Source organism: Sorex fumeus, unplaced genomic scaffold, assembly GCF_029834395.1.
Source record: "Sorex fumeus unplaced genomic scaffold, SorFum_2.1 ptg000010l, whole genome shotgun sequence".
NCBI classification, from domain to species: domain Eukaryota; kingdom Metazoa; phylum Chordata; class Mammalia; order Eulipotyphla; family Soricidae; genus Sorex; species Sorex fumeus.
The window spans coordinates 34,356,006-34,644,363 of record NW_026606067.1 but is presented as its reverse complement, the minus strand read 5'-3'; the positions used below and the strand labels follow the sequence as shown (position 1 = coordinate 34,644,363).

At 41.2% G+C, this 288,358-nt stretch overlaps 1 protein-coding gene across 1 annotated transcript; it reads right to left on the bottom strand.

The window, feature by feature from the left end:
- Positions 1-168,967: 168,967 nt before the first annotated feature.
- Positions 168,968-173,862, bottom strand: LOC130020074 (interleukin-1 receptor antagonist protein-like). The gene is made up of 4 exons (XM_056110712.1): positions 173,750-173,862; positions 171,526-171,632; positions 170,326-170,438; positions 168,968-169,216 (listed from the first exon to the last, which is right to left on the bottom strand). The coding sequence occupies exons 1-4, from the start codon at positions 173,860-173,862 to the stop codon at positions 168,968-168,970; spliced, it is 582 nt and encodes a 193-aa protein (XP_055966687.1).
- Positions 173,863-288,358: the final 114,496 nt, after the last annotated feature.

Here is a 288,358-nt window from a genome sequence, read left to right as displayed (position 1 = left end):
TTTTTTCTGGGGAAAAGTTTCATGTCCTTCAATGTATGGTCAAAAGGCTATGGCTTCGAAAGAATCAATTCTGTCATGGACATTTATTTGGTTAAAGGTCACATGTTAATTTCTTGGTGTACAAATATATTTTGTGGAGAAGAGAGCTCTATATGAATGCATAGGAGAATGAACTGAGTCCTTGGCTAGGAGTGATGTTTTGAAAGGTGAATGAGATGTCAACTGTATCTTTGAATTCTACCAGGACGGGGGTGGTATAAATTTCCTTTTTTTTAGTCCCCTCATCTGTACCATAGTCATCATTATAAAAATGCTCGCCTACTTAATGAAGTTTTTGAAAAGATTGATATTTGCCAATTAATTTTGTTCATAGCAGGTTTCTCATTAAATTCTAGTAGTAGTGAAAGTCATGGTTGCTGTCTGGTGTGTATTCTATTGTCCACTACATAACATTGGCAGCAAATTCTTTAGCAGGTCTTTGGTTACAACTAAAAGAGTACATGTTCTCCCCTCTTAAGTAAGGGATTGTTGTTTTTATTTTACTAATGATGAAAGAGTTGTTTTCAAGAAGATAGAGGGGGAATTTTTATTTTATGTTGCTGTTGGAATCAGATTTTCTGCCCCTAAAATTGTATCATATCATCACACAAAATAGGCAAGAGTTGAATGTATTGTGTCTTGTTGGGAGTGCTATGATTTGCAAGCACTCAACTTTCATAAAAATCTAAGAAGTACTGGCCAACAGTGTTTGGGAAAATAGCCTGGAAGAACATCAATCATCTGTTCATAAATTCTGTGTTCTACTTACTCAACTGCTTTCACAACAAGAAGTAATGATTTTATACTCATATCATCATCCTGGAAAATAGTTTTGTATTTAAGTGAAAACATCACTACGAAAATTAAAATATAATGCACAATAACACAATAGCTATGGATATACTTTTGAAAAATTTTAATGAAAATTGAAAATAAACACTTCAGATAAAAATGTTTTAACTTATACTCTTGAGGTCAGTGATAACACTCTGCATACGTGCTTATTGCTACCCCTAGCTCAAGAACTTTTGTGTTTTTACCACTCCTTCTTTTAGGAAGATGGGTTTTTGTACATAAGCAGGATGGACAGCTTGGTAGAAAAGCAGAATCATTGACCCACCTGGTACCTACTGAATCAAAATGTGCATTTAAATACAATTCTCAGGGGACTCACATGCAAGTTAACATTTGAGCCATATTTATATAGGAAGTAAGAATTTCTTCTGGAGAATGTGGGCCTATTTCCAGGGTGTAAAGCTGGCTTTCTATTTTCAGCCTTTCTTCCAGTAGGCATACAAGTCAGTACTAGTTGTAATAATTTGCCTCTATGGATCTGATCTCTTCTCCTCTCTTTTGGCTTCTGGTTTATTACCATGTCTGAAGATGGAGAGTCCATTGTCAGGGAATGATCATAACTTTCTCCTGTAAAAAAATCTATCCCCCAGAGCCTAGAGCCCAGAGAATCAGACACCACACAGAAGCAATCTGTTTCACCAAAATATTCAGGATGGAAACCAAAGGGCAAAACTCTAAAACTGCCCTTCCCAGTGACAGAACTCCTAGGAAAATGATACATGATTAAAAATGAAAAAAGAATTTATACAGAGAACACTCACCCACAACAACCACTCCTGGTGGTTCCTGGGGAGCATATGCATAGCTAGGGACGTGAATCAGGGGAACAGAAAATGCAGCCACATTTTAGGCATGGTCCTTACCTCTAATTTTATCTCTCCGGCCCATAATGAAGGCGTTTTAGAGAGTGAATAGCTTTGGCATAAATACACGGTGTGAATGAGCAGAAAGGGAGAGGGGAGAAGTTAGTAGGCTCTTAATCAAATGCCCTCATAACTTGTAAAAGATGCAATTAGATATTGTCATGTCTTTTGTTCTTAAGCTTTTATTAGTGCAATATTATATGAATCTGTAACTTGTCGGTCTTGGGAATATATTTGGGCCATAGGATTGATTTTGTAGTGGCTATATAAAGATGGCTAGAAGAATATCCATCAAATCCACCAGTTTTTGTTCTTATCGGTGGCTAGACAGTCAGTGAGGAGAGAAGTATCTTATGCCTTAACAAATTCAGAAACATTGATGTTGCATGTCTAATTTTGGTTGTTTTTCTAATCTATACTGTGATTCTTATCATTTGCCTCCAAACACCCCGTACAAGTCTACTGAATGAGACTGTATGACATGAGCAAACGAGGAAAAGGCCAGTATGGGGACATAGTGATAATAACTATAAGAACAGCAGCCAACAAGGGTGGTGATGAGGAAGAGGGCAAAAAAATGATACCAGGTATGGAATGTTGGGGCATGTGATGACAAGTGAGTGCTGAGATAGGGATCTCTAAAGCCTCTAGCAGAGAGCTCTGGGTTTTGTTTTGTTTTGTTTCATTGTTAGAGTTTTCTCCTGCAGAAATGAAAAAAGGAGCTTCCTGTTAGTTCCCTAGAGCGACCAGGTGTGACCATCATAACAACTAATAGTAAAACCAAAGCTGATTCCAAAGACTGGAGAATAGAAGACAATATCCTATTAACATTGGCAAAGGATGTTAGATCTTTTATTACATTATAAACTCTTATAATGAATTTAAATACTTACAGGGACTGCCTTGAAATAAGAAGGTCATTCTGTTAAGTGACAAGTCCCTGGGAGAGCTTTGACTGAGCTTTGACTGCACAGAACCAGGATGTGTTGAAGAAAGGGAAAAACCTCAACGGAAGACTGTGCTTTGATATGGTCCCAGGTGGATTCACCCTGATTAAAGAGATTTGGACAAGGAGTTAAACATCTGGATTACAAAAAAATAATCTTTCAAGAGCATTAGTGTTCTCAAGAGACTTCAAAGCCCAATTTAATTTCAGCGGTTAGTTTTCAAGGCTGAAAAATCATTTGCTGGACTGTGAAGTACCAGCTCTGACATTTTGCAGTCAAAGAAACAGCAGCCAAACACAGAGTCAAATTCCTGCTTTTTCTCTGACACCTTCCATCAATTTAGTTTTGCTGCTTCATCGAATCCTAGACTATAGGACTGAAGGAAATATACCATTTCATAATATATTTATCATTCTTTATCATATAATCATAAATAGCTTATTATGATGTAGTTATATATTATTGTGTAATATGTGATTATATATAATTTTATGATAAAAGGTATCTATAAGTAGGTATGATTATGTAATAAAAGGTTGGATCACCAGTCCAGGTGACTAAAGTGACCAGGGCCCTGAAATAAATTGGCCATCTCTGTGGTGTAATTTATATAATGGTTCTTTCTCCTAAGGGTCAAGGCCTTTTTTTCCCAGCAGGTTCATTTGGGGAGTCGTTTAACAAAGAGTAAGGTGAAAGGTGTCTGGAGTGACTGATTCCCAATTCTATTTATTAGCTCACCTTTCAGCCTCAATCTCTGCATCTGAAAATGGAGATAGTAAGAATTTGAATGTCACAATACAGAGCATGGAGTTTAGTATAGGCTCAGTCAGTATAAGTGCCCTGCTACCTAGGTGAGTTAGTAGTTAGTTTCCTAAGGTGGGAGGGAATAGGAGCACCAAGGAGAATCTTATCTCCAATCTGCGATGGTAGAGCTGAGAAGTGAAGTTGCAAAATAGAAAGAATTTTTGTCTTTGAAACCATCTCGGCATCAAGCATCATCTGCAGACCTGCTCATAAAATGCTCCATGTATACCATTTTTCTAGAAGTACATGAATGCTGCATGGCTTGTGAAATGAAAACATCAGTTTTGAGAGAGGTCTGGTAGGGTGATTGCCTTGCATGTGGCCCACGTGATTCGAACCTCCTGTACCACATATGGTCCCTGGAGCTCCACCAGGAGTGATCCTTAAGCATGGAGTCAGAAGAAAATTCTAAGCACTGCCCATTTTTTTAGATTAATTATTTTATTTTATTTATTAATTTTATTAAATCACCGCGAGATAGTTACAAGCTTCCATGTTTGGGTTACAATCACTTAATGATCAAACACCCATCCCTCCACCAGTGCACATTCCCCACCACCAATATCCCTGAATACTCACCCTTTCCCACCCTCCTTCTGCCTCCATGGTAGATATGATTCCCCTTAATCTCGCTCTACTTTTGGGCATTATGGTTTGCAATACAGATACTGAGAGGTTATCATGTTTGGTCCTTTATCCACTTTCTACACACATCTCCCATCCCAACCGATTCCTCCAGCCATCTTTTTCTTGGCGATCCCTTCTCTGTTCCAGCTGCCTTCTCCACTTTGCTCATGAGGCAGGCTTCCAGCTATGAAGCAATCCTCCTGTCCCATGTATCTACTATCCTTAGGTGTCAGTCTCATGCTATGTTGCACTCCACAAATGAGTGCAGTCCTTCTATGTCTCTCTTTTCCTGACTCATTTCACATAGCATGATACTCTCCATTTCTATCCATTTATAAGCGAAGTTCATGACTTCATCTCTCCTGACAAAGCACTGCCCATTGTGACCCCAAAACAAACTAAAATTAGTTTTGCATGTATGGTGACATTCTATACAGTTTCAATCAATTAATAATAAGAGTGTAGCACCGATTTGCAATACGAGAGGGGGGGGGGAGGGAGGGGAATGTGCCTGCCACAGAGTCGGGGGTGGGAGGATACTGTGAACATTGGTGGTGGAGAATGGGCAATGGTGGAGGGTTGGGTACTCGAACATTGTATGACTGAAATGTTATCACAAAAGTTTGTAAGTCTGTGAAAAATATATTAAAATTTTTTTAAGTGTAGCACATAAGAGAGGGTATGTCTTTCGTTCTACTCCTGTTTCTTAGAAAATAAAAAAGAAAAAGAAAACAAAAATTTGGAAGAGAGAAATAGGAAAAGAAAAAAATGAAAAGGCAAGGTAAGGCAAAATCAACTTTGCACTAGAAAAGACAGAGGTCATCATTGGCCCTAGTCCTTAAGGATAGGCAGATGCAAGTGTGGGATGAGACTGAGGGTGCCTTGGCTTTGGGACCAAGAGAAGGGAAAGGAAGCTCAGCACAGAGAAGATGGCTGTGAAAAGTGAAGTGGGAGCACTTTTTCTCAGGCTGTCTTCTGAACAAATGCGAAATGTCAGAGAATCTGTTGGAAACGTCTTCACAGCAAACTAGGCTGTGAGCATGTGAGGGAAAACCAGGTTCTGCAATGGATCGTGAGGTTCAAGATTCCTCTAGCAAGTTGCAGTACAATTCTGTTTGCTTTCCTCTCCTACAATCTCTGGTTCTCTTTGTTTTCTCCTCCGCATGTTTTTCCTCCTTTCTCAGTTCCTTTTTCTTTTCACACCCACAGAGAACCTGATTTCAGTAGTGAGAAAAGCTTGTGAAGCAAATATTTTGGTTGTATTACAAATCAGTTGTCATTTGTTTTTCATTTCCTCTGACTATTTACATCTGCCTCTTTTTGCCTCTTTGCCGGGAGAGGGTGGCAACACTCGCTTTAGCTCAGGAATCCAAACACAGATGATGGCTCTACAGCACCATAACAGGCCTGACCAAAGCGTTCTTTTTGGTTTGTTTGGTTTTGATTTAAAATTTAAACTTCATTTTTGGCACTGTGTTTTACAATAATGTTTTGGCATAAAAATAAGTTTGTTTTGGCAATCTTTTTTCTTTTTTTTAACTCTTTGAAACTTAGTCTCTGAATGTCACAAAGGCACGAATGGAGACTTGCCAAATGCAACCAGCTTTGCACTGTAATGGCTTTACAGTCATTTCCCATTCTTGGAACTTTGAATCACACCATGCATACTTTTTTATATCTCACTTTGTTTAACTTCTATTTTATATAACATGAGCCTACTTACCATCAAATTTATTTCAAGAGGAAAACACCTAATTACACTAGGTTCCAGTGTAAATGTATCATGTGGCACTGTAGGACTGTCCTCCCGTTGTTCATTGGTCTGCTCGAGCGGGCACCAGTAATATCTCCATTGTGAGACTTGTTGTTACTATTTTTGGCATATTAAATATGCCAAGGGGAGCTTGCCAGGCTCTGCCGTGCGGGCAACATACTCTTGGTAACTTGCTGGGCTCTCTGAGAGGGATGGAGGAATCAAAGTCCGGTTGGTCGCATGCAAGGCAAATGCCCTACCTGCTGTGCTATCGCTTCAGCCAACTGTGCACTGGTGTAAAACGTAGCAACAGTATGTGATCACTATTTCTGTTGGGTATTTGGATCAGTCCCAGTTTTTGATTATAGAACTGTTGTTTCAGTGAAGATATAAAGATAAATAAATACTGGCTGATTTGTGATCCTTTCCTTGAAAACCAACAGTGGGCTGAAAGGCCTTGACTGTTACAAATGCTATGAGCACCATGAAAGCTCTTGACAGAAAATGCCAGTTGTTTTTCAGAAAAGAAGCATTGTATCACTACTCTGTGTTCATTCCATCTCTCTCCAAACCTAAGAACCATGTAATTATTATAAAATAAAATGAAGGTGGTGGCGATGGAGAGATATTATGGTGAGTTGGGCACTTCCCTTAAGTGTGGCTGACCCAGTTTGATCCCCAGCATACATGGTCCAAGGATATGGTTCCCTAAGCATATGGTCCCCTAAGCACCACCAGAAATGACTTCTGAGTGCAGAGCCAGGATTAAGTCCTACACAGAGCCAGATGAGGCCCCAAAACAAAAATAAAAACATAATAACCCTAAAAACCAGTATGGTCCCTGCAGCACTGCCAGAAATAATTTCTCAGTGCAGAGCCAAGCATAAGTCAAAATGGGTGTTTCAAAATTTTAAAAAAAGGGTTGTTTATCATATTCAATAAATGGTCAGTGGTGATTTGGAGGGCAAACAAGTTCACAATCACTATTACGTATCTCCTCTCCTGTCTCTTTACCAAAGTAGTAGCTTCTTTGGGCTATGCTTTCTTTGTTGTGTATCACCTGACTTCTTTAAGTCCCTTCCTGTGATGCCCTGCTGAGTTCAGTTTGATTAATGACTAAATTTTATCAATGACTTGACATTTGTGATCTTTGGAGGGAAAGTTATACCCACCTTGGATTATCAACAGATGCCTTAAGAGCATAACTAGTAGTTCTGAGAACAGGTTGTAAACAATAATCTAGGAGTTCTGTTGTCATGACCAGAATATGGCTTTTGTTGGTTAAGGGTAAGACCTCAGTGTACTGTAGCACTGTTGTCCCGTTGTTCATTGATTTGCTCGAGCAGGCACCAGTAACGTCTCCATTGTGAGACTTGTTACTGTATTTTTTGGCATATCGAACACATCACAGTTAGCTTGCCTGGCTTTGCTGTGCAGATGCGATATTCTCGGTAGCTTGCCGGCCTCTCTGAGAGGGGCAGAGGAATCGAACCAGGGTTGGCCCGGGTCGGCTGCAGTGTAACGTTAAAAAAAAAATTGGACCTGAAGAAGGTTCACTTATCAGCAAAAAGCAGCTACCTTGCAACTGTGGACATTTGAGTTTGATTCCAAGTAGAATACATGCATCAAAATATGACCTCATGGTGCAGCATGTGCAAAGTGTGTGACTGTGTGTGACCCTGAGTGAAAATCATAACCAAGGATGTGTGTGAACATTGGTCATCACAAAAATAAGAAAAATAATTAAGGGAAGAGAAGAGAAAACTATGTTTTGGCCAGTATATTCTAAAAATTCTAGTATAAACAACCCTCCCCCACCCCCATCCAAAAGAATTATGACCCCAAGATAAGTCATTTGGAAGGTTCAGGCACCACATGGCACCACTGGCCCTCCTTGTTTGCAGCTGCAAGTTGTCTAATTTTTGAGACAACCCTAAAGGAAACCCTGAGATCTCCAAATATTCAACATGTTAACAAGTCTTTATTAAGCCTTGCTTGAAAGACTAGATAGATCCAGTCTCTCCTTCTAGAAAGGTTGCTTCTCTCTCTGTTTAGAATAACTTCTACAGTGTTTTCTGAGAAAGAACGCACAGTTCAAAGTGCTTCATTAACTTTCTCTGAGTCCCTGATAGATGGAGGTCAACCTGGGAATTCAGCCCAGGAGCCTGAGTCCTGCAATTCTTGACTATGCATGGTGTGCCTTAAAAATTGAATTAATTTTTTAATGTTCATACACCCTAACTTTTAATGGATTTCATTTTTATTTTTGTGATGTGCGGCGAAGTACCCCCAACCCAAAACAAAAGCTTGAATTTGATCCGATTTTATGGGTGTGTTCTAGACACAGGGAGGAATGCAGCTGTATCTAGTCATCACTTTATAAATATTGATGAAGAATGGTACAAATGTTTTAAAGGAAATCTTATCTGAAGGAGTGTCCTGGAATTCATGAAAAGCTGTTTCTTTTCATGTCTTTCAGACCTCCTACCCCTGACACTGAAATCCAAACAACCAGGGGTGGGCCAGTTCCCGTGTTTGTTCACGATAGAGGCACCAACCGTTTTGTGCCCAGAAGACTGATCCCCAGGGATTGCACGGGCATACCCGGTCAAAGTCTGAGAGGTGTGACAAATATTTAAGAACACTGACATTTTATTCCCTTTATGCTGAATAGATGAGAAAAAGTAAAAGCTCATTTTAGGAAAAGCAGACAATACAAAGCAAAGCAAACATTGTTTTACTTGCCTGAGAACACAGAGTCACACTGGTCTCACTGGAAGGGAACTTACATAGGGCCCGTTCACTGTCTTCATAATTTTTCTTTATCAGCTGCTTGTTTAAAAGTTGAGGACGGGCTGAAGCAATAGCACAGTGGGTAGGGCGTTTGCCTTGCACGCGGCCGACCCGGGTTCAATTCCCAGCATCCCATATGGTTCCTTGAGCACCGCCAGGAGTGATTCCTGAGTGCATGAGCCAGGAGTGACCCCTGAGCATCGCTTTGTGTGACCCAAAAAGAAAAAAAAAGTTGAGGACAGTGCTGAGATGATAGCTCAAGTGGTAGAGCACATGCTAGCATGTTCTGGTACCTTAGTTGGATTCTTGAAATCACCTGGGTCCCCTGAACATTGCTGGGTGTAGCCCTTACGGTCTCTGAGCATCACAGGGTGAATCATTGAATTTGGAACCACTGCTAGGTTGGGATTGCAGAGAATAGTCTCCACAGGGTCCACCTGCACTGCTGAGGATGGCCCCTGGTTTTTTGAAAATAGTTAATGATAAAGAAGTATGCACAAAGAAGTTAATGCTGCACTAGTTATAATTTTTTAAAAAAAGGCTTAAAAAGACAATGGAGGGGCTGGAGTTATAGCATAGAAGGGTGTTTGCCTTGCACATAGTCGACCCGGGTTTGACTCCCTGCATCCCATATGGTCCCCTGAACACCAACAGGAGTAATTCCCGAGTGCAGAGCCAGGAGTAACCCCTGAGCATTGCTGGGTGTAACCCAAAAAGAAAAATAAAAAAAGACAGAAGAGGACTTGTTAAGAAAAATTGTGGCCTATTCATTCTATGAAACATAAATACTAAAAGCAATATTTAAATGATTTTCAATCACATGGGAAAATATGTAAAATATCAATTATATTTCTGGTGGTTCATCATCCTGACTCAGAGTCTGGTCCATTGTGCTGTGGCCTTGGAAGAAACAAAGAATCTTTGCATGCCACAGATGAATGAGATCATTTGATATTTCTCTCTCTCTCTCTCTCTGAGTTATTTTGCGTAACATGATATACTCCAGTTCCATCCATGTTATAGTAAACTACAGCATCTTATCCTTTCTTAGATCTGCATGGTATTTCATTGTGTATATGTACCACAACTTCTTTACTCCATCATCCCCTACAGGTTATTAGGGTTCCTTCCATATCCTGCCTAAAATAATTATCACCTTAATGAAAATAGTTGTGCATATATCTTTTGAAATGAATGATTATGTGTTTTGGGTAAGGTAACTGTGTACATCAAAATCATAAATATAAACGCTATTGTGAAGAGACAACATATGTTCCTGGCTGCAGGCATGGTGCAAGAGCACTGCAAGTATAAACTAATAGTATTTATTATTCTAAATATTAAAAATAAAAGACAGAAAGAAACGGATACTCCCATTATTGCCACCCCAGCATGACAGAATCAGCACTTCTATCTTACCATCTCCAGGCGATTTACATCACATTCAGTTTAAAAAATACTGATGAAAATGACAATCAAATTCTCCTTATCCTGTCCTCTAAGTATAGTTGTGCCCTAACTTAATAATTCTGAAGACTGGCAGAATACTAGTTTCCTAATTCCATAAACAACTCAGTGGTCCCGCAAATGTAGACCAGGCTAAGATCCACTTGTGTTCAAATTTTTAATAATTTTTTTATGGAGGAGTACTGCTATTTTAATTTTTAATAATTTTTAATAATTCATTATTTATTATATCACACATTGACCGGGTATGCCAATGGCAATTCTAGGGATTTGTCTTCTTGGTACAGAATGGTCGATGACTCTATCATGAACAATATACTCGGGTCGGCCATGTTGGCTGCGTGCAAGGCAAGCACCCTACCACTGTGCTATCGCTCCAGCCCATATATATATATATATATATATATATATATATATATTATATCATGATTTCATATATCACTTGTATCACTTGTCACGCTGTTGCTCATTGATTCGCTCGAGCGGGTGCCAGTAATATCTCCATTCTTCCCTATCACATGCTAGTGTAACCCAATGGCGTCTGCTGGCTCCAAGAACATGAAGTGAGGACTATTATTGTTACTGTTTTTGGCATATAGAATATGACATGGGGAGCTTGCCAGGCTCTGCCCTGTGGGTGGGATACTCTCGGTAGCTTGCTGGACTTTCCAAGAGGGATGGAGAAATCGAATCCGGGTTGGCTACGTGCAAGGCAAATGCCCTACCCATTGTACTATTGCTCCAGCCTGATTTCATGTACATATAAATGTGAAATATATATGAATATATATGAAATATATATAAATATATATATGAAATCATGATACAAATATATGTGGGCTGTGGGGGTCTAAGAAAGTTTGGCTTCTTTATTTCTCTAATTATTTCTCGCAGATTCAGATGTGCAAGGGATAGTACTTTCATATACCATCAATGAATGTCTCCCTTGAGTTCTTGAGTTCAGATCTGCTTAAGACAAAGTCTGTCCAATCAATCCACAGGAAACTGTTGAATAGGCTTTGCTGTTAAAGCTGCCACCACCATAAAGTGTTCTTGTGCAAAGAGGGGAAGGTGCCCTTCCAGGTCCCAGCAGTCTCAAGCCAACACACGAGGAGACTTGGCAATAACACAAACTAGAATGTGACCCTGGCTTGCTCCCTACAGTGAGTGAATCCATTGCAGTGCACCAGCTGCAGCCCTTGTAGGGTGGGCCTGGGCCCAGCGTACATAGAGGACCCCCTTTTTATTCCATTTTGTAGAAGTCAGGAAGGCGCAAAGTTCAACACTGCCCTTGCCGACAAACACTGGCTTCTACCTAGTCTCCAAGGGACTTGATGAATGGAAGGAAAGCTGGAGCCTCCTACTGGGTGAGCTCTTCTCTGTGCCCACTTCTCTCTTGGGACTTCTAGGACCTCCTAGAAGCCTCAGGCTGCTCCACAAAACTTGTAGGTAGCAAGAAATGCTACAAAGCTGTGTCATCCCCCTCTGCTCGAATCTCCAACACACATTTGCCATCCTGCTCAAGGGTCACTGGGTCATACATCTTGCCCTCTTAGCGCCACTTAGGTCCCCTAAAAGCTACAGTGGCTTTTGGCCATTTCTTCTTTCTTGGGATGGACTGGGTGAGCAAAACACTAAGTTCTGTGAATTTTTACCCAGAGAAATTTCCTGTCTGGGCCAGGAAAAACCAACACTTATATACCTGACAGTTCTCCGAACTGCTTGCTTATTTATGGGCTTTGTACCCTGGTCTAGGATCTATCGTATTTCACTAAATAATCTCTGTCACAGTAAACTTGTTTTTTCTTGGTGGGGGCAGGGGTTTGGGGGGCACACCTGGTGATTCTCAGGGATTACTCTTGGCAGTGCTCAGGGCAAAAATCAAACCCTGGCTGGCCGCACAGAAGGCAAGCACCTTACCCTGTCTATTATCATTCCAGCCTCCTGCAAATTTGTTTTTAAGTAATACCAGTGAGTGCATGTGCAGGTACACATTTCACAGATAGGTTGCACCACATGTTTTGACACACACACAGACACACACAGACACACAGAAAAAATAGGTAGAACATCTGCAACAATTCTGCAGTAAAATGCGGAATAAGTTAATTTTTTTACTTTGGTAACCCCAAATATTTCTTCTCTTTTAGCTCAGTGACAGCATTCAACTGAATGGGGAGGCAGGGGGATATGGATGGTAAGGGACTTCTTTAAGGAAATACATGGGAAAGGGGAGAAAATACCTAGTGGTTCTCAGGGCTTAATCCTGGTGGTTTATATTCTCAGCGGAAACAACTCTGTCATTAAAAATGATGAAATTCTGCCTACGGGGACAAAGTGGATGGTTCTTGATGCAATTATGTTAAGGAAGGAAGGAAGCAAGAGATAATCACTGCATGGAATATAGAATACTAAAGAAACTAGCAAAAAGCAACAATGAAAATGAGAATGGTTGCCAGAGGGAAAGAAAATGGGTGGGAGGAAGGGAAGGGTTTGTAGATAATCAGATGACATTGGTACTTTGGTGGTGAGTGTGGCAAATCCAATCCACACATAGTTGCAAAGTTAGACCCCTGAAATTCTATCATGAGAACCAAATCAATCAGGAAATCAATAAAATAAATCAATAAAAAGGGTAAAAACAAGAAGAAGGTGCCTTGCATATACAAGCCATGATATTATTATCACCAAATTGAGAAGATGGAGACACAGTGAAATTAAGGAACGGCCTGGTGGCCTTACCTCTGGTGACTGGAAACCAGAGCTGGTATCAGAGGCCACAGCTGCCTAGGGAGACCTCACGGGACAGGGCACGCCACTCTCCACCTATCGCAGGGGCTCACTTCCATGTTCAAAGATGAAAAGATTCTCACTGACCCCTTGAAATTCACAGGCAACAGCCTTTCTGCCCCCTAGACCTGCGGTGAATATTTATTTTTTAAAAATCCACTGGTAATTGTGGATGTGTTTTTGCAGGTGGCTCAATGACTGTTATTGAAAGGAAAGGCAAGATTCATGACAAGAACCTGACACTGGTTTGGGCTCCTTCCTCTTAGGGAAGCTGGTTTTCTCACTTGAATTTTGTGGATGAAAACTTAATTCTTAAAATCCCACATGGTGTGAGCAAGGCGGCGTTTGCTCCTATGGACTTTCAGACATTCTTGGGGATGTTTAGAAGTAATCCCTGGGGTAAGGGGGTGATAGAGACTGATGCTACCTAGTGAAAAGATGATTTCAGCTCACATACCCATGAAATCACTAAGAGCTGGCAGCTGGAGAAAGTTCTCATGGGGAAAAGAGCTCTGGGAAAACTGCTCCCTTGGCCATGGATGGATGCACGTGAACTTCCCCAGGAGGGTTTGCTAGGCAAGAAGACAATCGGCAAATTTCTTTGAGAAGCAGGTGGCACAGAGCTGCCACTTTACATAAGCTCTAACCATACTTAAGTTTTTGAAATTTAGAACTGTATTATTGTCTGGGGATAGAATGCTATGAGAGCTTTCCTTTTGGTATTAGTCTGCTAAGTCATCTGTAACAAAACTCCAAGGCCTTAAGCAACAACGGGGTACTTTAAATAATGAACTTATTTTTCCTCACAGCTCTGGAGACTGGGGTGCAAGATTAAGGTGACTGGAGGGCTTCGGTGAGGCCTTTCCCCCTGGCTTTTAGAAGGCCACTGTCATTCTGTGTGCTAACATAACTGACCTCTTCTCTCTGCATGGGGGAAGATAGGGGAGTGAGAGGAATCTGAAGTCTCTGCTTATCCTCATAAATACAACCATTCTATTGGGTCCGGGATCGTCCCTTATTACCACATTTATGTAGCACAGTAGCACTGTCCTCCCGCTGTTCATCGATTTGCTCGAGTGGGCCCAGTAACGTCTCCATTGTGACAATTGTTACTTTGTTTGGCATATCGAATACGTCATGGTAGCTTGCCAGGCTTTGCCGTGCAGGCGAGATACTCTCGGTAGCTTGCTGGGCTCTCCGAGAGGGATGGAGGAATTGAACTCAGCTCTGCTGGGCTGGCTGAGCGCAAGGCAAATGCCCTACCTCTGTGCTCACCACATTTATAAAGGTTTTTATTTTTTAATACATGAACTTGAGTGGGCCCAGGAAATGAAAACCAGTCGGCAACTTGTATTGGACACTGTCCTAGATGTTGGCAATAACAGTTTAGGTCTCTGTTTTAAGATACCGCTAGTCTTGGAATTGACTCCAAAGCTATGGGAATCCTAGGGTGCTTACAGAACTAGATGACCCCCTGGAAAGATAGCTCTGTATTAAGACGTATCGCTGGCACATCCTCTACTGGGGTGTTTTGAGTCATTCCACAAGTATGTTGGATGAGTGCTGGTGATTGTCTTCTAGGGGAGGCCCAAGTTGCAGAATAAAGTGCTTCAGGGTGAAATGACTTTCTGGGAAATACAAGAGAAGAGATGGGAATAAACTTTCGCAAGTGGATCAAAACAGTCTTTTCCTGGGGTCACAGGGCCATCTGAAACAACCCTCTTCTGCAGGTCATACCATTTTATTGACCAGATTTACAGAGAGGAAGGGGAAGTCTTTGCTAAGAGACAGTCTGGGATGGGTGTTATGTACCCAGCTGCTAATGTAAGAAGTGTCCCCAACCTTTCTCACATTAGCGACTTGGTGGAAAAGGGCGACTTTTTACACCAAACAGAGAAAAATTGCATGTTCCTTTTTACCAGCTGGAGCGATAGCACAGCAGGTAGGGTGTTTGCCTTGCACAGGACTGGCCCGGTCGAGCCGGGTTCGATTCCTCCGCCCCCCTCAGAGAGCAGGGCAAAGCCTGGCAAGCTACCCGTGACGTGTTTGATATGCCAAACACAGTAAATCGGCACAATGGAGACGTTACTGGGCTCACTCAAGCAAATTGATAAACAATGGGAGGACAGTGACAGTGACAGTGATTTATTACTAAATCCTAAAATGCCCCTGAATGCCACATTTGAATTGGTCAGAGTCCTACTGGTTAGCAAACAGGCAAAGAATGGAAGACCGGTGGGTGCACTTACATCCACAGACCACGAGGTGGCAAACACTATTCTTTTTGCTTTAGACTGGAGGAAAGGCTGACCTACATTCTGGTGTTAGGGTCTTCATTGAATGTTAGGTAACATTCAGTGCAGTATTGGGGCTATGGATTAGATGCTGTTGTATTTCTTGGGGGTCCAGCAGGGATCACATCTTCAGGCGCTTGGAGGACCATACAGGGTGCCAGAAATCAAACCCAGGTTTGCTTTGTATAAGGCAAGTGCCCTACTAGCTATCCTATCTCACCAATTTGGGTTGTGGGTTTAAACAAATTGTGTGAGGGTAGTGGTGAGGTCAAAGACCTAGAGCCTATGAGGGACAGGCCCAAAATGGACCACCAGAATTAATTTAGCTTACCTTAACAGGAACCCGCATTGCAAAATAACTGGTTTTTCTGTCCCTGACCAAGGAATTCAGATACAGGTGCCCCAAGTTACAAGTCACTAGAAGGGTGAGGGTCAGACCAGATAACCAGATGTCTCTCACAAAACCCATGTCACAAGATCCAGGACTGCCCTAAAAAACAGGACGTTCCTAAGCACTGACGCAAATGCTGATCTTTAAACTATAGGCTAAGAAGTGATGTACCCTTAATTGGATTGATTAGGAAAGTATCTGTTATTACAAATCTATTGACTATGAAATGCGCGGGCTCTGCTGTAACAGTCGGTGAAGGCCTATATAAGATCTTCTTTGGAGAAGCTCGGGGTCTTTACCCAACCTGCTGGACCTGCGTGTCTGTGTAGGTGGTTGGACCCTGGCTAGCCAGTCTTACAATAAACCCTGCTTGCTGTTTGCAGTCTCTGGAGTCCCTTTGTCGTTAAAGGAGATTTCGATCCACGCCCTAACAGAACCTTAAGTTATAATGTTGTGTAATACACACTCTACAACCTGGATCTTCGTACACATTGCTCAGTCCATTGGACTAGCTGATGAAGCTTTCTGGGTTGTGACATCTCAATCAAATAATTGTTAACTTTAAGAAAACTAGCTTATGTGTGTGAACATATTGTGCTACATGTGGGAGAGAACTCTGCGCACACACAGACACACACAGATTAATGGACATGCTTTCTTAACCCAAATTATTTCATTACCTAAACAATGCTTTAGGTTGGGAAATACATTATTCCAAAATTTTTCATCTTTTAAAAATGCATGTAGCACTGTAGCACTGTCGTCCCATTGTTCATCAATTTTGCTCGAGCGGGAACCAGTAATGTCTCCATCGTGAGACTTGTTGTTACTGTTCTTGGTATATCGAATACACCACCATGGGGGCTTGCCCAGCTCTGCCATGGGGGCGGGATACTTGCTGGGCTCTCCTAGAGGGACGGAGGAATCGAACCCAGGTCGGCCACATGCAAGACAAATGCTCTACCCACTGTGCTATCACTCTAGCCAAAATGCACGTAGAGATAAAAATGCTACCTGGTTTCAGAGAATTTTTAAGTTCCATTGAATAGTGCTATGACAAGTTAAGCTGCCAAATGTCTGAAAAATATGAGTAACCAAGCTGGGGACACTGATCAGAGATAACCCCTGCCCTGTCCTTTCCTGGAACACTATGTGAATTTGTGGATCACGACTAGTACCAGACTTTTTTGAATTCTTCATGTCTCTTGTGCCTTTCTCTTAAGAACTCCCAGTCACGAGGTAGCCTGCTTTCTTCTCTCTTATAATTTGAAAATAACTCTGGTAGTCCTTTTCCCCAAATAGTTGGGATTCTGGGATAAAAATATGAGAAACCTTAAACCAATTTTCCTGGTGTTTCTTTAATCAGAGTTTTCAATCCTCATGCCATCTGCAGGAGATAATAGTCATGAGAAGAGTCAGAAGAAGGGCTGGGCCCTAAACTGGTTATAGGGCAAGAGAAGGGAAATTTGCCTCCTGGAAACTGACATCGGACTCAATTCTTTCAGTGTTATTCTATCATTTGGTCTCCACTGTAATCTGCAAATTTGCTACTGCTACCTCCATTTCCTACAACCCTTCCCCAAACTGGGGCTTCAACTGAGGACTCAGGTTTTCAAGGTACGCACTTTATTTTATTGATTTGTTTGTTAATTTATTTATTTTTGGCTTTTTGAGTCACACCCAGGGGTGCTCAGGGGTTACTCCTGGATCTGCACTCAGGAATTACTCCTGGCGGTCCTCAAAGGACATGTGGAATGCCAGGGATCAAAACCAAGTCAGCCGCAGGCAAGGCAAATGCCTTACATGCTGTACTATCGCTCTGGCCTCCAACACTTAACTACTGAGTTACATTCGTGGCCCTATTAAGGTTACACTGAGGATTAGTGAGTTGAAATAGTCTCTGATGATCATACAGATCTATAATTTGAAGTACATTTAATTCTAAGTTAAAATGTATCTTATTTCCCAGTTCTGGTTATAATACCACAGTCTACCAGAGCTATCTGAAAGCTTTCTCTCTGGTCTCTAGCTTTTCTTTAAGAATTACCTTCTCTAAAATATTTTCTTTCTTTGAAAGAAAAGCCTCTCTGTATAATTGAGCAAAGGCTACACGAATGGCAATGAAGGTGATAGTATAGATACTATTATAGACTGTAAAAAACTATGCACGCAGGAGGTTGTGTGTTCGCGGGCTCTCTGGATGACTCTATCTCACTGCCCGCGTTCGGTGCCCTAGAGCCCCTGTGTGTGGCCTGGATCGGGTGGCTGTTGGCCAAGGGCAGACGAAGAAAGAGACGAGGGCCAGGCCGGTTGAGCTTAGTAGCAGTTTATTACAAGGAAGTTTATCCCATAGAAGAAATTTATGTTATGGAGGGTCCAGGTTCTCTCAAGCACCGGTTCCCCTTGCTGGTCTCTCCGTGGTCCATCTTGCAGCCCTGCTCTCTTTCTCTCCAGCCTCGTGGTCTCTCCAACTCCCTCTCAGTCTGGGCTGACACTCCACCCAGTCAGATAGGCAAATCAACATAAGAAAGCCCTTCATGAGGGCCCACCTAAAAAGTAATTCTAAAGCCCTTACTGACTGCCCAAGGGCAAAATATCTCCTTAAGATGTTTTTCTCTTTTCCTCAGTCCAATCAACTATCAATAAACTATCAACTATCAACTATTCCTGAGGCTATGCAGGAAGGACAGAACAGTGCTATCCTACATCTCCCCCTTTTTCTTTTTACAAAAAGCACAAAATTTGAAAAAAGAGGAAAAATTACTAGCTATTTTTGTATGGACACAGTAAGAAATAACATTGAAACTTGTAGGGCAGCTCTCCTGGGAGCATCTTGCCACAGACTCAGACTACAGTGCTCAGGCCAGATTAATCTTTTCTAACCCTAGCAGGGTCCAAATCTAGTTATTACGTTTGGATCATGACAGCATTTGTCCATCACCAAGCTCTTAACTTATAGTTAAGCATTATGGCACTTTGACCAGGCCCATCTTGATGCCAGGCTAGCACATAGGTTACTACTTGCCCTGGTGCCATCCAGTCCCTAGTCGGGACCCTGCATTTGGGGGTGCTAAGAAGTGAGGGCAACTGAGGCTTAAGTTGAGAAAGCAGATGCCCAGGAATGAAATACTGAGAGTCACATTACAAAAGCATGTCTTCTTGTGTCTATACAAAAAGAACATTGCTCTGAATAAACTATGCAAGGACTTAAGGAGAAGAGAAAAACAATATTTACAAGTCAACAGAGCATGATCACGATCACCTCCTCGAGTAGGCCCCAGTAACATCTCCTTCGTCCTAGCCCTGAGATTTTTTAAAAAAGTGCCACATTCAAGGCTCTTTCGGGGTTAGGAGAATGAGACCCATCATTGTTACTGGTATTTGGCATATTGGGTATGCCATGGCAAGTTTGCCAGACTCTGCCGTGTGGGCAGGTAGCCTGCCAGTTTGTCCAAAGTAGGAATGAGATAATAAGATATCGCGCAGCCGCAAATGCAGCCTTGCGGTTCTGGAGGCTGGGTTTTATAGTCTCTAAGTCTTGGCCGTTGATGGGATTACATGGCGCCAGGGGGTCAGTTGGTGGGTGTGAACCCCGCCTACTGGAATTTGGAGGATCTTGGTGGAGGATGCTCAGCCCCAATCCAAGTAGGCTTGGAGATCTCAGTCCTGGGACCCGTATGCCTTTGTTCCTCTGCTGGTAACTTCATGTGTGCGGAGAGTGGTCTCGGCCTGGTGGTGGAGGTCTTCGGCTGCCGGAGCCATGGTTGGGGCGGGGAGGGAAATTCAACCCGCTCCCCTCCAAGGGACCCTGGCGAGGACAGCCAGGTGCAGGGACAGGAGAGAAAACAATATTTACAAGTCAACAGAGCACAAAGAAAGAAGTTATAAATAAACACAGAGGAATGGGAGCACTGTGATGAGAGCAACCCAATAAACCTAAACTACCTGAGGTTATGCAGGAAGGACAAAACAGTGTTTTCCTACAATAGACCAACTCTATGCCTCAAGATTTCAATATTTTAAGGTCCCACAACTACACAGTAAAATTAGTATTATTTTCATCACTTTAGAAATAAGGCACCTGATCATTAGGAAGGTTAAGAATCTCACACAATGTGGTGACTGACAAGTGGTGGAACTGAGATTTTAACCTTGGTTGAAATCTTAAATTTGAAACTTAGTTAAAACCGAAGGCCTTTATGTAAGTATTTAAACCACTACACTGCTCTATTCATTGTAGAGTAGGAAGTCAATGAAGAAATTCTTGGGATTATTGTACTTATAGGAAAATTGTTAAAATTATTATTTTTGCTAAAAATAATAATTAGCAAAATGAAGGAGTTGGATTTTTATGTGGCATAGTACAACAAAGGCAATTGGAAACATGATTACATGATGGTTGTCAAAATGGAGATAATTAATGATTATTTTGTGTCCACTACTGTCAACTGGCTTTGAGACAATGAAATGGGGAGTGATGCAATGTGTGATAAAGTATGATTAACAGTGAACTTGAGTTGATAGGTCTTGGTACAATGAATCTGAGTAATCGGTCTGATATACTCCTATCTACAATTTGGGAATGAAATATATAAGTCCCTTCCTACATTACCTTCCCAAGAGGTATCAGCTATTAAACTAGATCTCAGCAACTAGTGAATACACCCTGAAAAATTCCTTTAAACCTTAGAGTTTGAATACTCCCCTAACAGTATCTCAAAGATCAAACGAAATGTTGGACTTACCAACAAGGATTGAAGGGGTAATATCTGAGTATCTGGGGTGAGAATATCTGCTAATTGGTGCATTAAGTATTAAGATGATTCATGCAGAAGTGAGGCACTGAACAGGTTGTAGGTCTGTGGTGTCTGTGCCAAAGTTACAGCCCAAGGAGAATTCCTTATCATTCTCTAGGTGGCAGCAGCCAACAAGGATTTAGAAGAGTCCAACCAAGGGTGTGGCAAACTCCAGCAAGAAGTAATAGCCAGGGATGCAGAGAAGCTGAATTTGCCACTGGGTTGAAGATTCTGAAGGTTTGGGCATAGGAGACAATGTAGGAGAGCAAGGAGTAAGTCAGAAAGCTTGAGGCAAATCGATGGGGGACACAGTGCTACAGTGCATGGATTTACAAAGGTGCAATCCTTTATAATCACAGTGCCTAAATTTAGAAAAGAATTAAAATAAATAACACTTTACTCAATTCACTTAATCTTTCATGATCAACTATAAGAGAATTAGAGTTCTCTTTTATGGGGCAGCAAAATGTTTGTGTCATCACCATAATATTGAACATTCCTTAATGAGTCATGCAATCCTTTTCCTTAGAGAAAAGCTTGAATAAAGTGATCAGAAGCAACTAGAACATTAAGCCTAGTTTAACTTGAAAGAGAAATCAATTCCATAATGCTAAGGACATTTTATGTCCTGAGAAAAATGTTTGGGGCTGCATAGGTTGTAACAATGGAGGGACAAACAGAAACTGGAGTAGAGGTTTTCAACTCTACCAGGGCAGAAGCTCTCTTTTAGAACACATGTTCTATGTTTTTTTACTATCCCAAAATGAAACATGGATCATATAAATTACTTGTATTTGTGTTTTTATATGTGTAATGTTCCCGTTGTTATATGAGAGAGAAATAAAAGCAAAGATGTTTATTATTTACTGTAAAAAACTACGCACGCTGAAGGTTGTGTGTTCGCGGGCTCTCTGGACGGCTCTATCTCACGGCCCGCATTCGGTGCCCTAGAGCCGCTGTGTGTGGCCTGCATCGGGAAGGCTGTTGGCCAAGGGCAGATGAAGGAAGAGACAAGGGCCAGGCTGGTTGATCTTAGTGGCAGTTTATTACAAGGAAGTTTATCCCATAGAAGAACTTATTTTGTGGAGGGCCTAGGTTCTCTCAAGCACATGTTCCCCTTGCTAGTCTCTCAGTAGTCCATCTTTCAGCCCTGCTCTCTCCATCTCTGGCTCCCTTCTAGTCTGGGCTGACACTCCACCCAGTCAGGTAGCCAAATCAACATAAGAAAGCCCTTCCTGACTGCTCAAGGGCAAGATACCTCTCAAGGAACTATCAAATATCAACTATTCCTGAGGTTATGCAGGAAGGACAGAACAGTGTTATCTTACAATTTACAAATAATTACACTGCTTGACTCTACACTGGAAAAGAAAAATGACACCAAAATTTTCCAGACTTACCTCTAGAGGGGAACTTTGTCTCCATTGAACCCTAATAGGTGGATTACAAAAAATAATTCTGGAAGAGTGTCTGCGGTATCATCAGCAACATTAAAAATATATCCTTTCACTCTCAGAGTAATGAAGTCATTTCTCCTTACGTGAGTTTTCCCCTTCTGCTCCCCTCCATGTCCTGAGTAAAGTATTACTTTATGTCTGCCTTACATTTTCTTTTCAGTTTACCTCCACATATATCCATATATAAAGCCGCTTTTATTTCACATCCAGTGCCAAAAGACAGAAGGGTAAAGGATTTTTGCCTCCTTCCCAACAAGGTCACCTCCAAGTACCTTTTCAAGTTATACAACTCACAATTTGATGATACCTCTGACATTTGTGGTGCATTTTCTACAATGGAAGCACTTGGTTACACTGAAGGAGTGTTGTGTAGGGATATTACGAATGTATTTGTACGATAAGCTTAATGCCACTATATTTTGTTTATAAACTGCATTCAAAGTCCTGAAGATTATAGAGACTATAAACTGGGTTTTAGCTGGTAGTGCCTTGTCCACCCAAGGGGACACTCACCTGTCCCTGTCACATATAGTGCTTATTATGAGCCAGGTGCTATTTTATATGTCTTACATGTGTTATTTAACTCATTCTCAGATTAGTTCCTTGAGTTAAAACTGTAAATAACTTTCTATTATTGGCAGATGGAAATTAGGACATGGAAAGGTGAAATAATTGACCCAACTGATGAACTAGTCTCCTGAACAGGCACCATAGCTAACAGTATCACCAAGACATTGCATTTTTATTTTTTTCCTTAAACTTTTATTAGTGAAACACCATGAGGCACAGTTGTAGACTTACAAATTTTTGTGCTTGGGTTTCAGCTATACAATGATCGAATACCCATCATTCCACCAGTGCCCATTCTCCACCACAACCAGTCCCAGTATCCCTCCCACCCCCTCCCCTATCCCACCCTACCACTGTGGCAGGGCATTCCCTTTTGTTCTCTCTCTCCTTTTGAGTGCTGTGGTTTGCAAAAGAGACATTGAGTGGCAATCTTGTTCGGACTATAGTCTACTCTCATCACGCATTTTCCATCCTGAGAGGAACCTCCCAACACCCTTTACTTGGTGCTCCCTTCTCTATCTGAGCTGCCTTTTCCCCTAGCGTGTGCGGCTGTCCTCAAAGCCATGGAGTAATTCTCCTGGTACTTATCTCGGCCATTCTTGGGTGTTAGTCTCCTATTTTGTTACTTTATGTTCCCCAGATGAATGCAATCTTTCTAAGACATTGTGTTTTTAAAAAGAACTAGTGAACTCTGCATGTGCTTCCTATTTTGCTTCTACTAGATTAAAATCAAGGTTCTTTCCCACCCACCAATTTGGTAATTTGTTTCAGAGACACTCTGACCTAACTCTATTCTTTTTCTAAGGATTTGTAATTTTGGCTTTAGTCACAGTCATAATCCCCTGCTTCCACCACCACCATGACTCATCCCAGGAATTTATTTTTGTGTGTTTGTGTGTGTGTGTGTGTGTGTGTGTGTGTGTGTGTGTGTGTGTGCGCGCACACGCGCGTGTTTGAAGTTGTTTGGAAAGAAAACAATTGCTGGAAGATGGAGAAACATCAAGGAGAAAAGGGAAAGACGCCTTTGATTGCATGATAGTCTGAGTGGGGAATTATAAGGATATTATAAAAGATATCCAGGCTTTGGGTGAATACTTCACAAGGGGTTTCAGAGATCAGAACTAGTGAAGACACTGTGTCTGAATGACAGAAATGCCAGTGGTGGAGCCAAAGATAACCACAGTTGCTCTTGCAAGAATACAGGTGGAGTCCAGTGTTAACCTGGAGAAGCTCCAGTGAACTTTTCATGTGAATTAGACTGAGGACACTGACTAGGCGTCTAAGGCATTGAAGTCTAATGTACGAGAATGGGCCCATTTTATATGATTAGTTTTCCTTAGTTTCTTTGGAGGACTTTTTCAGGGTATTAAGCTGATATCTCTTGCATGGTTGGTATCTTATTTATTTGAGATGGGACACCTGAGTTTTATAAAATATTAAGCTGGTTTTCAGCTAATCCAGGCCTCATAAAATCAGAAAAATAGCTTAACATTCCAGGCAAGTTTCCTTTCTCCCGGTCTTTTCTCTTTTACCTCAAAACAGACTGTAGGGCCTGTGTGGTATCTAACTAGGCCAAGGTGATTATGGAATATGGCTTTTTCATATTTTTTGATATTTATGCATCTCAGAGGTCCTCCAAATCAAATCTCAGGATCAAATTGGTCTTTGGCTCTGGTTTCCCCAGAGGGAGGATTTGCTGAGCAGCCAGAGGTTTTTATTCCTGAGGAGTTTAAATCACAATCAATCCCGGTTCCTTCGGGAAGAAACAAGCAAAGAATAATCTCCCAACAGAGAGTTTATTACTTACATGATATCTCTGGAGCACACTGTCCTGGACCCAGTGGTCCCTGGCAAGTCAGCGAAGTTCTTTCACTAGCATCAAACTGTTTGGCTTTCAACTGTAATAAGATTCAGGCTCATGCTATGTGCTTCCTAGATACGGCCTCTCTGAGAAATTCCTTGGAGGAGGTTGGTAAAAGGACATTAATTACAGGTGAATCTACAGTGCCCCAAAATAAAATTCAGAGTAAAAGTAATTTGAGATCTCTCCTAGACTCCATTAGTAACTTGTTAATACCCTGGATCTTTTTCTTGGCAAGAAATTGGAGTTTCTGTAGACTTATTTTCTTCTAAGTCCCTGAAAGAACACTTGGGCATTTTAGAGTCAGTGGACCCAGATTCATCAACCTCATATCTCTGTTCTTCCTATTTGTAATCCACCTATCAGGGTTCAGTGGAAACAAAATTCCCTCCCTAGAGGTAAGTCTGGAAAATTTTGGTGTCATTTCTCTTTTCCAGTGTAGAGTCAAGCAGTATAATTATTTGTAAATTATAAACATCTTTGCTTTTATTTCTCTCTCATATAACAACGGGAGCATTACACATATAAAAACACAAATACAAGTAATTTATATGATCCATGTTTCACTTTGGGATAGTGAAAAAAACATAGAACATGTGTTCTAAAAGAGAGCTTTTGCTCTGGTAGAGTTGAAAACCTCTACTCCAGTTTCTGTTTGTCCCTCCATTGTTACAACCTATGCACCCCCAAACATTTTTCTCAGGACATAAAATGTCCTTAACATTACGGAATTGATTTCTCTTTCAAGTTAAACTAGGCTAATGTTCTAGTTGCTTCTGATCACTTTATTCAAGCTTTTCTCTAAGGAAAAGGATTGCATGACTTTCATTAAGCTTTGTTCACTATTATGGTGATGACACAAACATTTTGCTGCCCCATAAAAGAGAACTCTAATTTCTTATAGTTGATCATGAAAGATTAAATGGGTTGAGTAAAGTGTTATTTATTTTAATTCTTTTCTAAATTTAGGCACTGTGATTATAAAGGATTGCACCTTTGTAAATCCATGCACTGTAGCACTGTAGCACTGTGTCCTCCATCGATTTGCTTGAGTGGGCACCAGTAACATCTCCATTGTGAGACTTGTTACTGGTTTTGGCATATCGAATATGGATAAGCCGAATACGCCACAGGGAGCATGCCAGGCTCTGCCGTGCAGGCAGGATACTCTTGATAACTTGCCGGGCTCTTCAAGAGGGATGGAGGAATCGAACCCAGGTCCGCGTGCAAAGCAAACACCTACCCACTGTGCTATTGCTCCAGCCCATTGTAAATCCATAAATCTCATAAACCTTATAAATCCTAAAAGTCCATAATATTTTCACCAATACCACTACCAGTGTCAATTTTCTCTACCAACGACCCAAGGTCTCCTTCTCCCCCTCATCCTGCTTTCTTAATTTTATTTTCTATTTTGGTTTCACTGAGGGACATGTCCAGATGTGCTCAGGTGTATACCATATTTAGTGCCATATTTAGGATCAAATCTGGGTCATTTGCATGCAAGGCAAGTGCCTTATCCACTGTACCTTTAGCCTTTATCTTTTGCCTTATAAGCCTGCCTCCTTAATAATTTTTAAATTTATTTATTGTATAATAACTAAATATTGTGCATAATATTTCATTGTAACACACCTTAATTATCCTCTCATCTGTTGTTGGACTCCTGGGTTGATTGCGTATCCTGACTATTGTCCTAAGTATGCAATGAATAATGATTTATACATGTCTTTTCGAAAGTTTTTGATCTTCGGGGTAGATACCAAGAATTGGAATTACTGGGTAGAATGGAAGCTATATTTTTATTTTTCTTGTTTCGGATTTTGGGCCACACCTGGCTCTGCTCAGGACTTAGTCCTGGCTCAGGGATCACTCTTATTGGCGCCTAGACAACTAAATGTGGTGCTGCAATTAGAATCTCGGTGAGCTGCATGTAAGACAAGTACCTTTCCCTCTGTACTATCTCTCTTGTCCCTGTATTCTTGCTTTTTGAATAAATTTCCATAGTGGTTTCTATAGGGGCTGAACCAGACAATATTCCCACTAGCAGTGGATGAAACTTCTCATTTCTAAATCACATCTCTACCAACATATGCTATTTCATATCTAAATGATAGGTGTCATTCTTTTTTTTTTGAGTGCACAACATAAAACTATTATTAAAGTATATAACTGTCAATATGTCATATCATATAAACTTTTGTTTTCTATTTTAAACCAATGCAAATATACAACAGAAAAAATTTCCTTTAATTTTTACTCATTGGAGAAACTTGCAAAAAACCTTCCATATTTATCAACATTTTATTTTTTATTATTTTATTATTATCAATTTATTAATAATTATATTAATTAATAATAAAATTATAACAATATAATTGTTATAATTATTAATTATTAAAATTATAATATTATATAATTTTAATCATATAATCATATAAAATTATAATCATAATCATAATAATAAAATAATTAATTATTAATTAATCATTATCGATTATTATTAATAATTATTAATATATTATTAATTTATTATTTTATTTATTTCCAGTAGGCAGGGGTCACACCCACCAACTGGCCCCCTGGCACCGTGTAATCCCATCAACGGCCAAGACTCAGAGACTATAAAAACCAGCTCCCGGAACCGCTCGGCCGCATTCACGGCTGCGTGACATCTTATTATGACATCTTATTATCTCATTCCTACTTTGGACAAACTGGCAGGTTACGGAATGTAGCCTGCCCACACGGCAGAGTCTGGCAAACTCCCCGTGGCGTACCCAATATGCCAAATACCAGTAACAATGATGGGTCTCATTCTCCTAAAGAGCCTTGAATATAATCTCAGGGCTAGGATGAAGGAGACGTTACTGGGGCCTGCTCGAGGCAATCGACAAATAACAGGATGATTTGTGATTGTGATCGTGATTATTTTTATTAGTGAAACACCATGTGGTACAGTTGTAGAGGTGTCATTTTTACTGGTGTGAGATAATATCTCATTGTCATCTTGATTTGAATTTCCCTTTTAGTAAATGACATTGAGGTGCTGGTCAAGATGGTATGCTGGGGGTGGGTGAAGGGTAGGGGAAATAACCTGGAAGTACCAATGGAGAGAAGTTGACATTGGTGGCATGATCAGTACTGGAACATAGTATGTGTAAAACCCATCTATAAATAACTTTGTAAATCACAATGCTTTAATAAAATAATATATTTCATTTTTGCTTTTTGGGTCACACCTGGTGATGCAGAGGGGTTACTCCCGGCTCTGCACTCAGGAGTTACTCCTGGCGGTGCTCAGGGGACCATATGGGATGCTGGGAATCGAACCTGGGTTGGCCGCGTGCAAGGCAAACGCCCTACCTGCTGTGCTATCTCTCCAGCCCTAAAATAACAATTTTTAAATGACAATAAACACTTTTTTATTTGCCTACTGGTAACCTGTCGTCAAAGAAGTATCTGTTCATTTCCTCTTCCCATTTTTTTTTTTAGATTTTTATTAGTGCAACACCATGAGGAACAGTTGTATATTTACAAATTTTTGTGCTTGGGTTTCAGTTATACAATGATCTAATACCCATCCCTTCACCAGTGCCCATTCTCCACCACCACCGATCCCAGTATCCCTCCCACCTCCCATCCCCCCACCCCCCCACCTCTATGCAGGGCATTCCCCTTTGTTCTCTGTCTCCTTTTGACCTCTCCCCATTTTTTAAAAAAATTTTATTTTTATTATTTGTTGTTTATCTTTTTTAGTGTTTTATTTATCTTGGACACTAACCCATTATCTGATGTAATGCATGAAATTATTTTCTCCCAAATAGTAGTGGGCCTTTTAGTTTTATCTCACTGTCTATTGCTATACAGAAAGAAGCATTGATTTGATATAGTTCCATTTGCTTATTTTTTTTCTACTGCCTTTGTCAATGGAATCATATACTGAAAACACCTGCGATGTGCAAATATTGGAACTTTCTGGTTTTATTTTTCTCAAATATTTTAAGGATTCTGGGCTGGAGTGATAGTATAGCAGGCAGGGCATTTGCCTTGCGTGCAGCTGGCCCAGCCAACCAGAGTTCAATTCCTCCACCCCTCTCGGAGAGCATGGCAAGCTACCGAGAGTATCTCGCCCACACGGCAAATCCTGTGGCAAGCTACCCATGACGTATTCAATATGCCAAACACAGTAACAACAAGTCTCACAATGAAGACATTACTCTTTGTTTCTTTTCTGAATTATGTTGGGTACCATAGATCAACCCTAAAGTGTCATTAATAAGAAGCATGTGCTTTTTCCCCCACTGAATTGCATCCCTATGTGAGGAATGTGAAGTTTGTGTGGCACCGAGTATTGGCTTCAGGGCCTCATGCCTACCTTGGAGATTTTCTAAGCCACTGGGTCATTTGCTAGAAGGTGGAGGTGGGGTCTCTACTTCTTGAGGTTTTCTGGTTCTTTCATACATATATGAAAGCTTCCTTTGTTTTCTTATAAGCATATAACTTTGCTAAAACACTTTAAATTTTACATGAAATATGTGAGTTTTACAAATATAGAATAAAATAATTAAAAATTTAAAAGGAAAATAAGAATAGACCTACAAAAGTATAAATGTGTGTTTTATCCTAAGACAGGTAATATTGGCTTTATGTTAGAAAATCTTATATCATAGATATGCCTAAGAATTTGAATAAAGAGAAATTTTATTTATAATTTCTATGGATGTAGATTTTGAATGTTTTTTAAGTTTGTCTTTTTTCTTTGACTTTTCTTCTATTTACTTTAAAAATCAGTCTTTTGTGCAGTCATCAGATTTCTTTTGTTTCTTGTTATGTTGTCCTATTATTTTTATTTGAAATTACCATATAATTTAATTTCAAACTTTTTATTCCTTTTAAATGAAAAGCAAGAAAGTCTTCAGTTCACTTTGGGGTTACCCTTTTGTACTCATCTTCTTTCTCCATTTAATTTTGTTATATATCTTACTGCTTCAGAGTAGGATTTACTTAACTTTTATGTTAGTATTTCTTTTATGTTAGCATGTTAGTATTTCTTCAAAGTTAGTATTAACTTTTATGTTAGCATGTTAGTATTTCTTCAAAAGATGTTTTAGAGGTAATGAATGTATTTAGTTGTTTTTCCGAAAATATTTTTTGTCACGGGTTCAAATATGAATGATAACCTGGAAGAGCCTTCTTGGTTGGAAGTTCTTTTTATTGAGTTTCATTGAAGAACTCTGATAGAGACTTGTGGGGGAAGATAAATATGTGAGTCTTTATTAATCTCTTACTGCTTTTATAAGTCTATTATTTTCTTCCATTTAAACTACACTATTTCTTGATATTCTATTGAACTTTATTTATTTTGGAGTTCTTTGGATTTTCAGTTCAGACCATATACTCTCTGACTTAAATTGGAGAAATATTGTGCAATTATTTCTCCCACCAGAAAAATTTTTCCTTTCTTTTACTCCTAGAACTCCTATGATGAAAATGTTACCCCTTTAATGTTACTCCATAATCTTTTGAATTGTCTTTTGTTCATTTAAATTTATTTTTTACATGTTTTACAAAACCGTGATTTAACAAGTTGTTCAGAATACTGTTGTTTCAGGCATTCTGTGTTCCAACATCAGTCCCACCACCAGGGTGACCATCCTCCAACAAAACTCCAGCTCCTCCACCTCGCCCCAAGTCTGCTCCCTTAGCAGGCAACACAAATATGCTCCATGTTGTTCCTTATAACACAAAAGCAAATGAACTTCCAACAAACACATTAATGAGAGTCAGTTTGTGATAATTGTTATCTCTTACAATATTGTTACTAGAGTTTTTGCTGAGAATTTTCTCAGCTGGTTGATGCTAGTTGAAACTTCTGTGTTATTGTTTTGCTAATTCTATGCAATCTTCCATCAGATTTTCTGTGCTGCTGCTGGACTGACAGTACAATGAAATTTGGTGGTGTTGTGTGGTCACATATGCAGCCACCTATTCTAGGATTTATGGAGGAGGGATGATATGGTGGTTTGGAGACTGGATGAGGTTCAGCTGTGAAGGTGGGCCTTTGCTTTCTTTTTATTGTCTTCTTTTTGTATATTTTTTTATCTTTTTGGGTTACACCGGCAATGTTCAGGGTTCACTCCTGGATCTGCACTGAGGAATTTCTCCTGGCAGTGCTCAGAGGAACATCTAGGATGCCTGGAATTGAACCCAGGTTGGCCGCATGGAAGTCAAATGCCCTACATGCTGTACTTGAGTGAGCCCCAGTGAGCTTGGCCATTTCTATGCTGGATAGTGTCATATGTGGCTGGGGGCTGCTGTTCCTTCAGGCAGAAAGGGGGATCTGACTCCCCCATTCCAAGCAACAGATTTTTCAGCCTGGACTGGTCTATTTGGAGAGACCCAGCAGCATCATCTTCTTTTCAAGATTAGTTGAGGACCTGGGTGCTTTCTATGCCAGAAGATGTTAGGTGTGGGTGGTGACTTCTGGGTTTTCCAATGTCAAGGTGGTGGAGGTGAGGAAATTTGCCCATCCTGAGGTCTCAGAGTTTTCGAACTGTAGACTGGTCTTACCTGGGAAGATTTGGCTACTTGTTCATTTTGAGATTAGTTGTGGAGTCAGGCCATTTCTATGCCAGAGGATGTTGGATATGATTGTGTTTTTGTTTTAAAATATTTTTTCCCCTAATTTTAAAAAATGATTTTATATATTTTCTTTTTCTCTTTGCACACACCGCACCCCCAAGCCTGCCCATGCCTGGTACTATGTGAGTGTTGGAGTAATGATCCTAGTACAAACTACCCTGAATGATAATTAGGGCTTCACATTCCAAAATTAAGTTAGTACCTACGACTTTGAGTTTGTGTGTTCCTGGATGATGGCTAGGGATTTGTGGTCACAAGTGCCAGGCAGCAAGTGCAATGCCAAGTTCTAAGGTCTGATCTCTGACCTAGAGTTGCTGATGTCTGTCAGTAGATTTGAAGTCAAAATCTTTCCAACCTGGGCAGTGACTTGTGTTGCCATGTGACATTGGTAGAAGCTAGGTTTGAGATTAAAAGTCTGCACATGCCTAATCACTTACACTCTGAGGGACTGGGTGGAAGCTTGAGACTCTAAATTGTCAGAGCTTGATAGTCTCTTATCTTCCCTGTGTTCATGCAGGTATGTATAGAGGCAACCTGTGTGGTGACCAAGACTTTATAGGCAGTCAGTGCCTCTGTCCCTGCATTTGTCCTCTGAAGTTGATTGCCCGTGCAGGTTGTTTGGGATCTTGTTCCCTGTGACTGCCTTCTAACAGAATAGGCTGGAAGATGCTGAGTCTATTGTATAGGTCACGCAAGAATCTATCAGTCAGGGATGGGTAGGGTAACCTCAGGAATAACAGACCCCAGTAAGACAACAAACAAGAACAGAGATATTACCTGATGCTCTCTGCTTCCAATACTCTGCCTTCAACGTCAATTGTTTTGCAGTTCACTGGGCATGGATACTAAATTGGGAACCTGGAAACCTGTGTTTCAAGAAGCCTCCACTTTTATTTCCCAGCAATTTCTTAGTTTGTTAGCTGAAGTTTCTTGTGTTGTTGAGTCTACACAGCCATGCTCCACAGCATTACCCCATTCCATAATTCCACTGTTGCAGATGCATGTAATTTCATAGCAGAGATCTATTCTTGGTAGCGATGCCTGGATTTAGTGACATTTCTGCTGAAATTCATGGAGGACTCTGATTTTAAATCAGTTTTATTGTAGATATTTGCTGGACAGATTCCTCCTTAGCCATATTCCTGGGTTCCTCTAGTTTTAGATTTTAGACCTTTAAATTCTTTCCAGTTTTTAATAATATTAAGTGACATGTAATATTTTGCAAAGTGCAGGTACTCAGTAGGAAAATTTGACTGATATATGCATATATTGCAAAAACATTTACTATAGTAAGTTTCATTAAGAAACATGCCACCTCACATGGTTTCGATTTACGTATGTGGAGGATTTTAAAGATCTACAACTTTAGCAGTTTTTAAATAAACCACACAATCTTGTTAACTGTAGTCACCATACTATCTCCCAACAGCCTTTGACAGCATTACTGACTGCTTTCCATTCTCCTGTGTCCTGACATTCAAAGATTGGCAAAATCAATCTCTAATATTGTTTTGATGAATTTAGATTGTTGTTAGATATGATGTATCTTACACTAGACCATGGTGGAAATGACATTTTTGAAGAGGGAAAGATACATAGTTCATGGAAAGAGGAGAGTTGGAGACTTCTATACTGAGAATTCCAAGAATTCAGATTTGGAACAACTAGTTTAGCGTTCTATTCACTTCTACTATCTGGTTGGTTCTTAAAATAAACTGTAGTTTACAGGACATGCTCATACAGGGAACAGAATTCTAGTGAAATATTCCAGAGGGAGGAAGAATTCTTGGTAGGATGACAAGAGAAAAAGAGGTATTTGTTTGACAGATCTTGGGATTACATCATAAGTCCCTGAGAGAACAAGCACATCTAAGAAAGTTGATTCTGAGGTATGAGTTCAGAAATGGGAGTTATGTTAACTTTATTTATTTTTTTAAAGAAGTTTTACTGGATCACGATGAGATACAGTTACAAACTTGTGTGATTACAGCACACAATGCACAAGCACCCATTCCTCCACCAGTGCACATTTTCCACCACCATTGTTCCCAGTGTCCCATCCACCACCCCCACCACACCCAACTCCCTGCCTCTGTGTCAGGTACCATCCTTATTACGTCCCTGGGGGTTTGGGGGCAGCAGCCACTTCCTTCCGCTGGGCCACCTGGTGCCACCACACATGGTCGCAGGAGGAACAGGCAGACTGTCCACGGCAGGGATCAAGCCCTCCTGGGTGCACTGGAACATGCTCAGATTGGCCTCAGCAGGAGGAGGGACGAGACCACTGCCTGTGGGGTTGCAGAGTGGCATGGTGATGAGAGGGCTTGATCACCATGCACCTGCCTAACACATGCCCCCCCACCCTTACTCCCACTACCTGGTCTCGCCTGAATATCCTGGTTCTGCTTCATGTCCTCAGGGGGATCCTGGCTGAGACACTAGGGACAAGATCTGAGGGTGCTCCCTCTCACTCACTGGAGGGGGCATAAGGGTGTCCCCTAATCCACAGTGAATGGACTCAGAAACACCCACTTATTTTCTGAGCCACACCCAGTGATGCTCAGGGGTTACTCCTGGTTCTGCTACTCTCCAGAATCACTCGGTCATGCTTGGGGGTCCCTATGGGGTTCTGGGGATCAAACTGGGGTACTAGGAAAACATGCTCCTTGCTTTCCTATCACTCCAGTCACAGCATCACCCACTTCTCCAAGGCCCAGGTGGGTGACCTGGATATGTTTCCTCCCGAGAAGTGAGAGGTCCCCTCCTGCTAGCCCACTGCTCAGATGGGAAGCACTGAGATCTAAAGCTGGGGCATGTGCTGAGGGAATGTGCCGGGGTGGCCCCCTGCCCCCACCCCAGGTCCAGGCTGCTTCAGGGTGGGGGGGTTATTATTATTATTATTTTTATATTTTTAATTTTGTTTTGTTTTGTTTTTGGTGGAACTCAAGGCTGCTTCTCCCAGAAGAAAGCATAAAATGAGGCCCCCATAACCATCCCACCTGACTCTGGCAAGACTGTTTTCACTGGGGGTACCCCAGAGGGAGGCGGGTGAGAGCCCTCCCCGCCCCAAGGGACCCAGCCCTGGCAGCTGACTTCAGGTACTTCATAGACTCAAAACCATGGTTGCAAGAACAACTAAATGGGATACCTTAAGACAAAATAAGCCTCCAAATACACCAATTTAAGCAGAAATATGGAACAAAACCCCATAACATTAATCTCTCTCAACACCAATGGGCTAAACACACCAATTAAAAGACATAGAGTGGCAGGATGGATCAGAAAGTTGAACCCAGAGGGGAGCGGGTGAGAGCCCTCTCTGCCCCAAGAGACCCAGCCCCGGCAACCGACCTCCGCTACCCAACTGCCGTCACATTCCAGGCCACTTTCCAGATGCTTGGGCCCAGTTTCACGCATGAGTGAACATATTCCTGACTTTGTGGCCATAAGACTCATCAATGGAAATGTATATATGTATATATATTATATTATATATATATATTTTATATCTCGGAGATCCCAGCAAGCTACCGAGAGTATCTTTCCCACACGGTAGAGCCTGGCGAGCTCCCCATGGCATATTTGATATGTCAAAAACAGTAACAATAACAGGTCTCATTCCGCTGACCCTCAAAGAGCCTCCAATCATTGGGAAAGATGAGTAAGGAGAGGCTGTTAAAATCTCAGGGCTGGGAGGAATGGAGATGTTACTGGCACCTGCTTGAGTAATTTAATGATCAATGAGATGACAATGATACAGTGAAGTTCCTGAGCTGTTGTTTGTCTGTGAAACTGTGTGTTGTTCCTTCTGATATGAACGAGAGTCTAGCTGGGTAAAGTAATTTTGGTGAGGCATTTATTTCATTGAGTTTTTTTTTTTCACTCTCTCCCACTACTGTCTTCAGGCCTTTATGGTTTCATCGCATAGGTCTGTTGTGAGTTGTAAAGATGCTCCTTTATAAGCAATTTCTTTCTTCGATTTTGCTGTTTTCAGAGTTTTATCTCTGTCTGTGGTTTTTGTCATTCTTATCAAGATGAACTTGGAGTATTTTTATTTGGATTTCTTTGTCTGGAACCCTTCTGGCCTCCTGAATATGACTGCAAGTGCTCTTCAACTCTCAGAATGTCTTAGCAATCATGTCTTTGACAGTTTCTTCTTCGTCATGGTTTTCTTCCTGTCCCTCTGGTTCTCCAGTGATTCTTATGTTATTCCTTTTGGCTTCATCCTGATTCTCTCTTGACATTTGTTCATTTATTTTGAGGATCTTTTTCATTTTCTGCTGTCGTCTGGAGATTCTCTGTACCTGATCTTGGAGCTCACTGATTCTGTCCTCATTAGCTGTTACTCTGTTGCTGAGGCCTTCCACTGAGTTTTTTATTTCACCTACCAAGTTTTTTAGGTCTGTCATTTCTGCTTGTATTTTGTTTGCATTTTCCTCACCTCTGCTTTCATAGGCTCTTGTATTTTATCAGCAGTTCATTCCATTGCTGATTTGAGCTCCTTATACAACCTTTAAAGTTCTATTTTAAGTTCCTTATTTGAAATGTTATAGAGTTTATATTTACTGTTTGATTCATCTGGGTTAGCAACTTCAATCATTAGGCTTGGTGAGTTTCTACTTTGTTTTGCCATAGTGACCTTTGTAGGGCTAGAGCGATAGCACAGTGGTAGGGCATTTGCCTTGCACACAGCCAACATGGCCGACCTGATTTCAATTCCTCCGCCCCTCTCAGAGAGCCCGGCAAGCTACCGAGAGTATCTCGCCCGCACAGCAGAGCCTGGCAAGCTACCCGGGACGTATTCAACATGCCAAACACGGTAACAACAAGTCTCACGATGGAGACGTTACTGGGCCCGCTCGAGCAAATCGATGAACAATGGGAGGACAGTGACAGTGACCTTTGTGTTTTGGAGGTTTTTCTCCTGTTGTTATATGTTATGATCCCTGCAACTGGGCTATCTTTGTGCATTACTGTGGCATATTAATAGGTATGTGTTAGACCTGGGTTAATTAGTACCTCAAATGTGGGGTGGAGAGAAAATAAGTTCTTCTGCAGATGCATGGTTTTGTGCTTAGAGGTTTAAAAGGTATTCCGGATGAGCAAAAGGGGGTGATGCTTGGGGTTCACATGCCTGATAGAGGGAGCAGGACTGGCGCTGATGGAGAAAGATGGTATGTATTAACTTTAAAGTTCATAGAATCGTTTAAAATCAGATTCAAATTGCCTGTATAAATACGTACACAAAGACTATAGGAAGAGTGTTCATAGTTTTAACCAATCTTTAGAAATGTCTTATGGTGCTAAAAATATTAAGAATATCTTGAAGGAAAAGATGTTTTCCTCCACTCTTTGGTAGCAAACTTGTCTAATTCAAAAGTATTAGTTATGCTGGATGGAATTAGAACTATAAAAATTGCCGATTCCTGTAAATAGAATTGTTTTTATTTTTTTGGCTTGTTTTCTGGGGGGGGGGGGTGTTGCTTTTGGACACTACCTTGTAGTCCTCAGGGATTACTCTTGGTTCTATGTTTTTATGTTCAGTGGTCATTTTTTCTACTGCTCAGGGAAATATATTGTGCTAATCATTGAGTGGGCAAGTCATTTAACCTCTCTAGAATCTCTCTAGCCCCAATAGATTGATTTTTACATAATGATTTTGATAAAAGATTCCAGTGCCTTCTTCTTTTGTAATGTAGCTGCTATTTATTCAGCTACTGATTAGGCTGATTGAATTGGGCATGAACTCCACCTTAATTTTTTTCATTTTTTATAATTTTATTTATTGAATCACTGTGAGGTCAGTTACAAAGCTTTTGGGTTTAAGTCTCGGTCATACAATAAAATAGCTTTTGGGTTTAAGTCTTGGTCATACAATGAAATATCCATACCTTCACCAGTGCCCATCTCCACCACCAAAACCCCCAGTATATCGCCATCCCACACCCTCCCCCTACCTGTGGTGCAGATGATTTCCACATTACTCTCTCTCTACTTTGATTACACTCAATATTTTGACATCAGACCCACCATTATTATTTGGGATTTTACCCTAACACTCAGATCTGCTGAAAAGGCAACAGTAGACAATTTTTTTTCTATTGATGGCCATGAACAACATATGATGTCGTGCAACTGCAGTAGTGGCCATGTGATTTTGAAATTCCGAAATTTTAACAATTAAATCTGGAGGGATTTCTGCCCAAACCTGCTGGGTTTTGAGATTTTTTTCTGAGTCTCTGGGATCACGGCCATTAAGCAGCTTGATCAGGAGCCAGAGAGACTGTGGGCGGGAACTTGGGGTCTCATTGGGACAGGGAGGAAAGGGCCGGCTCCACCCCCATCCCATGAGGCCCCTCATGTCTCGTCACTGCGGGCCCAAACCTGACCATCCAATGGCCTCTGGGGATGACGGCCACCAAACCGTCAAGGGGGAGCAGGTGGAGGGACAACACCCTTTCCCCCCTGGGGTGGCCCGGTAACAGTAACCTACTGCGGGGTCCAGACGCATTTCTGCTAAAAGCCATTGGGTTTCAAGATTTATTTCTGAGTCTCTGGAATCATGGTCGTTAAGCAGCTTGATCAGGAGCCAGAGAGGCCGTTCATGGGCGGTGACTCGGGGTCTCGTTGGGATGGGGAGGAAATGGCTGGCTCCAACCCCATCCTGTGAGGTCCCGCATGTCTCCTCACTGCGGGCCCAATCCTGACTGTCCAATGGCCTCTGGAGGATGGCCACAAGGTCACCAGGGGGAAACAGGCCAATGCATGAAACCTATTCCCACCTGGGATGACCCATCGCCGGTAACCTACTTCAGGGACCAGATGCATTTCTGCCAAAAGCCCCTAGGTTCCGAGATGTTTCTGAGTCTTTGGGATCATGGCCATTAAGTGGCTTGATCAGGAGCCAGAATGGCCGTTCGTTGGGTGCGACTCAGGGTCTCTGGGGGTGGCGAAGAAAGGCCGGCTCCACCCCCATCCCGCGTGTCTCATCACTGCAGGCCCAACCTTGTCAGCCCTCAAAACTTTTTAAAACTTAAAATCTATGTTGTCTGATATAAGTATATGGGATCAGTTATCTGAAATATCCTGTCACAATTGTAAACTTGTCATCCAAACTATGGTTATTGAATTTTTTTAAATGTTCAAGACACCGTGACTTACACATATTTAGACCCTCATGTAAAATTGCTGACTAGTTGGCCAAGAATCTTTTAAGTACCACTTTGGAGTGCCACCCTCAACAACAAAAAACAAGAACAAGAAGTAAAATGCAAAGTCATCTTATGGTGATTCAATTAAAAACTAAAAATCAATAAAATCAAAAAATTTTAATTACACACGCAAAAATCTAGTCAATAGATAGAAGAAAATGATAAAAACACAATGGGAAAAATTCAATATGAAAAAAAGAATACAAGGATAACTCAAACCAAGAGTTGGTTCTTTTGAAAGAAAAACAAGATTGACAAACACTTAGCTAAATTTGTGAAAGAGAAATATATAAAACTCTAATAGGATGAGAAATTAAAGAAAAGAGAGTATAATTTATACTACTAATTGAAAGAGCTGTGAACAACTGAAAACCTCCAGAACCCAGCCACAGCCATGCTCAAAGCCACTCTCCACATATTCGGACGATTCTCACCCATGAAGAAATCGGCAGAGGAACCCAGGTATGCGGGACCCTTGGTTGAGATCTCCAAGCCTGCTCGGATCAGAACTGGGCCTCTTCCACCCAGATCCCCAGTTTTCCAGTAGTTTGGCAGTCTGACTGACAAATTGCAGTGTCTCCTGGAATGCGTGGCTGCACTCATGGCCATGTGACCTCTTATACTCTAGCCCACTGATGTACCTAAAGTAGCACACATTCGTTTGGTTTTAAGATACTTACTTGTATTCTCCTCTTATATATGGGCTTAAATGTCTCCGGAATGAAATAAAAAAAACCTTCACACACTTCCCTCTTATTGTGGTGGGAAGATGCTTGCTGGTGGGGGTGGGTGTTTGAATATTATCTGTAATAAACTATTGTGAACTACTTTATGAAAATAAAATGTATAAAACTCGCAAAAAAGAAAGGGCATGAGTGGCCACTATACAAAACTTTATACCACTAAATTGTTTGTTTACATATTTTGGGGCAAAATCCAGCAGTGCCCAAGAGCTCCTTGCTTTGTACTCAGGCATCATTCCTAGTGGTGCTTAGAAGACCATATGCAGTACTAAGGACTGAACCTGGATTGAGTGTGCATGGCAAACACCTTACCTACTGTACCTATCTCTCTGGCCCCCAGAGAAAGTTTTGACAAGATTTGCTATTCATTTCTAATTTTTTGTTTTGTTTTTGTGCCACATCTGGCAATGCTCAGGGCTCACTTATGGCTCTACATTCAAGACTTAGTCCTGGCAGTACCCAAGGGACTATATGGGATGCCAAGATTGAATTCAGTTGGCATTGTGCAAGGCAAGGTCCTTCCTACACATTGTACTATTGCTTTGGCCCATTGACTGTTTATGATTTTAAAAATTCCCTTTTTTTTGAATCACCATGAGATACAGTTACAAAGCTTTCATGTTTGAGTTTCACTCATACAATGATCAAACACCCATCCCTCAAACAGTGGATATTTTCCACCACCAATGTCCCCAGTATGCCCCCCCCCCCCCCCACACACCACACCAACCTTTCCCCTGCCTCTATGGTGGACAATTTCCCCCATACTTTATATTTGGGCATTGTGGTTTGCAACATAGATACTGAGAGGCTTTCATGTTTGGTCCTTTGCCTTCTTTCACACACGACTCCCATCATGAACGATCCCTCCAACCAAAATTGATTTAGTGATCTCTTCTCTATCCCAGCTGCCTTCTACCCCAGCGCAGAATGCAGGCTTTCAACTCTAGAGCCACATTTCTGGACCTTGTGTCTACTGTCCTTGGGTGTCAGTCTCATATTTTATATTGCACAAATGAGTGCAGTCCTTCTATGCCTGTCCCTCTCTTTCTGACTCATTTCATTTAACATGATACTCTCCTTGTCCATCCACCTATAAGAAAATTTTATGACTTCATCTTTCTAACAGCTGCATAGTATTCCATTGTGTAGATGTACCAAAGTTTCTTTAACCAGCTGTCTGTTCTCAGGCACTCAGGTGGTTTTCAGCTTATGGTTATTGTAAACAGTGCTGCAATGAAAATGCAGGTGCAGATGCCATTTCTACTGTGCTTTTTTTTGCACCCTTGGGATATATTCTCAAGAGTGGTATTGCAGGATCATATGAAAGTTCAATTTCTAGTTTTTGAAGGAATGTGCATATTTTTTTCCAAAAAGGCTGGACCAGTCGGCATTCCCACAAACAGTGAAAGAGTGTCCTTTTCTCCCCACATCCGAGTCAACACTGGTTGCTTTTGTTCTTTTGGATGTGCGCCAGTCTCTGTGGTGTGAGATGATATCTCATTGCTGTTTTGATTTGCAGCTCCTTGATAATTAGCGATGTAGAGCATTTTTTCGTGTGCCTTTTGTCCATTTAAATTTATTTTTTAAAGAAGCTTTTGTTCATTTCTTCTCTCAATTTTTTGATGGGGTTGGAGATTTTTTCTTGTAAAATTCTACTAGTGTCTTGTATATCCTGGATTTAATCTCGTATGAGATGGGAATTTGGTAAATATTCCTTCCCATTCTGTGAGCTCTCTCTGTGTTTTAGTGACTGTTTCTTTTTGAAGTGCAGAAGCATCTTAGTTTAATGTAGTCCCATTTGTTTATATTTGTTTCCATTTGCTTGGTCAGTGGTGTTTCATCCTTAAAGATGCTTTTCTCTTCAATGTCATGGAGGATTCTGCCTACATTTTCCACCATGTACCTTATAGATTCATGTCTGATATTGAGGTCTCTAATCCACTTTGATCTGACTTTTGCGCCTGGCATTAGACAGAAGTCAGAGTTTATTTATTTATTTATTTATTTATTTTGCACGTTTCTGTCCAGTTTTCCCAGAACCACTTGTTAAGGAGGCTTTCCTTGTTCCACCTTACGTTTCTTGCTTCTTTATCAAAGATTAAGTGATTATATATTTGAGAGTCTGTGATTGTACATTCAACTCTGTTCCATTGGTCTGTGGGCCTGTTTCTAGTCCAATGCCACCATGCTGTTTTACTTATGGCTGCTTTGTAGTTCAGTTTGAAGTTGGGGAAGGTGATGCTCCCAATCTTCTTTTTCCCAAGGATTGCTTCAGCTATTCATGTGGGTTTATTGTTCCACGATGAATTTCAGGAGTGTTTTGTCTATTTCTTTGAAAAATGTCATGGGTATCCTGATATGGACCTCATTAAATCTATATAGTGCTTTGGGGAATATTTCCATTTTGACTATGTTAATCCTCCCAATCCATGAGCAAGGATGTGTCTCCATTTTCTAGTGCTATCTTTTATTTCTTAAAGTAGTGTTTTTAAATTTTCCTTGTATGTGGAGATACATCCTTGCTCAATGAAACAGAAATGGAGGAAAGTTTTCTGAAGGGGAAGGGAAAAAGAAAGAGGTGGAGAAGGAGGAAGAAAAAATACATAAAGAAGGAAGAAGAGAAGGAAAAGAAGGAGTGAGAGGGGGAAGAACAAAAAAATATCAGGATCTCAAATCATGTATATAAGATAACTCAAATTGCATTAAAGTTTTAGATGTTTGAAAATTAAAGTAAATTCTTAAAATATGTTGAAGAAAACATAGGCAAAACATTCCATGATTTTAGCATTTGTGGTGACTTCAGTGATTTGACTCCATTGGCAAGGGAAATAAAAACAAACACAACCGAGTACAATTACATCAAGTTTAAACGCTTTGCACTGTGAAAGAAACTGTCGTTAAAGTGAAAGATAATTGTACTTAATGGGAGAAAGTACTTCCACATCATAACAACAAAGTAAAACTATCAAGATACATATGAAACTCACAAAATTCAACAACAGAAAAATAACTTCAGCAAATCATGGGACAAACTGAACAGACACACTTCCAAAGGAGACAATGGAAGGTTAAAAGGCATGAGAAAATGTGCTAATCATATCTTACCATCAGGGAAATGCGAATCAAAATGATAATGAAACATCACTACACACCAGTGAGAGTAACATACCAAAAAGGTCAGAAATACAAGTGCTGTCAGAGATGTGGAGAGGAAGGAAACTTTCTTCATTGTTGCTTGGAATGTAAATTGATTTGGACTCTATGGAAAATATTAAAAATAGAACTACCGTGTAATCCAGCCATTTCACTCCTAGGTATCTATCCAAAGAACACAAAAACTAATTTGAAAGGATATACACATACTGATATTCATTGCAGTGCTGTTTACAATAGCTAAGATCTGGAAACAACCCAAGTTTCCAGTGAGAGATGAGTAGATAAGGATGTTATGTGTATATACACAATGGGATACTACCCATCTAGAAGAGAAGATGAAATTTTTCCTTTTGATACAAAATGGTTGTAACTGGAGTAGGTCATGCTAGCTAAATAACTCAAAAGGAAAATACTGGATTATCTTACTTATAAGTGGTCCACCAAGAAACAAAGTAAGGGAACCATGTCCAATATAAACCAATCCTTAGACTCTGAGCCCAAACTCAGTTTACCAAGGCGAGAAGTCTGCAGAGGATGCTGAACGGGTCCACAGAACTGTGAAGTGATACAGGTACTTTCATGGTGAGCATAGCACGGAACACTGTACTCCTAAAACATACAGAATTTACACTCTTGCAAACAACTGTTGCTTTAGCAATAAATAACTGAGAACCACTTGTTTGTGTTGTTTGATTTATCCAAATGCTTACTCACTACATTAATACTTTTGAATTTTTTTCCTCTTGTATTTTATTTATTTATTTATTTATTTATTTATTTGTGAGACGCCATGAGGTACAGTTGTAGACATAAATTTTTGTGCTTGGATTTCAATTATACAATGATCAAATACCCATCCCTCCACCAGTGCCCATTTTCCACCACCACGGATCCCAGTATCCCTCCCACCCCCCATCCCCCCATCCCACCCTCCCTTTTGTTCTCTATCTTCCATTGGGTGTTGTGGTTTGCAAAAGAGGCAATGGGTGGCAATCATGTTTGGTCTATAGTCTACTTTCAGCATGCTTCGGGATGGGAGAAGCATGCTGAAATTTTTTAATAAATCAAGAAATAAAATCTCCAGTTGAATAAAAGAAGAGCCACACTAGATAAAATTAACTTTCTTCTCTGAGGACTGGTCTATGGTTCGAACTGTTGGAGTTGGAGGATGCAGGAGGAAGCTTAGATAGAGAAGGGACCACCTATGACAAAGAGAGTTGGACATGTTCAGTCTGAATAAGAACCGAGTACTTAAGGTAGGTAAAGGGGCAAATACAATAAGCTTTCAGCACCTGCATTGAAAACTATAATTCCCAAAAGAAAAAGAGAGAGGGAGAGAGGAAGAGAGAGAGAGAGAGAGAGAGAGAGAGAGAGAGAGAGAGAGAGAGAGAGAGAGAGAGAGAGAGAGAAGAAAAGTGCCTGACATGAAGGCAAGCTGGGGGGGGGGGGTGGGCAGGAGGGAAGCTGGGGATACCTCTGGTGGGAAATGCACACTGGTGGGGGATAGCGATGGAACATTGTCTGACTGAAACCCAGTCATGAGCACTTTGTCATTGTGTGTCTCACGGTGGTTCAATAAAAAAACAAAACATAAACAAACAAAAAACCTATCTTCTCTGAATGTCTGGCCCTTTTGGGAAAAATGATTAGAACCAGAAATGCATCTGGGATTTGGTTTCTCTAAATACATATACGGAAAAATGATGAGAGTTGCAATGAAATGGGGAGAAATTTCATATTGTGGAGCAAAATTACCTGAAAACAGGGAGCAATTTCTTAGAGGCCAAGGTGAGCGGGATGGAGGGCAAAACATTCCTCATCTAACACATCTAGAGTGGCGGACCTAAAATGTTGTTAAAAGGTTAGTACTAGGTAAGAGTGATTATCTCAACCAGACCTAAAAATAAACTAGCTAACAAGGTCCAGAACTTTTGCATATCTTCCTTATTGTGTGAAACTTATTTTAATATGCACCACCTTTCAATAGTGGATCTCTGGGGGGGGGGGGGCTTTTCTTTGACCATTTGGGAAGCAGAGATAAGTGAAAATGTAACAAAGTATATACAAGCCACGCTCATATAAAATAAAGCCCATATTTTTTCAAGTAAGAACTTATATTTTTTAGCTTATGACTGTAAGATTGGTTAAGTCAAGCTTTTTTTTTTTTACATTTTAGCCTGCATCCATCTACTGATTTTATGATGACAATTTTGATGCATACATGTATGAGTGAAGTTCCCAATGCCATTAAGCAATTCTCCAAAACCAACTGAGTTCCCTACACTTCAATACAATTCTGACACTGATATCCTCGAGTTAGTGTCAGAACGCACCAGTTAAGAAAGTAGCCCCACCAGACTTTTATTTCACCTCGTATTCAAAAGTCTCAGTTGTGACTAACCGGCTATGAATCAGAGGTTCCTGTGACTCCTTTTATGGGTTTAGTTAATTTACTACAGTTATTTAAAGAACTCAGGAAACATAATACTATATTATCAGTTTATTATAAAAAGAATATAACTTAGTGGTAACCAGATGGAAGAGATTCATAAGGTTAAGTATAGGAACAAGGCATGGAGCTTTCATATTCTCTTCAAGGACACTTGTTCAACAATCTAAAAGCCCTCCACCCTATCCTTTCGGGTCTTAATGATATATCAAATATCATTAGCCATTGGTGACTTACTCAGTTTCCAATTCTTCTCCACTCACAGGGGCTGCAAACTAGTCCCCTTTAGTAGATTCTTCCCAAAAATCACATCAATAACAGCAGAAGACATCTTTGTGGCTCTCAACACTTTAGACTTTTAAGGATTTTAAGAACTTTGTGTAAGAAAGAGTATGTATAATAAGGAAGACATTTCACAATTATTTAACCAACTGTATGACCAAGGATAGACTTAGAATTACAAATTACTTAGTGCTCTAAAGTTAAAAATTTTATTCATTATTTAGGTAAAACTTTACTATTAACCTTGGAAATATCATCCTGATGGACAAAGGAGTCTACAGGAGATTAAATCTCCAGAGACAACACAGGGAGGATGTGGTGAAGACTGGGTTGCAATGAAATTAGACTCCAAATATCAGATATTTATCAGTATGCCTAATAATTTATTGATAGGAGGTAATTAGTAGAGTAATTTAATCCCTGGATTCTAGAAACTACATATTCTCAATTCAAATATCAGTGCCACTGTAGTCTTTTGAATGGTTTAGACAATTCATTTTGCATCTATTTCATCTACCTCTTTTCTGTAAATTGATGACATAACACTACAGCAGTGTGCCACCTAACTTGGTTTTAGTCATTGATGGAGTGTGTATATGACAGTTGTCCTTACATGTTATCTAGATGTAGTGAGGTAGACCATCTGGATTTGTGCAAGTCCACTCTATGACTTACTCACAGCGACAAAATTGCCTAATGACACAGTTCTCAGAAAACATTTTTGTCCTTAAGCAACATAAGACTGGATTGTTTGTCTTACAAAGTTGTGATGAGGATTAAATGAATTAATACTAATTTTTACAAAAATTCCTAACACAGAATGAACCTTATATGTGTATCTTTTTGTTTGTTTGTTTGAGGCCACTCCTGCCTGTGCTCAGGGCTTATTCTTGGTTCTACTCCAAGAAATCACTCTGAAAGGATTTGGGGTGATGGGGATTAATGCTGGGTCATATGGGGTGATAAGGATTAATGCTGGGTCAACTGCATGCAAAGAAAGTGCCCTGCCTGCTAATTTAAGGAACCGGCAGAGGAACCCAGGCATGTGGGTCCCGGGGCTGAGATCTCAAAACCTGCTCAATTTCTCTAGCCAACGTATTGAATATTTCACAAGAATCTCTAAGGGATTAGGGGTAAGAAAAATGATTTTGTTCTGTGTCCCTCTGTTTACAGTTTTTCCATAGCTTTGTCTGTTTCTGGGAGAGTAGAAGAGGGAAAATAGCATCTTCCCTGGTGAAAACAATAGACCAAGCAACTCTAGAACCCTCCATAGATTGCCCCAGGATGAAAAGATTAATCTGCTTGTGGAATTATGTTCTGGGTGAGGTGATTTTGGATTAGTCTGACTTCCTCTCATTGTACGTAAGAGGTTAGAGTTTCAGGGGTCTCATAGCAAACTGGTATCCAAGCTGTGTCCTGGCTCCAAAGCAAATGTCCTGGCTTTGAGCTACAGACTTTATACTCTGCATCTTCTCTTAGACTTTATACTCTGCATCTTCTCTCAGCTCAAGTCTTCTTGTTAGAAAATAGTCACATTTAAACAGCAAATCCAAAACCCATTTAAAATCAAGAGGATAATTGCCAGGATGATTGCATTTCTTTTTTTAAAGAATGGTGGAAAGCAAAAGATGATCTCATGTGTGAAATATACAGTCTTAGTTTTGAGAAAGAGACCATTTTGGTGTTTTTTTGATAAATGTTTTTTCATTTTTTAAAAAATTTTATTTTTTAATGAATCACCATGAGGTACAGTTACAGACTTACAAATTTTCATGCTTATCTTTCAGTCGTACAATGATTGAGTACCCATCCCTCCACCAGTGCCTGTTCTCCACCACCTATGTTCCCAGTATCCCTCCCGTCCACCTCCATTCCTATTACTATCCACTGTACTATGGCCACAGTCCCAAGAAGAGCAGATTTTTGTAGCTTTTAAAGTTACTGTGTAGGGGCTGGAGCTATAGTACAGTGGGTAGGGCATTTGCCTTGCATGTCACTGACTGAGGTTCAATCCTTAGCATCCCAGATGGCCCCCTGAACACTGCCAGGAGGAATTCCTAAGTGTAGGAATTTCTCAGAGTCATCTCTGAGCATCATCGGGTGTGACCCAAGAAGCAAATGAATAATTTAATTAATTAAATTAAATAAATAAAATAAAATCACTTTAAAAATTACTATGCATAATCTGATACATACTCTGATTTTACAGAAAACCTGGGTGGTCTTGCACAATAGATTTAAAGGGTTCAAACTTGATCATCTACAAATGTGGTTCCCATGGTTACCCCCTCCTTGTCTTTCTCCCTTGCCCTCATCTCCCTTAACCTCTCTCCTGTATCCCACTCCTGTACCCCCTCCCCATGAGAGACTATCTGTGAAAGGGCTCTGGGGCTCTGTATGTGAGTGGATGCTGCACAAGATTCTTCCTCTTTTTCCACTTCAAAAATGTGAGTACAGAGAATACATAGTATTCTGTGATTTGTTTGGAGTGCTTTAAAACCTCAACTCTTCCAATTTACTCTATTTTCCCTTTTGGTATTTGTCTCTGCTGCAGTTGGGTGATGATACCCAGTTAGCATGTGCACCATTTGAAACGGCTAATTCTGTGGATGCTGGAATCTCAGTGGTACTATCTTTTCCTGGTAGTGTAAATCAGTAGGAAGATCTCCGGACACTTCCCACTGGACTTCTTCAGATTGATTTCTAGGGAGCACCTCCTAATATGACACCCACCCCTTTAGCCCTATTGATCCTGGGTGCAAGACCTGCACACTGGATCTGGAAAGGGTTTCGAGAGAATTGCAGTCATCCCAAGCCTGCCAGGCAGTGAACTGGCATGAATTAGAAAAGGAATGAAGAACACCCCAATCTCCTCACAGATGCTCTTCTTAAAAAAAAAAGACAAGATGAGAAAGAGTTACTACCAGAGTACCCTCAGTGCTGGTTCTATTGCAAACTCCAACCTCATGTTTGTGCTTTATAACCCTCCTGCTGTAAGGTAGTTCAATTTTTTTTGGGGGGGGGTCACACCTGGTGTTGCTCAGGGGTTACTCCTGGCTCTGCACTCAGGAGTTACTCCTGGCGGTGCTCAGGGTACCATATGGGATGCTGGGAATCGAACCTGGGTCGACCACGTGCAAGGCAAAAGCCCTACCCGCTGAAATGTCGCTCCAGGCCAGAGGGAGTTCAATTTTTTTAAATCTGTTTTTCTTTATTTAAACACTGTGGTTTACAAAGTTGTTCATAATACAGTTGTTTTTTTTCCACCCCCCCCCCCCCGCCTACTCCCTTAGCAGGTGCAAAATAATTTATTTTATATTGCTTGTTACAACTAAATGGCTAATGGAATTACCCAAAAAAATAATTCAGTAAATTAAAATTTGTGGAAATTATTGTATCTTACCATGGAGACCATTACTTTCTTGTCTGGGGGTTTACTAAGCTGCTTGTTGTTAGTTGAGCTTCTGTTTATTGAGATTCATAATCTTTCACATTACTTCTCTGTCTAATTTGGTGTGCCCCACTGACATCTGCACTTCTATGTTCATTGCTGTACTGTTCACAATAGCCAAAATCTGGAAAAAACCCAAGTACCCGAGAACAAATGACTGGTTAAAGAAACTTTGATACATCTACAAACGCCCTACCCGCTGTGCTATGGCTCCAGCCATTATTTATTTAATTATATATAATTGTTATAACAATTGTGTAACCCCAACAACGGCCAGGATCCAGAGATTATCACACTCAGCTCCCGGGAGAGAACAAGGCAGAGTCTCCTACTCTGTGCCTGACTGTCTCCACCAGGGCCCAACAGCTAAAGACCTCTGGGCCCCAGCCAAGGCCATGCTGGGACCACTCTCCACACTCTTGGATGAGCCTCACGCATAAAAGAACTGGCAGAGGAACCCAGGTGTGTGGGACCTGGGACTGAGATCTCCAAGCCTGCGCGGTTTGGGTCTGGACCTGCCAGTAGCTAGACAGTTACACCCACCAACTGCTGTGTAACCCCAACAATGGCCAGGATCCAGAGATTATCACACTCAGCTCCCGGAAGCGCGCAGCCGCATTCGCGGCCACTCGACATCTTATCATCTCATTTCTGCTTTGGACAAACTGGCAGGCTACCAAATGTAACCTGCTCACACGGCAGAGTCTGGCAAACTCCCCGTGGTATACCCAATATGCCAAATTCCAGTAACAATGATAGGTCTCATTCTCCTAACCCTGAAAGAGCCTTGAATATGGCACTTTTAAAAAAACCTCAGGGCTAGAACGAAGGAGACATTACTGGCACCTGCTCGAGGCAATCGACGAACAACAGGGTGGTCGTGATCGTGGTCGTGATATATAATTGTATTTATTGGAGATCTAGGAGGAAACCTAGGGAACACTTGAAAAGTTTGACTGAAGTGTATTAAGTGGAGAAATTAGTTATAGAAATGTGGGTAGATGTTCAGGAAAGAGCTAGCACAATGGATTTGTCTCTTTAGAGGTTTGTTGCAAAATTAGCCCCTACCTGATAGCTGGGATCTTGCATTTTGAGATTTCCAATAGTAACCGAGAAAAACAGATTCACTGGGATTAAGAGTCACTAAATAACAACACAAAAAGTAGATTAGACATCTACTTTTCCTCCAGAAGACTGAATTTTGCTTCCTGAGGGTGCTTCCATGATTCTCCCCTAGGTGATCCTTGGCCATTGAGATTCTCACGAGCTTTCTGGGTGGGCTGCGCTGCATGTGGTGTGCATTTCACAATGCTGTCTAAAGACACTGTGGGAGAAACTGAGCTCATCTTGTGTTGTCTTTCCAAGAAGGACTCAAGTACATTGTCCATGTGCTCTTTTTTTTTGCTTGTTTTTCTTGGTATCCTCTCACTATACTAAATACAAGCTGTGACTCTAGATCTCAGTTATATGACCATATATATGATACATTTGTCATATATGAACTGTGACACCTGGAGCAGATCTAAAGGACAGCCCCTGCATCTGTCTCCTACACGACAGGGTAGAGAAGCACTAAAAGAAATTGAGTGGGGCGGAGTGATATCACAGTGGGTAGGGCGTTTGCCTTGCATGTGGCTGACCTGGGTTCAATCCCCGGCATCCCATATGGTCCCCCAAGCACCGCCAGGAGTAACGCCTGAGTATTGCTGGGATGTGACCCAAAAAGCAAAAAAAGCCCCCAAAACAAAAAAGATACTGAGGCATCTAATGGGGGGCAGCAGTGGGGAGATGTTGCCACGTGTAGATCCTGAATGGACAGGTGAGTCTATCTCTATACATTCAACACATTCCATCACTATAGAATTTAGTGATTCCTATAGCTGTAGAAAGGGCTCACTTTACAAGATTTGGGAACAGCGAAAAATGAATCTGCTAATGCGTACACCCCCTCTCTCCAGCCCCCTGTTCCCTGCAGGTAGCACCATTAGCATGATTTTCTAGAAGGCTGGAGAGCCTAAAGGCATGCCCCTGTGGCACAGAGCTAGAGAGAAAAGGGGAAGACTTATCTGAGGGACCCAATGAAGAACCGCTAGAACAAGTGTCAAAGAAAAGAAAATTTTAAAAAATGGGATGAATCTTTTATTTTTAAAATTATATGTTTGAGAGGAAGACTGAGGGTGTGGCAGAAGGGAAACTGGGGACATTGGTGGTGGGAAATGTACACTGGGGAAGAGATGTCAAAACACTGTATGACTGAAACCAATCATAAACAGCTTTGTAACTGTGTTTCTCAGGTGATGCGATACAAATTTAAATAAAAAATTTAAAAATGTATGTGTTTGTATGAGTGCTTCACTTCCTCCCCTCTCATCCTCCTTCTCTCCTCCATCTCCTCTCCCCTCTCCTACCTCATTTCCTTTTGTTGATGTTTTTGTTTTAAAATTCAGTGCTTGCATCCTTGCTTGCAGTACATTGGGGGTTCAGGTATCGCACCGGCAGTACTGAGCCTCATACTCAGCAGTTTACGCCTGTGCTGGGGAGGCCTGATACACGCATTTCACCCGGAACAGGTGCTGGACCCCAAGCCACATGCCAGGAAAGAAAATCATTAACTGTTAATGATGTTGACGGTTAACATTAGTTAATGATGTTAACTGTTAAGAGAGTTGATTAAACCATCTTATTACAGAAAGATAATATTTCACAGCACAACATAATTCAACAACTCTAAAGAAATCATCCTCCATAGAGCATAAAGAGTACATTACTTAACCATGGTATTTTAGGCCCTTATTAATTTGATCAAATATTTCAGCTTCATCTCCCATACCATTGGTTTCTCATTTCCCAGCTGAATGATCTGTCCAGCATTACCAGACAGAGCTTTATTGTAGCATCCAGATTTTGTATTTTTTCTTATTTCTGGCAATATTTTTTATCCATTCATTGTGATTTCTACTTAAAGAAGCCAAGCTTAATTCTCATGCTTCTTGCAAAATCTACTTGAGCACCCCCCTGTCGTCTCCATCATTCTCCTGTCATGTAGATTTGACCCATCCCACAGTTTTAAAAGGCCACTTCACATCCAGGTAGGTCTCTGGGTTCATTTCTCCCCAAGTGTTAAGGGCAGAGATCATGGACACCTCGTAGTAAGCCAGCTAAGCCCCGACTTATGAATTCCTTTACATATTGGATTCTCTTGTGTAGTAATCTGTGAACAGTTTATTGTTAATGGGAGACCTTCGCAATGCTGCTTATCTTAATTGCCCTTTGCTTCGTACTCAAGCCATGCAGTTCTCAGACCTGTGTTTCTGCACAGAGAAGGTGCTGTGACTTTCCCCCCTCTTGGGTTTTGAGTAATTTGGCTTCCTGACTCTCTGAAGACTGACACTGGATATTGTGTACATGCTTACTATAACACCAGGTTATAGTAGCTATAGTAGGTATATTTGAAGATAATTAACAGTCGAGTCACCTCTACGTTAGTCCTTGAAACACATTTAGGGTGTTCAATACAGATTACTGAATTGATTTAATGGAATAAAATAAATTGAATATTATATTTTATTTGCATTCTAATTTCTGTCACATTTACAAGTCATGAAAAAAATGTTCCGTTTTCTAGTTTTGAACTTGAAAACAATAAATAATGAGGAAATGAGTCCTCTCTGAAAGGATTTCCCCCCCCCCCCCCCCGTACATTGGAGGTACATTTTGTTTTTGAGAGACAAAATGAGTCAGCCTTTTAGATGGAAGAAAAGGTGTCGGTGACAGGGACTAAGTATTGCACAAAGCTAAAATGTACAATTTAAACATCTGATTTTTCAATTTTTTATTAGAAAGTGAGTTTAAAATTTCCAGACATTTTATAATATTCTGGAAGCTGCTTTATGTGTTCACCAACCTTGCTATTTTTCCTTTCCTAAAGCCATGTCATAAAGACTTGATTAAAAATAAATTTTAATAATCCATAGGATGACGTCATCAAAAGTGGTATCCTAGCAACAAGAAATGAGACAGTGAGATAGATGCAAACTGTGGATAGACATTTTACCTGGGATATTTTTTGTAGGCAACTGTTGGTGATCAACTCATAGACATGGGTGCTCAGACAATAAATTACATTCCTGAATAAAAGATTCAAGAAGGAGGGAATTTGTGCTTAATTTGCTCATATTTTATGGTTTCATACAGTGTAAATTAACACATATTTTGAATTAGCTAGTTTTAAAGCTAGCTACTAAAGTTCCAATAAGACTTTTAGATTAAAAAAATATCCCAGATTTTAATTCTTCCACACACTTAACTCTACAGGATCTTCCCAAAGTATTGCTTAATAAGCAAAGGACAGTAAATTTTTCACCTCCCCCCCAAAAATCAAATATTTGGGGGTGTTTAGTTGTGAGCTTCAGTTTGTTTTAAAAGCCAAGTCAAGCATTTACCTGATCAACTGTACACAATCTCACCAATGGCAAGGATGCATGTGATTCTTTAGAACCTCTGGGATAGTTTAAAAAAAGATCATCATACTCTCTACTGAGTTTTGCCATTTCCACATTGCCATTTTTGTAACAGTTTTGGTAAGATAGAATTTCTTTTTTATTTTTATAATAGTTTAGATAACATTCTTAGAATAGTGTTAGCATTTACAGTTTGAAATACTAAGTGACTGCGTCTTCTCAACCGCCAATCACCGCCAAAAAGAGTTGCGGTCAGGATGAGATTTTGCTTTCCTGTAAAGAGTGTAGCCTCATCTTTGATTAAGAACCATAATTTCCCCTCAATTCAAGCGATACAGACCACATCCTGTGCCATGAAGACCCAGCGGGTTTCAGGTGAGCTTAAAAGCTGCTATGTAAAGCTGGCAGGACCGTCATTGTCCAAGCTGCTCAGGAGCTCATGCAAAGTTCATGAGTCCTGCTCTCCCCAGGGAACTTCACCAGCAAGGTTGTGGTGGGCCAAAGGAGAGAATAGTGAGCTCTCTGTTCTCTATTGTGTCCATCTCTTCTCATTCTGTGGTGCTCACTCACCTCTCGGGCAACAGTTCTAGACCTAAATGTAAATACAAATTTTGATCACCAAAGATAATGTAGGACATGAAATGTTTTCTGAAAAAGAATTAAGTAAAGGATACTAAGAGCAAACTGAAGAAATCTGAATAAAGGGTGACCTTTAACAATAGGTCATTATTTGTATCATTTATTGAGACAAATATATCATACTTATGGAAGATATTAACATAAGAAAGTGGGTATGGACTGTATGAAAAATCCCCATATTATTCTTACATTGATTTTGTAAATCTACAACTTTTCTAAAATAATCACTTGATCACTTGACATCCCGTTACTCATCAATTTGTTCAAACGGGTGCCAGTAATGTCTCCATTTGTCCCTGTCACATACTAGTGTAGCCTAATGGCCTCTGCTTGTTCTAGGAACACGAAGAGCCTCAAACTGATCGTTCAGGATCTTGACAAAGAAGTCTGACCATCTCATAGGTGGGCGGCCATGCGATCTTTTGATGTCCCGTGGAATCCAGTCAGTAACGGCTCTAGTCCAGTGGTCATCTCCAAATCTCATTACATGTCCAGCCCAACTGATTTTGGACGCCTTGCAAACAAGACAGCGTCCCTGATTCTTGACCGTTGACAGAGGTTGGAACTCCAGATTCTTTCTCTCATTTGAGTGAAGCAGGTTACTCCATGCATGGCTCTTTTGATTCCACTTTGGGAGACCTGAATAGTGTTCTCATCCTGTTTTTATAGGGTCCAGGTCTCTGAGGCATATGTTAATGCAGAAAGAACAGTGGAATCGAAGAGATTTTCCCAGAGCCGGAGGTTCTTTGTCCTCTTTAGATATTTCTTCGATGCTTTTGAAGGCATTCCAAGCTGCTCTCTACCTCCTGTGCAACGTAGGTGCCAGGTCATTCTTTGATTTCTCGACCTAGGTACACATAGCTATTGCATTCGGAGATGTTTGTTCCATTGAGAGTGAATGGAATATCAGGAACAAACCTGTTTTTAATAAATATTGTCTTCATGAGATTTAGCTGTAGTCTGACCTTTCTACACTCATGGTCGAAGTCAGCCAGCATTTGTGCCACTAGGCTAATGTTTGGTGTGATTAGAATGATGTCAACAGCAAAGCGGAGGTGTTGTAGTTGCCAACCATCTATCTTCACTCCCATTCCTTCCCATTCTAGTCATCACATGACATTCTCGAGGGTGGGACTGAAAAGTTTCAGTGAAATGGTATCACCCTGCCGAACCCTTCTCTCGACGTCAATGATTATCTCCCTGTAGAATGGTGAGATCCAGTTAGTGAATCTGCAATACAGTTCACAGAGGATCCTGATGTGTGGAGTTTGAACGCAATGTTTGGTTAGGGCTTCGATGACTGCTTCTGTCTCAACAGAATCAAAGGCCTTCTTTAAATCAATGAACGTTAGACAAAGCGACATCTTGAACTCCCGAGAAACCTCAATGAGCTTGGTTATCGCGTGGATATGGTTGATGGTGCTGAATCCTTTGTGGAACCCGGCTTGCTCGCATGGCTGACGTTCATCTAGTGTTCTGCCAATTCTCTTCAGGATGACTTGAGTGAACAACTTGTAGATGACAGACAATAGGCAGATCGGGCAATAGTTGCCAATGTCATGGATGTCTCCCTTCTTGTACAGTAGTACAGTCCTGCTGGTTTTCCATTGGGATGGAACCTTGCATTCAGACAGGTAGCGTGTGAAGAGCCGAGCCAGCATATTGATGAGTACTGATGGCAGGTTCTTCAGGTGTTCAGGTCTGACCTTGTCTGGGCCGGGTGCTATTCCTTTCTTTACTGACGAAATGGCATGTCGGATTTCGGAAGGGAGAACACTGGGAATGACATATCCATCCTGCGGAATTTGGTATGTTGGCAAGTGGACATGGCTATTGAAGAGATTTGAGTAGAAGTCATGGATAATCTTCTCCATTGCCATTTTGGAAGATATGATAGATCCATCAGGATGTCAGAGGGCAGTCATCTTGGTCTTGTAGTTGGCGAAGGACAGGTGGGCGTTACGAATACTTTTCCCGGCTTCTGCTGCATCTACCAGCACTTCTGCTCTTCTCTCTTTGAGGTCTTCCTTGATTGCATCTCTGCACTGCTTTGTGAGCTTGGACATTCACTTGCAGTTGCCTGAGGCATGCGCCAAACCACATTGGCAAATAAGCTCAAGAGTTTTTGAAGACAGGCATTTTTTTGTGGCTATCTCTCTCTTGGCGTTCCTTGAGGTGCTGAACCAGTCGATTGTATTCCTCTTCAATGTTGTCAACAATGGCATCTTCCCATATTGCCGCAATAGTGCCAAAGAGCTCCCAGTTGGTGGTCGTTCTGGGAGTTCTCTTTTTAAACTTTGCAGCCCTTTCTCCCCGCTCTGTGAAGTAGAATTTTGCACGAAGGAGACGGTGGTCCGATCCCTTTTGGAATTTTGGGACAACAGTGACATCAGTCAGGCAAAACCGTTGATTGAACATGATGTGGTCTATTTCATTGTGGAATCACTCATCGGGAGACTCCCATGTCCAATGTTTAGATTCAGCCTTCTGGAACTGTGAGTTACCATGGATGGTCTTGGTCGACATGATGAACTCAGACAGTCTCTCATACTGTTCATTCCATTCTAGGCCATGGTCCTGATGTGAAGTTCTTTGGCTGATCTTCTCGGTACTATCTTGGCATTAAAATCACCCACAATGATCTTGTAGAAGGTGTGGTCTTCTTTATAGAACTTCTCCAGCTCCATGTAGAACTTCTCAATTTCTCCTTCATCATAATTGGATGTTGGTGCGTAGACAATGAAGATAGAAACTGCCGGCAGTGCGCCACATCTATTCAAATGTAAACATCCGATTCGGGTTGTTAGGCATTCGAATGAATCAATGCTCATGGCCAAGTTTGTGTTGACAAGGACACCGACGCCTCTGACACCTCTTTTATCGCATGTTCCGAGGAACAATTCTTCTCCAGTGTTGAAAACGGCATGATGAGATTGGTGCCAGACTACAGCTGAATCTTACGAAGACAATGTTTATGAGAAACAGCCTCGTTCCTGACGCCCCACTCGCTCTCAACGGAACGACCATCTCCGAATGCAACAGCTATGTGTACCTAGGTTGAGAAGTCAACATGGCAAATGACCTGGCACCTGAGCTACGCAGAAGGAAGAAAGCGGCTTGGAACACCTTCAAGAGCGTCGAAGAAATAGCTAAGAGGACAAAAACCTCTGGCTCCTGGCACATCTCTTTGATTCCACTGTTATTCCTGCATAAACATACACCTCAGCCTGATCTGCGCGGGACTGGAACTGAGCCCCACAGCTCGGCAACAAAGCTGAAGGGGACCCCTCTCCTCCTTCCAATCAGGTACAGCTCGCATCCAGGGCCTGGGACTCTCGCGCATGCGCAGCTAGCTCGATCTCATAGCACAGCCATTTTTTCCCCCTGATCTGCGCAGGACGGGAACTGAGCCCCACGGCTCAGCAACAAAGCTGAAAGGGACCCCTCTCCTCCTTCCAATCAGGTACCAGCGCAGGGACACTTTCCGGAGCCGCAACCACTAATGCGGCCGCGAAATATTCTCTCACTACATATTCCCTAGGAACCATAAGCTACCTTTTTAGATGTAATCTTCTCTATTTTAGCTCAGCCACTAGAAACACAGTAGCCAATAACTCATAAGTCTATCTCAACTCACACTACAAGCAGAATAGTAACAGTAAACGTGAAGGACTAAACCACACTTGTAACAATGGTAAAGCAACGTAAAAGCCCAACAAACTTTATTATTGAAGAGGGTAACCCAGAAGACATCAAAAGTACTATAGTGTTAGACAACCTCTCTGACAAGGAATTCAGAAGGGAGCTACTTAGGATGCTTCGGGAACTAAAAGAAACAATGGAAAGCAATGCCAATAAAAGACAAGAGGATTTGAAGGCAGAAATGAGGAAAATGCAATCGGGAATGTCAGACCTAAAAAACCTGGTAGGCGAATTGAAAAACTCAGTGGAAGGCCTTAGCAGCAGAATAACAGCTGCTGAGAACAGAATCAGTGAGCTCGAAGATCAAGTTCAGAGACTCTCCAGGAAAGAGCAGAAAATGGAAAAGAGACTCACAATTCGGGAACAGATGGCAAGAGAAGATCGTGACGAAGCCAAGAGGGGTAACATAAGAATTATTGGAGTCCCAGAGGGACAGGAAGAAAACCTTGATGAAGAAGAAACTGTCAAAGACATCATTGCTACAACGTTTCCAGAGCTGAAGAAAACTTGTGACCACATTCAGGAGGCCAGAAGGGTACCAGCTAGAAGAAATCTGAATAAAAATACCCCAAGACACATTCTGATCAAAATGACCAAAACCTTAGACAGAGACAAAATTCTGAAAGCAGCAAGATCGAAGAAAGAAATCTCTTACAAAGGAGCATCCTTAAAATTCACAGCTGATTTTTCTGATGAAACCCTCATGGCCCGAAAACAGTGGTGGGACATAGTGAAAAAACTCAGTGAACTAAATGCCTCTCCAAAAATACTTTACCCAGCGAGACTCTCATTCATAATAGAAGGAACAACACACAGTTTCAAAGACAAACAACAGCTCAGGAACTTCATAGACTCAAAACCATGGTTACAAGAACAACTAAATGGGCTACTTTAAGACAGGACAGGCCCCTCAAATACACCAAATTTCAACAGAACAATGGGGCAAAATCCCATAACAATAGTCTCTCTCAATGTCAATGGGCTAAACGCACCAATTAAAAGACATAGAGTGGCAGTATGGATTAGAAAATTGAACCCAACATTCTGCTGCCTGCAAGAAACACATCTCAATAGTCAAAGCAAACACAGACTCAGAGTCAAAGGCTGGAAAACAATCCTACAGGCAAACAGCTCCCATAAAAAAGCTGGGGTAGCCATCCTAATATCAGACCAGATCGATTTCAGAGTGAAGATGGTCATAAGAGACAGTGAAGGCCATTTCTTATTGATCAAAGGATCTGTACAACAGGAAGAACTTACAATAATAAATGCATATGCACCTAATGAGAGAACAGAAAAGTACTTAAAACAACTACTGATAGATTTGGAAAAAGACATCAATAGCAACACAGTACTAGTGGGAGACGTCAACACCGCTTTGTCACCTCTTGATAGATCAACCAGACTCAAGCTTAGCAAGGAGATACTTCATCTGAGGGAAACAATGGAAGAAATGGACTTAGTAGATATATACAGGACACTTCATCCTCAAAAAGCTGAATACACATTCTTCTCAAGCGTACATGGAACATTCTCCAAGATAGACCACATACTGAGCCACAAAACATGCCTCCATAAAATTAAGAAGATAGAGATTGTATCAACAATCTTCTCAGACCATAATGCGCTGAAATTAGAAGTAAATCACACACAAAAACAGAAAACTAAGTCAAACACCAGGAAATTAAACAGTGCTCTATTGAACAACGAGTGGCTTAGAAAGGAAATCAAAGAGGAAATCAAAAAATTCCTAGAAACGAATGAAAATGAGAACACGAGTTACCAAAACTTATGGGACACAGCAAAAGCTGTGTTAAGAGGAAAGGTTATAGTTCTACAAGCATTCCTCAGGAAGGAGGAGCGAGCACACATAAGTAACCTAACCTCACAGCTTAAGAGCTTGGAGAAGGACCAAAAAAAGGAGCACAACCCGAACAGGAGAAAGGAAATAATAAAACTCAGAGCAGAGATTAACGAGATGGAAACCCAAAAAACGATCCGAAAGATCAATGAAACCAAGAGCTGGTTCTTCGAGAAAATTAACAAGATCAAAAAGCCTCTAGCAAAACTCACAAAGAAAGGGAGAGTGAAAACCCAAATAAACCGAATCAGAAATGAAAAGGGGGTCATTACAACAGAAACTACAGAAATTCAAAGGATCCTCAGGGAGTACTTTGAGAAGCTTTATGCCACGGAACATCAAAATCTCGAGGAAATGGATAAATTCCTAGACTCCTACAGACTCCCAAGGCTGAACCAAGAAGACCAGGAATACCTGAACAGACCTATCACCATCAAGGAAATTGAAATGGTAATAAAAAGTCTCCCCAAGCACAAAAGCCCTGGCCCAGATGGATTCACTAGTGAATTCTTCCAAATCTTTAAAGAGGACTTACTCCCAATCCTTTTTAAACTTTTCCACGAAATTGAAATATCAAAAACACTTCCAAACAGTTTCTGCGAAGCAAATATCACACTGATACCAAAAGCAGACAGAGATACCACAAAGAAAGAGAATTACAGACCGATATCCCTGATGAACACAGATGCAAAGATCCTCAACAAACTACTAGCAAATAGAATCTAACTACTCATCAAAAAGATCATACACCATGACCAAGTAGGATTCATCCCAGGGATGCAAGGATGGTTTAACATTCGGAAATCAATCAACATAATCCATCATATCAACAAAAGAAAAGATAAAAAGCATATGATCATATCAATAGATGCAGAGAAAGCATTTGACAAGATCCAGCACCCCTTTCTGATGAAAACCCTAGCCAAAATGGGTATAGAGGGGACTTTCCTCAACATAGTTAAAGCCATCTACCACAAGCCTAGAGCAAGCATCATCCTCAATGGGGAAAAACTGAGAGCCTTCCCTCTAAGATCAGGGATGAGATAAGGATGCCACTCTCTCCACTGCCGTTCAATATAGTACTGGAAGTACTTGCAATAGCGATTAGGCAAGAAAAAGATATTAAGGGCATTCAGGTAGGAAAGGAAGAAATCAAGCTCTCACTATTCGCAGATGATATGATACTATACTTAGAGAACCCATTAACCTCCACCAAAAAACTCCTAGAGGCAATAGACTCGTATAGTAAAGTTGCAGGCTATAAAATCAATACCCAAAAGTCCATGGCTTTCCTATACGCAAACAGTGAGAGAGAAGAAAGCTACATGAAAAAAATGATCCCGTTCACAATTGTTCCCCAGAAAATCAAGTACCTAGGAATCACCTTAACTAAGGAAGTAAAGGACCTGTACAAAGAAAACTGCAAAACGCTACTTCAGGAAATAAAAGAGGACATGAGGAAATGGAAAGATTTCCCCTGCTCATGGGTCGGGAGACTTAACATTGTCAAAATGGCAACACTAACAAAAGCATTGTATAAATTCAATGAAATCCCTATAAGGATACCCATGACATTCTTCAAAGAAATTGAGCAAACACTCCTGAAATTTATATGGAACAATTAGCCCCCACGAATAGCCAAAGCAATTCTTGGGAGAAAGAAAATGGGAGGAATCAACCTCCCTAACTTTAAACTTTACTACATAGCGGTAATAATCAAAACAGCATGGTAATGGAACAAAGGCAGAACTGCAGACCAATGGAACAGAGTTGAATACACTGACATCTCTCCTCAATCATATGATCATCTAATCTTTGATAAAGGTGCAAGAAATGTGAAGTGGAATAAGGAAAGCCTCTTTAACAAATTGTGCTGGCATCACCTGGACGGCTACATGCAAAAAAATGGGCTCAGAACTCTGCCTAACACCATGTACAAGGGTAAGATCAAAATGGATTAAAGACCTCAACATCAGACCAGAAACCATAAGGTACATTGAAGACAAAGTTGGCAAAACCCTCCATGACATTGAAGCTAATGGTATCTTCAAAGATGTCACGCCACTGGCCGAGCAAGTGAAAACAGAGATAGATAAATGGGACTATCTTAAACTAAGAAGCTTCTGCACCTTAAAAGAAACAGTGACCAAAATACAAAGACAGTCTACGGAATGGGAAAGGATATTAGCCGAATACACATCTGACAAGGGGTTGATATCAAAGATATACAAAACACTGGTTGAACTCCACAAGAAGAAAACATCCAACCCCATCAAAAAATGGGGCAACGAAATGAACAGAAAGTTTCTCAAAGAAGAGATCCAAATGGCAAAAAAAGCACATGAGAAAATGCTCTACATCATTAATTATCAGGGAGATGCAGATCAAAACCACAATGAGATACCATTTCACACCTCAGAGACTGGCCCACATCCAAAAGAACAAAAGCAACCGATGCTGGCTGGATGTGGCGAGAAAGGGACACTGTTTCACTGTTGGTGGGAATGTCGACTGGTTCAGCCTTTCTGAAAACAGTTTGGACGATTCTCAAAAAATTAGAAATTGAGCTCCCATTTGACCCAACAATACCACTCCTGGGAATATATCCCAGAGAGGCAAAAATGTATAGTCGAAGTGACATCTGCACTTGTTTGTTCATTGCAGCACTCTTTACAAGAGCCAGAACCTGGAAGAAACCTGAATGCCCAAGAACAGATGACTGGTTAAAGAAACTTTGGTACATCTACACAATGGAGTACTATGTAGCTGTTAGAAAAGATGAAGTCATGAAATTTATATACAAGTAGTACAACATGGAAAGTATCATGCTAAGAGAAATGAGTCAGAAAGAGAGGGATAGACATAGAAAGATTGCATTCATCTGGGGAATATAAAGAAACAAAATATGAGATTAATACCCAAGAATAGCTGAGATCAACACCAGGAGGATTACTCCATAGCTTAGAGGACAGCCAGGCATTCTAGGGGAAAGGGCAGCTCAGTTAGAGAAGGGAGCACCAAATAAAGTGTGTTTGGAGGATCCTCCCAGGAGGGGAGATGCATGTTGAAAGTAGACTATGGACTGAACATGTTTGCCACTCAAAGCCTCTTTTGCAGACCACAATACTCAAAAGGAGAGAGAGAACACAAGGGATTGCCCTGCCACAGAGGCAGGGTGAGATAGGAGGGATGGGGGTGGGAGGGATATTATCCATGGTGGTGGAAAATGGGCACTGGTGGAGGGATGGGTATTTGATCATTGTATAATCGAAACCCAAGCACAAAAAATTGTAAATCTACAACTGTACCTCATGGTGTTTCACTAAAAATAAAAAATAAATTAAAAAAAACATACACCTCAGAGACCTGGACCCTACACAAACAGGATGAGAACGCTATTCGGGTCTCCCAAAGAGGAACTGAAAGAGCTATGCTTGGAATACCACGTTTCACTCAAATGAGAGAAAGTATTCGGAGTTCCGACCTCCATTGATATTCAAGAATCAGGTACGCTGTCTCGTTTGCCAAGGTGTCAAAAATCAGATGGGCTGGTCATGTAATGAGATTTAAAGATGACTTCTGGACAAGAGCTGTTACCGACTGGATTCCACGGGATGTCAAAAGACTGCGTGGCCACCCACCTACCAGATGGTCAGACTTCTTCATCAAGATCATGAACGATCGGTTTGAGGCTCTTCGTGTTCCTAAAGCGAACAGATGCCATTAGGCTACACTAGCACGGGACAGGGACAAATGGAGACGTTACTGGCGCCCGCTTGAGCAAATCGATGATTAACAGGAAGTCAAGTGATAATGCTATGAATAGGCTAACATAAAGCTGGTCAGTATCTGAAGGGAGATAAAATTGTGCTACCTCTTAACATTTATTTCTTCTTGAAACTTACATGTTGAAATTCTACTCTTTAAGTTATGTTATTCAGGGCGAGAGAGAGAGAGAGAGAGAGAGAGAGAGAGAGGACAGTGGGTAGGGTATTATCCTTGCATGCATCTTACCTGGGTTCAATCCATAGTACCCATATAGTACGCCAAACCCTGCCAGGCGTGACCTTTGAGTACAGAACTCGAAGCTCTGAGCATTAACAGTTGTGATCCCTTCCCACCACACACACATACACACACATGAAATAGATAAAAAAAAAAAACCTAAGTGATGGCAGTAGAAGATGAATTCTGCAATAGGTCATGACTGGAGACAGCCTCATGTATTGTGAATTTATAAAAAAGATGTCAAATGAGACTTCTGTCTTTCTCAACAAAGTGATATTATAGCAAAAATGACTTGTACAAATAATTTATTACCAGGAATCAAGTCTAGATATCTGGATTTTCTACATCTTCACAGCTCTGAGACATGAACATCACCTAATTTGTGATATTTTTGTTGTGGTCCTCTGAAACCCCAAAGGTCTGTAACCTTTACAAAGGTTTGTAACTTTGGGGGTTATATTTTCTACTGGATATAAATGATCTGAAACATAATATTAGTATTCCACAAGATAATACAAAGCTTTATAGAATCTGACCCTGATTCAATAGTAAATGCTAAACTAAATTCAAGTACATCTATTTTCCTGTAAGCAAGTGTTGATAAACTTTTCTTAGAGTTAGATAACAATATTTTAGTCCTGTAAAACCATTCAACCCATGTTGTAATTCTTATGATATTTTGAACTTAAATAAGAAATATCTAATATTAATTTTGTCCCAATGTATGGCAGAGTTTAAATATTCTTGGAAGTTTTCTCTTATTCCCTTTTATTTTCTCTTCTGTTATTATTATTATTATTGTTTTTATTTCCAGTGCCAAGGATCAAACCCAAAGTCTTATGCATGCAAAGTGAGTGCTCTACTGCTGAGCTACCTTCCAAACTTTTTTTGAGGGGGTATCCTTTGAGTATACATGCAGATGTGCTCAGATCTTATTTCTGACTGTTTGCTTAGGTGTTGCTCAGGGGACCATATGTAGTGCCAGAGAACAAAACCAGGTCAACCTGACACAAGACAAACACCTTACTCACTGTACTGTCTTTCCAGCACCAATTATTGCAATTTTTTTAAGTGATAAGGTGATTCTGTTACACTAATAAGATGAGTTTTAGGAAGCAACCAGAGATGGGGGCTATTTTCCAGGAGAATTCCAGGAGAATTAATCAGGTAATGAGAGGTTAAGAACTTAACAGTCCTGTACCAGAGACCTCTAGTGAGGAGAAAAGAGTTGGAGATAGCTCACTTACCAACGCTCATCTTTACCTAATCAATCATGCCTAAGTAATGAAGATTCCATAATTACCTCATAGGAGAGAGCTTCCAGATTGGTGAAAATGTAGATAGTTGGGGAGAGTTGTCATTCAGAAAAGTTATGGAAATTCTACACACTTTTCCTAAACTATGCCTCTCTTCCAGCTTGCTGTTTCTGAGTTACATACTTTGTAATAACTAGTAATTTCTTTTTAAAACTTTTTATTAAGGCACTATTATTTACAAAGGGTTTCACACTAGACTTTCAGGCATACAATGTTCTAACACCAATCCCACCACCATAATCAACTTCCCTCCAAAAACTAGTAATACAGTAAGTTAAATGTTTCTCTGAATTCTGTGAACTGCTGAGGCAAACCAATTGAATGCAAAGAGGTCTTGGAGTCTCTGATTTATGTAACTTGATACCAGTTGGTCAGAACCCAAGCACAGGTAACAGACTGGAGCTGAGACTGGTATTTGAAGTAGTGGATAGTCTCATGGGATTGAAACCTTAACCTATGAAATCTGACCTTTATCCAAATAGAAAGTATAAGAAGTGAGTTGAACTGTAGGCAATACAACTGGTACTGGAGAACTGCTTGGTGGTCCCAGAAATCACTCATCCATTTCACACTTTAGAAGTGATGATTATTAATTACTTTTATCATTGTAGAACTAAAGAAAGTAGGGAAAGTATACAATAATGAATGCAATTGTCTTTCCAATAAAACTTCCTCTTACAACCAGCTAACCAGTCTAAGATATAGGTTGACAAATCTGCCCTGCAGTATTAAGTATCCCCTGATGGGCTAGACGGTGCTCCAATATCATAGACATAGGGAAAAAAAGTGATCTATTTACACTTTCTCTAAGATTGGGCACATTTACTTACTAGTCCCCAGTTAAAGACCTTGAATTGATTGAGAGCAGTAAGCTTCAGTTTGGTGTTTTGAAATAACCTTCTTTGGTTTCCACAATGCCATATATTTTTATTAGTTTCCCATTTTTACACTGTTGCCCACTTGACTCTAGGGTCAATATTGTGTATTTTACTTATACTCAAGGGAATCCTGCTCAGAAAACATGAGGACAGGGCACTTCTGCTTTCCTGATGATAATGGGCAACTCTGCCATCTCGACCGAGTGCATTAGATCACACAGGCAGGAGCTACGCATAGAACCTAGCAGACCCCAATTAGGCACTTGCAGACTAGCAGACCATGATTGGTTCCTGGAATGTATGGGGTAGTTGGATTAAATTGACTAGACAGATACTTTATTTTTTTTTATCTTTTTTTAAATTTAAAATTTTTTTTTAATTATTAGTGAAACACCATGAGGTACAGTTGTAGATTTACAATTTTTTGTGCTTGGGTTTGATTATACAATGATCAGATACCCTTCCCTCCACCAGTGCCCATTTTCCACCGCCATGGATAATATCCTCCCCACCCCCATCCCCCATTCCCCCCTGCCTCTGTGGCAGGGCAATCACCTGTGTTCTCTCTCTCCTTTTGGGTGTTGTGGTCTGCAAAAGAGGTATTGAGTGGCAAACATGTTCAGTCCATAGTGTACTTTCGACATGCATCTCCCCTCCTGGGAGGATCCTCCAAACACCCTTTATTTGGTGCTCCCTTCTCTATCTGAGCTGCCCTTTCCCCTAGAATGCCTGGCTGTCCTCTAAGCTATGGAGTAATCCTCCTGGTGCTGATCTAAGCTTTTCTTGGGTATTAATCTCATATTTTGTTACTTTATATTCCCCAGATGAATGCAGTCTTTCTATGTCTATCCCTCTCTTTCTGACTCATTTCGCTTAGCATGATACTTTCCATGTTGTACCACTTGTATGTAAATTTCATGACTTCATCTTTTCTAACAGGTACATAGTACTCCATTGTGTAGATGTACCAAAGTTTCTTTAACCAGTCATCTGTTCTTGGACATTCAGGTTTCTTCCAGTTTCTGACTATTGTAAAGAGTGCTGCAATGAACAAACAAGTGCAGATATCACTTCAACTATACATTTTTGCCTCTCTGGAATATATTCCCAAGAGTGGTATTGCTGGGTCAAATGGGAGCTCAATTTCTAATTTTTTTGAGAATCATCCATACTGTTTTTCAGAAAGGCTGAACCAGTCGACATTCCCACCAACAGTGAAGGAGTGTTCCTTTCTCGCCACATCTGCGCCAGCATCGGTTGCTTTTGTTCTTTTGAATGTGGGCCAATCTCTGAGGTGTGAGATGGTATCTCATTGTGGTTTTGATCTGCATCTCCCTGATGATTAATGATATAGAGCGTTTTCTCGTGTGCTTTTTTGCCATTCGGATTTCTTCTTTGAGAAAGTTTCTGTTCATTTCATTGCCCCATTTTTTGATGGGGTTGGATGTTTTCTTCTTGTGGAGTTCAACCAGTAGTTTGTATAACTAGACAGATACTTTGAAGCCTGTTTATAATCCTAACATACTCCTTTTGGGGATTGAGCATGGACACTGTGTTCTGGGCTGTTTCCTTTGTGTTCAGGCACAAGAATTCCACAAACCTCTTACCCCCAATTAAACTGAGTTAAGCGTTCTGTCCTCTGTTAATTTCTATTCCTTGAGAACCTAAAACCTGGGTGTCGATAATACTGCCTAAGTGATTTGCTCATTCCCAAACCTCTTCTTCTTTTTGTGCTCTCTTGTACTAAGGCCAGGTGGAACTTTATTCTCCTTCACATGGATCTTTTCATGCTCCCTCTATCTGTCTTAAACCAAGAAATTTTCAGAAATTTTTCAATAAAGGTTTTGACTTCCACCTTCTGGAAGAGAATATCCTGGCACACATTTATTGAGGTGTCTATTCTCTTTATGTTTGACAGTTGAAGTCAAGAACTTTGCTCATTAGACAATTTTACCCATCACAGACCTCAAGTGCTTCTTGTCAAGACAAGCTTTGCTGAATTTTCAGTATATATAAAATCTCTGCAAATTTCAGGATTAAAAGTATAAATATTGCTTAATTGGCTTTGAGGTACTTTTTTTGTTTTTTTTATCATTTTGCTTTTGGGGTCATAACTACTGTGCTCAGGGCTTACTCCTGGCTCTGTGCACAAGAATCATTCCCATAGGGGCTTAGGGCATCCAGGCTAGTGATAACCCTCATCACTAATCCTGTATGGCGTCCTGCAGATTGAACACTCATTGGCCATATGAAAGGCAAGCCTCCTAGCAAATCCCAGTTCCCTGAGAAAGATTTTAAATTCTTAAATACTCACTGGCTGGAGAGATAGCACAGTGGTAGGGCATTTGCCTTACAAGCGGCCAACATGGCCGACTCAAGTTCCATTCCTCCTCCCCTCTCGGAGAGCCCAGCAAGCTACCGAGAGTATCTCTCCCGCACGGCAGAGCCTGGCAAGCTCCCCGTGATGTATTCAACATGCCATACACAGTAACAACAAAGTCTCCAATGGAGACGTTACTGGGCCTGCTCGAGCAAATCGATGAACAATGGGAGGACCGTGACCGTGAAATACTCACTATCTTTATAAGAAGATAAAATACTCTTCTCTCTTTGTGTATCCAGGACCTCCTTTGCTGCTAGGTATATCTTGGCAATTTCTTTGAGATAGGTGTTTTATTTTTCCTCTTCTTGATGTTTCACATTATGTTTTCTAATCCACAGAAATTTCACCCTCAGTCTACCCAGATTATTTCACACAATTTCTTACTATTGTTTCTATTTTCTTATTCTAGGAACCATTATTTTCAAAATGTACCAAAATAGGTACAGTCCAAGTGATAAGTCTTCAAACTGATGATTTTTAAACATTTGACAGTATGTCCTGTAATAGTTGGAAGGAGAGGTTAATTGCTGGAAGGAAGGAATGTGGAGATTGAGTTCCCAGAAAGAGCAATGAGGCAATGGATGGAGCCTTTATGTCTTAGTGACATTGAGCTCTAGATCTTAATTAGTAAACTCTATTCAGCAAAATTAAATCTCTATAGTTAGCCAGAGCCACACATTTTAGTAAACAAAAATATAGCTAACCTCTGTTCAGAGTCTTCCTTACTTGGCTAACTTCTGTACAATATTTAAGACTCAATTCAGAAACAGAAGACTCAACTGAGGTTCTTTATACTTCAAGCTACCTGAATATTTGGGCATTTCTAAGAATCCTGTTGGATGGCACTTACCTGACTTTATTATTATTTTTTATATTTTATTTTCATAAAGTAGTTCACAATAGTTCATTGCAGATAATATTCAAGCACCAATCTTACCACCGAGCACCTACCCACGACAATAAAAGGAAAGTGTATGAAGGTTGTTGTATGTTGTTGTATTTCATTATGGAGACATTTAAGCCCATATATAAGAGAGCACAAGCAAGCATGTTAAAACTAAACAAATGTGTGCTACTTTTGGTACGTAAGTGGGCTAGAGAATAAGAAGTCGCCAGAGCATAAGAGCATTTGTGGCTGCACACTCCAGGAAATTCTGTGTCTCTCTCTTCTGGGAACTTTGGTTTATAGTCTCTGGATCTCGGCCATTGATGAGATTACATGGCGCTGGGGGAAGTTTGTGAGTGTGACTGTCAAGCTACTGGAAAACTGGGGGAAGTTTGTGGGTGTGACTGTCAAGCTACTGGAAAACTGGGGAGCTGGGAGGAGGAGGCCCTATCCTGATCCAAGTGGGCTTTCAGGTCTCAGTCACAGGATCCGCAGGGTTTTTCTGCCGGATCCCACTTGGGGAGACTCATCCGAACATGTGGAGAGTGAACTTGAGCATGGAGGTGCTTGGGTTCTGGAGGTTTTCTGCTTGGGGCGGGTTGGGGGGAGACTCAACTCGCCCCCCTCCTATGTGCCCCAGTCCTTACCTGGCTTTAGAAATTAGTTAATGCCTCTTATTACACTGTAAACTCCTCAGGGTATGGCGGGGTAGCACTGTCCTCCCGTTGTTCATCGATTTGCTTGAGCGGGCACCAGTAATTTCTCACAACAAACTATGAGACTTGTTACTGTTTTTGGCATATCAAATATGTCACGGGTAGCTTGCCAGGCTTTGCCGTGCAGGCAAAGTACTCTCAGTAGCTTGCCAAGCTCTCCGAGAGGGGTGGAGAAATCGAACCTGGGTTGGCCACATGCAAGGCAAATGTCGTACCCACTGTGCTATCACTCCAGTCCATGACAGGGTATAGGTTATTTTTGGTGGATGTTATAAACATTGCCTTTGCCCACTAGATAATCTCCCAGATGTATATTTTACCAAGTTCTGGCACCATATCTCGGGAGCAAATAGTCTGTATATCCTTGTTTGTTTTGTTTTGGGTCACACCTGGTGATAGGCTCTGGGCTTATCCTCCTGTTGGTGTTCAGAGTCAGAGATTAAGCCAGGGTTGGTCCTGTGCAAGGGAAGTACTGTCCATGTACTGTATCTCAGATTCCAGTCTGCACATTCTTCTCTTTGGGGATTTTAAAGTTATCACCTCCCACTTTATCTCTTAAGATTTCTCTTCCTTGAAATTCCCAGTTATTTTTACTATTCCTAAAATGCAGAGATGGTTTCATAACAAGATATTTATTTTATTATAAAGTTCATCATTTTATTGTGGTCATAAAGGAAACTGTAGGAACAAAAGTGCTAAGAGCCAACCATAAAGTAATTAAAAATATTTGTAAAACTTTCATGATGTTTCTATCATTACCCCTGGACCAAAGCTCCTGAGTCCTTTCCAAGGTGTTGCTTAAACACCAGCAGGATTCTTTTTAGCTTTCCTTCCTTCCCTGAATATGGCCCTAGCTGAATCCACAGAACCTTGTTTTAAATGAAGAGCAATGATAAGCAGTTAATGCATGAAGACCTTTCTGAGCCAGTGTTTGAAGAGACCAAAAGAGACGTTGGTCTTCTGATTCTATCTTGCTCGAAGAAGCCCACTTTATTCTGGCTTTTATTTAGGGAGTTTATGGTTGAAATTATCTGTAACCAAGTTCTCTAGAGTTTACTCTTTCTATACAAGTAAAATGAGATCTCAAGCATTGTGCCAATTCTTGGCACTTCATTCAAAAGGAGAAGTCTAATCTCACAGTTTTTTAAATAGAATTCCTAAGTTCTGCTTATCATTGCTCTGCATCTAAAGAGAGTATGAACAGGCCTGGTACTCACTCACTCTTTCTCCCCATTCCAAAACTCTAGAAAGAGAAGACACAAAGATGAATGTTAAGAGAGAATAGAGGATGGTTGTGTAATGGTAAAAATCAGAGATGGAGTTAAGTGAGTCAAAGATTCAAGAACCCATGTTAGGTTTATATTGACCTGGAAAGTGGCCAAAATATAAGTGGACAAAATAGAAATCATATTTAAAGATATGAGTGGTCAAATACTGTTATTTGGCCAAACACTGATATTTGGGTATTATGGTGAAGCTAATGTATGGCTAAGGTAAGGCAAAGACAAGGACTTTGTTACTTTTCAGTACTTAGGATATGAGAAGGGATTTGAAAATGGCATTTTAGACAAAGGATTGAGAGAAGATAAAGAAGGCAAAGTTGCTGGGATCAAGTGTCCAGCAGGTTAGGTGATGAAGATGAAAGAACAGGAGAGGATCTGCTCAGTGTGGCTGGGTGACCTTCTGCCCTCAATAGTTTCTTTGAGTACAGTAGCTTGGATCTGCAAGTGTGCTAAGGAAGCCTTAATGCCCACTCCTCAACCCCCTGACAGTCAGTGATCTTGGCCAATGCGGCCAACAGTTCACCATAAAGGCCAGAAGATACAGTGCTCTTTTGCAGTAAATTGCATGATTTTCTTTTTTCTTTTTTTCATCTTTTTATTAGTGAAATACCATGAGGTACAGTTGTAGACTTTCAAATTTTTGTGCTTGGGTTTCAGTTATACAGTGATCAAGTACCCATTCCTCCACCAGTGCCCATTTTCCACCACCAATGATCCCAGTATTTCTCTCCCCCCCGCCCCCCCCCCCCCATACCACCCTGCCTCTGTGGCAGGGCGTTCCTTTTTGTTCTCTCTCTCCTTCTGGGTGCTGTGGTTTTCAAAAGAGGCATTGAGTGGTAATCACATTCAGTCTATAGACTACTTTCAGCATGCATCTTCTATCCTGGGAGGATCCTCCCAACACCCTTTATTTGGTGCTTCCTTCTCTGCCTGAGTTGCATTTTCCCCTAGCATTTGTGGCTGGCCTCCAAGCCATGGAGTGAACCTCCTAGTATTTATCTTGGCTATTCTTGGGTGTTAGTCTTCTATTTTGTTACTTTATATTCCCCAGATGAATGCAGTCTTTCTATGTCTGTCCCTCTCTTTCTGATTCATTTCACTTAGCATGATACTTTCCATGTAGTACCACTGATACAGTGCTTTTTGGATCTTGCTGCACTGCATGCTATCTTGACTAGCCTGTCTGTTGTCAGAAGTCTCCAGAGTCAAAATCATTGGTGCTTAAGAGACCATGTGGTGACAAGAATGTAACTGGGTTTGGCTGCATACAAGCCATGTCTTTTTTTTTTTTTCTTGCTTTTTTGGGTCACACCCAGCGATGCACAGGAGTTACTCCTGGTTCATTCACTCAGAAATCTCTCCTGGCAGTGCTCGGTGGACCATATGGGATGCTGGTAATCGAACCTGGGTCTGCAGCATGCAAGGCAAACACCGTATCTGCTGTGCTATTGCTCCAGCCCCAAAGCATGTCTTTAACCTATGAATCATGTCCAGGCCCTGTGGTCGTGTTTGCCTTCATGTCGCTGCCTTGTCATACCATTTTAGTCTGGTAATTCAACAGAGAGAGTTTTCTCCCAAGACTTGAATACCTCCAGAATTGCCCTATCGCCAGTTTGAGGGAGACATGCTCACATCTAAGGAAATGGAATTATCATGGGTGATTGTGCAGTGCAGCCTAATTGTGTTTGGTTTGGCTTTTATGGGGTGAATTTAAATTCTTGCAATGGCCTCCACATAGTCATAATTATTTCTATTCATTCTAGTGTTGATTCCTAGTGGTCCCAGGAATATTCTCATAGAACTTTGGTCCAATTTAGCTGACATCTTCACATAAAGATGCAGTGACAGAGGTCATACTGTGAACAAATGTGCTCTTTTTGGCACCCAGGACTTGGGAACAGATAGAGGAGGAAAAATATTGTCTGAAATCTGTAAAGCCAGAAGCTAGTCTGTGGAAATTTTTCCAAGATAAATATGTGTAAAATTTAAGTCAAGAAATCCATTCTCATTAACACTTGGTCAAAACAGAATTTCTTTCTTATGAAGAATATATTTGATGATACAGCATGTGTACAACATATTTTTTATTCACTTGATAAAAATTACATGAAATTGAACTTATTGAAATTCCTAACATTCCTCTGCCTGTGCTATAATTTAGAACTTGCGATATCTTTTAAATTCTCTTCATTCATCCCTTTCTGGGAGCCAAGGGCTTCTCTGGTAACTAGGATTTGACAACTAAACGAAACAGACTCATGGAACTTCACATATGAAATTGTGACAGCTCCACCATTAAAGCAATTGTGTCTCCCACAGACTTCTCGGAGGATTCTGCCAAGAACTGTAACTGCCATTTCATAGAAACTAGGATTGATTAAAAATAAGAAAAACAAAAGACACATACCCAGGAACTGAGCAGTGAAATGCAGAAAACAGCAACAGAGAACCTCATTAACCCAAGTTAGCAAAAGATAAGAAGCATAACAACAAATAATAAGCAACATAAGCCTTTAAAAAAAGAGACTAGTGATATAGAATACTTATTTTCATATTCAATTTTGGCCATTGGTATTTCTTCTTTGAAGAAGTCACAGTGATTCAGTAGAACAAAGTTAAACATTTTTAATAAAGAGATTAACTCTAATTATTGAAGATTTGATCTTGAGATGACTGTTCTTGGAATCTGAAATCATTTTTGGAATTTTATTTTGGCCATTTAATCAATGAATTCTGTACAATGAAGGCCAGAAAATGTACAACATGAAAAATTCTACATACAGAACTGCAATAGGCAAATCAGAAAGTATCATTGTATTTATGCATTGTTATTTTAGAATAGTGAGACTAGAATTCATTTCTCAGTTCAAAGTTACAGTTTTATAAAGCCCTTCCTATTGTACATACATGAGTAAAGACTCAGTCGGGGCAGAGAGATGCATTCCATTTAAACAGAGAAAACAGCACCTCAGTTAATAAGCAACTTCAGCTGGCATTTTGCACAAAAAGGAATAAATCTTTTAAAATTCCAGCTTGTAATGATAGCTAAAGAATGAACTTTAAAAATTATTGCTGCCAGGAGATCTGTGAATTCTCTAAAGAACTATTAGAATTTCTACTTTATGGAGAACTCAATGATTTAAAATTCAGATGCTGAAAGTGGAGATTGTATTTAGAAAGAAAAAGAATATGTAGATTGACAGCAGTGGAAATGAGATATTTCCATTGGCCATTTTCCCCTAAGTTTCCAGCACTGTAGCACTGTCCTCTCGTTGTTCATCGAGTTGCTCAAGCGGGCACCAGTAAGGTCTTCATTGTGACACTTGTTGTTACTGATTTTGGCATATTGAATATACCACGGGGAGATTTCCAGGCTCTGCCATGCGGGTGAAATACTCTCGGTAGCTTTCCGGGCTTTCTGACAAACAACCTTCACCACCATGTAAACTCACCTGCCAGCCTTGCTCCAGAGACTCATACGTAAATCTCGAAAGAGATCAACTAACTGCAAAATCTTTTGGAAAACCTGTTCCTAGATGAGATATCCAGAACACTCCAGAGGGAGGATGGTCAGTGCCCCACCCAGAGTTTCCAGCAATTTCTAAAAAAGCAAATAAATTATTTTTTTCTAAGCCTATTTTTTTCTTAAAAATTTTATTGAATCACCGTGAGATAGTTATAAGCTTTCAATATTTGGGTTACAATCACACAATGATCAAACACCCATCCCTCCACCAGTGCACATTCCCCACCACCAATATCCCCGGTATATCTCCCCTTTCCCACCCTCCCCCTGCCTCCATGGCAGACCTGATTCCCCATAATCTCTCTCTACTTTTGGGCATTATGGTTTGCAACACAGACCCTGAGAGGTTATCATGTGTGGTCCTTTATCTTCTTTTTTGCACACATCTCCCATCCCGACTGATTCTTCCAGCCATCTGTTTCTTAGTGATCCCTTCTCTATTCCAGCTGCTTTCTCCCCTTTGCTCATGAGGCAGGCTTCCAGCTATGGAGCAATCTATCTGTCCCGTGTATCTACTGTCCTTAGGTGTCAGTCTCATGTTATGTTGTTTTATATTCCACAAATGAGTATGTCTGAGTATGAGTATGTCCTTCTATGTCTGTCCCTCTCTTTCTGATTCATTTCACTTAGCATGATACTCTTCATGTCTATCCATTTATAAGCAAAGTTCATGACTTCATCTCTCCTGACAGCTGCATAGCATTCCATTGTGTAGATGTACCAAAGTTTCTTTAACCAGTCATCTGTTCTAGGGGTGTTTCCAAATTTTGGCTATTGTGAATAGTGCTGCAATGTACATGTAGGTACAGATGTCATTACTACTGTGCTTTTTTGCAACCTCAAAATATATTCCCAGAAGTGGTATTGTGGGGTCATATGTAGCTCAATTTCTAGTTTTTGGAGGACTGTCCATATTGTTTTCCAGAAAGGCTGGACTAGTGGGCATTCCCACCAACAGTGAAAGAGTGTCCCTTTTTCCCCACATCACACCAGCACTGATTGCTTTTGTTCTTTTGGATGTGTGCTGGTCTCTGTGGTGTGAGATAATATTTTGATTTTCATCTCCCTGATGGCTAGTGATGTGGAGCAGTTTTTCAAGTGCTTTTGGCCATTTGTACTTCTCTTTTGAGGAAGTTTCTGTTCATTTCTTCTCCCCATTTGTTGATGAGGTTGGGGGTTTTTTCTTGTACAATTCTATTAGTGTCTTGTATATCCTGGATATTAATCCCGTATCAGATGGGTATTGGGTAAATATTCTTTCCCATTCTGTGGACTCTTTCTGTATTTTGGTTACTATTTCTTTTGAAGAGCAGAAGCTTCTTAGTTTGATGTAGTCTCATTTGTTTATGTTTGCTTCCACTTGTATGGTCAGTGCTGTTTCATCCTTAAAGATGTTTTTAGTTTCAATGTAGTGGAGAGTTCTGCCTACATTTTCCTCTATGTACCTTACGGATTCATGTCTGATATTGAGGTCTTAAATCCACTTTGATGGATGCTAGCATTAGACAGAGGTCAGTATTCATATTTTTTTGCAGGTAGCTCTCCAGTTTTCCCAGCACCACTTGTTGAAGAGGCTTTCCTGTTCCACTTCACATTTCTTGCTCCTTTGTCAAAGATTAAGTGGTCATATATTTGGGGGTCTGTGACAGAATATTTGACTCTGTTCCATTGGTCTTCAGGTCTGTTTCTAGCCCAGTACCATGCTGTCTTAATTACTACTGCTTTGTAGTACAGTTTGAAGCTGGGGGCGGGGGGGCGATGCCACCCATCTTATTTTTCCCAAGAATTGTTTTAGCTATTCGTGGGGATTTATTGTTCCATATGAATTTCAGGAGTATTTTGTCTATTTCTTTGAAATATATCATGAGTATCCTGATAGGGACTGCATTGGATTTGTATAGTGCTTTTGATAGTATTGCCATTTTGATATTGTTAATCCTCCCTATCAATGAGCAGGGGATGTGTCTCCACTTCCTAGTATCCTCTTTTATTTCTTGAAGTAGTGTTTTGTAATTTTCCTTATATAGGTCCTTCACAAGTTTTAGGTCCTTCTTTGGTTAAGCTGATTCCGAGGTGCTTGATTTTCTGAGATACTATTGTGAATGGGATTTTTTTTTAATGTCTATTTCTTCTCTTTTGTTATTTGTATATAAGAAAGCCATGGACTTTTGGGTGTTGATTTTGTAGCCTGCCACTTTACTAAATCGACCTATTGTTTCTAGGACCTTTTCTGTAGAATCTTTAGGGTTTAATAACTATAGTATCATATCGTCTGCAAATAGTGATAGTTTGACCTCTTCTTTTCCTATCTGTATTCCCTTGATACCTTTCTCTTGCCTAATTGCAATGGCCAGGACTTCCAGTACTATATTGAATAGGAGTGGCGAAAGTGGGCAACCTTGTCTTGTGCTTGATCTTAGAGAGAAGGCTTTTAGCTTTTTCCCCATTGAGAATGATACTTGCCTTGGGCTTGTGGTAGATGGCTTTAACTATATTGAGTAAAGTTCCTTTGATGCCTATTTTGCTGAGAGTTTTCATCATAAATAGGTGCAGGATCTTGTCAAATGCTTTCTCTGCATCTATTGATATGATTATATGGCTTTTATCATTTCTTTTGTTGATATGATGGATTATGTTGATCGATCTCCAAATGTTAAACCATCCTTGCATCCCTGGGATGAATCCTACTTGGTCATGGTGTATGATCTTTTTGATGAGTCATTGTATTCTATTTGCTAATAGTTTGTTGAGAGTATTTGCGTTGGTGTTCTTCAGGGATATCATTCACTTTCTTTGTGGTATCTCTGTCTGCTTTTGGTATCAGGGTGATATTTGCTTCAAAGAAACTATTTGGAAGGGTTTTTGATATTTCAATTTCGTGGAAAAGCTTAAAGAGGATTGGGAGTAAGTCCTCTTTAGAGATTTGGAAGAATTCACTAGTGAATCCATCTGGGCCAGGACTTTTGTGCTTGGGGCAACTTTTTATTACTGTTTCAATTTTCTTGATGGTGATAGGTCTGTTCAGGTATTCCTGGTTTTCTTGGTTCAGCCTTGGGAGGATATAGGAATCTAGGAATTTATTTCCTTGAGGTTTCATGTTTCATGGCATAAAACTTCTCCCTGAGGATCCTTTGAATTTCTGTAGTTTCTGTTGTAATGACCCCTTTTCATTTCTGATTTTGTTTATTAAGGTTTTCTCTCTCCCTTTCTTTGTGAGTTTTGCTAGAGGCTTATTGATCTTGTTTATTTTCTTGAAGAACCAGCTCTTGGTTTCATTGATCTTTCAACGAAATCTTTCAAAAAATCTTTTGATTTTTTGGGTTTCCATCTTGTTAATCTCTGCTATGAGTTTTATTATTTCTTTCCTCCTGTTCGGAATGGGCTTCTTTTGTTGGTCATTCTCCAAGCTCTTAAGCTGTGAGATTAGGTTACTTATGTGGGCTCACTCCTCCCTTCTCCCTCCTGAGGAATGCTTGTAAAGCTATAAACTTTCCTCTTAACAAAACTTTTGCCATGTCCCATAAGTTTTGGTAACTTGTGTTATCATTTTCGTTCGTATCCAGAAATATTTTAATTTCCTCTTTGAGTTCCTAAGCCACTTGTTGTCCAATAGTGAGCTGTTTACTTTCCAGGTGTTTGATTTGGTTTTCTTTTTCTGTGTGTGATTTATTTCTAATTTCAGCGCATTGTGGTCTGAGAAGATTGTTGACACAATCTCTATCTTCTTAATTTTATGGAGGTTTGTTTTGTGGCTCAGCATGTGGTCTATCTTGGAGAATGTTCCATGCACACTTGAAAAGAATGTGTCTTTAGATATTTGAGAATGAAGCGTCCTGTATATATCTACTAAGTTCCTTTCTTCCATTTTTTTTCCTCAGATGAAATATATCCTTGCTAAGCTTGAGTCTGGTTGATCTATCAAGAGGTGATAAAGTGGTGTTGAAGTCTCCCACTAGTATTGTGTTACTATTGATGTCTTTTTCCAAATCTATGAGTAGTTGTTTTAAGTACTTTGCTGGTCTCTCATTAGGTGCATATACATTTATTATTGTAAGTTCTTCCTGTTGTACAGATCCTTTGATCAATAAGAAATGGCCTTCACTGTCTCTTATGACCATCTTCACTCTGAAATCGATGTGGTCTGATATTAGGATGGCTACCCCAGCTTTTTTCTGGGAGCTGTTTGCCTGTAGAATTGTTTTCCAGCCTTTGACTCTGAGTCTGTGTTTGCTTTGACTATTGAGATGTGTTTCTTGCAGGCATCATAATGTTCGGTTCAATTTTCTAATCCATCCTGCCAGTCTGTGTCTTTTAATTGGTGTGTTTAGCCCATTGACGTCGAGAGAGATTATTGTTATGGGGTTTTGTCCCATTTCTCTGTTGAAATTTAGTGTATCTGAGGGGTCTTTCTTGTCTTAGAGTAGCCCATTTAGTTGTCCTTGTAACCATGGTTTTGAGTCTATGAAGTTCCTGAGCTGTTGTTTGTCTGTGAAACTGTGTGTTGTTCCTTCTGTTATGAATGAGAGGCTCGCTGGGTAAAGTATTTTTGGTGAAGCATTTATTTAATTGAGTTTTTTTTTACTATATCCCACCACTGTTTTCGGGCCAGGAGGGGTTCATCAGACAAATCAGCTGTGAATCTTAAGGATGCTCCTTTATAGGAAATTTCTTTCTTTGATCTTGCTGCTTTCAGAATATTGTCTCTAAGGTTTTGGTCATTTTGATCAGGATGTGTCTTGAGGTATTTTTATTCGGATTTCTTCTAGCTGGTACCCTTTGGGCATCCTGAATGTGGTTGTATGTTTTCTTCAGCTCTGGAAATGTAGCAATGATGTCTTTGACAGTTTCTTCTTCATCAGGGTTTTCTTCCTGTCCCTCTGGGACTCCAACAATTTTTATGTTTCTCTTCTTGGCTTCATCATGATTTTGTCTTCCCAGATTGTGAGTCTCTTTTCCATTTTCTGCTCTTTTCTGGAGTGTCTCTGAACTTCATCTTCGAGCTCACTGATTCTGTCCTGAGCAGCTGTTACTCTGCTGCTGAGGCCTTCCACTGAGGTTTTCAATTCCTCTACCAGGTTTTTCAGGTCTGACATTTCCGTTTGCAATTTTGTTTACATTTTCCTCATTTCTACCTTCAAATCCTCTTGTCTTTTATTGGTATTGGTTTCATTGTTTCTTTTAGCTCCCTAAGCATCCTCAGTAGCTCCTGTCTAAATTCTTTGTCAGAGAGGTTGTCTAGCACTTCATTACTGTTGGTGTCTTCTGAGCTAGCCCCTTTAATAAGTAAGCTAGGTGGGCTTCTGCATTGCTTCACCATTGTAACCTTTGTGGTTTAGACCTTAATGCTCACTGTTACTGTTCTGCTTAAGATGCAGAATTAATTGAGATGGGCGTAATGAAGCTAGCCTAGTGAAAATTCCATCTAAGAAGGTAACTTATGGTTCTTATGGAATATGTAAGTGGAAAATAACTCCCGGCTAACACAGCCGCGGCTCCAGGAATGTGCCCTGCAGCTGGGCGGGAACCTGGATGAGTGAGCAGAGGGTGCCCGGAATTGTTCAGCTTTGGGTGCATGCAGTGTGCCTCAATTCCCATCTCCCGCATATCAAGGATCAAGCATATGCTTTTTGTTTTGCATTCTGTTACATGCACAGATCGTTTTGCTATGGATTTGGGCATATATATGAACATGAACATAGACATAGATATGTTAATTCATAAATATGTACACTCTTTGAAAGGGGTATGGCATATTTGATCTTATGCCTTTTTGCACCAAATTCACATGCACAAGTAATCTATGAAGCAAAATTTTTTGGAATGAATTTAATTTTGGGCTGGAGCGATAGCAAAGCGGTAGGGTGTTTGCCTTGCACGCAGCCAACATGGCCGACCCGAGTTCGATTCCTCCGCCCCTCTTGGAAAGCCTGGCAAGCTACTGAGAGCATCTCGCCCACATGGCAAAGCCTGGCAGGCTACCCGTGACATATTTGATATGTCAAACACAGTAACAACAAAGTCTCCAATGGAAACGTTACTGGCCCCGCTCGAGCAAATCAATGAACAACGGGAGGACAGTGACAGTGACAGAATTTAATTTTACTAAAACTTCTTCATTATTTTTTGCTATTACATAATCCCAGGTTTAATACTTCACTTCCCATAATGCTGGAGCGATAGCACAGGGGTAGGGCTTTTGCCTTACAAGCGGCCAACATGGCCGACCCGAGTTCAATTCCTCCGCCCCTCTCGGAGAGCCTGGCAAGCTACCGAGAGTATTCGATATGCCAAACACAGTAACAACAAAGTCTCCAATGGAGACGTTACTGGGCCCGCTCCAGCAAATCGACGATCAACGGGAGGGCCTTTCCCATAATGAACAGAAAAGTGGTGCTCACACTTTTAGTTGTGTTGCTCATTGGGGCTTATACAATTTCAATTGTGGTGCTGACATAAGACTCACCAGGAGTTGTAATCTTGGTCCCAGTGCTTATCATCTTTAGTTGTGATGCTTTCCCAGGGTTTCACACTTTAGTTGTTCTTGTATAGACCTTGCTGTACACCATACAGGGAATATACTGTCAGCTATCAGAGTTTCAGAGACCACACTCAGCTAACACAATTGCACCAGATGTCAATTTTTCCATCTCATATTTCTAAGGAAGGTGATTTTTGTCATTAAGTCATTGCTGGACTCTGAATCTCTGTGGTTTTTTTTTCTTTAATTTCAATAAATGAAGGCACCATTGAGTTTAGCTACCTTTGATATCATCCTTTGGATTGTACAAATCTTGCTATGATTGTTAGGGTTCATTGAACTTCTGAAATCTCATTTTTCTAATTATGAACAGAGAAGAGGCTGTCACCACAGAGCAGTAGCTTTCATTCCCTTTATTCTGTGATAGAAAAGGGAGGCGAGAAGACCAATGAGGATAAAAAAAAAGCAATTGCTGACTGTTGCTAAGCAACCTTTTTTTGTTGTTGTTGGCAGAAAATGTAAAAACAAGACTCAAGGAGATTCTAATTGGGAAAATATCTTAGAGAATATTTATAATCCCTGAAAGATTTGTTTTCAGACCATTCTTTTCTATAATTGAAGCACTTAATCACTTGTTTTAGGGGTGGTTTTCATAATTATGTAGATTTTTTTCCACTTAAAGTTCATTTTGAAGTATCACTGAGTTCTAACTATTTGCAGAAGATACTTTTAATCTTTTATTTAAGTAATCTCAGAACCTTATAACTTATATATGAGCATCATGAGTATCTATGTCTATCATCAAGTAAAGAATTTCCCTGTTATAATAGCACTGGAAATAAGAGGGCACCCAGCTTGTTTTTTATTGAGTGTTATATAACAGTTTCTTATATAATAATCAGTTCATCTTGATTTGGGTAATGTGATCTTGAAAAACATTTTCTGGGTACAGCTAAACCTTATATCTGGGTGATTCCCTGAAAACCGGACTTGTTTCAACTTGAGACTATCGCCAGCGTAGTAGAGTCCCAAACGAGGGTAATTTGGTAGAAATCGTTTGTAATGAGCCTGAGAGAGAGATCTATTTCTCCTATCTTTCAGTTTCCTTAGTTTTGTTGGCTCAATTCTAAATCTTATGTTTCTGTTTCTTAGACCCCCACATGGATTGTAGATATAATAAATTGTCAGTCATATAATCTTATCTAGGGATAAAATTGAGGTGGATGGGGGGACCTTGAGAAACTGTTGGAGGATAGCAGAGACTCTGGTTGTGCGTGTCATACTGGAGATTTTTATGCACGACACTATCATTATCAATATTGTAAATCATGTTGTTTCAATATAAGTTGGGGATAAGGTTGCATTCTATATACAAACAATACATAAGAAAAAAAGGAACCAAAAAGGAAAAAAATACCAAATGTTCAAACGCATTTAGGGCCTAGGAGCAAAATTGACAATAGAGGCAAAACACATATACATAAAAATACAGCTGACTACTAGAATAAATAGTAGAAGAAACAACTAATTAGAGAAATATTTTATGTTCATGGATTAGAGAATTTACACTGTAGAAATGATAATGCTACCCTAAATGTTATACAGATTTAATGCTTTTTCAAAATTCTTGTGGCATTTCTTCAAGTAGAAAGAAAAAAAGCTATCAAAATTAGGTTGAAACCATGAAGGTCCTCGAACAGCCATAGCTATTCTGAGAAAAAAAGAAGATAGGAGGTATTGTAGTCCCTAATTAAACAATCTTATGCAGCTGTTATAAATGTATAATATTGGAATAAAAATTTAGAACAATGTAATAGAACTTGGAGTTCAGAAATAAACCCTCAAATATATGAAAAATTAACTTATCACAAAGACTAAGTGGAATTATTAAGTGGAATAACGGAAGTTTCTTCAGTATATGGTGCAGGTTAGTGATCATGGGAATGAAAGAAAACAATATAAATGAATACCCAAGACAATAGAAGCGAACAACAAGAGCGTTGATATTCAAGAGAAAACAGGATACTCAAGGGGGCTGTAGGACAGGAAAGGGAGGGGTCAACATTTATGGTAGAGAGAAATATTCAGGTGGGAGGAGAAAGTGGTGATGAAAGGTGGTAGTGCTTTGTACAAAGCTCTGCTAACAATGGTACTGTAAACTACTGTGAAGAAATGTTCTTTTAAAAGTACCTCTCAGGTACGTAGTACTCCATTGTGTAAATGTACCAAAGTTTCTTTAACCAGTCATCTGTTCTTGGGCACTCAGGTTTTTTTCCAGATTCTGGCTATTGTAAAGAGTGCTGCAATGAACAAACAAGTGCAGATGTCACTTCGACTATACTTTTTTGCCTCTCTGGGATATATTCCCAGGAGTGGTATTGCTGGGTCAAATGGAAGCTCGATTTCTAATTTTTTGAGAATCGTCCATACTGTTTTCCAAAAGGGCTGAACCATTGCCTCTTTTGTAAACCACAACATCAAATAAGAGAGAGAGAACAAAAGGGAATGCCCGCCACAGAGGCAGGGTGGAATGGGGGGAATGGGGGGTGGGAGGGATACTGGGATCCGTGGTGGTGGAAAATGGGCACTGTTGGAGGGATGGGTATTTGATCATTGTATGATTGAAATCCAAGCACAAAAATTTGTAAGTCTACAACTGTACCTCATGGTGTCTCACTAATAAAAATTTTTAAAAAATAAATAAAAGTACCTCTCAGGGGCTGGAGAGATAGCACAGTGGGTAGGGCGTTTGCCTTGCATGCAGCCAACCTGGGTTTGATTCTCAGCATCCCATATGGTCCCCTGAGCACCGCCAGGGGTAATTCCTGAGCGCAGAGCCAGGAGTAACCCCTGAGCATTGCCGGGTGTGACCCAAAAAGAAAAAAAATAAGTAGCTCTCATAGAAGCAGATGAGTGGATGGGAGGTAAATGGGGATGAGAGTGAGGGCATTGGTGGAGGGAAGGGGACATTGGTGAAGGAGTCAGTGTTGGAACATTGCATGCCTGAAATTCAATCATGAATAACTTTGTAATTTCACAATATCTAAATAAAACAAGTAATTAGAGAAATATTACAATAGCTTATTTCTAACTAATGAAAAAAAACCAATGTTTTTAAACATATAAAAAACAAAACAAAGAAATATTACCATTTATAGAGAAAAAAAGGAAACGAAAGAAGGGAGGGAGAGAGAAAGGGAAGGAGAGAGGCAGGCAAGAAAGATGGAAAGAAGGAATGAAGGGGAGGGCAGAGGAGGGGAAGGAGGTGGAGGGGAGGGAAGGGGAGGGGAGGGAAAGGAATTGGACCTTTACCTTCTAACATACACAAAACTTAACTAAAAATGAATTAAGGACCTTGCTGTTAGACCAGAGCACATAAATATACATCAAAGAGAACCAAGGCAGAATTCTCTATGATACTGACTTCAGAGATGTATCATCAATGATTTGATTCTATTGGTGAAGAAAACAAAGTGAAAATAAGCAAGTGAGACTACATCAAACTAAAAATGCTCTGCACTGTGAAAGAAACTGTGACAAAATAAAGACACCTTTCTGGATGGGTTAAAATATTCACACACCATTCATCTGACAATAGATTCCAAAATTTTGAGCGCATAAAACTCAATAATAACCCCAAACAAACAGCTTCATCAAAAAATAAGGAGAGGTCACTTCAACTATACCTTTTTGCCTCTCTGGGATATATTCCCAGGAGTGCTATAGCTGGGTCAAATGGGAGATCAAAAAAGGTATAGTCAAAGTGACATCTGCAATTGTTTGTTCATTGCAGCTCTCTTTACAATAGCCAGAATCTGGAAAAAACCTGAGTGCCTGAAAACAGATGACTGGTTAAAGAAACTTTGGTACATTTACACAATGGGTACTATGTAGCTGTTAGAAAAGATCAAGTTATGAAATTTACATACAAGTGGTACTACATGAAAGTATCATGTTAAGTGAAATTAGTCAGAAAGAGAGGGATAGACATAGAAAGATTGCATTCATCTGGGGAACATAAAGCAACAAAACGGAAGACTAACACCCAGGAGTGGCTGAGATTAGTACCAGGAATTTTGCTCCATGACTTGAAGGCCAGCCACATGTGCTAGGTGAAAAGGAAGCTCAGATAGAGAAGAGAGCACCAAATAAAGGGTGTTATGAGACCCTCCCAGGGTGGGAGAAGCATGCTAAAAGTAGTCTATAGACCAAACATGATTGCCACTCAATGCCTCTCTTGCAAAACACAGTACCCAAAAGAAGAGAGAGAGAACAAGGGGGAATGCCCTGCCACAGAGACAAGGTGGGACGGGGGCGGGGGGGTGGGATGGGGGGTGGGAGGGATGCTGGGACCCGTGGTGGTGGAAGATGGGCACTGGTGGAGGGATGGGTACTTGATCACTGTATAACTTAAACCCAAGCACAAAAATTTATAAGTCTATAACTGTACCTCATGGTGTTTTACTAATAAAAAAAAAATTAAAAAAATAAGGAGAGGGACTCAGCAGTGAAGAATCCTGGGCAGCGGGCACCACAACACTGGAGAATGCTCCGGGCCCCAAACTGAGCAGATATCACCAGGGTGCCCCAGATAGAGGAGATGCAGTCTCCCCTCCTTCTCCATGATGGAATCCCGGCGACCGTGAGCTTCTACCAGCTCGGCTCCAGTATGTGTGGACCAGGACTATTTCTCTGAACTGCACGGCTGCTTAAGTGGCCGCGCAAACTTAAAAAAACTTAAAGTCAAAGTCAAACTTAAAAAACTTAAAGTCAAAGGACAGTGGCATATAATCTCTCACCAGTGAGAAAGGCTTATATTAAAAAGTCTGGAAATAACCATTGCCTACAGACATATGGGAAAAAAGAAACCCTCATGCACTGTTAGTGAGACTGTCTCAACTGATTCAGATTTAGAAAATAGTACAGAGGCTTTTCAAAAAAGTATTACTACCAGTGATTTCACTCCTTGACATCTACCCCCAAATGCAGAAACATTAATTTGAAAAGATATACACACGCCTGTGCTCATAGCAGCACTGTTTATAATACACAAGATTTAGAGGCAACCCAAATGTCAAGTGACTAGATGCCTGGAGAAAAGAAAACTGCACTGCATGCATAAACAGTGGAATAATACTCAGCTATAAGAAAATGTAAAATCCTTGCTACAACATTGATGAAACTAGAAGGTGTCATGTTAACTGAAGTATTTCAGAGAGGACAAATACCAGATGATCTCACTCATCTGTAGCATACGAAGAAACAAAGCAAGAGAAGAGACAGTTTCCACCGGAAACAAAGCCTTGGAGTCTGAGAACAGAACCGAGGTTACCAAGTGGTGGATGGAGGGAAGACAGGTTGCAGATGAAAGAAACTAGAAAGAGTTTCTTTCTAGTTTAGGAGAGGAAGATGGAGGAATTTTGGCACTTTGGTGATGGCCCTTTGGCATTTGTGTACAAAAGCACAAACATTAACATTAACTACTGTAAACCATTTTACCTTGATTTTTAAAAATTAAGTTAACTTAATTAGAAAAGAAAAATTGCTTCTTTATTCCATCCATTCATCCTGTCCCCAGACCTACCACAGAGACACAAATTTTCCCCTAAAGTTTTGGGTCACTTTGGTTAAGTGCTCAATCAAGAGACCTCAAATTTCTTTCACCTCTCTGTCTCTGTCTGTCTGTCTGTCTGTCTGTCTCTCTCTCTCTCTGTGGGTCTGTCTGTCTGTCTGTCTGTCTCTCTCTCTCTCTCTCTCTCTCTCTCTCTCTCTCTCTCACACACACACACACACACACATACACACCTCTTCACTTTGGTTGCCTTTATCCTCCTCCCTATTTTTCTTCTCCCTAGTTCCTGCTGCTCCTATTATTTGATTTCTGCTTTAACAGATCAGTCAGCCTCTGCTCCATGGAGAGCTGTTAGATATGATGTTCATCTTCAGATGCTGACTTGGGAGAGTCCCTATAAACACATATCCTGCCAGGATATCCTGCTATGACAAGCTATAAATCTTTTCATGCTGAGTGTCTGCTTCTCTCTCAGTGTAGAAACAAAATACCAAATCCTTTTTTCAATCCCCTGAGCTCTTGACCCACAAGGTTTCAGAAAAAAAGTAAACTTACCCTGCCACAAAAGGACTTAAGATTTATTATTTTAGTGCAAAAGTAGTTGGATAGACTTACTTTCGTGAGATAAGTGGTTAGAGATAGTCATTTGATAAAAAAATATGTATGTTGGACCTGGGAAGAATGAAGGGAGTAGGGACAAAAGGAACGAAAGGAAGGAAAGGGAAAAGAAGAGGCAATGCCCTTAAGATCCATCTGTGGAAGGAGTTGTGTTGTACAGCTATGTGATAGCATGATAAACATTACATTTCCCCCTTTGAGGTCTTTGTCTTTGAGATCTCCTTTCCTCAGAATGTTCCTCTACTAAACTGTGGAACTTGCTCCTTTTTTTGTTCTTTGTAAATCTTTTTTTTTAAATTAAGTCACCATGAGATACAGTTACAGACTTACAAACTTTTATGATTACGTTTCAGTCATACAATGATTGAGCACCCATCCCTACCCCAGTGCCCATTCTCCATCACCAATGTTCCCAGTGTCCTTCCCACCACTCCCACCTCCTCCTACCCCCTGGAAGGCACATTCTCTCTTACTCTCTCTCTCCTTTTGGGTGTTGTGGTTTGCAAGAGAGGTACAATGAGGCCAACATGCTTGGTTCATAGTCTATTTTCAGCACACATTTCCCGTCCCAAGTGTCCCTTCAATAAACATTTACTTAGTGGTCCCTTCTCTATCCCAGCTGCCTTTTTACTCAACATGTGAGGCCAGATTCCAAGCTGTGATGCTGTCCACCTGTCACTTATCTCTACTGTTCTTAGGTGTTAGTGTCCTATTATGTTACTTTGTATTCCACGAATGAGTGCACTAATCCTGTGTCTGCCCCTCTCTTTCTGACTCATTTTACTTAGCAAGTTACTCTCCATGTCCATCCACTTATAAACAAATTTTATGACTTCATCTTTTCTAACAGCTGCGTAGTATTCCATTGTGTCGATGTACCAGTTTCTTCAACCATTTGTGTGTTCTTTGGGCACAAAGATTGTTTACAGATTCTGGCTATTGTAAACAGTGCTACAATAAACATACAGGTGCAGATGTCATTTGTGCAGATTTCTTTTTTGCATCTCTGGGATATATTCCCAGAAGTGGCATTGCAAGGTCAGATGAGAGTTTAATTTATATTTTTTAGAGGAATGTCTATACTGTTTTCCAAAATAGCTGGACCAGTCAGCATTCCCACAACAATGAATGAGAGTTCCTTTCTCTCCAAATCCAGGCCAGCACTGGTTGTTCTTGTTCTTTTTGATGTGTGCCAGTTTCTGTGGTGTAAAGATGATAACTCGTTTTTATTTGCATCTCCCTGATGATCAGTGATGTAGAGCATTTTTTCATGTGCCTTTTGGCCATTTAGTCACTGTCACTGTCACTGTCCTCCCGTTGTTCATCAATTTGCTCGAGCGGGCCCAGTAATGTCTCCATCGTGAGACTTGTTGTTACCGTGTTTGGCATGTTGAATACGTCATGGGTAGCTTGCCAGGCTCTGCCGTGCAGGCGAGATACTCTTGGTAGCTTGCCGGGCTCTCCGAGAGGGGCGGAGGAATCAAACTCGGGTTGACCATGTTGGCTGCGTGCAAGGCAAATGCCCTACCGCTGTGCTATTGCTCCAGCCCTTTGGTCATTTGAATTTCTTTTTTGAGGAAGTTTCTCTTTCTTCTCCCCATTTTTTGATGGGGTTGGAGGACTTATTTTTTGTAAAGTTCTTGTATATCCTGGATATTAAGCCCCTATCTGATGGATATTGGATAAAATATTTTTCTCATTCATGAGCTCTTTCTGTATCTTGGTCACTGTTTCTTTTGAGGCACAGAAGCTTCTTAGTTTAATGTAATCCCATTTGTCTATATCTGTTTCTGCTTGCTTGGTCAGTGGTGTTTCATGCTTGAAGGTGCCTTTGGCTTCTATAACATGGAGGGTTCTGCCTACATTTTTCTCCATGTGCCTTATAGATTCAAGTCTGCTATTGAGGTCTTTGATCCATTTGGATATGACTTTTTTTCTTGACATTAGACAGAGGTCTGAGTTCATATTTCTGCAGGTATCTGTCCAGATTCCTCAGCACCACTTGTTGAACAGGTTTTTCTTGTTCCACTTCACATGTCTTGCTCCTTTATCAAAGATTAAATGATCATATATTTGAGAGGTTGTGACAGAATATTCAACTTTGATCTATTGATATGCAAGTCTATTTCTAGTCCGATATCATGTTGCTTTAATTCTACACTTTTGTAGTACAATTTGAAAATGGGGAAGGTGATGCCACCCATCTTCTTTTCCCAGAGGATTGTTTTAGCTATTTGTGGGGGTTTATTGCTCCATATAAATTTCAGGAGTGTTTTGTCTATTTCTTTGAAGAAATGTCATGAGTATCCTTATAGGGACTGCACTGAATCTGTATAATGCTTTGGGGAATACTGCCAAGATTAAGATAATGTTAATCTGTATAATGCTTTGGGGAATACTGCCAAGATTAAGATAATGTTAATCCTTCCAATGCATGAGTAGGTCTCCATTTCCTTGAGTCCTCTTTTATTTCTTGAGGTAGTGTTTTGTAGTTTTCTTTGTGTAGGTCCTCACCCTCTTTAGTTAAGCTGATTCCAAGGTACTTGATTTTTCTGAGGCACTTCTGTGAATGAGATTGTTTTTTAAATATCTCTTTCTTCTCTTTCATTATTTGTATATAGGAAAGCCATGGATTTGGGGTATTGATGTTGCAACCTGCCACTTTACTATACAAACCTATTTTTTTTCTAGGAACTTCTTACTAGAGGCTGTAGGGCTCTCTAAGTACAGTATCATGTCATCTGGAAATAGTGCGGGCTTGATTTATGCTTTTCCTATCTGGATGGCCTTGATATCTTTATCTTGCCTAACCGCTATAGCAAGTACTTCCAGTACTATATTGAATAGAAATAGTAAGAGTGGTCAAACTTGTCTTGTTACCGAGCTCAGAGGGAAGACTTTTATTTTTTCCCAGTTGAGACTAATACTTGCTGTGGGCTTGTGGTAGATGGCTTTGACTATATTGAAGAAAGTTCCTTTGACTCCCATTTTGCTGAGAGATTTTAATCATAAATGGGTACTGGATCTTGTCAAAGGCCTTCTCTGCATCCTTGAATTCCCAGGATGAATCCTATTTGGCATGGGGTATAATATTTTTGATGACTCATTGGATTCTGTTTGCTGGTATTTTGTTGAGGATCTTTTCATATGTATTCATAAGATGAATTTTGGGATTTTGGATGGTAATTCTCCTTTTTTGTGGTATCTCTGTCTGCTTTTGGAATAAGGGTGATATTTGCCTCATAGAAACTGTTTGGAAGTGTTTCTGTTTCATCAATTTCTTAAAGAGCTTGAACAGAATTGGGAGTAGGTCTTCTTTGATGATTTGGAAGAATTCACTAGTCAATCCATCTGGGCCGGGAAACTGGTTTTTTTTTTTTAATTTTAATTAGTGAAGCACCATGAGGTACAGTTGTAGACTTACACATTTTTGTGCTTGGGTTTCAGTTATACAATGATCGAGTACCCAACCCTCCACCAGTGCCCATTTTCCACCATCACTGATCCCAGTATCCCTCCCCCCCACCATCCCCCATCAACGATCCCAGTATCCCTCCCATCCATTAACCCTTCATCCCACTCTGCTTCTGTGGCAGGACATTCCCTTTTATTCTCTCTCTCCTTTTGGGTGCTGTGGTTTGCAAAAGATGCATTGAGCGGCAATATGTTCGGGAGGATCCTCCCAACACTCTTTATTTGGTGCTCCCTTCTCTATCGGAGCTGCCTTTTCCCCTAGCGGCTGGCCTCCAAGTCATGGAGTGAATCTCCTGGAACTTATATCTACTATTCTTGGGTGTTAGTCACCTATTTTGTTATTTTATATTCCCCAGATGAATGAAATTTTTCTATGCCTGTCCCTCTCATTTGACTCATTTCAATTACCATGATACTTTCATGTAGTACCAATTGTATGTAAATTTCATGACTTCATTTTTTTTGTAGGAGTACTGCTATTTATTCAGCCACTGATTAGCTGATTGAATTGTGCATGAACTCCACCTTACTTTTTTTTTCTTTTTTCATTTTTTATAATTTTATTTATTGAATCACCGTGAGAGCAGTTACAAAGCTTTTGGGTCTAAGTCTCAGTCATACTATGAAACACCCATACCTTCACCAGTGCCCATTCTCCACCACCAAAAATCCCAGTATACCCCCATCCCATACCCTCCCCCTGCCTGTGGGGCAGATGATTTCTACATTACTCTCTCTCTACTTTGATCACATTCACTATTTCGACACCAGACCCACCATTATTTAAGATTTTACCCCAACACTCAGATCTGCTGAAAAGGCAACAATAGACAATTTGTGTTCTATTGCTGGTTATGAATAACATGTGATGTCGTGTGGCTGCAGTAGGGCCATGTGGTTTTGAAGTTCTGAAATTTTAACACTTAAATCTGGAGGGATTTCTGCCAAAAGCCACTGGGTTTAGAGATCTGCTCCTGAGTCTCTGGGATCATGGCCGTTGAGCAGCTTGATGAGGAGCCAAAGAGGCCATTCGTGGGCGATGACTTGGGGTCTCATTGGGGTGGGGAAGACAGGCCCGGCTCCACGCTCCACCTCCCCCCCCCCATCCCGTGAGACCCAACAAGTTTCGTCACTGTGGGCCCAAGCCTGACTGTCCAATGGCCTCTGGAGGATGACAGCCACCAAGTCGCCAAGAGGGAGCAGGCAGAGGGACAGCACCCATTCCCCCCTGGGGTGGCCCGGCGACAGTAACCTACTGCGGGGTCCGGACACATTTCTGACAAAAGCTGCTGGGTTTCGAGATTTGTTTCTGAGTCTCTGGGATCAAGGCCGTTGAGCAGCTTGATGAGGAGCCAGAGAGGCCGTTTGTGGGCGATGATTTGGGGTCTCGTTAGGGTGGGGAGGACAAGCCCGGCTCCACCCTCATCCCGTGAGACCCAACAAGTTTCATCACTGCGGGCCCAAGCCTGACTGTCCAATAGCCTCTGGAGGATGACAGCCACCAAGTCGCCAAGAGGGAGCAGGCGGAGGGACAACACCCTTTCCTCCCTGGGGTGGCCCGGTGACAGTAACGTACTGTGGAGTCCGAATGCATTTCTGCCAAACGCCACTGGGTTTTGAGATTTGTTTCTGAGTCTCTGGGATCATGGCCGTTAAGCAGCTTGATCAGGAGCCAGAGAGGCCATTCATGGGTGATGACTTGGGGTCTCGTTGGGGTGGGGAGGACAAGCCCGGCTCCACCCTCATCCCGTGAGGCCCTGTGTGTCTCGTCACTGGGGGCCCAAATGTGACTATTCAGTGGCCTCAGATGGATGGCGGCCACTGGGCCGCCAGGGGGAGTAGGCCAAGGCACGAAACCTATTCCCACCTGGGTTGGCCCAGCACCGGTAGCCTACTGCAGAGACCAGACGCATTTCTACCTAAAGCCACTGGGTTCTGAGATTCGTTTCTGAGTCTCTGGGATCATGTCCATTAAGCAGTTCAATCAGGAACCAAAGAGGCCTTGCCTCCAATTATATAGCTGAGCCAGAGGTGGTTTGTGGGTGTGTTTCCCACATACCTAACTTTTGGCCATTTACTTTCTTGGTAAACTTTGCCCCAAGTTTTTGGGGTCTGGCCAAAGGCACAGCAGCAATTTTGGGGTATCTGGAAGTCTGAAGGTGCCATGAGGCTGCTGATGCACTCGCTTCACAGGTACAGATTGACCTGCTGGCGGCACCATACCCCCGACTTCATCTTTTCTAACAGCTGCATAGTACTCCATTGTGTAGATGTACCAAAGTTTCTTTAACCAGTCATCTGTTCTTGGGCACTTGGGGTTTTTTTTTCTAGATTTTGGCTATTGTGAACAGTGCAGCAATGAACATAAAAGTGCAGATGTCATTTCGACTATACATTTTTGCCTTTCCGGGATATATTCTCAGGAGTGGCATTGCTGGGTCAAATGGGAGCTCAATTTCTAATTTTTTGAGAATTGTCCATACTTTTTCCAAAATGGTTAAACCAGTCGGCATTCCAACCAGCAGTGAAGGAGAGTTCCTTTCTCGCTTCATCTGTGCCAACACCAGTTGCTTTTGTTCTTTTGGATTTGGGCCAGTCTCTGTGGTGTGAGATGATATCTCATTGTTGTTCTGATCTGCATTTCCCTGATGATTAGTGATGCAGAGCATTTTCTCCTGTGCCTTTTATCCATTTGTATTTCTTCTTTGAGAAAGTTTCTCTACATTTCATCACCTCGTTTTTTGATAGATGTTTCCTTCTTGTGGAGTTCAATTGGTACTTTGTATGTCCTTGATATCAACCCCTCATCTAATGGGTATTGGGTGAATATCCTTCCCATTCCATAGATTGTCTTTGTATTTTGGTCACTGAATCTTTGGTAGTGGTGAAGCTTCTTTTTTTTTCTTTTTTTGGGGTCACACCCGGCGATGCAGAAGAGTTACTCCTGGCTCGTACACTCAGAAATTACTCCTGGCAGTGCTTAGGGTGCATTTGATGAACATGGGATGCTGGGAATCGAAGCCGGGTCAACCACGTGCAAGGCAAACTCCCTAAATGTACTATTGTTACAGTCCCGGGGTGCTGAAGCTTCTTAATTTAAGTTAGTCCCATTTGTTTATTTCTGTTTCCACTTGGTTGTTCAGTGGAGTGTCATCTTTGAAGATACCGTTAGCCTCAATATCGTGGAGGGGTTTGCCAACCTTGGAGAGCCCGGCAAGCTACCGAGAGTATCTCGCCCGCATGGCAAAGCGTGGCAAGCTACCCGTGGCATATTCAATATGCCAAATATAGTAACAATTGTCACAATGAAGATGTTACTGGGTGCGCTCGAGCAATCGATGAACATGGGAGGACAGTGACAGTGACAGTGTCTTCAATATACCTTATGGATTTTGGCCTGATGTTGAGATCTTTAATCCATTTTGATCTGACTTTTGTGCATGATGTTAGGTTGAGGTCTAAACCCATTTTTTGCATGTGGTTCTCCAGTTATGCCAGCACCATTTGTTGAAGAGGCTTTCCTTGTTCCACTTCACAGTTCTTGCTGCATTATCAAAGATTAGATGTTCATACATTTGGGGTTGTGTGTAAGGGTATTTCACCCTGTTCCATTGACTTGTTCCAGTACCATGCTGTTTTAATTATTAAGGCTTTGTAGAAGAGTTTGAAGTTGGGGAGGTAATGCCTCTCCATGTCTTTTTCCCAAGAATTTTATGGGTATCCTTATAGGGATCACTTTGAATCTGCATAACACTTTGGGGAGTATTGACATTTTGATGATGCTAATTCTTCCTATTCATGAGCAGGGGATACGATTTCATTTCCTTGTGTCCTTTTTAATTTCATGGAGTAGCGTTTTGTAGCTTTCATTTTAAGGGTCCTTTACCTCTTTAGTTAGGCTGATTCTAGGTATTTGATTTTCTGCGGCATGAATGTTAACAGGATTTTTTTTCATGTCATTTTCCTCTGTCTCATTATTTGTATGTAGGAAGCCATAGATTTTGGGGCATTAATTTTATAGCCTGCGACTTTACTATACAAATCTATTGTTTTTAGGAATTTCTTGGTAGAGGCTTTAGGATTCTCTAGATATAGTATCATATCATCTGCGAATAGTGGTAGCTTGATTTCTTCCTTTCCTATCTGGATTCCTTTAATGTCTTTTTCTTGCCTAATCGCTATTGCAAGTACTTCCAGTACTATATCGAACAGAAGTTGTGAGAGTGGGCATCCGTGTCTTGTCCCTGATCTTAGAGAGAAGCCCTTAATTTTTTCCCCATTGAGGATAATGGTTGCCATGGGTTTGTCGATATGGCTTTATCTATCTTGAGGAAAGTTCCTTCAAAGCCCATTTTGGTTAGAATTTTCATCATAAACGGTGCTGGATCTTGTCAGAAGCTTTCTCTGCATCACTGTTATGATCATATGGTTTTTATCTTTACTTTTGTTGATATGATGGATTATGTTGGTTAATTTCCGAATGTTAAACCACTCTTGCATCCCCGGGATGAATCCCATTTGGTCGTGGTGTATGATCTTTTTGATGAGTTATTGTATTCTATTTGCTAATATTTTGTTGAGGATCTTCACATCCGTGTTCATCAGAGTTATTGGCCTGTAATTATTTTTGTTATCGCTGTTCTTGTTTTCCTTTGGTATCATGGAGATATGTGCCTCATAGAACTGTTTGGGAGTGTTCCTATTTTTTCCAATTTCCTGGAAAAGCTTGAGGAGACCTGGGAACAGGTATTTACATGTTTGGAAGAATTCGCCAGTGAATCCATGTGGGCCTGGGCTTTTGTTTTTGGGAAGACTTTTGATTACAGTTCCAATTGCCTTGATATGAATGGGTCTACTCAGGTATTCCAAGTCTTCTTGGCTCAGTCTTGGGAAATTGTAGGAATCCAGGAATTTATCCATTTCTTCTAGGTTCTCTTTTTGAATGGCATACAGACTTTCAAAGTAGTCTCTGATGATTATTTGAATTTCATTAGTTTCTGTTGTGATATCTCCTTTTTCATTTCTGATACGGTTTATTAGGGTTTTCTGTTTCTATTTCTTTGTGAGTATTGCTAGTGGTTTATCAATCTTGTTTATTTTCTCAAAGAACCAGCTCTGGGTTTCATTGACCTTTTGGATTGTTTTTTGGGTTTTTCCGTGTCATTACCTTCAGGTGTGTGAGAGTGGTCTCAGCATAGTGGTGGCTGGTCCTGGAGGTCTTCGGCTGCCGGGGCCCTGGCCAGGGCGGGGAGGAAAGCTCAACCCGCTCCCCTCCAAGGGCCCTGGTGAGGAATAGCCAGGCACGGGGACAGGAGACTGAAGGTACTGGCAGAGGGACAAAGCCACGTGGGTTCCGGGGCCGAGATCTCCAAGCCTACTCGGATTGGAGTCGAGCATCCTCCACCCAGATCCTCCAAATTCCAGTAGGCGGGGGTCACACCCACCAACTGGCCCCCTGGCGCCGTGTAATCCCATCAGCGGCCAAGACTCTGAGACTATAAAAACCAGCTCCCGGAACCGCGCAGCGGCATTCGCGGCCGCGCGACATCTTATTATGACACCTCATTCCTACTTTGACAAACTGGCAGGCTACTGAATGTAGCCTGCCCACACGGCAGAGTCTGGCAAACTCCCCATGGCATACCCAATATGCCAAATACCAGTAACAATGATGGGTCTCATTCTCCTAAAGAGCCTTGAATATAATCTCAGGGCTAGGATGAAGGAGACGTTACTGGGGCCTGCTTGAGGCAATCGACGAATAACAGGATGATCTGTGATCTGATCTGTGATCATGTCATTAATTTCTGCTCTAAGTTTTGTTATTTCTTTCCTTAGGCCAGGTTTGGGTTCCTTCTGTTGGTCTTTTTCTAAGATCTTGACCTGTGAAGTAAAGTTATCTATGTAGGCCCCTTCTTCCTTCCTGAGGAATGCTTGCAAAGCTATAAATTTTCCTCTTAACATAGCTTTAGCTGAGTCCCATAAATTCTAGTAGCTCATGTCTTCATTCTCATTTGTTTCCAGGCATCTTTTGATTTTGTCCTTGACTTCCTTCATGACCCACTCATTGTTCAACATTGAGTTTTTTAATTTCCAGGTGTTTATTTGGTTCTCTGCATCTGAGTGTGATTTGCTTCTATCTTCAGCGCATCATAGTCTGAAAAGATAGTTGATACAATTTCTATCATTCTGATTCTTTGAGGTATGTTTTGTGACCCAGAACGTGGTCTATTTTGGAAAATTTTCTTGCGCCCTGGAAAAGAACATGTATTATTTCTTTTTGGGATGTAAAACCCCGTATAGGTCTGTTAGCCCTCTCTATTCTATTTCTTTCTTCAAAGCCAGTGTTTCCCTAATGAATTTTGTTGTTATTGATCTATACAGAGGTAATAAGGCGATATTGAAGTCTCTGACTACTATTGTATTGCTGGTAATGTCCTCCTTGAAATACTATTGTATCGCTGGTAATGTCCTCCTGTTAATAGTTGTTTTATGTATTTAGCCGGTCCCTCATTATGTGCATATATATTTGAGTGTGATTTCTTCCTGTTGTACATACCCCTAGATAAATAGAAAATAGACCTTGTTGTCCCTTCTAATCTTTTTCAATCTGAAGTCTATGTTGTCGGATATTAGTATGGCCACCCCAGCTTTTTTGAGGGAGTTGTTTGCTTGCAGGATTGTTCTCTATCCTTTAACTTTGGGGCTGTTTTTGGTCTAAATGTTTAGATGAGTTTCTTGTAGGCAGCAGTATGTTGGTTTCAGTTTCTAGATATATTTTACCACTCTGTGTCTCTTGATTGGTGCATTTAGACCATTGACATTGAGAGGGATTATTGTTATGAGGTTTTGTGCCATCTTTCTGTAAGGATTTGTTGTGCTTATGGGTGTTTTCCTTCTTGAATTATAGAAGCCTTTTTAGTCTTTCTTTAAGGTTTGATTTTGAGTCTATGAAGTTCCTGAGTTGTTGTTTATCTATAAAATTGTGTATTGTTCCATCAAGTTTGAGTGAGAGCTTAGCTGGATAAAGTATTCTTGGTGAGGCATTCATTTCATTGATTTTTTCACTATATCCCACAGGGTTTCCTCTGATAAGTCCACTGTGAATCTAAGGGGTGCTCCTTTGTATGTGATTTCCTTCTTTGACCTTGCTGCTTGCAGTGTTGTTTCTCTATCCATGGCGTGCATCATTCTGACTATGATTTGCCTTGGAATGTTTTTATTAGTGTTTCTTATAGCTGGTACCCTTCTGGCTCCTTGGATCTGGGTTCCTGCATTCTATAACTTTGGGAACTTTTCGGCAATGATTTCTTTCACTGTGGCTTTTTTATTGTAGTTGTCTCCCTGTCCTTCTGGTATTCTGATGATTCTAATATTGTTCCTCTTGGAGTCATTCTCTAGTTTTCTGGTTCTCCTTAGAGCTATTTTGAGGACTTTTCCCATCGTTTGTTGTTGCCTGTACGATTTCTGATGCTCATCTTCAAAGTCACTAATTCTATCTTCAGCTGTAGTCATTCTACTGCTGAGGGCACCCACTGAGTTTTTAATTTAATCTACCAAATCCTTTATTTGTGATAGTTCTTTTTGTAGCTTTTTTATATCTGTTCTTATTTCTTCCTGTATTTTCTCGACTCCCCATTCTGCTTTTTCTTTTATTTCTTCCTTTAATTTTCTGGTTATCCTCTCCATTAATTCTTTGAGTTCCTTGAACATCTTCAGACTTTCATCTCGGAGTTCTTTATCGGAGAGATCATATTTGTGGGTAACCCCTGTTGAGGATTCGGGACTCTTTTCTTTGTCCTCTTTTCATAGTGGAGATTTGCACTGTTTTCTCATGTTGTTGAGGTTTCATAGAGGTAAAGCCTTCAAGTTTCCTAGCACTGTTCACTCTTATTGTGGTGAAGGATTCTGAATAAGGTCCATTGATGGTGGTCACCCTTCTCCACTTCTAGAATATGTCCTTCCTTTCAGACATTATTCTGTGGCTACTGATAGGCATCTATTGAAGCGTTGGAGGAAGTGCTCTTTTATATTGGGCTTGTACAGCTTCTTGTGTACACTGGTCTTTTGTTGGAATTGAAGTAGGCTGGTGGATTATTGTTGTATTGTGTTTGAGGTGGCCAGGACTTTTTCCACAGAATTAAGTGATAAAGGTTAGGATGTGAGTCAAGATTGCTGGGAGTGATATATATAACTGTGGCTGTGTGAGTGGCCTCAGCCTCACAGAAGGCCACGCCCACTTTTGAGAAGGCCACGCCCCTATAGTGGAGGCCACAGCTCCAGTCTGTAGGGATGCTAGTCCATAGAACTGTGGCCAAGGGCCTGTGCAGAGGAAAGGCGGGGGCTGGGTGAGCACGCATAGCAGAACTCTAGTGAGTGCCCTCAGGCAGCTGTCCTTGTGGCAGGTGATCAGGAGCGCTGGGTGGGACAGGACGGGGGCGCACAGATGGACCCACCTGTGCACAGGAAAGGCTGGGACTGTGTGGGCGCCCGCGGTGGATCTCCCTTATTTTTGTTTTTTGAGTTTAGTAGGCGTCAATGTTACTTTCCCTTCTAATTTGCTGTACTCCTACTGGAATTTCAGTATTGAGGAATAGGAGGAGTAGTGCCGCTTTCAGGATCTGTGGTCTGAGCCAATGCAATGACAGGGGGTGTCTGTAGGAGGTGGGTGACTTGCCTGGCTTCTGGATCTACAGGAGGTTTGGGGAGGTTATCCAATTGGACATAGAGAAACATCAGAGTTCTTAGCCTGGGCACTAGGGAACCTGAAATTATTCACATCTTGGCGTCTCTGCAGAGAACATTCCTGAAATGGGGGAACTGAGCCCTCAGTATAGCTGCAGCAGTGGGGTTGTGGGTGTGACTGCTGGGGCTTGGGCAGGGTGGATACTCAGCCCACCCGACGCCTGAGAGCACCTGGAGTTTTCAGCTGCGGGGGTTGGGGTGGTGGAGGACTGGTGTTTCCATGAATTTTAGCTGCTTGGTTTGCATCTCCTCAATAGATCAATAGAGCAGGGCCAGTGAGTGAGTCAACATTTAAAATGCTCATTTTAAACTCAGTCATGTTCACTCAAATCTGCTCTCCACACAGCAATCTGAATTGCTTCCAAAAACCAATCAATCAAATGGAGGTCATTATCCTCTTCAAACCCTTCTGTGTCTTTTTAGGCATAACTAAGACATAGAGCCCTATATATTAATGACATCATATATTAAAGTCATCATAAAATATGATGACTTCCCCATTTACCCTATATATTAAAGTCATCATAAAATGTGATGACTTCCCCATTTATCTTTATAATTTTTCTCAACTCACAGATTGGCACTCTCTCTCAAGCACAGAATCTGCTTGCTTTAACCTCCCAGGCATTATCTTTGGACACATACTGTTTTCCCTACCCTTCTAAGCTACTTCCTCCATACCCCTCATCAACTGTGAAAATCTTATTCATCCTTCATCTCCCTGCTAGGGTAGATACTCTTTTATGTGCTTTTACACAGTCACTGGGCTGGAGCGATAGATAGTACAGTGGGTAGGGTGTTTGCCTTGCATGAGGCTGGCCCTGGTTTGATTCTTCTGTCCCTCTTGGAGAGCCTGGCAAGTTACTGAGAGAATCCTGCCTGCATGGCAGATCCTGGCAAGCTCCCCGCGGCGGTGTATTCAATATGCCAAAAACAGTAACAATAAGTCTCACAATGGTGACGTTACTCGTGTCCACTCGAGCAAATCAATGAACAAAGGGAGAACAGTGCTACTCTGCTACAGCGCTACACAAGTCTGTAATTAAAATGTGACAAGTTGCAGGGCAGTTAATTTGAATGAATGAAAGTGTCCCCAGAGGAGGCAATTAGGAGTGGTGGAGATTGTGGAGAATTGGACAGTGCATTTCCTCCTAATGGAAAAGCTTCTTCTTAGCTCCACATAAGGGTAGCCATTAGAGAACATAAGTCTACTTTTGCCATCTCTCTGATTTTAAAGATAAGTTAGGAATGCAGATTTTTTATTTTATTTTATTTTTTTATTAGTGAAACACCATGAGATACAGTTATAGACTTATAAATTTTTGTGCAGATTTTTATGGGAAATGTCCTAATTTTAATACGTCAAGAAGATCTTGCTCTGATCTGTGGCCTGTTAGAAGTGGCTCCTGTGTAGATGTCTCAATTGTATTCCCTGCTGTGATTGTCTGACTGATCCTCAGACAAGCACAAGGATGAATCTTGTGACTTCTAAAGTCTTTACAATGGCTACATGTAACCTAGCACATAGTTTAGTAGGGACTAAAAAACTTTTTGTTGAATATATAAATGATTAAATTAAATGAAACACAGTAAATTTTCCAATCTGACCTGTTTTTCTAGCTGTTTCTACCCAAATCACAACTATCTTATCACCAAGCTCTCTTGGGATTCAGTTGAAAAGAAGTGACCTCTTTTTTATTACTAGCCACCTTCCAAATTCCCTCTCACTTTTACTGTCTGCAATTGATGTTTACACAAATGTGGCACTGGATTAGGTAGAACAGCAAATGTTCAGAAGCTTGTTCCTTATTCCTTGATAAATTTTGGTGTCCTAGAATCAGCAGCTGAGGAAAGAAGAAAGCTGTTTTACAGAAGAGTAGAATGTGGACACAAGGCTTTAGTGTCTGGAGATGGCACTTTTGGCCCATGCTGAGCCTTCCTTTCCTTCCTCTGGACTTTGGATAGCTCCATGTACACAAAGGAGGGCCTCCAAAACCCTTCTCTTTATAAACCGGTTTCACTGTAAGCTACTCTTTTATTTCCACTTTTTTTAAGGAGATACTTTAGCACACACCATCTTCAACATTCCAGCTTTGTGTGGAATAGCGAACCTTTGAGGAAGATGGAGTGACTAGCTGCTACACCCTTAACCCCTACTCCACCCAAGTCAGAAGTAGTAATAGGGATGTGGGACCTATGTGAGATGCCAAGGTCTATTCAAAAGGTAGATGCCCAGGTATTTGGTTCTCTCCCAACACACACAACTTTCTTTAGAAGTAAGTCCCAAATACTTGTATCATGAAGAAGTACACTTCAGTTTAGGGAACACGAATTGAAGGAAAAAATAAGATTATTTTCCCCCTTTATGGCTATCTCACGCACCCCAGGTTTAATTGTGTTAGAAACATGGCAATTTCCTTTCCAAAGTAGATCACTGCTGGGCCATCTCCCATGGAATGATCAAGTAAAGGTGAATCTACTAAGATGGAGCTTTTCCTTCCTTTTTTTGGTTGTGGTGAGGCAGCACACTGGGAGAGGCTTAGTGCTTACTTCTGGTTCTGCCCTCAGGAACTGTGCCTGGTGGGCTCAGAAGACTATATGGGATGCCAGGGATCAAACCTGGGTCTGCTGCTTGCAAGGTAAGTGCCCTACTCACTGTCTTATTGCTTCAGCTCCAGATGCTGCTAAATTGGACCTTTGCTACCTCAGCTCTTTTGTACCCTGAGACTTTGGCAGACTTATCTTTGTTAATAAGAGAAAGAAGCAAGATCCTTTAAAAGAACTTCTGATGGCCATCTTCTTTGCCCATTTTTCATTTAGCCAACTGCAGAAACTCTTCAAGTGAAGAAAGAGACAATGGAGATACACTCAGAAGAGAAGTAGGTCTTTGTCAAATAAGCAGCCTCATTGTTTAACTTCTCTGGGGTGTGTTTATAGCAGGAGAGGCTGACAGCTCAGCTGACTCAGAAACATAAAGAAAAATCAGGGATCAGGGAGCTGGGGAGTTGCCTCAGCTCCTGACTCACTGCGTGGTCTGTGGTGAAGTCATCAGTCTTCTCCCTCCCCAACCCCCCTGTACCTCATAAAAAAAGGCACATGAGCCAACTCTATAAATTGAAGATAATGAAAATACAAATTTTGGTTATTCGAGAACAGTTTATGAGTTCCAAAATGTGATGTGTCTGTTTTTGAAGCAGAGGACTCTGCACTGTCATTGAGTCACATATGACCTCTTGGGAAAGGTTGCATGCCAAGGTTAGGGTAGGAGTTCAGTCTTGGTTTTGACACTTACTTAACTACAGGACCTGAGCTAATCACTCAAATGTAGTTGGGTCATCTGACCTCATGGACTCTCTCTTACCTTATTGGAAAATAGGAAGGGGGCTATAAGGAGGCTAAAGATCTCCTTTAGCAAGGAGTGTTCTTGCTCTGAATGACTGAAAAAAACGGCTCTTACTCAAGGTGCCATTTTGCTCTGATTTTCCCCAGGGATCTCTCTGAGGTGGTCTGATCTTGGAGCAGATATTATAGTGCGGAAGAGGCTAAGTAAGCTCTTTCTGTGTGCCTTCTTATACTGCTTAACGTTGAAATAATGACACTTGAAAGAGTTACCAAGTATAATACAATTTTTATTTTTTTCCACGATGACTGTTTTGACATTTCTTCATAGAAAGAGCAATAAATTTTTTTTAAATTTATTTAATAGTTACAAGAATTCATGTTTGGGTTGCAATCACACAATGATCAAACACCCATCCTCCCTCCAGTGCACATTCCCCACCACCAATATTCCTGGTATAACCTCCCTTTCCCACCCTCCCCCTGCCTCCATGGCAGACAATATTCCACATACTCTCTCTGTACTTTGGGACATTATGGTTTGCAATACAGACACTGAGAGGTTATCATGTTTGGTCCTTTATCTACTTTCAGCACACATCATCCCAACCAATTCCTCAAGCCATCAATTTCTTAGTGATCCCTTCCCTATTCCAGCTTCTTTCACCCCTCCACTCATGAGGCAAGCTTCCAACTATGGAGCAATCTTCCTGCCCCGTGTCTAATATCCTTAGGTGTCAGCCTCATGTTGTGTTGTTTTATACTCCACAAATGAGTGCAGTCCTTCTATGTCTGTCCCTCTCTTTCTGACTCATTTCACTTAGCGTGATACTCTCCTTGTCTACCAATTTATAAGCAAATTTCATGACTTCATCTTCCTAATAGCTGCATGGTATTCCATTGTGTACATGTACCAAAGTTTCTCTAACCAGTCATCTGTTCTAGGGCACTTGGGTTGTTCCAGATTTTGGTTATTGTGAACAGTGCTGCAATGAACATATAGGTATAGGTGTCATTTCTACTGTGCTTTTTTGCATCCTCGGGATATATTCCCAGAAGTGATAAGGAACAATAAAATTCTTTAAAAACATTTTTTGTGTGTGTGCGTGCTTCTGATTTTCAGGAGACCATAAAGTGTTTTTGTTTTTGTCTTTTATCGAGTCTCCTATTTATTCTATTTATTAGATGAGGGCTGGAGCGATAGCACAATGGTAAGGCGTTTGCCTTGCGCACGGCCAACCCGACTGACCCGGGTTCAATTCCTCTGCCCCTTTCGGCAAGCCCGTCAAGCTACCAAGAGTATCTCGCACACATGGCAAAGACTGGCAAGCTCCTCGTGACATATTCGATATGCCAAACACAGTAACAACAAGTCTCACAGTGGAGATGTTACTGGGCCTGCTCGAGCAAATCAATGAATAATGGGAGGACAGTGACAGTAACAGTGATTAGCTTGATACCAGAAAGATGGGCTTATTCTGTTTATAGGGATACCACTGGCAATAGGGCTTCTTTCATATAGAAGATAATTCTGCATACAAGACGGAATTGGGAGGTGAACAGAATTGGAAGAACCCTTATGAAAATAACTGAAGGTAAGCAAGCATCCTTAAATTGAATTCCACAGTCCCAGCTGAGGTTCTACCTCTAATACTTTCTTGGATCCTGACAGCTGTAGAAGGAGTTATTTCTACCTAAAAGACTCTCTTGCCCTCCCCCTTCTATTTCACTGCTTTTTGCCTCCTGAACTTCTTTTCTGTAGGGATAGATGACATATTTGGAAATATTGGTAGTGATCTGGAATGGCTTTTCTTTTCCTATAAAGAGAAATCTTTCACTTAAAAAAAGAAACAATAATATGGTGACAAAATTTTGAGGAAAGACCAAGTTAGGAAAAGCTTTCCTTTAAAATACCAGAAACGTGCTTAACAGTTTATTGCCTGCTGGCAGGTCGAAGCCTTTGTATTTTTTGTTTTGTTTTGGGTCACACCCAGTGATGCTCAGGTATTAATCCTGGCTCTGCACTCAGGGTTCACTCCTAGAAGACTCAGGGGACCCTGTGGGATACTGGGGATTGAACCTGGGTCAGCTGCATGTAAGGCACATGCCCTACTCACTGTACTATCTCTCCATCTTGAAGGATTTGCATTTTTGAAGGTGGCAGCTGGCTGAAAGTCCACGGTGGTGTCAGTATAGGACCTGGAAATTGGAGTTTCTGCTGCTTCCTTAAAGAGGTTGGAGTCACTATGAAACAAATTAGGGGCAAGGCCCTAGTGGGACACTGTTGAGAAAGTATCCCTTCAAGTCATCTGAGACTGGGAGCTAAGACTGGAAGCTGTGATTAATCTCTGAACATGGGCAATTTTAGCAGGCAGAGAAACCCTGGGCCATCAGTGCTAGGCTTTTGTGGCATTTGCTTTGTTTTTCTGGAAGAATATACTGACCTCAGACAAAGAAAATATCTGATTGTAAAATAAGAGACTGTGAAACTCTCATACCAGGCCAGTCCATCTATTGAAAGATCTCCTTTTCTATCCCAAATCACACTCCTCTCACACAACCAAAGTGATAAAAACAAAGAAAGAAACAAAACCAGTACAGTAATTCAAACCATTATCACAGCACTTTCTGCTGGAAAAACAAGGTAAACACATACAGTAACAGAAAGAAAAAAATGATCCCTCAGATATAAATCTTAAGGACATGAAAATGCTATTATGCAGAAAGTAATGAGTTGCATCAGATACATAGAATGCATAGAATACGCCAGATCTCATAGAATGAAAATTTATAAAACAAGAAATGAAATTATGAACCGAGGTATTTCTTCATCAAAGAAATTAAAATGACAAAAAATCCAAAACTGAGAGCTATGGCAAAGCCCTTCAAAGGCAAAAATCTCTGACCTTGCAAGCGCAAGGTCTCAAGTCTGGTCATGGCAGCACTGCACATGCAGATTCTGAAAAGTGTTCTAGAGAGAATAGGTTACTAGAGAGAAAGGGAAGAACATGTGTAGGATAACATTGGTTTGTCCTTTCTTCCTTGCCACGAGGAGCTTAGGTTTATCAGGTTACATCCCTCACAGTGGTCCCAAGTCACTCCCATTCCTCTGTTTATCTGTAAACTCTTCTCTGTGCTCTCCTCCCCAATCGGGCTAATCACCTTTTCTCCCTAATCAGATTCTGTTAGCTTGTAAGATCAGATCCTTCTAAGGACACTGAACTTGTATTGTAAATTATGTCTTTTGCATAGTTTACCTTAAAGCAATGTCCTTTCTGTATGGACACAGGAAGACAGTTAATATTATGCTTTGTAACTTGGGAGTTGATTGACTCCGAATAATATTTACTCCTGGGCATCTGCTTTCTTGACTCAGTTGCCCTTAATTCCTAGCATCCCCAAAGCAGGATCCCAACGAGGGATTGAATGGACCCAGGGCAAGTTGTGAGCTACCCTGGCATCGAAATGGGCCAGGCCAAAGCGCCAAAATACTCAACTATAAGTTGAGGGCATGATCATGGACAAATGCTGTAATGATCCAAAATTAATGACAAGACTAGGACCCTGCTGGGGCTAGGAAGAACTAACCTGGCCTGAGGACTGCGGAATATATAGTGAGATGTCCTTAGGAAGAAACAAACTAAGTTTATATCTCTTACTGTGCTCATAAAGAATGACATTGCTAGAAATACTGGAAGTAGATTTACTACTACAACTATTTAAGTAGATTACTATCTGAGGAAAGAACACACCCTTGTTGGGATCCCATCCTTGAGCAGATCTCCTAGTAATCTGGAATAATCTCTTTAGATGAGATTTTATCCTTGAGTTAATTTCCTCGGGGAGTGGTTTTACCTCTCTTTACTGATCTGTTAATGTTCAGCCCACCTTGTGTCACCACCCTACGAGATTGCTATATAAACTAAAACTGTAGGGTCCAAGGGGGCTTGGGCTCGGAGGGAGAAGATGCAGGAGCAGAGAGAAGGCTCAGGCTGAGGAGGAGGCTGGGGCTCAGACTCAGGCTCAAGGTCAAGCTCGGGCTTGGACTCAGGCTCGAGAGAGCAAAGACAGAGGGCTCAGGCTGAGGAGGGGGCTGAGGCTCAGTCTCGGGCTTGGTCTCGGGCTTGGGCTTGGGCTCCAGAGGGCAGAGTCAGAGGGGAGAGGGGCTCGGGCTCGAGAGAGAGAAGCAGAAGGGGAGTGAAGACTGGAATAAACTACAAGTGATACCGATCAGCCTGGCCCTCATTCCTTTTCCTGCCCATCGCCATCACCCCCCCTGGGGTGGGGGAAGTGTCCTGAGACCACCGAACGCGGGCAGCAAGAGAGATAGAGCACCACCAGTCTTTTGAAAACACACAAACTTGAAAGTAACAGAGTGGGTAATTTTGATAGTGAGCTGGATGGCACTAAAATTTTTGTGATGAGTGTGATAAGACTTAGAGGTATGAAGCTATACTCTTGAATTGTGTAGCATTTCAAACCAATGGTTATGCAATAAAATTGGACTTAGACTAGCGATAGCAAACAAAAAACAAGCTCTTTCAAACAGGACAGCATGGTGATTACTGCTGATCGAGAGGTAAAGGGGTGGCAGATGAAAGGGGTGAAGAATGTCAAAGGTATGAATTCAAAATGACAATAAGTACTAAGTGAATAAGTTAATTACACATTTTAAAAATAAATTATAAATTCCCAGATACAAAATAAATACATCCTGGTAGTTAATATATAGCAGAAGAACTATATTTAATGAATACTATTGTATTGGATGCATGACAATTGGAAGAAGTAGATTTTCACCCTTATGGCTCACTTTAAGACGATCAAGAATTTATGGAAGAAGTTAAATGCAGATGGGTTGGAAATAGTGTACAGGTGACTGGATAGAGCTATGGTACATCTACACAATGGAATACTATGCAACTGTTAGCAAAATGAAGTCATGAAAATTGCTTATAGGTTGATTGATATGGAGAGTATCATGCTGAGTGAAATGAGTCAGAAGGAGAGGGACAGGTATAGAATGATTGCACTCATGTGTGGGATATATATAAAAAAACATAGTATGAGTCTAATACCCAAGGACCGTAGAAAGGACTTGTCTATAGATGGAATTTTGACACAAATGGTCTGGGACTGGGGATGGTGGGAAGGCAGTTAGGATAGAGAAGAGACCACCATGATGATGATAGTTGAAAATGATCACCCTGAATAAAAACTGAGCGGTGAAAGTAGGTAAAGGGACAAATATGATAATCTTTCAGGGCGTTCCCCTTACAAGCGGCCAACATGGCCGACCCGAGTTCGATTCCTCCGCCCCTCTCGGAGAGCCCGGCAAGCTACCGAGAGTATTTGATATGCCAAACACAGTAACAACAAAGTCTCCAATGGAGACGTTACTGGGCCCGCTCGAGCAAATCGACGATCAATGGGAGGGCCTTTTCAGTACCTGCATTGCAAACCATAATGTACAAAAAGAAAGAGAGAGAAAAAGAGATAGAGAAAGAGAGAAGTGCCTTCCTCTGGGGCTTGAAGTGGTGGGGGAAGCTGGTGACATTGATGGTGGGAAATGTACACTGGTGAAGGGATAGGTGATTGAACATTGTATGACAAACACAATTATGAGCAACTTTGTAAATGTATATCTCAGGATGATTCAATTAAAAAATGTGAAGTCTGAAGATGTGACTAAATTGTTGTGATCTCAGAAACTTGGATGAATAAAGAATGTTTTTCCCTGTACTTAGCGAGACCCCTTGTGTGCTGGTACAAAGCTGTGCTCAGGTCACCTAGGCTTGATCTGGTGTTCTGGATATCAAACGGGATCTTGAGAAGGCAAGGTATTTGAGTCATTTCACTAGTTCTAGGTGTTGTTTCTCATACAAAGAAAGCTCTATCCTGAGATGGAATGTGCTTCTGCTAAAGGTACTGTAGAACATTGCTAAAATGAGAACAAAGAATTTAGAGTATTACAAAAACTTAGTTGGCAAAGTAGTAGCTGTTTGAGATTTACTTTGATTCTGAAAAAAAGCACTGTGGGTAAAATGCTATCTATTAGCATTTCATGTTACAGAGAAATCTTTCTTGAAAGGAAGAGTCATCAATGAGGCAAACTTCATCATCTCTTATCTTAATAGTCACAGCCACCTAATCTTCAGCCACCACCAACCTGATTAGTCAGCAGCCATTAGCATCAAGCAAGTCCCTCTGCCTACAAAAAGATGAGTCACTGAAGGCTCAGATGATAGTTAGCACTGTATTTTGGAGTTTTTTGTTGTCGTTGTTTTGGCTGGGGTGGGAGGGAGAAGCTACATTCAGCAGCACTCAGATATTACTCCTGGCTCTGTGTTCAGGACTCACTCCTGGTCATGGTAGAAGGATGATATTTGGTCAGTCACATACAAAGTAAGTGCCTTACCAGTTATATTATTGCTCTGGCCTGATAGATAGCACTTGTTTTTTTTAAAGCAAATGTATTTATTTTTAAAAGATACTTGCATTGCCTCTTGGACATTGTACAGTAACACACTTTATAGACTACAGGATAAGGTGCATGTAACTTTTGGAGACACTGGGAAATAAAAAATGTAATTGTGTGACTTATTTAATAACAATATTTACTTTTGTGTAGTAATGTAAAACCGAACTTGGAATGGTGTCTATAAAGAGATTATTGCTCAAAAAGTCTGACCATTCTTGCCCTGCCTGTGGACAACCCAGGTTCAAACACCGGTATCCCATATGGTTCCCTAAGTACCACCAGGAGTAATTCTTTAGTGCTGAGTCAGGAGTAACTGCTGAGCCTTGCCAGGTGTGGTCAAAACACAAAACAAAAATAGTCTGGCTATGAAGACAGAGAAACAGGACAGACTGAGCAAGAATTACTTAGTTAGCTTCATGATCTTTTGTATTTACAATGAGAGAATTTTAGAATGGTATAAAAGAAAAAAATAGTCATCATGGGCCAGAGAAATAGATCAACAGCCTGAGCATATGCTTTGTGTCCCGGAGACCCAGGTACTGTGTACTCCCACTCTGCCCCGCTTCTCCTCACTGGGTGTGACTCATAAAAAAATAAAAGAAGAGAGGAGAGAAGACAAGAAAATAGCTATCATTTACATGCAACAACACACCTGAATCTGTGGAGAATCATGCTAAGTCAAAGAAGGAAGAGACAAAAAGTTACAGGTGACCCCAGTGATAGGAATTTTCAAATAGGTGTAATTTCAGTGACAGAAAGCAGAGTGTTTGCCAGGACTTTAAGTGAGGTTGGAACTGGCTGAAAATAGGCATTAGGGAGCTCGTTGGACCCTTAGAAAGCTCCCTATGGGAGTCCTAGTATGCATGCGTCTGCAATCTCCCAATTTCAATGACCAAAATTTTGTTAAATCCAGCTCTGTTGATTCAGTTAAGTAACATCAAATCCCCAACAACAAGGATCAAATTTGAGTTACCACCACATCTTAACCAATATATCTTTTCCTTGAGTAACTATGTCCGAAACAAGCTTTTCGCGACTGGAGCGATAGCACAGCAGGTAGGGCGTTTACCTTGCACGCAGTCAACCTGGGTTCGATTCCCAGCACCCCACATGGTCCCCCGAGCACTACCAGGAGTAATTCCTGAGTGAAGAGTCAGAAGTAGCCCCTGTGCATAGCCGGGTGTGACCCAAAAAGATAAAAAAAGAAAAAAGAACTTCTCAGCTTCAGTGCACAAATCACTAGGGAAGGAGCAGGTGTGCCTCACACGCAGTGCCCATCGCATCATTTGTTTCAGTCTGTTGATTATTGGCCGCTGTTCACAGGTTCACTGCCAGGCAACTAAATTAATCTTTGATTTACCTTCTATTCACCCAGTGGTAAGCCATACAGTGTTTTATAAAAATAGATCCAAAAGAAGAAACTGGCCAACAAGGATAGAAGAGCAGTAAAGAAATGAAAAATGACGATGTGGAAAGAGAAGTTGGAATTGAATATAAACAAAGTTATAGAACAAATAGCTGACTGATTGCTGCAAAGTCACTATTTCCAAGATTAGTTAAGCAGCCAGGTGTGCTTAGTTAAAATGAATTTAGGGGCATAAATGAGGGAAATGGCTGTGATTGAAAAAAAGGGTAAAGATGGCCTATTCTGAGAAGTGCACTGTAAAAACACAAAAACATAAATTAAAGCCAAGCCAAGGAAACCCAATTTTAAAGTGTTACAAGAAAGATGAGTTGTGCAGCATATAAAGTGGGAAGGATGTTTGGAAGTTGGTTCAGACCTCGCGAAGAGTATGAGTCAGGCACATATTGGCTCCAGATTATAGAAAAAAATGTCCAAAAAAAGAGAAATGGAGGGAAGAAGCAGGAAGAGGTTTGAATTAACCTAGGGGCAAAGAACAGGGACCGTAGACTCATTAGTTGTACAGAGGTGAAGTGTCTGCAGATGTCTAAACCACTAAACCTAAACACAACTGAAAGCATGGGCCCCAAACTTCAGTAATTAAGTTTGAAAATATATTTGTCAAGTGTTCAGAGTAGGATATAGGAGGGTATCTGGGACTATATGTAGAAGAATGGAATCGCTTTCTAGTAGGATTAGAAGGTACTTTGTATACTTCGTAAATTATGATTTCTAAATTTAATTTTTTCAAATCTGAAAAACAGTGCATATAAGTATTTTCCCAGTGTTTCTGATGTTTAAAATACGGTGTATGATACACTATTTTAATGTTTTTTACAACGAACAGCAGAATTTTAGAATATCAATAAGAGATCTTTGTAGTTCACAGAAAAATAGTAATTTCACTCATTACCAAAATCACTTTGCCTGACCTTGGCTTCTATGGTCATTTTCACAATCCCACACTACTGAACAAAATAAAGACTGTCTATGGTTGAATTATGCCACTTTTGTACTTGTCAGGGTTCATCAAATTTTATATATATATAAAATTTGTGACTTTTATTGTATGAAAATTATATCTCAATAAAAATCTCAAACTAGTCATTATATATTAAAGTTTCTCTTTAACATTTTACAGATATCTATATCTTGCAGCAACCCTTTAGGGTAGTTATTTTTATTTTAATTTGTAGATTAAACAAAATAAAACCTCAGAGAGGTTGAGTGACTTATGACCCAGCCAGCAACTGCCTCAGCTATGCTCCAAACCTGTTCCTCTACCATGCTGAAATTTGGATCAAACTTATCTACTTAATGTTAGAATCAGCAGACAATATTTTAAAACTCCCAGTGTCCAGGCTGCACACTTACCAGGTTGGAAAATCAGTGTGCCTCTACCACATTGTCCTCTATTGGGTTGACATGAAACATGTGACATGCCATGTGGAAAAATAGTTTTACATCTGGTTGGAGAATGGAGTGTCTGTACTATACAAGTATAAAGTAGTGGGGGTTCGTTATAGTTTTTTCAATAAGGAGATATAAACTACAAACTATATTTGTACCATTTATAATCTTCTTACCAGGCAAAAATATGCAGGTAGTATTAAAACTTCCTTCACAAGTAGAACACTGGAGGAATTTTTTAAATTTAATTTTTTTGGGTGGAAGATGCTCGACTCCAAATCGAGTAGGCTTGGAGGTCTCGGCCCCGGAACCCGCGTGGCTTTGTCCCTCTGCTGTGTGCGCTGTGAAATCCCATCAGCGGCCAAGACTTAGAGACTATAAAATCCAGATCCCGGACGAGAACAGTGCAGTCTCTGCCCCCGCGCCTGGGTGTTCCTTCCCGGAGTCCCTTGGAGGGGAGCGAGTTGAGCTTTCCTCCCCGCCCCGACCAGGGCTACGGCAGCCGAAGACCTCCAGGACCAGCCACCACCATGCTGAGACCACTCTCCGCACACATGAAGGTACTGGCAGAGGGACAAAGCCACGCGGGTTCCGGGGCCGAGACCTCCAAGCCTACTCGATTTGGAGTCGAGCATCTTCCACCCAGATCCTCCAAATTCCAGTAGGCGGGGGTCACACCCACCACCTGGCCCCCTGGCGCCGTGTAATCCCATCAGCGGCCAAGACTCAGAGACTATAAAATCCAGATCCCGGACGAGAACAGTGCAGTCTCTGCCCCCGCGCCTGGGTGTTCCTTCCTGGAGTCCCTTGGAGGGGAGCGGGTTGAGCTTTCCTCCCCGCCCCGACCAGGGCTACGGCAGCCGAAGACCTCCAGGACCAGCCACCACCATGCTGAGACCACTCTCCGCACACATGAAGGTACTGGCAGAGGGACAAAGCCACGCGGGTTCCGGGGCCAAGACCTCAGAGACTATAAAATCCAGATCCCGGAACCACGCAGCCACATTAGCGGCTGTGCGACATCTTATTATGACATCTTATTATCTCATTCCTACTTTGGACAAACTTGCAGGCTATCGAATGTAGCCTGCCCACAGGGCAGAGTCTGGCAAACTCCCCGTGGCCTACCAAATATGCCAAATACCAGTAACAATGATGGGTCTCATTCTCCTAAATAGCTGTGAATATAATCTCAGGGCTAGGATGAAAGAGATGTTACTGGGGCCTGCTCGAGGCAATCGACGATTAATTTTTTTGGAGGAATTTTTTTTGATAAATTAGTTTTTAAAAATTGAATCACTGTGAGATAAACAGTTATGAAGTTGTTCATAATTGGGTTTTAGTCATACAATATTCCAACCATCCCTACTTTAGTATACATGTCCCACTACAAATGTCCCCAATGAAAGAATTTTTTTGAAGACTAATTTTAGAGTTGTTTTCAGTCCACAGAAAAATTAAGTGAAGGATCTCTTCCCTTCCACATACTCAGCCTTCCTGGTCAACTTTATCAATCAGAGTAACACATATGTTATAACTGATGAACACACATGGTCAAATAGTAACCAATATAATTAAGCTTCTATCCCTTCTCTATAAGAGTAGAAACAAGAGTCCATTAAGTGCTGACTCAGGGCTCTCCAACTAATCTGGACTTTATATCAGATGCCAGATGACTCAGACTACAAACAGACAAAACTGGAAAACACAGTACTTGTTATCTATTGTTTCTTGACAGGAGCTCAAAGATGTAGCTTGACTAGAATATTCTGTAGTACATTGACTGTCATTTCTGTCTGTTTTCAATGAGTAATCCCACATGAACATCATGGCAGCTTCACTCCCCTGTGACAAAGTACTGGGTGAGGGGACAAATAAATAACCATGCGTACAAATGAACATAAGTAGGTGCTAAAATGTTAAAGACCCTTAATTTGTAACTAAGAACGCTCCTTGCTTCATTGGAATGGGAAGTGGGACAATGGTCAACCGTGAGAGGAAAAAATATAGAAGGGAAGTTGGAGGGTTGCATTCCAAGCCAGCTGTCTGTCCAGTTAGAATAGATGGAACCACAGTGTATGCCTGGCACCTACAGTACCAAGGACCTCATACAAAAATCTAGCTTACTATTTTCGACAATACTCCCCGAGGGTGCAAAAAAACAATCAAAAGATCAGTGCTGCTGAAGAACTGTGTTTCCAGCTGTGACTGAGCTGTTGTTACATGAAACTTTTGCTGATGCCAAATGAAAAAATAATATGCAAGTACTTTTCGTAAAGATGTGTTTAATTTCTTTCTCTGTGCTTAAGAATCTTATTTTCTAAGAATCTTGTTTCCAACCTCAAAAGTCACCCTTCTTCTGTGTTGTCTTGCCCATGACTCTAGCTCCTGCCCTCAGATCTAGAAATATCAGTTTCCTTTATTAGTAGTTCCCTGATTTCATTGTTCCTTCGTCAATGGTTATGATGTCCTTTGGTGCTCTCGTTTACTCCCAACTAAGCGTCCCATTACACTAAGTACAAATTTAAAATGATTTTGAAGCCCAGCTTATTTTTTCACATGGGCAAGATGCCTGTGGAAACAACTGTGTAAGATTCGGTTTCTTTGAAGAATGCCTTTTATTAAGTGATTTGACTTCTTGACTTAATTCTACTCCCTATTTAAGGTCAAGGTCAAAACTCTCTTTGTACATTGCCTCACTAGCTCTGTTTTTCTACCTGATCTGAAAATAATAGCCCATCCCTATGGCATCTCTCTCTCTCTCTGCATTAATTTTGAGGTATCATCAATCCCCTTCGCTTCCCAGGTCCCTGGTGACTTAATCAGCTTTGTGTGGTGAGGGTGGTAGGGGGTGTTTTTTTCTAAAGAAAAATGTAGCAGCACATAATACATCAGCAAAGAAGCCGTATTTAGCCTTTGTTTATTGACTGCAGTGTTGATTTCTAGGAAGAACCTGTGATCAGTATTCAGCTCACCCTCAGCTGTCTCATCACTGTGTTGCGGCTTCCTATACTCAAGAACCAAGAAGGAAAATCAGTTTCTTTTTTTTCTGAGTTTTCCAACGTGGAATGTGGACAAAATGCTAGACTTCATCAACCTTCATCATTATTACCTGTAAAATGAAGCTAATAATATAACTGACTTAATGTGAAGATTAAATAAAACTGTATGAAATCATTTGTACAGTGCTTGCAATGTCAGAAGAGGCGATAAGATCATCAAATGGAACTTGACTGTCTTCTCCAAATCTTCTCCCAGACACATGTAATTTGGAGCAAGCCCCGAGCACAAATCAGTTTGCTAATTTGTAAAGCTGGGTAATATTTGAATCTATTTTATAGGATTGTTTTAAGGATTAAGTGAACTAATGAAAGCTGCTTCAAAGAGTACCCATCACATAACCAACTATAAAAGTGCTTGCTATTATTATCAGAAAATAGTGGTATTGTTAACCTGTTGAAATCAGCTCAACTCTAAATATACTGTCTTGAAAAACTGATAAAATGAAAGTGAGATTGTAAAGGTTTGATAGTTAGTTCTCTGTAGACTAAAATATTTCATGATGGGTACTTGATCATTGTATAACTAAAACCCAAGCACAAAAATTTGTAAGTCTATAACTGTACCTCATGGTGTTTCACTAATAAAAAAATAAAAGAGTATTAACATACAAAAATAAGATAAAATATTTTATAACAGGGGAAACAGAGAATCCAAAGGAGATATTGTCTTGAGGTGACCATTTTACCCACTTTCAGCACTCAGTTCATATCCAGAGTGACCATTTCCAACTTAGAATAAATTTAAATATTCTGTCAACTTTTGCTGTTATCTTGCTTAGCTGAGAAAACAGGGATTCCTTTCTTTTAACTTTCCAAAGAACCTGTAGAAAATAATCACATGAAGTCCGAGTCAGAATCCCAGTTCTACCATTTTTTAATTCAGGAACCTGGAAAAGTCAGTTTCTGTTAAATGGGGTCTGAAAATACACCCTCCTGTTGGTGGAGGATGAGACTCCATGACAGAGCACATGGTGTGTGTGCCTCACATGTATGAAGCCCTGTGTTCCACCCTAAAAGAAGGAAGGAAGGAAGGAAGGAAGGAAGGAAGGAAGGAAGGAAGGAAGGGATATAATTGGGGGCAAGCATGAGGGAGGGAGGGAAGGAGGAAGGGAGGGGGAGGGAGGGAGGGAATATAATTTGGGGCAAGCCAGAGGGAAGGAGGGAGGGAGGGAATAGAAGGAGGGAGGGAGAGAGAAATGGAAGAAAGGAGGAGGGAAGCAAAGGAAAGAGGAGGGATGGAGGGAGAGAGAAATGGAGGGAAGGAGGAAGGAAGTGAAGGAAAGAAGGATGGAGGGAGGGAAGGCAAGGGAAAGAGGGAAGGAAGGACTGAAGGAAGGACGGAATAAAGAAAGGTAGTACCCACTTCAAAGATATTATGGATTAAATTCATTAAAGTCCTAACTCGCTGTACCAAACTATGTGGTTTTATTTGGGAAAAGAAATATTGGGGATGCAATTAGTTAAGATAAAATAAAAAGAGCCCTTGATCCAATATGATGAATATTCTCATAAAAAAGAACACCATGTGAAAGGAAAGATATAGGAGTAGCAGGAAGATTGTGTGAAGACATGTTGGGAGGAGGAAAGCAAGGAGAGAAGCCTAGAGCAAGTCTTTTCTTACAGGACTCGCCAACACCTTGATTTAGGACTGTAGCCTTCACAACCGTGAGACACCAAAAGAAATTAAGATGCCTAAATTTCTTGTTATGTGATAATTTTGTCGCAGCAGTCCTAGCAAATTAATACAGTAGAATGTTAGTGAGGATTCAATTAGCTACTGAATATAAAGCACTTAAAAGTGTTCCTAATGCAACAGAAGCAGCATACACAAATGAACGCTAGCATTGTTGATATACTAGGCTGCTAATAAGTAAAGCACCAAAGTATATAGAAGGTAAAGGGATATACATGATAACTTTTCAATATCTGTATTGCTAATCATAATGCCCAAAAGGAGAGAGAGAAAGAAAGAAAGAGGAAAGAGAGAAAGAGAGAGAGGAGAGAAAGAAAGAGAGAGAAAAGTGCCTGTCGTAGAGGTGGTGGGGTGAAGACATGGGGACATGGAGGGAAACTGAGGACATTGGTGATGATAAATGTGAAGGTGGGTATTGGAACACTCTATGACTGGAACTCAATCATGGACAACTTTGTAACTGTGAAAAAAAGGAGGGTGATTCTAAATTTTGGCTGGAGCAATAGAATAGTGGGTAGGGTGTTTGCCTTGAATGCAAGCGACCCTAGTTTGATTTCTAGGTATCTCAGATGGTCCCTCAAGCCTGCCAGTGCCAGATGTAAGTCCTGAACACTGCTGAATGTGCCCCAGAAACCAAAACTTACTCTAAACCAAACAAAACTAAATATAATAAATAAGTTTTGTTCAATTGTTTGCTTCTTCACTTCTCCATCCTTAGTTTATACCCTGAGATAGAGGCTTACCTGATTTGATTCATTCTCTTTGAGACCTGTGTCTCATAAAACCAGGGTTCCTTTCTCTTAACTTTCAAAGTCTCTAACTGGAGCAGATCAGGGACCAAAGTAGATGGTGGCTTTATTCTGGAGCCCAGAGAGAATGGCCTGCTGATAAATGGATGAGTGAGGCAAAACCTTCACAGAAGCATATTCCAGTCATAGGTATTACAGCATAGTCCATGATAGCCAATTTGAGATTTCCTCCCTTTTTTCCAAATTTTAAAGTTGTCAGGAACTATAGGTTGTCAGGGAAATGAAATGAGCTTTACCAGAAGTTATAATCACAACTGAATAGAGTTTGTGGACTCAGTAAGGTTGAGATTTAGTGGCCTGAGTGGTGTCATGGCTCACACAGATTAAAAATAAATGAAGAGGGGCTGGAGCAATAGCATAGCAGGTAGGGTGTTTGTCTTGCATGCAGCCAACCTGAGTTCGATCCCCGGCATCCCATATGGTCCCCCAAGCACCACCAGGAGTAATTCCTGAGTGCAGAGCCAGGAATAACCCCCGAGCATCACTGGGTGTGACCCAAAAAGCAAAAAAAAAAAAAAAATGAAGAGGCTGAATAATCATTGCTTTAAAAAAAGAATTCTCAAGGGATAGAGAATGAGCCAGGCCTTCTCATCCCTCCTCTCCCCGTGGGACCCTGGAGGTCATGCCCACAGACAGCCTCTGGCTGCTACTTAAGCTCCTTTATGACCATGATCCAGAGACACACAAAAGAATCTCCAAACTGAGTAGCTCCCTGCAGAGATTTCTCCAGACCCAAATTATCTATCACTATCACTATCACCCCATTGTTCTTCAATTCACTAGAGCGGGCCCAGTAACGTCTCCATTCATCCCTGTCACGTGCAAGTGTAGCCCGATGACATATAGGGGGCTCCTTCAGGGTCAGGGGAATGAGAACCATTCATTGTTACTGTTTTTGACATATCTAGTACACCACAGGTAGCTTGTCAGGCTCTGTCATGTGGGCAGGATACTCTCGGTAGCTTGCAGGGCTCTCCGAGAGTAAATGTTTAGGCTTTTGGGGCAGCCTCTAATCACATTTACAGGTGTTCCTAGTCAGGCATATAGGCGGGTATGATACACTCAGTAGCTTGCCGGGTTCTCTGAGAGTGAGAACTAGAGAATAAGAGGTCTTCCGGGAGCTTGGTTTTATAGTCTCTGGATGGCCGTTGATGGGGTTACATGGCAGTTTGTGGGTGTAACTGTCTAACTACTGGAAGGTGGGGGAGCTGGGTGGAGGAGGCCCAGTCCCGAACTGAGCAGGCTTGGAGATCTCAGCCCCGGGTCCCACACACCTGGGTTCCTCTGCTGGTTCCTCGCCCAAGCGTGTGGATAGTGGTCTCAGTATGGCTTTGGCTGGGTCCCGGAGGTCTTAAGCTGTCGGGCCTCTGCTTGGGGCGGAGAGGGAAACTCATCCTGCCTCCTCCGAGAGGCCCCAGCGAGGACAGCCAGGCGCAGGGGCAGGAGACTGCCTTGTTCTCTTCCGGGAGCATGGTTTTATTATCTACTATTTTAGAATTCCAGGAACACTGGGATGCACTTACAGCCACATGAAATTTTATGCTATTCATAACAAGCAATACAAAAGAGATTATGGGGAAAACTGTCTGCCATAGTGGCAGAGGGAGAGGTGGGTTGTGGGGGAATACTGGGGACCTTGGTGGTGGAGGATGTGCATTGGTGGAGTGTTGGGTGATTGACCATTGTGTGACTGAAACTCAAACAGGAAAGCTTTGTAACTGGATCTCATGGTGATTAAAATACAATAAAAAAATAAAGCAAAATTAACATTCTGAATAAAAACCAGTAATGTGGAGTTCATGCTCAATTCATCAGCTTAATCAAAGGCTTAATAAGTAAGCAGTACTTGTACATTTAAAAAATAAACAAATAAATAAAAAATAATTCTCCCAGTAGAGAAATCTCACAGACCTGCCAGCACTGCGCCTCTGTCTGTGCTGACTCCCCAAGAAAACCCTTCTGGCTTGGGGTTCCACAGTAAGGCAACAGCAGAGAAGCTGCTGTGAACTGCACAATAAAACAGGGAGCACTATTTTATTATGTGCAGGGTTAAGGGCACCATGGGTTTGGTGGTCATCAGGTCCTGGGACCAGGTCTCTGGGACCATAGCAGCATGTAGTTCACTTTATAAAGAGTTAAAAACAGTAAGTGGATTTTCTACTATTTGGGAGTTAGTGCCCTTAAGTTCTACATTCTTTAAGGGTCAACTTTTTCGAAGAATGAATTATTGTCTTTGCTTCCTGATTAATTTATTAATTTCCTAATTTAATTTACTAATTAATGTCTTTGCTTGCTGATTCATTTACTGATTTCATCGACAGTGTATATACCAATACATATTCATTGTAAATACCAATAAATGAGAAAGAAAATTACAATTCGAAGATATCAAATGATGCTTTCAAATCCCCACTTTTATTTGGTAATATATTGCAAGATCTCACCAACTGACTAAAGAATTCTAGCTGGGAAGGTAGCTCAAGAGGTTGGAGTAAATGTTTAGGTGCTGAAACTCTGGGTACCATTTCCAGCACCACATGGTCTCCAGAAAACTGCTGCAATAAAACCCCAACAACCGAATGAGGAATAGCTTCAAGCACCAAAGGGTGCATCCAAAAAACAAACAAACACTCCTGAAATTTATATGGAACAATAAGCCCCCACGAATAGCTAAAGCAATTCTTGGGAAAAAGAAAATGGGAGGAATCAACCTACCTAACTTCAAGCTCTACTACAAAGCAGTAATAATCAAAACAGCATGGTACTGGAACAAAGGCAGAGTTGCAGACCAATGGAATAGAGTTGAATATACTGACATCTCCTCCCAAACATATAATCATCTAATCTTCGATACGGGGGCAAGAAAAGTGAAATGGAGCAGGGAAAGCCTCTTTAATAAATTGTGCTGGCAAAACTGGACGGCTACATGCAAAAAAAGTGGGCTCAGATCTCTGCCTAACGCCATGCACAAAAGTAAGATCGAAATGGATTTATGACCTCAACATCAGACCGGAATCCATAATGTTTATTGAAGACAAAGTTGGCAAAACTCTCCACGATATTGAAGTTAGTGGTATCTTCAAAGATGTCACGCCACTGGCCGAGCAAGTGAAAACAGAGATAGACAAATGGGACTATCTTAAACTAAGAAGCTTCTGCACCTCAAAAGAAACAGTGACCAAAATACAAAGACAGCCTACAGAATGGGAAAGAATATTCACCAAATACACATCCGACAAGGGGTTGATATCAAGGATATACAAGGTACTGGTTAAACTACACAAGAAGAAATCACCCAACCCCATCAAAAAATGAGGCGAGGAAATGAACAGAAACTTTCGCAAAGAAGAAACCCGAATGGCAAAAAGGCACATGAGAAAATGCTCTACATCACTAATCCTCAGAGAGATGCAGATCAAAACAACAATGAGATACCATTTCACACCACAGAGACTGGCCCACATCCACAAGAACAAAAGCAACAGGTGCTGGCGCGGATGTGGCGAGAAAGGGACCCTCCTTCACTGCTGGTGGGAATGCAGGCTGGTCCAACCCTTTTGGAAAACAGTATGGACGATTCTCAAAAAATTAGAATTCGATCTCCCATTTGACCCAGCTATAGCACTCCTGGGAATATATCCCAGAGAGGCAAAAAGGTATAGTCGAAGTGACATCTGCAATTGTTTGTTCATTGCAGCACTCTTTACAATAGTCAGAATCTGGAAAAAACCTGAGTGCCCGAGAACAGATGACTGGTTAAAGAAACTTTGGTACATTTACACAATGGAGTACTATGTAGCTGTTAGAAAAGATGAAGTTATGAAATTTACATACAAGTGGTACTACATGGAAAGTATCATGTTAAGTGAAATGAGTCAGAAAGAGCGGGATAGACACAGAAAGATTGCATTCATCTGGGGAACATAAAGCAACAAAACGGGAGACTAACACCCAGGAAGGGTTCAGATTAGTACCAGGAATTTTGTTCCATGACTTGAAGGCCAGCCACATGTGCTAGGTGAGAAGGAAGCTCAGATAGAGAAGAGAGCACCAAATAAAGGGTGTTGTGAAGACCCTCCCAGGGTGGGAGAGACATGCTAAAAGTAGTCTATAGACCAAACATGATTGCCACTCAATGCCTCTCTGGCAAAACACAGTACCCAAAAGAAGAGAGAGAGAACAGGGGGGAATGCCCTGCCACAGCGGCAGGGTGGGACGGGGGTGGGGGGATGGAGGGTGGGAGGGATGCTAGGACCCATGGTGGGGGAGGATGGGCACTGGTGGAGGGATGGGTACTTGATCATTGTATAACTGAAACCCAAGCACAAAAATTTATAAGTCTATAAGTGTACCTCATGGTGTTTCACTAATAAAAAAAATGATAAAAAAAAAGAGACAACTGAAAAAAAAACAAAAAACAAAAAACAAACAAAATAATTATGGGCATTTTCTTTACTTTTCTGTCACACACATCACAAATTTGTTTCTATAGCTACTAATAAAATCTTTTTATGCCACCATATTGGAGGATGATAGAGATATTTTTGTACTAATTTGTGAGCTTTGGGTTGCTCATTCTTTTCCTGTGAGTCATTTTTGAAACCTAGGATGCTGTTCAGGACCTCAAATTACGGTGATTTTATGAGCTATTGTTCAGTTTCTTTCACATGGAGAACAGATTCTAATGCAGATCTAACTGAGTTAATATAATGAGTACATTTTCATGTGAGCACATCCCCTGTGGGCTACTTCTTTCTCTGAGAACATGAATCACAGGTTCTGAAGTCTATAAATATCAAAGCAAATTTGCTTGTGTGTCTGAAAGAGTAAAGATACCTCATATCTTATTTTATATTTGAAATGTCTTTTCAGTGAAGTTAAGATATTTGCTTTCTAAGCCACAACACCCAAAAGGAGAGAGAGAGCAAAAGGGAAAGCCCTGCCACAGAGGCGGGGTGGGGAGGGGGGTGAGGTGGGGATGGGTGGGAGGGATACTGAGATCATTGGTGGTGGAGAATGGGCACTGGTGGAGGGATGGGTACCTGATCATTGTATGGCTGAAACGCAAACACGAGTTTGTAAGTACATAAAATAAAATAAATAAATAAATAAAACATTTTCTGCAGAAAGAAAAAGATATTTGCTGTCTAAATTTTTGGCAAGCAGTAGATTTTTCATCACTTTGTTAAGGCAGAATACTTAATATGGACAACAAAGATTTCCAAATCAGTAAGTATAAGGCAAACCAGTTTTGAGTCTCGTTCAAGCTATATTTTCAAAACATCACACAGGAGTTCACATCAGAGTTTTTCAAACTGATCTTATTTTTTAACATTAGCGGTTTGCTCATTCCTGAATCTTGCTGCTTCAAATTGAACAAGCAGCATTGAAAGACAGGAATGACAATTGTCTCTCATCTTCTAAAAATGACTTCAGGCAAAATATCATTTCGCTTCTGCCTTTCATGATGAAATATGAGTGAGATGACACTGTGAAAAAAAAGGAAAGTGGCATGAAGTCCCTCCCCGGTGGAACACTGTTGATTCAAATCTCTAATAATTGTATATCTTGTATGGCTTCAGTAGTCCTTGAAAAATGCTACCAAGCCGATCTCCAACCCACTTCTTGACCACGAGGCTTCTTTCACTGAGCTTTTGAAGCTCTTTCATTATCATGCATTAATTTCTTTAAATATCATGAATTAATTTATTTGTCAACACTTATTAAACAGCTGCTGTGTATCAGATGCTACATTTGGTGACTCAAGACCCAAACATGCTGTCTCTAGGATGTCTTAATGCCTTACAACCCCAGAACATTTAAGCATCAATCCATTTTGACTCAAAAAAATAAAAATTCTTTAACGAGTGTTTTATCTGAATTTATACTATAATCTGGCTTTATGAAAGCAACAGAAAAATTCAGAAAGGGCTAGGGATATTCCTGTACCTGCTTACTTTATGTAACTTATATAACTAGTCCTATCTAGCTATTACTAGATAAGTAACTATGGTTTCAATTTGTAATTGAAATCAATGTTCTGAAAGAAAATTTTTAGGGGACTGTTCTGAGATTCATACCCTATGAACATGATGAACTCTAGATCCTCTCTAAAATACATCCCAGACCTACTTTCCTCTTTCCCACACCATACTGAGAGCAAGAGATGGTCCTGGTTTTGGTTATAGGAGCATATCAGGTCAGGGAAATCTGGTGATGTTCAGGTTGTCTCAATTTCCAGCTTTGGACCAGTAATATATATATACATATATATGTGTGTGTGTATATATAATTTTCATAAAAGTAGTTCACCACAGTTCATTACTGATAATATTCAAACACCAGTCCCACCACTAAGCATCTTCCCACCGCAATAAGGGGGAAGTGTGTGAAGGTTGTTGTATTTCATTCTGGAGCCATTTAAGCCTGGATATAAGAGTGTTGGGGCTGGACTGAGCCATCAGGGTGAGCCATGTAAACTGCACCGTGCAATGGGCAGGAACATAGGGACCCGTGAAAATGGGTAAGATTTCTCGTGTGTGCTGACTGGTTTGGATGAGGCTGAACATCTTTTTCCTTTAAACTGCCTTCAGTAAATAATTTTTATAAATTTCAGTATAATGAAAGAGTCAGTTTTTCTTTTTCTCACAGAAGCCCAGCCTGATCTTTGACAAGTAGATTCCGGACTCTGGCCCAATCTAGTCCTTGGGATGTAGATTTCAGGTGGCAACTCAGTCTTGTCTTTGGGATGCAAATCCAAGTGATTATAACCCAAGAAAGGTTTCAGTTTTGATTTTGTATCTTCTTTCCAGAGGCCAAAATTACTGGCCTGAAGATGCAAGGCAACAATACATGCCATGCCTCCCTCAACGTTCTTTCTGTAACATCTTTTGATGATGTCACTGGATTGCGCCCTTTAGAGGTACCATGGTCAATAAAAGATTTCCGGGCTCTCTACCTTTGTCACAGGTCTGAGAGAACCTGGATCCTCCATGACATAATTTTTTTTTCTTTTTGGGTCATACCCAGCGTTGCACAGGGGTTACTCCTGTCTCTGCACTCAGGAATCACTCCCAACAGTGCTGGGGGGACCATATGGGATGCTGGAAATCTATCCCGTGTGGGCCGCATGCAAGGCAAATGCCTTACCCACTGTGCTATCGCTCCAGCCCCCTCCATGACATAAATTTCTTTTGTGTTTCTTGTCTCAGTGCCTCGGACTGAACATAAGAGAATACAAGTATGTTAAAACCAAACAAATGTATGCTACTTTTGATACATAAATGAGAGAGTGTGTAAGAGGTCTCGCTGCCGCATTTTGCTACCATGTGCTAATGGAACATTTTTAAAGCTCATTTTCTGCTATAGAAAATTGTAATTTTACTTATGTTTATATTATAATTATGCTTATTTTTCTCACAATTACAAATGATAATTTACTGTGAAGAAAGTTATGGAATAAATAACAAAAGTTTTACAGTAGCCTAACACAGATATGATTTCAAATAAATGTTTTCCAAGAGCATGATTCTGAGATGTACTTTCCATCTGCTTCCTGGGATCTATCCTAGACATTTCAGCTCTTCTTAGTTCTTAGAATACCTATTCTTTTTCTGTTGGTTTGTTTATTTATTTATTTATTTATTTGCAGCAACATTCAGTGGTACCCAGGACTTATTCCTGTCTCTATAATCAGGGACCGCTCCTGATGGTGCTGAGAGGATCATATAGGGTAATAGGGATTAAACCCAAGTCAGCAGCATGCAAAGATGGTGCTCTGTCTCCTGTACTACCTCTCCGGTCTCTAAAATATCTAATCTTGAAGACCTTCTCTGCTTGAATATCTCTGCCACTTTTATTTCTCATACATTTGTGGTGCTGATGTAGCCCAAGGCTGTAGATCCCAGGACTAAGAATTTCTAAATGGCCTTTATGGCAAAAGCCTTTCCAGAAACATTGGAGAGTCAAAGGCTTCTTTGACTGCAAATGTTATCCTACCTAAAAACAGTCTGTGGAGGAAATAAAGAGGAGAGAGAGAGAGAGAGAGAGAGAGAGAGAGAGAGAGAATGTCTAACATAGAGGAGGCAGGCTGGGGAGGGAGAGGTGGCACAAGAGGAAGAAAACTGGGGACAAAAGATAAATCTGTGACCTCAATAAGATAAATAATTTTTCTTGGTTATAGAATTTAAATGCATTTCGATGTTATAGAAATATAGTTTTAAAAATAAGTTTTGTTTTGGTTCTCAATTTAGTGACATGAAAGTATTCAAAAGAATACTGGTGGTCTGCATAGCTTCTTTCCTTTAAAATATTCTAGGAGCAGGGAAATGGCAAAATAAAATAAAATAAAATGTTCTCTGCGATTTTCAAGTTTCAAAATATTGGTTTAAGAGCCTAGTTATGGTAGTTTGAATCTTGCTTTTAAAATGTATAGCATATTAATAGTCACTATGTTAGTAATTTTGCAAATGACTATTAGATTGCAGTTTTCTAGAAAATAGAATCTTATTTGCTTATGTATTTTTATAGTGCCTATCAGTGAACTTGCCTACAGGCTGTATTCAATAAGCATCAGAGACACCCAACAAAAGCTGAACATCTGCTATGTGAGAAGCATCTCTTCAAGGCCAAGAGAAATACAAAAGGAGTAAGAGGCAGGTGTGTGGTCTGAGAGGGACAAGCAGTATGCTAATAGCCAACTTCAATACTGAGCAAAAAGGGAGATTGGTTGGTGTGTTTGGAATAGAAATTAATTGCAAATGGATGGAACCAGTAAGAGGTTAAGGTTCCATCCCCTTCATGTGTTTGGCCTGGTTGAATCCCTGGCACCAAGAGGTGCCCCCATGCATACCCTGGTCCTCAAGGCCTTTGAGCACCATCATGATGAACCAGATGATTCCCAGCACCACATGGTCCAGGTAGTAAAGCAACATACTCAGATCCTTGCATTAAAATTTCTAGGTTAGTTGACCAAAAAATTACTGAGAGTGACTCACAGGCCCCCTGAGCACTTCTTGGGAGTCCTTCTTGAAATGAAATACTAGGTGTTCAGGAAAGGAGCTTGTGCTTCTGGCTGAAGAACTTTTCTATAAAACTTTCATGGGTGAGGAGAATCTTTGAGCTGAAAATTAAGATCAATATTTGGGCATAGTGAGAGGATAAAGAAGACACATTTATAGGCAAATATGACAGCCTGATCTAAGATCAGAGAGTATAGAGCACATAGGGTTTGGCCAGAAATCTGGTTTGCTGTTCTGTATAAGTAGAAAAAAAAGCACATAAACCAGAATGGTGTAAAATCCATAGACTTCTATTGCCAGGCTGTGAATAGGGTATTCTCATGGAAGATTTTTTACTACGTGAACAACATGAATGAATTATACCTCCCACTGAGAGAATAAATATCCCAATAAATTATAATACAAAACCCACAATTTTTAGGGATATGATAAAACTAAAAGAGCAGAGGATTTTTTTTGGAATCCATCGCCAAGGTCAGAGAGAATTTTTCAGGGGCTTTGGTTTCACAGAGCTCGAAGCTCAAATTATACATTTCAGTTCTTAGTCATTAACATCATTGGTGCTTTATGGAGCAGACCAATAAAATCATCAAAGTAATCTAAGATTACTTAGAAAGAGCTGAAAGCCTCAGGTCCATATTAGCTGTTGCAATAAGTAAGTCTTTCCCAAGGAGAAGTAAAAAATTGTTTAGATAGTGCCTTCAATGGAATTTCAGGGTAGAAAGAAGATTAACACAATAATTCAAATGACTGTTCTTGAAAGTATGTTCCCAACATAAATGGCCAAAACCATTAGATGTAGAGATTCCAGTGAGAAAACCAACTCAGTCTTATGCAGAGTTATAGTAAGATACTAAATGAGTGGTGACTAGTGAAAACATGAAAAAAACGGAGGATAAGAGTTTAAATTGTAGAATCAAAATTAACTAATGTGTTACACCTTAGCATATTAGATAAATAAGAGGCAGGAATCCAAAATGGCTCTTGCACTTTTTGAGGTTAAGTAGTATTGGCATCATTGTCCTAGTAGAAAGAACATATTGGGAAATGGAAGATTCGAGGATTTTAAGATATCTGAGATATTATAGTGACCCAAATATAGGTTTCTTTATTCTATAGTTTGACCAAACAAAGAGACCATGTAATGTGACATGAATAGCCCAGCACCCAATATAATGCTTAATTAAAAAAAATTTTTTACTAGATATTGAGCAGGATTGGACTCCTTAGCACATGTCTATACCGGCCTGGGTTTGGGAATACAGTGGGCGTGGGCTGTATTAGTGTGCTGAGAGGTAAGGGTGAAAAATGTAAAAAAATACTCTACATGGGTGTAGTCATAATAAAGAGGCTACATCCAGAGAAAGTCTGTGCTTTGATTATATAACTAAGGCTGTCAAATGGGGGTTAGGGGTAGGGGCAGGAAAAAGAATCAGAGGGAAGAAGAAATGGATTAGAAATGGTGCAAGGCCAGTGGTGGAAGGTATTGGGTACTTTGGTGGTAAGGTTTGCAGTAACCTTGTACATCAAAACAGTAAGTGTCATCACAGTTGTTGTCATGTACATAAGCTGTAATGAAAACAGATATTTACAAAATTAAAAGTCCATGAAGAAAGCTGAGATGAATCCCTACAAAGGGGATGATAAGAAGTGAGAAAATGTTAGATCTAAAGACCACTAAGAAGAAAAAATTACAAGAATAATGTTTATGAATTTTTTTCTAAATAAGAGACCAAAAGCATTAGCCACAAGGAAAATGACAAAGTGATTCAATTAATATTTAACACTCTGTCCTTCTAAAGTAACCATTAAAAGCTTGAGGAGACAATACACAGTGCAAAGGAGATATTAGCAACACATCAAACTGAATGTGATAAAGAATACGCTAAAAACTACACAAATAAATAAGAAAATTTAAGGCAACATAAGGAACAACTAAGTAGTAGTTAAGAATTTCTAGATACCTCATTAAATAGGGATGCTTGAATATTCTAAAACTGTGAAAGTTTATCAACTAGCAATAATGGTAAAGCAAGTTAACTTTTATGGTTAAAACTGACTTTGCCAAACAAACAATACAAAATATATTATTTCAGTTCTGCTTTGGAGCAGGGATTGGGATTTGGGATGGAAACATTCGAAATATGGTGGTGGAAAAATGTAATGGTGGTGAGATTGATATTTGAATATTAAATGTAATCAAATATTGTTAACTACTTTATAAAATAAAAAAATTTAAGAAAACTGATTTTGCCAGGTTTTAGTAAGGATTTAGAGCTGTGAGTGCTGTGAGATTTCTTGTGGGTGTATAGCACTGTAGCATTGTCCTCCTGTTGCTCATCGATTTGCTCGAGCAGGCCCAGTAATGTCTTCATTGTGAGACTTGTTGTTACTGTGTTTGGCATATCGAATATGTCACGGGGAGCTTGCCAGGCTTTGCCGTGCGGGCGAGATACTCTCGATAGCTTGCCAGGCTCTCTGAGAGGGGTGGAGGAATCGAACCTGGCTCGGCGTAAGGCAAATGCCCTACCACTGTGCTATTGCTCATAAATAATAACAGCTTGAAGTTGTTTACTAAAGAGGCAAGTCCTGAAATCTCAGTATTTTATTACTAAGTATTACTCAATATTTAATACTTAGCAATTTTACTTGGGCATCTCCCTCAAGGAATTGTGTGCCTACCCATCAATAAAACATATAAAGTGTGCATAGTATATTAGTATTCATACTACTTTAATCTGAAAACAATCTAAATGGCTATAAACAACAGAATGAATAAATTAAATTATGGTATAGGATGTGGAACACTGTAAGAGCAATAAAAATGAATAAATCAGTGGTGGGGAATGTCTGACCCACAAATCAGAAAATGTCCAGAAAAATCAAGTGCTTTGCCATGATACTTGACAAGACAGGCACATATAATTTTTTGTTAGTTTTCTATGGCTTGTCTGCTTGTTATTTATGGCCCACAAATGATGTTATAATTATTCCTCACTGTAAATGATTCCTGGTAGAAAAGTTTCCTCACCCCTGGACTATAGCTAACAATAAGAAAATAAATATCACACATATGTTAAATAAATCAGATGCAAAGGAACATATAATATGTAGTCATAAAGCATAAAATTGAAAACAAGATAAAACTTGTTTTGGAATATATAATAGTAGAGATATTTTGAAATATACAATAGGAATATAATACAAAAGTTAGGATATAAACTATTTAGGAATATACAATAAGGAGAATAAGGAGAAGCAAGTATATGAAAATCAGACTAATGTTTTCATTTAGGGGGATGAAATGGAAATTGGAAGTCATTTTCTATTCCTTGGATGCTGTGGCTACTTAATTTCTTGTCCTAGGGAATTGCTTGGTAAAAAATACATCACGTTCAATATTACATGGTATTAACATTTTATATACATACATTGGTGTTTTAAAAAGAGTTTTAGAAATGGTGATGGTTTACAGACACTGGGACTGTGAAATAGTATAGTGGCTAGGATGCTTGCTTTGCATACCACCAAGCCTGACAGTATGTAGTCCCACTGCCAGGAGTGAACCCTGAGAACAGAGCCAAGAGTAAGCCCTGAGCACCAACAGATATGGTGCCAAGCGCAAACCAAAACCAAATAAAATTATAGATACTTCAGTATAGGAGTTTGGTAGATATTAACACAGAGACAAAGGTTTGTGGGTGACTCACACATTTTCAGGAGAGAAGTTCTCATAACATTGTATGGGAAGAAGCTCCCATTTTACGGTGTTAGAAAAGAAATGTCTTAAGAAATTGGAAAGTAATCATAAGTCCTAAAAATGGTTTTCTGATGAAATAAGAGCAATGGCAAAGTAGGGTAGACAACTGGGTAGGAAGTTTTCATTTTAATTCTTTTTTATTGTTCAGGCTATAAGATCTGTCACTAAGAAGACAGTAGGAAAAAACTGAAAATGCTGATTATAAAGAAGATAATTGATGGGTAAGGTCTAGGTTATAAATTATAGGTGGGAGACTGGCTATTCCGGGGGGGGTGGGGTATTTTTCCAGTGGTACCCAACCACCGCCACATTCCAAACTGCTTTCTGGACACTTGGGTTAAGCCTCACACATAAATGAAATCTCATGAAATCCAGGTAATGCAGAACCTTGTGACCTTGGGCTCTGGGCTCAATGGGACCTGGGAGCAGAGATCCTCTGCCTGCTTCCCCAGTCTCAGGAGATCCAAAGGTCACACCCATAAGTCACTCTGTGGCACCAGATAATCTCCTCATTGGCCACCCTCCAGAACTCACAGCTGCTTCTCCCAGAAGGGAACATAAAATGAGGCTCCCATAGCCATTCCACCAGACTCGTTGCCAGGTTCTTTTCAGTCAGGGTGCCCCAGAGGGGAGCAGGTGAGAGCCCTCTCCACCCCAAGAGACCCAGCCCCAGAAGCCAACCTCCACTATCCAACTGCTACCACACTGCAGGTCGCTTTCCGGACTGCATGGCTGAGAACATCATAAGACACTTCCTACCCATTTTCCATAATTACCACACCATGTTTGATGGGGTTCAGACAGTAGACAACAAATAATAGAGAATATATATATATATATATATATATATATATATATATATATATATACCTCTCAGAGAGCCTGGAAAGCTACCGAGAGTATCCCGCCAGCACAGGCAGAACCTGGCAAGCTCCCCGTGTTGTACTCAATATGCCAAAAACAGTAACTATAACAGCTCTCATTCCCCTGACCCTGAAAGAGCCTCCAATCATTGGGAAAGACAAGTAAGGAGAGGCTTTTTAAATCTCAGGGCTGGGGTGAATAGAGACATTATTGGCACCTGCTCAAGTAAATCAACAAACAACTGGATGGCAGTGATACAGTGATAGTGATACAGGAATAAAAGGGATTTAGAGGAATTGAAAGAAAATAGATTTTTTAAAAGCTAAGTATTAGAGGGCTCCTTATACTCAAAAAATGAGAAGAACCAATGTGTTCTTGGGAACCTGAGAGAAGGAGACATGCCCAAAGCAAATCCCTAAATCCATGGGTAACTTCTGGTCTGGCAGAAGTTGAAGCAAAAATTCAAGAGTATTGATTCACCAAGCATTGTCAATTCTCTAGAAAGCACAATTAAGAAATAACTGTGGAATCATTGTGAAATACAAAGTCATTCATGATTGACTTTCAGTCAATGGGTACAATGTTGGAGTACCCATCCTGTCACCAGTGTCCACTTCCCTCCACCAATTTTTCCAGTTTCTCTCCCGCCCCACAGCCTTCCTCTTTGGTAAACACTTTTCTGTTTTCTTTTTTCCTCTTAGGCACCGTGGTCTTCAGTACTGTTATTGAAAGGACAGTGCTCAGTGGACCATAGGCAGTACCAGGTACTGGCTATATGCAAACTGAGTGTCCTACCTACAGTACTATCTTGAAGCCCCTGTATCTGTAAAGCATCACAATTTCTAAAGCCCTTTTTAAACCTCTCAAGTAAGTATACAAAATAATATTGACCTTGATGTATTTCTGTCCATGCATATCACTGTACCTCTTTCAGCACCCAGTTCTCATCCAGAGGCCCTTTGCCACTATCATTATCATAGGGGTCCCTTCCCTGTCCTAAACCCCCTCCCTAACTGTGACAAATTTTCTACAAAGGACCATTTTTTCCTGGCCTTTCTTTCTATTGTTTTGGGGCATTTTTTTTTTTATGTAGGAGTACTGCTATTTATTCAGCCACTAATTAGCTGATTGAATTGGGCATGAACTCCACCTTACTTTTTTTCACAATTTTATTTATTTTTTTCTTCTTATATTTATTTATTAAATTACTGTGGGAAAAGTTACAAAGCTTTCAGGTTTAAGTCTCGGTCATACAATGATCAAACACCTTTCCCTCTACCAGTACTCATTTTTCACCACCAAGAACCCCAATATACCCCCCTCCCACCCCTCCCAGTGCCTGTGAGGCAGATGATTTCTATTTAACTTTTCTCTACATTAATTACATTCATTAACTTGACAAAAGATGCACCATTATTGTTTAGAATTCCCCCCTCCCTCCAACAATCAGAATTGCTGAAAAGGCATTGTGAAATACTTTGTTTTTTATAGCTGGTTATGAGAATGATATAATGATTTTGGATTTCTGCAAAGAGCCAGATAATTACAAGATTGGTTTCTGTGCATCTGGTATTATGGCCTTCCTGGAGAGCCGCTCATGGGGGGCAACTCGTGACCTTAGTAGGGCGTGAAGGACGAGCCGGTACTGCCCTCCCTTCCCATGAGACTGCAGTTACCCCATCACCGCTGACTCATACCTGGCTTGCCTATAAGCTCTAAGGCAGCGGCCACCTTGCTGCCAGTAAGGGAGGGAGGGAGGTGGAAGGGAGCAACACCCTTTCCCTCCCAGGGAGGCATGGCACCGTAGTTTAACGCATGGTCCATTAGCTTTTCTGCTGCAAGCTGCCAGGTTCTGGATTAAGTCCTTTTGCCTCTGGAGCCATGGCCGTGCCAGAGAGCTGCTCGTGGGGGGCAACTCGTGACCTCGGTAGGGCATGAAGGTGGGGCATTATTTTTTACTGTGTTTTTTATGTCCTGCAAATGATTGCAATGATTCTATGTCTGTCCCTTTTTCCCCAACTTATTTCACTCTGGAGAGAATGATACTCTCCAGATCCATTCATATATCAGCAAAATTCATGACTTCATCTTCTCTAATGGTGTAGATTTACCATAGCATCTTTATCCACTTACTTGTCTGTTCTTGGGCACTCTTTGGGAACAGTCTGTTTTCAGATTTTGGCTGTTGTGGTAGGGATAATCATGTTTGAAGATAATAACATTAAATGGAATAGTATCATTTATCCTGGTTTGCATAATGGTTGTGAGGGCAGGCATTTCTATAAATGTATTTGCAAGAAATATTCAGAAGGTTGAAGAGGTAAAAATGGTTTTTTTGTTTGTTTTTGTCTGTAAGCTAATAGAGTATTTGTAAAGGGTAGAGGTATTCAGAGTCTTAAAATCAAGTAAAAATGGGAGTCATTGAGGGCAAGGGAGAATGGAGGTGATCAGAGTTAAGCACTACACTGAGAACCTACCTCTGGTTTAAGAGCATGAACCTACTTTTGCATGAAATTTTGTGGTTGAAGGAATTTCTCCATCATCACTCAGTTTACTTAAGAAGACAAACAAATCCGTACTACTAACCCAGTACCATATTTACTAGATGAATATGACAAGGGGTGTGTGTGTGTTTTTCACACTGAAAAATTCTGGAAAAGAGTGGTTTAAACATTCACCACGGGTTCTCCATGAGGCCTAGAAAGGGAAAAAAGAAGAGTAACAGATGGACAAAGGAGACATGTTAAAAGTAAGGCAAGCAATGAAACAAAAACAAATCCCAGAATGGCAGAAGGAGACCTGAAAGCAGTAGAAAGATTGGAATTTTTCACCCGGAAGACTATTAGAGAACTATGTTAACTAGTGAGCTTTTAGGATAGAAGGTTAAATGAAGAGATAGAAGGAACATGCTGCATGATACCAATATCATTTACAACAAAATCATGGTCAACATCATACTAGACAGAGGAAAAATCGAAAACCTTTCATCTGAGAGCAGGCATAAGGCAAGGATGACTACTTTCTCAAATTGTATTCAATATGCTTTTGAGAGTCTCCATCATAGTGGTCAAAGGGAGAAAAAGAAATCAAAAGAAAAAATTGGAAAAAAATCACCATTTGCAAATGATGGAACACACGAAAATCCCTAGAGACTCCACGAAAAAAATGCTTAGAAACAATAAACCAATACAGCAAGATAGCATGCTACAAAATAAACATTCACAAAACTGTTATATTTCTTTTACAAAAATGTTTTGAACTTTATTTTAGACACAGTGGTTTATAATATTGTTAATGATAGAGTCACGGCAGAGCCTGGCAAGCCACCCATAATGTATTCGATATGCCAAACACAGTAACAACAAAATCTCCAATGGAGACATTACTGGGCCCACTGGAGAAAATCGATGAACAACGGGAGGGCCTTTACCTTTTACCTTACCTTAATGATAGAGTATAATGCAGAGTAACATCCAGCACCACACTTTCCCCAAGAGTGTCCACTTCCCTTCGTCATTGTTTGGGTGCTGCCCTCTCCCACTTCAACCCTTACTCCCATACACACCCTCCTTTCCTCTGCTTTGATAAGCTTTCTACTAAAGACCAGTTCTCAATTCCTGTCGTCTTTGGACATTTTAATATCCCCACTTTCTTTCTTTGTGTCCCAAACATAAGAGAAATCATCGTGTCACTCTCCTTCTGACTGATTTCACTCAGCATGATATTCTCTCACCTGCCCCCCTCTGGGGCACCCCGAGTGGAACAGCCTGGCATGCAGTCCGGTAGCATTGCTATGGGGGGGCCTCATGACCATGCTCTTAACTTATACTTGAGCATTGTGGCACTTTGGCCTGGCCCATTTCAATGCCAGGGTTGCTCACAGCTTGCCCTGGGTCCATTCATTCCCTGGTCAGGACTCTGCTCTTGGATGCTAGGAACTAAGGGCAACTGAGGCTAAAGTCAAGAAAGCAGATGTCAGGGAGTGAATATTATTTGCAGTCAGTTAACACCCAATTTAAAAAATCACAATATTAACTGTCTTCCTGTGTCTATACAAAAATGACATTGCTTTAAACTATTCAAAAGACATAAGGAGAGGAGAAAGGCAGTACATGAATACAAGTGTCCAGCTCCCATTCTTCATTGTTTCTAAAGTCAAGTAGTATTCCATTATGAACTATATACTATAGTTCATCCATTCATATGTTCATGAACACTTGTGTTGTCTTCCCAGTGTGGCAATGGAAAAAAGCGCAAATGCCTTTTCTGAGTTGATTTGTTGTTCTTGGGGTAAGTGCCGAGAGCTGTTTGTTCATATGGGAGCTCATTCTCTAGTTTCTTGAGAAGTGTCCAGTCAATATTCCCACAAGCAATAAATGAAGATGATTTTTCCACATATCTACACCAGCAATGGTTGTTTTTGCTCTTTATTATGTGGATCAATATCACTGGTGTGATTTGCATTTCCCTGATAGTAAGTGGTGCCGAATATTTTTTCCCAAATACCCTTTGACCATCTCTGTGTCTTCTTTGAGAAGTTTCTATTTATTTATTCGCCCATTTTGGTAGGGTTTGTTGTTTTTACTTGTATTGTTCCACCAATAACTCACATATCTTGAATGTTAACTCTTCATCAGATTACTGTTAGACACATTTTTTCTCCCAATATATATAGGTTGTCTTTTGTATTCTGGTCTTCATGTCTTTTGTGGTGCAAAAGTATCTTAGTTTGATGTAGACTATTTATTTATCTTTATATCACTTTGCTTGACCAATGGCTTTGAATAACAAAGATATCTCTAACTTTAACGTCATGAAGTGTGATAAAATTATGGATTCAAGTCTGATATTTGGGTCTTTATTTCTATTTGACCTTTTGCATGCTATTAGGAAGGGTTTTGTTTGTTTAATTTTTTTTGCACTGAGACTAACCAGTTATACCAACACCATGTACTGAAGAAAACTTGTTGTTGTTTGTGCCCATTTATCCAATATTAACTGCCCACAAGTTTGAGAATACGTTCTGAACTCTAAATTCTGTCCTATGAGTCTCAGAGTCTGTTCTTTTCCCACTACCATACTTTTTTGATTGTTGGACAAATATACTCATTTGTTTTGATTTTAAAAGCAAGAACTCTGTCAGCTATACAATCTCTCCAGCTTCCTCACTTTCTGCTTTAACTTTCTTTAGCATTTTCCCAGTACTTAAGCTGGGAACAACTTAGGTTGTTTATGTGGGTCTTTTCTTACTTCCTAATGACAGCTTGCATTATTATGAACTTTCCTCTTAACATCAATTTTTCTATGTAAGATATGTTCTTGAAGCTAGTATCTTCATTATCATTTGTTTACAGGAATCTTATTGTTTTTGTTTGACCTAATAAGCATTCAGTTGTTTAATTTCCAAGTGTAACTTTCCTCCATCTGTTTGTGATTAACTTCCATTTTAAATGCATCATTATCTGAGAGGATAGTTATACAATTTCTATTCTCTTGATTTTATGAAAGTAGATTTATTGCCTCAGTATGTGGAGAGTGTTCTATATGCACTGGAAAAGAATTTGTATTCAATTTTTGGGGGATGAAGAGCCCTCAATATTTCTGATAAGCCCATATCTTCAATTTTTCATTTAAAGCTAGTGTTTCCTTGTTAAATTTTAGTCTAATTTATATATCTAGAGATGATAAAGCAGTACTGAAATAGTCAATTACTATTTCTTAATTTTTCAAATTTTTTATAAAGTTATTACAATAATTTATTATATTCAATATTCCAACACCAATCCTACCACCATTACACTTTCCCACCATCAATATTTCAAATTTTCCCAATCACAATCTAGACCTATCCCAATAGCAAGCCCTACATCATTTATTTTGTATTGCTTGTTATGAATAATACAGTTAGAATTATCAAAAAGTTTTATTAAAAGAAAATGTGTGAAGATTGTTGTATCTTGGTATGGAGTCATTTAAACCCTTGTATAAGGGATTTACTAACATGCAGTTATAGGTTGAGCCTTGTTTGCTAATATATTTATATCACTGTCACACTGAATCACTGTCCTCCCATTGTTCATTGATTTGCTCCAGTGGGCCCAGTAACATCTCCATTGTGAGACTTGTTGTTACTGTGTTTGGCATATTGAATAGGTCACGGGTAGCTTGCCAGGATTTTCCATGCAGGCAAGATACTTTCAGTAGCTTGCTGGGCTCTCCTAGAGGGGTGGGGGAATCGAACTCTGGTCAGCCATGTTGGCTGCATGCAAGGCAAATGCCCTACTCACTGTGCTATTGCTCCAGCCCATATATTTATATATTACAATATATATAAATATATATATTTCAATTGAGATCAATTGCCTTCTACCTTATACCCCATCCATTGTGGTGTGCTACTCCCAGAATAGTAGTGGTGCAGAATATGAGAGTTTGTGCAGCCACAAATTGCAGCTACACACTCCAGAAATTGGTGGTCCAGAGGCATCTCTGCAGCTTGTTACTCTCTCCTTAGATTTATGTGTAAGGCTCTGGATTTGGGCGATTAAACGGGACCAGAGGCAGTTTGTGGGTGTGACTGCTAGGCTCCTGGAAGACAGGGAGATGGGGGAAGCGCCCATACCCAACTCCATTAGATCCTGGAGATTTCGGTAACAAAACCTGAGTACCTGAGTTTTTCATCAGATTCATGGATGAGGCTCATCTAAACATGTGGAGATTGGCTGTGAGCATGAGAGCAATTGAGTTCTGGAGGTTTTTGGCTGCCGTTTGGGTAGGTCAGTCCCTCTACCAGTTCCCTATGCTGCTCAAAATGAGGTTCAGCCTGGGTGAGGCCAGGAGGCATCTCTTCCAATTACTATTTTTTTGCTGTCAATATTTTCCTTTAGGTGTATTAGTAGTTGTTTTAAATATTTTGATGATCTCTTATTAGGTGCATATTTTAGAATTGTGGATTTTTCCTGTTCTATACAACCCTTCATCATTAGAAATGACTAACCTTAGCCCTCAAATTTTTTTTCATTTTTTATAATTTTACTTCATTCTGGGAGTTCTCAGAACAACCACCAAAAGGGAGCTCTTTGGCACTATTGCTGTAACATGAGAAGATGCCGTCGTTGACAACACTGACAAGGAATATGATTGACTGGTTCAGCACCTCCATGATTGTGCGAAGAATGCTAAGAGAGAGATAGCCACAAAAATACACCTGTCTTCGAAAACTCTTGAGCTTACTCGCCAATGTGGCTTGGCATATGCCTCAGGTAACCTTAAGCAAATGTCCAAACTCACAAAGCAGTGCAGAGATGCAATAATGGAAGACCTCAAAGAGAGAAGAGCAGCAGTGCTGGTAGAAGTGGCAGAATCTGGGAAAAGCATTCGTAATGCCCTCCTGTCATTCGCCAACTAAGAGACCAAGATGACTGCCCTTCGACATCCTGACGGATCTATCACATCTTCCAGAAAGGCAGTGGAGAAGATTATCCATGACTTCTACTCAGATCTCTTTGATAACCACATCCACCTGCCCACATACAAAATTCTGAAGGATGGATATGTCGTTTCAAATGTTCTTCCTTCCAAAATCCAACACACCATTTCATCGGTAAAGAATCGAACAGCACCTGGCCCATGCAAGGTCAGAACTGAACACCTGAAGAACCTGCCATCAGAACTCATCAATACACTGACTTGGATCTTCACATGCTAACTGTCTGAATGCAAGGTTCTGTCCCAGTGGGAAACCAGCAGGACTGTACTACTGTACAAGAAGGGAGACATCCACAACATTAGCAACTATCACCAGATCTGCCTATTGTCTGTCATCTACAAGCTGTTCACTCCAGTCATCCTGAATAGGATTGGCAGAACACTAGATGAAGGACAACCCTGAGGGGGAAAAGGCCAACGCATGAAACCTATTCCCACCTGGGGTGACCCATCGCTGGTAACCTACTTCAGGGACCGGAAGCATTTCTGCCAAAAGCCCCTGGGTTCCAAGTTGTTTCTGAGTCTCTGGGATCATGGCCATTAAGCAGCTTGATCAGGAGCCAGAATAGCTGTGACTCAGGGTCTCTGGGGGTGGGGAGGAAAGGGCTGGCTCCACCCCCATCCCGTGAGGCCCCGCATGTCTTATCACTGCAGGCCCAACCCTGACTGTCAGCCCTCAAAACTTTTTAAAACTTAAAATCTTTGTCATCTGATATAAGTATGTGGGATCTGTCACTGTCACTGTCCTCCCGTTGTTTATCGATTATATATATATATATATATATATATATATATATATATGTAAAGGTAAAGGTAAAGGCCCTCCCGTTGATCGTCGATTTGCTCGAGTGGGCCCAGTAACATCTCCAGTGTGAGACTTTGTTGTTACTGTGTTTGGCATATCGGATACATCACAGGGAGCTTGCCAGGCTTTGCCCTGCAGGCGAGATACTCTCGATAGCTTGCCGGGCTCTCCGAGAGGGGCGGAGGAATCGAACTCAACTTGGCTGGGCTGGCTGCGTGGAAGACAAATGCCCTACCGTTGTGCTATCGCTGCAGCCCTTATGGAGTAACAGTAATGGAGACATTGGAGACAATTGTCACAATGGAGACGTTATGGGGCCCACTCGAGAAAATTGATGAACAACGGGAAGACAGTGACAGTGACAGTTATTGCTATATTTCCCCCTGGAGTGATATGGGATCAGTTATCTGAAATATCCTGTCACTAAACTTATCATCCAAACTATGGTCATTGAATTTTTTTTAAATGTTCAAGACACCGTGACTTACAAAGTTATTCATAGTTGAGTTTAAAGCATAAAAATTTCCAACACCAATCCCATCACCAGTGTCAACTCCTCTTCACTAGTGTCCCAAGAATAACTGGGTTAAGATACAGGGTTGAAAGTAGGAGGAAGAACTGTTACAAATATGCTGATACTGATGGTAGGTTTGGAATTTTAGCACAGTGGTAGGGCGTTTGCCTTGCACGCAGCCAGCCCAGCCAAGCCGGGTTCGATTCCTCCACCCCTCTCGGAGAGGCTGGCAAGCTACCAAGAGTATTCAATATGTCAAACACAGTAACAAGAAGTCTCGCAATGGAGACGTTACTGGGCCCGCTCAAGCAAATCGATGAACAACAGGAAGACAGTTGTGTTTGTTTACATTTATTACATTCAATATTCCAACTCTGGCACATAGCTCAAAGTGCTGGTATACATGCTTTGTATACCGATGACCCCAGTTGGGTTCTCTAAGTACCATCCTGGGAGTGATATCACCATCAAGCCATGTGTAGAACCTGAGCATTGTTGGGTCTGACCCCCAAAAAATAATTTATCCAGCCTGCCTTTTCTCCAATCCATGTTTTCAATGAATCTGTTACTTATTTTCTTCCAACTGCCTTGAGGCATTAATGTGTTTTTCACACATCTCTGTTGCTTTCTTTCTGCTCTTAGCATTTTTCTCCCCAGGACACTTCCAGGCCCAGATTTTTCTTTAATCTCTCACCCCTCTCTCTCCCTTTCTCTCTTACCCCATCTCTTTCTTTCTCTATGACCTTTTACTAAACTTGGCTAAAGCTACCTTTTAGAGAAGTTTCTTTTTAAAGTCATTCCATGATCTCCATCTATCTGCAATTCATTTTTTTCAGAGATGATCCTTTAAGGGAGGAGGGATGAATATTACAGCTTGTATATTTTCTTTTCATTATGATGCTACTCTGGATCCTGGCCGTTATTGGGGTTACACGGCAGGTGGAGGGTGTAACTGTATAGCTACTGACAGGTCCAGTCCCAAACCGTGCAGGCTTGGAGATCTCAGCCCCGGGTCCCACACACCTGGGTTCCTCTGCCAGTTCTGTTATGTCTGAGGCTTATCCAAGTGTGTGAAGAGTGGCCCCAGTAAGGCCTTGGTTGGGGCCTGGAGGTCTTCAGCTGTTGGGCCCTGGCGAGGATAGTCAGACACAGGGTAGGAGACTCTGCCTTGTGCTCTCCCGGGAGCTTGGATCCAGAGATTATTTATTATTATCACAACAAGCTCCCGGGAGAGCACAAAGCAGAGTCTCCTACCCTGTGTCTGACTATCCTCGCCAGGGCCCAACAGCTGAAGACCTCCAGGCCCCAACCAAGGCCTTACTGGGGCCACTCTTCACACACTTGGATAAGCCTCAGACATAACAGAACTGACAGAGGAACCCAGCTGTGTGGGACCCGGGGCTGAGATCTCCAAGCTTGCACGGTTTGGGACTGGACCTGTCAGTAGCTATTTATTTACTTTTCTCTAAGTGTTCAGGGTACCTTAAATATCCAACCTGCACAGCAGAGCCTGGCAAGCTATCCGTGGTCTATGCCAAATAGACCAAATTGATATGCCAAATCCAGTAATAAATGGATCTTATTTCCCTAAACCTGAATATGCAGAGTCGAGAAGGATATGGAAGGAGAGGCTGATAAAACACCAAGGCAGACATAGGCTGCCAAAACGCAGAAAAACAAAAATGATTGTCTGTACTTTTAATGCTCGTACGCTGGCATCTACTGCATCCATTGAAGACCTTATGGTACAAGCGCGAAAGATCAAGTACGACATCATTGGTCTGACCGAAACGAGAAGACATCAATCCCATCATGCTGTTTTCGACACTGGAGAAGAACTGTTCCTTGGAACATGTGATAAAAGAGGCGTCGGTGGTGTCGGTATCCTTGTCAACACAAACTTAGTCACGAGCATTGATTCATTCGAATGCCTAACAACCCGAATCGGACAATTACACTTGAATAAATGTGGCTCACTACCGGCAGTTTCTATCTTTGTTGTCTATGCACCAACATCCAGTTATGGTGAAAGAGAAACTGAGAAATTCTACATGGAGCTGGAGAAGTTCTATAAAGAAGATCACACCTTCTACAAGATCATTGTCGGTGATTTTAATGCCAAGATAGGACCAAGAAGATCAGTCGATGAACTCCACATCGGAACCCATGGCCTGGAATGGAACGAACAGGGTGACAGACTGTCTGAGTTCATCATGTCAACCAAAACCTTCCATGGTAACTCACAATTCCAAAAGGCTGAATCTAAACGTTGGACATGGGAGTCTCCCGATGGACAGTTCCACAATGAAATAGACCACATCATATTCAATCGGCGGTTTTGCCTAACCGATGTTGCTGTTGTCCCAAAATTCCAAACGGGATCAGACCACCGTCTTCTTCGTGCAAAATTCTACCTCACAGAACGAGGAGAAAAGAATGCAAGGTTTAAAGAAGAGGACTACCAGAACAACCACCAACTGGGAGCTCTTTGGCTCTATTGCGGCAACATGGGAAGATGCCGTCATTGACAACATTGATGAGGAATACGATAGAATGATTCAACACCTCCATGATTGTGCAAGGAATGCCAAGAGAGAGATAACCACAAAAAACCGTCTTTCTTCGAACACTCTTGAACTTATTCACCAACGTGGCTTGGCACATGCCTCAGGCAACCACAAGCGAACATCCGAACTGGCAAAACAGTGCAGAGAAGCCATCAAGGATGACCTCAAAAACAGAAGAGCAGCAGTACTGGTACATGCAGCAGAAGCTGGGAAAAACATTCGTAATGCCCGCCTGTCCTTCACCAACTACAAAACCAAGATGACTGCGCTCCGACATCATGATGGATCTATCACATCTTCCAGAAGGACATCTTCCAGAAGATTATTCATGACTTCTACTCAGATCTCTTTAATAGCCACATCCACTTGCCCACATACCACATACCACATGATGGATATGTTGTTCCCAATGTTCTCCCTTCCGAAATCCAACATGCCATCTCATCAGTAAAGAAACAAAGAGCACCTGGCCCAGACAAGATCAAACCTGAACACCTGAAGAACTTACCATCAGTACTCATCAATACATTGGCTCGACTCTTCACACGCTACCTGTCTGAATGCAAGGTTCCATCCCAATGGAAAACCAGCAGGACTATACTACTATACAAGAAAGGAGACATCCACGACATTGGCAACTATCGCCCAATCTGCCTATTGTCTGTCATCTACAAACTATTTACTCGAATCATCCTGAATAGGATTAGCAGAACACTAGATGAAGAACCATGTGAAAAAGCTGGATTCCGAAAAGGATTCAGTACCATCGACCATATCCACACAATAACCAAGCTCATTGAGGTATCTCGGGAGTTCAAGATGCTGCTCTGTCTAACGTTCATTAATTTAAAGAAGGCCTTTGATTCTGTTGAGACGGAAGTGGTCATGGAAGCCCTAGCCAATCAGGGCGTACAAACTCAATACATCAGGATCCTTCGTGAACTCTATTGCGGATTCACTACCAAAATCTCACCAATCTACAAAGAAGTAATCATCCATATCAAGAGAGGGGTTCGGCAGGGTGATACCATTTCACCAAAACTCTTCAGTGCCACCCTCGAGAACATCATGCGACGACTGGAATGGGAAAACATGGGAGTGAAGATAGATAGTCGGCAACTACACCACCTCTGCTTTGCTGATGACATCGTTCTAATAACACCAAACATCAGCCAAGCAGTACAAATGCTGAACGACTTTGACCGTGAATGTGGAAAGGTCAGACTACAGCTGAATCTTACGAAGACAATGTTTATGAGAAACAGCCTTGTTCCTGACGCTCCATTCGCTCTCAACGGAACCACCATCTCCGAATGCAACAGTTATATATACCTAGGTCGAGAAATCAACATGATGAATGACCTGGCACCTGAGTTGCGCAGGAGGAAGAGAGCGGCTTGGAATGCCTTCAAGAGCATTGAAGAAATAACTAAAAGGACAAAGAACCTCCAGCTACGAGCACATCTCTTTGATTCCACCGTTCTTCCTGCATTAACATATGCCTCAGAGACCTGGACCCTACGAAAACAGGATGAGAACACTATTCGGGTCTCTCAAAGAGGAATCGAAAGAACTATGCTTGGAATATCATGATTCACTCAAATGAGAGATAGAATCCGGAGTTCTGATCTTCGTCAACGCTCAAGAATCAGGGACGCTGTCTCATTTGCCAAGACATCAAAAATCAGATGGGCTGGACACATAATGAGGTTTACAGACAACCGCTGGACTAGAGCCATTACTGATTGGATTCCACGGGACATCAAAAGATCACATGGACGCCCACCTATAAGATGGTCAGACTTCTTCGTCAAGACCCTAAATGATTGGTTTGAGGCTCTGCATGTTCCTAGAACAAACAGATACCATTGGGCTACGCTAGCACGCAACCGGGATGAATGGAGACGACACTGGCACCCGCTTGAATAAATCGATGAATAACGGGGATTAAGTGATTAAATGATAAGTGATATGATGCTACTCAACACAAAACCCAGTGAGTCAGAGGTGTGCTAAACGGTGTAGCAATTTAATGGTGTGAAGATTTGAATTCTGGGTCTTCTATGAAAGCTCTTTGGAGATACCAGAAGTTTAAAATTTAAAGGCAGAAATTAGTAAAGCTGAAATTGTGACAGCAAGGTGAATAGGACAAAAAATATAAAATTTTAAAATATACACTCTAGAAGTATCCACGCACACTTGCCATAGTCATGCCATCAGACCCCATGCCAGGATATTTTATTCAGGGCAACCTGGAAGGGAGTGGGTGAGGCCCCTCTCCATCCCAACAGAGCCAATCCCGGCAGCCGAAAATCTTCAGAACTCAACTGCCACCATGCTCCCGGCTGCTCTCCACACTAGGGAACCTAATCCTGGACATCTCATACCTCACACCACTAATATTCCAAGTGTAGTGCACCACATTTGATAGGATTTAAAGTAGAAGGCAACTAATCTTAGAGGGAAATGTATTTTTACACACACACACACACACACACAGCTCAACCTTTAACAACATGTTAGTAATCTCTTATAGAAGGGCTTAATGGTACCTGGGTGAAATACAACAATCTTCACACACTTTCTTCTAAAAAAAACTTTTTTGGATCATTTTTAGCAGTTTATTTATGATACGCAATACAAAATAAATTTTGGTTCTGCTTTGGGCATGGTTGAGGTTCAGAATGGAAACATTTGATATATGGTAGTGAGAAGGTATAAAGGTGATGGGATTGGTGTTCAAATATCAAATTTAATCAAATATTGTGAACAACTTTATAAAAATAAAATAAAATAAAAAATCTAAAAAAAAGTATCCATGCATCATTAGGACATGATTTTTGAGATCTGGGGGAAACAATGTGACTTTCTTTTTGGAGAAAAGCAATTATACTCCAATATCTGTGTGGTGTTTGATCCTAGACTCCCAATTAAAGTCTCAGGTAGTAATAATGCATCAAAAACACAGATAATGCATCAAAAAATCGTATTTAGACAATTTTTAATGGAATAAATAGCAATCGGTCACCTTTTCCAGAAATCTCCAAGGTGAAGTTAGACTCACTACCAACTCTCGGGATGATGGGTTTTCTTCTTAGGTAACCAAAGGAACAAATACTTCAGTGTTCCTCATTTTCCTACCATATACAGATTCTTGTGGTGTGTTAAAGGCTCAAAACAAAATAAAATAAGACCCGGTTTCTTGCTTGGTGATGTTCTTCATTTGGTAAACTTAGTTCTGCTTTTTCTTACAGTTTATTTCATAGACCCTAAGGGCTCAATGGGTCTATTTTTGTTTTGCATTTACACAAGTAAATTTTAAAATCTAATATCTAAAATATTTTACATTGTTTTTAATTTTGTACTTGGGTTTCATTATGGTAATCATTCTGTTTTCCCTATCATTAACAAAACTAATTTAAAAACCCTTAGATATTATGTTTTAAAGTTTACATGGCATAGGTAAAGCCTACAACTGTGAAATTTAGTAAGAGTGAAAAGAATTAAGAAAACTTAATGGTAAAATATGAATAAGTCTATAAAATTGAAAAGTTTTTTATCCAAAGGAAGGAAATATTGAAAAGATAAATAAGACACAGCACATTAAATAAAAATAAAATGTTGATTTTTTTGAAGATATATAAAATCCCCTATTATGCTAGGAGTAAACATGCTTTCGTAATCTAGTAGAGGTGCTTAATCAACAATAAACACCATGGGTGAATGCCATGTTCAATGCCACATTTTGGGAAGTTGATCCTGTCATTTAAAGATGCTCCTTTAACAATTCTTGCAAAACTGGTTTCAAGGGTATATGAATTCCCGAGCTGTTGACTGTCCCTGAATCTTAATATTGTTCAGTTCTGAAAGTTAATCAAGCTGGACAGAGTATTCTTGTTGATATGCTTTTTCTTTGAGTTTTTGTGCTATATCCCTTCAATCCGTTTCAGTCATAGTCTCATTGAATAGATGTACTGTGAATCTTATGAAATTTCCTTTCTTATGTATGTTGTTTTATTGATCTTTCAATATTCTGTCTCTACCTTTGGAGTTTTTCTTTTCACGTACAGTGTGTGTTGAAGATTTCCTAGTTGGGCCTGTTTTCTTTTTTAAAAAATTTTTTATTAGAGAAACACCATGAGGTACAGTTGTAGACTTACAAACTTTCGTGCTTGGGTTTCAGTTATACAATGTTCAAGTACTCATCTCTTCACCAGTGCCCATTCTCCACCACCAATTATCCCAGTAACCTTTCCCCACCTCTGTAACAGGGCATTCCCTTTTGCTCTCTCTTTTCTTTAGAGTGCTGTGGTTTGCAATAGAGGTATTGAGTGACCATTGTGTTTGGTCTATAGTTTACTTTCAGTACACAACTCACATCTTGAACAAGTCCTCCAAACACGTTTACTTGGTGTTTCCTTCTCTATCTGAGCTACCTTTTCCTCAGCATCTGCTGCCAGCTTCCAAGCTGTGCAGCAGAACTCCTGGTACTTATCTCAACTATTCTTGGGTGTTCATCTCCCCTTCTGTTACTTTATATTTCCCAGATGAGTGCAGACTTTCTACGTCTGTCCCTCTCTTTCTGACTCTTTCACTTAGCATGATACTTTCCATGTAGAACCACTTATAAGAAAATTTCTTGACTTTATCTTTTCTAATAGCTGTGTAGTATTCCATAGTGCATATGTACCCAAGTTTTTTTTTTTAATTATTTATTGAATCACTGTGGGAAAGGTTACAAAGCTTTCAGGTTTAGGTCTCAGTCATGCAAATATCAAACACATTTCCCTTTACCAATACTTATTTTTTACCATGAAGAACCCCATGGTCCCCTCCCCGTCCCTGTGAGGCAGATGAATTCTAGTTAACACTCTATCTGCTTTGATTAGATTCATTGTTTCAATAAAAGATTCACCACTATTATTTAGAGTTTACCCCCCCCCCCCCAGGCCAACATGGCCGACCCGAGTTCGATTCCTCCGCCCCTCTCGGAGAGCCCGGCAAGCTACCGAGAGTATTCGATATGCCAGACACAGTAACAACAAAGTCTCCAATGGAGACGTTACTGGGCCCGCTCGAGCAAATCGACGATCAACGGGAGGGCCTTTACCTTTACCTTTACCTTTACCCCCCCCCCCCCCAATCAGACATGCTGAAAAAGCATTGTGAAGTGATTTGCTTTCTACAGCTGGGTTCAAGAATTAAATGTTGGTTTTGGATTTCTGCTATTTTATCTATTGACCCTGGAAGTATTTCTACTGAAAGTCAGATAGTTAAGAAATTGGTTTCTGTGTTCTGGAGTCGTGGCCGTGCTGGAGAGCCGCTCGTGGGGGCAACTGGTGGCCTCGGTAGGGCGTGAAGGGCGGACCGAAACGCTCCCCTTCCCATGAGGTTTTAGTCGCCCCCACACTCCCGGCTCATACCTGCTGTCCACAAGGCTCCCACGTGGCCGCCATCTTTCTTTCCAGAGAGGAGAGGGTGAATGGGGCAACACCCTTTCCCCTCCAGCAGACTTGATGGCCGGGATCAACGCATAGTCCGTTCACTTTTCTGCTCCAAGCTGCTGGGTTCTGCATTAAGTCCTTGTGCTTCTGGGGCCGTGGCTGTGCTGGAGAGCCGCTCGCAGGGGGCGACTGGTGACCTCGGTAGGGCATGAAGGACGGACCGGAACGCCCCCCTTCCCATGAGGTTCTAGTCACCTCCACACCCCCAGCCCATACCTGCTGTCCACAAGGCTCCCATGTGGCCGCCATCTCTCTTTCCAGAGGGAGGAGGGCGGAAGGGAGCAACACCCTTTCCCCTCTGGGCAGACTTGATCGCCTGGATTAACGCATAGTCCTTTCACTTTTCTGCTCCAAGCTGCTGGGTTCTGCATTAAGTCCTTGTGCTTCTGGGGCTGTGGCCATGCTGGAGAGCCACTCGTGGGGGGCAACTGGTGGCCTCGGTAGGGCGTGAAGGAAGGACCGGAACGCCCCCCTTCCCATGAGGTTTTAGTTGCCCCCACTCCCCCGGCTCATACTTGCTGTCCACAAGGCTCCCATGTGGCCGCCATCTTTCTTTCCAGAGAGGAGAGGGCGAATGGGGCAACACCCTTTCCCCTCCGGACAGACATGATGGCCTGGATTAACGCATAGCCCGTTCACTGTACCCAAGTTTCTTTAACCAGTCATCTGTTCTCGGGCACTTGGTTTTTTTCCAGATTTTGGCTATTGAGAACAGTGCAGCAATGAACATACAAGTGCAGATGTCATTTTGATGGTATTTTTTTGCCTGTCCAGGATATATTCCCAGGAGTGGTATTGCTGGGTCAAATGGGAGCTCAATTTCTAGTTTTTTGAGAATCGTCCACACTGTTTTCCAAAAGGGCTGAACCAGTCGGCATTCCCACCAGCAGTGAAAGAGGGTCTCTTTATCGCCACATCTGCACCAACACTGGCTGTTTTTGTTCTTTTGGATGTGGGCCAGTCTCTGTGATGTGAGATGATATCTCATTGTTGTTTTGACCTGCATCTCCCTGATGATTTGTGATGTAGCGCATTTCTTCATGTGTCTTTTAGCCACTCAGATTTCTTCTTTGAGAAAGTTTCTGTTCTTTACATCACCCCATTTTTTGATGGGGTTGGATGTTTTCTTCTTGTAGAGTTAAACCAGTGTTTTGTATGTCCTTGATACCAACACCTTATCAGTTGGGAATTAGGTGAATATCCTTTCCCATTCTGTAGATTGTCTTTGTATTTTGGTCACTGTACCTTTTGAGGTGCAGAAGCTTCTCAGTTTGAGATAGTTCCATTTGTTTATCTCTGTTTCCACTTGATTGGTCAGTGGCATGTCATCTTTGAAGATACTGTTAGCCTCAATATCTTGAAGGGTTTCGCCGACCTTGTCTTCAACGTGTCTTATGAATTCTGGTCTGATGTTGAGGTCTTTAATCCATTTTGATCTGACTTTTGTGCATGGTGTTAAGTTGAGGTCTAAGCCCATTTTTTTGCATGTTTGTCCAGTTATGCCAACACCATTTGTTAAAGAGGTTTTCCTTGCTCCACATTTCTTGCTCCCTTATCAAAGATTAAATGTTTATACATTTGGGGTTATGTGTAGGGATATTCCACCCTGTTCCATTGGTCTGAATCTTTGCCTTTGTTTCAGTACCATGCTGTTTTAATTGTTACTGCTTTGAAGTAGAGTTTGAGGTTAGGGAGGGTGATGACTCCCACCATCTTTTCCCCAAGAATTGCTTTAGCTATTTGTGGGCGTTTGTTGTTCCAAATGAATTTCAGGAGTGCTTGGTCTATTTCTTTGAAAAATTTCATGAGTATCCTTATTGGGATCACATTGAATCTGTATAGTGCCTTGGGGAGTGTTGCCGTTTTGACAATATTATTTCTTCCTATCCATGGGCAGGGGATATGTTTCCATTTCCTCACATCCTCTTTTATTTCGTGGAGTAGTGTTTTGTAGTTTTCTTTGTAGAGGTCCTTTACCTCCTTAGTTAAGCTGATTCTGAGGTATTTGATTTTCTCAGGCACGATTGTGAATGGGGTTGTTTTTTATGTCTCTTTCCTCTGTCTCATTATTTGCAAATAAGAAGGCCATGAATTTTTGGGTATTGATTTTATAACCTGAGACTTTACTGTACAAGTATATTGTTTCTAGGCGTTTCTTGGTAGAGAGGCTTTAGGATTCTCTAGATATAGTATCATATCATCTGCAAATAGTGAGAGCTTGATTTCTTCCTTTCCTATCTGGATGCCCTTAATAACTTTTTCTTGCCTAACCGCTATTGCCAGTACTTCCAATACTGTATTGAGGAGAAGTGGTGAGAGTGGGCATCCTTGTCTTGTTCCCTGATCTTAGGGGGAAGGCCCTTAGTCTATCCCCACTGAAGATAATGCTTGCCATAGGTTTGTCGTAGATGGGTTTGACTATCTTGAGGAATATTTGTGCCTGTTTTCTTTAGGACCTTTTGAGCCTTTGGATCTTGGTGCCAGTAATCCTCCAGGAAATTCCTCTCTATGATTTTTAAAAAATATTGTTTCTTTATCCATTTGCCTTCATGTTCTTCAGGGACTCCAATGAATCTTATATTTTTCCTTTTGAGTTCATCCCAGAGCTCTCTGGTTTGCTGTTCATTTCTTTTCCACCTCTGTTGTTTCCTAGCAGCTTCCTTCACTCAAATTGGAACTCCGTGATCTTTTGCTCAGCTTCTGTTAATCTACTGTTCAGAGCTTCTATTATGTTTTTCAAAAATATCATTTACTATACTCTTCCTTTCTGCTTGTAGTTTTCTCAGTTCAGCACTCATTCTTTTGCACTACTGGCTTTTCTGACTACTTTGACTATAATTTCTTTGTGCTCACAGTGGTGTCGCTAAAATCATTGGTGAAGGATTTACTGAGCTGTTTGGTACTGTTTGGTACAAGAATCCTCTGTGTTCTTGTTTTCATTATCGATTTTGGTGGGATTCTATGTGTCTTCCCCATCGGGTTTGCTGTGCTTCTACTGTGCTGTGAGTGGTGTGAAATTAGGTGTTGTTACATGGACACTTGGGTTCAGGAGTTGTGAAACTAGAATCTTTGCTACAGCGGAGTTCAGGTGTGGCAGCTGCCAGACCTTACCAGGAGGGAGGGAAATCAGCATGCACCTCTGTCTGAATAAGCAGCCTGCAGAGTTTAGGAGTTTGCAGAGCTGAACACTTTGCTACGCAGGAGCTCAAGTGTTGAGGCTGCAAGAGCAAGCTGGAAGGGCTGAACTTTGCCTCTTGCAAATGAGAAGTCTCGAATGTTGATTTTCCACATGAACATGCAGGTTTGTATTGGTTAAAGAATAAAAACATATTATTCATACATTAGACACATTTTGGTTAAAGATTAGAAGTCACTGTTTAGGGTCATAAGTATATGTTTCAGTCCATCTGCTTCCTCAGTCTATTTTTCGTATTTATTCAACCTCTCCTCTAGCTCTAAAACTATGAACAGATAGTTTTTTAGGGGTTTGCCAAAATAAATCTAAATGAAACAAATCTTTTAGGTGTCTTAGGGGCTAGAACTGGACAATGAAAATTAATGGAGGGGTTGGAGCAATAGCACAGCAGGTAGGGTGTTTGCCTTGGATGCGGCTGACCCAGGTTCGATTCCCAGCATCCCATATGGTCCCCCCGAGCACCGCCAGGAGTGATTCCTGAGTGCAAAGCCAGGAGTAACCCCTGAGCATCACCAGGTGTGACCCAAAAAGCAAAAAACAAAAAAAAAGAAAAGAAAATTAAATGAAAAGACATGTTGTTAAAATCCACAAGGCCTATCATAAAGCCCTCTGCTTTCTCACTTCTCAGGAAGTGAAAATGGGTAAATCTATGAACTGCACTAGACCATGTTTTCTTTCTGTCTGGGAAAATGGTAATAAACAAAGTGTAGACACTTTGTGGGGTATCGAGGCTTGAACTACACCCAAAAGTGACTCTGTAATCAGGAATCACTTTCATGGTACTCTCAGGACCATGTTTGGTGTCCAGAATTGAACCATGATTGATTGCATGGCAGACAAGGGCCTTTTGTCCTCTATTATTTTTACAGACCATAAAATCTAACTTTTTGAAATAAAATAATGATTATAAAATATAATACGTAGTACCTTTCTGAATATACTGACTTATTCAATTCCATTGTATTTGTGGCTGGTTAAAGATAACCACACTTACTTCTACTCTCATGAAGAGATAGTGTCTACTTTTTCCTTCCAGAGTACCACCCTAGACTGGCCTGGTGATGACCAAGTAATGAGAGCACAGAAAACAAGCAAGATAGCAAGACTTCAGCAGAGACAGGTTTGGAGCTGTGCAGAAAAGCTTTCTGTCAGTTAAAAGGAGGGAACAAAACTTTGACTCACATAGTCAGCAGCAGTCTAAAGATTTTCCAATTGAGAACATAGTGGTGAAAATTTGGTAAAAAGCTTAGGGAAAGAGACATAGTGGAGTATCAGAGATGGTGGAAGGGGGTGGTAGTGTGGACTTTTCACATAAATGTTCTGGTTTGCATTGGGCAAAGAAGGAAAGCGTATTATTTCTTCTAAGTTTGTGAAATAAGGTGAGGTTAAAGAAGGGAAAAGGGAGACTGGGAGGTGCAGTGGGGATGCAGGATTTTGGAGTCAGACATACTTAAGCTTTGTGGTGACGCGACTACTCATGTGCCGCGAGAATCTATATTTCACGTCTAAAAGGCAAAGGGCTGGGAGGGCATGCTATTGGAGATGGAGCAACATTTGGTGGAGACCCGCTGTGCTCTCAAAAACTCACTCTTCCTTCTTTCTCTGGACACAGAGCCAAGGTGGAATTTGTTTCCAGATTCCCTAGTAGCCAGTTATGGCTATGAAACTGCATTTGTCTTGATGGAATGAGAACAGGCAGGATGTGTGCTATTTGGCACTCTAAAGAATTTCCATTCAGTTTTTTTCCATTCTTGGTCCCCTAAACCAAGTGTTTCCAAGGGAGCCTCTGAGCCCTTGAAAGTTGCATATTAAATACAGACAAGTTTTTACCACTCGGACTCTCTAGAAAGAGTGTCAACTATAAAAGCCGTATCAACTTGTAACAGGAAATACATTTTTTATCAAAACGGAGAGGTCTGTTTGTTTCCTTAAGCTAACACAACCCACTTAAGAGATGGTTTCATGCCCCAGAGAATCAATAAAAAGAATATGAGTTAGAGATGTGACCAAGGGGACGTAACAGCAAAGTTAAACTGCGGTTCAAACCCCAGAAATTTTTCCCACATTTTTTATCAGAGGGAGAGTGAGGAATTGGGAATCAGGAATCCTCTGAAGACAAATGAAAGCTCTACTGTCTGGGAGGAATGAGCAGCAGGATTGCCAGGCAGCCAAGCAGCCAAACAGATAATGGTGGAGGCGTCATTAAGAAAAGTAGCCATGGCAACAGACATCCTGCAAGGCTGTCAAGAAGCTGAGTGCATGGTGACTTGGCAGAAAGAAACACACAGGCAGACTCGAATCTTTAACAACACATCAGATTGTGAGAGTTATGTGTGTCTTGTGAGAGAGACAGAAGCAAGGTCCTTGAGTTTAGCTGGGGGGATGGATCGTGGATTTCTCCTTGCCTTGCTCTCCTTGCCCAGGCCTGTATGTGTTGTTTGTGGGGATGTTAAATTCTGGGAAGCAGAAGAGAATGAAAACCCCGGAGTTTTGATTTGCTTGAGTCTTCTACTCTTCCACTTTTCTGTCTTGAGAACATCATATCCATATGCGCCGTACATGAGGGATTAAGCTCGGGCTTTTGCAGAGACTAAAATATTCCTGAAATAAATGGAGCCTCCAGCATTGACTAATAACCCATTTTAAGAGTTTGTGTAGAGGAAGGAGGTGGAGAAAAATAGCTAATTGGAGTAAATTAGGTCTTAGAGGGCTGACTAGTGATTTGGGCGGGCAGGAAGGCAAATTGCATTGAGCCATTATTTATCCTATTTTTCTCTATCCACTTTCTCCCAACTTAGCCCAATTTCCCAATTCCTTCCTAAATGTTTGTGCTTTTTCCTCTTCCCCAAACTACTTTCACTTGATTCCAGAGTTTCAATTTTTATTTCTATTCTTTTTTAGGGGCTGGAGTGATAGCACAGAGGATAGGGTGTTTGCCTTGCACATGGCCAGCCGACCGGGGTTTGATTCCTCTGCCCCTCTCGGAGAGCCTGGCAAGCTCCCAAGAGTATCTCGCCTGCAAGGCAAAACCTGTCAAGCTACCCATGACATATTCGATATGCCAAAACACAGTAACAAGTCTCACAATGGAGACATCACTGGGCCCGCTCAAGCAAATCGATGAACAATGGGAGGACCGTACTACAGTGCTGTTCTTTTTTAGATTTCAAAGCAGCAAACCTGGTGAAGGCCTAATTTCACCTTTTTAAAACTGTGAGGGTTTATAGTAGACTACAGAAAAATGGATGCTGTGCAGAGGGGACAATTTCACCTTAGCTTAGCATCCTTTTGATGTGCTAGAAAATATAAGGCACTCATTAAGATAATTTTTTCAAAAATGACAAAATTATAACTCTCATTATGATATAAAATGAACATGTGTTAAATGCTTTATTTGCCTCATTAGCTATGTGAAAGTACAAGGAAGATGTGATAACTGGATCAACAGATAGTCAAAGAAGCACAGATATAATAAATACCAACTGTGTGTGGACTAAATGAACTTTTAAATAAATGTGGTCTTGAACTTCAGTGAGGGAAGGATAGATCCTCTTTGGGATGGTACTTATAGGCATATTTATAGACAAAAATGATTGTGTATAAGACAATACAATTCACAGAGTAAAATAGTTGCCCTGGAATCAGAATCAAACAACCCCAGAGGGTCTGCTTTAGACAATACAGAGTTCTCCATGAGAGCATAAATTCTTTACTACACATTAAAACCCAATGCTTCCACTAAGTACACTCCTCTTTTTTTTTCATGGATGGCTTGGGTGACCTTAAAATGCACACTCACAAAGTTCAGAAACATAGAAAACAATGATCCCATTAAAATGGGACAAGAGGGTAAAAAGATATATCCCTGGAGAACATATGAAGAACATATCCGCCATATGAAAAAGTTTATTGACATTTATTATCAGAAAAAAATGCAAATGAAAACCACAATAGGATAACATCTCACACCAGTGACAATAGAATATATAAAAAAAGACTGTAAGCATCCAGTGCCAGTGGGGGTGTGGCTTAAAAGAAACCCACATTCACTGTTGGTGGGAACAACATCTGATTCAACCTCTGGGAAAAATTGTATGGAGACTTTTCAAAAGAGAAGAATAGAACTCTCTTATGATGCAGTAATTTCACGTCTCTTTTTTAAAAAATATATTTTTGCTGAGATACACAATTAAAAAGTTGTTCATGATTGGCTTCAGTCATAGAATGTTCCAGTGCCCATCCCTTTACCAGTGTACATTTACCACCACCAATGTCCTCAGTTTCTCTCCCTCCACTCCAATCCAACCTTCTCTTTTGCAGGCACTTTTTTTCGCTCTCTCTCTCTCTTTCTCTCCCTCTGGGCTTATGGTTTGCAATACAGATACTGACAGGCTATCACGTGTATTTCTTTACCTACTTTTATCACTCAGTTCTTGTCCACAGTGATTATGTCCAACTATCATTCATAGTGGTCCCATTTCGATCGTCATTGCCCTCCTCCAACTCTTCCACCTGAGACAAGCTTCCATTCATGGAACAGTCCTCCGGGTTCTTGTTTATACTGTCCGTGAGCAGGAGTATTATATTACATTTTTTCATATCCCACAGATGAGTGCAATTATTCATATCTGTCTCTCTCCATTTAACTCACTCACTTAGTATGATAGTGTCCATGTCTATCAATTTATTAGCAAATTTCATTACTTCATTTTTCCTCATGAGCTGCAAAGTAAAAGGTAAAGGCCCTCCCGTTGTTCATCGATTTGCTCGAGTGGGCCCAGTAATGTCTCCATTGGAGACTTTGTTGTTACTGTGTCTGGCATATCGAATACATCACGGAGAGCTTGCCAGGTTCTGCCGTGAGGGCGAGATACTTTCGGTAGCTTGCTGGGCTCTCCGAGAGGGGCAGAGGAATCAAACTTGGGTTGGCCATGTTGGCTGCGTGCAAGGCAAATGCCCTACCGCTGTGCTATCGCTCCAGCCCTGCAAAGTATTCCATTGTATAGATGTACCATGTTTCTTCATCCAGTTGTCTATTCTCAGGCACTCATATTGTTTCCAGACTCTGGCTATTGTGAATAGTTTTGCAATTGACATAGAAGTGCAGATGATGTTTCTGCTGTGCATTTTCAGCACCCAAGGTGCTGAATTCCCAGAAGTGATATTGCTAGGTCATGTGGAAGCTCAATTTCTAGTCTTTTGATGAATGACCATTTTATTTTCCAAAAAAGGCTGGCTCAGTCAGCATTCCCACCAACAATGAATGAGTCCTATAGCAATTCTAGAACTTGACAACAAAAATATTCCAACCCCATCAAAAAATGGGGAGAAGAAATGAACAGAAACTGCCTCAGAGAAAAAAATTCAAATTACCAAAAAGGTACATGAAAAAAATGCTCTACATCATCAGGGAGATGCAAATAAAAACAATGAGATATCATCTCACACCACAGAGAATGGTACTCACTTTTCTTTCACTTTTCCCTGGCTCTGCACTCAGGTATAACTCACAGAAGGACTCAGAGTACTTTTTGGTGCCAGTGATCCAACCTGTGTAGGTTGCAGGTGAGAGCTGTACTGACAAAATAGCCATGATTTCATTTCATGGTACATATTCCCAAAACAGAAAACCATAAAATACAAAAGATATACGCCCCCCACATTCATCGAAGTACACTAAACATAATAGCCAATATCTAAAAACAACCCAAATGTCCACAACAGATGAGTAGACAAAGAAGTTGTGGTCTGTATACATGATAGAACACTTTACAGTTGTATGGAAAGATAAAATCCTTAGTTTGAGACCACTTACAGGGAACTGGTGGACATCATGTTAAGTAAAATTAGCCAGCACTGTTCTCCCATTGTCCATCGATTTGCTCGACCAGGCACCAGTAACGTCTCCATTGTGAGACTTGTTGTTACTGATTTTGGCATGCCAAATATGCCACTCTGCCCTGCGGGCAGGATACTCTCAGTAGCTTGCCAGGCTCTCCAAGAGGGATGGAGGAACTGAACCTGGGTCGACATGGCATGCAAGACAAATGCCCTACCTACTGTGCTATCACTCCAGCCCAAAATTAGCCAGAGGGAAGATAAATATCAAATGATGTCACTCGGGTGGAGGATGCTCAACTCCAAGCCTACTCGGATTGGAGTTGAGCATCCTCCACCCAGATCCTCCAAATTCCAGTAGGTGGGGGTCACACCCACCACCTGGCCCCCTGGTGCCGTGAAATCCCATCAGCGGCCAAGACTCAGAGACTATAAAATCCAGCTCCCGGAAGAGACCAGTGCAGTCTCCTGCCCCTGTGCCTGGCTGTTCCTCGCCGGGGTCCCTTGGAGGGGAGCGGGTTGAGCTTTCCTCCCCGCCCCGACCAGGGCTCCGGCAGCTGAAGACCTCCAGGACCAGCCACCACCATGCCGAGACCACTCTCCGCACACATGAAGGTACTGGCAGAGGGACAAAGCCACGCGGGTTCCGGGGCCGAGATCTCCAAGCCTACTCGGATTGAAGTTGAGCATCCTCCACCCAGATCCTCCAAATTCCAGTAGGCGGGGGTCACACCCACCACCTGGCCCCCTGGCGCCGTGTAATCCCATCAGCGGCCAAGACTCAGAGACTATAAAATCCAGCTCCCGGAACCGTGTGGCAGCGAATGCCATCTTCTCAGGACATCTTTTTATGACATCTTATTATCTCATTCCTACTTTGGACAAACTTGCAGGCTATCGAATGTAGCCTGCCCACAGGGCAGAGTCTGGCAAACTCCTCGTGGCGTACTAAATATGCCAAATACCAGTAACAATGATGGGTCTCATTCTCCTAAAGAGCCTTGAATATAATCTCAGGGCTAGGATGAAAGAGACGTTACTGGGGCCTGCTCGAGGCAATCGACGAATAACAGCATGATGAATGAAAAAAAATGATGTCACTCATCTTTTGTGCATTGAGGAAAAAAATAGGGGAAATAGTATAAAATAATGGCAATCTTTTGGCCTTTGGTTACAAAACTAAGATTACCAAACACCAAGGAGAGGTGTTGGAAGGCAGACTAGAAGAGACATAAGACCAACATATGGTCTTGGGTACTTTGGTGGTTAGTGACAGTGCAGTGATTTTGTATATCAAAGTTTACCAAAACAAGTATTATAAATAATATTAACATTTAAAAAAATAATCAATCTTAAATTGATAATAATCTACTTTGAATTCCAATCAAGTAAAAAATATATCAGAATTGTGCTCTTTTTTAAAAAAATTTTTATTAGTGAAACACCATGAGGTATGGTTGTAGACTTACAAATTTTGTGCTTGGGTTTCAGTTATACAATGATTGAGTACCCATCCCTCCACCAGTGCCCATTCCCCACCTCCAATGCTCCCACTATCCCTCCCACCCCCCCACCACAATATCCCACCCCACCCCTGTGGCAGGGCATTCCCTTTTGTTCTCTCTCTCCTTTTGGGTGCTGTGGTTTGCAAAAGAGGCATTGAGTGGCAATCGTGTTCAGTCTATAGTCTATTTTCAGCATGTATCTCTCATCCTGGGAGGATCCTCCCAATACCCTTTACTTTGTGCTCCCTTCTCTATCTGAGCTGCCTTCTCCCTCAGCATGTGCGGCTGGCCTCCAAGCCATAAAGTGAACCTCCTGATACTTATCTCGGCTATTCTTGGATGTTAGTCTCTCAATTTGTTACTTTATATTCCCCAATTGAATGCAATCCTTCTATGTCTGTCCCTCTCTTTCTGACTCATTTCGCTTAGCATGATACTTTCCATGTTGTACCACTTGTATGTAAATTTCATGACTTCATCTTTTCTAACAGCTGCATAGTACCATTGTGTAGATGTACCAAAGTTTCTTTAACCAGTCATCTGTTCTCAGGCACTCGGGTTTTTTCCAGATTTTGGCTATTGTGAATAGTGCAGCAATGAACATAGAAGTGCAGATATCATTTCGACTGTACTTTTTTGCCTCTCTGGGATATATTCCCAGGAGTGGTATTGCTGGGTCAAATGGGAGCTCAATTTCTCATTTTCTGAGAATCGTCCATACTGTTTTCCAAAAGGGCTGAACCAGTCGTCATTCCCACCAGCAGTGAAGGAGAGTACTTTCTCGCCACATCCACGCCAACACCGGTTGTTTTGTTCTTTTCAATGTGGGCCAGTCTCCCTGGTGTGAGATGATATCTCATTGTTGTTTGCGCGCCCAGAATTCTGTTCTTAATCAACTTTGTCTTTTATGTGTTGTTATCATACGCTGGGTAGACAGGTCAATGGGCTTGGCACACAGGAAGATTTGATCCCCAGCACGACACGGTCCCTTCAGCACTGCTGGGAGCTACTTTCAAGCACCTATTTAGTCTGTGGGGAACACTAGCCCCAAAAGCACACAGGCAGAAAGGAAACGTTGGAGTTAAAGTTAACTAGGCTTACCTTGGTGATGCTTTAAACAAGTCTCATGATGGAGACATTACTGGGCCTGCTCAAGCAAATCGATGAAGAATGGGAGGACCGTGACCGTGACCGATAGATATTTGTTTATATAGCATTAATCTCTAACTATATCTAGGTATCTATATCTAGACAGAGAAATAAACTGCTGTTTCTTGGAATAATCATGGTAATACAATTAAAATAAGGAAAAGTGAAAAAAGTAAAAACATATCTTAAGTCCTCTTAAATACATTTTTTAAATGGTCTAGGGGGTGATGATGCAGGTCAACCTATACCTGTCGGGTGAGTGAATAAGCAGCTTGATGGTACCCTCAGACTTCCAGATACCATCAAATTGCTGCTGTGTCTTTGGTCAGACCCCAACAACTTTGGGCCAAGTTTACCAAGAAATTAAAAAGCCAAATGTTAGGTATGTGGGAGCCTCACCCAGAAACCACATTCAGCTGAGCTATACAAGCTCATTTATTGACCTTATTTCAGAGATCAGTAAATCTCGAAAGAGATCAAAGGTCGAAGTTAGGGCCAGTGGCACAGTGCATTGTAGGCCAGTGGAAGCGCCCTGCAGGTCATATGCCAATAGTTTATTTCTATGGAAAAGATGGAAACCAGGGCCACAATACAGGGACACACTAAAGAATCTCCAAACCGAGCAGTTTGCTGCAGAGATGCCTCTGGAATTTAAGCCAGGCTGACTTCACAGCGGTGTTTCAAACGGGGGCAGGAGTCGTCCCTCTACCTGTCCCCTAAAAACCCTGGTGAGAACGTCTCTGGGTATAGCCCGCCCCCAGGGCTTGGGACTCTGTCTGGGCATGCGCAGCTAGCTCGATCTCCTAGAACAGCCGGTTTTCTCCCCTGATCTGCGCGGGACGGGAACTGAGGCCCACCTCTTGGCAACAAAGCTGAACATCTCCGGGTACTCTCTCCTCATTCCAACCAGGTACAGCCCGGCGCCCAGTGCCAGGGACCCTTTCCAGAGCTGCAGCCGGCTAACGCAGTCACGAAATATTCTCCCACTACATATGCCATAGGAACCATAAGCTACACTCTTAGATGGAATCTTCTCTAGTTTAGCTCAGCCACTAGAAACACAGTAGCCAATAACTCATAAGCCTATCCCAACTCACACTGCATATCAAGCAGAATAATAACAGTGAATGTGAAGGACTAAACCACACTGGTCACAATGGTAAAGCAACACAAAAGCCCACCAAACTTTCTTATTGAAGAGTCTAGCCCAGAATACACCAACAGTACTGTAGTGTTAGACAGCCTCTGACAAGGAATTCAGAAGGGAGCTACTTAGGATGCTTAGGGAACTAAAAGAAACAATGGAAAGCAATGCCAATAAAAGACAAGAGGATTTGAAGGCAGAAATGAGAAAAATGCAATCAGAAATGTCAGACCTGAAAAACCTGGTAGGCGAATTGAAAAACTCAGTGGAAGGCCTCAGCAGCAGAGTAACAGCTGCTGAGAACAGAATCAGTGAGCTTGAAGATGAAGTTCAGAAACTCTCCAGAAAAGAGCAGAAAATGGAAAAGAGACTCGCAATTCGGAACAGATGGCAAGAGAAGATCATGATGAAGCCAAGAGGGGTAACATAAGAATTATTGGAGTCCCAGAGGGACAGGAAGAAAACCTTGATGAAGAAGAAACTGTCAAAGACATTATTGCTACAACGTTTCCAGAGCTGAAGAAAACTTGTGACCACATTCAGGAGGCCTGAAGGGTACCAGCTAGAAGAAATCCGAATAAAAATACCCCAAGGCACATCCTGATCAAAATGACCAAAAGCTTAGACAGAGACATAATTCTGAAAGCAGCAAGATCGAAGAAAGAAATCTCTTAGAAAGGAGCATCTTTAAAATTCACAGCTGATTTTTCTGATGAAACCCTCATGGCCCGAAAACAGTGGTGGGACATAGTGAAAAAATTCAATGAAACAAATGCCTCTCCAAAAATACTTTACCCAGCGAGACTCTCATTCATAATAGAAGGAACAACACACAGTTTCAAAGACAAACAACAGCTCAGGAACTTCATAGACTCAAAACCATGGTTACAACAACAACTAAATGGGCTAATTTAAGGCAAGAAAGGCCCCTCAAATACACCACATTTCAACAGAAGAATGGGACAAAATCCCATAAAAATAATCTCTCTCGACGTCAATGGGCTATACGCAGCAATTAAAACACATAGAGTGGCAGGATGGATTAGAAAATTGGACCCAACTTTCTGCTGCCTGCAAGAAACAAATCTCAATAGTCAAAGCAAACACAGACTCAGAGTCAAAGGCTGGAAAACAATCCTACAGGCAAACAGCTCCCATAAAAAAGCTGGGGTAGCCATCCTAATATCAGACCAGATCGATTTCAGAGTGAAGAATGTCATAAGAGAGAGTGAAGGCCATTTCTTATTGATCAAAGGATCTGTACAACAGAAAGAACTTACAATAATAAATGTATATGCACCTAATGAGAGACCAGCAAAGTACTTAAAACAACTACTCATAGATTTGGAAAAAGACATCAATAGTAACACAATACTAGTGGGAGACTTCAACACCACTTTGTGACCTCTTGATAGATCAACCAGACTCAATCTTAGCAAGGACATACTTCATCTGAGGGAAACAATGGAAGAAAGGGACTTAGTAGATATATACAGGACACTTCATCCTCAAAAAGCTGAGTACACATTCTTCTCAAGCATACATGGAACATTCTCCAAGATAGACCAGATGCTGAGCTACAAAACATGCCTCCATAAAATTAAGAAGATAGAGATTGTATCCATAATCTTCTCAGACCATAATGCCCTGAAATTAGAAGTAAATCACACACAAAAACAGAAAACTAAATAAAACACCTGGAAATTAAACAGTGCGCTATTAAACAACAAGTGGCTTGGAAAGGAAATCAAAGAGGAAATCAAAAGATTCCTAGAAACGAATGAAAATGAGAACACGAGTTACCAAAAATTATGGGACACAGCAAAAGCTGTGTCAAGAGGAAAGTTCATAGCTCTACGAACATTCCTCGGGAAGGAGGAGCGAGCACACATAAATAACCTAACCTCACAGCTTAAGAGCTTGGAAAAGGACCAACAAAAGGAGCACAACCCGAACAGGAGAAAGGAAATAATAAAACTCAGAGCAGAGATTAACGAGATGGAAACCCAAAAAACAATCCGAAAGATCAATGAAACCAAGAGCTGGTTCTTCGAGAAAATTAACAAGATCAAAAAGCCTCTAGCAAAACTCACAAAGAAAGGGAGAGAGAAAACCCTAATAAACCGAATCAGAAATGAAAAGGGGGTCATTACAACAGAAACTACAGAAATTCAAAGGATCCTCAGGGAGTACTTTGAGAAGCTTTATGCCACGGAACATCAAAATCTCGAGGAAATGGATAAATTCCTAGACTCCTACAGACTCCCAAGGCTGACCCAAGAAGACCTGGAATACCTGAACAGACCTATAACCATCAAGAAAATTGAAATGGTAATAAAAACTCTCCCCAAGCACAAAAATCCCGGATGGATTCACTAGTGAATTCTTCCAAATCTTTAAAGAGGACTTATTCCCAATCCTCTTTAAGCTTTTCCACGAAATTGAAATATCAAAAATACTTCCGAACAGTTTCTACGAAGCAAATATCACACTGACACCAAAAGCAGACAGAGATACCACAAAGAAAGAGAATTACAGGCCGATATCCCTGATGAAAACAGATGCAAAGATCCTCAACAAACTGCTAGCAAATAGAATCCAACTACTCATCAAAAAGATTATACACCATGACCAAGTAGGATTCATCCCAGGGATGCAAGGATGGTTTAACGTTTGGAAATCAATCAACATAATCCATCATATCAACAAAAGAAAAGATAAAATGCATATGATCATATCAGTAGATGCAGAGAAAGCATTTGACAAGATCCAGCACCCCTTTATGATGAAAACCCTAGCCAATATGGGTATAGAGGGGACTTTCCTCAACATAGTTAAAGCCATCTTCCACAAGCCTACAGTAAGCATCATCCTCAATGGGGAAAAACTGAGAGCCTTCCCTCTAAGATCAGGGATGAGACAAGGATGCCACTCTCTCCACTGCCGTTCAATATAGTACTGGAAGTACTTGCAATAGCGATTAGGCAAGAAAAATATATTAAGGGCATTCAGGTAGGAAAGGAAAAAATCAAGCTCTCACTATTCGCAGATGATATGAAACTATACTTAGAGAACCCAATAACCTCCACCAAAAAATTCCTAGAAACAATAGGTTGTATAGTAAAGTTGCAGGCTATAAAATCAATACCCAAAAGTCCATGTCTTTCCTTTACGCAAACAGTGAGAGAGAAGAAAGCTACATGAAAAAAAACAATCCCGTTCACAATTGTGCCCTAGAAAATCAAGTAGCTAGGAATCAGCTCATCTAAAGAAGTGAAGGACCTATACAAAGAAAACTACAAAATGCTACTTCAGGAAATAAAAGAGGACATGAGGAAATGGAAAGATATCCCCTGCTCATGGGTCGGGAGACTTAACATTGTCAAAATGACAATACTACCGAAAGCATTGTATAAATTCAATGCAATCCCTATAAGGATACCCATGACATTCTTCAAAGAAATGGACCAAACACTCCCGAAATTCATATGGAACAATAAGCCCCCACGAATAACTAAAGCAATTTTTGGGGAAAAGAGAATGGGAGGAATCAACCTCCCTAACTTCAAACTGTACTACAAAGCAGTAATAATTAAAACAGCATGGTACTGGAACAAAGGCAGAACTGCAGACCAAAGAAACAGGGTTGAATACACTGACATCTCCCCTCAATCATATGATCATCTAATCTTTGATAAAGGTGCAAATAATGTGAAGTGGAGTAAGGAAAGCCTCTTTAACAAATTGTGCTGGCATCACTGGGTGGCTACATGCAAAAAAATGGGCTCAGAACTCTGCCTCACACCATGTACAAAAGTAAGATCAAAATCGATTAAAGACCTCAACATCACACCGGAATCCATAAGGTACATTGAAGACAAAGTTGGCAAAACCCTCCATGACATTGAAGCTAATGGTATCTTCAAAGATGCCACTCCACTGGTTGAGCAAATGAAAACAGAGATAGATAAATGGGATTCTCTTAAACTAAGAAGCTTCTGCACCTCAAAAGAAACAGTGACCAAAATACAAAGACAATCTACAGAATGGGAAAGGATATTCGCCTAATACACATCTGACAAGGGGTTGATATCAAGGATATACGAAATACTGGTTGAACTCCACAAGAAGAAAACATCCAACCCCATCAAAAAATGGGGCAATGAAATGAACAGAAACTTTCTCAAAGAAGAAATCCGAATGGCAAAAAAGCACATGAGAAAATGCTCTACATCATTAATCATCAGGGAGATGCAGATCAAAACCACAATGAGATACCATCTCACACCTCAGAGACTGGCCCACATTCAAAAGAACAAAAACAACCAATGCTGGCACGGATGTGGCAAGAAAGGGACACTACTTCACTGTTGGTGGGAATGTCGACTGGTTCAGCCCTTCTGGAAAACAGTATGGATGATTCTCAAAAAATTAGAAATTGAGCTCCCATTTGACCCAGCAATACCACTCCTGGGAATATATCCCAGAGAGGCAAAAATGTATAGTCGAAGTGACATCTGCACTTGTTTGTTCATTGCAGCACTTTTTACAATAGCCAGAAACTGGAAGAAACCTGAATGCCCAAGAACAGAGTGACTGGTTAAAGAAACTTTGGTACATCTACACAATGGAGTACTATGTAGCTGTTAGAAAAGATGAAGTCATGAAATTTACAAAAAAGTGGTACAACATGGAAAGTATCATGCTAAGAGAAATGAGTCAGAAACTGAGAGATAGACATAGAAAGATTGCATTCATCTGGGGGATATAAAGTAACAAAATATGAGATTAATACCCAAGAATAGCTGAGATCAGCACCAGGAGGATTACTCCATAGCTTAGAGGCCAGCCGGGCATTCTAGGGGAAAGGGCAGCTCAGATAGCGAAGGGAGCACCAAATAAAGGGTGTTTGGAGGATCCTCCCAGGAGGGGAGATGCATGTCGAAAGTACACTATGAACTGAACATGTTTGCCACTCAATGCCTCTTTTGCAGATCACAACACCCAAAAGGAGAGAGAGAACACAAGGAATTGCCCTGCCACAGAGGCAGGGTGGGACGGGGAGGATGGGGGTGGGAGGGATATTATCCATGTGGTGGAGGATGGGCACTGGTGGAGGGATGGGTATTTGATCATTGTATATTTGAAACCCAAGTACAAAAAATTGTAAATCTACAACTGTACCTCATGGTGTTTCACTAATAATAAAAAAAATTTAAAAAATTTTTAAAAATTACTTAAATGTCTTACGGGAGCTTATCAAAATACCAATTTTAATAATAAATTTTGAGGGGATATATTATTTCATATTTAGAGTGTTTCTGATAACAATGCTTTATATTCTAAAGTTTCTGTGACTTCAATATCTTCTTGTTTTGGTTCTCCCCTAACATAATAGGATGAATAGCACAGCGGTAGGGCGTTTGCCTTGCACACAGCCAACATGGCCAACCCGAATTCGATTCCTCCGCCCCTCTCGGAGAGCCCGGCAAGCTACCGAGAGTATTCGATATGCCAGACACAGTAACAACAAAGTCTCCAATGGAGACGTTACGCAAATCGATGATCAACTATAAATTAGAAGTGAGAAATATATTGTAATTTGTATGTGGGGTGTTTCATTAAAAAAAAAAAACCCTGGTGAATGCCAACTTCCAGAACCCAATGAGAAGTGCAGGTATAAAGTTTCAGTGATGACAAATTCCAGGCCTCAAGGAATAGGGGATGGGCCCATCCTTCTTACCTCCCTATCCCATGGGACCCCGGAGGTCACGTCCACACACTGCCTCCATAATCTCCTTTACAGACATGATTAAGAGGAACACAAAAGAATGTCCAAACCAAGCAACCTCCTACAGAGATTTCTCCAGACCCTAATTATCTATAATTTTAGAATTCTAGGAGCACATGGGTGCTCTTGTGGCCACTCAACATCTTATGCTATTCATAACAAGTAGTACAAAAGAGAATAAGGGGAAGATTGCCATAGAGGCAGGGGGAGGGGTGGTATGGGAGTATACTGGGGGCCTTGGTGGTAGAGGATATGCACTGGTGGAGGGTTAGGTGATTGATCATTGTGTGACTGAAACTCAAACAGGAAAGCTTTGTAACTGCATCTCACGGTGATTACAATGATAATAATAATAATAATAATAAAATTAACATTCTGAATAAAAAAAGTAATGTGGAGTTCATTCACAATTCAATTAGCTTATTCAATGGCTGAATAAATAGCAGTACTCCTACATTTTAAAAAATGATCTATGGGGCCGGAGTGATAGCACAGCGGGTAGGGCATTTGCCTTGCATGCGGCCAACCTGGGTTCAATCCCTGGCATCCCATCTGGTCCCCCAAGCACCACCAGGAATAATTCCTGAGTGCAGAGCCAGGAATAACCCCTGAGCATCGATGGGTGTGACTCAAAAAGCAAAAAAAAAAAAAAAAAAGATCTAGCTACATGCAGGACAAATGAACAAAGTTTTGTATATCATGTCAACCTAAGTCAAAGAACTTTCCAGGTTTTATAAAATACAGTCAGTTTACTGAGTAAGAAAAGGAAAAGAGAAGCTTGAAAGTAATCAAGAATATTCCATATTTTTAAATATCTTACATTTCATATCCACTAAACAGAGAGGATAGCTGTCACATAATTGACCTGAAAAGACAGAAGCCTATAAATCATTTCCACTTTCCCAGTTGAGTCTAACATTTTTCTTCAAGAACTATATAGATAAAGTTGTTACCCTTAATTTTTCACTCATACCTTCACAGAGCCAGATGGAGAATCATCACCTTTGAAAACGCCCATATATGGATTTAACAAGGGCCAAGGGTAAACAGAGGTGATGAGGTTGAGGAAGCAGAATGAGAACCAAGGGTCCATTTTATACTGGAGATACATAGAAATGATTTGGCTTTTTACACTATATAATGTCAAGGAACTATTATTGAATAAACTATTCTTGCAACATTGCTTTTCAAATCATAAAGTATTCTGGGATGTTATTGGCCTCCTACACTCTTCTCAGTCAGTCTTTTCAAAAGTGGTCAATCCCCTCCACCCCACCTGAGGAGCTGGAATGATGGAAGAGAACAGCAGTAGCCTTAGATGGAGCTTAGAGAAACTAAATGTTTCTTCATTGAAAGAAGGTATATTCTAAGATGGCACTAATTATTTTTCTGAAAAAAAAAGGGGGGTGAGAGACAAAATAAATTTGGAAGCATCTACTCTCTATTTGGATATTAGTGCTACTACCTATCGTTAGATACCATATATAATCTTCCTTTTGGTGCCTTTTATTTATTTATTTTTCTCTTTTGATTTTGGATATACCCAATGGAGGTAAGGGTCTACTTCTGGTGTACTAGGGGACCATGACATGAATTAAACTTGGGTCAGGGTTAGCCATATGCAAGGCAAGCATTAACCTATGTACATTAACCTATGCACTGTTCAAAATAGTTTTAAATAGAAACGAAAATTGAAGGAACTCTAGAGTCAAATGACTCACCCAAAGTCACACTACTAGTAAGTGGCAAAGACATATGGATGAATCTGGAGAATATCATGCTGATTGAAATAGTTCAGTGGGAGTCGGATAGACACAAAATGATCGCACTCACAAATCACAAATCACAAATCATTCTGTTATTCGTCGATTGCCTCGAGCAGGCCCCAGTAACGTTTCCTTCATCCTAGCCCTGAGATTATATTCAAGGCTGTTTAGGAGAATGAGACCCATCATTGTTACTGGTATTTGGCATATTGGGTACACCACGGGGAGTTTGCTAGATCACACTCATATGTCAGAATTAAAGAAACCAATATTTGCACTATAATCTTTAATAGAAAATTTCATTAATTTCAACCGAGGAATTGAGAAAGACTAGGTAAAGTAGTGAAAGCCTGAGCTGGACATCACAGACGAAGAACAACTTCACAGATGGAAGAAATGTGACGTAATTTCATTCCCAGAGAAGGTAACAAACATGAAAGTGTGGGTGACTAGGAAAGAAGACAGGGAAGGCCAAGCAATGACAAAAGCCAGCCCTGCAGAAAACAGGAACTCAGGCCTGATAAGACCCTCACCTGGTTCCAGGAATAGACCCAAAGAAGCTCCTGCAGGAACAAAAGGCCAGGAAAGGAATTTCAAAGAAGACCATCACCTTTCCCAACCCCCCTGGTAACCTTAGCAACAGACTTTGACCTAGGTAGAAGCCCCACATGGGGGAAGGTTGGAGAAACCCTATAAAGGCCACCTTGAGCAAATTTGCAAAACTAGGTAATGTGGGTGACACAAGATGCAGTAGGGGAAGTGATGAGTGACGTTGAGATCTGGGGTGTGGACACTAGAGCAAGGCACAGGAGACCCACAGACAACTGAATTGGCCTGTGGCCTGGGTTTCACCCTGAAGGCACAGGCCTTCAGGGTTTTGAGCTGCCGCCAGATTGGGTCTCTGCTTGAGAGGCAACCTGGAAGATGGTTAGCTAAGGATGAGGGAGACAAAGGCATGTTTCTAGGGCTCTTGTCCCTTCTTTGGTGGCTCCACCTCACCAAGGCTGTTCCTCAGAGCTTGTGAGAGAGCAGGAGACCCGAACAGGAGTGCAGAGGCAATCTCTGGAGTCATGAGTGGGCTGAAGTGGGAGAAGGGAGTGTTGAGAGCTGTAAGTCCAGCTCTAAGTAGAAGTCGGTGATCATGTCTTCACCAAGTGTGTTGGTGAGACTGACGGGTTGGTCGACCTCCTGCGACGTGCAGAGATACCAGCCTGGACAGGCCACTGACTCAAAGGTGCTGGTGGCGTAAATTTCTGAGTAGATGAATATGAAGCGCTTGTCCTGTTCCTTGTTGCTCAGGTAATTGATGTCAACAGGCTAGAAGTTGAGAGATGAGTGAATAAGAGTTGAGGAGCTGAGCAGATATTGCTTCACCTCACCTTGACATAGTCCTTCAGCTGGCCTCAAGTGAGTACTAGAGAAAGACTGACCCGGAGATCCCAGTGGGAGCCATGGCTGACCCCCATCTCTAAGGCAGTAACAACAAAAGGCAACTGTCTCATTGTCGCTCTTTGGCTTTGGGAAATCTGGACATTCTAGCCGTAGGCAAATAGGTTGAGTATATGACACTGTAAACAGAGGCCCAGGAATGTGAAGGCTCCCCTTTGTCAGGTTCTGTGCCTTGGAGGCGAGGTATGGAAGAGGACGTTGGCAGAACATTGTGGTCATTCAATGTACAACATACAATGTTCTAGTCAGGCCATCTCCTCATATGTGGGTACCCTCCAAACAAGTGTTCTGTCTGTGGATGAAGGCTCATGTTGTGATCATTCATATTCGAATCAAAATCTTATCCAATAAGGTCCTGAGACATCTTCTCTTAGGACTGGTAGTATCCAGAGTATCCAGATCCAAGAGGATCCAGAGGTCCAGGATGGATCCCCAACTTGGGGTTTGAAAAGATGAGGATTGGCAGAGAAAGGCTAGCAATGCTGGCATTAACATGTCATTGCTGTATCAGGAGGTTTGAAGCCCTTGGGAGAGAGGGTCACAGGGAGACTAAGGTCCCAGGTCCTCAAATGAGGTCAGCCATCTGAATTCACATCGTGTATGGCCCCCTCCTTCATAGATAGAGCCATATGACTGGTTTTTGCCAATGGAGTATTAGTGCAGGCAAAGGTTTAATAAGCAGACCTAGGCTGGGTTTGGGGGGAAAGATGCCTCTTGGAGCCAGTAGCCTGGTTGAAAGGAAGCTCAAGGTAAATAGGGGTCTCCATGAATCTGGAGGATGAGAAACCAACCTGGGAGACTCCAGCACCCTCTCCAGCACCTGCTGAGTCCAGACTGCAGGAGTGATCCCAGCAAGGCCAAGTGGAACGAATTGCCCAGCAAATCCTTGTCTGCTCACAGAATGCTGGGAAAGAGTGTGCTGTGGTTGCGTTAAGCTACTGGGGCTTGGGCAGTTATCTTCTGAGCGAAGTTCTTACCTCCAACTCTAGCCTGACCTTATCACCATAGTTGACACAAGACAGGCACAGCGTCCTCCCATGGATCCCCAGGGACACACCATAAGGCTCAATTTTCACGAAATCTAGCTTCACTGGGGAAGAGCAAAGGAGCAGGTCAGATGCAGAGAAGAGGAGACAACATGGTTTTTTTCCCCCTGATGAACTTCTATCTCCCTAACCTAAAGTCAGTTCAGCAGAAAAATGCAGCACCTTCTTGCAGATAGCCAAATAGCAGATAAATGCACATGCACTATCTAGCTTCTCCTTGAGGACCAAACTGCCTAGATTCTGCCCTATGTGATTTCAATCCTTTCCTCACTCCCACACTATCTGTGCTCCAGGCCAGTAATCGAGTTGCCCATGGAGGAAATATTAATCCCCCAGGTCATGAGTGTGGTTCCAGGACATGGTCCACATAATCTGGCTGTCTTTGAGCCTACCTTTCACCTGGGGAATCTCATCTTCACTTGTAGCTGTGAAAGATCTCAAGCCTCTCTCTCTCTCTCCTCCTGAGTTTCATCAGAGTTAACAGAACAGGAAACACAGATTTCACTCTCTTTCAGAGAGAGACCCTGATGGAGTTGTGGGGAGAAGAAAGAGGGTGGGGAAGGGTGAGGAGATAGGGAGTTGGAGACAATGCCCAGTCTGCAGAAAGAATATAGAAATATCCTAGAAGGCTAGGGCAAAAAAAGAATCTCACATCACTTATCCAAACGCCCTCATTTTACTAATGGAGTGAGCAGGCAAAGCATTCCAAGTTCATCCAGCTCATTTCAAACACCAACCAGAATCTCAATATGGCAGATACATACTGGGTATGTCAAGATTTGAACGACACATACATGGGTATAAGTCAAGATTTGAACAATAGGGACAGGTACAGGGAGCAGAAGGGTCTGTCTCTGGACCCCATCCATCCCAACTGTGGGCCTGAGATCACCGTGCTCTATGTATTGTCTCTCATCCTGGACTCTGCCTCTCGCTGCCTTCTTGAGCTTGACTTCACATGTGTCCTCCAGTGGTCAGGCTTCCACAGCTTCAAACTTGTCCACATAATCCAAAGGATATGAAAACATTGCACCTACGCTTTCAAGGGGAAGGTCCTAAGGCCACAGGCCCTGGAGAAAAGCAGCTAAGAAACTTTGTGTCTATACATCATAATTCCCAGAAACTACTCACCTTCCAATTCAGAATTTGCTCCTTGCAAGTGTCCAGCGAATAGTTGGTTATTCCTCAGGTAGAATACCTTCTGGTGTAAATCCCAGATTCTGAAAAGCAAAAGGACTCTGCTGTAAGAGGCCCTGCTCTGGGTCTGGCCCTGTGCTCAGCCCCTCCCTAGTGCTTGTTGAATGTGCCTTCCCCTTTCTGCCAAAGGTGTGGTCTTCTGGTTTACCAATGGCATGAAAGAGGAGGAGGATGACACTGGTTAAGAGACAGCCTCAATCCCACATCTAATGGGTGGTGTACCCACAATACACTCCCCTCTCTACCTCCCCCTGTCATCCTCAAGACAAGGCCATGTAAGTGGAACACCCTCCAGTAGGTTTCTTGGAGTGCATCAATATTCTCTCTCTCTCTCTCTCTTCTCTCTCTCTCTCTCTCTCTCTCTCTCTCTCTCTCTCTCTCTGTCTGTCTTTACTGTGCAATATGGTAGCTCCCACCACTTCTGGTTGTCCCCCTCTTGCCACAAGGCACAACCTAGTCTCTTTCATTTCATTCAATTTCTTAAAACTTAAAACGTAAATTTAGAACCACAGGAGATCAGTGGCCAACACAGTAGAGTGTTAGACATATCCAGGGAGAGATCCCCTTTAGTTAACTTACTCCAAGCTGTAGATTCTTGTCCCCAGGGTCTCCCTTTCATCACCCAGTGAGCTGTTTCTGGTACCCTGCCTTTTTTTTTAGAAGGGCTCAGAGATCAGGGCTTGCAGCTCTGAAAAAATGGTGAGCAGAGAGTCCACGAGGTGGCCCCGCCACTCCCGATGCCTACTAGAGCAGGCTTGGACTTGTGCCCTTGTCCTCCGCTGTGAAGTGTGGCCAAGGCCACTGATCATGCCAAGAGGCTGGAAAGCGAACACAAGATTGACAAGAGGTGATCAGGTGATCTCTTCACTTCTCCCCTACCTACTTCTGTGATTACTTTTAGTTCCTGGACCAGTGTCAGGCTAAATATTCCTTATTAGAACCCTCCTGAGGCAGCTCCTGGGGCTTTCTTTTTTAAAAAAAAAAGTAATTAATTAATTAATTAATTAATTTGTTTCTTGGGTCACACCCAGTGATGCACAGGGGTTACTCCTGGTTCATGCACTCAGGAATTACTCCTGGCCATGTTCGGGGGACCATATGGGATGCTGGGAATCGAACCCAGGTCGGGCCACGTGAAGGCAAACGCCCTACCTTCTGTGCTAACACTCCAGCCCTCCTGGGGCTTTCTGTGATGAACTGCAGTTCCCATCTTTGCACAGGGGAAGGACTTGCTTGGATGCACACACAAACATAAGTACGTGCTCACACAAGGGCGCACGCATGCACTTATACGCACTCATGCAGGTACCTATGCAAGCACAGAGACCTTATCAACTGCCTCAAGCCAGTGAAACTCTGAGATGCCAAAAGAAAGGATCCAGACATGACTTTAGCCCTGGGGCATCCATAATAGAGGGAACATAGAGAGGGTTCTCTAACCAACTCCCCAGCCTGTCATTTTCACTACATCGATTTGCTCGAGCGGGCCCAGTAACGTCTCCATTGGAGACTTTGTTGTTACTGTGTCTGGCATATCGAATACTCTCGGTAGCTTGCCGGGCTCTCCGAGAGGGGCGGAGGAATCGAACTCGGGTCGGCCATGTTGGCCGCTTGTAAGGCGAACACCCTACCCTCTGTGCTATTGCTCCAGCCCTTTCACTACATCAGCAGTGGTGAAATCATTCTCCCAAAGCTACTTGCCCTGTTTTAAATAATCATGATAGTTTCCCTGTACCTTACAGTTCAGAGAACACTCTTTGGTTATCTGTGCATTAGCCCCTTTTGGTAGGCAGAGAGTCAGGCTGTGCTTCCTCAGCCAGATGAGAAAACCAGGTGTACCTACACCAAAGGCATTGTCCAACACCAGAACTGAACTTTGGCAGTTGGTTCTATGTCTCTGTCTCCTCCTGGCTAGGCCCATATCCCAGAAAGGGTCAGTGATAAGTTAGTCACTGAGTTGTCTGTGTCCCTGGGCAAGTCAGGAAGTGCTCCAGCAAAGCTTGGAATGTCTGAAATGTTTAAAAATGAAGGCCTGAAGACCACGATGGGATGTGGCAGTCTCTTCCTTCAACAACAGACTCAAAGCTACAGTAGCCCCAGAGAGCTGCACTGGAGAGTCTTCCTCACCACTTTCTCCTCTACCTCCTCACCACCTTACCTGATGGATGGAACTTTCATGAATCCCGTTTTTGTGGTGAAGCGGGATGCCTCTGGATGGCACAGGAAAAAGAGGAGAGCAATTAGGTGACTGTAGTTCTTGCAGATGTCCATCCTGTGACCCTCAACAAGGCAAGGGAGACTGCCATGGCAGGTCCAGAAGAGCAGCTTTTAAAGATAAGAGCTGTAGTGAGTGGGCTCTTTGGTGCATAGCTTTCACAAGAAATTGCCTATAAAATATTTACAGGATTAATAAAGGCATTTTACAAGAACAGGAGGGTTGGCCAACAGGAACTAAAACACAGTACATGACATTCTTGATGTCTGTCTGTGATTTAACCACTAGCCTTCTGAAAAGCCCCTGATAGTCTGTTATCTCTCCCATCTGTCCCATGACTACCCTTATCTGCCTTTGTCCCAAAGCTATGAGGGACAAAGCTTAAGCTCAAGGTATATAAGTGCTGCCGAATTTACAATAAAGCAGCTTCAGCTTCTGTTCACTATACTCTAATCCTGCTGTCTGTCTCTTTCTTTCACTCTCACACCCTCTCCCTGTTACCCACGTTGACTAGTCTCACGGGAGGAGACAGGTGGGACTCAGTGTGGGGCAGGGCATGAGGGACCCCTGAAGCGAGCGTTGCAGAGAAGTGGCCATGATCATAGGAGTCATGAAGACTTCGGGAAAGGTGAGCTGTGAATCTCTTTTCTCAACCTATGTCAGAAGGGGACTAGGTGGTTGAAGAATTGATCGATCAAAGAACTCTTTCTCTTCTCCCCCACTCATGGCATGTCTCTCCTCTATTGATTTCATTATGTCCTGCCACAAGATTTGCCATTCATATTCTTTTTTTAATTATTTTTTAAAAATTTTTATTAGTGAAACACCATGAGGTACAGTTGCAGACTTACAAATTTTTGTGCTTGGGTTTCAATTATACAATGATCAAATACCCATCCCTCCACCAGAGATCATTTTCCACCACCACGGGTCCCAGTATCCCTCACACCCCCCATTCCCCCCTACCTCCCTGCCTCTGTGGCAGGGCATTTCCTTTTGTTCTCTCTCTCTCCTTTTGGGTGTTGTGGTTTGCAAAAGAGGCATTGAGTGGCAATCATGTTTGGTCTATAGTCAACTTTCAGCATGCTTCTACCATTCATATTCTTTTTGACCTCCATTATCTTCATTGTTATTTGTCTGTTTGAACGCTGTTTCTCCTAGGCCAACGACTACTCTCCTGTGGGCACGGGTCATGCACTTAAATGCCATTAGGGCACCCACCACTAGAAGACTCCAGGGAAAGGATAAGGGGGTCACAGCTGCAAATCCCAGATAAATTCCCGTCCCCTGCAGAAGAAAAACTGTGCATCAATTAGGTACTCATCACTAAGCATTTCATTCACCACGATTATAGGGAATTGTTGTTGGCTGCTTTTCTGAACCTATCCTCTCTTCCTTCTCACCTCCTTCCTTTCTCCTTTTAGACTTTTCCCCTTTGATCATGGGTCAGGAGTTATTGGTTAGAGAGTAGTTCGTTATTTATCTAAAGGAAGCACTTAAAACTAGGGGGGTTAAAGTCAAAAAGAAGGACTTAATCCATTTTTTTACTTTCCTTTATGTCTGCCCATGTCTGCCGGCTGGAGCGATAGCACAGCGGGTAGGGCGTTCGCCTTACAAGCGGCCAACATGGCCGACCCGAGTTCGATTCCTCCGCCCCTCTCGGAGAGCCCGGCAAGCTACCGAGAGTATTCGATATGCCAGACACAGTAACAACAAAGTCTCCAATGGAGACATTACTGGGCCCGCTCGAGCAAATCGACGATCAACGGGAGGGCCTTACCTTTACCTTACCTTTACCTTATGTCTGCCCATGGTTCCCCCAAGAGGGTACCATCGATGTAAAGCGTTGGAAAAGAGTAGGTGATGCTCTTCAGGATTTTTACAACAAATGTGTGGAAAGGTCGGACTACAGCTGAATCTTACGATGACAATGTTTATGAGAAACAGCCTTGTTCCTGATGGTCCATTCGCTCTCAATGGAACGACCATCTCCAAATGCAACAGTTATGTGTACCTAGGTCGAGAAGTCAAAATGATGAATGTCTTGGCACCTGAATTGCACAGGAGGAAGAGAGCGGCCTGGAAAGCCTTCAAGAGCGTCGAAGAAATAACTAAGAGGAGGAAGAACCTCTGGCTCCGGGGACATGTCTTCAATCCCACTGTTCTTCCTGCATTAACATATGCCTCAGAGACCCGGGCCCTATGCAAACAGGTGAGAATGCTATTCGGGTCTCCCAAAGAGGAATTGAAAGATCTATGCTTGGAGTATCACGTTTCACTCAAATGAGGGAGAGAATCCGGAGTTCTGACCTTCGCTGATGATCGGGAATCAGGGATGCTGTCTCGTTTGCCAAGGCGTCAAAAATCAGATGGGCTGGACAGGTAATGAGATTTGGAGACGACTGCTGGATTAGAGCTGTCACCGACTGGAATCCACTGGATTCCACGCTCACCTACCAGATGGTCAGACTTCTTCATCAAGATCCTGAATGATTGGTTTGAGGCTCTTCGTTTTCCTAGAAGGAACAGACGCCATTGGGCTACACTAGCAAGCGGCAGGGACAAATGGAGACGTTACTGGTGCCCGCTCAAGCAAATCGACGATGAACGGGAAGTCAAGTGATCATTAGGCAATATAAATAGACTCAGGCCTTATTTACATGTTACCTTAAACCTTTATTTGACATATTAAAGGGTGATGCTGATCCAACATCCCCTCAAGAACTGTCTCCGGAAGGCCAGCAGGCACTTACCTGAATAGAATCAGCTATTTCACAACAGTTTATCTGTGCTTTTGATTATAAGAAACCCCTTTGCCTCATCATTCTGGCCACCTCACATTCTCCTACAGGCCTTATTTGGCAGGATAGCCCTGTTTCCTGGGTCATTGCCCCCGCCACTCCTCAAAGGATTCTGGTGCCCTATTATGTTTTAATTGTTTTTAGAAATAATTATCCAGGGATATGACTTTAGCAGAAAATACTTTGGCAAAGATACTGACAAACTGATTCAACCCTATTCTAAGGACCAGATTGACTGGTTATTCCAAGATTAGGACCTGTGGCCCATTGCCTGTGCTTCTTTGTCCAGCCCCATAGATAATCATTACCCCACCAATAAATTTTTACAGTTTTTGAAAATGACTCCATTTATTTTTCCTTCTGTTTGCATGCGTCACCCTATCCCTGAGGCCGCTACTATATTTACTGATGGATCTTCCACTGGAACAGCCACACTTGTGATGAAAGACGAGACTTATTTCTTCCCTTCCTTGTATAACTCAGCTCAGCTTGTGGAGTTATGGGCAGTTCTTGCTGCTTTTTTCCCATTGCAGTGATTTTTTCCTTTAATTTGTATACAGATAGTGCATATGTTGCTTATTCCATCCCTTTATTAGAAACCGTTAGTTATCTCAAACTCTCCTTTAATGTGGTTCGCTTGTTTGTGCAAATTCAAGAATTAGAGTTAGAAAGTTTCCCTTTTATACAGGATATCTTAGAGCTCACTCCAGCCTTCCCGGCCCCATTGCACAAGGAAATGCTCTGACTGATCAGGCTACTAAATTTGCGGGAATGATCACCGCCACAGGAGTTGAACTGGCCCAATGAGCACACTCGTTGCACCATCATAATGCCAATACCTTTTGACAAACATTTTCCTTAAGTCGCGAACAGGCTACACAAATCATTAAACAGTGTTCGGCCTGTGTGACCTCTTTGCCTACCCCACACCTGAGGGTTAATCCCCATGGTTTAGTACTTAATGACATTTGGCAGATGGATGTGACTCGTGTCTCTGAATTTGGCAAATTGAAGTACTTACATGTCACTGTGGACACCTTTAGTGGATTCATGTATGGCTCACTGCAAGTGGGAGAAGCAGGAAAGAATTTTCTTGCACATATACTTTCCTGCTTAGCTGTCATGGGAAGACCCGAAATCATTAAAACTGAAATGGACCCGGTTATACAGGAAAAGTTTTTCAGTAATTTTGCTCCTCTTTTGGAATCTCACTGAACAGGTATCCCTTACAACCCTCAGGGTCAAGGGATTGTGGAAAGAGCACACCTCAGTGTAAAAAAAAAACCAAAAAACAACAAAAAAAACATGCTTCACCAATTAAGGAGGGGGCAGCTCTACCCTGTTAAAGGAGCACTTCGTAATATCTTAGCACATGCTCTTTTCATTTTTAATTTCCTAAACTTAGATTATTTCTTTTTGTTTTGTTTTGTTTTGTTTGTAGGAGTACTGCTATTTATTCAGCCACTGATTAGCTGATTGAATTGGGCATGAACTCCACCTTAATTTTTTTATTTATTTTTTTCTTTTTATATTTATTTATTGAATCACTGTGGGAAAAGTTATTAAGCTTTCAGGTTTAAGTCTCGGTCATACAATGATCAAACCCCTTTCCCTTCACCAGTACTCATTTTTCACCACCGAGAACCCCAGTATACCCCCGCTCCCACCCCTCCACCCTTCCAAATGCCTGTGAGGCAGATGATTTCTACTTAACTCTTCTCTACATATATGACATTCATTATTTCGACAAAAGATGCACCATTATTGTTTAGAATTCCCCCCAAACAATCAGAATTGCTGAAAAGACATTTTGAAATATTTTGTTTTCTATAGCTGGTTATGAGAATCATATAATGTCATGCGGCCACAATTTTGGATTTCTGCCAAGAGCCAGATAATTACAAGACTGGTTTCTGTGTGTCTGGTGTTATGGCCATGCCGGAGAGCGGCTCGTGGGGGGTAACTCGTGACCTCGGTAGGGCGTGAAGGACGTACTGGTACCGCTCCCCTTCCCATGAGACTGCAGTTGGCCCATCACCGCCAGCCTGTACCTGGCTTTCCTATACGCTCTGAGGCGGTGGCCACCTTGCTGCCAGGGGGGAAAAAAGGCAGAAGGGAGCAACACCCTTTCCCTCCTGGGGAGGCATGGTGCCGTAGTTTAATGCATGGTCCATTCACTTTTCTTCTGCAAGATGCTGGGCTCGGGACTAAGTCCTTTTGCCTCTGGAGCCATGGTTATGCCAGAGAGTCGCTTGTGGCGGGCAATTCATGACCTCGGTAGGGCGTGAAGGACGAGCCGATACCATCCCCCTTCGTATGAGACTGTAGTTGCCCCATCACCACCGGCTCATACCTGGCTTTCCAATAAGCTCTGAGGTGGCGGCCACCTTGCTGCCAGGGGGGTAAAAGTGGAAGGGAGCAACACCCTTTCCTTCCTGGAAGGCATGGTGCCATAGTTTAATGCATGGTCCATTCACTTTTCTGCCATAAACTTCTGGGCTCTGGATTAAGTCCTTTTGCCTCTGGAGCCATCGCCATGCCAGAGAGCCGCTTATGGGGGGGCAACTCGTGACTTCAGTAGGGCATGAAGGATGAGCCGGTACCGCTCCCCTTCCCATGAGACTGCAGTTGCCCCGTCACCGCCAGCTCTTACCTGGCTTTCCAATAAGCTCTGAGCTGGCGGCCACCTTGTATGCAGCCCAGATGCATTTCTGCCAAAAGCCACTGGGTTTCAAGATTTGTTTCTGAGTCTCCGGTATCATGACTATTAATCAGCTTCATCAGGAGCCAGAGAGCCCTTTGTAGCCGGCTACTCGGGGTCTCATTGGGATGGGGAGAAAGAGTCGGCTCCTCCCCCATGTGGTGAGGCCCCATATGTCTCTTCACTGCAGGCCCAAACCTGACTGTTCAGTGGCCTCTGGAGGGTAGTGGTCACCAGGCCACCAGGGGGAACAGGCCAAGGCACAAAACCTATTCCCACCTGGAGTGGCCCAGCTCCAGTAACCTACTGCAGGAACAGGACGCATTTCTGCCAAAAACCTTTGGGTTCCGAGATTTGTTTCTGAGACTCTGGGATCATGGCCATTAAGCAGTTCAATCAGGAACCAGAGAGGCCATGCCTCCAATTACATAGCTGAGCCTGAGGTGGTGTGTGGGTGTGTCTCCCACATACCTAACTTTTGGCCTTTTACCTTCTTGGTAAACTTTGCCCCAAGTTTTTGGGGTCTGGCCAAAGGCACGGCAGCAATTTTGGGGTATCTGAAAGTCTGACGTTGCCATCAGGCTGCTGATGCACTCACCTCACAGGTACAGATTGACCTGCTGGCGGCACCATACCCCCCTAAACTTGGATTCTTAGGGACAATCCTTAGCAGATTGGCTTTGGCATCCCACCACAGAAGAGCGCTATGCCTCCGCCTTATGGAAAGACCCACTGAGTGCCCAATGGAATGGCCCAACCCTGTACTTATATGGGGACATGGGTTTGTGTCCATCTTTGATCTTAAAGAAGGAGCTGCTAGATGACTTCCTGAAAGATTAATGAAGCATTTTAATGATACAGCTGCTTCCAGGAATCCGGAAGGCCCTGGGACCTGTTCTCCTTCCTTCCTAGGTGAAACCGACAAAGATGGCCGAGAAGAAATCACTGACCCAAATTCTGCTGTTCCAGCAACTGGTTTCATAAGCCTGACGTGGCTGGAGACGGTGCAAAAATCTAATCCACATGTGCCTCTCAATCTCACCTGGAATATCCATAGATGAGGACATCAAGAAAATGGAAGCAGCCATCTCCCTTCTGCAGGATCTCGTGACTTCCCTGACTGAAATGGTGTTGCAGAATTGGAGAGGTCTTGACTTGCTGCTCCTCCAGCAAGGAGCACTATGTGCTGCTCTGACAGAAGAGTGCTATTTCTACATGGACCACTTGGGGCAGGGTAAGGACTCTAGGGCTAATGTGCGGGAGGGCCTGGAGAAATACAAGAGACAATGGGACCAGGAACAAAGCTGGTTTCTTTTTCTTGTTGTTGTTGATTTTTAACATTTCTTTTTGTTGTTGTTGTTGTTATATTTATTTATTGAATCACTGTGGGAAAGTTACAAAGCTTTCAGGTTCAAGTCTCTGTCATACGATGATCAAACACCTTTCCCTTCACCAGTACTAATTTTTCACCAGCAAGGACCCCAGTATACCCTCCTCCCACCCCTCCCAATGCCTATGAAACAGATTATTTCTATTTAACTCTCTCTCTGCTTTTATTACATTCATTATTTCAACTAAAGATGCACCATTATTGTTTAGAGTTTCCAACCAAAATTCAGAACTGCTGAAAAGGCTTTGTGAAATAATTTGTTTTCTATAGCTGGTTATAAAAGCCATATGATGTCGCGTAGCCGCAATAGTGGCCTTGTGATTTTGAATTTCTGATATTTTACTAATTAAGTCTAGAGGGATTTCTGCCAAGAGCCAGATAATTACGAGATTGGTTTCTGTGCCTCTGGATCCATGGCCGTGCCAGAGAGCTGCCTGTGAGGGGCAACTCATGACCTCGGTAGGGCGTGAAGGACGAGCTGGTACCGCCCCCCCTTCCCATGAGGTGCAGTTGCCCCATCACCACTGGCTCATACCTGGCTTTCCAATAAGCTCTGAGGTGGCGGCCACCTTGCTGTCAGGGGGGAAAATGCAGAAGGGAGAGACACCCTTTCCCTCTCGGGGAGGCATGGCACCATAGTTTAACGCATAGTCCATTCACGTTTCTGCCGCAAGCTGCCGGACTCTGGATTAAGTCCTCGTGCCTCTGGAGCCATGGCCGTGCCAGAGAGCTGCTCATGGGGAGCAACTCGTGACTTCAGTAGGGTGTGAAGGACGAACCAGTACCACCCCCCTTCCCATGAGGCTGCAGTTGCCCCGTCACCACTGGCTAAAGTTGGTTTCAAACTTGGTTTTCTACTTCCCTTTGGCTAGCCATTCTGTTACCTACTATACTTGGTCCTCTAATCAGGCTCTTACTGCTAATTTCCTTGGGACCATGGGCCTTTCGGAGCCTGGCTGCTTTCATCAAGCAACAATTGAACTCCTTGCAGGCTAAATCCATACCACCAGCTGGATCTGGAAGATAAGGGATACAGTGAGGCCCTTAGTGCTTCACCAGGTTCCCTATATCCTTAACAGATCATATGCCCACTGGTACTTGGGACCAGCAATCACCTCCTGGGCTAGGGCATCTTCAAAGCACAGAACAGATGTATCTTCGGGCAAGGGAACCCCTGAGCAGGTCCCAAGTCCTTGTCGAAGAGCATGCCTAACTGCATGGAGCTTAGGGTCTAGTTTTATGACGGTCCCTAATAGGGCCCTAAAGTAGAATAGGCCTCTATTCTCCTTTGCTGATTAATGCCTTTTCAAAAACAACCTTACCTTCCTGAAAATAAAGAAAGGGAGGACATGTAGGCTCTTGGGTACATAGCTATCGCAAGACATTGCCTATAAAATAGTTACAGGGTTAACAAAGGCATTTTACAAGAACAGGATGGTTGTCCAACAGGAACTAAAAAACAGGACTTGACATTCTTGATGTCAGTCTGCGATTTAACGAGTAGCCTTCTGAAGAGCCCCTGATAGTCTGTTATCTCTCCCATCTGTCCCATGACTACCCTTATTTACCTTTGTCCCAAAACTATGAGGGACAAAGCTTAAACTCAACGTATAACAGTGCTGCTGAATTTACAATAAAGCAGCTTCAGCTTCTGTTCACTATACTCTAATCCTGCTGTCTGTCTCTTTCTTTCACTCTCACACCCTTTCCATGTTACCCACGTTGACTAGTCCTGTGGGACGGGACAGAGGACTTAAGGAATGTGATTAAGGCCAGTGGATCACTTGATCACTTGACTTCCCGTTAATCGGCGATTTGCTCGAGCAGGCACCAGCAATGTCACCATTTGTCCCTGTCGCGTGCTAGTGTAGCCCAATGGCATCTGTTCATTTTAGGAACACGAAGAGCCTAAAACCGATCGTTCATGATCTTGATGAAGAAGTCTGACCATCTGGTAGGTGGGCAGCCACGTGGTCTTTTAACGTCCCGTGGAGTCTAGTCAGTAACGGCTCTAGTCCAGCGGTCGTCTCTAAATCTCATTACGTGACCAGCCCATCTGATTTTTGACACCTTGGCAAACGAGACAGCGTCCCTGATTCTTGATCGTCGACGGAGGTCGGAACTCCGGATTCTTTCTCTCATTTGAGTGAAACGTGATACTCCAAGGATAGCTCTTTCAATTCCTCATCCATCCAAGGCCAGTGGATATAAGTGAGTAATTTTAACCATGAACCATGAAATGTAAGCTAACTAGGGGAACAAATAAAGAGCTCAGTGGATCAGAGTCAGTGAAAATAAAGTATTATGAGTTCTGATGAGCTGGAAGAGTTATTAAAGGAAGTGGTCTAGATTCACCCTCAGGAGACTCTAGAATGGAAAGTAAGGTAAGATCAGGAAATGGGTATAGCTATGAAATCAATGACCGAATCAAGGTATAAGATCAGTATTCATAAGCATTACCTAGGTCTCATAGTTACTATAAGCACTTAGAGGAGAGTAATCACTGTTTTCTTCCTCTTTTCCTGTCTGAGGAACATTACAGAAACAATTGAATAGAAAATACGGGCATCATTGATAAGATAAAGAGTTGGGAAGAATGCACAGGTTGTAGAGCAAGCTTTAAAGAGGCAAAGGAAGGGTCTTGTTTAATGCCTTATAGAGTTAGGATGACCTAAATATCTTATACATCACAAGATCACAAGCATCCTGTTGTTCGTTGATTTCCTCTAGCAGGCACCAGTAACGTCTCCTTCTTCCTAGCCCTGAGATTTTATAAGAGCCATTTCAATGCTCTTTCAGGATTAGGAGAATGAGACCCATCATTGTTACTGGTATTTGGCATATTGAGTACAACACGGGAAGTTTGCCAGACTCTGCTGTATCTTAAGAAAGATAGATAAGATAGATCTATCTATCTTATACATATTTAGTAGTTTTTCAGAAATTTCATGCATAATTTTACATCAGAACAGCAGGCACGCTCAGTTGAGGACCATACAATGGACATGCATTATATGTACAGAAAATGGCAGAGATATGTCATTGGGCTATGTTCTGTTTATGTGTTTGTTTGTTTGTTTGTTTGGTATAGCAATAAGGAGAAAGGTGACTAAGTAGGTATAGGAAGATTCTACTGACCAATACTGTCCAGAAAAAAGCCTCAGATATTTATCAATATAAAAGTATTCTTAAGACTCTGTCTTGGTCCAGTCAAAGTCAATGTACCAAGGTCCCTTTTCCAAAGAGAGGTTGTCTCATTCTCCAAATTATAAGCCTCAAGAAAATCTGTATTTTGATTAAGACACCACGATTTACAAAGTTATTCATAGGTGAGTTTTAGGCATATGATCTTCTAGCACAGTTCCACTATATTTTGCTTTCTTGACTCTAGAGACCCCTTCTAAATTTTGGAAAGAAAGAGAAAGAGCACAGAGTTCCCAAATGCTTTGGTATTTGATCCCACTTCCCAAGCATATAACTCAATGCTATGGGTTTATCAGGGTCTTTATTAATGCTTATGATTGGGTATTGAATAGAAGGTTTGACCATTTGTGGAATACAGCAAAAGCGTAGCAGTGAAACTCAGATTTTGTAGCATAAAGTATTTCCTGTATTTCCATTCTCAAATTATTGCCAAGCCACTGGGACCAACTCAATAGAAAACATGACCTTAGAGATTAAAGGGTATTTCAATTATTCAAATTCAATGCTAGAAATCCATGGTAAGATATCATTTGTAAATTGTGAAAATATGAATTTTGACTTAATGGCTTATGTCTTAGGGAGTGATACTAACAATTGTTTAATATATACTTCTCAAATGGCCTTGCTATTTTTTACAACTAATTTAGAGGTGTAGATTCTCTCAGAAGAGAAGAAAATTATTCATCAAAATTATAATGAAAGCAATACTTTCAAAAATTTCACAGAAGTGTCTCAGAAATGTAAAAACAACTAAATTTCAAATTAGATTTGTTGCTTAAGCATACTGGCCTGAAATGCCAACCACTGAGAGAAATTATCTTTAATCCAAACCAGCATTAATCAGAAGCTCAGGGAAACAACAGAAAATAACTTTGGAGATCTGAAGTTGGTAAGATAAAAATAAACATATTTTTAAAAATTGCAGACAAAATGTACTGAATTGTCAGCAGTGACAGGCCTACGCATATGCTTATAATTGTTAATCAAATCTTGCTGACCAAATAAAGTCCCACAATCATCCCACATGAAACTCATACATGCCCATAGAGCAGTGGTTTGAGCTTCAACTTTGTATAGGTCCAGGTCAAGTCTTTCTACACCTAAGAGCACTAAGCAGACAGACACTACATAAAGGCATTTTGCCATTCCCTTCACTGGCAGAGCACATACTCAATGGAGGAGCCTATTCATAATCTAGGTGTAAGTATGTGATACTATCAAGGTCTGTATAGTTCCAGCCTAGAACATTCTCAGAGTAAGGACCATGGGTAAACATGATTAATGGTGTTTCTTGTTCATCTTTATTTTTATAAAATTCACTGTCACTGTCCTCCCATTGTTCAACGATTTGCTCAAGCGGGCCAGTAACATTACGAGACTTGTTACTGTATTTGGCATATTGAATACATCACAGGTAGCTTGCCAGAATTTGCCGTGCGGGCGAAATACAATCAGTAGCTTGACAGGCTCTCCAAGAGGGGCGGAGGAATCAAACTCCGGTCGGCCATGTTGGCTGCATGCAAGGCAAATGCCCTACACGCTGTGCTATTATGTTTATTTAAATTCTATGATTTCTGTTTATTCATAATACAATTATTTCAAGCAAACAATGTTCCAACACCCATCTCATCACCAGTGTGACCTTCCCTCCACCAAATGTACTCACGTTTCCCCCCAGTCTGTTTCCTTGCAGACATACAACAAATTTATTTGTGTTGCTGCTCCAACAAAATTTAAAGAAATAAATTATAAAATAAATCAAAGAAAGCAAATTTTGTGATATTGATTGCTGTATGATTTTAACTTATATAAATAAATTAAAACCATTTAATAAAATATGTTTACTACTATCATTTACATAAATAACTTTTGAATTCTTATATATAAAATATATATAAAGTATATTGAAGTTCTATTAATAACCAAGTCTTTTCTGTCAATAAAACTATTTAAAATTTTTTTCACTAATATATTTTTGGGGTTACATAAAATATGTAAAGCTCAAAATTCACTCGATCACTTGACATCCCATTACTCATCGATTTGCTCGAGCAGGCGCCATTCATCCCTGCCACATGGTAGTGTAGCCCAAAGGCACCTTCTCATTCTAGGAACACGAAGAAACTCAAACCAATCGTTCAGGGTCTTGACAAAGAAGTCTGACTATCTTGTACATGGGTGGCCACGCGATCTTTTGACGTCCTGTGGAATCCAGTCAGTAATGGCTCTAGTTCAGCGGTCATCTCCATATCTCATTACGTGTCCAGCCCATCTGATTTTCAAAAATATAGCAAACGAGAGCATCCCTGATTCTTGACCGTCGACAGAGGTCAGAACTCCGGATTATTTCATTTGAGTGAAGCATGATACTCCAAGCATAGGTCTTTCGATTCCTCTTTGGAGACTCGAATAACATTCTCATTCTGTTTTCATAGGGCTCAGGCCTCTGAGGCATATGTTAGTGCAGAGAGAATGGTAGATACAAAAAGATGTTCCCAGAGCCAAATTTTCTTCGTCTTCTTAACCAATTCTTTGATGCTCTTGAAGGCGTTCCAAACCACTCTCTTCCTCCTGTGCAGTTCAGTTGCCAGGTCATTCATCATGTTGACTTCTTGACCTAGGTACACATAACTGTTGCATTCAGAGATGTTCCTTCTATTGAGAGTGAATGGAGCGCCAGGAACAAGACTGTTTCTCATAAACATTGTCTTCATGAGATTCATCTGTAGTCTGACCTTTCCACACTTCCTGTCAAAGTCGGCCAGCATTTGTGCTGCTTGGCTAATGTTTGGTGTTATTAGAACAATGTCATCAGCAAAGCAAAGGCGGTGTAGTTGCCGACCATCTATCTTCAATCCCATTCCTTCCCATTCCAGTCACCACATGACATTCTCGAGGGTGGCACTGAAGAGTTTTGGTGAAATGGTATCACTCTGCTGAACCCCTCTCTTGACATGGATGATCACTTTCTTGTAGAATGGTGAGATCCTGGTAGTGAATCCAGGATACAGCTCATGGAGTATCCTGATGTATTGAGTTAGAACGCCCTGTTTGGCTAGGGCTTCAATGACCACTTCAGTCTCAACAAAAGGCCTACCCGCTTTTAAAGGCCTTCTTTAAATCAATGAACGTTAGACATAGCGGCACCTTAAACTCCAGAGAAACTTCAATGAGCTTGGTTATTGTGTGGATATGGTCGATTGTGCTGACTCCTTTTCAGAACCTGGCTTGCTCTCATGGTTGTTCTTCATCTAGTGTTCTGCCAATACTGTTAAGGATGACTCGAGAGAACAGCTTGTAAAGATCAAAGTTAAGAAAACTTAAAGAGAAAAATCTTAATAGGCCTATAAATGTACAAAGTGAGGGTATGGCGCCGCCAGCAGGTCAACCTGTATTTTCAGAGTGAGTGCATCAGCAGCCTGATGGTGCTTTTAGACTTCCAAATATCTCAAAATTGCTGCTGTGCCTTTGGCCAGACCCCAACAACTTGGGGCCAAGTTTAACAAGAAATTAAATGACTAAAAGTTAGGTATGTGGGAATGACACCCACAAACCACCTCTGGCTCAGCTATATAAGCTCACTTATTTTCCTTATTTCAGAGACCCACAAATCTCAAAAGAGATCAAAAAACATAGTTGGGGCCAGTGGCGCAGAGGTAAGTGGGAACCTGTAACTGAGATCTTGAAGCCTGCTTGGATCAGGGCTGGATCTCCTCTCCCCAGGTCCCTAGTTTTCCAGTAGCTTGGCAGCCAAACCCACAAACCACTGCCTCAGGTGCCATTTAATCTCATCAACAGCCAAGACCAAACAGACTATAAACTAAAGCTCCCAGAAGAGAGTGCCGCAGAATATCCTGACCCCACGCCAGGCTGTCTTCACCGGGGCACCTCAGAGAGGGGTGGGTTGAGTTTCCCTCCCCGCCCTAAACAGAATCCCAGCAGCCGTAAGCCTCCAGAACCCAACCACTGCCGTGCTCAAAACCACTCTCCACACATTCTATCAAGCCTCACCCAAGAGGGGAAAAGCCTCAACCAAGATGGGATGAACGTCACTCAAGAGAGAACCAGCAAGAAAACCCAGATATGCGGGGACTGAGATCTCCAAGCCCACTTGGATCGAGACTGGGCCTCCTCCTCCCAGGTCCCCAGTTTTCTAATAGCTTGGCAGTCACACCCACAAACTGCCCTGGGTGCCATGTAATCTCATCAATGGCCAAGACCCAGAGACTATAAACTAAAGCTCCTGGAAGAGAACGACACAGAATTTCCTGGACATTATATTCTATCTATAACAAGCAATACAAAACAAATCATCTAGCATTGTTTTTTTGGCAGGTTTGAGTGGTGGTGGGACTGGTGTCGAAATATCGAATGTAATCAAAGTAGAGAGAGAGTATGCAGGAAATTGTCTGCCACACTGGTAGGGAAAGGGGTGGAATGGGGATGCGGGAATTACTGGGGATTTTGGTGGTGGAAAATTTGCACTGGTGAATGTATGATGATTCTACTGTTTGATGATTGTACAACCGAAGCTCCCTTGATCTGAATCATATGCTTATGTTTGAATAGATGTCGCTTGTTGCCAGCAGTTTCTATCTTCATCATCTACACACCAACATCCAACTATAATGAAGAAGAAATTGAGAAGTTCCACATGGAGCTTGAGAAGTTCTATAAAGAAGACTACACCTCCTACAAGGTCATTGTTGGTGATTTTAACGCCAATATAGGACCGAGAAGATTGCCCGAAGAACTCCACATTGGGACCCACAGCCCAGAATGGAATAAACAGGGTGAGAGACTGTCTGAGTTCATTATGTTGACCAAGACCATCCATGGTAACTCACAGTTTCAGAAAGCCAAATCTAAAAGTTGGATGTGGGAGTCTCCCGGTGGATAGTTCCACAACGAAATTGATCACATCATATTCAATTGACCAGTTTGCTTGTCTGATGTCGCTGCTTTACCAAAATTCCAAATGGAGTCAAGCACCATCTCCTTCATGAAAAATTCTACTTTATGGAGCGGGGAGAAAGGATTGCAAAGTTTTAGAAGAGAGCTCCCAGAATGACCACCAATGGGGAGCTCTATGGCACTGTTGCAGCAATATGGGAAGGTGCCGTTGGTGTCAACATTGACAAAGAATACGATCAATTGGTTCAGCATCTCCACGATTGTGAAAGGAACACCAAGAGAGAAAGTCACAAAAAGACGCCTTTCTTCAGAACCTCTCAAGATCATTCACCAATGTGTTGGTGTGAGCCTCAGGCAATCACAAGGTAATGTCCAAGCTTGCAAAGCTGTGCAGAGAAGCGATAAAGGAAGACCTCAAAGAGAGAAGAGCAGCAGTGTTGGCTAATGTGGCGGAAGCCGGGATAAGCATTCACAATGTATGCCTATCCTTCGCCAACTACAAGACCAAGATGACTGCCATCCTGATGGATTTATCACATCTTCCAGAAGGGCAATGGAAAATATTATCGATGACTTCTACTCAGATGTCTTCAATAGCCATGTCCACCTGCCCACTTATCAAATTCCACAGAACAGATATGTCATTCCCAGCATTGTCCCTTCCAAAATCCGACATGCCATTTTGTTCGTAAAGAAGCATACAGCACCCAGTCCAGACAAGGTCAGACCAAACACCTGAAGAATCTGCTGCCAGTACCCCTCAATACACTGGCTCGGTCCTTCACATGCTACTTGTCTGAATGCAAGGTTTCATCCCACTGAAAAACCAGCAAGACTGTCCTATTGTACAAGAAGGGAGACATCCACAACATTGGCAACTATCGCCCGATCTGCCTGTTGTTCATCGTCTACAAGTTGTTCATTGGAGTCATACTGAATAAGATTGACAGAACACTAGAAGAAGGACAACCATGCGAGCAAGTCGAGTTTCAGAAAGGATTCAGCATGATAACCATATCCACATAGTGACCAAACTCATTGAAGTTTCATGAGAGTTCAAGATGCCACTCTGTCTACAGTTCACTGATTTAAATTAGGCCTTTGATCCTGTTGATACTGAAGCGGTCATCAAAGCCCTAGCCAAACAGGGCATTCAAACTCAGTACATCAGGATTCTCCAAGAGCTGTATTATGGATTCACCGCCAGGATCTCACCATTCTACAAGAAAGTGATCATCAACGTAAAGAGAGGGATTTAATAGGGCGATACTATTTCACCAAAACTCTTCAGTGTAACCCTCGAGAATGTCATGTGGTGACTGGAATGAGAAGAAATAGGAATGAAGATAAATGGTCGGCAACTACATCACCTCTCCTTCAGTGATTACATTGTCCTAAAAACACCAAATATCTGCCAAGCAGAACGAATGCTGGCTGACTTTGACCGTGAGTGTGGAAAGGTCGGACTGCAGCTGAATCTCATGAAGACAATGTTCATGAGAAATGGACTAGTTCCTGATATTCCATTTGCTCTCAACGGAATGAACATCTCCAAATGCAGCAGTTACGTGTACCTAGGTCAAGAACTCAACATGATGAACAACCTGGCACCTGAACTGAGCAGGAGGAAGAGAATGGCATGGAAAACCTTCAAGAGCATCAAAGAAGTGGTTAAGAAGACAAAGAAACTTTGGCTCTGGGCACATCTTTTCGAATCCACCATTCTTCCTACACTAACATACATCTGAGAACTGGGCCCTATGAAAACAGGACGAGAATGCTATTCTTGTCTCCCAAAGAGGAATCGAAAGAGCTTTGCTTGGAGTATCACAAATCACTCAAGTGACAAAAGGAATCTGGAGTTCCAGACTCAGTCAACGATCAAGAATCAGGGATTCTGCCTCATTCACCAAGTCGTCAAAAATCAGATAGACCGAACATATAATGCAATTTAGATATAACTGCTGTACTAGAGCTGTTACTGACTGGATTCTATGGGATGTCAAAAGTACTCATGGCTGCCCACCTACATGATGGTCAGACTTCTTCGTTAAAACGGAGGCTCTTCGTGTAGCCATTGGGCTACACTAGCATGTGACAGGGATGAATAGAGCTGTTACTAAGTGCCTGTTCGAGCAAATCGAAGATTAATGGAATGACAAGTGATACAAGTGATACAATGTAGATCTGGGATGGAGTGATAGTGCAGCAGGTAGGGCATTTGCCTTGCGCGTGGACAACCTGGGTTTGATTTGTCCATCCCTCTCAGAGAGCCCAGCAAGCTACCGAGAGTATCCCTCCCACATGGCAGAGCCCAGCAAGCTCCCCGTGTTGTATTCGATATGCCAAAAATAGTAACAAGTCTCACAATGGAGACTTTACTGGTGCCCTCTTGAGCAAATTGATGAACAATGGGAGGACAGTGCTACCGTGTTAATGTAGGTCTGCATTGCTGTTAATTTCCCTTTTAGTGCAGCTTTTACTGTATCCCATAGATTCTCATGGGTTGTGTCTACATTTTCATTAATTTCAAGGAGCCTTTTAAAAATAATTAATTAATTTAAAAAATTTTTAAAAGTATTATTAGTGAATCACTGTAGGGTACAGTTACTACTTACAAACTTTTGTGTTTGCATTACAGTCATACAGCGATCATCTACCCATCGCTCCACCACTGCCCATTCTCCCCAAACAATGTTTCCAGCATCCCTCCCCTCACCCCCACCCCATCCTCCACCACCCCACCCCCCCTCAGTGGCAGGGCATTCCCTTTTATCCTCTCTCACAAGGAGTCTTTTTACTGCTTCCTTGATTTCTTCTTTAATCCAATAGGGTTTTTTTTTGAGGTTTTTTTTCAGCTTCCAAGTTCTGGGTGTTTTCCCATCTTCTTTCCGTGGTTAATTTTTACTTTCATGATATTGCTGTCTGAAAAGGTAGTTTTTACAATTTCTGTATTTGCAGATTCATGTATGTTTGATTTGAGTTCTAATATGTGATCTATACTGGAGAATGTTCCAGAATTAGAGAAGACTATATTTTCTTGTTTGGTTGGATGCAGAGCCCTGATATGTCAACAATCCCAGTTTCTTTCAGATCTTTGTTTTATGACTCGTGTGTCTTTAATTTTATTCTACCTAATTTTCTGTCTTGCAGGAAAAGTGGTTTGTTGAAGTCTCCCACTATTACTGTAATTCTGACAATGCGTTTCTTTAGGTTTGTGAGCAGAAGCTTTATGAACTTTGGCAAGCGTTCATTTGTTACATAAACGTTAACGAAAGTGTTTCTTGGTCTATTGTTCCCTTGACTAATAAATAAGTACTATCATTTTCTCTATTTTCTTTATATTGAATGGAATTTTGTCTGTATTGATATCTGAATTTTGTTTGTATTGATGTCCCAGCTTTTTTTTTTTTGGTATAACATTGGCTTCTGTGATTCTTTTCTATCTCCTCACTCTAAGTCTGTACTTGACCTGTGACTTTAGGTGTGTTTCCTGTAGGCAGCAAATGGATGAGTTTTCTTTCCTAATCCATCCAGCTACTCTTTGCTTTTTATAAGGGAGTTCATTGACATTTTGCAGGAGACATTGACATTTTTTAATAAGTGGCCTTTCAGTCATTCTTGCAGGATTGGTTTAGTTGTTGCAAATACTACCAGTTGTTGTTTGTCTGTAAAGTCTAAATGATAGCTTTGCAGGATAGTGGACTCAAGGCTGGAAGTCTTTTTCAGCCAGAACTTTGAACACATCATTCCATCCTTCCTGGTTTGTAAGATGTCTTGTGGAAGGTCTGCTACAATTCATATGCTGGTTCTCTTATATTTGAGGGTTTTTTGTACTCTTGTTGCCTTAACTAGTCTGTCTTTTTGTTTAATTTTTTAATTGAATCTATGAAATACAGTTACAAAGCTTTCATAATTGTTTCAGTCATAAAATGATCAAACACCCATCCCTCCACCAGTGTACATTTTCTACCACTAATGTCCCCAATATCCCTCCCGACACCTACCCACCGACCTCACTTCCTGCCACCATCGCAGGCAGTTTCCTTATTTCTATTTTGGGGCATTATGGTTTGCAATACAGATACCATTTTGGTTACTGTGTGTCTTGATGTTCTTCTGTTTGAATCTATTTTGTTTGCTACTCTTTGGGCCTCTTGATTCGGTGCAGGAGTCACTCTCAAGATATCAGGAAAGTTCTTAGCAGTTCTTATTATTTCTTCCACTATCTGTTCTTCCCCTACCTATTTCCTCTTCTTCTGATATTTCTATGATTCCAAGATTATTTCTCTTGCTATTATCCATCATTAACGTTACATTCTCTTCTACTTGCTTGGTTTTCTTTACTTTTTTCACTTTGTTATCAGTGATGGCTAGTACTTTTGTCTTCAATATCACTGGTATGGTCCTCTACATGCTGAATTCTGTTGCCATGTCTTGCTATTGTGTTTTTTTTCTTTTTTATTTATTTATTTATTGAATCACCGTGGGAAAGGTTACAAAGCTTTCAGGTTTAGGTCTCAGTCATGCAAATATCAAACACATTTCCCTTTACCAATACTTATTTTTTACCATGAAGAACCCCAATAAAACCCCACCCCCCACCCCTCCCCGTCCCTGTGAGGCAGATGAATTCTAGTCAACACTCTATCTGCTTTGATTAGATTCATTGTTTCAATAAAAGATTCACCACTATTATTTAGAGTTTACCCCCCCCCCAAATCAGACATGCTGAAAAAGCATTGTGAAGTGATTTGCTTTCTACAGCTGGGTTCAAGAATTAAATGTTGGTTTTGGATTTCTGCTATTTTACTTATTGACCCTGGAAGTATTTATACTGAAAGTCAGATAGTTAAGAAATTGGTTTCTGTGCTCTGGAGTCGTGGCCATGCTGGAGAGCCGCTAGTGGGGGGCAAATGGTGGCCTCAGTAGGGCGTGAAGGGCGGACCGAAATGCCCCCCTTCCCATGAGGTTTTAGTTGCCCCCACTCCCCCGGCTCATACCTGCTGTCCACAAGGCTCCCATGTGGCCGCCACCTTTCTTTCCAGAGGGAGGAGGGCGGAAGGGACCAACACCCTTTCCCCTCCGGGCAGACATGATGGCCTGGATTAACGGATAGTCCTTTCACTTTTCTGTCCAAGCTGCTGGGTTCTGCATTAAGTCCTTGTGCTTCTGGGGCTGTGGCCGTGCTGGAGAGCCGCTCGTGGGGGGCAACTGGTGACCTCGGTAGGGCGTGAAGGACGGACTGGAACGCCCCCCTTCCCATGAGGTTTTAGTCGCCCCTACACCCCCGGCTCATGCCTGCTGTCCACAAGGCTCCCATGTGGCCGCCATCCTTCTTTCCAGAGAAGAGAGGGCGAATGGGGCAACACCCTTTCCCCTCTGGCAGACTTGATGGCCTGGATTAACGCATAGTCCTTTCACTTTTCTGCTCCAAGCTGCTGGGTTCTGCATTAAGTCCTTGTGCTTCTGGGGCTGTGGCCGTGCTGGAGAGCCAAATTCCATTTGTATAAACTCTTTAATACCTAGATCAGTTCATCTTTATGCTGATTAAATTTTTTCCAGTGATTTCTTTGTTTCCTTGGTCATTGTATGGAGCATTGATTTGAGTTCCTCATCAATGAAGTTTGAGGGTTTATTTGAGTTCAATGATTTGTTGTGACTTCTGTCCTTGTTTGCCAGAAGAGGTGAATCCTTTGTTTCACCATTGTTCCTATAGATTGTGGGTGCCATTATTTGAACTACAGATTCCCAGATACCTGAGGTCTGATCTAATTCATTATTTTTCATCAAGCAGTACTCTTCATAATCTGTTAATCCAACAATGTCTACGATTCTCAGATGTCATTTCACTGGTCATGCAGTTTAGTGTCTAATATTTTTATTTGTGTAGAAGGGTTAAATAGACACAATTTTAAAAAATATGTAATACCCAAGAACCCTTGGAATTGGTGTGGATAAAGGGGTTTCCACGAACACAACAATCCCACACAGTTTGAGGTTTAAGAGTGTGTCAGGAAGAGTTTTCTTGATTGAGGGAAGATGGTGTAGAAGTTATGATGCAGGATGGGGGCTGGAATATTTGATGTACCTGAATATAAACATACCTTTAGTAGTCTACTAGAAGGGAAGCATAAGCACCATGGGTGAGTGCCATATGCAATACAACATGTTGAGAAGGTTTTTCTTCTGCCCTATAAAGAAGCTCCTTTAAAACTTCTTATAAAGCACTTCATACTATGGATTGCCTAGCTGTTGTCTGTCCATGATGCTTTGTATTGTTCCTTCCTATCTTAATGACAATCTAACTCATCTTATTGAGTTTTTGTAGTATATCCCTTCAGTCTCTACTGCTTTCTCATTAGATTTTCTTGAATCTTATATAGGTTTTCCTTTGTATTTAATTTCCTTTTTCACCTTGCTGCCTTCAATATTGTTTTTTATCTTTGGAACTTTTTGTTGAGTATAATGAATGTATCTTGAAGTTTTTCAGGTTAAGTCTATTTTTGCTGAAACCCTTTAAGTCTCTTGGATTTTGGTGTCTGTAACCCTTAGTTATGAAACTCTGCCCCTTACTATGGTGGAGTTGGGTGTAGAGGCTACAGGGCCTAGCATGTAAAAAGGGGAGTTCTCCTGCCCCTGTTCCAAAAACACCTTGGAGTGTTGTCAGCAAGGCAATTCATGTACCTGCAGAGTGTAGCAGCATACAGAGGATATGGTGGAGTTTGGAGGTGGAGCTGATGGTATTTCTTAATTAATCTTGTAGGGTAACTTGTCAGCTTGCACAGAGCATTTATCCTACCTTCTTGATGGTACATTTTAATCAGTATTTCCATTTGGAGAAAAGAAATCCCAGAAATAGGTCTTCAACTTTGATTTGCAGAATATTATACCTTCATTCATCAAATCTCCTATCTATTTTTCTCCTTTGCAGTTCTGCTGACCTCTAGACCATGTACCTGGCAACCGCATCTAAAATGCACATTCTATCGCTTTAGTCTCCTTTTCCCAAGCCAATTCATTAATTTACATTAATGTAAATTAATTTTTCTAAGGTGGCAAATTCATTAATGACTTTTAAAACTCACAGACTGTTCTTAGGATCAGGCACAAATGCTTGGCTGAGCATTGAAGAACTTCATAATTTGGAAAGCATTTTGTAATCTTATGTCTTTACCTCTTTTCACCCCAGAGTATGTTTTCCTAATGTGATCCTTTATGAACTGTGTTCACTTTAGATGAGCCCTCACTGCCCCTGTTATATTTATTTCTTCTACTAGAATTTCAAATCTGAGTTCCTTTTTCATCCCCTTATAGCCTTGGTCACAGTGTTCCAGCACATCTCAGTTCTTTCAGGGTAGGAGCCCTCTGCTTGCCTCTCCATTTTGTTCTGTGCCCTAGAATTGTGGTGTTATGGATTAATTCCTTCATTCCCCACATATCGAGCTATTTGATATTATTTCTTGCAACATTAACCCTTATAAATAGACTTACAATTTAAAAAAAAATTTCTCCAGATTTCTAATTTTAATTTGACTTCTGCTTCCGGGACCCAGACTGATATTCTTTCATTACTCTATATCCTAAGAGGCATAGCTCATTGCTTTGAATGTTCATGTACAATAGCAAACGTTTTCTTGAATAGACCTGACTAGTAGTTCCCTTAACATCTTTTCCTTTGCAAAATTTAGCACAAATACCAAGCAGTTTATTCATTCGTAAAAGTTATGAGTCAATAATACAAAAATTTTTAACAGGTCAATGTTCACAAATAAAGTTAAGAATGACGTGGTGGAAGGAGAAAGAGAGAACAAAAGGGAATGCCCTGCCACAGAGGTAGGGAGGGGGGGAGGGATGGGGGGTGGGAGGGATACTGGGATCCGTGGTGGTGGAAAATGGGCACTGGTGGAGGGAGGGGTACTTGATCATTGTATAATTGAAACCCAAGCACAGAAATTTGTAAGTCTACAACTGTACCTCAGGGTGTTTCACTAATAAAAATTTTTTAAAAAGAATGAAGTGGTGTGTGTGTGTGTGTGTGTGTGTGTGTGTGTGTGTAGAAGTAAACAACCTAAATTTTTTTCTAATTTTAGGGTCTCACACATATTCTTTGACTTAAAAAAAGTAAAGGGCCTGATTTCTTCTTTCCCCTTAGTTGTCATTTGGGGGTTATGTATTCTTTTTAACTCGTGAAGCAAGGATTAAATGATATGAAGCAACAATGAGCTATCATTTCACGCCACAGAGACTGGCACGCATCAAAAAGAACAAGAGCAACCAGTGCTGGTGTGGATGTGGGGAGAAAGGGAGTCTCCATTGTTGGTGGGAATGCAGCCTTTTTGGAAAACAAGATGGTCATTCCTCCAAAAAAGCTAGAAATTGAGCTTTCATGTGACCCACCAATATAATTTTTGGGAATATACTCTGGGAGCCAAAAGACACACTGCAGAAATCCATCTGCAATTCTATGTTTATTAAAGCACTATTCACAACAGTCAGAATTTGGAAACAACCCGAATGTCTGAGAACAGATGACTGGTTAAGGTAACTATGATATGATATTTCTACAGTATGAAATACTAGACAGCTGTTAGGAAAATGAAGTCAGGAAGTTTTCTTATAAATGAATGAACATGGCCAGCATCATGCTGAGTGAAATGAGAGAGAGGGACAAACAGAATGATTGCACTTATTTGTGGGGTGTAGAAAAACACAATATGAGACTAACACCCGAGGACAGTAGAAACAAGAGCCAGGAGTATTGGTCCACAGTCAGAAGCCTGCTTCAAGTGTTGGGGCGGTTGGGACAGAGATAGTTGGAAATGATCACTTTGGATAAAAACTGCTGAAAGTAGCTAAAGGAACAAACATGATTGTAGGATAACATTGCTTTGTCCTTTCTCCCTTGCCACAAGGAGCTTAGGTTTATCGGGTCATACCCATCCCAGTGCTCCCGAGTCACTCCCATTCTTTTATTTATTTGTAACCAATTTTCTATGCTCTCTTCCCCAAACAGTTAATTCCCCTAATCAGTTTCTGTTAATTTGTAAGGTCAGATCTTTCTAGGACATTGAACTTGTATTGTAAGTTAATATTGCCTTTCTCCTCTCCTTATGTCTTTTGAATTCGTCGATTGCCTCGAGCAGGCCCCAGTAACGTCTCTTTCATCCTAGCCCTGAAATTATATTCAAGGCTCTTTAGGAGAATGAGACCCATCATTGTTACTGGTATTTGGCATATTGGGTACGCCACGGGGAGTTTGCCAAAGTCTGCCCTGTGGGCAGGTTATATTCGATAGCCTGCAAGTTTGTCCAAAGTAGGAATGAAATAATAAGATGTCATAAAAAGATGTCCTGATAAGATGTCAGGCAGCCGCGAATGCGGCCGTGAGGTTCAGGGAGCTGGATTTTATAGTCTCTGAGTCTTGGCCGCTGATGGGATTACACGGCGCCAGGGGGCCAGGTGGTGGGTGTGACCCCCGCCTACTGGAATTTGGAGGATCTGAGTGGAGGATGCTCAACTCCAATCCGAGTAGGCTTGGAGATCTCAGCCCTGGAATCCGCGTGGGTTTGTCCCTCTGCCAGTACCTTCATGTGTGTGGAGAGTGGTCTCGGCATGGTGGTGACTGGTCCTGGAGGTCTTCTGCTGCCGAAGCCCTGGTCAGGGCGTGGAGGAAAGTTCAACCCACTCCCCTCCAAGGGACCCTGGCGAGGAACAGCCAGGCACAGGGGCAGGAGACTGCACTGGTCTCATCCGGGAGCTGGATTTTATAGTCTCTGAGTCTTGGTCGCTGATGGGATTACACGGCGCCAGGGGGCCAGGTGGTGGGTGTGACCCCCGCCTACTGGAATTTGGAGGATCTGGGTGGAGGATGCTCAACTCCAATCCGAGTAGGCTTGTCTTTTGAATAGTTTACCTTAAAGCAATGTCTTTTTACATAGACACAAGCAGACAATATTATACTTTTGTAACATGGGATTTAATTGGCTTTGAATATTATTCATTCCCGGGTATCTGCTTTCTCAACTTAAGCCTCACTTCCTAGGGCCCCAAAGAGGGACTGAATGGAACCAGGGCAAGCAATAAGCTATGTGCTACCCTGGCATTGAGATGGGTCTGGCCAAAGTGTCACAATTCTTAACTATAAGTTAAGAGCTTGATCATGGACAAATGCTGTCATGATCTAAAAGTAAAGATGAGACTAGGACCCTGCTAGGAATAGAAAAGACTAATCTGGCCTGAGCACTGTAGTCTGATTTAGAGATGACCCCAGGAGAGCAATTCTATAAGCTTAATGCATCTCTTACTGTGTCCATATAAAATGATTAATATTATGAATGCTTACATGTCTGTTGGACAAGGAGAGGAGAAACACACTCACAGGATTCCGCCCTTGGGTAGTCATCCTGCTGAAAGAGGATCTGTCTTAGAAGCAACATCTCCTGAGGGAAAGAACTTTAACCCTATTGATTGTGACCGCACCTATGTGTAATCCCAGACCCTCATGGTTTGGGGATTTAACTAGACTGTAAAGTAATCTGAGGGTTCAGGATCCAGGATGCATCTCTTACTCTCTCCAGAATGCCAGAAGGAGAAAGAGGTTCCAGATCGGGGGCTGGGAGAGAAGGGGAGAGAGAGACAGGATTGAACGTGGATGAGAATGGAATAAACAGCATCTGATAAATCAACCCGCTTGGCCCTTGTTTTATCCACTGTCTGCCCCATGGCCCTGGCTGCCCCAGCTGGGCCAGTGCCCCCCACCCCGGGTCACCCTCTGGCAGCCCTCAGAGATTTTATACACATGATAATCTCTCAATATTTGTATTGAAAACCATAATGCTCCAAAGGGGGGGGGGAGAGAGAGAGAGAGAGAGAGAGAGAGAAGGAAAATGCCTCCTATAGAGACAGGTTGGGGGTTGGGTGGGATGGGATGGCAGGGGGAAGGAAACTGGGGATATGGGTGATGGAAAATGTACACTGGTGTAGGAATGGGTGCTGCCACATTGTATGACTGAAACTCAACCATGCACAGCCTTGTAACTGTGTATCTCACAATGATTCAATTTTTAAAACAAATTAAAAATAATTTAAATAAGTTATATAAAGCATGGAAAATACTGTACAATTATTAAAACATGTTATATAAGTGTAAGAGATCATGGGGCTGTAGCAATAGCACAGCAGATAGGGTGTTTGCCTTGCATGTGGCCGACCAGGGTTCGATCCCCAGCATCCCATATGGTCCCCTGAGCACAGCCAGGGTAATTCCTGAATGCAGAGACAGAACTAACCCCTGTGCAACGCCAGGTGTGACCCAGAAAGCAAATAAATAAATAAAAATAATTGTAAGAGATCATGACCTTTTACATATTAATAAATAACACTAAGAGTTTTAAAAATTTGATAGAGAGAACACTGTAGCATGGTAGCACTGTCCTCCCGTTGTTCATCGATTTGCTCAAGTGGACCCAGTAACGTCTCCATTGTGAGACTTGTTGTTACTGTGTTTGGCATATCGGATACATCATGGGTAGCTTTCCAGGCTTTGCCATGCAGGCAAGATACTCTCGATAGCTTGCCCAGTTCTCCAAGAGGGGCGGAGAAATTGAACTCAGGTTGGCCAGGTTGGCCGCATGCAAGGCAAACGCCCTACCCTCTGTGTTATCGCTGAGAAAGAACAATTTTCCAAAAATAGTAGTAAACATTTGGCTATAAAACATAAAATGTAATATGATAAACACCCCAAATTTAAAACCATTTGTCTTTTATTCAGTGCCAATGTAAAGAACATACAAATTATTTAGACTAAAACTCCAATTTAAAGTCCTGACATTGAATTGAAAGTATGCAATTATAATGGAAGGAATTTAATATGCCAGGAATTGATTATGATATATTTTACCTTTCCTATATTAGGCAATAGCTCAGCCTCACTCAGAATCAAACACATTATTACAGTAACTCAAAGCCCTCAGTTTACATAGTTCAAGCCTATGGGTATCATCTACAAGGGGTGCTACCAATTTTAAGAATATCACCACAAACATTAAATCATTTAGAAATAGCATTTAAAGACCTAAGAGGCTCTCTTCTAGAGGTCCAGGAAACAACCAAGTTATTGCAAAAAATAAGTCTGCCTCCAATTAAAAATAGCTCTATTCCGGTCACATGACATTCAACAGGGAGTACCATTCTATCTTGTATTCAATAAAAATATATTATATATAATATAATAAAATATAAAACTATATATACAAAGTTTATAAAGATTTATTTATAAATGTACAGCACAATTTAAATGTAATATCAACATATTGTGCTTTAAGAAACTTAAACTGAGAAGTATATTTGCTTTTAATTATAGTAAATATGCCATACATTAAGGAAAATTAGCATTTCTCAAAATCCATACACAAGAGACTCATTGCATAAGACAATTTGATGAAACTTAAATGTGATCTTATAGTACTGTAAGCTATTTTGAAGAACAGAAATGTAAATTGGGTTGGGGGGGTGCATAAACAGTGGTACGTAGGGCTGACTTCTGGCTCTGTGATTAGGAATCACTCCTGGTAGGCTCGGAAGACCATATTGGGTCTAGGGGTCAAAACTAGGTCAGCTTCATACAAGTCAAGTGCCCTACCCACTATACTATCACTCCAGCCCCTAGAAATATAAATGTTTTATTTTATTTAAGTGCCCTAGGAATTATAATTGTCTATAAATTTAATCTCTATAGCTTTTAAAGGAAGGCTTTAAGAGGAAATATTACCGTATTGGGGAAACTGAAAAAGAATGAAGCTAGAAAACTATTTCACACTATATAGAAAAATAACAAAATAAATTATGTGTATGGCATATTTGCAGCAAGGCTCGATTTCTGCCTCTGTCTCTTCTTTATTTCCTTAATCCTCTTATATGTTGTTTTCTTGGGTTCTGCTTCTTTGTAGTTAGTATTTGCTGATCATTTCTATGGTTGGCTGGTTTTTTCTTCTCTGTTTCTAGGTGTCCTCATCTTCCTCTCCACTCTACTTTGACTAAGTCTTCTTATACAAATGCCCTCCCTGAGTCAGGTAACTTAGAGTGGGTCAGGAGCCACTCAAAGAATATGTTTGTTGGGTTGGGTCCTAGGGCCACTATAGCTGGATATAACTGGCTATTCTTATTGGAATTCTTCCTGGCTTTACTTCAAGCAAATGTGGCCAAGAGATAGTGCATCCTGATATTACATTTAAAAGTTTTTTTTTTCAAAATAGTCTGTGACACAAATGGGCCAAGTATAACTCACAGAAGGATATAAGCATTCCAAAAGAATCACGTTTAAGTTCTCATGTAATTCAGATTGTATGGATTACCAATTCAAAACTGTATTTAGATGTTGCTCCCTTCCGCCTTTTCCCCTCTGGACAGGAAGATGGTGGCCGCCTTGGAACTTTATGGAAAGCCAGGTATGAGCCAGTCGTCACGGGGCAACTGAAACTTCATGGGAAGGGGGCATTCCTGGCTCGTCCTTCACGCCCTACCGAGATCACGGGTTCCCCCCACGAGCGGCTCTCCGGCACGGCCATGGCTCCAGAGCCACAGAAACCAATCTCATAATTATCTGACTCTCAACAGAAATACTTCCAGGCTTAATAAGTAAAATATCAGAAATCCAAAATCACGTGGCCGCAATCGGCGACATCATTTGGCTTTTGTAACCAGCTGTAGAAAACAAATTATTCCACAATGCCTTTTCAGCAGGTCTGACTTTGGGTTGTAAACTCTAAATAATAATGGTGCATCTTTTGTCAAAATAATGAATCTAATCAAAGTAGATAGAGTGTTAACTAGAATTCATCTGCCTCACAGGCATTGTGAGGGGTGGGGGGGAGTGTATTGGGGTTCTTGGTGGTGAAAAATAAGTAGAGGACAAGGGAAATGTGTTTGATGATTGTGTGACCGAGACTTAAACCTGAAAGCTTTGCAACTTTTCCCACAGTGATTCAATAAATAAATTTAAATAAATAAATAAATATAAATTCAGAATTTAAAACTTTAAAAAAATAAATAAACACTTAAAGTTCACATAAAAATTATATTTAGTATGAATTACATGCCACATAGTACTTCCACATAAAATGCCTCATTTATTTCTTGCAACAAAACATGCAGGGTTTTAACCATAGTTTATGAATTTAAAAATGTCATTAGTTTTTTTTTATCTTTTTCTAAACTTTATTTTATTTTTATAAAGTCATTCACAATAATTTATTACACTCAATATTCGAACACCAATCCCACCACCATTATTTCAATTTTTTTCCAAACACCACCCAAACCTGCCTAAACAGCCGACCCTAAGCAATTTATTTTGCGTTGCCATTCATTAGTTTTAAACTGGGCCATTACTTTGGGTACCACTAAGACAAAAATATATTTATAATGCCCAAATGTAGAGAGAGAGTATGGGGAATATTGTCTGCCATGTAGGCAGGGGGAGGGTAGGAAAGGAGGGGGTATACCGGGGACATTGGTTGTGGGGAATGTGCACTGATGGAGGGATGGGTGTTTGATCATTGTGTGACTGTACCCAAACATGAAAGCTTGTAACTATCCCACGGTGATTCAATAAAATTAAAAACTATATATATTGATAATTAAATTTCGACCTGTATTCTCTTATCTCTTGGCGTTTGATTATGTACACATCAAAAGTTCTCCCAGGCTTGGTTACACATTTTTTTATTAAATGTTATATTTGTTTTTGTGGTGACAGAGATCAAACTCAGGACCTCACACATATAAGACATTTGCTCTACCTCAGATCTATATCCCCTTATTGAGAATTCCAGTAAAGGAGGAGTTTATTGAGATGAAACTTACAGGTTGTGATTACAGTATGAATAGTTGAGCACATAATAAGGTATTTGGGGATTTTGAGAAACATTTTTCCTTTATTCTTTTATTTTCATAAACCCCCCTTTTCCTTATTCGTAAATTTATTCAGTCAAAACACTCTGCTAACTTCCTAGGGCCCTGTGCTGCATCTTTCTCCTCAGAACATTTCTCTTTATATGATTATATTTAATATCACATTTGATCCATGACTAGGATCTTTTTATGCATATTGTATCCAAGATACAAGTGATGATAAATGCTGAAAATTCTGGTGCAAGAACCAGACCTACAATCCAGAACACCATGTGTTGTTACTTTGGTGCTGTAATTTTTTTTTATTAAATTACTAACTGTTTTATCTCAATTTAGGCTTCCATTTTCTTTACAAAAGTAATTTCTGTTCCAGGGGAATCTTATAGTTACACTTCTTTCAAACTGAAAATCTTGGTCATTATACTAGTACAGAGAATAACTACCAGCTAAAATAAGGTTCAAAGACATTCTGTAATAGCTTGTATTCTCTCTTTTCTTCATTTTGTCTTCAATGTCAGGGTCAACTAGAGATTCTCCAATGCTTTGTAGGGACAGATGGATCTGTGCTGGGTTGTAGTATCCATGAATCTTGCTATCTGTTTCTTTGTTCTGAGAACAAATTTTTTCATGAAAAATTCCTCTATATAAATAAGTCAGGTCTGCATTCCTGATTATTGTTTAATAATACTGCCAGTCAATTGTTATATGAATATTATCACGGATTGCCACTGACATTACAGTTATTTGTATGGTTGTGTGCTTTGCTCTCACGAGTCAAAACATCAGGGAGGAAAGGAAACTTACCCTTCTATTCACTGCCTATGTACTCAGTAGATGTTCAATACATGTTTTTGTAAAATACATGAGTAATTGTTCTTTTTAATTAATGTTCTTCAAGAATTGGAAAAAATATTTCAGGTGGTATTGACAAACTATTTATAATTTCTCTGATAGAGAATAACTCCAAATTGATGAGTCATTTATAAAATGCTTGATGGTTACATATTATATCCATCACAGTTATTTAATGCTTACTACTAACATTGTTTGAAATTCCATTTTATAACTCATTTAATAATTCTGTAGCACTGTAGCACTGTCCTCCAATTGTTCATTGATTTGCTCGAGCAGGCCAAGTAACGTCTCAATTGTGAGACTTGTTGTTACTGTGTTTGGTATATCGAATACCTCACGGGTAGCTTGCCAGGCTTTGCTGTGCGGGTGAGATACTCTTGGTAGCTTGCCGGGTTCTTCGAGAGGAGTGGGGGAATTGAACCCGGGTCCGCCAGGCCAGCCACGTGCAAGGCAAATGCTCTACTGCTCTCCTATTGCTCCAGCCCTTAATAATTCTAGGTATGTATTTTATTATCCTCATTTTAAAGTTGAAGAAAGTGAAACATAAAAGGCTATGCTATGCAACTAGCCCAAAGTTACACACATATGGTGAGTAGTGTTGGGATTCTTATCTCATGTATTGATCTCCTATATCATCACACATCTCGTTGTCTTACTCTAAAGAATAAATAGGAGCCCAAGAGATGACTTGGGATGTGTAATTTATGCAGTGGATAGAATTTCTCTAAGCAAGGCATTTTATTTTTCTATAGCACAGATTATATTAATCTTTACATAAGTCTTATATTTGCTTTTACAGTCTAAAAACTTTATTAGTGGTTTTATAGGTTATAAAAAGGGAGGAATTCTTACCTTGGACACACAGACAGAAGTAGCACAACCAGAACTAACCATAAGACTTTTTTGTATTTTCTACTTTATGATTAAATGTACCAAAGATAACAAGGAATTCTAGACACTAAAGAGACTAGTGGTTAGCAGGCAGAATCTAGTCTATACTATGGAAACAGAACCAAAAGTCAAGTGTGTGCTAAAATATAAAACTTAAAGCATCTACATTCAAAGAATGCATATAACAGGCACATTTCCCTGGTGGTTTCCATTGCAGTATGATACTTTCCAATAGACTTACATTGACAAAAAAATAATAATAGACTTCTGCTCAATTAAGAAACAAATAAAAACCTAATAAATATTTGTTTTTCCACTAAGTAAAAATTATAATATTTGGTCTGGGCACAGAGAAAACAGTTCTTACCACAAAGAAAAATAGGAGATCAGGCTACCATTCTTTAGAATTAAACGGATTGAGGGGAAAAGGAGTAAATAAAGGAGCACCACGAAAACTAGAAAACTGGTTTTTCCAGATCAGTAATCCCATGCAATCCCAGCAAGAAATTCATAGAAGCTTAGGTAGATCACCCTTGAATAGAAACTAAGAGATAGCAAAGAATTTTCTGTACGAGGAGCTCTCAGGCTTCAGTAGTGCAGGAAAGCCTAGAATGAGAAGAAAACAAATGTAATGAAAATTAACATTGTTGTATCACTGTATCACTGTATCACTGTCATCCTGTCAACATTGTTGTATCATTGTATCACTCTCATCACTGTCATCGATTTCCTCCAGCAGGCACCAGTAACGTCTTCTTCGTCCTACCCCTGAGATTTTAGAAAGTGCCACATTCGAGGCTCTTTCAGGGTCAGGAGAATAAGACCCATCTTTGTTCAATATGGTTTTTGGCATATTGAATACGCCATGCAAAGTTTGCCAGACTCAGCCTTGTGAGCAGAATACTTTTGGTAGCCTGCCAGGTTCTCCAGAGTAAGAATTAGATAATAAGATGTCTCGTGGTCACGAATGCGGCCGCGTGCTTCCAGGAGCTGGGTTTTATAGTCTCTGGGTCTTGGCCATTGATGGGATTATGTGGCACTGGGGGCAGTTGGTAGGCAGTTGGGGGGTGTAACGCGTACATACTGGAAGATGGGGGATCTGGGTGGAGGAGGCCCAGTCCCAACCCAAGAAGGCTTGGAGAGCTACGCCCCAGATCCCGCACACCTGGGTTTCTCTGCTGGTTCCTTCATGCGTGAGGATCATTCGAACGTGTAGAGAATGGTCTTAAGCATGGCTGTGGCTGGAACCAGAGGTCTTCAGCTGCTGGGGCTCTGCTTGGGGTGGGGAGGGAAATTCAACACACCCTCTTCCAAGGGGCCCCAGTGAGGACAGCCAGGTGTGGAGGCAGGAGACCCTGTGCTTGTTGTATTCTTTCCATATCAGGCACTATTTTCCTTTATTCTTTTTTATTCAGGCAAAGAAATTTAAATTTTATTTTTTTGCCCAACTCCCACGGCATTTTATTAACAAAATTGAAGTTCTCGGGCTCCATGATGCCAAGTAGGTTTTTCTAAAGAGGATAGAGTATTTAAAGAATAAAATTCATGAGAGGAAGGGTGTTGCAAAACAAGCACTATAGCTACCTATTTTTCTAAACTTTTTAATAAGCACACGTGTTCCTCTAATTTCAACTAGTTGTCGTCAAAACTTGGCAGCTCAAACCCTGTTAAAGCTACTCTAAGTTCTGTTCAAGTTTTGGAAAAGCTATAGTTTGATTAGCTGATAACAGTTGAGTCTTAGATTTTAACTTAAAATTTATTTACCCTACAGCAGTTGTTGTGTTTCGAAAATAACTGCGTGGGCCTTATTCCTTCTCAGAGTGACATTGTAGCCACATGGCTTCTTTCCTCACATCAGCTATCTTTGCTGACCCTGAGGATAAAAATATCTTGATTAAGAGCCACGGTGATAGCTAAGAAAGTATACCACATATCTGGCAGATCTGAACTAAGATTTTGGTTCCAAGTTCCACAGAGTCTCTGAGCATTCACTGGTGGCCCCCACCTCTCAGAAGTAGCTGAACACCAAATCATTTAAATTCCTTTATTATTGGCATTTGTCATGCCCTGAAAAATGAATTATAAGTGTTTGCATAAAATTACATTTAATGGAGCCATAGCACAGTGGCAGGGCGTTTGCCTTGCAAGCAGCCAACATGGCCAACCCGAGTTCGATTCCTCCGCCCCTCTCGGAGAGCCCGGCAAACTACCGAGAGTATCTCGCCCACATGGCAGAGCCTGGCAAGCTCCCCGTGACGTATTCGATATGCCAGACACAGTAACAACAAAGTCTCCAATGGAGACGTTACTGGGCCCGCTTGAGCAAATCGACGAACAACAGGAGCGCCTTTACCTTTACCTTTTTAACCTCCCTGAGCACCTTCCTGTCGGTCTCCAGCCGGGCAGACCGGTTTTCTCCCTCTTCCAGGTACCTGAAGGGGGCGTGGCCTCTGCAGAAGTGGGCGTGACCTCTGAAGAAGTGGGCGTGGCCTCTACAGAAGGTATGGCCTATTTTGGAGTTGACAGGCGCAGTTATTTTACCCATACCCAGCAATCTGGTGTCACATATCAGTCTCCATAACACCACAGTAACATGAAGAAACAGCTCAAATCCCCTTGACGAGGTCAGAAGGATGAAAAGAGTCCAGAAGCCACAACAGGTGTGAGCTCTCTGATAAAGAATTCAGAGATGAACTATTGAAGATGTTCAATGAACTCAAAGAAATGATGGAACAGATATCCAGTAAACTAAGGAAGACATGAAAGAAACAATGGATCGGAGAATCGAGAAATTACAGGAAGAAATAAGAGCAGAAACTGGAAAGCTATGACAGAAGTGTCAAAAATAAAGGATTCGATGATGAAATGAAAAACTCAGTGTGTGTCATCAACAGTAGAATGGCTACAGCCGAAGACAGAATCAGTAAGCTAGAAGATGAGCTTCATGAAGCCTACAGGAAAAAACAAAAAATGGCAAGAGACCTCAAAATAGCTCTAGGGTGAATCAGAGTCCTAGGGGATGATTTCAAGAGGAACAAAATTAAGATCATTGGAGTACCAGAAGGTCAGGGAAACAATTCCAATGAAAAAGCTACAGTTAAAGAAATCATTGCTGAAAAGTTTCCAGAGCTGGATGATGCAGGCATCCAGATTCAAGGAGTCCGAAGAAAAATACCTACTTATCTCAGCTGACAGAGTCTCAGAGAGCCTCAGAGTTCCCTGATGTCAGGATAGTTCATAAATAGAGAATGGTCCTAGGCAATTTCTATGAGTACTGTTGGGTGAGATTCATGTGTCCAAAGAGATGTTGAATATTATTAGGTAAGAATGGTGTTTTCCGAGGCGCGCCCCCCGCCCCCGCCGACGCTGGGAGGAAAAGGGGATCTGCTTCTCTCTCTGCCTGTCCCTTTGGTCCGGCCGCCCATCAGAGCTGCTTCCTTGTCCCCCATCCCCCAGGTTGGTCTTTGCGCCTCCCCTCTGACCTGGGACTGGAACCCCACCGCGCAAGTGTCTGCTGTCCCCCCACCCAGTCTTGTCCCCCACCCAGTCTTTACTTCCTGGACAAAAACCAGGTATTCGTGGAGGCGTGGCCACTTCAGAGGTGGGCGTGGCTTTAAAGTGGGCGTGGCCTAATTTTCGGTGGGCCGCAGGTTGTTCACTCAAACCAACAAATATTACCCCTCCACATACACAACAACATGAGGAAACAACGCAAATCCCCACCACAGGGGGACCATGAGGAAATCTGTCTAGAAGCCTCAGTAGGAGCTAGCCACCTTAGGGACCTCTCTGACAAGGAATTCAGATATGAAGTCATCAAGATGTTCAATCAACTCGATGAAACAGTCACACACATATCCGCTAAACTGAAAGAGGACATGAAAGAAGCAATCGATCGCACAATTGACAAAATACAGCAAGAAATGAGAGCCAAAATTGGAAAGCTCCGCACAGAAATGGCATGCATCACAGATGCCATAGATGAAGTCAAAACATTACTCACTGCCCTCAAAAACAGAACGACCACAGCTGAGGAAAGAATCAGTGACTTGGAAGATCAGCTGCACCAAGTCAACAGACAACAGCAAACAATGGCAAGAGACCTCAAAATAGCTCAAGAGCAAATCAGAATCCTACGAGATGATTCCAGAAGAAACAACATTAGAATCATTGGACTACCAGAAGCTCAGGGAAACAATCCCAATGAAAAAAACATGCTGAAACAAATTATTGCCAAAAAATTCCCAGAGCTCCATAATACAGCCATCCAGATTCAAGAAGCCCGAAGGGTGCCAGCTAAAAGAGACCCCAACAGAAACACCCCAAGACATATTATAGTCAGAATGATCGATGCTGCCGATAGAGACACAATACTGCAAGCAGCAAGGGCAAAAAAGGAAATCACATACAAAGGAGCACCCCTGAGATTCACAGCAGACCTCTCAGAGGAAACCCTACAAGCCCAAAGACAGTGGCGAGATATAGTCAAAAAACTCACTGAAATGAATGCTTCACCAAGAATACTCTATCCGGCTAAACTCTCACTCCAAATAGATGGAAAGCTACACTATTTTCTAGATAAACAGCAGCTCAGAAACTTCATACACTCAAAACCAAACCTAAAACAAGGACTAAAGGAGCTACTATAAGACAAGACAAACCCTACAACCACAACACACCCGCACAGAAACATGACACAAAACCCCATAACCATACTCTCTCTCAATGTCAACGGTCTCAATTCACCATTGAAGAGACACAGAGTGGCAAAATGGATACAGAGACAGAACCCAACATTCTGCTGCCTACAAGAAACTCATCTCAACACTCAGAGCAAACACAGACTCAAAGTCAAAGGATGGAAAACAATCCTGCAAGCAAACAGCTCCTGTAAAAAAGCTGGGGTGGCCATACTAGTATCTGACAACATTAATTTCACCCTGAAAAAGGCTAGAAGGGACAGTGAAGGCCATTTTCTATTCATCAAGGGATACGTACAACAGGAAGAAATCACACTCTTAAATGTATACGCACCTAATGAGGGAACAGCCAAATATTTAAAACAACTGCTAACAGACTTTAAGGAGGACATTGCAAGCAGCACAATAGTACTTGGAGACTTCAACATTGCCCTATCACCTCTGGACAGATCAACAAGAACAAAACCCAGCAAGGAATCATTGGCTTTGAAAGAAGAAATAGAAGAGAGAGGGCTTATAGACTTATACAGGGCTTTACACCCCAAAAAGAAAGAATACACATTCTTCTCCAGTGCACACGGAACATTTTCCAAAATAGACCATGTGCTAGGACACAAAACATACCTCAACAAAATAAGGAAGATAGAAATAGTATCAGCCATCTTTTCAGACCATGATGCACTGAGGATAGAAGTGAATCACACACAGACACGGAGAACCAAATCAAACACCTGGAAATTAAACAACTCGATGCTGAACAATGAATGGGTCAGGAACGAAGTCAAGGACGAAATCAAAAGATACCTGGAAACAAATGAGAATGAAGACACGAGCTACCAGAACCTATGGGATGCAGCGAAAGCTGTATTAAGGGGAAAATTTATAGCTCTGCAAGCATACCTTAGGTCTGTAGAAATGGTGCACATAAACAACTTGACCTCACAGCTCAAGTCCTTAGAAAAGGATCAACAGAAAGAACCTAAATCAGGCAGAAGGAAAGAGATCATAAAACTTAGAGCAGAAATCAATGACATGGAAACCAAAGAAACAATCTGAAAGATCAATGAAACCAAGAGCTGGTTCTTCGAGAGAATAAACAAGATAGATAAACCACTCGCAACACTCACAAAGAAACAGAGAGAGAGAGAACCCTAATAAACCGAATCAGAAATGAGAAGGGGTATATCACAACAGAAACCAAAGAAATCCAAAAGATCATCAGAGACTACTTTGAAAGTCTGTATGCCACGAAACAAGAGAACCTAGAAGAAATGGACAAATTCCTGGACTCCTATAATCTCCCAAAGCTGAATCAAGAAGACCTGGAATATCTGAATAGACCTATTAACATCAACGAAGTAGAAACTGCAATCAAAAGCCTTCCCAAAAACAAAAGGCCGGGCCCAGATGGATTCAGTAGCGAATTTTTCCAAACATTTAAAGAGGAGCTGCTGCCAGTCCTTCTCAAGCTCTTTCAGAAAATTGAAAAAACGGAAACTCTCCCAAACAGTTTCTATGAAGCTCATATCTCTCTAATACCAAAAGGAAACAAAGATATCACGAGAAAAGAAAACTACAGGCCGATATCCCTGATGAATACGGATGCGAAGATTCTCAACAAAATACTAGCAAATAGAATTCAACAACTCATCAAAAAGATCATACACCATGACCAGGTAGGATTCATCCCGGGGATGCAAGGCTGGTTTAACACTAGGAAATCAATCACCATAATCCACCACATCAACAAAAGAAAAGATAAAAATCATATGATCATATCAATAGATACAGAGAAAGCATTTGACAAGATCCAGCACCCATTTATGATGAAAACCCTAGCCAAAATGGGGATAGAGGGGACTTTTCTCAACATAGTTAAAGCCATCTACCACAAGCCTACAGCAAGCATCGTCCTCAATGGCGAAAAACTGAGAGCCTTCCCTCTAAGATCAGGGACGAGACAAGGATGCCCACTCTCTCCACTGCTGTTCAATATAGTATTGGAAGTACTTGCAATAGCGATTAGGCAAGAAAAGGATATTAGGGGCATCCAGGTAGGAAAGGAAGAAATCAAGCTCTCACTATTCGCAGATGATATGATACTATACTTAGAAAACCCTAAAATCTCTATCAAGAAACTTCTAGAAACAATAGGCTTGTATAGTAAAGTGGCAGGTTATAAAATCAATGCCCAAAAGTCCATGGCTTTCCTATATGCAAATAGTGAAAGAGAAGAAAAAGACATGAAGAAAACAATCCCATTCACAATTGTGCCCCAGAAAATCAAGTACCTAGGAATCACCTTAACTAAGGAAGTAAAGGACCTGTACAAAGAAAACTATAAAACTCTACTTCAGGAAATAAAAGAGGATACGAGGAAATGGAAAAATATCCCCTGTTCATGGATCGGGAGAATTAACATTGTCAAAATGGCAATACTTCCCAAAGTACTGTATAAATTCAACGCAATCCCTATTAGGATACCCATGACATTCTTCAAAGAAATGGAGCAAACACTCCTGAAATTCATATGGAACAATAAGCCCCCACGAATAGCTACAGCAATTCTTGGGAAAAAGAAAATGGGAGGAATCAACCTCCCTAACTTCAAACTCTACTACAAGGCAGTAATAATTAAAACAGCATGGTACTGGAACAAAGGCAGAGCTGTAGACCAATGGAACAGGGTTGAATATACTGACCTCCCCCCCCCCCCCCAAGCATACGAGCATCTAATCTTCGATAAGGGGTCAAGAAAAGTGAAGTGGGAAAGCCTCTTTAACAAATTATGCTGGCAAAACTGGACGGCTATATGCAAAAAAATGGGCTCAGATCTCTGCCTAACTCCATGTACAAAAGTAAGATCTAAGTGGATTAAAGACCTCAACATCAGACTGGAATCTATAAGGTACATTGAGGAAAATGTTGGCAATACCCTTCATGACATAGAAGCTAATAGTGTCTTCAAAGATGTCACACCGCTGGCCAAGCAAGTGAAAACAGAGATAGATAAATGGGACTATCTTAAACTAAGAAGCTTCTGCACCTCAAAAGAAACAGTGACCAAAATACAAAGACAGTCAACTGAATGGGAAAGGATATTCGCCAACTACACATCTGATAAGGGGTTAATTTCAAGGATATACAAAATACTGGTTCAACTCCACAAAAAGAAAACATTCAACCCCATCAAAAAATGGGGAGATGAAATGAATAGAAACTTTGACAAACAAGAAATCCGAATGGCTAAAAGACACATTAGAAAATGTTCCACATCATTAATCATCAGGGAGATGCAGATCAAAACCACAATGAGGTATCACCTCACACCACAGAGACTGGCCCATATCCACAAGAACAAAAGCAACCGGTGCTGGCGCAAATGTGGTGAGAAAGGGACACTCCTTCACTGTTGGTGGGAATGCCGACTGGTTCAGCCCTTCTGGAAAGCAGTATGGATGATTCTCAAAAAACTAGAAATTGAGCTCCCATTTGACCCAGCAATACCACTCCTGGGAATATATCCCAGAGAGGCAAAAAAGTATAGCCGAAGTGACATCTGCAATTGTCTGTTTATTGCAGCACTCTTTACAATAGCCAGAATCTGGAAAAAACCTGAGTGCCCGAGAACAGATGACTGGTTGAAGAAACTCTGGCACATTTACACAATGGAGTACTATGTAGCTGTTAGAAAAGACGAAGTCATGAAATTTACATACAAGTGGTACTACATGGAAAGTATCATGTTAAGCGAAATGACTCAGAAAGAAAGGGATAGACATAGAAAGATTGCATTCATCTGGGGAACATAAAGTAACAAAATAGGAAACTAACACCCAAGTATGGCAGAGATTAGTACCAGGAATTTTACTCAATGACCCGGAGGACATCCACACATGTTAGGGGAAGGGGGAGCTCAGAAAGAGAAGGGAACACCAAATAAAGGGTGTTGGGAGGATCTGCCCATTATGGGAGAGCATGCTGAGGGTAGACTGTCGACCAAGCATGATTGCCACTCAATGCCTCTTTTGCCGACCATGGCACTCAAAAGGAGAGAGAGGGAAATGCCCTGCCACAGAGGCAGGGTGGGATAGGGGTTGGGGGGGGAGGGGATGCTGGGATCCGAGGTGGTGGGAAATGTGCACTGGTGGAGGGATGGGTGTTTGATCATTGTATAATCGAAACCCAAGCACAAAAATGTGTAAGTCTACAACTGTACCTCATGGTGCCTCACTATTAAAAAAAATTAAAATAAATAAATAAATAAATAAAAGATTTAAAAAAAATCTGAAGAAAAAGAAATTAAAAAAAAACAAAAACAAAACAAAAACAAAAACAAAAAAAAGAATGGTGTTTTCCAATGAAATTGAAGAGTGTGAGACATAACCTGAAGAGAACATGGAAGACTTAGTAGGTCCCAGCATAACAGCAGCAACTGAGAAACAGCTGCCTCCCCTTCTTCCCTAGAACTTGGATGGAACTAGAAGTCGGAGGAGAGGTGATCTAGATCAACTAAGAGTTCCACCTCTAGCATTATCAGATCATATTGAATTCTACTGAGTCATAGAAAACTGAAATAGGGACTTTCCTTCTCTACTCATTTGTTGTTCCCCAGCTCCCACCTATTGCCCAGTAATCCCTCCCCCTTAATATTGTCTTCCCAACAACAAATTTTCTGGAGTATTGAAGAACAAAAGAGGGCACCGATTTTAGAGTCACAGAGACTTCATCAATGTCCTCCAATATGTTCTATGTGTGATGGTGGGAAAATTAACATTATAGAAACCCTTTGGGAAATTATTTCCCTGACTGTGAATTAGGTGTTAGGGTGAAAATTAGTAAAACATGGAGGTGATGGTTTGCTGGGAAGCCTGAGATGAAGAGGTTTATTGATGGAAATGGAATGACAAAAGGAGCCTCTAGGATTACCTGACACGGATGGATGTCCTATACAGAGGGGAAAGTGTTGATGGGTGGACTATGATGGCTTCTCCCAGACTGGTTGACTTTGTGAAGAATTCATTGACTTAATAGAGATATTCCAGATGCCCAAGTGGAGCAGGGAGGCGTGTGGTTCAGAAAGGAATAGCTCTACAAGAGAAAGCAGATGGCACTGAGAAATCTTTCCAGAAGAGTTGTTGCACCATCTCCCTCATTTCTGCAGATGCAATTATACCTTCTCCCAAGTATGAGAGAATTTGTCGCAGTTCATAAGCACTTCCAAAGAATAAAAATGCTATACATGCACACACAGCACCAGTTTTAAGGGTTGCTTGTTAGAAATTCTATTTTTTCCACTATAAGAAATACTAAATAGAATGCTTTAATTTGTATAAATGCTTGCCTGAAGATTTAGGGTTTATTGAGCAAGCTATTTGGCTCTTTTCAGATACATCCAAATGTTTTTCATCTGTTAAAAACAATGATGTATATGTACTGCACTAGCCAATGGCTTTAAAATATTTATTTATATAAAATAAGAAATTTAAAGGTGTAATAAAATGTTTATGTACTAGAAATTTTTTCTATTATTTTGCTTCTTGGAATTAAGCTAGCCAGATAGAAACAATATTATTTTGAAGCAAATAAAGTCATATATATATGTATGTGTGTATATATATATATATACATATTACACACACACACTGTCACTGTCCTCCCATTGTTCATTGATTTGCTCGAGCAGGCTCAATAATGTCTCCATTGTGACACTTGTTACTGTGTTTGGCATATCAAATACGTCATGGGGAGCTTGCCAGGCTTTGCCGTGCTGGCGAGATACTCTCGTTAGCTTGCCAGGCTCTCCAAGAGGGGCGGAAGAATCAAACCTGGGTTGGCCAGGTCGAATGCATGCAAGGCAAATGCCCTACCCGCTGTGCTATCACTCCAACCTATATATATATATATATATATATATATATAGAGAGAGAGAGAGAGAGAGAGAGAGGGAGAGAGATGCAATAACTGGTGAGATAGTACAGTGAGTAAGGTGCTTTACATTCACTTGACCTGGATTAGACTACCAGCATCTCATACATTCCCCAAGCACTATAAGAAGTGATCCCTGAGAATCAATGGTTATGCCCCCTCAAAACAAAATAAAACAAAAGGTGTTCTTTACCAAGCCTGGTATACAAGAATTGTCAGCAAACATTCTTTTCCTCCCTTGTCACATTGCCAGGGACCACCTGGGAAAGAACCACGCCTCTTCACCATCCATGCATATTGACATCCCTACATCTAGTCTGCCTCAAAACATGAAATTTATTTCAATTATTGCTTCTCTTGTGTGTGTTTTGTTTTATCTTTGTTTTTTTTTTTGGGGGGGGGGGGGGGCGCGACGGGCATACCCCGTGATGCTCAGGATCTATTCCTGGTTCTTCATTCAAGAGTGAGTTCTGTGGTTGTGCTTCATGTAAAAGGCAGGTGATTTACCTCTTTCAGGCCCATCTTTGAGTGTTTAAACTTAAACTGCACAAGGTTCTGGGAAGATAGGAAATTCTCTTCCTCTGCCCTAGGAACCTGGCAATCTAGGTGGGAGAGATACATGCCAACCTTGGACAAATTTTCAGTCTGACACTTATTCTCTTTTGTTTGTTTGGGCCACACCTGGTAGTGCTCAGGGCTCAGTCCCAGTCCCACAACTAGGCATCACCCTGGCAGGGCTCTGGGCACCATACGGGGATCGAACCTGGCAGACACATGCAAGGCAAGCGCACTACCTGCTGTACTGTCGCTTCACCCCTGCATGTGCTTTATCGTAATACATTTTGATTAAAATTAATTTTATTTTATTATTCATTTAAGTTTATTAATTTAATTATTTCAGTTTTAGAATTAATTATTTTAAATAAAATTAGTGGGCTGGAGAGATAGCACAGAGGGTAGGGGGTTTGCCTTGCACGCGGCCAACCCAGGTTCAATTCATCCATCCCTCTTGGAGAGCTCAGCAAGCTACCGAGAGTATCCTGCCTGCACAGCAGAGCCTGGCAAGCTCCCCGTGGCGTATTCACTATGCAAAAAGTAGTAACTACAAATCTCACAATGGAGACGTTACTGGTGCCCACTCGAGCAAATTGATGCACAACGGGAGGACAATGCTACAGTGCTACAGAATTTAATTCCAAAGTTTCCTGTTATATTATACAAGGATCTGCTTACATGACTGGCTTGCCATTGATTTGCTTCTTCCTCAGGCACCAGTCTGATGATGAGTCAGAATAGGTAGGCCTCATCATTTAGGCCTAAGCATTCCAATCCTCTGAACTCTAAACTATAGAAGACTCGAGTTTCCAAGTTGGGCTTGGTAGATCCCTTGTAAAGGTCGCGTTTCTTTTAAATTGAGGATAAACTGCCCTTGAATTGAAGATGATGATGCTTTGTAAAAGCTATAATTTTGTATTGGAAAAGAAAAAATTCAACAGCTCTATGTGTATATGTAGCAAATATATTTTCCCACTGAAGATTTAGATTTTTAGTAAATAAATTTTCTCACCCATTTCATTTTTACTTGATGAATAAATAGGCAGAGTGTCTACTTTTGGTCAGGCATTGTAGAGATATTTTGTAAAATGAGTTTAAGGTGGAGTTTTCCCTCAAAATGTTCTTGGCTAAGTGAAGAAGAATGGTAAGTCAATAGACACTGAGAGGAGACACTTAGTAAACACTCTGGCACTCAGGCACAGGGAAAGAATCAGCTCAATCAATTTGATAAAATTTGCTCTCTCACAGTGTGCCCTGTAAATAAGCTCAATTACAACAAGAACAGTGATCCTGGCACAGAAAATGTTCTATTTCCTGATTCCACTTGACTCCCAGTGATTTGCTAATGGTGTGTCGTAATATTTATGGTTTTCTTCCTAAAGCCATGAAGCCTGTTGAAATGCTACTCTCCATCTGACATTCTTCTGCATTCTGTAATCTGCGTCCCTGAGGGTGTCTCAGAAAAAGGCAACAGTTGGATAGTCAAAGACATTGTCAAAGTTCATTCCCATAAATTATGATTTTAGAGTATATGTCCACAATTACTGGGAGCATATCCCTTTGTATTTCTAATCTGGGTCCATTGGTTTCCCTCTAGCATTTGGAGTTTTACCACTCACTCCAGCCCTATCACTATCTCTAAGTTGGATAGAATCAAGTGTCAAGTCCTCTAGTTCTCATTTCAAAGTTGTATCCACTGTGCCTGTTTAATTTTGAAATAGAAGAGCTGAAGGACTAAGAAAATACTCAGTAATTCTAATCAGATAAATATGTGACAGGTCCTCTCTTTGGATTTCTACCTTTACACTGTCTGTAGAAGGAGCTGATGGTGCAAAGACTTGAAATAAGAGTGTAAGAGAAGACTCAGAGAAGACCCTGTAACCTTGGGAGGATGGGTAACATGGGAGCACTGGCCCTTGGCTGGGAGCTGGCAGGGTGGTGATGAGGCTGGGGAAGAAAGGAGGAAGCCTGACAGCCCAGCAGATCTCAGCATGCAGCAGAGCTGCAGAGAGAGGATGGTGAGATGAAAAGTGTGTGTCCAAACTCACCAAGTGTTTTAAACAAGATTTAAAAATAAATAGGAGGAAAACAGCCCCAAGGAACTGTAAGAGCATCCCCCTCAGCCAAGGTGCCCTCCAACACCCAGGCCAGCCGGGTTCCCCCAACAAGCATTAGGACTGCATCAGAAGTGCCCAACTTCCTCACAGATACCACGGAGCATGGCCTCAGTTATTTTCCCTTTTTCCAGCACTCCAGACTCGTATTTCAATCCCCATTACCTAATTCAGAATCCCTTCTTGCAGCTAGAGGGATACACTGATAGTGAACTGGAAGGTCCCACCTCCATACTACCACAACAACATGAAGAAACAGCACAAATCCCCACAAGGAGAAGTGGATGAAGAAAAGAGTCCAGAAGCCTCAACAGAGATGGTCCACAAATATCAACTCTCTGATAAAGAATATGCAGATGAAATGCTGAGGATGTTCAATGAACTCAAAGGAACAATGGAACAGACGTCCAGTAAATTTAAAGGAGGACATGAAAGAAACAGTGGAACAGACAGACAAGAAAATACAGGAATAAATGAGAGCAGAAATAAGAAAGCTACTAACAGAAGTGTCACTAATAAAGGACTTGGTAGATGAAATAAAAAACTCAGTTGGTGCCCTCAACAGTAGAGCGACTACAGTCAAAGACAGAATTAGTGAGCTTGAAGATGAGCTGCTTGAAGATGAGCTGCAGAAAGCATACAGGCAACAACATACAATAAGAAAAGATTTCAAAATAGCTCTAGGGCAAGTCAGAGATCTAGGGGATGAACTCAAAAGGAACAAGATAAAAATCATTGGAGTACCAAAATGACAGGAAGGCAACCCCAGTGAAAAGCCACAATTAAAGATATCATTGCCAAGATGTCCCCAGAGCTGGAAAATGCAGGCATCCAGATCCAAGGAGCCCAAAGGGTACCAACTAAAAGAGACCCTAATAGAAATACTCCAAGAAATATCATAATCAGAATGATGGATAGAAACACAATACTGCAAGCAGCAAGGTCAGAGAAGGAAATAATATACAAAGGAGCATCCCTTAGATTTACAGCGGACTTCTCAGAGGAAACCTTCCAAGCCCGAAGACAATGGTGGGATATAATGGAAAAAACTCAACGAAATGAATGGCTCACCAGAATGCTTTATCTGGTTAAACTCTCACTCAACTTGAAGAATCGATACACTATTTCATGGATAAACAACATCTCAGGAACTTTATAGACTCAAAACCAACCTTACAAGAAGGACAGAAGGGGCTACTGAAAGACAAGAAAAACCTCTACAAGCACAACAAACACCTACAGAAAGATGGCACAAAACCCTATGACAATAATCTTTCTCAATGTTAATGGTCTAAATGCACCAATCAAGAGACACAGAGTGGCAAAATGGATTCAAAAACTGAACCTAACATTCTGCCGCCTAAAAAAAACACATAAAAACAGTCAGAGCAAACACAGACTCAAAGTCAAAGGATGGAAAACAATTCTTCAATCAAACAACTCCCTCAAAAAATCTGGGGTGGTCATACTAATATCCAACAACAGAGATAGACAACATAAATATATTTCAGGCTGGAAAAGATTCAAAGGGACAGAGAAGGCCATTTTTTAATAATCAAGGGATATATACAGTAGAAAGAAATCACACTCCTAAACATATACGCACCTGAGACACACAAACAAATCTCGGACCTAAGCAACTTGCTGCAGCGATCTCTCCAAACCTTGTCCTCCTGTTGTTCATTGATTTTCTCGAGTGGGCACCAGTAATGTCTCTGTTGTGACACTTGTTACTGTTTTTGTTTTGTTTTGTCTTTTCAAATATATCCGCCGTGTGGGCGGAATATACTCTCGGTAACTTGCTGGGCTCTCCAAGAGGGGCAGAAGAAATGAACTCAGGTCAGCTGTGTGCAAGGCAAACACCCTACCCACTGTGCTATTGCTCCAGCCCCTCCAGACCCTAACAATTAAAGTTTCAGAATTCCTAGAGTGCATAAGGGCTGGAGCGATAGCACAGCGGTAGTGTGTTTGCCTTACAAGCGGCCAACATGGCTCACCCGAGTTCGATTCCGCTGCCTTTCTCGGAGAGCCCGGAAAGCTACCGAGAGTATCTCGCCTGCACGGCAGAGCCTGGCAAGCTACCCGTGATGTAGTCAATATGCCAAATACAGTAACAACAAGTCTCACGATGGAGACATTACTGGGCCCTCTTGAGCAAATCGATGAACAACGGGAGGACCGTGATAGAGTGCATAGCTGCAAGAATGGCCATATGACATTTTATTATATCCATAACAAGCAATACAAAACACATTGTCTAGCATTGCGTTTTTGGCAGATATGAGTGGTGGTGGGACTGGGTTCAAATATCGAAGGTAAACAAAGTAGAAAAAGAGAGTATTGCATAAATTGTGTGCCACAGAGACTGGGGGAGATGTGGAATTAGGGGCGAGGGGACACTGGGGACTTTGGTGGTAGAAAATGCGCACTGGTGAAGGGATGGGTGTTTGATGATTGTATGATCGAAGCTCAAACATAAAAGCTCTGTACTGTACCTCATGGTGATCAGTAAAAAGGGGAAAAATAAAATAAATATACATGCACCCAATGAAGGACCAGCTAAATACTTAAAACAACTGCTAATAGACTTCAAGGAGGACATTGGTAGCACCAAAATAGTAGTTGGAGACTTCAACTCTGGATACATCAGCAAGATTAAAAATCAGCAAGAAAGTACTGGATTTAAAAGAAGAAATAGAGGAGAGAGGGCTAATCTATGTACAGGGCCTCCCATCCCCCAAATATTGAAAAGACATTCTTCTCCATTGCATACAGAATATTTTCTAAGATAGACCATGTGCTGGGTGACAAAACATAACTCAATAGAATCAAGAAGATAGAAACTGTATCAAGTATCTTTTCAGACCATGGATGCACTGAAGATAGATGTTAATTACACACAGACACGAGAAACAAATCAAACACCTGGAAAGTAAACAACTCAGTGTTGAACAACAAGTCATTCAGGAGGAAATTAAGAAAGAAATCAAAAGATACCTGGAAACAAATGGAAGACACAAGTTACCAGAACCTAAAGCCATGTCAAGGGGAAAATTTATGACTCTGCAAGCATTTCTCAGAAAGGAAGAAAGGGCCCACATAAATAACTTCACTTCACAGCTCAAGATCTCAGAAAAGGACCAACAAAAGGAGCCCACATCAGGAAGAAGGAAAGAAATAAAACTTAGAGCAGAAATTAACAATATGTAAATCCAAAATACAATCTGAAATATCAATGAAACCAAGAACTGGTTCTTTAAGAATAAACCAGATTGATAAACCACTAGCAAGACTCACAAATAAAGAGAGAAAGAACCCTAATAAACTGAATCAGAAATGAAAAAAGGGGGACATCACATCAGAAACCAAAACAAATTCAAAAGATCATCAGAGATTACTTTGAAAGTCTGTATGCCACGAAACAAGAGAATCTAGAAGAAATGGTTAAATTCCTAGATTCCTATAACCTCCCAAGGCTGAACCAAGAAGATTTGGAATACCTGAATAAAACTATTACTATCAAGGAAATTGAAACTATAATCAAAAGTCTTCCCGAAAACAAAAGCCCAGAGCCAGATATATCCACTAGTGAATTCTTCCAAGACTATAAAATCCAGCTCCCGGACGAGACCAGTGCAGTCTCCTGCCCCTGCGCCTGGCTGTTCCTCGCCAGGGTCCCTTGGAGGGGAGCGGATTGAGCTTTCCTCCCCACCCCGACCAGGGCTCCGGCAGCGGAAGACCTCCAGGACCAGCCGCCACCATGCCGAGACCACTCTCCGCACACATGAAGGTACTGGCAGAGGGACAAAGCCACGCGGGTTCCAGGGCCGAGATCTCCAAGCCTACTCGGATTGGAGTTGAGCATCCTCCACCCAGATCCTCCAAATTCCAGTAGGCGGGGGTCACACCCACCACCTGGGCCCCTGGCGCCGTGTAATCCCATCAACAGCCAAGACTCAGAGACTATAAAATCCAGCTCTTGGAACCTTGCGGCCGCATTTGCAGCCGCATAACATCTTATCAGGACATCTTTTTATGACATCTTATTATCTCATTCCTACTTTGGACAAACTTGCAGGCTATCGAATGTAGCCTGCCCACAAGGCAGAGTCTGGCAAACTCCCCGTGGCGTACCAAATATGCCAAATACCAGTAACAATGATGGGTCTCATTCTCCTAAAGAGCCTTGAATATAATCTCAGGACTAGGATGAAAGAGACGTTGCTGGGGCCTGCTCGAGGCAATCGACGAATAACAGGATGATGAATGAATGAATGAATGAATTCTTCCGAATATTTAAAGAGGACCTATTGCCAGTTCTTCTCAAGCTTTTTCAGGAAATTGAAGAAACAGAAACACTCCCAGTTCCTATGAGGCACATATCACCGTAATACCAAAAACAAACAGAGACACCACAAAAAAATAGAAAATTACAGGCCGATATCCCTGATGAACACGAATGTGAAGATCCTCAACAAAATATTAGCAAAGAGAATCGAACAATTCATCAAAAAGATCATACACTACAACCAAGTGGGATTCATTCTGAAGATGCAAGGATGGTCTAACATTCGGAAGTCAAAGAACATAATTCATCATATCAATAAAAGAAAAGATAAAAACCACATGATCATATCAATAGATGCAGAGAAAGCATTTGACAAGATCCAGCACCTGTTTACGAGGAAAACTCTCACCAAAATGGGTATTGAAAGAACTTTCCTCAATATAGTCAAAACCATGTACCACAAGCCCATGGCAAGCTTTATCCTCAACAAGGAGTATCTAAGACCCTTTCCTCTAAGATCAGGAACAAGGCAAGGACGGCCATTCTAACCACTTCTTTTCATTGTAGTACTGGAAGTACTTGCAATAGCGGTTAGGCAAGAAAAAGATATTGAGGGCATTCAGATAGGAAAGAAACCAAGCTCTTATTATTTGCAGATGATATAATACTATACTTAGAGAACCCCAAAGCCTTTACAAAGAAACTTCTAGAAACAATAGACTTGTTGCAGGCTATAAAATCAATACCCAAAAGTCCAAAGCTTTCCTATACAAAAGTAATGAGAGAGAAGAAAGTGATATGAATAAAGCAATCCTGTTCACAATCATACCTACGAGAATCAAATACCTCAGAATCAGCTTAATTAAGGAGGTAAAGAACCTGTTCAAAGAAAAACTACAAAATTCTACTTCAAGAAATAAAAGAGAACACGAGGGAATAGAAACACATCACCTGCTCATGGATTGGGAGAATTAACATTGTAAAAATGGAAATACTCCCCAAAGAATTATACAGATTCAATGTGATCCCTATAAGGATACCCATGAAATTCTTCAAATAAATCATGTATCAAGATCTCCCGAAATTCATTTGGAACAATAAGCCCCCATGAATAGCTAAAGAAATTCTTGGGGGAAAAAAGATGAGAAGCATCACCCTCCCCAACCTCAAACTCTACCACAAAGCGGTAATAATGAAAACAGCATGATACTGGAACAAAGGCAGAGCCACAGACAAATGGAATAGGCTTGAATATCCTAACACACCCTCAAATATATTATTTTCTAATATTTGATAAGGGAAGGAGTAATGTGAAGTGGAGCAAGGAAAACCTCTTTAACAAATAGTGATGGAAAAACTGGACAGCTATATGCAAAAAATATGGGCTAGGACCTCTACCTAACACCATACACAGAAGTCAGATCAAAATGGATTAAAGATCTCAACATCAGACCAGAATTCATAAGGTACAATGAAGAAAAGATCGGCAAAACCCTCCACGACATTGAAGCAAAAGATATCTTCGAAGATGAAATGACACTGACCAATCAAGTGGAAATAGAGAAAAGCAAATGGAACTATCTTAAACTAAGAAGCTTCTGTACCTCAAAAGAAACAGTGACCAGAATACAAAGACAATTTACAGAATGAGAAAGGATATTCACCCAATACCCATCCAATAAAGGGTTAATATCAAGGATATACAAGGCACTGGTTGAACTCTCCAAGAAGAAAATATCCAATCTCATCAGAAAATGGGGCAATTAAATAAATAGAAACTTCCCCAAAGAGGTAAAGGCCCTCCCGTTGATCGTCGATTTGCTCGAGCAGGCCCAGTAACGTCTCCATTGGAGACTTTGTTGTTACTGTGTTTGGCATATCGAATACATCACGGGTGGCTTGCCAGGCTCTGCCATGTGGGCGAGGTACTCTCAGTAGCTTGCCGGGCTCTCCGAGAGGGGCGGAGGAATCGAACTCCCCAAAGAAGAAATCAAAATAGCCAAAAGGCACATGAAAAAAATGCTCTTCATCATTGATCATCAGGGAGATGCAGATCAACACAACAATGAGATATTATCTCACACCACAGAGACTAGCCCACATCCAAAAGAACAAAAGCAACTGGTGTTGGCATGGTTGTGGGAGAAGGGGAATCTCCTTCACTGCTGGTGGCAATGCCGACTGGTTCAGCCCTTGAAAACAATATGGACGTTTCTCAAAAAAATTAGAAGTTGAGCTCCCATTTGATGCAGTAAGACCACTTCTGGGAACATATCCAGGAGGTTCAAAAAAGTACAATAGAAATGATATCTGCACTTGTATGTTCTTTGCAGCACTGTTTACAATAGCCAAAATCTGGGAAAAAAAACCCAAGTGCCCAAGATGACTGGTTAAAGAAACTTTGGTATATCTACACAATTGAATACTATGCAGCTATTAGAAAAGATGAAGTCATGAAATTTGCATATAAGTGGATTAACATGGAAAGTATCGTGCTAAGTGAAATGAGTCAGAAAGTGAGGGTCAGACATAGAATGACTGCACTCATTTGTGGAATATAAAACAACATAATTGAAGACTTAACACCCAAGGACAGTAGAGATAAGTACCGGGAGGTTTCCTCCATGGCTTGGAAGCCAGCCTCACATCAGGGGCGGGGAAGGCAGATGAGATAAATAAGGGACCATCAAGTAAAGGATGCTTGGAGGGCTCACTTGGGATGGGAGATGTGTGCTGAAAGTAGACAATAGACTAAACATGATGGTTACTTAATACCTATATTGCAAACTCTAACACCCAAAAGGAGAGAGAGAGTAAAAGGGAATGTGCCTGCTACAGACACGGGGAATTGGGGTTTGAGGGTGGCAGGAAGGATACTGGGAACATTGGTGGTGGAGGATGGGCACTAGTGGAGGGATGGTTACTTAACCACTGTATGACTAAAACATAATCACGAAAGTGCATGAGTCTGTAATTGTATCTCACAACATTACATTAAAAAATTAAAAATAAATAAATAGGAGGCAAGCTCAAAATGTTTTATGCTTTGAAACTGTCAGTTACTTCATAAATTTTTTGATAGGATGAAACTCACTTAAAAATTATGGGAGTTTTAGGGCTGGAGCGATAGCACAGCGGGTAGGGCATTTGCCTTGCACACAGCCGACTTGAGTTCGATTTCCAGCATCCCATATGGTTCCCCTGAGCACCGCCAGGAGTAATTCCTGAGTGCAGAGCCAGGAGTAACCCCTGAGCATCGCCAGGTGTGCCCCAAAACGAAAAAAATATATTATGGGAGTTTTTGAGAACATCACCTCTGGTTCTAAGAAGAAGTTGTTTATAAATTTAGAAGAGAGAATTTCTCAAGAAACAATTTTTTCTCTTTAAAAAGGGGGGTTTGGGCTCTTCTCTGAAGTTTCTTCAGTCAGCGCTTCGTTGCCTCGTGCACCCCTTCCCCACGCCACGCACCCACCTCTGGGCAGCCAGCAGGACCGGGGACTAGCATCTGGAACTGGCTGTGGGATTGGCCTCCACTGTAGGGGGCGTGACCTCTTCAAAAGTGTGCATGGCCTTCTGTGTGGCGGCCACAGTTATTTTCCCCATTCCCAGCACTCTCAACAGGGGTTATCCACCATATGCCAATGTGTCACTGTCACTGTCCTCCCGTTGTTCATCGATGGGCTTGAGTGGGCACCAGTAACATCTCAGAACAAATTGTAAGACTTGTTGTTATTCTTTTTTGGCATAGTAAATATGTCACGGGGAGCTTGTCAGGCTTTGCCGTGTGGGCGAGATATTCTTGGTAGCTTGCCGGGCACTCCAGAGGGGCAGAGGAATCGAACTGGGGTCCACCATGTCAACTGTGTGCAAGGCAAATGCCTTACCTACTGTGCTATCGCTCCAGCCCCTATGCCAACCTATATCACCTAATTCTGAGCAAAACATCTCTGCCTCCTGAAACACAACATGACAACAATCCACTGGCCTATACCAACTCCATTAAAAGACTAGTATACGCAAAAAGCTGTACAAGCGCTATATAAAAGAGCACATCGTCCAATGTTTCACTAGATGCCTATAAGTCATAGAATAATTTCTGAGAGGAAGGATGTATTCTAGAAGGGGAGAAGAGTGAACCATTGACCAAGCTCATTCAGAACCCTTTCCCGCTATAAGAGAGAGCAGTACTAGTGAACGTGAAGGTTCTACCTCTATACAACCAAAACAACATGAAGAAACAGCGAAAATCTCCACTACGAGGAGAGGTCAAAGGAAAGAGTTCAAATCCACAACAGGGGTTATCCACAAATATGATTTCTCTGATAAAGAATTCTGAGAAGAAATACTGAGGATTTTCAAAGAACTCAAAGAATCAATGAAGCAGACATTCAGAAAATTAAAGGAAAAAATGAAAGAAACAGTGGAATGGATAGTCAAGAAAATACAGGAAGAAATGAGAGCAGAAATTTTTAAAAAAGCTACAAAAAGAAGTGTCACAAATAAAGGATTCAATAAAAAGTAAAGTAAAAGTAAAGGCCCTCCCGTTGATCATCGATTTGCTCGAGCGGGCCCAGTAATGTCTCCATTGGAGACTTTGTTGTTACTGTGTCTGGCATATCGAATACATCACGGGGAGCTTGCCAGGCTCTGCCGTGTGGGCGAGATACTCTCGGTAGCTTGCCAGGCTCTCCGAGAGGGGCAGAGGAATCGAACTCGGGTCGGCCATGTTGGCCGCTTGTAAGGCAAACGCCCTACCGCTGTGCTATCGCTCCATAGATGAAATTAAAAACTCAGTGGGGGCCCTCAATAGTAGAGTGACTACAGCCAAAGACAGGATCAATGAGCTTGAAGATGAGCAGCAGAAATCCTATAGGGAACACCAAGCAATGGGAAAAGACTTCAAAATATCTCTAAGGTGAATCAGAGACCTAGGGGATGAACGCCAAGAGGAACAACATTAGAATCATTGGAGTACCGGAAGGACAGGGAGGCAACCCCAATAAAAAAGTCAAAGTGGAAGAAATCATTGCTAAAAAATTTCCAGAGTTAAAGAATGCAGACATCCAGATCCAAGGAGACAGAAGAATGCCAGCCAAAAGAGACCCAAATAAAAACACTACAAGGCATATCATAGTCAGAATGATGGATGCCATGGATAGAGACACAATACACAAGAAGCAAGGTCAAAGAAGGCAATCACATACAAAGGAGCATCTCTTAGATTTACAGCAGACCTATCAGAGGAAAACCTTCAAGTCCGAAGACAATGGTGGGATATAGTGAAATAACTCAATGAAATGAACCCCTCACCAAGAATACTTTATCCATCTAAACTCTCACTAAAACTAGAAGGAACGGTACACTATTTTGTGGATAAACAACAGGTCATGAACTTCATAGACTCAAAATCAAACCTAAAAGAAGGATTAAAGTGGCTCCTGTAAGACAACAAGGAAAAAAGGAAAACACCCATAAGCACAACAAATCTTTACAGAAAGATGGCACAAAACCCTATGACAATAATCTGTCTCAATAACAATGGTCTAAATGCACCAATCAAGAAACACAGAGTGGCAAAATGGATCCAGAAACTGAAATCAACATTCTGTTGCCTACAAGAAACACCTCTGAACAGTCAGAGCAAACAAACTCAAAGTTAAAGGATGGAAAATAATCCTGTAAACAAACAGCTCCCTCAAAAAAGCAAGGGTGACCATATTAATATCTGACAACATATACTTCAGGTTGAAAAAGATTAGAAGGGACAGTGAAAGCCATTTTCTATTTATCAAGGGATATATACAACAGGAAGAAATCACACTCTTAAATGTATACACACCTAATGAGGGACCAACTAAATACTTAAAACAACTGCTAACAGTACATTGCTAGCAACATAATAGTAGTTGGATACTTCAACATCACCTTGTCACCCTATCACTTCCATCATATCAACAAAAGTAAAGATGAAAACTGTATGATCATATCAATAGAGGCATAAAAAGCATTTGACAAGATCCAGCACCCATTTATGATGAAAGCTCTCACCAAAATGGGTTTTGAAGGAACTTTCGTTAAGATAGTCAAAGTCATCCATCTATGACAAACCTATGGCAAATATTATCCTCAAGGGGGAAAAAATAAGGACCTTTCCTCTAAGATCAGGAACCCAACCAGGGTGCCCTCTATCACCACTTCTGTTCAATATAGTACTAGAAGTACTTGCAATAGTGATTAGACAAGAAAAAGACATTAAAAGTATCCAGAGGGGAAATGAAGAAATCAAGCTCTCACATTCGCAGATGATATGATACTATATCTAGAGAATCCTAAAGCCAAGAAACTCCTAGAAACAATAGACTTGTACAGCAAAGTCTCGGGCTATAAAATCAATGCCCAAAACTATGTGGCCTTCCTATACACAAAAAATGAGACAGAGGAAAGTGACATGAAAGAAACAATCCCATTCACAATCATGTCCCAGAAAATCAAATTTCTCAGAATCATCCTAACTTAGGAGGTAAAGGATTGCTACAGCAAAAACTGCAAAACACTACTCCATAAAAAAAGGACACGAGGAAATGGAAACATATCTCCTGCTCATGGATAGGAAGAATTAGCATTGTCAAAATGGCAATACTCCTCAAGCACTTTACAGATTCAATGTGATCCCTATAAGTATACCCATAAAATTCTTCAAAGAAATAGATCAAGCACTCCTGAAATTCATTTGGAACAACAAAGACTTATGAATAGCTAAAGCAATTATTGGGAAAAAGACGTTGGGAGACATTACCCTCTCCAACCTCAAACTCTACTTTGTAAAGTGGTAATAGTTAAAACAGCATGGTACTGGAACAAAAGCAAAGCCAGAGACCAATGGAACAGGGTGGAATATCCTTACACACAACCCTAACTGTATGAACATCTATTCTCTGATAAGGGAGCAAGAAATATTATGTGGAGCAAGGAAAGCCTCTTTAACAAATGGTGCTGGCATAACTGGACAACCACATGCAAAAAATGGGCTTAGACCTGAACCTGACACCATGCACAAAAGTCAGATCAAAATGGATTAAAGATCTCAACATCAAGCCAGAATCCATAAGGTACATTGAAGAGAAGGTGAACAAAACTATCCACGATATTGAGGCTAATGGCATCTTCAAAGAAGACACTTACTTCACTGACCAACCAAGTGGAAGCAGAGATAAACAAATGGACTATCTTAAACTAAGAAGATTCTGCACCACAAAAGATACAGTGACCAAAATACAAAGACCGTCTGCAGAATGGGAAACGATATTCACCCAATACCCATCTGATGAGGGGTTGATATCAAGGATATACAAAGCACTGGTTGAACTCCACAAGAAGAAAACATCCAACCCCAATAAAAATTGGGGTGATGAAATGAACAGAAACTTTCTCAAAGAAGAAATCCGAATGGATAAAAGGCACATGAGTAAATGCTCTTCATCACTAATTATCAGGGAGATGCAGATCAAAACAACAATGATATATCATCTCACACCACAGAGACTGGCCCACATGTAAAACAACAAAAGCAAGTGGTGTTGGCGCAGATGTTAGGAGAAAGGAACTCTCCTTCACTGCTGGTGGGAATGCCGACTGGTTCAGCTCTTTTGGAAAACAGTATGGACGATTCTCAAAAAATTAGAGATTCAGCTCTCATTTGACCCAGCTACCACTCCTGGGAATATGTCCCAAAGAGGCAAAAAAGTATAGTCTAAATGACATCTGCACTCATATGTTCATTGCAACACTGTTTACAATAGCCAAAATCTGGGGAAAAAAAACCAAGTGCCCAAGAATAGATGACTGGTTAAAGAAACTTTGATACTTTTACACAATGGAATACTATTCAGCTGTTAGAAAAGATGAGGTCAAGAAATTTACATACAAGTGTTTGTACCTGGAAAGTGTCATGCTAATTGAAATGAGTCAGAAAGAGTGGGACAGCCATAGAAAGATTGCATTCATCTGTGGAATATATAAAGTAGCAAAATAGAAGACTAATACCCAAGAATAGTCAATATAAGTACCAGGAGGTTCGCTCCATGACTTGGATGCCTGCCACACATACAAAGGGAAAAGGCAGCTCATATAGAGAGGGGAGCACCAAGTAAAGGGTGCTGGGAGGATCCTCCCAGGATGGGAGATGCACGGTGAAAGTAGACTATAGACCTCACATGATTGCCACTCAATACTCCTCTTGAAAACCACAACACCCAAAAGGAGAGAGAGAACAAAAGAAAATGCCCTGCCATAGAGGTGAAGTGGGATGGAGGTGAGGATAGCGTTCTTTTGGTGGGAGAGATACTGGTATCAGTGGTGGTGGAGAATGGGCACTGGTGTAGGGATGGGTACTCGATCATTGTATAACTGAAACCCAAACACAAAAATTTGTAAGTCTACATCTGTACCTCATGGTGTTTCACTAATAAAAAAAAAGAAATGTAAATTTTAAAATAAATAAATAAATAAATAAATAAAAAGGGGGGGTTTAACATGACTCTATAACTAGTGTGACCACAAGTGTTACTTTTACTGGTGTTGCTCATGAACATATAAGAGAGGCTTTTCTAGAGAAAAAAGAGAAATGATATATTTTTTTCAGTCCTCCTTTAATTAGTCATTAAACTAATCCTCAGTTTAATGACTGGCAATAAGACTAAAATAACAGAGAGCTATAAAAACTATGCTATTCTAGTTTGATTTCGGGGTCCCATTGAGTCCAGGCTTCTTTCTGGACGCTCAGGCCAAGCCTCATACAAGAATTAAGTTCCACAATACTCAGATAATGCGGAACTTTGTGACCTTGGACTCTGGACTCAATGGGACCCCAAACAGAGATCCTCTGCATGCTTCCCCCAGTCTTCAGTGACTCAGGGATCACATCCATAAGCCACACCCTGCTGGCACCAGATAATCTCCTCATCTGCCACTCTGCAGAACTCACAGATGCTCCTCCAGACGTGAATATAAAAGAAGGCTCCCAGAACCATGCCACTGGACTCTGCGCCAGGCTGTGGGGTGGGTGAGAGCCCTCCCCCTGCCATGGACCCAGCCCCAGCAGCCGACCTCCACTGCCTAACCACCGCCTCGCTCCAGGCCACTTTCTGGGCCATGTGGCTGCGTTGTGGCCTGGAGACACATTATTAGACACTTCCTACGTATTTATACCTTTCAGAGTCTGGCAAGCTACCAAGAGGATCCCACCCACATGGGCAGAGCCTGGCAAGCTCCCTGTGGCGTATTCAACATGCCAAATGCAGTAACAACAATGGGACTCATTCCCCTGAACCTGAAAGAGCCTCCAATTGTTGGGAAAAGAAGAGGCTGCTAAAATCTCAGGGCTGGGAGGAATAGACACATTACTGGATCAATGGGATGACAGTGATACAGTGACAGTGATTATTATTGCTGATAATTTGTTGAGTAAAATGAAAATGCTAAGAGTTTATTTTCAGAGAATCATGACTGTTTGCTCAGACTAATGAAACTGCTAATTACCCCCAAAGTATTTCATGCGAGCTGATTTCTAGTTTCTGACAGACTGAAGCAGAAACAAGTCCTTTCATAAAAAGAGGAGATGTATGAAATACCTAAAATTTTCTCAATTAATTATATTATCAATATAATTATTCAAAATTATAGAGGGGGAATAAGAAAAAAGGAGAGTTTATGGTTACAATAAGAGATCAATGAAAACCTAGAGTGATAAGGTCCAATTGACAAATTAAATAGCACACTGCTGTTTTTCAAATCTTCACTAACACCTTTGAAACATATTTGATTAAATCTTGGCAAGTATTCATGCCTGCTACTTTATTCTTTTCCCATTTTATCTAAACACCGTGGTTTACAAAGTCGTTCATGATGATTCATTACAAGCATTCACTATCCCAACGCAATACCACAACCACTGTCACCTTCCCTCCACCATTGTCTCCATTTTCCCAACCACCCCTCAAGCCTGCCCCTGAAGCAGGACCAAAGTGATTTATTTTATATTGCTTGTTAACAGCTAATGAAGTGATTTTTTTTAAAAAAAAATCTTCAAAAAATGAAAATTTGTGAAAATTGTTGTATCTCATCATGGAACAGTAAGTCCTTGTCTGAGGGTTTACTAAGCTATTGTTGCTAGTTGAGCCTTTGGTATTAACGTGGGTTTTTTTTCAAGTTTAGTTGGCTTCCACATTGCATTCCCACCCAATCTAGTATGCGCTTACAGAGGTGTTAGTATTGTAGAGTTTGGAGATGTTGCATAGTCGCAAAGTGGCCACGCACTTTAGAAAATCCAAAATATTTAATTGGGCAGCGAGCTTACATGGCAGCGTGGTGGAGCATGGATGTGGCTACTTGGGCTTCTGGAAGTAAGAGGAGGTAGGGGGAGGTTGCCCATCCAAACTCTGAGGAAACCCAGGGTTTTCAGTCAAAACAACCAGGTGTAACCTGAAATTTTCAGCAGTTTGGCATCTCTGTGGGGTTTAGTTACGATGGGTTGAGTACAGCCATAGGCATGGCAACAGCCATTTTAGTGTGAGTGTGCTGCCAGGGCTTTGGAAGGGCAGGAACTTGGGTGGGGGGGGGGGGGCTTCCAAGATCACCTGGGAGGTCTCAGCTGGCGACTAATGTATCCAAGAAACTTTTGGGGCTAGTTTATCTCTTTTGAGATTTAATTATGAGTCTCAGAGGCAGGGCCTGTAGATGAGCTTAAATGGTGGTGGCTGTGGAATGTGGGTGTTGCTGTGGAAACTTCTGGAAGTACAAGGAGGTGGGGAGAGATTGCTCACTTTTCTGTTTGTTTAATGTTTGCCACTTCTACACAATAAAGATTGATTCTTGTTTTGTTTTGTTTTGTTTCGTTTTGTTTGGGTGAGTTACACCTGGCAATGGTCAGAGGTTACTCATGGCTCCTGGCTCTGTGCTCAAGAATTATTCCTGTCATTGCTGGGGGACCAAATGGGATGCTGGGGATCACAACCCAGGTTGGCCATGTGCAAAGCAAATGCCCTACCTGCTGTACTATGAATCCAGTCCTAAAGATTGCTACTTTCTTAAAAATTTTATTTTATTTTTATAAAGTATCCCATAATAAGTGATAGCACAGTGGGTACGGCATTTGCCTTGCACGCGGTCAACCCAGGTTCGATTCCCAGCATCCCATATGGTCCCCTGAGCACCGCCAGGAGTAATTCCTGAGTGCAAAGCCAGGAGTAACCCCTGAGCATCGCCGGGTGTGACCCAAAAAGCAAAATAAATAAATAAATAAAGTAGCCCATAATATTTTATTATATTTAATATTCAAAATCCAATCCCACCACTATTACACCTTCCCATGACCATATTTCAGATGTTTCCATCCAGAACCCCATTCCCTGCCCCAAAGCAGAACCAAAATAATTGATTTTTTGTGGAGATAAAATATTTAATACACATAAATTTTCCAAATAAGTAAAAAGTATAATTATAAAAAAATGAATAGCCTATATAACAATTTTTGATAGGGTAACACAGCTACTGATGCTGGAGAACAGCTCACAAACTAGTTAATTTTTAATCAACTATATTTTATTGTTTTTTATTCAATCTCTGTTAGATATAGTTGCAAAACTTTCATGTTTGAGTTTCAGTCATACAATGATCGAATACCCATCCTTCCACCAGTGCACATTCTCCACCACCACCAATGTCTCCATTATACCCCCAGCCATCCCAACCATCCCCCTGCCTCTATGGCAGACAATTTCCCCACACTCATTCTCTATTTTGGGGCATTATGGTTTGCAATATAGATAGTGAGAGGCTATCACGTTTGGTCCTTTACCTACTTTCAGCACACATCTCCCATTCCGAACGATTCCTCCAATCATCATTAACTTAGTGATCCCTTCTCTATTCCAGCTGCCTTCTTCCCCAGCTCATGAGGCAGGTCCAACTATTGAGCAATAATCCTGGCCCTTGTGTCTACTGTCCTTGGGTGTCAGTTTCATATTATGTTATTTTATATTCCACACCACTGTACACCACATGGGGCTGGAGCAATAGCACAGCAGTAGGGCGTTCGCCTTACAAGCGGCCAACATGGCCGACCCAAGTTCGATTCCTCCGCACCTCTCAGAGAGCCCGGCAAGCTACCGAGAGTATCTCGCCCGCACGGCAGAGCCTGGCAAGCTCCCCGTGACGTACTCGATATGCCAAACACAGTAACAACAAAGTCTCCAATGGAGACGTTACTGGGCCCGCTCGAGCAAATCGACGATCAACGGGAGGGCCTTTACCTTACCTTTATATTCCACAAATGAGTGCTGTCATTCTATGTCTGTCCCTCTCTTTCTGACTCATTTCACTTAGCATGATACATCCCATGACCATCTGCTTACAAGCAAATTTCATAACTTCATCTTTCCTAACATCTTTCCTAACTCTCCATGACCATCTGCTTATAAGCAAATTTCATAACTTCATCTTTCCTAACTTCATCTTTCCTTCCGCTTTCCATTGTGTATATGTACAAAGTTTCTTTAACCATTCGTCTGTTCTCGTGTAATCGGGTTGTTTCCAGATTTTGGCTATTGTGAATAGTGCTACAATGAACAGTCTCTGTGGTATGAGATGATATCTCATTGTTTTGTTTTTCATCTCCCTGATGCAGAGAATTTTTTCATGTGCCTTTTGGCCATTTAAATTTCCTTTGTGAGGAAATTTCTTTTCACTTATTCACCCCATTTTTTGATGGGGTTGGAGGTTTTTTCTTGTACAATTCTACTAGTGTCTTGTCAATCCTGGATATTAATTCCTTACCAGATGGTTATTGAGTAAATATTCTTTCCCATTTCGTGGGCTCTCTTTGTAATTTAGTCAGTTTCTTTTGAGGTGCAGAAGCTTCTTTGTAGTATCATTTGTTTCTGTTGTTCCCACTTTCTTGGTCAGTGGTGTTTCATCCTTAAAGATGCTTTTAGCTTCAATGTCATGGAGGGTTCTGCCTACATTTTTCTCCGTGTACCTTATAGATTCAGGTCTGATATTGAGGTCTTTAATCCACTTTGATCTAATTTTTGTGCCTGACGTTAGAGTTCAGAGGTTTTGTTTGTTTGTTTGTTTTTGTTTTGTTTTGTTTTGTTTTGCATGTAGCTGTCCAGTTTTCCCAGCACCACTTGTTGAAGGGGTTTTCCTTGTTCCACTTCGCATTTCTTGCTTCTTTATCAATGATTAAGTGATCATATATTTGAGAGTCCGTGACGGAGTATTCAACTCTCTTCCTTTTGTCTGCAGGTCTGTTTCTAGGCCAATACCATGCTGCTTTAATTACTACTGTTTTGTAGAATGGTTTGAAGTTGGGGAAAGTGATGTCACCCATCTTCTTTTTCCAAAGGATTGCTTTAGTTTTTTCTGGGTTTTTATTGTTCCATATGAAATTCAGGAGTGTTTGTCTATTTATTTGAAGAATGTCATGGGTATCCTGATAGAGAACGCTATTGTGTATAGTGCTTTGAGAAATACTGCCATTTTAAAATCTGTATAGTGTATATATTGTGTATAGTGCTTTGAGAAATACTGCCATTTTGATAATGTTGATTCTTCTTATCCATGAGCAGGGGAATGTATCTCCATTTCCCAGTGTCCTCTTTTATTTCTTGAAGTAGTATTTTGTAATTTAGAGGTCCTTCACCTCTTTTAGTAAAGCTGATTCCATGGTACTGGATTTTCTGAGGTACAATTGAATATGAACGAGTTTTTTTTTTTAAAAAATATCTCTTTCTTCTCTTTTATTATTTGTATATAGGAAAGCCATGGACTTTTGGGTGTTGATTTTGTAGGCTGCCACTTTACTATATAAACCTATTGTTTCTAGGAGCTTTTTTGTAGCGTCTTAAATCGTCCTCAAATAGTGATAGCTTGACCTATTCCTTTCCTAGCTGTACACCCTTGATTTCTTTTTCTTGCCTAATTGCTATGACCAGAACTTCCAGTACTATATTGAATAGGAGTGGTGAGAGTGAGCAACCTTGTCTTTTCCCCTATCTTAGAGGGAAGGCTCTTAGTTTTTGCCCATTGAGGATAATGCTTGCCGTGTGTTTGTGGTAGATGGCTTTGACTATATTGAGGAAAGTTCCTTCAATGACCATTATGCTGAGTTTTCATCATAAACAGGTGCAGACCTTGTCAAATGCTTTCTCTTCATCTATTGATATGATCCTATGGTTTTAATCTTTTATTTTATTGATGTGATGAGTTATGTGAATTGACTTGTGAATATGAAACAATCCTTGCATCCCTGGGATGAATCCTATTTGGACATGGTGTATGATCTTTTTGATGAGTCATTGGATTCTGTTTTATAGGGTTTTGTTGATGATCTTTGTGTCTGTGTTCATCAAGTATATCGTTTGTAAGTCTCTTTCTTTGTGGTATCTCTGTCTGATTTTGGTATGGGGGTGATATTTGCTTCATAGAAACTGGAAGTGTTTCTGATTCTTCAACTTCCTGGAAAAGCTTGAGGAGGATTGGGAATAAGTCCTCTTTAAAGATTTGGAAGAGTTTACTAGTGAATCCTTCCGGGTCAGGACTTTTGTTTTTCTGGAGATTTTTTATTACTGTTTAAATTTCCTTGATAGTGATAGGTCTGTTAAGATACTTCAGGTCTTCTTGGTTCAACTTCAGGAGGCTATAGGAATCCAAGATTTATCCATTTCCTCAAGGTTTTTTTGTTTCGTGGCATAAAAATTCTCAAAGTTATCTCTGAAGATCCTTTGGATCTATGTAGTATTTGTTGTGATGTCCCCTTTTCATTTCTGATTCAGTTTATTAGGGTTTTCTCTCTTTCTTTGTGAGTCTTGCTAGAGGTTTATCGATCTTGTTTATTTCTCAAAGAACCAGCTCTTGGTTTCATTGATCTTTTGGATTGTTCTTTGGGTTTACAGCTCCTTAATTTCTGCTCTGCGTTTTATTATTTCCTTCCTCCAGCCTGGGTTGGGCTCCTTTTGTTGGTCATTCTCTTAAGCGTGAGGTTAGGTCACTTATGTAGGCTCACTCTTCCTTCCTGAGTAATGCTATGAACTTTCCTCTTAACACAGCTTTTACCATGTCTCATAAGTTCTGGTAACTCATGCCTTCATTCTCATTTGTTTCCAGGAATCTTGATTTCCGCTTGACTTCTTTTCTAAGCGACTCCTTGTTCAGAAGTGATCTGTTTAATTTCCCAGTATTTGATTTGATTTTCTGATTGCATGTGTGATTCATTTCTATTTTCAGCGCATAATGGTCTGAGAAGATCTTTGATACAATTTCTATCTTCTTAATTTTATAGAAGTATGTTTTGTTTTCCATCATGTGGTCTATTTTGGAGAATGTCCCATGAACACTTGAGAAGAATATGCATTCAGCTTTTTGAGGATGGAGTGTTTTGTATATATCTACATGATATATCTATCTTTCTTCTATTTCTTCCCTCAGATAAAGTATGTCCTTGCTAAGCTTGAGTCTGGTTGCTCTACTGAGAGGTGATAAAGTGATGTTGCAGTCTCCCATTAGTATTGTGTTGCTATCGATGTCTTTCTTCGAGTCTATGAGTAGTTGTTTTAATTATTTTGCTGGTCCCTCATTAGGTGCATATACATTTAGAACTGTGAGTTCTTCATCATGTACAGATCCCTGGATCAATTTAAATGAGCACCACTGTTTCTCTTATGTTCTTCTTCAGTCTGAGATCAATGTGGTCTGATACCAGAGGGCTGGAGCAATAGCACATCGATAGGTCATTTGCCTTGCAAGCGGCTGGTCTGGCCGAGCCAGGTTTGATTCCTTGCCCCTCTCAGAGAGCCCGGCAAGCTACCAAGAGTAACTTTCCTGCACGGCAAAGCCTGGAAAGCTACCTGTGACGTATTTAATATGCCAAACACAGTAACAATCGTCACAATGGAGATGTTACTGGGCCCGCTAGAGCAAAGATGAACAATGGGAGGACTGTGCTACAGTGCTACAGTACTGATACCAGAATGGCCACCTCAGCTTTTTTGAGGGAGTTTCTTGCCTGTAGAATTGTTTTCTAGCCTTTGACTTTGAATCTGTGTTTGCTGACTGTTCAGATGTGTTTCTTGCAGGCAGCAGAATGTTGAGTTCAATTTTCTAACTCATCTTGCCACTCTATGTCTTTTAATTGGTGCATTAGCCCATTAATGTTGAGTGAGATTATTGTTATAGGGTTTTGTCCCATCTTTCTGCCAAAGTTTGGTGTATTTGAGAGGCTTGTCTTGTCTTAAAATAGTCTGTTTAGTTGTTCTTGTAACCATGATTTTTAGTCTATGAAGTTCCTGAGTTGTTGTTTTTCATGAAACTATGTGTTGTTCCTTATGATATGAATGAGGCTCTAGCTGGTAAAGTATTTTGTTAGGCATCTATTTCATTGAGTCTTTTCACCATATCCCACCACTGTCTTTGGGCCCTAATGGTTTCATCAGATAAGTTGGCTGTAAATTGCTCCTTTATAAGCAATTTCTTCCTTGATCTTAGTGCTTTCAGAATTTTGCCTCTGTCTATGGTTTTTGTCATTCTGATCAGGATGTGTTTTGGAGTATTTTTATTTGGATTTCTTCTAGCTGGTCCCCTTGGGTCTCCTGAATCTGGTTGCATGTGGCCTTCAGCTCTGGCAACATCTTAGCAATATTTTTGGTAGTTTCTTCCTCATCAGGGTTTTCTTCCTATCCCTGTGGGATTCCAGTGATTCTTATGTTATTCCTTTGGCATCATCCTGATTTCCTCTTGACATCTGTTGGTTCATTGAGTCTCTTTTTCATTTTCTGCTATTTCTGGAGATTCTCAGCACTTCATCTTGGAGCTTGCTGATTCTGTCCTCAGTAGCTGTTACACTGTTTCTGAGGCCTTCCACGGAGTTTTTCAATTCATCTACCAGGTTTTTCAGATCTGTAATTTCTGTTTGTAATTTTGTTTGCATTTTCCTCATTTCTGCTCTCAAATTCTCTTGTACTTTATTGATGGTGTGTGTTTCATCATTTCTTTTAGCTTCCTATGCATCCTCAGTAGCTCCCTTTTAAATTCCTTGTCAGAGAAGTTATCATCTAGTGCACCATTACTGGTAGGGTCGTCTGGGCTAGTTTCATCACTAGCTTGCCCCGACCTGCGGGACTAGTCAAAGTGGATAACCGGGAGAGGGTGCACGAGTGGGAAATAAGAGACAGACGAATGAGAGCAAGACAAGACTCTGATCAAGCTCCAAATTTATTTCTCCCAAGCTAACTTTTTATAATTGATTACATGAGGAAGTGGGCAAAATGGGGAATTAACAAAGCATGCAGATTTTCAGTGAATCAGGGTGTGAGCCCTAATGGTGGGCCCATGGCAGTTATCTTGGGCATAGCGCAGAAACTTACACAACGTATTTTAACATTTTTCCAAGGAGAGATTACTTCCTAAACTAATCTGTGCTGACCTTTTGGCTCCTGGCACTAGCTAAGCTTGGTGGGCTTCTGCATTGCTTTACCATTGTGACCTGTGTGATTTAGACTTTCACACTCACTGTTACTGTTGTGGTTTTGGTGTAATATTAAATGAGGTGGGGCTAATACAATCTCATCAATGCCTGAAAAAAGCTCCCGGAAGAGAGTGACATAGAACATCCCACCTCTACGCCAGGCTGTCTTCACGGGGGCAACTCAGAGGAAAGTGGGTTAAGTTTCCCTCCCCACCCCAACAGAACCCCAGCAGCAGAAAAACTCCAGAATTAAACTGCAGCCATGCTCAAGGCGGTTGTCCACAGGCTTGGACGAACTTCACTTATGAGAGAACCTGCAGAAAAACCCAGGTATGTGGCTTCCGTGACTGAGATCTCCAAACTCACTCCGAGTAAAACTGGGCCTCCTCCCCCCAGCTCCCAAGTTTTCCAGTAGCTTGGCAGTCACACCCACAAACTGCCCCGGCACCATATAATTTCATCAACATCCAAGATCCAGGGACTCTAAAATAAAGCTCCTGGAAGAGAGTGACATAGACCTTACCCACGAGTGAATCTGCACTATTATCATAGTCTAAATTTCAGAATTTCTAGAGTTTGTGGCTGCATTTTTACTCTATCCCACTGATGTGATGAAAGTAGCACACATTTGTTTGGTTTTAACAGATATGTAATCTCTTGTACAAGGGTTTAAATGACTCTAGGATGAAACACAACAATCTTCACACACTTTTCTCATCTGTTGGTGGGAAGGTGCACGGTGGTGTTATTGGTGTTTGAATATTAGATGCAATGAATTATTTTGAACAACTTCATAAAAATAAAATTAAATGAAACATTCACTGTGAATTTCAAAGATACACTGGTATTGATGGTTGAGTTTCAGGCATGTGATGTTCCAGAACCTATCCTTTCAACCAGTGCCCACTACCCTCCACCAACAGTTTCCCTCCGACCCTTCAGTCTGCCTCAGTGACAGCACTTTCCCCACCCACTATGTCTTAGTGTTCATTTTCCTAATTTATCCCGCTGGATAGATAGCATAGCAGTAGGGCGTTTCAAGTTAAAAATAAAGTTGCCTTGCACACAGCCAACATGGCCGACCGGAGTTTGATTCCTCTGCCCCTCTCGGAGAACCTGGCAAGCTACCAAGAGTATCTCGCCTGCACAGCAGAGCCTGGCAAGCTACCCATGACATATTCGATATGCCAAACACAGTAACAACAAGTCTCAAGATGGAGATGTTACTGGGCCCGCTCGAGCAAATCGATGAACAACGGGAGGACAGTGATACAGTGATACCTCATTCAGTAGAAAGTAGAAAGCTTATGAGGGAGATCATTTTGTGAATGTTTCTCTTCTTCTGACTGATTTCACCATCAGATGATACCCCCCAGATCTGTCCATATAGCAGTAAGTTACCTGACTTTATCTTTTCTTATGGATGAGCAGCATTCCATTGTGTATATGTACCATAGTTTCTTTAACCAGTCATCTGTTTTGGGCATTGAGTGGATTCCATACTCTTAAGTGATGAATTTTCAAGTTAAAAATAAAGTGATACAGGATATTTCATAAATTACCAAGTGCCATGAATAATTTTGGTCTCATACTGATATAAAATCTCAAGAGATTGAACTTGAAGCCCTACAGGAAAGCCATTAGCACTGAACTCTGCAGGTGTCGAGTTGAACTAATATGCTGATAAAAAGAAAACATTTTTAAAATTAGACTGACGCTTCTTTGGGATTAATTGTCAGAGGTTAAAATCAAAGCCAAAATATCTCTGTGAACTGTGTGATCCCCTGACACTAAGAATGGTATTTTGAATTTGTTATTGTTCTGAGATATGAGCAGGTAGTCTAAATTGAAAACAGGTTTCTCTGGAATACCATATGTGAAAGAGGTCAGCTAACAAGAGACCAATATATTTTCTTCTTGCTATTGTGGACATGTGCTTTAAGAATTCAACAACCAAGCTTGAGGGTGCCCAAAACCATCCTGGCAGAGATCCCCTTGATTCACAAGTAAGTATTCTGGAAGCTGAACCCAACTGAAACCAAACTTCCAGTATCAGCTTTTTTTTTTGCCACACAGGTAAAGATGTTGTGTAGAGATGCCTCAGGGGATTCTAGAACCTAACCATGAATCCCACCAGAGGGGAAGTTCTAGACGTGGGACAGTGACAGTTGTTTCTGGCATGTACTGTTGAACTCATTGATAAAAGAATCTGTAAGAGTAATGAAAAGGTACTTCTACCCACCATGATATCTTTTGGGGAGGGTGAGAAGAGAACAAGGAAATATTAATCTGTAATAATCAGTTCCCCACCAGATTAGAAATACTCTCTTATAGGACGCAGGTAATGATTCAAAATCCAGGGGGAAAGAGCGTCAAATCTCAGTCACTTGAATTTGCCTGGAGAATCTTGGAATCTAATGGCTTCTTGATTGTGCTTTTAATTAATTTTTTTATTGCTGTTGTAGCCTTTGATTCCTTCATTCCTCTCGGAGAGCTTGGCAAGCTACTGAGAGTCTTCCATTCGCACGACAGAGCCTGGCAAGCTCCCTGTAGAGTATTCAATATGCCCAAAACAGTAACAAGTCTCACAATGGAGACATTACTGGTGCCCACTGGAGCAAATCAATGAACAACGGGAGGACAGTGTTACAGTGTTACAGTGTTATTGCTACTATAGATTCAACAATATGGTTACAGCAGTTTTATCATTCTTAGTTCTGCTGTGCAAAGTTATTTTCTCATCACCATTGTGGTCACAACCTGCTACCACTTTTAAAATTTTTCATTTTTGTAGTTTATTGTTTCAATTATGCCTTTAATCATTGTCATACTTCTACTTCTGGAAGTCTTCGATCTAATATCACTTTGGATTTTTCCCTTCTCTTTCCCTCTGCTTTCTCAGACCTGCTAAAATCAGCTATCGCCATTTCTTTAGTTTCCAAAATTGTGTTGCTGTAATCTCTTCTCACATTTCTTTTCCTAGTGTGTGTGTGTATGTGTGTGCATTTAAATGAATTTATTGATGTTTGAGAGGGTTTTTTGTATGAAATGGAAAAATACACATGTTCAATGTATTATCTCTAGTTGGAATTTTGCGTAGAGATTTTACCTATTTTCATGTATTTTCTAAATATGTTGACTTAATTTCTTACATTTAATAAAATTAATTTCTGAAGAATACTAAATATTTTTAAAAACTTGAGCTTTATTGGGAAATAATAGCAACATCAAAAACAAAACACCCTTTTCATTTCTTATCTTTATCAAAACAGTCAACGTTTTGACAAAGTGTCGATGCATCCAAATATTTGTAAGTTGGAAAACTTCCTTTTGTCTCATCTTAATTCTCATCATCAAAGAATTTTTGCAAAGCTCTGTGTTGCATATTCATAAGAAGTTCTAAAAACACAGTCAACCCTGAAGTAGAAGACAAACTAAAGATAGAGAACTGTGAAAATCCCCACTCTTGGGCTGTGAAAACCCCTCTCGTGTGGGAATTACACATTAACAGATGTTCACGGGCTCTATGGGTGACTCTCTCGCCACCCGCGTTCGGTGCTCTCAAGCTGCTTCTCCACCTGGGACGGCTGTTGCCTTGGACCGATGAAGGAAGAATGAGGGCCAAGCTTGTTGCTGATTAGTTGCCATTTATTCAATCTCTCATCTCGCCCAGTTCTCTCCAACCCTCTCTCTAACTTGCTCTACAACGCTCTCCATGACTCCTCGCCAATCTCCTCCATCTCTCTTACTCTCGGCTCTCAGCCTTCTCTCTAACATGCAACCTTCTCCTCTAACTCTGTGTCTCTTCTTCTCTCCGTCCCTGTCTCAGTCTTTTCCTCAATCTTCCTCAAACTCTCTGTCTCACTCAATATACTACTCTTCTGTCTCTCTCTGTGTCTCCTTCTCTCTTCTCCCTTTCTCTCCCACAGTCACTCTTTTTCTTCTCTCTCACCATACCTCCCCAAACATGCTTCCCCATGGGAAGAACAATCAAAACGTTTTTTCCAGTCTTTCAGACCACCTGCAGTCCACAGGGCAAAACAACCCTTAAGGTGTGTTTCTCCTCTCCTTAGGCCTGCAACTTGATTAACATCTTTAATTCTCCTTCCTAATATTTACCACCATGACAGAGCCTGGCAAGCTACCCGTGATATACTCGATATGCCAAAAACAGAAACAATGATGGTCCTCATACTTCTGACCCTGAAAGAGCCCCCAAAACACCATCGGGCTACGCTGGCATGCAACAGGGACGAATGGAGACATTACTGGTGCCTGCTCGAACAAATTGATGAACAATGGGATGACAGTGATGCAGTGAACATTTACCATTCTGTATGGACATAGTAATAGATACTTTTAGGGACATCTCGCTACAGACTCAGACTACAGTTCTCAGGCCGGATCAATCATTCCTAACCCCAGCAGAGTCCAAATCAAGTTATTAATTTTTGGATCGTGACAGAATTTGTCCATGTCCAAGCTTTTAACTTATACTTAAGCATTATGGCACTTTGGCCATAACTTTGGCTTGTCTTTTTAACTGTCTTCCTGTGTCCATACAAAAAGTAATTGCTTTGAAATAACTGACATTGCATTTATTTATTTATAAATAACCAATAAATAAATGCAAAGGACAGTAAGGGGAAGAAAAAGACAATATTTACAAGTCAGAGTCTGATCAGAAAACAAAGGTAAATGACAGGTTGGGGGCAATCAACAAACACAAGCTCCTAGGGACCAGGAGGAAGGGCAAACCAACGCTATCCTACAGAGAACATAGCAAGTAACGTAGGAAAAAGAGACTGTCAAAGAATATGCAATAATTGTAAATAAGTAGATTGAATGAAATATTTTCAGAATGAATGGGCTGAGTGTTGAATATATTACTAGAAGTTCAGACCACAAAGTCAAAAAAATTAGAAATCTTTGCTGTTAGGATTTACTAGGACTGCCAACATGCCATGTTCTGACCTCACATACAGGGCCTGAAGGGCACTGTTTTAATGCTGAACTCTTCTGAAAAAGAAATCCCCTTCCCCATTCTCTCTGCCTTGGCAGGAATGAGAATCTTTCTTTGCAGAATGCTGTTCTCTACAATTAGATCTGAATTATAATTTTTCTGTCCTCTGCTGCAATCTTTGCCGGTATCTTTGCTGGATGATTACAAAAGATTACACAGAGGAATCATCCTCCACAAATCAAGTAAACCATCATCTCTGTTCCCCTGATCCTCAGAATGATGATATTGGACAACCATCTTTTTATAATTATTCCACTAACTCCAATCCCAATACTCCTCCCCCGCCTCATTCTCTCTCTTTCTCTCTCATACACATTTTCAAAAAAAATGTGTGATGGAGTCAAAAGTCAAAGTACAGACTGCCGTGATTTTTAAAAATAATTTATTTATCAAAAATTATTTCCCTTGATCTGTGTGTGATCAATATTAATAGATTCACTAACATTCTTGTATTCCTGGGATAAACAAGATAGTATTAGTAAGTCTGTTTTCAGGTAAAGGTAAAGGTAAAGGTAAAGGCCCTCTCGTTGATCATCAATTTGCTCGAGCGGGCCCAGTAACGTCTCCATTGGAGACTTTGTTGTTACTGTGTCTGGCATATCGAATACGTCACGGGGAGCTTGCCAGGCTCTGCCGTGTGGGCGAGATACTCTGGGTAGCTTGCCAGGCTCTCCGAGAGAGGCGGAGGAATCGAACTCGGGTCGGCCATATTGGCTGCGTGCAAGGCAAATGCCCTACCGCTTTAGCTTGTGATTATTTTATTTAGAATGTTTGTATCTGAGTTGATGATTTAATTCTAAATTGATTTAAATACTCAGTAACAAGATTTTACTAGTCTTATGACTGAAGCAATAGGAGAACAGGTAGAGCATTTGCCTTGAATGTGTCCACCCTAGGTTCAATTCCCAGCATCATATATTGTCCCTGGAGCATTGCCAGGAGAGATCCTTGAGCACAGAGACAGGATCCCCAAGCACAGCTGGGTGTACCCCCACCTCCCCCATATAGAGATTTGACTGTTCTCATAGAAGTTGATATTTTCTTAATTTTACTCTAGCATGGCTTTGCAAAAAAACAAACAAAAAAAAACTCTTGTGAATTCATTGACACTGAGGATATTCAGGGCCTTACATGTGCAATGCAGATGCTTAATCTCTCTACCTCAGGCTCTCAAACTTAGAATTTCTTAATTATAACCCTAATCCATTATTTTATTTTTGATGTGAATATTTTTAATGTGTGAGAATTATTTTTTTATTAATATTAAAATTGTTGAGGTAACATTGATCTACAGACGGCATGTTTTCAAATGTTTAGAGTAAAAGTTAACATGCCACATCACCATCAAAGTACGGATGTGGAGCACTAGAGAAAGTACAGCAGATAAGGAATTTGCTTTGCACACGTTCAACCTGGGTTTGATACCCAGCACTTTTATTAGAAAACTACACATAAAAGTATATTTAAATTATGTTCATATGTAATATGCATTTATGCAAATGCTTTCATATAATGATAGTATTTAACAAATAGTTTAAGTTCTTTAAAGAGTGCAAAAATAGAGCATAAAATAGATGTTTAAGGGATGACGAAATCATGAGTTCACTGAAGCGTGGATGAAACAAGAGTATCTCATGTTAAGTCAAAGGGATAAGAACAAATAAGTAGTCGCACAGATCTGTTTTACGTAGAATAGCATGTCAAGGGAAAGGGAGATAACAAATTGGGCAAGACATTGGCTCTGGAAACAACAAAAATGCCAAGGATGGAGAGAAATGAATGAGAAGAAACAAGAAGATGAACCCTGGAGTAACTTGGGGCAAGGAGCAGGGGCCTTGGGCTCATCTGTGGAACAGAAATGAGAGGTATCGGTATATCACTTGATCACTTGACAACCTGTTACTCATCAATTTGCTTGAGCGGGCACTAGTAACGTCCATTCATTCCCATCATGTGCTAGTGTAGCCCAATGGCGTCTGCTCACTCCAGGAACACAAAGAGCCTCGAACTGTTCATTCAGGGTCTTGACGAAGAAGTCTAACCATCTTGTAAGTGGGTAGCCATGGTTTGACATTCCGTGGAATCCAGTCAGTAACAGCTCTAGTCCAGTGGTCATCTCCAAATCGCATTACATGTCCAGCCCATCTGATTTTCGATGCCTTGGCAAATGAGACAGCATCCCTGATTCTTTTTTTTTCCCTTTATTTTATTTTATTTTTTTTAAAGTTGTAGATTTACAATTTTTTGTGCGTTGGTTTCAATTATACAATGATCAGATACCCATCCCTCCACCAGTGCCCATTTTCCACCACCATGGATAATATCCCTCCCACCCCCATCCCCCCACCCCCCCTGTCTCTGTGGCAGGGCAATCCCCTGTGTTCTCTCTCTCCTTTTGGGTGTTGTGGTCTGCAAAAGAGGCATTGAGTGGCAAACATGTTCAGTCCATAGTCTACTTTCGACATGCATCTCCCCTCCTGGGAGGATCCTCCAAACATCCTTTATTTGGTGCTCCCTTCTCTATCTGAACTGCCCTTTCCTCTAGGATACCCGGCTGGCCTCTAAGTTATGGAGTAATCCTCCTGGTGCTGATCTCAGCTATTCTTGGGTATTAATCTCATACTTTGTTACTTTATATCCCCCAGATGAATGCAATCTTTCTATGTCTATCCCTCTCTTTCTGACTCATTTCGCTTAGCATGATACTTTCCATATTGTACCACTTGTATGTAAATTTCATGACTTCATCTTTTCTAACAGCTACATAGTACTCCATTGTGTAGATGTACCAGAGTTTCTTTAACCAGTCATCTGTTCTTGGGCATTCAGGTTTCTTCCAGTTTCTGGCTATTGTAAAGAGTGCTGCAATGAACAAACAAGTGCAGATGTCACTTCGACTATACATTTTTGCCTCTCTGGGATATATTCCCAGGAGTGGTATTGCTGGGTCAAATGGGAGCTCAATTTCTAATTTTTTGAGAATCGTCCATACTGTTTTCCAGAACGGCTGAACCAGTGGACATTCCCACCAACAGTGAAGGAGTGTCCCTTTCTCGCCACATCCACGCCAGCATCGGTCAGCATCCCTGATTCTTGATCATCGATGGAGGTTTGTACTCCTGATTCCTTCTTTCACTTGAGTGAAGCATGATACTCCAAGCATAGCTCTTTCAATTCCTTCTTGGGAGACCCAAATAGCATTCTCATCCTGTTTTCATGGGACCCGGTCTCTGAGGCATATGTTAAGCAGGAAGAATGGTGGAGTCAAAGAGATGTGCCTGGATCCAGAGGTTCTTTGTCCTCTTAGCTATTTCTTCAATGCTCTTGAAGGTATTCCAGATCACTCTCTTTCTCCTGTGCAACTCAGGTGCCAGGTCATTTGTCATATTGAGCTCTCGACCTAAGTACACATAACTGCTGCATTCGAAGATGTCCATTCCGTTTAGAGCGAATGGAACAGCAAGCACGAATCCATTTCTCATGAATATTGTCTTTACGAGATTCAGCTGCAGTCCGACCTTTCCACACTCACAGTCGAAGTTGGCCAGTATTTGTGCCACTTGGCTAATGATTTGTGTTATCAGAATGATGTCATAAGTGAAGTGGAGGTGTTATAGTTGCCGATCATCTATCTTCACTCCCATTCCTTCCTATTCCATTCGTCTCATGATGTTCTCGAGGGTGGCACTGAAGAGTTTTGGTGAAATGGTATCACCTTACTGATCTCCTCTCTTGACATCTATGATAACTTCCTTGTAGAATGGTGAGATACTGGTAGTGAATACATAATACAACTCACGGAGGAAACTGATATATTAAGTTTGAATGCCCTGTTTGGTTAGGGCTTCAATGACTGCTTCCATCGCAACAGAATCAAAGATCTTCTTTAAATCAATGAATCGTAGACAGTGTGGCATCTTGAACTCCCATGAAACCTCAGTGAGTTTGGTTACCAGGTGGATATGGTCGATCATGCTAAATCCTTTGTGGAACCTGACTTGCTCGCATGGTTGTCCTTCATCTAGTGTTCTGGCAATCCTAGTCAGGATAACTTGAGTGAACAGCTTGTAGACGATAGACAACAGGCAAATTGGGCGATAGTTACCAATGTTGTGGATGTCCCCTTTTTTATTCAGTAAGTAGTACAGTTCTGCTGGTTTTCCATTGGGACAGAAACTTGCATTCAGACAGGTAGTTTGTGAAGAGCTGAGCCAATGTATTGATGAGTACTGATGGCAGGTTCTTCAGGTGTTCAGCTCTGACCTTGTCTGGGCTGGGTGCTGTTCACTTCTTTACTGACAAAATGACATGTCGGATTTTGGAAGGGAGAACACTGGGAACAACATATCCATCCTGCATAATTTGGTATGTGGGCAGGTGGACGTGGCTATCAAAGAGATCTGACTAGAAGTCATGGATAATTTTCTCCAGTGCCCTTCTGGAAGTTGTGATAGATCCATCAGGACGTTGGAGGGCACTCATCTTGGTCTTGTAGTTGGCAAAGGACAGGCAGGCATTGAGAATGTTTTCCTGGCTTCTGTCGCATCAGCTGGCACTGCTGCTCTTCCCTCTTTGAGGTCTTCTTTTATTGTTTCTCTGCACTGCTTTGAGAGTTCGGACATTAGCTTGTGGCTGCCTGAGACTTGCGCCAAGCCACCTTGGAGAATGAGCTCAAGAGGTTCTGAAGACAGGTGTCTTTTTGTGTTTCTCTCTCTCTCTCAGCATTTCTCACACAATCATGGAGGTGCTGAACCAATCCATCGTATTCTTCATCAATGTCTTAACGATTGCATCTTCCCATGTTGCCGCAATAGTGCCAAAGAGCTCCCAATATATATCAGGACTCAAAACCAGATGCCAAACCACTGAACCCAACACTACTGAAAGCATGTGACTCAACCTGCAATAACTGAATTTAAAAATGTATCAGTCAATGTTGGAACCCTTCCTGGCACAGCTCTCTGACCATCTATGCTGCTGGGCTTGTGCAGGAAAGCTCCAAGTCCCGGGTTAGATGAGGGGTGAGCTGTTGCCAGGGGAACTGGCTTTCCAATAATTAGCATAGCTTGATGGCTTTGCAGCTATGGGCTACTGGGGCTTGAGGCAGGGGACCTGACACCTGTGGCATCTGTAAAGCTTACTGTTCCACCTCTGCATTAGCCATAGAGACCCCATGATACCTGTCACACTCCATCCCCATGATACCTGTCACACTCCATCCCATGAACCATAGAGTTCACCTTCCTCTTCCCATCTTGTATTCCTCATGTAATGCATTCCTTTCTTTCGGAGATAACCATTGTTCTCCTTGAATAAACATTGTCACATGAGCATCAGTCTGTGAACCGCGTGGATGATATCTCCCTGCTTATCCATTGCATATGTATCTGTGAGCCATCAGCTCTAGATCACTCAAAAGTCTTTGTGTTCCTTGCTCTCGTGGTCACACTAACAGGTACAAGTCAGGAACCCATATCCCACAGCTGCCACCATGGAAATAATATCCATCTTCACTGCTTAATGACTAATCTTGGAAGAGATGCAGGCCAGGTCACCAAAACTCACAGGTATACTGGTCTTAGGGCTGAAAACTCTAGAGAACCCTTGGGAGAGGATAGGCTGAATACTGCTTAGGTCCCAGCAGCCAAAAACCTCCAGAACCCAACTCCAGCCATGCTCAAGGCCACTCTCCACATGTTCAAACGAGCCTCAAGCATGAAGAAACTGGCAGAGGATCCCAGAGGGACCCATGACTGAGATCTCCAAGCCTGCTCAGATCAGACCTGGGCCTCCTCCATTCAGATCCCCCATTTTCCAGTAGCTTGGCAGCCACACCCACAAACTGCCCCCAGTGGCATGTAATCTCATCAATAGCCAAGATCCAGAAACTATAAAACAAAGCTCCTGGAAGAGAGCAGCACAGTTTTTCCTCAAACTCAACCTTCTCAGAGAGCCCAGCAAGCTACCCAGAGTATCCCACCCATATGGCAGAGCCTGGCAAGCTACCCGTGACATATTCGATATGCCAAAAACAGTAATAATAACAGGTCTCATTCCCCTGACTCTGAAATAGCCCCCAGTATGCCATTGGGCTACACTATCATGCAACAGGGACGAATGGAAATGATACTGGGCGCCTGCTTGAGCAAATAGATGAACAACGGGACAAGAAGAGACAAGTGACAAGGTATGTAATCCAGCATCATTGGGTTAAGAATAGGGTTAAGGAAGACAGGATTAGAAGTGGTAACATTCTATGCCTAAAACCCTATTAAAAAATAACTGCATAGATCACAGTGTCTATTAATTAAAATTTTAAAATGTGAAACATAAAAATAAAATCTCCCCTTATAATTGCTACCTCAATTCTTTTGTCACAGTCCAAAGTTTTCATTAGATATTATTCATTCGGTCACGGTCACGGTTCTCCCATTGTTCATTGATTTGCTTGAGCGGGCGCAGTAACGTCTCCATCATGAGATTTATTGTTACTGTGTTTGGCATATCGAATACGTCACAGGTAGCTTGCCAGGCTCTGCCGTGTGGGCGAGATACTCTCAGTAGCTTGAGATATTATTCATTACCTTTATTTATTCCTATATATACATCAGTATTTTTATTTTCTATGAAAGATTTCCTCTCTCTAGTTTAAACCAAGTTGTAGCAAAAGGCAGCATTTCAACTTTTCTTCTAACCAAGTGCATTTTAGAATTTCACATACCACAATTTATTTATCCACTCATTGAACATTTGGTCTGTTTTCAGATCTTGGCTACTATAAATAACACTGCAATGAACATACGTGGGCACATATTTTTTGAATTAACACGTTTGCGTTCCTGAGAATTTCTAAGAAATAGAATCACTAAATCATACTGTATCTTATATGAAAGGTGTCCGTACTGCTTTCTATACAGGCAGAATTAGATGGCAACTAACCAAAAATTAATGAGAGTGTCTTATTCACCACATCTGTGAGCACAGGTTGTTTCTAGTGTTTTTTGATGTATCTCATTTTTACTGGTCTGAGGTGATATATTAATGTTGCTTTTATTTATAATTCCCTACTACTTCCACTACCCAGCCGTCGCCACACTCCAGGACACTTTCCGGACCCACGCGGCCGCAAGAGGCCACGCGACACATCATAAGACACTAAATACCCATCTTCTGGAATTGTCGTACCACATTTGATAGGGTTCAAATATGGTAACACCTACAAGGGTGATTAGAGGTCACCCCAAAAGCCTCTATCCCTCTCGGAAAGACTGGCAAGCTACCGAGAGTATTCCGCCCGCACGGAAGAGCCTGGCAAGCTATCCGCTGTGTATTTGATATGCCAAAACCAGTAACTACAACTGGTCTCATTCACCTGACCCTGAAGGCTTCACCGACATGGCAGCACTGAGAAGGATGAGAAAGGAGAGGCCGACAAAATCTCAAGGCCAACCTAGGCTGCCACAACAAAGGAAGACAAAAATGATCGTCTGTACTTTCAATGCACGTACGCTAGCATCAGATGCATCCATCGAGGACCTGATGGTACAAGTGCGAATGATCAAGTACGACATCATTGGTCTGACCGAGACAAGAAGGCACAAATCTCACCATGCCGTTTTCGACACTGGAGAAGAATTGTTCCTCGGAACATGCGATAAAAGAGGTGTTGGAGGCGTCAGTGTCCTTGTCAACACAAACTTGGCCAAGAGCATTGATTCATTCGAATGCCTAACAACCCGAATCGGACGTTTACATTTGAATAGATGTGACTCACTGCCTGCAGTTTCTATCTTCGTTGTCTACGCACCAACATCTCATTATGATGAAAGAGAAATCGAGAAGTTCTACAAGGAGCTAGAGAAGTTCTATAAAGAAGACCACACCTTCTACAAGATCATTGTGGGTGATTTTAATGCCAAGATAGGACTGGGAAGATCAGCTGAAGAACTTCACATCGGGACCCATGGCCTAGAATGGAACGAACAGGGTGAGAGACTGTCTGAGTTCATCATGTCGACCAAGACCATTCATGGTAACTCACAGTTCCAGAAGGCAGAATCTAAACGATGGACATGGGAGTCTCCCGGTGGATGATTCCACAACGAAATAGACCACATCATATTCAATCGACGGTTTTGCCTGACTGATGTCGCTGTTGTCCCAAAATTTCGAACGGGATCGGACCACCGTCTCCTTCGTGCAAAATTCTACTTCACAGAGCGGGGAGAAAGGGCTGCAAAGTTCAAAAAGAGAACTCCCAGAATGACCACCAACTGGGAACTCTTTGGTACTATTGCGGCAACATGGGAAGATGCCATTGTTGACAACATTGATGAGGAATAAGATCGACTGGTTCAGCACCTCCATGAATGTGCGAGGAACGCCAAGAGAGAGATAGCCACAAAAAATCGCCTATCTTCGAAAACTCTTGAGCTAATTCGCCAGCGTGGTTTGGCGCATGCCTCAGGCAACCGCAAGCTAACGTCCAAGCTCGCAAAGCAGTGCAGAGATGCGATCAAGGAAGACCTCAAAGAGAGAAGAGCAGAAGTACTGGTAGATGTGGCAGAAGCTGGGAAAAGTATTCGTAACGCCGGCCTGTCCTTCGCCAACTACAAGACCAAGATGACTGCCCTCCGACATCCTGATGGATCCATCACATCCTCCAGAAAGGCAATGGAGAAGATTATCCATGACTTCTACTCAAATCTCTTCGATAGCCATGTCCACTTGCCGACATACCAAATTCCACAGGATGGATATGTCGTTCCCAACGTTCTCCCTTCCGAAATCCGACACGCCATTTCATCAGTAAAGAAACAAACAGCACCCGGCCCAGACAAGGTCAGACCTGAACACCTGAAGAACCTGCCGTCAGTACTCATCAATACACTGGCTCGGCTCTTCACTCGCAACCTGTCTGAATGCAAGGTTCCGTCCCAATGGAAAACCAGCAGGACCGTACTACTGTTCAAGAAGGGAGACATCCATGACATTGGCAACTATCGCCCGATCTGCCTATTGTCTGTCATCTACAAGTTGTTCACTCGAGTCATCCTAAATAGGATTGGCAGAACACTAGATGAAGGACAACCATGCGAGCAAGCCGGGTTCCGCAAAGGATTCAGCACCATCGACCATATCCACACAATAACCAAGCTCATTGAGGTTTCTCGGGAGTTCAAGATGCCGCTCTGTTTAACGTTCATTGATTTAAAGAAGGCCTTTGATTCTGTTGAGACGGAAGCGGTCATTGAAGCCCTAGCCAATCAGGGAATTCAAGCCCAATACATCAGGATCCTCCGTGAGCTGTATTGCGGATTCACTACCAGGATCTCACCATTCTACAAAGAAGTGACCGTTGATGTCAAGAGAGGGGTGCGGCAGGGTGATACCATTTCACCAAAACTCTTCAGTGCCACCCTCGAGAACATCATGCGACAACTGGAATGGGAAGGAATGGGAGTGAAGATAGATGGTCGGCAGCTACACCACCTCCGCTTTGCTGATGACATTGTTTTAATAACACCAAACATCAGCCAAGCGGCACGAATGCTGGCCGACTTTGACCGTGAGTGTGGAAAGGTAGGACTACAGCTGAATCTTACGAAGACAATGTTTATGAGAAACAGCCTCGTTCCTGATGCCCCATTCGCTCTCAACGGAATAACCATCTCCGAATGCAACAGCTATGTGTACCTAGGTCGAGAAGTCAACATGACAAATGACCTGGCACCCGAGCTGCGCAGGAGGAAGAGAGCAGCTTGGAACGGCCTTCAAGAACGTCGAAGAAATAGCTAAGAGGACGAAGAACCTCCGGCTCCGGGCACATCTCTTTGATTCCACTGTTCTTCCTGCATTAACATATGCCTCAGAGACCTGGGCCCTATGCAAACAAGATGAGAACGCTATTCAGGTCTCTCAAAGAAGAATAGAAAGAGCTATGCTTGGAATATCACGTTTCACTCAAATGAGAGAAAGAATCCGGAGTTCTGACATCCGTCGACGATCAAGGATCAGGGACACTGTCTCATTTGCCAAGGTGTCGAAAATCAGATGGGCTGGTCACGTAATGAGATTTAAAGATGACCGCTGGACTAGAGCTGTTACTGACTGGATTCCACGGGATGTCAAAAGACCGCATGGCCGCCCACCTACCAGATGGTCAGACTTCTTCGTCAAGATCATGAATGATCAGTTTGAGGCTCTTCATGTTCCCAGAGCAAACAGATGCCATTGGGCTACACTAGCACGCGACAGGGACAAATGGAGACGTTACTGGCGCCCGCTCGAGCAAATCGACGACTAAAGGGAAATTAAGTGATTATTATTATTATTATTGCTTTTTTGGTCACACCCAGCTATGCACAGCGGTTACTCCTGGCTCATGCACTCAGAAATTACTCCTGGCATTGCTGAGGAACCATATGGGATGTTGGTAATTAAACCCGGGTCAACTGCATGACAGAAAAATGCCCTACCTGCTGGGGTATTTTCCTCAAATGTGGCCAACCCAGGTTTGATTCCTCTGCCCCTCATGGAAAGCTCAGCAAGCTACTGAGAGTATCTCATCCGCATGGCAGAGCCTGGCAAGCTCTCTGTGGTGTATTTGATATTCCAAAAACAGTAACAAGTCTCACAATGGAGACGTTACTGGTGCCCACTTGAGCAAATTGACAAACAATGGGAGGACAGTGCTACAGTGCTATTCTAAAAATATTCTTTATTTTAACCCCATACTGTTTTGATCCTCCCTACTTTGATTCTTTTTATTCTTCTGTGTATGGTACTCTCCTTCTCAATACCGTCACTTAGCATGATACTCACCAGATCCATTTGCACAGCAGGTAGATGCATGATTTCATCTTTTCTAAAGCTACATGATATTCCACTTCAACATGTGCCCGAGTTTCTTTACCCAACCATCTTTTCTTGACACTTGGGTTGTTTCCAGATATTGACTATTGTGAATAGTGCTGAAATAGTGTGAGTAGTGCAAATGTTTTTTCTGAATAGAATTTTTGGCTGTAGGGGTAAATGTCAATAAGTGGAGGTGTTGGGTCATATTGTGAGATTAATCCCTAGGGTTTGGGGATGTTTTGGTGTGTTTTTTTTTTGAGAAGTGTTCATATTGGTTTCCAAAAGTGCTGGACCAGTTGACATCACCATCAATAGTGGATGAAAGTGCCTTTTCCCCACATTCTTCTCAAAACATTTTTTTCTTAAAAATTTTTTATTGAATCACCAGGAGATACACAGTTTCAAAGTTGTTCATGATTTAGTTTCAGTCATACAGTGTTTCAACACCCGTTCCTTCACCAGTGTACATTTTCCATCATCAAGGTCCCGAGTTTTCTTCCTGCCACTCACACTATACCCCCAGCCTGACTCTATGGCTGGCATTTTTCTTCTTTCTATCCCCTGTATCTACTGTCCTTGGGTATTAGTCTCACAGTATGTGTTTTAATATTCCACAAATGAGTGCAGTCATTCCATGTCCCTCTTGTTCAGACTTATTTCACTCAGCATGATACTCTCCATATATATTCATTCATTAGAAAATTTTGTGATTCACTTTTTCCTGGAGTCTATATAGTATTCAGTTGTTTATGTGTGCCATGGTTTCTTTATCCAGTTGTCTGTTCTCGGCACTCAGGTTGTTTCCAATTCTGGCTATTGTGAATAGTACCACAATGAACATAACAGTGCAAATGGGTTTTCTGCTGTGTTTTTGGGCCTTTGGGGTATATTCCCAGAAGTGGTATTGCTGGGTCAAATGGGAGCTCAATTTCTAGTGTTTTGATGAATGCCCATATTGTATTCCCCAAAGGCTGGGTCAGTCGGCATTCCCACCAACAACGAAGGAGAGTCCCTTTCTCCCTGAATCCACACCAGCACTAGTTGTTCTTGTTCTTTTTTATGTCTGACAGTCTCTGTGATATGAGATTATATCTCACTGTTGTTTAATTTGCATGTCCCTTATGATTAATGATACAAAGCATTTTTAATGTGTCTTTGGCCATTGTATTTATTCTTTGAGGAAGTTTCTGTTTATTTCTTCTCCCTATTTTTTGGTGAAGTTGGGTTTTTTCTCTTGTAAAGTTCTACCCATGCCTGACATATATATTTGATATTAACCCCTTATATTTGATATTACCTTATTGGTATTGGGTAAATATTTTTCATATTGCATGACATGTCTGAATCTTGATGACCATTTCTTTTGAGGTGCAGAAGATTCTTAGTTTAATGCAGTCCTGTTTGTTTATCTTCGTTTCTACTTTCTTTGTCAGTGGTGTTTTATCTTTGAAGATGTCTTTACCTTCAATACCATGGAAAGATCTGACTACATTTTTCTCCATGTTCCTTTTGGATTCTGGTTTGATACTGAAGTCTTAAATTCATTTTGATCTGACTTCTTTTTTTGGTGTTAGAAAGAGGAATGGGTTAATTTTTTTTGCATGTAGCTGCCCAGCTTTCCTAAAACTACTCCTTCCTCCAGTTCATATTTCTTTCCCCTTTATCAAGATTAAGTGATGATATTAAACAGTCTGTGTCAGGATATTTAACTCTATTCCATTGGTCTGTATTTATTCCAATACCATGCATTTATTCTTTATCCCAAGAAGCATCATAATAGAAATACCTAAGAACTATTGGCAGAGAGTTTTAATTACTACTGGCTTGTAGTGAAGTTTGAAGTTGGGCAAAGTTATGCCACCCATCTTTTTGAGAGAAGAAAAGTGTCTGCCATAGAGGCAGGCTGTAGGGGCAGGATGGGGGAGAGGCATACAGGAGGTACAATGGGGATAACGGTGGTGGGAAATATGCACTAGTGAAAGGATGGGTGTTGGAACATTGCATGATGGATTCTCAATCATAAATAACGTTGTAACTGTATGTCTCATGGTAATTCAATAAAAATTAAAAAAATCTATAATTAACACAGCGGTAGGGCGTTTGCCTTGCACGCAGCCAACATAGCCGACCCGAGTTCGATTCCTCCGCCTCTCTCGGAGAGCCTGGCAAGCTACCGAGAGTATCGAGCCTGCACAGCAGAGCCTGGCAAGCTCCCCGTGACGTATTCGATATGCCAGACACAGTAACAACAAAGTCTCCAATGGAGACGTTACTGGGCCCGCTCGAGCAACGGGAGGGCCACCAGTGCCCATTTTAGGGCTGGAGCGATAGCACAGCGGGTAGGGCGTCTGCCTTGCACGCAGCCAACATGGCCGACCCGAGTTCGATTCCTCCGCCCCTCTCGGAGAGCCCGGCAAGCTACCGAGAGTATTCGATATGCCAGACACAGTAACAACAAAGTCTCCAATGGAGACGTTACTGGGCCCGCTCGAGCAAATCGATGATCAACGGGAGGGCCTTTACTTTTTACTTTACTATAATTAACAGTTTTGTAAATCATGATCCCTAAAATAAAACTTACATGTATCAATCGGAAACTATTATACTTGGGAATTCTTCAGTAAATGTAGCCCGTAATTTACCCAAGGAAGAAATTCATAGTCAATGAACCCTAAATGCTTACTCAGTCACATCATCTCTTTCTCTATGCATAGTCATGGTCATATAAACAAGAATTCCCAGACATCTTATAATGAAAATTTGTAATGGAAGGGAACAGTATAAATACTAAAAAAAAAAAATTAAGGCCATCTTCTCTGGTAGGACTTCTGAATTTTGTGAACTGAAGAACAAAATATGTGATCTTTTAACCACCAAGATGCTTAAATCAGTTTCATGTATCTTCTTTTAGTTATGATGCTTTTAAATTTAGTTCTTAAATTCTCTTTGTTTTCATTTACTAGATAGCTACTTTTATTTATTAATTTTTATATTGAGGCACTGTAATTTAACAAAGTGTTAATAATAGTCTCATACAACATTCTCACACCTACCCACCACCAGGTGTCTTCTTCCCTCCATTAGTATCCGAAAGACCACTTTTATCCCTCCCCACATGACAAGATTAATTCTGTAGATCAGCTCTCAGGTATTATTGCCTTTAGCCATTAGATTCTCTCCTTTCAATCAGTATTAACTAATTGAACTGATGATTCCAACTCTCTGAAGTTGTAGAGATTATCAACACCATTATATCATAGTCTTCACCTCCCTGAGTAGTTCTATCCTTTAAGCTTTGTAATGACACATGAATTAATAATTCAAAAGCAATCTGCAAGTAAAACTTTAAAAGCACAAAAAACACTAGTCAAACACAAAGTTTTAAGGAAATGACAACGAAGATAACCAACATCTCCAACAATCCTCTCTGCCAATAGTTCTTAGGTATTTCTATAATGATGCTTCTTTATTTCTGACTGTTATCTTAATTTGGCAAGCTACCTAAATCCAAAACTTCTGGATTTTGCATATCCTACAGGTCTGTCTATATTCCAATACCTTGCTGTTTTAATTACTACTGGTTTGTAATAAAGTTTGAAGTTGGGGAAAGTTATACCACATCAGAAACAGGTCTGATTATTGTAGGAGTCTTAGATCTCTAGTCAGGACTCAACACCACCATTTGAAACAATTTTGATAATGGCAGATAAATGCTGCATGCAGACATAAGTAGCTTATTCAGTCATCTTGCCCTGCAGGGCCATATTTATCAGGAGAGCATTATAAACAGAAGCTCCCTTTACTTATCTCTCTTCCAAGCTTCAGAGGGTGGTAAAAATACACCCTAGGCCCTCCTTGAACTGGGTAGTCTTGTTAATCAAAGTTCTTAAGCTTCATCTAACCACAGGGGTGTGTTGAATAAAACTCCCAAAGTGAAGTGTCGGCTCTGCCTCCTATAAAGGAAAACTGAAACAAGAAGGGTGTCCAACTGTGATAAAAGCTAAGCTAACAAATGACAGCATTTTTAAAACAAATCATTGGTCTTGAATAACCTGGAATGAAACTGAAAAGGAGGGAGTGTCAAAGAAGAGCACAAAGTGAACTCAACTCTCTTGTAAATAGAAAGCAAGAGTCTGACAAAGACCATTGGTGTAAAATGTGTGTATTTTTGGAAGATATTCCAAGCCCACCCTGCCTGCACATTTCTATTCTTCCTGTTTTCCTCACATTTCCTCTCTTCTTCCCGAGATGCATGCTGAGAGGACCTATTAAATTGTTGTTCTGTGTTTAAAGTTATTTTCACAGTGTAAGAAAACAATCTACTTGACAAAAACAAAGATAAATGAGAAAAAATGATGTAATCATTTCAGTTTAAACAGCAAGCAGTCAGAAATATGATTTAACATAACAAGCATATTTGATAATAGAGCCCAAATCAAACCAAGGCCTCTTTATTCACACACTTCATTCTATCTGCTGGTCAGCTCCCAGAACACATCATAATACAACACACATAAATGACATGTGACTCTGAATATTGAAGAAACACAATTGTGTCACGATGGTAGACTGCTGAGAAACATCTCATTGCACTCCTTTTTTGTTATGTTCTTTGAGCTAGGCATTATACTAGGGAGGGAAGTAGACACTGGTCAAGGGAATTGCACTGGAGCATTGTATTTTTGAAACTCAATCATGAATAACTTTGTTACTTTGTAGTTCGTGGTGATTTAATAGAAAAACAAATTCAAATTTATAAACATGCATCAACAGTTGGAGCATCAACCTTCAGGCCTATCCCACTGTGCTTAGCATCATTAGGACTAAGAGTGATTCCTAGACTTCCAACCCCAGCATGGATGGAGCAGGAGTGAGCCCCTAGTAAAAAGAATTAAGAAGCGTAAAAATTAGTTACACACCTTTGTGCTTCTAAAGGTACATCATCCAGCAGCTGAAGTGGAAAATCAGAAAGCAGTGACAAAGTCATTGAAGAATATAAACTTAGTTGGAAGGTGTATTATTTTTACTTTGGTGCTACATTATGAAAATACTAAGAATTTAAAAAGTCAACGATAGAAATATGAGACTCAACTGACGTTAAGGATTTGAACGCTCACAAAAATCTTCATTTCAAACAAGTTCTATTGACTTTTCCTTGTTTCTTTAGCAGGGTATTTAATATTATAAAGCTTTCAGTTTTAAAACAGTTTTCATTTCTTGATTCTAAGTCTGAAAGGGTTGAGAAGAGTTGTATTGAATTATCCTCATTGATGTTCTACCAACCACCGATCCACTGAGATGAGGGAGCAGATTCATATAAAATTACTGAAGCTGAAAGACTTCTGATAAAATGTCAGAATAGATATTGGCAAACAAAGTTCCTCAACACTCATAAATCTAATACGTATCATAGGAAAAGTCTCATCTACTCACAGTTTGGTTTGCCTGAGAGACACAAGCCTGCCTTATATATGAAGGCACATAAGTAGCTCTAAGAAGAATGGAAAGAGAGGGGTTGATAGGTGAAAATATGCCTGTTCAGCACAGTATACATCAGCTTCCATTACTGTAGATAGACCTAACCCATCAGGGAGATACTGTTTTGTTCAGTCAAAGGCAAAATACTGTGCTTCTGGAAAAAAGCAATCTCTGGAACAAAAAAAAAAAAAAATGTTTTCTATGTGTTGACATGATTTAATTACAATTTACTTTCGTGAAGATTTTCGAGTTCAATACTTTTTAATTTAAAAGCTTAACTTGTATTTGAATTTTTGACATACAATATTGCAGGACCAATCCCATCATCAGTGTCAACTTCCCTCCAACAACGTTGCTAGGTTCCCCTTCATACTGTATCTCAGTCCACATTGGCGCCAGAATATAGGGAGAAGAAGGAAAGAATAGAGGGAGGGAAAGAAGAGACAAATGGGAAGCAATGGGACCCAGATCAGGGGATTAAGATATAAAGGGGGAATTAAAGAATGATAGAGCTAAATATCTAAACTACAATGTCAAATAATTTTTTAAAATGCATCTTAGTATTTTAGGTTAAAATCAACTGGAATGGTTTAGTTCCCATATTCCCTTCATAGTGCAACTATCTAGCCAAGCTCTAAAGGAAGACTGTCAGGTTGATGTTGGTAGAAATCAGGAACAACGGCAGTTGTAGAGCCTCGAGGGAAGCTTGGAGCACTTCTCTGAGATGTCCTTTCTTTTCCCAACAGTAATACTATGACTTACGTTTATTCCTCATTGCTATCACCCACTTCCTCTCAGTCTTGACTATTAAAATAAGAAATATGCAGTAAACCATATGACTAAACAGAAAGTGATAGCACAGCGGTAGGGTGTTTGCCTTGCACGCAGCCAACATGGCCGACCCGAGTTCGATTCTTCCGCCCCTCTTGGAGAGCCCGGCAAGCTACCGAGAGTATCTCACCCGCACGGCAGAGCCTGGCAAGCTCCCCGTGACATATTCGATATGCCAGACACAGTAACAACAAAGTCTCCAGTGGAGACGTTACTGGGCCCGCTCGAGCAAATCGATGATCAACGGGAGGGCCTTTACTTTAATAATATAAAATGATTCAAAGAAAATTACAAGACTCTGAAGGGTTAACTTTAGTATGCAGAATTGGAGCAAGTAACAAGTAATGGAGAAGACATCAAAGCAAAACATGACAAAGTCAGAAAATCTTAATCACACAAAGAGAATCAAGTTTTAGTTATTCTTTTCCAATTTGATTCCTTTGTTTTTTTTTCTTGTCTGATTGCTGTGGCCAGGACTTCTAAGACTATGTAAAATAAATATATATAAAGTAACATCCTAGCCTTGTGTGTGAGGGGAAAGGATTTCAGTTTTTACTATTGATTATGATATTGACTGAGGATTTGTTGTACATGGCCATTGCCATCTTGAGGTATGTACCTTCTCTCCCTATTTTTGAGCAGTTTTATTATTAACAGATATTGAATCTTAAATAAGATGTCAAAAATACTTTGAAACATGATTGCCACTCAATGCCTCTCTTGCAAAACACAGTACCCAAAAGAAGAGAGAGAGAACAAGGGGGAATACCTTGCCACAGATGCAGGATGGGACGGGGGGGATGGGGGTGGGGGGGATGCTGGGACCCGTGGTGATGGATAACGGGCACTGGTGGAGGGATAGGCACTTGATCATTGTATAACTGAAACCCAAGCACAAAATTTGTAAGCCTATAACTGTACCACATGGTGTTTCACTAATAAAAAAAAACAACTTTGAAAAATACATTGAAAAAAGCATAGACATAGCTCTCCAAGAAAAGAGTTGTTTTTAATGAGTTGGTTTCAGAGACAAAAACAAAATAACAAAAGTGAACAAATGGGACCGCATCAAATTTAAAAGGTTTTTCATATAGAAAGAAATGCAAGCTAAGATTAGAAGACTTCCTACTCAGTGGAAGAAAATATTGCACATACTACATCAGATAAAGGACTAATATCTTTATATATATATATATATATATATATATACATATATATCACTAAATTCTACATAAGCACAGGAACCAGACTGTACTTTCTAAACTGAAAAAAATGTAATTGTCATGAATTTAGGTGGTGGGGTGGTAGGGTATCTGTGAAAAGCAGGAAAGATATAGGAATATTGAGTTTGTAGAATTAGAGGTAGGAACATTGTGTACCTGAAAACCCATTGCATGCTATTTAAGTCACGGGGTATAAATAAAAAATTAAAGCCAATATATTAGACAATCCCCAATATAAACTCTGAAATATTGTTAATAGAACTATTTGAAGATGCTAGTAGAGTGGAGGAGGCAGGGGGAGGAACTTTGAGATAATCGTAGACAGATTTTGCTACTCTAGTGATGGGCAAGACATAGCATTACCATAAATGTAAGACAATAATATTAGTAAATTATAAAATTCACAAATAAACAACCAAAGCAAGAAAAAGAACCCATGATGACCAATTTGAGTAATCCATATGTTTTGAACCAACTTTTCTACAAGACATTGCTTCATGGATTTCTCACCTCTCTTCCTTTAACATTGGTCAGAGGCTAATGGTGATTGTCCAGTCCTGACTCCCAGATGTCAGGAACCCTTGACTAGAAAATGATATTTAAATGTACATTGAGTGACAACATGGATCTATCCTGAAGGCTTTTGGAAATGTGGATCTGGAACCAAAATGAAGAAGATATTTTTCAAAGGCATGATTTAGGGAGTAATCTTCCTGAAAATAAAATAATTATTTATTAGTTATATTATTAGCAAATAATAAAATGATAAATTAAAGGGAAGTTATACAAATAAAAATGTGGAAAACTAGGATATAAAGAGAAGTTGGAACATAACAAATCTTCAAGTGTAGAGAGATACAGAAAAAAATGAATGGAAATTTGATTGACAATATAAGACCAAATTGTGTTTTGTGATAGACAACTAGCATCAGAAAAATGTTAGGCTTTCCAAATATATAATCAAACTCTGTTATGCTATAGACAACTAAGGTCAGAAAATGTTTGACTTTCCAGGTTTATTATTTTTCTCCACTTTTCTTTCTATCTCCTATTCTACTTCCGAATAACATGAACCCTTTGGAATTGAGAAAGTTGATACATGAATTTTATTTTTTTTTCTATGTGCTAACCCTGAAAAAAGATTTACTGGGAAGATGAATGGATTCAGTGCAAAGTAACAATTTTCATTCTGTTTTTTATGAATATTTCATTCATCCCTCCAATGCTGTATTAAAATTTTTACATAATATCCTGTTTTTTAGAATCCTAAGCATCAAACTGACAGAATCCCGAGATTTAGAAATAAGTTCTGGAAGATTGCTTGTTATTCTCTAGAAATGATAGCTCTTTTTATATCACCCCATTGTCCTTTTGTTTGCACAGATGGCATTTAAACCATCGCTGGAAATGATCAACCCTACTGAGAAAAATATATGTTTGTGTTAGTAATAGTATTCATTGACTATTTATTTTGGCAATCTTCCATGGCTCTGAATTTCTCTAAGATGGTCAATGCTTAGCAATTGTGAAAGATATTATTATAAATGAATATTCCTGTTTGAGTAATAAATGACTTAGAAAAGGAGTTTCTCTTTCATTAATTATGAAAATTTTCCCTATTGTTTTGAAAACAAAATCCTATGGGTCAGATTACAGTTCTTTGCTAGGCAAGGTGCATGTCCCAAGATGTGTTTTTAATAAATACCACTTACTAACTCTCTGTAAAAGCCATTCATGATTAATAAATAAAATCAGCAATAAAGGAAAATTTCTGGTTCCCTTTAGAATTTCTTTTGTTTTAGACTTAGATAACGTGCTAACTAAATTAATTTAAAAGTTCTTCCACGGAAATAAGAAAAAATATATTTAGTGAAAGTATTGAAAGAATCCATATTAGGGCATCAAATTTTTGTATACTTTAGCTAACTTGCAACATTGCTTTCTGTAAAACTGCTTGGCTGCTTTGCACCTGGGGGAGAGGGGACTTGCAAAGTGAACAGGGCATAACTTCTTTCTACAAGATTCAGGTGTATTTACTGTCCCTGAAATGTATTGTCTCAGTAAAGCACCCTGCAGATTTGGGTAAAGGCTAACTCAGGATGCTGGTGGTTGGGGGAAATTGCCCTTTCCTGGAATGTATTGTCTCACTAAAGCACCCTGCAGACTTGGGTAACACAAACCGAGGATGGTCAAGGGAGATTACCTAAGGCTTAATGATTCCAGCTATAACCTTGCTTGTGCTGACAATCGATGTACGTAAATGCTGATCTTTGAATCTATAGGCTAAGGAGTGAGGTACTTTTAAATGGATTGGTTAAGAAAGTATATGTTGTTACAAATCTATTGGCTATGAAATGCGCGGGCTTTGCTGTAACGGCCAGTGAAGGCCTATATAAGATCCCCTTTGAAGAAGTTCGGGGCTCTCAGCCACTGCCCGTTTTTGGGGTATGCTGCGGAGCCCCAGCATGCTGGTCTAAATAAACCCCGTTTTTACTCCTGCAGGAATTGTGTCTATCTGGTCTCTCCGCGCCTCCCAGGGTCAGGGAACTCCCGATCCCAACATTTGGAGGTTCCACCGAGATCACCGAGGACCCTGCCCCAGGGACGCAGGATTGAGCCGCGGGGTAAGTTAAGGCGCCTCTTTCTCTCTCTTTGTTTCTCCGGTACCGTTTTACTCTAGTTACCGATCGGTGACACAAGCACAGTGGTGTGCAAGCACAGTGACAGTGGTGTGCAGCACACTGTTGTGTGTGCGAGCCTTGTGTCTGACAGACGTGTCGGGAATAGACACGGGCCGCAGCCCTGGGGGACGCCCCGGAGGTGGATGAGGGCCAGGGACGCCTGGAGGCCTCTTTTGTGGTAGCCTCGGAGAGGCTACATCTGGTGTGTCAATCGGCCGCTCTATTACTTCTCTATTCTTCTTTCCTCTCCAAAAGGCCTTGTGCTTGCGTCATTCTTTTTTTGTAGGTTGGATCACGCTCGTCCTTTTTCTCTACCGAGACACCGTCTTTGGAACCATGGGACAATCTCCGTCCACTCCTCTCACTCACTCTCTCCCACTGGTCAGAGGTCTGCTCTCGTGCTCAGAATCCTTTTCTGATTGTTAAAAAGCCTAAATGGCAGACCTTTTGCTCTGCAGGATGGCCGACGTTCCAGATTGGTTGGCCCCCCGAGGGATCGTTCCACTCACCGCTTATCTTCCAGGTCAAGGGAGTCATCTACCAGCCTGCTCCCCGGGGGTACCCGGACCAGGAGCCTTAGGCAGGAGTGCCAGGCCGGGGGGAGAAGGGGCCCCCACTTACTCTGCTCCTCCTCTGCCCCTGAACCCCGAACTCTCTATTGCCACTCCCGGGCCAGCACTGGCCTTTCCCTACTTCTGATCTCTTCACTTGGAAGAACTAAACCCTCTGGAGGTGAAAAATCATGTGCATGCCCTTTGGGCATATTTGGGAGTCCCAGGGTGACTGGTGAGTGTGGTGCACACCCGTGTGAAAGAGTGGACCGGTCCGAGCGAGTGCCTAAGTGTGATCTGTGCGTGTATCCATAGTGTGTGTATTTATTATCTTTCTCCTAATTCTGTTTATTAAGATTGTTTAATACGGGTCAGAATTGATCACTTCTCTGAGATCCACAGGAAAGCTCAGGATCTGGGCTTGATGATCAAGAAAGGTAAATTTGACACTTATTGTTCATCAGAATGACCTTCCTTCGGTGTGGATTGGCCCCCACGAGGTTCCTTCTCTCCAAACCTTGTGGCTCAGATAAAGGAGGTAATCTGTGGAAGATCTGCTGTGAAGTTCTCCTCCAGGCAAGCATCTGAATAGTCTCTGCAAAGAGGCACCCCTCCTTTGTCTGTCTTGCGTCACCATCCACTATTGGGGGGATGGGAGGAAAGCCCACTAGTGAGAAGATTCTGGGAAACTAAGGCAGATCAATTTACAGGCAGAAAATCCTTTTCCCCACCCAGTCTCAGCTAGAGGTCAATTCAAATGCTAATGAAGGCAGTCCAGATGTAAGGCAGAAAGAAAAAAAAAGGGGGTAAAAGGCAGGTAAGAAGCCTAAGAAAAGCAGCAAGCCAGCAAAAGCAGGGAAGATGTAGCAAGCTGAGAGAAGGCAGAACTGTTTTTTTTTTTAAGGAGCAGAGTTTTTAAGACCACAGCACTAACTTCGGCTCAGGCACACAGCTGTGGGTCTGCCCAAAGCCAGGCCCACCCAGGTGGAGATGAGCCTCTGAATAAAGGCCAATTTAAGGGAGGTTAGAGTCCCCTTAGGAGAGGCAAAAGTGATAGACCTGGAGAAAAGTTTTGCCAAGGAACCATCCCTTTTCATAGATTCTTGCTTGCAATTAGGAAATCATCTGAGGAGCTTCTAACTAGGTAGTTTTAGATAAGGAGATCTTATTGACCTCTGTAACACCATGTGGCCTGAGTATATTGGGGAAAGATAGCCAGTGAATGGCAGTTTGCATTACCAGATCATTTTGCAGTCAGATCTTTGCAGGTAACAAAAGAAATAGGAGAGTATCAAAGCAGAGGAGGCAGGAAAATGCGAGATCTTATGATTAACTGTTTGACATCAGAAACAAAGAAGCCTATCCCCATGTCTGATAGGAAGGTACTAGTTCCCTGCCTCAGAATTAGCCTTGGCGAAAATATGGTAACATCTTTGTCATAGTTTATTTTGCCGGCTTATATCAACAAAAGCGCTTTCTTGACCCATTTTTAACAAGTGGGAGACTGACTAGTTAGGCTGGGAAATGAGGAGCAGAGTTCCCAATCAGCCGCCCTGGGAGCTGTCCCTTCCTTTCTCAGTCCATCAGTTTCTCCCTGCCATTTTTTTGAAGGGTCAGATTGATCGATCAACTACAGATATGTGCACATGTACGTGTGGTGTTTTCGTCAGTTCACTGTCTGTCTGTCTGTGTCCGTCTGTCTGTGTCTGACTGTCTGTCTGTCTGTGTGTCTGTGTGGAACACTTGAGTGTTGGAACCAGGCTGAAATCAGAAGTAGAAATTTTAGAGAAGTTAGTGACATGCAACCCAGTGATTTAAGAAATGCAGTTGTTTTAGGAACCTGTTAGACAAGGGTTAATCCTTATCAGAAGGTTGAGCCTACAGAGAAAGCAGAATTCTCAATCTAAATTTCTTGTTAGAAGAACATTGATTATATTATTAACAGTTGAAATCCTTTTTGAACTTAAGAATCTTGTACTGTCTAGAAGAGCTATGGAACTAGAGCCTGAAACTAAAGTGAAATAAGAGTTCAGAGAAAGCAAGAACTTGTCTTACAAGCCTCAGCTAACTTTTATGAAAAATCTGTAAGAGGCAGTTTCCCTTTTCTCACAGAACCTAGCAGGTCTTAGATACGGAGATCTCAGGTGCTAGCCAGGCCTGATCTTTGGGTTGCAGATTCCCAGCTCTAGGCAGGCTAGTCTTTGGTACGAGAGTGGAGAGAGGATTGGAATAAACTGCAACTAAGATCAAGCAGCCTGGCCATAAGGTTTCCTTCCTTTTTCCTGCCCGTCTCCATTTACCTCCCTGGAGTGGGGGAAACTACAGAATACTGGCAGTGGGAAAGATAGATTGTTGCCATCCTTTTTGTGCTCACACAACAATTCAAATATTTTCTTATGCTGATATCAAAGTTTGGTTAAAAAAAAAATCCAAAGGGCTTTTTCTGTGTCTGAAAGCATGTTTGTATTTCTGTGGAATTGTTAAAAAGTATCTGGTGTAGAAAGCTCATGATTTTAAATAATTAAGGTACAAGAACTATTGAAATTAAGCCAAAGAAGGTTTTATCATGTTTTATAAAAATTGATTGTTTATAGGTCTTATGCTGTTATGTTAATGTACATATTTGTATCTGCATTGGATTAGAATATTTGACCTAGAAAGAGTTAAAATAACTATGACACATTAAAACTGGTTTAAAAGTAATGGTTTAGTTTAATCATGAGTTTCTAGAGTTATAAAATTGGTTACAAAGTTTGTCCTACCAGTGCTCTATCTGATCTCTGAGACTCTTGGTAACTAAAATTTCTAGGGCTACTTAGTAATAAGTTGTATTGAATTAGTCTCAGATGTCAGCCTGACAATTTGAAGCCATAGCATTGCTTGTCTAGTGCTTGAAAGTGCATGCTATTATTTTGATAATTTTATTTTATGCCAAGGTTTGTCTCCAGGTATCAACCTAGCCCTGACCTGAGATGCTTTCTGTTTCATGGTAATATATGAGTGTTTTAATCTTTTTGTATTTGTGTTTTCCTCTAAATCAGAATTTTAAGATGTCTCCTGGTTAGTTTCTAATGTAAAGTGATCTTTTGCCCAGTGGATATACCTTGTAAAAGCTTTAATTGTGAGCATTTTTAAGCATTTTGAATATCTATGGAACTGATCTAATGCTTTTGAAATAGTACTGCAGAGTACAGTTTTGTCATGTTAAGTGAGATGGTTGGTAACTTGTGTCTAAATTTGGGAGATCACATTGTACATTGTACTACTATAGATGTATGCCATAAGTCAGAAAGATAATGGATGGAGATATGGTCAGTGGGAAGAAAGGAAAGGAATTCTGTTAAAGTGAAATTGATTTTTAAATGAATGAAAGTTACAGAATGTATGTAAAGGAATGTGTAGAAGGTTTGAGGTTGTTCTAAAGAAAAGGAACTGGTCAAACTGTTATAAGAAACGCTTTAAATCACATGCAGAATTCTTCTAGCACCTTTGTGGTAAGATCTATGGTAAAGATGATTGATGGATTATCTGGACTCCTGTTACAGTGCTCTTAAGATCATTGAATTTTTCAAAAGTTGCAGAAATCAAGGGTTTTGACATGGGATTAAAAACATGTTAAACGGTATGCTTTATCTTTACAGATTTTAGCTTCTCTGACTAGGACCCACAGCAAACAGGTGTATTACATCTCTGTGAGTAAAGTGAAATGCTTGCTTTTCTCTTCTTTTGTACCTTCAGTATGTTTTTTGATGTTTCATGGCACTATGTTGGTTTGCATAAATCCAGATAAGTCTTTCCTCTCTGTAATAGGGTCTACCCCTTATGCAGACAGGAAAAACCAACTATGGGACCCGAAAGCCCTCTTCCAGGGAACAGTCAGGGGATCTGTCTAAATGACAGGAGCAGGGATTTAATGGGTACTGTTTCAAGTACCCTACAAACCTCAGGGCGACCCTAGAGGCAGGCCGGCTTGAGGAAAGATGTGGAAATCATCACTGCTATGGAGAATGAGGAATCCAGGACTCTGCAATGACTATCTCAGTCTGGGCCTATTCTCGGCGTCAAGGAAAAACCTGGAAATCAGGATTTCTCCCAGCCCTGAAGAAGGAATGGGATGGACTTCTTTCTGCCAGGACATCTCTGTGGAAAATGAGGCCCAAAGCTACATCCAGCTCAACCTGAAGGCTTGAGGCCATCAATCCAGTTCATCGTGGGACATCTTCTGGCCAGGCCTGGGTAGCTCTGACGTGCCAGATAAGATTAATGCCACTATTGGTGTGTCTCCTGTCTTTAGCCAATCCCCAGGACTTCTCAATAAATAATGGGGTATCCCAAATGGAGAGTTCTCTAATCTTACTGTGCTTATGCAAAAGAACAAGCCAGGTTTGTTAAGCTATTTTGCAAAGTTTTAAAATGAAGGTGGAGAGAAAACCATGTTTCTGCAACTTGCTTTTTTGTAAGAATCAGATTCTAATTCTACAGAGGTGATTGAATAAATGTATTTAATCTTGATCTAAAAGGTACCCCTCGTTGGGAAATTTAGATAAAACTTAGTTTACTGTCTGTAGGTAAAGCAGCCTAATCTGTAAAGGGAACTCAATATTATACATGCTGTCACTAGTCTGATACGAGCATTGAAAGCCAGAGCTTTACTAGGGTGAAGCTCATCTCAAAGTGCAGAATTGCTTTCCCCCGGTCTGAATTGGCCAAAGTGTCGAGAAAGGCATCTAAACTGGTTAAATTAGAGTAGATTAATATCTAGTTCTAAAATGCTGTGAATTTTCTTTCTATACTTTATTGCATCTCATTTTCTGTGAACAGTCATTTGGAGAGAACAAGAATATTATCAGCTCTTAATTTCTGTTGCATCATGGGATTAACAACTCCTGAACCAATGCAATGGAATATTATTAAAGGGTTATGTTTTAACACTAGTGAGAACCATCTTCCATGGGGAGGAACTGAACAGCAAGTAAGATAGAAGTAATTCAGAACTGTGCTTTCTGTGCCATTAATGAACCTAGTGGAAATCCTGAGCCTTCTCTCCTAACACCTGTTCAGCATCAAGGAACTTAGAGGTGAATCGGCAGCTTGACCTTATACAAATGATCAAATGTTCATATGTTCAAGGTATAAATATATGTTGGTTCTCATTGATAGCTTCAGTATATGGGCAGAAGCTTTTCCAGTCTGTACTGAGAAAGCCAGAGAATGGCTTGGTGTTTCTGTGACCATTAGAAAAATCTGAACACAGGAAGTTATATTATCAACCAAACCTGTTTGTAGAGTTAATCCTTTTCATTGTTTTAATGATAGAGATGGGTATGGCATTATGTTGCTTTGGTTTCTGTTGCTTTAACTCTTTTTAAGACCTCATCGAGAAATCTCTCACATCCCTGTTCGAGATAGTCTCCCAAAACCTGAGAGGACTCGACCTTCGACCTGTTGTTCCTCAAGAACAGAGGGCTTTGCTCTGATCTGGTGGAGGGATGCTGTTTCTACGCAGACCACACTGAGGTTGTCAGAGACTCTATAGCCAAGCTACGGGAAGGCCTTGAACGACGTCGGAGAAGCCTGGGAGAATTGGTTTGAGTCTTGAAGATCCTCCTAATTCGGGGCAACAATACCGGACTCTACCCACTGAGGGAAGCTACTCTTAACCACGGGTCCTTGAATTAGGCCCCGACCCCCCCACGATCTCTAGGATTAGAGATGCTCATGAAAAGAAGTGGGGAATGAAAGAATCCATATTAGGGCATCAAATTTTTGTATACTTTAGCTAACTTGCAACATTGCTTTCTGTAAAACTGCTTGGCTGCTTTGCACCTGGGGGAGAGGGGACTTGCAAAGTGAACAGGGCATAACTTCTTTCTACAAGATTCAGGTGTATTTACTGTCCCTGAAATGTATTGTCTCAGTAAAGCACCCTGCAGATTTGGGTAAAGGCTAACTCAGGATGCTGGTGGTTGGGGGAAATTGCCCTTTCCTGGAATGTATTGTCTCACTAAAGCACCCTGCAGACTTGGGTAACACAAACCGAGGATGGTCAAGGGAGATTACCTAAGGCTTAATGATTCCAGCTATAACCTTGCTTGTGCTGACAATCGATGTACGTAAATGCTGATCTTTGAATCTATAGGCTAAGGAGTGAGGTACTTTTAAATGGATTGGTTAAGAAAGTATATGTTGTTACAAATCTATTGGCTATGAAATGCGCGGGCTTTGCTGTAACGGCCAGTGAAGGCCTATATAAGATCCCCTTTGAAGAAGTTCGGGGCTCTCAGCCACTGCCCGTTTTTGGGGTATGCTGCGGAGCCCCAGCATGCTGGTCTAAATAAACCCCGTTTTTACTCCTGCAGGAATTGTGTCTATCTGGTCTCTCCGCGCCTCCCAGGGTCAGGGAACTCCCGATCCCAACAGTATCAATCAAATATTTAACTTCAAATATTTGGTGGCAGGAATTATAGTAATTCCTATTAGGTCTACATTGAATAAAGCTTTGCATGCTCCATCTCATATATTGACTTTTACTTAAACTGCATTTCTTGTGCTTTTCATTATTTGGGAGATTCTCTTCCTGATCTACTTAAAGTTCTCCTTTTAGCTTAGAGCAAAGGGCAGCAGTAGAACTCTTACTTCCTGTAATTTAATACTGCTTATCTTTCTGCATAAATATTAACTGCATTTGCTTCACTGGTAATATATTTTAATGTTTATTATATAATCATTCATATAAACCATCTATACTGAATTGAGAAAAATCTGAAAGATGATTGTAAAAAACTAATCACGCTGAAGGTTGTGTGTTTGCAGGCTCTCTGGAGGGCTCTGTCTCACTGCCTGCGTTCGGTGCTCTTGAGCCGCTGTGTGTGTGTCCTGGATCTGGATGGCTGTTTGCCAAGGGCAGACGAAGGAAGAGACGAGGGTCAGGCTGATCTTAGTAGCAGTTTATTACCAGAAAGTTTATCCCACAGAAGAAATTTATGTTATGGAGGGCCCAGATTCTCTCAAGCACCTGTTCCCCTTGCTAGTCTCTCTCGTGGTCCATCTTGCAGCCCTGCTCTCTCCCTCTCTCCAGCTCCCTTATCTCTCCAACTCCCCCCAAGTCCCACTAATACTCCACCCAGTCAGGTAGCCAAATCAACATAAGAAAGCCCTTCCTGAGGGCCCACCTAAAAGGTATTCTAAAGCCCTTTCTGACTGCCCAAGGGCAAAATACTTCCTAAGGTGTTTTTCTCTTCTCCTCAATCCAATAACTATCAACATATAAATACTAGCTATTTTTGTATGGACACAGTAAGAGATAACATCCAGACTTGTAGGGCAGCTCTCCTGGGAACATCTTGCCACAGACTCAGACTACAAAGCTCAGGCCAGATTAATCATTCCTAACCCTAGCAGGGTCCAAATCTAGTTATTACTTTTTGGATCATGACAGCATTTGTCCATGACCAAGCTCTTAACTTATAGTTAGGCATTATGGCGCTTTGGCCAGGCCCATCTCAATGCCAGGGTAGCACATAGCTTACCTGCTTGCCCTGGTTCCATCCAGTCCCTCTTTGGGACCCTGCTTTTGGGAGCACTAGGAAGTGAGGGCAAGTGAGGCTTAAGTTGAGAAAGCAGATCCCCAGGAATGAAATATCATCGAGGGTCACATTACAAAAGCATGTCTTCTTGTGTCCAAAAAGGACATTGCTCTGAGTAAACTATGCAAAGGACTTAGGGAGAAGAGAAAAACAATATTTACAATATTACAATATTTACAACAATATCAACAGAGCACAAAGCTACAAATAAACACAGAAGGAATGGGAGCACTGTGATGGGAGCAACACAATAAACCTAACTACCTGAGGCTATGCAGGAAAGACAAAACAGCGTTATCCTACAGATGATCAATAGGAATTTTTGAGACTAAAACAAATTTGAAAATATATTTCTGCCATGTCCAGAGGAAAAAGTGATAAGTGAGATAGCATACTAATCTTAAGAATGAAATGGGGAGAGAGCAGGAATGAGCTAACAAATAGTATTTTGATATTTGAGGAACCAGGAACTGTGGCTTATTAGGATTGATGAACTGAGATCTACTTAATCATATATTCATAGCAAAATTGAATGATGCATATGTAAACATTGTGTTCATTAGTGGCTTCCAAATGCCATTATTTTTTAATGCAATTAGTACCATTCACAAATTGTTTAGAGGAATTTGTTGCATTTTCTAGGCGTTTTCTAGGCATTTCATTTCCTCCTTTAAGTTGACTGTTGATCATGTGGTTATCTTCAGCCAATAATTTGTGAGAAGGTTGTAAATTAATATGAAGTTTTCTGTAGTTCCTTTTCATTGCAAAAATGTTGGTAAAAACAGTACTACGTTGGCTCTGGGACCCTGGCCTGCCCATCATCCCTAAGCCCCTTCCTGTTCGTCCCCAATGCTGTGCCTAGTATTCTCCCTCTCACAGGTCTCTAACCCCCATCACACCAGGTACCAAATACAGGGAGTGGCCTCTGCAAAAGTGGGCAGGGCCTCTGCGAAGTGAGTGTGGCCTATATTGGGGCAGACAGATGTTCACACGGCCGCAGGTAAACTACCCATACCCAGCAATTTCATGTAACATCTCAGTCTCCATACCACCACAAAAACATGAAGAAACAATGAATATCCCCACCATGAGCAGAGGACGATGAAGAGTCCAGAAGCCTCAATAGGTGTTACTCACAAAAAAGGAGCTCTCCGATAAAAAATTTAGATATGAAGTAATGAAGATGTTCAATAAACTCAAAGATACAGTGAGACAGATGTCCAGTAAATTAAAGGAGGACATGAAAGAAAAAAACGAGAAAATACAGGAGGAAATGAGAGCAGAAATTAGAAAGCTACGCACAAAAGTGTCACGAATAAAGGATTTGGTAGATGAAATAAAAAAACTCAGTGTGTGCCCTCAACAGTAAAATGGCTACAGCTACAGAAACAGTGAGCTGGAAGATGAGCTGCACAAAGTCTACAGGCAACAAGAAACAATGGCAAGAGACCTCAAAATAGCTCTAGAGAGAATCAGAGTCCTAGGGGATGATTCCAAGAGGAAAAACATTAGAATCATTGGAGTACCAGAAGGTCAGGGAAACAATCCCAATTAAAAAGTCACGGTTAAACAAATCATTGCTGAAAAGTTCCCAGAGCTGAACAATGCAGGCATCTATATTCAAGAAGCCCGAAGAGGGCCAGATAAAAGAGACCCTAACAAAAATACTCCAAGACATATCATAGTTAGAATGATGGACGCCATGTATAGAGACACAATAGTGCAAGCAGCAAGGTCAAAGAAGGAAATCACATACAAAGGAGCACTCCTTATATTCACAGAAGAACTATCAGAGGTAACTCTCTACACCTGTAGGCAACGGTGGGATACAGTGAAAAACCTCAATGAAATGAACGCTTCACCAAGATACTTTATCCAGTTAAATTCTCTCTCAAACTCGAAGGAAAAGTACACTATTTTGTGGATAAACAACAGGTCAGGAACTTAAAAGACTCAAAACCAAACCAAACAGAATGGCTAAAGGGGCTACTGTAAGAAAAGAAAAACCCCTACAAGCACAACAAACCCTTACAGAAAGATGACAAAAAAACTCCATGACAATAATCTCTCTCAACGTCAATGGTCTAAATTCACCAATTAAGAGACACAGAGTGGCAAAATGGATTCAGAGTCAGAACCAACATTCTGCTGCCTACAAGAAACACATCTGAACAATCAGAACAAACACAGATTCAAAGTCAAAGGATGGAAAACAATCCTGCAAGCAAACAATCCCCATAAAAAAAAAAAGTGAGGTGGCCATACTACTATAAGACAACAAAGATTTCAGGTTGAAAAGGATTAGAAGGAACAGTAAAGCCAATTTTTTACTAATCAAGGGATATGTACAACAGGAAGAAATCACAATCCTAAATGTGTACTCTCCCAATGAGGAACCAGCCAAATACCGACAACAACTGCTAACAGACCTTAAGAAGGACATTGCAAGCAATACAGTAGTACTTGGAGATTTTAACACCACCTTATCACCTCTGGATAGATCAAGAAGATTAAAACTCGGCAAGGAAATAATGGCTCTGAAGAAAGAAATAGAAGACAGAGGACTAATAGATCTATACAGGGCTTTATATCAACCCACAAAAAAAATACACATTCTTTTCTGGTGCACGTGGAAAATTTTCCAGACTAGACCATGCGCTGGGCCACAAAACATACCTCAACAGAATCAGGAAGATTGACATTGTATCAACTATCTTCTCAGACCAGGATGCACTGAAGATAGAAGTTAATCATATACAGACGCAGAAAACCAAATCATACACCTGGAAATTAAAAAAATTCAATGTTGAATAACAAGTGGGTCAGGACAGAAATCAAGGAAGAAATCAAAAGACACCTGGAACAAAATGAGAATGAAGACACGAGCTACCAGAACCTTTGGGACGCAGCTAAAGCCATGTTAAGGGGAAATTTTATAGCTCCGCAAGCATTTGTTGGGTAGGCAGAAAGGGCCCACATAAATAACTTGACTTCACAGCTCAAGATCTTAGAAAAGGACCAAAAAAAACCAGGCATAAAGGAAAGAGATCATAAAACTTAGAGCAAAAATCACAACATGGAACCCAAAAAAACAATCCAAAAGATCAATGAAACCAAGAGCTGGTTCTTCAAGAAAATAAACAAGATAAATAAAGCACTAGCAAGACTCACAAAGTAAGAACCCTAATAAAGTGAATCAGAAATGAGAATGGGGATATCACAACAGAAACCAAAGAAATTCAAAAGATCATTAGAGACCACTTTGAAAGTCTGTATGCCACAAAACAAGAGAACCTAGAAGAAATAGATAAATTCCTGGATTCCTATAATGTCCCAAAGTTGAACCAAGAAGATCTAGAATACCTGAATAGTCCTACTCATATCAAGGAAATTAAAACCATAATCAAAAGTCTTCCCCAAAACAAAAGCCTAGACCCAGATGGATTCACTAGCGAATTTTTCCAAACATTTAAAGAGGACGTATTGTCAGTTTTTCTCAAGCTTTTCCAGGAAATTGAAGAAACAGAAACTCTCCCAAAAAGTTTCTATGAGGCTGCTATCTCTCTAATACCAAAAGGAAACAAAGATACCACAAGAAAAAAAAAAACCACAGGCCAATATCCCTGATGAACATTGATGCAAAGATTCTCAACAAAATATTAGCAAATAGAATTAAACAACTCATCAAAGAGATCATACACTATGACCAAGTGGGATTCATCCTGGGGATGCAAGGATGGTTTAACATTTGGAAATCATTCAGCATAATCCATCATATCAACAAAAGAAAAGATAAAAACCATAGGATCATATCAATACATGCAGAGAAAGCATTTGACAAGATCCAGCACCCATTTATGATGAAAACCCTCGCCAAAATGGGTATAGAAAGGAATTTTCTTAATATAATTTAAGCCATCTACCACAAGTCTATGGCAAGCATCATTCTAAATGGGGAAAAACTAAGAGCCTTCCTCTAACATCAGGGACGAGACAAGGATGCCCACTCTCTCCACTACTGTTCAATATAGAACTGGAAGTAATTGCAACAGCGGTTAGGCAAGAAAAAGATATTAAGGGCATCAGGGAGGAAAGGAAGAAATCAAGCTCTCCCTATTCGTAGATGATATGATACTATACTTAGAGAATCCTAAAAGCTCTACCAAGAAACTCCTAAAAACAATAGACTTGTGTAGTAAAGTTGCAGACTATAAAATCAACACTCAAAAGTTCATGGCTTTCCTATATGCAAATAGTGAGAGAGATGAAAGTGACATGAAAAAAACAATCCCTTTCATAATTATGTCCCAGAAAATCAAGTACCTAGGAATCAGCTTAACTAAGGACATAAAAGATCTGTACAAAGAAAACTACACAAATTTACTTCAGGAAATAAAAGAGGAAATGAGGAAATGGAAAGATATCCCCTGCTTATCGATCAGGAAAATTAATATTGTCAAAATGCCAATACTTCCCAAAGTGTTGTACAAATTCAATGCGATCTCTGTAATGCTACCCATGACATTCTTCAAAGAAATGGAGCAAACACTCCTAAAATTTATATGGAAAAATAAACCCCCATGAATAGCTTGGGGGAAATTCTTGGGGGAAAAATGGGAGGAATCAACTTCTCTAACTTCAAACTCTACTACAAAGCAGTAATAATAAAAACAGTATGGTACTGGAACAAAGGTAGAGCCGCAGACCAATGGAACAGGGTGGAATATACTGACACCTCTCCCCAAATATATGATCATCTAATCTTTGATAAGGGATCAAGAAATGTGAAGTGGAGCAAGGAAATTCTCTTTAACAATTTGTGCTGGAAAAAACTGGAGGGCTACATGCAAAAAAGTTGGCTCAGAAATCTACCTAACACCATGTACAAAAGTAAGATCAAAATGGATTAAAGACCTCAACATTAGACCGGCATTCATAAGGTACATTGAAGACAAAGTTCGCAAAACCCTCCAAGACATTGAAGCTAACGGTATCTTCATAGATGACATGCCAATGGCCAAGAAAGTGAAAAACAGAGATAGACAAATGGGACTATCTTAAACTAAGAACCTTCTGCACCTCAAAAGAAACAGTGACCAAAATACAAAGACAGTCTACAAATAAAAAGGATATTCACCCGATATTCATCTGATAAATGGTTGATATCAAGGATATACAAAGCACTGGTTGAACTCTACATGAAAAAAACATCCAACCCCATCAAAAAATGGGGCGATGAAATGAACAGAAAGTTTCCCAAAGAAGAAATCCAAATGGCAAAAAGATACATGAGAAAATGCTGTACATAACTAATCATCAGGGAGATGCAGATCAAAACAACAATGAGATACCATCTCACACCACAGGGACTGGCCCACATCCAAAAGAATAAAAACAGCCAGTGTTGGTGCAGATGTGGCGAAAAAGGGACCCTCCTTCACTGCTGGTGGGAATGCCGACTGGTTCAGCCCTTTTGGAAAACAGTATGGACGATTCTCAAAAAACTAGAAATTGAGCTCCCATTTGACCAAGCAACACCACTCCTGGGAATATATCCTTGAGAGGCAAGAAAGTACAGTCGTAATGACATCTGCACTTGTATGTTCATTGCTGCATTGTTCACAATAGCCAAAATTTGGAAAAAAAAAACCTGAGTGCCGAGAACAGATGACTGGTTAAAGAAAGTTTGGTGCATCTACACAATAGAATACTATGCAGCTGTTAGGAAAAGATGATGTCATGAAATGTGCATGCAAGTGGTTCTACATGGAAAGTATCATGCTAAGTGAAATGAGCCAGAAAGAGAGGGACAGACATAGAAAGACTGCACTCATCTGAGGAATATGAAGTAACAGAAGGGGAGATGAACACCCAAGAATAGTTGAGATAAGTACCCAGAGGACTGCTCCACAGCTTGGAAGCTGGCAGCATTACTGTGAGAAAAGGAAGCTCATAAAGAGAAGGGAACATCAAGTAAAGGATGTTCGGAGGACTCGCTAGGGATGTAAGATGCATGCTGAAAGTAGACTATAGACTGAACACGATGGCTACTCAATACCTCTATTGCAAAATACAACACCCTAAAGGAAATAGAAAGCAAAAGGGAATGCCCTGCCACAGAGGTGGGGCGGGGTGGGCAGGAATGAGTTGTGGGGGTGGGAGGGCTACTGGGTTCATTGGTGGTGCAAAGTGGGCAGTGGTGGAGGGATGAGTACCCGATCATTGTATAACTGAAACCCAAGCACTTAAGTTTGTAAGTCTACAACTGTATCTCATGGTGTTTCACTAATAATAATAATTTTAAAAAAACAGTTACTAAGTTGTTTTCATACTTTGAGTCTCTGAGGGTTTGTTTATAATGGTCTAAGCTATGTCTTAAGAGTTTTTGAAATTTGCAAATAGGTGGATCAACATGGAAAGTATCATGTATGAGTCAGAAAGAGAGGGACATAGAAAGATTGCACTCATTTGTGGAATATAAAGTAACAGAATGGGAGACTAACACCCAAAAATAGTAGAAATAATTACCAGAAGGAATATCCACAGCTTAGAAGCTGGCCTCACATGCTGGGGGAAAAGGCAGCTCAGATAAAGAAGGGACCACCAAGTAAAGGGTGCTAGGAGGGCCCACTTGGGATGGGAGATGCAGGCTGAAAGTAGACTATAGAATGAACATGATGGCCACTTATTGCCTCTATTGCAAACAACAGCACCCAAAAAGAAATAGAGAGAGAGCGAAAGGGAATGCCCTGCCACAGAGGCGGGGTAGGGTAGAGGAGACTTGGTGGGGGTGGTGGGAGGAATGCTGAGACCATTGGTGGTGGAAAATGGGCACTGGTGGAGGGATGGGCACTTGATCATTGTATGAGTGAAATGAAACCACAAAAGTTTGTAAGTCTGTAACCGTACCTCATGGTAATTCACTATAAAAAAATTTTTAAAAAGAAAAAGAAAAAGATAGTTTTCCCACTTGTGATCCTTTTCTCCTAAGAAATGCAACACAGAAAAATTACATACCTGCCAAAAATTTTGGGCCACCCCCCCACCACATTTGTGAACCATATCAAGGTTATGACCCATAGTTTAAGAATCTAGAGGCTGCACAAGAGGACAGCCGCACTCACACTCCGCAGCTGCTGCCCTGCCATTGACTCAAATCTACTGTCTCATGATTAATCTCTAAAGAGATACCAAACCATAAAACTTCCATTTTGGGGGCTGAGAACTCTGGGGTCTTCTTAGAGTGAGAGCAGACAGACTCCCCCAATATCCCTCTACTTCTGGGAAGCCACTCCCACATCCCACAGTTGCCACGCTGTCAACTCATCTATCGACCAATTTCTACAGGCCCTAAACTTTCTAGACTTCTCAGTCACACCCAATACTGACATCCCAGCAGGAGAACACCAAATTAAATGGGAAAGTAACATAGAAGGAAACTAAACACAACAGCAACCAAAAAACTAGTAACACAGAAAGCTCAATGAGCAACAAAGAGCAGCAAGGAGCTTAGAAGAAGTTAAAGACCCTACGGCGAGATGTAACAATTTTCATAAATTTTCTGTTACTTGAGTATTTTTAGTAATTCCATTAGCGCTTTAGCTGTAGCAAGCAATGTAAAATAAACTTTTGTGTGCCTCTAAGGGGGCAAGCTTGGGAGTGGTTGGGAAAATGGGGACAATAGTGGAGGGAAGGTCATTCTGATAGTGGGATTGGTGTTGGAATGAAAGTCCGTAACAACTGGATTATGAACAACTTTGTAAACCACAAAGTTCAAATTTTTAAATAATGCTTTAAAAAGTATCTAGAAGTTAAAACCTTCTAAACTGCTTTGACAATGTAGCATGATTTTAAAAATAAGGGCTTCGAACTAGACAATTTTGAGACGTGTGGTCCTCCAATCATGATCTAAATTTTTGTTAAGCCACTGAAACGTGGGGTGTGTGCCTTAATTTAGTCATATATCCTTACAGTGTGAAAGAAAAATATGCCTACATAAGCACTCTGAAAACCACAAGGCCTACAAAGTCCAGTTAATTGGTACAGAGAAATTTGGCCTTGGAGATGCCCTTAGGCTCCTTCCCCAAACCCAGAGCCTTAGCACTCCAAAGTCACATTATGCTGCCTCCTGAGTATAAACAAATAATGCCTAGCTTGACCAGACCCATGAATCCACAAAAGACATCATAGAGATGACCTTGCATTCTGGAAACCTAAATTCAATCCCCAGCACCATATTTACCTGAGCACTATCAGAAGCAACTGTCAAAACACAAAACATCGCTTTGATGACCTAACTCTTGCCTTGCTCAGATCTGACTCTGTCTGGTCACACAGACCCATTGTCTAACAATGAACACAATGAACTCCCCAAGCTCTTGTCTATGTTTTGTTTGGTATTTGGTTTGTTTGAACTTTAGGAGGACCACACCCTGCAGTGCTCAGGGCTTTATCCTGGCTCTGCACTCAGGAATCAGTCCTATCAGTCCTGGGGGACCAAAAGGGACTCCAGGGATCAAACTTAGGTCAGCCATTGCAAAGCAAGCAGCAGTTCTGTCTTACCTCCCCTCTTGTCTTTATCTAAGGAGGTGAGAAAATTACCAGAGACACACCTCTAAACAAATACCAGGATACAGAATAATTATAGCAATATTCATATCCTATACAGTCCAGTTTTCCCAATGGAACATAAGCTGTAACCACACTCCAGGAGAGTGGATGCAGCTGGCCTTTCTGGCACCGTTCCCTCACTTTGAACTCTGAAGATAAAGCTCCTTTATTAACTTTTTATTAACTTTTTCATATCACAATAGTAATTTTGTATGGAAAATCAATTAATTATGACACTTAATGGGCCATTTGTAATGACCCATTTCAAGAAGGTCAACAGAGAAACCGTGCAGTTTTCAGTATAATTGAGACAAAGTATGTCAAAGTTGGTCGTATTGACAGGGACAAGTATCTAAACCTCTGGGACCCAGAGCTTTTTGGTGTCCAGGTGAAAACTCCCTTCCTTCGTATTTTTTCAGGAAAATATATCTCGAAGTGTTTCTTAAGATAAAGCAGTCAATATCAACAAAGAGTTTTCATTAAACAAAAAGTCTCCATTGTGTAGATGTACCAAAGTTTCTTTACTGAAAATTATAGAATGAGACAATATAATAAAGGATATACTTACTGAAAGACTAGAAACTGGCCAATGAAAGTATCAATGAACTTGAAAACAGAATCATTGACATTATTCAGGATGGAATGTACATATAAAGATTAAATACACACATGTGAAAACAAGATCTGGTAAACTGCTGATTATGTATAATAATTGAACATGCGAAAGAAAAGGAATAAAGCAGAAAAATGAATAATAATTTTTATTAAAAAAAAGTCTCAGTGTCTTCTGGATATGTCTATGTAGTTCTGCATAACTGTGCATAACGTGCACAGCACCACGTTGAATTGGGTGAGAGCCAAATTCATCAAGACAATGTGTAATATGGTGAGTAGATTGTTGCAGAGAGATAAAGGAGATTTGTGTGCCCTTTAGGTAAAGCAAGTACTCTTAGCTTTGCCATTGTCCTCTGTCCATTTCTCTTATTATATGTCTTTGTTTTTCTTGGTTTTTCTACTGAGACTACTGATAATTTTAATTTACTTATCTTGTTTTGACCACACCTTGCTATGCTCATGACTTCCTTCTGACTAGGCACTCAGGAATTACTGCTGTTGGGGCTGGGAGGGGGGGAGGGGAGCTTATGTGGGCCAGGGATTAAACCCTGGCTGGGAGCATGCAAGGCCCCATATGATGATAATGCCATATCGTTACCTATTAAACTATCTCTTTGAGCCTTAATATTAGTGCTAGGTTTTGCATTACAAAATATGGTTTGAATTTTTTTAATGATATACTTCATTTAAGCACTGTGGTTTACAAAGTTGTTCACAATACAGTTGTTATGGGCTTTCAATATTTGAACACCAGTCCCACCACCAAAGCCACTTTCCCTCCACCACTGTCCCTACTTACCAAATCATACTCTAAGCCTGTCTCCTTGCAGGCAAATAAATATTTATTTTATATTGCCTGTTGCAACTAAAGGAATTATCAAAAATACTTTAGTAAAAGAAAATATGTGAAAATTGTTAAATCTCACCATGGGGTTCTTAAGTCATTGTCTAACTAAGCTGTTTTGCTAATTGAACCCGCAGTGTCATTGTTTTTTTTTTTTTATTGAGTTTACTTGGTTTCTATGCTTCATTACCTTGTAATTTTGTGTGTTCTTACTGGAATTTCAGCAATCCCAAATTAGGATGTATACAAATACGTAGCTACATCGTTCAGATACTTTAAAACCTATGGTCTGGTCCAATGAGTTAAAAAAAAAAAAAAACCCAAAGTACTCAGCCTGGACACTGAGAATACCTGAAATTTTCCACAGTTTGGTGTATACTGAGACTATTAGTGACGCAGTGAAGTTGAGCCCTTGTCTTGGCTGTAGCAGTGGGTTGTGGGTGCAGCTGCTGGGGCATCTGCAGGGTGGGAACTCGACTCACACCCATCCCAGGGGCATCCCAATGTTCTCAATTGAGGGATTGGTGTGTCCATGAATTTTATCTGCTTGGCTTGCATCTCCTCAGAGACATAGTCATTGAATTGGCAGAGTAAGGCCACAGGGGTGAGTCAACATAGTGGTGGCCAATAGCTAGAATCTGGAAACAACCCGAGTGCCTGAGAACAGATGACCAGTTAAAGAAACTATGGTACATCTACACAATAAAATATTAGTCATAAAATTGGTTTATAAATGGTGGATGTGGAAAGAGTATCATGGTGAGTGAAATGAGTCAGAGAGAGAAGAACAGACATAGAATGATTGGACTCATTTGTGGGATATTAAAAAAAATAGTATGATAGTATGTGACTAATACCCAAGGACAGTAGAAATAAGAGATAGGAGGAATTGTCCACTGTTGGACAAGTGGTGAAGGGGAGAGTGGGGAGAGGGGAGCTAGGATAGAGAAATAGAGAAGGGACCAGTATGACAATGATAGCTGAAAATGATTACTCTGAACAAGAGCTGAATGCTGAAAGTAGGTAAATAAACAAACATAATAACCTTTCAGTACCGGTATTGCAAACCATAGTGCCCAAAAGGAGAGAGTAAGAGAGAGAGAGAGAGAGAGAGAGAGAGAAGGAAAGTTGCTGCCATAGAGGTAGGCTGGGGGGAAAGAGGCAGGAGCGAAACCCAGGACATTGGTGGTGGGAAATGTACACTGGTGAAAGGACAGGTCATGGGACATTGTATGACTGAAACCCAATCATAAACAACTTTGTAACTGTGTAACTCACAGTAACTCAAAAGAAAGATTTAAAAAATATCCATGGTGGTGGCTGGGGAAACCTATTCTTTATTTCCCTAAATAATGAAATATTTGAAATAATGAAATATTTCCTAAATAATGAAATAATGAAGGTTGAGATTTGAGGTTTGAGAGGACCTGGTTGTGGTGCTCACATTTGGTTGTGATGCTCGAGGTTGTGATGCACTGAGTTTTGAATTCTCTTTTTTTATGGTACTTGCATACATTCTGGTGGTAGCGCTCACCACATGCTCACCAGCTATCACACACTTGGCCCTGGGCCTCACACATATTTATTTGCAATGTTTTCAAGGGAGCTGGGTTTTAGAGTGTCTGGGTCTTGGCCATTGATGGGATTACATGGCGCCAGGGGGCCAGTTAGTGGGTGTGACCCCTGCCTACTGGAAGATGGAGGATCTGGGTGGAGGATGCTCAGTCCCAATCCCAGCAGGAAGAGAACAGTGCAGAGTCTCCTGCCCCCCATGCATGGCTGTCCTCGCTGAGGCCCCTTGGAGGGGGGGCAGGTTGAGATTCCCTCCCTGCCCTAAGCAGAGGTCGGGCAGCCAAAGACCTCCAGAACCAGCCACAACCATGCTGAGACCACTCTCCACAAGCATGAAGGTACCAGCAGAGTAACAAAGGCATGCGGGTCCCGGGGTTGAGATCTCCAAGCCTGCTCAGATTGGGGCTGAGCGTCCTCCATGCAGATCCTCCATCTTCCAGTAGGCAGGGGTCACACCCACCAACTGGCCCCCTGGCACCGTGTAATCTCATCAATGGCCAAGACCCAGAGACTATAAAACCCAGCTCCCAGAAGCACATGGCCGCATTTGCAACTGCATGACATCTTATTATCTTATTCTTACTTTGGACAACCTGGCAGGTTACTGTATGTAACTCCCACATGGCAGAGTCTGGCAAACTCCCCGTGGCATATCCAATATGCCAAATACCAGTAACAATGATGGGTCCCATTCTCTAACCCTGAAAGAGCCTTGAATATGGCACTTTTTAAAATCTCAGGGCTAGGATAAAGGAGACGTTACTGGGGCCTGTTCGAGGTGATCAACGAACAACAGGATGATCGTGATCGTTTTCAAGGGAACAGATACTTTAGCTGAACTGCTCACACAATCCTGGCTGTATGCCTGAATACTTTATCTACACACCACCATGATTTTAAGGGACTTAAGCAGGAGAGTTACCAGGGTTCATATCCCACATGAAGATGCAAACCAAGCAGCTAAAATTCATGGCCACACTAGTCTCCTGGTTGAGAACTTTGGGATGCCCTTGGGAGGGGTGTGGACTGAACTCAAGAATGTATATTCCAGGGAGGAAAAAAGAAAATACAAAGAATCTAAGCAGCAATGAACTTGGCATATTCAAGGAATGTCATGAATATTGGTGTGTTTTCTTTACTCAGAGGGATTAAAAAATAATGATGTAGAGATAAAATTAAAAAGGTATCTCAGCTCAATCATCTTAGAGTCTGAATATCCAGATAATTAGTTTGGAAGACATTCTAAAGGCAACAGGAAGCTGTGGAAACTTTGAAAAAGAAGGCACAAGGACTTAGCACAGAGAGCCACCCACTTGGAGCAGAAAAACAAATGGACTATGTGTTAAACCGCACCAGCATGCCTGCCCGGAGGGGAAAGGGTGTTGACCCACTCGCCCGCTCCTCTCTGGAAAGAAAGATGGTGGCCCCACAGGAGCCTTGTGGACAGCAGGTTTGAGCTGGGGGTGGGGGGCGGCAGGGGCCTCATGGGAAGGGGGGCGTTCTGGGCCGTCCTTCACGCCTGACCGAGGTCACCAGCTGCCCCCCACGAGCGGCTCTCCGGCACGGCCACGGCTCCAGAGCACAGAAACCAATCTCTTAACTATCTAACTTTTAATAGAAATACTTCCAGGGTTAATAAGTAAAATAGCAGAAATCCAAAACCGCACAGCCGCTATTGCGGCAGTGCGACATCATTTTATTCTTAAACCAAGTTGTAGAAAGCAAATCATTTCACAACGCTGTTTCAGCATATCTGATTGGGGGGGGGTCGTAAACTCTAAACAGTAATTGTGCATCTTCTATCGAAACAATGTATCTAGTCAAAGTAGATAGAGTATTAACTAGAACTCATCTGCCTCACAGGAATTGGGAGGGGTGGGAGGTGGGGTTCTATTGGGGTTCGCGGTTA

Excerpts from the sequence above, each read along its gene's own strand:
- LOC130020074 (XM_056110712.1), bottom strand. The coding sequence starts at position 173,862 with ATGGACATCTGCAAGAACTACAGTCACCTAATTGCTCTCCTCTTTTTC. Across the intron at positions 171,633-173,749 it reads ATGAAAGTTCCATCCATCAG|AGTCCTTTTGCTTTTCAGAA; the intron begins GTAAGGTGGTGA and ends CTCTTACAGCAG. Across the intron at positions 170,439-171,525 it reads AGCAAATTCTGAATTGGAAG|TGAAGCTAGATTTCGTGAAA; the intron begins GTGAGTAGTTTC and ends GCTCTTCCCCAG.